Source organism: Phycodurus eques, chromosome 14, assembly GCF_024500275.1.
Source record: "Phycodurus eques isolate BA_2022a chromosome 14, UOR_Pequ_1.1, whole genome shotgun sequence".
In the NCBI taxonomy this organism is placed as follows: Eukaryota; Metazoa; Chordata; class Actinopteri; order Syngnathiformes; family Syngnathidae; genus Phycodurus; species Phycodurus eques.
The window spans coordinates 22,325,243-22,613,600 of record NC_084538.1 but is presented as its reverse complement, the minus strand read 5'-3'; the positions used below and the strand labels follow the sequence as shown (position 1 = coordinate 22,613,600).

Genomic DNA, 288,358 nt, shown 5'->3' with positions numbered 1-288,358 from the left:
AATTCCTTTCTTAACATACATTGAACAATATTTGTTTGTATTCAATATGTGTGCCAAAATTTTCCATCCATCCATCTTCTACCGCTTATCCGAGGTCGGGTCGCAGGGGCAGTAGCTTTAGCAGGGACACCCAGACTTCCCTTTCCCCAGCCACTTCATCCATCTCTTCCGATCCCGAGGCGTTCCCAGGCCAGCCGAAGGATGTAGTCTCTCCAGCGTGTCCTGGGTCTCCTCCCGGTGGGACGTGCCCGGAACACCTCACCAGGGAGGCGTCCGGGAGGCATCCGAATCAGATGCCCCAGCCACCTCATCTGGCTCCTCTCGATGTGAAGGAGCAACGGTTCTACTCTGAGATCCTCCCGGATGACCGAGCTTCTCACCCTATCTCTAAGGGAGAGCCCGGACACCCTGTGGAGGAAACTCATTTCGGCCGCTTGTATCCGGGATCTTGTTCTTCACGACCCACAGCTCGTGACCATAGGTGAGGGTAGGAACATAGATCGACCGGTAAATCGAGAGCTTCGCCTTTCGGCTTAGTTCCTTCTTTACCACAACGGATCGATACAAAGTCCGCATCACTGCAGACGCTGCACCGATCCGCCTGTCGATCTCCCGTTCCATTCTTCCCTCACTCGTGAACAAGACCCTAAGATACTTGAACTCCTCCACTTGGGGCAGGATCTCATCCCCGACCTGGAGAGGGCACGCCACCCTTTTCCGACTGAGGACCATGGTCTCAGATTTGGAGGTGCTGATTCTCATCCCAGCCGCTTCACACTCAGCTGCGAACTGCTCCAATGAGAGTTGGAGGTCACGGCTTGATGAAGCCAACAGAACCACATCATCTGCAAAAAGCAGAGATGCAATACTGAGGCCACCAAACCGGAACCCCTTTACGCCTCGGCTGCGCCGAGAAATTCTGTCCATAAAAGTTATGAACGGAAAGGGCAGCCTTGGCGGAGTCCAACCCTCACCGGAAACGAGTCCAACTTACTGCCGGATATGCGGACCAAACTCTGACTCTGGTCGTACAGGGACCGAACAGCCCGTATCAGGGGGTTTGGTACCCATACTCCCGAAGCACCCCCCACAGGACCACCCGAGGGACACGGTCGAACGCCTTCTCCAAGTCCACAAAACACATGTAGACTGGTTGGACGAACTCCCATGCACCCTCGAGGACCCTGCCGACGGTGTAGAGCTGGTCCACTGTTCCACGGCCAGGACGAAAACCACACTGCTCCTCCTGAATCTGGGATTCAACTTCCCGACGGACCCTCCTCTCCAGCACCCCTGAATAGACCTTACCAGGGAGGCTGAGAAGTGTGATCCCCCTGTAGTTGGAACACACCCTGCGGTCCCCCTTCTTAAAAAGGGGGACCACCACCCCAGTCTGCCAATCCAGAAGCACTGTCCCCGATGTCCACGCGATGTTGCAGAGGCGTGTCAACCAGGACAGCCCTACAACATCCAGACCCTTGAGGAACTCCGGGCAAATCTCATCCACCCTTGGGGCCTTGCCACCGAGGAGCTTTTTAACCACCTCGGTGACCTCAACCCCAGAGATAGGAGAGCCCACCTCAGAAAACCCAGACTCTGCTCCTCCATGGGAAGGCGTGTCGGTGGAATTGAGGAGGTCTTCGAAGTATTCTCCCCATCGGCTCACAACATCCTGAATCGAGGTCAGCAGCGCCCCATCCCCAATATACACAGTGTTGATGGTGCACTGCTTCCCCCTCCTGAGACGTCGGATGGTGGACCAGAATTTCCTCGAAGCCATCCGGAAGTCTTTCTCCATGGCCTCACCGAACTCCTCCCATGCCCAAGTTTTTGCTTCAACTCCTCCCCGCTTGGCCAGCCGGTACCCATCAGCTGCCTCAGGAGTCCCACAGGCCAAAAAGGCCCGATAGGACTCCTTCTTCAGCTTGACGGCATCGCTCACCATTAGTGTCCACCAACAGGTTCGGGGATTGCTGCCACGACAGGCACCGACCACCTTACGGCCACAGCTCCGGTCGGTCGCCTCAGCAATGAAGGCGTGTCCTCCGCCTCCCCCGGAACATGAGCAAAGTTCTGTCGGAGGTGGGAGTTGAAACTCCTTCTGACAGGGGATTCCGCTAGACGTTCCCAGCAGACCCTCACAATACGTTTGGGCCTGCCACGTCGGACAGGTATCTTCCCCCACCATCGGAGCCAACTCACCACCAGGTGGTGATCAGTTGACAGTTCCGCCCCTCTCTTTACCCGAGTGTCCAAGACATGCGGCCGCAAGTCTGATGACACGACCACAAAGTCGATCATCGAACTGCGACCTAGGGTGTCCTGGTGCCAAGTGCACGGGTGGACATCCTTATGCTTGAACATGGTGTTTGTTATGGACAATCCGTGATGAGCACAGAAGTCCAATAACAGAACACCGCTCGGGTTCTGATCAGGGGGGCCGTTCCTCCCAATCACGCCCTTCCAGGTCTCACTGTCATTGCCCACTTGAGCATTGAAGTCCCCCAGCAGAACGATGGAGTCCCCAGCGGGAGTGCTCTCCAGCACCCCCTCCAAGGACTCCAAAAAGGGTGGGTACTCTGAACTGGTGTTTGGTGCATAGGTGAACCCCAATGTACAGGCGCCGAGCCGGGGAGCAATAAGAATACCCACTCCTGCTCGGCGCCTCTCACCGTGGGCAACTTCAGAGTTGAAGAGAGTCCAACCCCTCTCGAGAGGACTGGTACCAGAGCCCAAGATGTGCGTGGAGGCGAGTCCGACTTTATCTAGTCGGAACGTCTCGACTTCACACACCAGCTCGGGCTCCTTCCCTGCCAGAGAGGTGACATTACACGTCCCTAGAGCCAGCTTCTGTAGCCGGGGATCGGATCGCCAAGGTCCCCGCCTTCGGCCACCACCCAGCTCGCACTGCACCGACCCCTATGGCCCCTCCCACAGGTGATGAGCCCAAGGGAAGGGGGACCCACGTTACCCTTTCGGGCTGTGGCCAGCCGGGCCCCATGGGTGCAGGCGTTCTCCTTCGAGCCAGGCGCTCTCCTTCGAGCCCCAACTCCAGGCCCGGGGCCCCCCTCCAGAGGGGGGCCCCGGTGACCCGTGTCCGGGCAAGGGAAACCTGAGTCCATAATTTGTCTTCTTCATAAGGAGTCTTTGAGCCGTGCTTTGTCTGGTCCCTCACCTAGGACCTATTTGACATGGGTGACCCTGCCAGGGGCATAAAGCCCCAGACAACTTAGCTCCTAGGATCATTGGGATCATTGGGACACACAAACCCCTCCACCACGATAAGGTGACAGCTCTAGGAGGGGCCAAAATTTTCCATGATTTAAAATTAATTTACAGTAGTTGTTAAGAATATATGGTATACAACAGTGATTCTCAAAGTGTGGTAGGTACGCTCCCCCTATTGGTAGATTAAATAATCACTCCCTAACTCCAGTTTAGTTGTACCGTAATTTCTCGTGTATAATGCAGAAAAATTTCCCCCAAAAAATATGAAATCAAATTATAATATTATTACATGCCTTTCACAATCATAATGGCTCTTCAGAGAGCCATTATGATTGTGAATTATTATGAAACCTCCTTTGACACCCCTGTCCAAGAGAGTGCTTTTTTGTTTTGCTACTATTGTCATTTTCATTGTCAACATCCACAGTTCAAATCAGCCAGCTGTCTTTGACTGCCATATTTCCAGACATTCAAATTTTTGTTTCTCCTACATTTTTAGACGCGACATGACATTTTTCAACAACCATACTAAATTGGAAAGAGTAGGCACAGACTACCATGGCAACATTTATATAAAGACTGACAACTGTTTCCTTTTAGGAATAGGTTTGATTGCAATGATGTCATATTGAGAATTTTGTATCCAACAGATTGAATTAAGTATGGCATTTTCCAAAATATTTGAATTTTTCCATAATTTTGCACTCACTTGTCTAAAGAAATTATTGAGGTCCTTTCTCCATCATAGGCTTAATACACACATCCAAATGACACAGAACAATCTCAAGAGGTGTACACCAGTATACATGTAACTATTTTCCCCACATCCCTTTATTGCAACAAAGCAATAACAACATGCATGTGGTTTAATAGTGGTTTCATCCAGGTACATTTTAGGGTGCCTGGCAATATTACGGGTTTAGCCTCAATGGCTGAAAATGTACAGGTGAAACTTTTGCCAGATTTGGAAATACTGTTAGCTTTGTGTTTTAGTGGACATGTTAAAATGTTTGCAAATATAATTATGTTAACTGCTTTTGTGAGGGCGGCACGGTGGCCGACTGGTTAGAGCGTCTACCTCACAGTTCTGAGGACTGTGGTTCAATCCCCAGCCCCGCCTGTGTGGAGTTTGCATGTTTTCCCCGTGCCTGTGTGGGTTTTCTCCGGGCACTCAGGTTTTCTCCCACATCCCAAAAACATGCATGGTAGGTTAATTGACAACTCCAAATTTCCCGTAGGTGTGAATGTGAGTGCGAATGGTTGTTTGTTTTTATTTTGTTTTTATTTTATTTTTTTCTGCGATTGGCTGACAACCAGTTCAGGGTGTACCCTGCCTCCTGCCCGATGATAACTTGGATAGGCTCCAGCATGCCCACGACCCTAGTGAGGAGAAGCGACTCAGAAAATGGATGGATGGAAGGATGCTTCTGTGAGAGTTAGCTTTGTAAAGGGCAATCCTTTGAATCAAATAGACCGTATATGTGATTTTTAAAGAACCTCAAAATTGAACTGAAAGATTTGTTTCTAAACGCATTATATATGTTTGAAGATAATTGCTGAAAACCTGCAAAGACAGAACAATGTAGTACTGTTTTTGTAATTGTTGAGATATACCGCAAAAATTTCACTATTTCAGTTGTCTGGACAAACTGAACCTTTTTGTCTGGATTTCAGTTGGGTGTCGCAAAAACAAAGCCTACTTATGCATTACACATTCGGCCACCCCACACTATACACAGTAAATACTGAGCATCTTCACTCCATCAGTGGCTTTTCAGCGCAATTGTGATTTACTCTGTAAAACAAACCCCAATTCCAAGCAAGTTGAGACATTGTGTAAAACGGAAATAAAGACAATATGATTTGCAAATCCTTTTCAACCTATATTCAATTGAATACAAAGATAAAATGTTTATTGTTAATATAGTATAGAGTAACGTAAAAGGTTCCATAGAAAGAGATGGAACTCTGTTTGGGGGTTTCAAAAATTAACCATAAAATTAACTAAACAATGGTTTGATCCCAAACTTGGAAATTGTCAAGTTTAAGTTTTTTACTATGACAGTTTGGGAAACTAAAATACACACCTAAACCTAAAAACAAGCCACCTACACACAAACGTTGTTAAATGTTAACGCATTTTAACCACCATAAGGCGCACTTAAAAGTCTTAAATTCTCCAAAATGGACGGGGCGCCTTATAATACGGCGCGCCATATGTGTGCATCGAGTTCCAAAATCTGTAAATGTTGTTGTGTGACTTCGATGAGCGCTCCGCTTGACTGATTGGGAGCATTTCCTGCCGACACGCTACTTATATAGAGAAAAGGCGGACGTGACTGAGTATAGCATGCGGACGTAAAGGGGGAAGGGTGTGCGTGAAGGAGGACGCTAAAGGCACGCCCCCAGTAGGTATATAGTATGTGCATTGTGCAAATCAACATCGGTTTGGCTAAGGACCCCTGAAAATGGCACCTACGAAGAGACACGCTTACGAAGCACAGTTTAAACTGCAAGCTGTCAGTTACACAGGAGGAACTTGGGAATCGAGCAGCCGCGCAAGAATTCAAATCAACGGATCCATGGTTCGCAAGTGGAGGAAGCAGGAAAACGAGCTTCGCCAAGTCAAGAAGACGAAGCTGCGTTTCCGCGGAAACAAGGTGAGGTGGCCCGAGTTGGAAGACCAATTCGAGCAATGGATTAATGATCGGGCAGAAGCGTCGCTACAGTCACCATTTGACTGAGGGCAATAACGCTTGTAGAAGAAATGAAAATCGAAAATTTTCAAGGAGGTCCGTCTTGGTGCTTTCGTTTTATGAAACGGCGCCATCTATCCATCTATTGCTGGGCGAGTTACGCCACCATATGTGAATGGATTGTGGATGCCTGGGCTAAGGTATCTGCTTTGACTGTTGTCCGAGCTTTCGCGAAAGCCGGTATCATTGCTGAATAGCCCACCGGCAATGAGACTGACTCCGACAATGACGAGAGAGATCCTGGCATGTTTGATGGAGAACTTGCCCAGCTGTTCATTTCGGACACAGAAGATGAGGACTTTGATTTATTTATTTATGAGGATTGATAAAAAAAAAAGAACGTGAGTACATTGTTAAATACTTCAATAAAGTACAACCGAACTCAATTCAGCAAATACAGAAATAGACCCCGTAACGGAGACTGCACCATTTAATACCATTTAATCATTTATCACCATTTAATCTTATGGTCGTGAAAATATGGTATGTTAAATGTTAAAACAATTTAAATTTCTACAAAGGAAATATTTGTACTTTGTGTGTATATATATAATATATATATATTGTCATGCCAACAATTGCAATAAAATTATCATATGAATGCAGTGGCACTCATAATCTCTTAATCTTTTTGCCCAGCTTTTCCCTTTTTCTTCTACATAGTCTCTCCAGCGAGTCCTGGGTCTACTATGGGGCTTCCTCCCAGTGGACACCTTTACCATGGAGCCACCTCTACTCTGATTATCTCTGGCATGACCAAGCTTTTTACCCTATTTATGAGGGAGTGCCAGAACACCCATCCATCCAGCCATCCATTTTCTGAGTCGCTTCTCCTCACTATGGTTGCGGGCGTGCTGGAGCCTATCCCAGCGGTCATCGGGCAGGAGGCAGGGTACACCATGAACTGGTTGGCAGCCAATCGCAGGACACATACAAACAAACAAACAAACAACCATTCGCACTCACAGTCACACCTACGGGCAATTTTAGAGTCTCCAATTAATGCATGTTTTTGGGATGTGGGAGGAAACCGGAGTGCCCGGAGAAAACCCACACAGGCACGGGGAGAACATGCAATCTCCACACAGGCGGGGCCGGGGATTGAACCCGGGTCCTTAGAACTGTGAGGCTGACGCTCTAACCAGTCGTCCACCGTGTCGCCTGCCAGAACACCCTGTGGTGAAAACTCTCTATAAACTTTTTATTCCGATCACTACCCACAGCTCGTGTCCATAGGTGAGGGTGGGAATGTAGATCTTGCGATAAAATATAATTAACAAAGAAATAAGAGGGTTGAGGATTTCCCCATTCCATCTCACATACATTGCCATGAAAGAATATTTGCCCTCTTCTCAAGTTCTTATTCTTTTGCATCATTTCCCCAACTTCAATGTTTAAGATCATCAAACAAATGTAAATATCAGACAAAGATAACCCAAGTAAAAATAAAATGCAACTCAGCTTTCCCCCAAAAATTATTAGCTGCAGTTAATGCATGATTTAACAAGGGGAGGGGGTTACTTTTTCCATACAGGGCTAGGTAGCTTTGATTATTTTTTTTTTTTTTCTTGACAAATGAAAACACCATTTAACAGTTTACTTAATTTGTCTTTGTCTGGTATTTACATTTGTTTGATGATCTTACAAAATAAAGTGGGGGAACTATGCAAAAAAAATATGCAAATACTTTTCATGGCGCTGTACCTATTGGATGCTAGTCAAACAAAACTGTCAAAGTATTCGCTGGCTATTATGTAGTACAGCTAGTAATATGTTTAGCAAATATTTCAAGGCTGTAGTAATTGTACAAGGTACAGCTGTGTGTGGTGGATCTTGGAATAATGGGCAGACCATTACAGAGTGTCGACATGGGGATACATTTTTGAGTTTAGAAAAATGTAGTGACTCTGACCCAGTTGCCAAAACCTCCCCCACAACTTGATAAACTGCATTATTCCCTGCTGTCCTGCTGTGGGACGGCCATTGGTAAGACGCCTGGCGTATGTTAAGTGGACCCGAAATTAATTAGCAGGTCCCCTCGAAATCTTGGTTTACAGTCATCAACGAGTCCTTTTCTTCGTTTGAACTGACAGCAACCAAAAGGTGGGACCCTCTCTCCAAGCTGGGACAGATCGACAATGGAATGCAAATAAAGCAATGAGCTATTTGCTTAAACTCAAATATGCATGCAAGGCGCCACCCCCTGCCTTTTGAGAGTACTACAACCAGTGGGCTTCCATTCAGGGTTTTAACTGAAGACAAAATGTCAGTTTTCATATTTCACGAACTCTGCAGAAATATTCCAAATGTATGCCTTGATGTCTGTGTCAGTGTGTCAACTATGCAGGTGCAGGCGCGAGATTTTGAGAGCTGTTTGTCTTGATTTGAAGCCAAGCAGCATGAGATGTGATTGAACGATAAGCAGTTGATTTCCCAAGACTAAAGTTTAAACAATCATTCTATATGCTTTATCTATGAGTAAAGAGTACAAAGTTGGGAGTATTTTATACTAAGATATGATTTTTAAACCACTTTCATGGCAAAGTTCGTAAACTAAATTTGCGTCGATGGGCGTGGTCTTGTCCGGTCCTCTGGGACACGCATCATATAAATATAAACATATAACATATAAAAGGTGCTGTGGTGCCCTTTACGAGACAAAATAGCTTGATTTAAAATGTTAAGCATCAAATCACGCTAAACCGGAAGCAACACAGGTGTCGCTGGTTCGACGAATTTATTTCTTAAATAAATTCAAGGAGAGCATGAGGTATGCTCACATACTTTTAATACGGCTCCCAAGGAAGCAACAAAACGTTATGTAGCCTAGCAAGCCAGTTCTAGCACTAACGTTTGTAGGTAAACATGCCGGCGTTCTGTCGATTCATGCTCTAAAGCTTTGGGAAACATTGGTTTCTGTGAATGAATAAATGTTGACAACGGCGACCAAGTATGCTGACAACGGCGCTTTCACCACCACCTGGCCGCTTGGCTTGTCAAGCGTAGCGTCAATTCCCTGTGAAGGTCTCACCATGCAGGTGGATACCTTATGTCCTGTTTGGCCGCAGTATAGACACCTGCACACCTGTCATGAATTGTAATCATCAGCCTTTTTAGGGGGCACCGTGACAGTGTGGGGGCGTCGGAATATTCACTCATTTTTGCCCCGTGTTTGCCGCCGACGTTTGTCCTCTGTCCCAACTTCAGTTCTCTACGATTATACCACACGGACCTTTTGTCGTGTCCCCCTGTGTTATCCGTTTTTTGATTCTCTCTGGTTGTGAGTCCCTTTTGGCTTAGTACGTCTCGCCATCACATGCTCTGTTGTTGAATTAAAATTCTTTTTGGACCTTTAACCTAAAGTATATTTTTTGGGATCTGCCCTTATGGCATTGCCGTCCGCGACAGAATATTCCGACCAAAATGGATCCCACAGACTCTTTTCGCCACGCGTTGGCAAATCAGGGACAATTGATAGGAAGACACGAGACATCGTTACACGAGCTCAGGGAGGCAATTACTATGTTAACGACCCATCTCAATACGCTAAGTTCTTGGGTTGATCAGGTGTGTGCACTTGGATCACCTCCGGTTCTGACAGAAGCACCCGTCATCAACTCGGTGGCTGCTGTGCCACCTGCCAGAGAAGCTTGTCTCCCAAATCCACCTTGTTATGCTAGGGAGCTCGGCGGCTGCGGTCAATTTATTTATCAATGTACTCTAGTATTTGACCAACAACAGGTCACATATGCCCAGGATAAGGCTAAGGTTGCTTTTATGATGAGTCTATTTACGGGTCAGGCGGCAGCGTGGGCGATGGCGGTCAGCAGCGCCAACCCAGCGTTACGTTCCTCCTTCCCGGCATTCAAATCTGAACTGAGGAGAGTTTTTGATCACCCAGTCAAGTGCAAGGAGGGCGATAGCCGGTTGTTGGACCTTTCCCAGGGGTACTTATCAGTCGCCGAATACTCCATTACCTTCCGCATTCTGGCAGCCGAGAGTGGATTCAACGATGTTGCGTTGAGCGGCATTTTTCGTCGGGGACTCTGTCCTGCTGTCAAAGATGAGTTAGCGGTCTGGGGACGAGACTTCTAATTTGAAGGAGTTGATCAGACTAGACATTAGACTGGACAATTGATTGAGTGGGCGGCTGAATGGCGCATTTTCTTTAGGTCCGCTACCCCGGGACATTTTTCGTCCGCCAAGGAAGACGCCACGTGTTCCCCCATCCATCCCGGCGTCGAGTGAGCCGGGCCTGGCCGTGGAGGAGCCAATGCAACTCGGCAGGGGGCGACTGTCGGAGACGGAACGTCGGAGACGCATGAAATCGGGGGCGTGTCAATACTGCGGCCAACCAGGACACAAGGTATCCACCTGCATGGTGAGACCTTCACGGAGAATTGACACTACGCTTTCCAAGCCAAGCGGCCAGGTGGTGGTGACAGCGCCTTCGGTCTCCAGAAAGAACGTCTCATCGTGTGAGTATTTTGATGAAGATATGGTACCCAGTGAATAGAGAACTGGTTCGAACAACAAGAGACTTCAATTGCCGGGCGAAGTATCGGGATTTGGCGGCAGTGTAAAGGTTTCCGCGTTAATTGACTCCAGAGCCGATGATTGTTTAGTAGACTCCTATGTGGTAGAGACTCTAAATTGTCCACTGTACAGAAAAGTACTTGATTTGGATGGGCGTCTCCTGGCGGTTACAACACATATTACGGCTCCACTGTGTTTAAAACTTTCGGGTAACCACATGGAATCGTGGCGATTTTTTGTGATACCCTGTAAATCGTAAATCAGCTCCAGTTGTGCTGGGATTATCATGGTTAAAACTTCATAATCCAGATATTAATTGGGATCAACTCCAGATTGTGAATTGGAGCCTATTTTTTCATTCTCATTGTCTGCAGTCTGCCATGCTGACTACTACCCCCCGTGTTCAAGACGAGCACATCGATTTGGCTAATGTACCGGCAGAGTACCACGATTTGCGATTGGTGTTCAGTAAGGACCGCGCCCGGTCTTTGCCTCCACATCGTCCATACGACTGTTCCATAGAGTTGATTCCCGACGCTCCGCTACCGAGTGCAAGGCTGTACCAGATTTCCAAGCCGGAGCAAAAGGCATTAAAGAATTATATTTCGACTTCGCTAGCTGCCGGGTTGATTCATCCCTCATCGTCGCCAGTTGACGCCGGATGATTTCTTTATCGATAAAAAGGACAGGACCCTGCGACCCTGTGTTGATTTCCGGGGTGTCAACGACTTCACAATACCGAATAAGTACCCTCTCCCACTGTTGGACTCGGCATTTGCTCCTTTGCAGTCGCCAAATGTGTTCACAAAATTAGATCTGCGCAATGCCTATCACCTGGTGAGGATGAAGGAGGGAGATGAGTGGAAGACCACGTTCAATACTCCATTAGGTCATTTTGAGTATTTGTTCATGCCTTTTGGACTCACGAATGTGCCCGCTGTGTTTCAGTGTCTTATTAATGATGCACTGGGGGACATGATGAATGTATTCTGTTTTGTGTACTTGGATGACATCTTTATTTTTTCCCGTGATCTACATGAACATCGCCAACATGTCCGCATTGTGTTGCAGTGCTTGATGGAAAACCTTCTTTACATCAAGGCTGAGAAGTGTGAGTTCCAGGCGGAGTCGGTACAGTTTTTGTGGTTCATCGTGGAGAAGGGCCAGCTACGAGCCGATCCAGCCAAGATCCAGGCTGTGGTTGATTGGCCAACTCCATCGTCTAGGAAGCAGTTGCAGAGGTTTTTGGGTTTTGCTTATTTTTATAGGCGATTTATACGTAATTACAGCCTTAAAATGGGACTTGGTGGCCGACTGGTTAGAACGTCTGCCTCACAGTTCTGAGGAGCGGGGTTCAATCCCCGGCCCCGCCTGTGTGGAGTTTGCATGTTCTCCCCGTGCCTGCGTGGGTTTTCCCCGGGCACTACGGTTTCCTCCCACATCCCAAAAACATGCATGGTAGGTTGATTGACAACTCTAAATTGCCTGTAGGTGTGAATGTGAGTGCGAATGGTTGTTTGTTTGTATGTGACCTGCGATTGGCTGGCAACCAGTTCAGAGTGTACCCCGCCTCCTGCCTGATGATAGCTGGGATAGGCTCCAGCACGCCTGCGACCCTTGTGAGGAGAAGCGGCTCAGAAAATGGATGGATGGATGGATGGTTTTCTGAAGTGTTCCTGAGCCCATGTGGTGATATCCTTTACTCTTTGATGGTAGTTTTTGATGCAGTGCCGCCTGAGGGATTGAAGGTCACGGCATTCAATGTTGGTTTTCGGCCTTGCCGCTTAAATGCAGTGATTTCTCCAGATTCTCTGAATCTTTTGATGATATTATGGACCGTAGGTGATGAAATCCCTAAATTCCTTGCAATTGTACATTGAGGAACATTGTCCTAAAACTGTTCGACTATTTTCTCACACACTTGTTCACAAAGAGGTGAACCTCGCCCCATCTTTGCTAGTCAATGACTGAGCAATTCAGGGAAGCTCCTTTTATACCCAATCATGGCACCCACCTTTTCCCAATTAGCCGGTGGGATGTTCCAAACAGGTGTTTGATGAGCATTCCTCAACTTTCTCAGTCTTTTTTGTCACGTGTCCCAGCTTTTTTGGAACGTGTTGCAGCCATAAAATTAATTAATTAAGTTCATTATTATTTGCTAAAAACAATAACATTTATCAGTTTTAACATTAAATATCTTGTCTTTGTAGTGTATTCAATTGAATATAGGTTGAACATGATTTGCAAATCATTGTATTCTGTTTTTATTTATGTTTAACACAACGTCCCAACTTCATTGGAATTGGGGTTGTATGTATGTCGGTAGGGTTAGGTTTAGGGTTTTTGCTCAAGGTTATCGTACCGTCAGAATCTGATATTGGCCCATGCCTAATCAGTATCAGAATCAGAATCTTATTTATTTGCCAAGTTTGTCAAGAACACACAAGGAATTTGTCTCCGGTAGGTGCAGCAGCTCTAGTATGACAAGTTACGGACACTCCCCGCTAATCCTTGGTTAATATGTAAGTAGTTGAATTAGTAGTAAATGTGATAATTAAATAGTGAATAGTTTTGATGGTGCTCCATGTAGCACTATTTCATGGATATTGTGTATTATCATGATGGCCCATCCAATCTGAAGGTAGTTGCCTTGGTCCCCAGGAGTGGCAGCTGTACAGCACAGTTTGTGTCCTAAATTTGTCTGCTGAACTCTGCCATAGAAAGGTGAGGATGTCCTTGCCATATGGAAGTGATTTTCCTTTCAGACCTGCTTTCACCTTCCTGGCTTACTGTGATCATGTACTCTAACAGTTGGAAAGCTAAAAGGTGGTGAGGGAGGGGGGGTACATTTCCTTCCCCTTTCCTCTGTTGCTGGAGGAAGCTCGGGGTGAACCATCAAGTCCCTGCCTGCTCTCTGTCAGTTCACTGGCCGTCCATCCTGCCACCCTGTGTCTCACCCTGCCGGTCGGAAGTCATAAAAGTGTCAGTGGCGCAGAGCGACGTCTACTGTGTAAAGCATTACCTTACCCCTTTTATGCTCCCTTCCAGTTCCTTGTAAATTATTCAGTTAGGACAGTAGCAGTGAATGACATTTCCCTTAAGCCCAAAGGACACGGGTAAAACCAAGGCCGGTGAAGTCATTCCCTTTAGAGTTAACAAAGCTGATACTGAAAACATCGACTCCAATAAGCAATAAATACAGTGCCACCTCTCAAGTCAATCGCCCCTAAAGTCCACAATTTGGAATTTGGCCAAATTTTTCATTAAAACTATAAGTCTTACGAAACTTGAAATCACTTAGAATCTCCGTCATCCATGATGTTGCCACAAGATGTGTGTTTTCCTTTTTCTTTGCAAAAAGTAGGTTGTTTTGAGGAGGACATAAAACGAGAGGAAGAAGAATTTAAACCTGAAGTTACGTAAAAGAAAATGACTCATATTCAAAGAAATACAATGGCTCATTACCTTAATTAAGGCAATATTTTGTTGTTTTTAGGTATTTAGGTATTGCTTTAAAAAAAAAAAAATTTGACAGATACAGGAAGTGTGTCGTTTGGAAGTGCCGCTCCAAATTGTGTTTATAAGGAAATAAACTGTGTCGACATGTTGCCGATTTGTTGGATGGAGTTTTGCCGTTGCTGTTGGATTTTTGCTTGCCCTCACCTTGTTTCACTGATTTCATGGATCGTTCCAATAAAATTTTCCCAGTCTGGAATAATTTTGATCTTTTGACGCCATATAAGGTAAATCTTTTTCTCTTTTGGGCATTGTTTACTGTTAGTTTTTTAAGTAAATATGTTTGTACTGGCGGCACGGTAGACAAGTGGTTAGCACATCTGCCTCACAGTTCTGACAACTGGGGTTGAAATCCCAGCCCCGCCTGTGTGGAGTTTGCATGTTCTCCCTGTGCCTGCGTGGGTTTTCTCCAGGTACTTCGGTTTCCTCCCACATCCCAAAAACATTCATGGTAGGTTGATTGAAGACTCAAAATTGCCCGTAGGTGTGAATGTGTGCACGAATGGTTGTTTGTTTCTATGTGCCCTGCGATTGGCTGGCGACCAGTTCAGCATGTACCCAGCCTTTCGCCTGAAGATAGCTGGGATAGGCTCCAGCACGCCCGCAACCCTTGTGAGGATAAAGCGGTACAGAAAATGGATGGATGCATGGGTATTTGTACTCTTTTCTGATAAGAGGTTTGAATTATATTCAGATAAATTAACTTTTTATTTTATTGTTGGTGAAGTGTCGACTCTCTTACATCAATAAGAGCACTTCATCAATGCTGAGGCATTATAGAGTTCAGCATGTCAATGAAGAATTGGCAGATACTCGTGTGAGTACCCCAGGTATGTTGAAATTCTCTCAGAACGTTTAGTTTATTACACACCAAAGGCTTTGTGTGACTGTAATATTGTTTGTAAAAATTAAAGTCCTTTAATAAGCGTTTAACAAAATATTTGCAGTCCCTAACAATCAAGCAGTGAATGAGGCTGTAGTCAACATGATCATCAAAGACTTTCAGCCACTCACCATTGTTGAAAATGAGGGATTCAGGGAGCTCCTGAAACTTATCAACTCGCACTTAAATTTTTATGCTCACCATCTTCATCTGTACCCTGTGAAGTTTTTTCTCAGGCTGGGGAACTGGTGTCTAAGAGGAGAAATCGCCTTGGAGCAAAGAACTTTTGTTCCTCAATAAAAATGGATAAATGAATAAATTTTTAGTCTTTTATTTCGTATGATTGAACACTTAAGTTAACAAAATTCCATGCATAAGTTAAAAATTTTAACTGAATTTTATTCAGACAAATTTGCTATATTTTACATACAAACTCATTTTAGCATTTACACAAACAAGGTTTTAAGCAAATTTTAAACTCTTCTGAAAAACAACTCAGCAAACAAATTGAGTAAATGAAATTATACAATGATGAGATCATATGTTAAGTAAAGGACTAGCGATTAAATATTATTTCACAGCCTGATGTTAGGTTTGCAGCATGTAAGCTTTTCCATATTATTTTCATTTTGTTTACCTGCAATGATTTTAGAACTACTGCAGGGATCACTAGTGAGTGACCAACACAGTGTCAGTACAGTGCTGACACAGATTGTGTCAATACACTCCTTGAGATATCCTCATCCCATCACTAGCCCAGACTTCCCTCCTAACAGCCACTTCATTCAGCTCTTCTGGGGGGATCATGAGGCCAGCCGGAGACATAGTTCTGAGGAGTTCAATCCCCGGCCCCGCCTGTGTGGAGTTTGGATGTTCTCCCTGTGCCTGCGTGGGTTTTCTCCGGGCACTCCGGTTTCCTCCCATATCCCAAAAACATGCATGAATTAGAGGCTCTAAATTGCCCGTAGGTGTGAATGTGAGTGCGATTGGTTGTTTGTTTGATGTGCCCTGCGATTGGCTGGCAACCAGTTCAGGGTGTACCCCGCCTCCTGCCCGATGATAGCTGGGATAGGCTCCAACATGCCCGCGACCCTAGTGAGGAGAAGCGGCTCAGAAAATGGATGGATGGATGGATAATCTACGGTCCCATAAAAATCAAAAGATTCAGAGAATCTGGACAAATCTTTGCATCTAAGGGGCAAAACTGAAAACCAAAATTGGATGCCCGTGAATTTAAATCCCTCAGGCGGCACTGGATTAAAAAAACGGCATTCAGTTTTTTTGTCAATGAGCCCAGGTGGCAATACCTGGGCTCAGGAACACTTCAGAAAACCATTGTCAGTTAACATAGGGCCCAATCTCAGGACAATGTTATCATGTTATGATGTATGTTACCTATTACCTTTTGACCATAAAAGTTCCCCCACCTGAAAAAAAAAGAAAATGTATATCCTATCACCAAACATACTTTAGGACCCTGTCCTCATCAGTACAATAATTGTAACTGTTTTATCCAGCATATATTATGGGAGTATAGACATACATAGGCAAAACTGTTCCCTCCTGGAAGAAAAACACACAATAGTCACTGAAATAATGAACTTATTTAATGTAGGCTTTGCTTTCTCTGTTTCTTTTTTTAGAAAAACTAATGATACTGGCTTGGCAGGACAGTGGTCGAGTGCCTCACAGTTTTGAGGTTCCGACGACAAATCTCGGCTCCGTCTTCCTGTGCGGAGTTTACAATCTACAAATATGTATGTTCGGTTAATTGAACATTCTGAAATCTAGAGTCCACATTTTCCAAAGACTGTGGCAGTCACAAAAAAGGTGTACAGCTGCACGCTTTTTTTCTGGCTGTGTATACAGCTGCACGCTTTTCTGGCTGCGTACATTCTCCCATCAGTTTAAATCTGTCATTTACATATATAATTGCCAGATACACTTTCTGGGTGGAGCAACCCTAAAATGTGGTCATTCCCTGTCAAATTTGGCCTTGCGTGTAGTCTCTCGTGGACTTTAAGAGTTTTCCTCTGATGCATTTCAGAGACTGTAGTAAATCAAGAACCCCGGAAAAATGTAACATCGTATTGCACTTGAAGTTTGGATGCAGTTAGAATTAGAGCTGGGCGATATATCGTGAAGCTTGATTCGATCAATATTTTATTAATGCTTGATATGGGAAACAGGCATCATCGACTTTATATTTCGCTAGTCCGCACAATTACGTTGCCCCGTGGCAGCTCTTGTTGTGTGGAGTCCCATGGAGGACATGCTAGCGAATATAACGAGCAAGAAAGTTCCCAAAAAAAGGCAACGTTGTTTCCAAAGGCATCTATCATTTGGAAACAACAGTAGTCTGCATAATGAAAGATGTTGCGACGAAGACAGGGATATCCGTGTAAAATCACCTGCAGATGAAGTACGTTATCGAGTGCGTGCATGTAATAATGTATGTATCACATTCAAGAATTCCACTCCTGTCACATGAACAAAACAACGCCGCGGGCTGCATAGCAATCATGGTGGCAGTTGAAACGCTCGTTTATTTGTGTGGGTTTTCTAAGAGAGATAAGATAGTTTGCCTATCACGGACAAGACCGAAAGTGCTTCAGGGAACACTAGCATTTAGCAGCTAGCTTTGTTGCATGAGCGGTCACGCAATAGTTTCACAGTGGGCCGTCACTGTCTACGGTTCCGGACAGTTGCATTTGCTCAATGTGGCATTCTCAAGAATTGGTTTTGTATTTCTTTTTTTTATTCACTTTACAGAAAATGGATGGATGGAAGGATTTACAAATTACCCTAATGTCATGTCTCTTCTTTTTCTTCTTCTTCTTCTTTGCTACTCTTCATTTCTGGCAGACTGGTAATGTTTAAGTGCATTGCTGCCACCGACCACGATGAACACTAGCATGGCGCAGAGGATAAACATATGCCCTGGAACCGGAAAGTCGCCAGTTCGTTTCCCGAGCGCGTGTCGTTGTTGTATACCTGGGAAAGACACACAACACACGCTGCCCATCAATGAATGTGGACTTTGTGTCCATAACAGTTCAGATGGTTCTTTTCCTCTTTGGCCCGGAGGACAGGACGTCCACAATTTCCAAAAACAATTTGAAATGTGCACTCGTCGGACCACAGATCACTTTCCCACTTTGCATCAGTCCCTCTTAGATGAGCTCAGGCCCAGAGAAGCCAGCGGCGTTTCTGGGTGTTGTTGATAAATGACTTTTGCTTTGCATAACAGAGTTTCAAGTTGCACTTACGGATGTAGCGCCAAACTATATTTACTGACATTGGTCGTCTGAAGTGTTCCTGAGCCCATGTGGTGATATCCTTTACACCTTGATTTCCGTTTTTGATGCAGTGCCTTTTCTACCTAATCATGGCACCCACCTGTTCCCAATTAGCCTGTTCACCTGTGGGATGTTCCAAACGGGTGTGTAATGAGCATTCCTCCTTTCTCCGCCTTTTTGCCACCTGTCCCAGCTTTTTTGGAACGTGTTGCAGCCATAGAATTCTAAGTTCATGATTATTTGCTAAAAACAATAAGTTTATCAGTTTGAACCTTAAATATCTTGTCTTTGTAGTGTATTCAATTAAATATAGGTTGAACATGATTTGCAAATCATTGTATTCTGTTTTTATTTATGTTTAACACAACGTCCCAACTTCATTGAAATTGGAGTTGTCTATGTATAAAACCTGACGAGAGCAATTTTATATTCATTATAAAGGAGAATGTTTAACAATTGTCCACATCACAAAGAAATTGATGCATATTTCAAAATGCATGTTGAAAAGCCACCAAGCTCTTGATAGAATGTAATTTGACAGATGAGACTATACTGTAACTTTTTGGCATGTCCCATCAACAAAAATGTAAAACACTGAAAGGCCTAGTTATGTTATGGGGCTGCTTTGCTGTACAGGTTACAATGAAATCTTGAGAGGAATGGAATCGTTTGTTCACGATAAGTAAGCCAAAATACCTGTTAACAGGTACAGTAGTCTCATTGAGAGTTATAAAACACGTTTTCTGGTAGCAATTGCCTAAGAAAGAGGACCATCGTTTTTGTCCAGGTCAGTTTCACTATGTTTTTGTTTAATATTTCTGTTGGACCACAAATAAAATCATTGTCATTAGCTTATTTTAAGTAAAGTTTTGTTTATTAGAACTCTGGTCAGTTATTAGTATCTGTTGTAGATTTTTGTTAATGAAACATTGGTAAAAGCTCAAGGAGAACTAAATTGTTCCTGGTCTGAATTCACAGCTTACTATTATTCATCCACCCACCATTTCTTCATGTTGTCAAAACCGGTTCACTGGCAATTATTTTGTGTAGTTTATTTCATGGCAACTTCCTTTTAACTATTAAAACAGTTCAGTATCTTTGCCAAAAACCTGAGCTCATCCACTCCGCCTATTCCTAGTGGACTCTGAACCTGTATCTGGACTACATTTGTCATGCATCATGTATACTCTGCACCACACGCAATCATTTGGTTCTGACATGCAGCTGAAAAGTTCTGTTTTCTCATCCTACACTACCATCACTGAAGTCTAGACCAATCCCTGAACCTAATTGGGTCAACCGGTTATTCATTACACCATTTATCTGCTATTTTAATTTCATGAAGCAACAAACTGCCTACACATAATATTTCAGTAACATCGTCACAGAATTAGAATGATTACAAAAATATTTGACTTTTATAAGATTAAATTAGACATTCTTCACTTATGATTTATTACGACTAAAATTATTACTTTGACCCACTAAGTAGCTATCAAGGTAATGGCAAAAACTCAAACACAAATTCCACACTGAAACATATGAGCAGGGGTTCTAACTCAGAACGTTATTCCTGCAAGGCAGACGTACTAACCACATTCTTGCCTATTGTGTGTTATTTTAAATTAAAACATTTTATATTTTAGAATGGGCAGTACTTGAGCAGGAAACTTTTTTTTTTTTTTTGCCTTCCTCAGAACAAAAACATGTACTGTACGTTATGCTACTTGAAGCCATAGGTTTTAATGTGAGTAAGAATTGTACCCTATCTCAGGCTCAGCCAGATGGGAAAGGCCCTAGCTTACCGATCTTGAAGTAGCCAAAATATTAGAGGTACAGTAGCTGAGCATCCATAGGTCTGTTGTTCATTTTCACCATGACATTCTATTGGGACTTTATGCGCTATAAAGATTGTACCACCTAAGGTTTTACAATTTAAAAAACGACCAGTGTAAGTAAACAGGATTAACTCTGTTTTTCTTTTTTCTTTTTTTCTTTTCTCTTGCTGTGATGTACCACATAGAATACTGATGATGGAAAAAAAACAAAAAGTTCAATAAGAACCACAGATCTGGAAATAGAACTGACAGAGTGTACATGACAGTTAGCTGTGTTTTTTGGAACACCTGTAGGTATTACACCTTATTCCCAAGTCATGAGTCAAACAAATTACCAGGATATTGAATAAGGAAAATGTAAACTAATAGAGAAAAATATGTTTGTCTAGTCATTGTGTGCTAAGTGGTGGTAACAGTAGTCAAGGATGGTTGTCAGCATCCTGTGCCCTCTGCTTGCACTGTCTCATGTGCCATACAAGAACAAGGCTGTTTTTGAACAAGCCTTGTGTCACGTACACCATCCCCTGCCATCTTGAGCTGACCAGCTGTGAGTGTGTGTGTGTTTTCCTGGCTAGTATGGGTGTTGCTGACAGACTGATTAGTTCCTGGCTATAAGAGAAATGCAGAGTAGCAGGCTGAGAATCCGCCCTGGACCAACAGCCTTCCTCCTGTATGGCACATGCCAACATACACACATAAATATACAGTAATTTGTTTACATGTCCAACTTTCATTTATGGTAGTCATATCAGCTCACTTTGTCTTTTTATGAAATATGTTAAAGCCAGCTCTGCTGTCAATAATAGGACGGCTGAGATCCCAGATTCTGCATTCACTCATGCCATGTGTCCTTGTAAAAAAAAACAAAAAAAAACATAATTGCTCGATAAGAGATCACACAAAATTAAAGTGAAAGCATATCCTATGGATGAATCTACAGTAGAGTACTGTATTATCAGTCTACTGATTAACATTGATATGTCAAATGGGAATTAGCTGGGAGGGTCGAGTTTGTTTTCTTTGGAATAAATGATATGCCCTTAAGTAAAGTCTCAAACTTAACTGCTCACACTCAAATCTTCCCATCTTGCCATCCTCTACCCTTTGGTCCATGTCCATAGGCTCCTTCTGCAATGTGTATTTCTGACATTCACTGAGTAAAATAAATATGTTACGTCCTTTAGCAAATCAAACTACTATGACTGGAAAAAGTATGTCCAGTAGAACCTCGAACGTTAAAGGAATATTAAAGGTATCTGTACTCCTATGTCAGAACACAAAATTAATAATTACGCAGATGATTTCCTTTTTTATTTACAAGAACCCAAGACATCACTTCAAACAGTTTTGAACCTCATAAAGACATTTTTATAATTATCAGAATATGCTATCAAAATGTCAAAATCAATAATACTCCCTGTAAGGACTAACTCATGGAATCCTCCAGACCAAAATCCAAACTTTCCTATTCTAACTGGGAATATCAAAAAATATCTAAGCATTAATATCTTAGCAAAACTTACAGAGAATTTTTTTAAAGAATTTAAATTACGTACCTCTACTGGAAAAAAACAATTTAAAACGTTAAAACCCTACCTATCTCACTTTTAGGGTGTACAGCTACAGTAAAAATGAAAATGTTACCACAAATTAACTATTTATTTTCAATGATCCAATTTAAACCCACATTAAAATGGTTCCAAATGCTCAACTCTGCCATTTTAAAATTTTAGTCTAAAAATAAAAAAAGTAGAATCAGCCTCGCGGCCCTTCAGAAAGGTAAAGCAGAAGGGGGACTTAACGCACCCAATTTCAAACCCTATTCCTGAGCTAACCAAATACAGTACCTCATTAAATGGTTACATCCTAATGTTGAACAACAATCTTGGCTGGAACTAGAACAGATAGACTGCATTAGCACCAAACTTTCAGACCTCCCATTTATCAGCGCAAGTCTCAAACGCCACAATTGTTTTAAGAATCCGGTTATTGCTGCTACTTTATCGGCTTGGTGGAAAAGTCTAAAAAACATGCAATCTTAGTTACCACATATCATTCCTCCCTAATCTGGCACAATCGTGATTTTGAGTTTAACAAAATAACCCTTTACTGCAGCACATGGGAACAAAGTGGAATTGACCGCCTACATCACTCATTCAAAAATAATGTATTCATGTCATGTGAAAGAAATTAGAAATGGTAACTTCCTTCAATACTATAAAGTTAGAACAACAATCCTAAAAAGAATTCTCAACACTCAAATACTTTAGAACTACCCATTTTTGTTCAGAAAATAGTAGAACTACTTGCACAAAACAAAAAAGCTCCTTTCAAAAGTAAACACATTAATCCATCCATCCATCCATTTTCGGAGCCGCTTCTCCTCACGTGGGTCCCGGGCGTGCTGGAGCCTATCCCAGCTATCATCGGGCAGGAGGCGGGGTACACCCTGAACTGGTTGCCAGCCAATCGCAGGGCACATACAAACAAACAACCATTCGCACTCACATTCACACCTACGGGCAATTTAGAGTTGTCAATGAACCTACCACGCATGTTTTTGGGATGTGGGAGGAAACTGGAGTGCCCGGAGAAAACCCACGCAGGCACGGGAGAGTATGGAATCTCCACACAGGCGGGCCGGGGATTGAACCCCGGTCCTCAGAACTGTGAGGCAGACGCTCTAACCAGTCACACACCGTGCAGTCACACATTAATCTCAAGTACTAATTTAATATACTTAGAAGTCGCAAAATGGGAAAATGTGTCTACTACACTGACATAATCAATGTCAGTGTCTACTGACATTGATTACTGGGCACAAATCTGTAGAAACACATTCTCAATGACAAAAAACAATAATTTACAGCTAATCCAGTTCAAAGCACTCCATAGATCACACTTCATGCAATATAGTATGCATAAAATGGGCTATTCAAAATCAAATATATCCACTCATTGTACTGAAAACGCTCCAAACACTTATTTGAATGCTCTTTGACATTGTCACTAGTTACATAGGAACTTTCCTCAGTTTTGAACTTTAGCATTCCGATTTCTCCTAATCTTTGTCTGATGGGTGATTTAAAAGTTATAAATCTTTCAAATAAACATGCTCAACCAATACTGCTAACAAATATCCTTAAAAAAACCAATATTATTAACCTAGAAAAATAAACAAGCTATCAACATTAGCCAATGGCAAAATATTTTCATAGAGTATATAACACTAGAAAATACCTGGGAAAGAATGTCATCCAGAAATGTAATGTAATGTAATGTGTAACGTAAATCCAAATAATTTCTTGTAATTTTAGACCCCTGTGCACACTATAGGGTCACTTGCATCTGGATCTGCGAGGTTGGCCTCTAGGGATGCTGGGCCTGTCCCCCTCCTCCTCTTTGGTACGGTCATGTCCGTGCTGCCCTCCTGGGGGATGCCGATCCTGGGGCCGTCCCGGGGTACTTGGGTGGTGCCTGTACTGTATTTGCCTGTTGGCCACACTCCGGGGGTCTCGTCCTGGTCTCCGGTTGGGGGCTTGGGGGCCGTGCTGCTCTGTGCCAGGCCTGTAACTTCTCCTCTTCCCTCTCCCTGGGGCGCGCTGCTGTGGTTGTCGCCCTTCTCTCCCTTGGGCTGACTTGGGGCTCACGGTCGGGTGTCAGCACCTCCCGCATCGGTCGGGCCCGCCTTCTAACCCGGCTCTGGCCACTGGCCTACGGTTAGTTTTTTTTTTTGGGGGGGGGGCTTCCCCCCTCTTCTCTGTGTGTCTCTACAGACTGCTCGGGCTGGGCCGGTCCCGCAGGAGTCTCGCCTCTTCACACACTCTGTAAATTTTTTAATTCTCACACTGTACATACTCTGCACATTGGGCACACTTATATCTCATTCAGGGTCCCCTGGGAGACTGGCACCAGGTATGGTGGGGCGTGCCGCTTGCTGAAACATCCGTACTGGTTTCCAGTCTGGTCGCGTCCAACCCCCACTCCCCTTCACTGCTCTGCTGGTCCTCCAGTTTTGTCACGTACGTGGTTAGGGCGAGGGCGAGTAACGCAAGGCAAGAACATGATGGACCCAATTGCAGGGAAGCAGGGAGGCAAGGCAGGAGTGCGGGAGTCTCAAAATAATATTTAATCTTCAGAAAAAGGAAACAAGGATATTGGCTAAAGCAAAACTGAACGAAGTACCACAACAGATAATCAAACCAAAGTAACACAGAAACACTTGAATATCTATAACTGGAAACAAACTATGACCTACGAGTAAGACGAGGAATAGATAGGGAAAATGACACCTGACAATGACATACCACAATGATAAAGACAACTGACGACTATGACATGGCAAAGACATGTGACAATGACAATGAACCGACAAGAACTGAAAGAAACCAGGGAACTAAATACAAACAGATAGACGAGACAACGAGGAACACCTGGACAAGACATGAGTGGCTGGAGAAAGCTGATTGGTCGACACAAAGTAGACGAGAAACGGTGGACACAACAACTTAATGAGCACACGACAAACATGGAACACAGGAAAACATGGAACAAAACTAAACACAACCCAAACCAAAACACAGACCATGACAGTATCCCCCCTCTAAAGGAACGGATTCCAGACGTTCCCCAAACAACAACCAAAAAGTCACCAACCCAGGGTGGGTGGCGGCCGCTGGACGAGCGCCGCCGGAGCGGGGACGGGTGGCGGCCGCTGAACGAGCACCGCCGGAGCGGGAGCCTGACGCAGCTGCCGAGGAGCAGGAGCGGGAGCCTGACGCAGCTGCCGAGGAGCAGGAACGGGAGCCTGGCGCAGCTGCCGAGGAGCAGGAACGGGAGCCTAGCGCAGCTGCCGAGGAGCAGGAACGGGAGCCTGGCGCAGCTGCAGAGGAGCAGGAACGGGAGCCTGGCGCAGCTGCCGAGGAGCAGGAACGGGAGCCTGGCGCAGCTGCAGAGGAGCAGGAACGGGAGCCTGGCGCAGCTGCCGAGGAGCAGGAACGGGAGCCTGGCGCAGCTGCCAAGGAGCAGGAACGGGAGCCTGCCGCAGCTGCAGAGGAGCAGGAACGGGGCCTGCAGTCGCTTCCTCAGTCTGCCGCCATTGAGGTTTGGGAGTAGAGGGTACGGGAGTGGAAGCGTGCATAAGGTCTCGGGAAGGTGAACTAGGAAAAATGGCTGGTACTGAACATGGTGGCTTGGGGGCAGGTTTGACTAGACGTGACTTAATTGGAGCGGTGGAACAACGTGTGGGAACAGGTGAAAAATTAAGTGACCTGTGAACAGGGGAAAAACAACGAGGGGGCAAAATTTGACCTTTACTTGGGCGCCTCCGTTGGCCACCACGCGGCGGTCCCGGGTAGATGGCCAAACGGGTGACCAAGAAAAGGTCAGAGGGAAAGGATTTGGACTCACTGGGGTTGGAAACGGGGAGACATGACAAAAACTGACGAGGACGGGATAAACTAGGGAAGGAACCAGAAAAATCGAAGTCTGTGTCAGAGTCAGAATCAGACAGAAGGTTAACTAAATCGGGGCCATCTTCACAATCAGAAAAATCAGAATCTAAAGAAACATGTGGATGTAAAATAGTAGGGCATGGTGAATAACTAGGACAAGTGGGGGGATCCGATGAAAAGGACAGAAAAGACTGAACGATAGGGCTTACTGGAGGAGGGTAGGTATGGATGGCAGGCTGAGGACGGTGGGAGGCAGTTTGGTGGTGTCCAGGGTGACGCCATGTTCTTCCCGCTGGGTCCTGTTCTGGTCGGTTCATTCTGTCACGTACGTGGTTAGGGCGAGGGCGAGTAACGCAAGGCAAGAACATGGTGGACCCAATTGCAGGGAAGCAGGGAGGCAAGGCAGGAGTGCGGGAGTCTCAAAATAATATTTAATCTTCAGAAAGGGGAAACAACGATATTGGCTAAAGCAAAACTGAACGAAGTCCCACAACAGATAATCAAACCAAAGTAACAAAGAAACACTCGAATATCTAAAACTGGAAACAAACTATGACCTGTGAGTAAGACGTGGAATAGAAAGGGAAAATGACACCTGACAATGACATATCACAATGATAAAGACAACTGACGACTATGACATGGCAAAGACATGTGACAACGACAATGAACCGACAAGAACTGAAAGAAACCAGGGAACTAAATACAAACAGATAGACGAGACAGCGAGGAACACCTGGACAAGACATGAGTGGCTGGAGAGAGCTGATTGGTCGACACAAAGTAGACGAGAACAGGTGGACACAACAACTTAATGAGCACACGACAAACATGGAACACAGGAAAACATGGAACAAAACTAAACACAACCCAAACCAAAACCCAGACCATGACAAGTTTTAATGCATCATACACCTGGCTGTGGGTGAGGGGCAGGGTCGAGCTGGGGAGGACATTTGGCCAGGTGTCCCAGCACTCCAGCCTGCTCTCTGGCCCACCATGTTTCTCTCCCGCAGATGTTTAATGCACTACATACATTCGCATATCCTTTGGGGAGCTGGTCGCCCTGGGTGGGGGTGACGGTGGCGGGTCATTATTGCCCTGTGAGCGTCTCGCCTCACCCCCACCAGTTTCTCCCATTTTAATGCACTACACCCCAACACACACAATCACGGGACAGGGATAATGGTTGCCAGTTGGGGATCTGGAAACCATAGTAATAGGGTGGGTGGTGGGATTTCAAATTTTTCTTGGTTAGACTCCTGGGGCTTGCGCCGCCCCCCTACTCCGGTTGACAGGCCGCGGAGGTGTGGGGTCCACCCACCCACCCCACATTTTTGGCCCTGCCTTCCTCGTCGATCTCTTGGCGACCTTGGCCGTCCTTGCTCAAGACAGACGTTTAACTTGGTCTTGCTTTGGCAGGCTATGACCGTTTTTTTGGGTGGCTGCTGGTTCCTGCGTTGGGCCCTGTTGGTGGCTGGGACCCCCATGCTCTGAGGATGATGGGGGTGGTGGCAGCGGTGGGGCTCGCTAGGCTGGGGTTGGGCATGGGGGTTGGGCTGGGGTTGAGCCCGTGGCTCTCCCCTTGGGACTGGTCAGGGCGCTTCGGTCAGGCTTGGGAACTCCCTGGGTCCTGGGGGGTCGGTGGCGTCCCCCTGGATCGATCCCATGCTGGACGGGCTCACCCTTCCTCGATGTGGCGGCTCAGCAACTCCGTACACCAGTTGACTAACATGCATGTGATATGGTGTTCATTCACTAATAAGTTCGATAGAAACACGATAGACTTTAATTGCATGTGCTGGGACCATTAATAACAACACAGGTTATAGTAACATATCAACTCACAGGTTCTTCCAGGTGTTTAGACACTAAAAAAAGAATCCCACTCGACTGTCTTGCCTCTTGTTCTCTTGGTTAGTTATTGCACGTCCTCACCGGGTGTGTCCCCCTACCTCAATCTATAAATGACTGTAATGTTACTTGTGTTCAAATATCTAGACTGTCTCACTATTGTTCTGCTGTTATTTTCACCCCTAGTCCCCTTGTCCACTCTGTCCCTCTGTCTGTCCCCTAAAACCCTTTTCTGTCCGGATGCATTTTCAATAAACATCAGAATAATTTAAAAAAATTAAAAATACGCAGAGAGAGTATTTTAAATTCGCTTGTTGCACAGGAAATCCGTTCCAGCACAAATCCACCACTCTGCAAGGCCATGCAGCTGAACAGCACAGGTATTAAAAAAAAAAAGAAAAAAAGGAAGGTAAGTGGTCGAATTTATAGTTCAACCAAATCGGGTGAGCAACTTTATTTTACAACCCCAATTCCAATGAAGTTGGTATGTTGTGTTAAACAAATAAAAACAGAATACAATGATTTTCAAATCATTTTCAACCTATATTTAATTGAAAAACACTACAAAGACAATATATTTAATGTTCAAACTGATAAACCTTATTGTTTTTAGCAAATAATCATTAACATTAACAAATGTTAAGGCTGCAACACGTTCCAAAAAAGCTGGGACAGAGTCATATTTACCACTGTATTACATCACCTTTTCTTTAAACAACGTTCAATAAACATTTGGGAACTGATGGCACTAATTGTTGAAGATTTGTAGGTGGAATTGTTTCCCATTCTTACTTGATGTACAGCTTCAGCTGTTCAACAGTCCGGGGTCTCCGTTGTCGTATTTTACGCTTCATAATGCACCACACATTTTCAATGGGAGACAGTTCTGGACTGCAGGCAGGCCAGTCTACTACCTGCAATCCTTTACTACGAAGCCACGTTGTTGTAACACGTGCAGAATGTAGTTTGGCATTGTCTAGCTGAAATAAGCAGCCATGAAACCATAACCATGAAAAATACATTGCTTGGATGGCAGCATATGTTTCTCCAAAACCTGTATGTACCTTTCAGCATTAATGGTGCCTTCACAGATGTGTAAGTTACCCATGCCATTGGCACTAACAAAGCCCCATACCATCACAGATGCTGGCTTTTGAACTTTGTTTCCATAACAGTCCGGATGGTTCTTTTCCTCTTTGGCCCGGAGGACACGACGTCCACAATTTCCAAAAACTATTTGAAATGTGGACTCGTCGGACCACAGAAAACTTTGACACTTTGCATCAGTCCATTTTAAATGAGCTCCGGGTCAGCGAAGCCGGCGGCATTTCTGGGGTGTTGATAAATGGCTTTTGCTTTGAATAGTACAGTTTCAAGTTGCACTTACAAATGTACCGCCGAACTGTATTTACTGACATTGGTTTTATGAAGTGTTCCTGAGCCCATGTGGTGAGATTCTTTAAACATTGATTTCCGTTTTTGATGCAGTGCCTTTTCTACCCAATCATGGCACCCACCGGTTTTTGATGCAGTGCCGCCTGAGGGATCGAAGCTCACAGCCATTCAAGGTTGGTTTTCGGCCTTGCCACTTACATGCAGTGATTTCTACAGATTCTCTGCACCTTTTGATGATATTATGGACCATAAATGTTTAAATCCCTTAATTCCTTGCAATTGTTCGATGAGGAGCATTGTCCTAAAACTGTTCGACTATTTTCTCACGCACTTGTTCACAAAGAGGTGAAACTCGCCCCATTTTTCCTCGTGAATGACTGAGCAATTCAGGGAAGCTCCTTTTATACCCAATCATGGCACCCACCTGTTCCCAATTAGCCTGTTCACCTGTGGGATGTTCCAAACAGGTGTTTGATGAGCATTCCTCAACTTTCTCACTTTTTTGCCACCTGTCCTAGCTTGCAGCCATAAAATTCTAAGTTAATGATTATTTGCTAAAAACAATAAAGTTTATCAGTTTGAACTTTAAATATCTTGTCTTTGTAGTGTATTCAATTAAATATAGGTTGAACAAGATTTACAAATCATTGTATTCTGTTTTTATTTATGTTTAACACAATGTCCCAACTTCCTTGGAATTGGGGTTGTAGTTTTGTTTAGTCTGCAGACATAAACTTCAACTAAAGATGAACTAAACAACAGTTTTATGAGGGTGACAGTTTGACACAGTGCATACGCCATAAACGCAGGTTAATGACTTCTCCTTCTCTTCCTTTCGGCTTGTCCAGTTAGGAGTCGCCACAGACTGTTATCCTTTTCCATGATCGCCAAAAATATTTTGAAGAGAACCAGTCAAATTGTGGTTTTGCAATTTTTAAATCCAAATATTTTCGCTCCCTCATTAAATAAAATACTGAATATATATAAGTATTAGAATATTGAAATGTCAGACAATTAGTGCAGTAACATAGCTCTATTTTTAGGCCGAGCATGCCTTAAAAGTATTCTACTGTGTTATTTGTTTCATTTTCCGTATTCTATGTCAGTCAAGCTCTTAACAAGCATACCCACGACCCGTAATATTGTGTAGCTGTCAATCTGTATTGCCAAAGCGTTTGTGTGGGTATGTTAATCTGTGTTTGCTGGTACTCAGATAGAATGCTCAGAATTCTCCTACCTTATTGGTGGCCTTCATCCCCGATTCGACCCACCAATCGGTGACGAAGAAGGAGGCCTGATGAACGATTGGATACAGGGAAACTGCCCCACCCACCAGCCGCACCTGTTAGTTACCATTGAGTTTCAGAAAAACTGTTTTTGCCTCTAATGCTGGCTGGCTGTTATTTAATGTGAGCAGTCAGTGTCTGCACCTCTCGTTTGTATTTACCGTCGTCTTTGTTGTTCAACTGCAGCTGAGATGAGTCTTCGAATAGTTTGTGTTGCTTGCGCTGAAAGATGGGATTCGTATGAATATTGAACTACTTGTTAGGAGGTATATTATCATTCTGTGCCCTTGTTCCCACTAGTTAGAGGCACATGTTGATCTGTGGGCATTTATACCCCACTGGTTTGAGTTTGGTTGGAATGCGTGTTTATATTTGTTTTCTCATAAAATTGTATTTGTGTGTTAATTGACTCAAAGGAAGACTTAGTGTAAACTCTTTTTTTTAGAACTTGGGATCTCATTGTATTTTCGTTTGTATGTTCTGTAATTCATTTTGTTAACTGATGTTCAACTATTTTACCTAATTAAATGACCACAATTGTTCACATACAACTGTTATTTCAGTGTAAAATCAGCTCCTGAAAGGGCGGTAACACATACAAATCTAGATTGTGAAAACATCACAATGCCTTGTTCAGGGCTGGTAATGATTGTATTATGCTCTGCTCTTGTGACTTTTAAAAACAGTTTATCAATGACATACAGTATGTCAGACAAGATCACACTCATCCAGTTACAGTAAAACATTTTATTCAAAAATGATTATTTGTTTTGAAAATAAGATCCAGTGATATATAGGGAAAAAAATCAATAATCAGATTAAAGTGCAAAAATACATTTATGATATTATGCATCAGTACAAAAATAACATTGGAATGGTATATTGAAATGGAGGAAATGTATTTTGCTGGGATGGCTTTTATCCCCCTCACTTGCAGAATATTTGTGGGATCTTGTTTTTGAACTACAAGTTTCTGCAGTGCAGTATTTGGAATGAGCAGCCACAGGTTCTTTTTTTTTTTTTTTATTATTGCTCTTTCACATTCCACATATCCACTGGGGTCTCTGTCAAGACAACTCTAATAACTATTCATGCTTTTCCTCACAAAGGCTTATTTCTTTGTCTTTTAAGAATTTGCTGGTGAAAATGTTCATCCTTGAGCAGCGGTTCCACAGAAGTGGATGACATTGGAGGGTCTCCCACCACCAACTGAGATTGTCTTTGTTGTTTTTAAGTCTTTGGTTGTTCATTGATTATTATTGTATTTGGTCATACTGAACAGTATATCTCCTGGTTTGCTGTGTCCTTTGCGTTGAAGTAAAGTGAATCACTTAATCTTGGCTGGCTTCAGTTCCTTGACTTGCATGTGTAATGTTTTGTGGACAGCCAGAGTCCTGGACTGACAGAAGCCTTTCCCACACTCCTGACACTTGAAGGGCTTTTCTTTGGAATGAATGTATCTGTAAAATAGAAAAAAAGCAGTGCAGCATGAACAATAAGTAAGAACAGCTTTATTAGTCATTTCAATCCAAACCCTCACTTTGATCAACCCTCTAATATGTTTCAATCCCTTATTATCTTCAAGGTCATGTGCAATCATTTGGTGAATTTTTTAAAGTAACTCGGCCAGATGACTTCCATATAAACACCAAGAAAAACTTATAAATCTACACACAGTACATGGAAGCCTTATCATGTCCCCTGCTGTGAGCCAGAGGCCCCGAGTCACAAACCTTTTGAGACAGTCTTCATCTTTTGAGTCTAATCTCCATCCACTGTTCTGTTTGTACTTGTGTGAAATAGATTTCTACAGTTATTACGCATCATTTTGTGGTTTTAATTTGTTTTCTTGTGTATTTTTGAGTGTTTATTTTTTATTTTTTGAAAAGCATTCAGCTGCGAGGAAAAAATTTATGTAAATATATATTCATTCAGGCGGCACGGTGGACGACTGGTTAGAGCGTCTGCCTCACAGTTCTGAGGACCGGGGTTGAATGACCCGGCCCCGCCTGTGTGGAGTTTGCATGTTCTCCCCATGACTGGGTGGGTTTTCTCCGGGCACTCCGGTTTCCTCCCACATCCCAAAAACATGCATGGTAGGTTGATTGAAGACTCTAAATTGCCCATAGGTGTGAATGTGAATGCGAATGGTTGTTTGTTTATGTGTGCCCTGCGATTGGCTGGCAACCAGTTCAGGGTGTACCCCGCCTCCTGCCCGAAGATAGCTGGGATAGGCTCCAGCACGCCCGCGACCCTTGTGAGGAGAAGCGGTTTGGAAAATGGATGGATGGATATATATTCATTCATTCATTCATTTCCCATACCGCTTATTCTCACTCGGATCGGAGGCGTACTGGAGCCTATTCCAGCTAACTCTGGGCGAGAGGCGGGGTATACCCTGAACTGTTCGCCAGCCAATCTCAGGGCACATATAAACAAACAACCATTCGCACTCGCATTCACACCTGCGGGCAATTTAGAGTTTTCAATTAACCTACCATGCATGTTTTTTGGGGATGTGTGAGGAAACCAGAGTATCGGAGAAAACCCACCCAGGCACAGGGAGAACATGCAAACTTCACACAGGCGGGGCCGGGATTTGAAGAGTCCTCAGAACTGTGAGGCAGATGTGCTAACCAGTTGTTCACCATGCCACCTGTAAATATATATATATATACAGTGGGTACGGAAAGTATTCAGACCCCCTTAAATGTTTCACTGTTATATTGCAACCAGTAGCTCAAATCATTTAAATTCATTTTTTTCCTCATTAATGTACACACAGCACACCATATTGACGGAAAAAAAATTTAATTGTTGAAATTTGTGCAGATTTATTAAAAAAGAAAAAGTGAAATAGAACACAGCCAAAAGTATTCAGACCCTTTGCTGTGACACACATATATTTAACTCGGGTGCTGTCCATTTCTTCTGATCATCCTTGAGATGGTTCTACACCTTCCTTGCAGTCCAGCTGTGTTTGATCAGAATCAGAATCAGAAACATCTTTATTTGCCAAGTAATTTGTCTACGGTAGTTCGAGCCGCTCTAGTACTGGTAGAGCGATTATACTGATTGGACTTGATTAGGAAAGCCACACACCTGTCTATATAAGACCTTACAGCTCACAGTGCATGTCAGAGCAAATCAGAATCATGAGGTCAAAGGAACTGCCTGAAGAGTTCAGAGACAGAATTGTTGCAAGGCACAGATCTGGCCAAGATTACAAAAAAGATTCTGCTGCACTTAATGTTCTTAAAAAGCACAGTGGCCTCCATAATCTTAAATGGAAGACATTTTGGAGGACCAGAACCCTTCATCGAGCTGGCCGTCCGGCCTAACTGAGCAATCGGGGGAGAAGAGCCTCGGTGAAAGAAATAAATAGAAGCCAAAGTGGCTGAGCTCCAGAGATGCAGTCGGGAGATGGGAGAAAGTGCTAGAAAGTTAACCATCTCTGGTCTGATGAGACCAAGATGGAACTTTTGGCCTTAATTCTAAGCAGTATGTGTGGAGAAAACCAGGCACAGCTCATCACCTGTCAAATACAGACCCAATAGTGAAGCATGGTGCTGGCAGTATTGGGTTGTTTTTCAGCTGCAGGGACAGGACGACTGGTTCCAATCAAAGGAAAGATAATTGCGGCCAAGTACAGGGACATCCTGGACGAAAACCTTCTCCAGAGTGCTCATGACCTCAGACCGGGCCGAAGGTTCACCTTCCAACAAGGCAATGACCCTAAGCACACAGCTAAAATAACAAAGGAGTAGCTTCAGAACAACTCCGTGACTGTTATTGAATGGCCCAGCCAGAGCCCTGAGTTAAACCCAATTCAGCATCTATGGAGAGACCTGAAAATGGCTGTCCACCAACGTTCACCATCCAACCTGACAGAACTGGAGATGATCTGCAAGGAGGAATAGCAGAGGATCCCCAAATCCAGGTGTGATAAACTTGTTGCATCATTTCCAAAAAGACTCATGGGCTGTAATAGTTCAAAAGGGTGCTTCTATTAAATACTGAGCAAAGGGTCGGAATACTTATGGCTGTGTGATATTTCAGTTTTTCTTTTTTAATAAATCTGCAAAAATTTAAACAATTAATTTTTTTCTGTCAATATGGGTTGCTGTGTGTACATTAATGTGGAAAAAAATGAACTGAAATGATTTTAGCAAATGGCTGCAATATAAAAAAGCGTGAATACTTTCCATACCCACTGTATATATATATATATATATATATATATATATATATATAAATATATATATATATATATATATATATTTATATATATATATATATATTAGATTATTTCCACTTAAATATTACTTTCACTGTACGCTTTTTTAATTGTACTTTTATTTTTTTCTCTTTGTTTTAAATGTTTATAAGCTGTATTTTTTCTTTGTTTTTAAATGCTTTTAATTATGTAAAGCACATTGAGTTACCTCGTGTATGAAATGTGCTATATAAATACATTTGCTTTGTTGTTTTGCTTTGTTTAGTAGTTGGAAAGCCCAGTATTTTTTTAGGTGGTACTCGATGAGTACATTAATGAGGACAAAAAATGAACTTAAATGATTTTAGCAAATGGATGCCATATAACAAAGAGTGAAAATTTTAAGGGGGTCTGAATACTTTCCGTACCCACTGTGTGTGTGTGTGTGTGTGTGTGTATATATAAATACTTTTTTTCAATTGTTTTTGCTAACATCATACAAAATGTTCCTTATTTTATTCTCAGTTTAAAATACAGTTTTGAAGTATGGGAACATAATTTTGGACCTCTGACAACAGAACAATCAGGCTGAGCCACAACACACATAAACACACACTCACAAAAATACACCCCACACACATGCACACACACCCTCATTCACACGATACTGTATCAATTTCTAGCTACACTGGAGATATTGTTTGTGTGGAAACTGTGTGCAAATGACACAGGAGTGAGTAAGCATTTTCAAGGCATGTAGTACAATTTATGAGCAGTGCACTGCATACCACTGTGACCTGGGCCAATCAATTACTAATGTACGCTTACTCAGAATTTTAAACCATATTTTTCAATATTTTACCCTGATTCAAAGATGCATCCAGTCTGATTGGACATTCTGAACCAACAATGTTAAGTAATAAGTAAACAAACGTGGTTGGATAAATACTTACCATTGCTAGTATTTAGATTTTAGTATCGGTGCTATTGTGGTAAGTAACCACACACACCACACCTATGATATCTTAAAATGCTCTCCCCACTGAATACTTTTCATTCTGGCCTAAGCCCATCAACCTGCTGTTACATGTCAAATTATTTCTGATACAAAAAGTGATGGCAAGAAGTGAAATCCTATCAAATAAGACTATAAATCAAGAGTATGGCAGGATCAGAGTTTAACATTCAAAAATGTTTTTCAAGTCCATATAAAATGTTTGCAAATCAAAATACACAGGCAATATTCACCATCCCTGGACTATTTTAATCAAGATCTCTACATATGCCACTCTAAAAATTCATATTATGCTTAAGGCTGGGTGTCATGTTCCTTAATACTGTGCCCAAACATGTCCTGCTGGGACAAACTGTTGAGGAATGGAGCATGAAGACTCTTCTAATGTGCTGCTTAACTGTCAAGGTTCATATCAAGAACAGATTACTTGTAGTTAAACTTAAAGGACTAGTATGTAGTATTTGACAAAAAACAGGTTTCATCTCAATGTTCTCACCTGTGGTCTCGGAGGTGGTCCTGCCTTCTAAAGGCTTTGTGGCAGATATCACATGTGTATGGCCTTTCATCTGTGTGCGTTCTCTCATGGATTAACAGATTGTAGGATTTTGTAAAATGGCGGCCACAGAATTTGCAGACAAATTCTTTTTTGGTCTTTGAGGGCAACCGGCCTCGACTGGACTTGCGCTCCGGGTAGGAGAGCTTGGTCACATCCAGGAGGCACCCAAGGCCGTTTGTATCAGAATGGTGAGATGACGCGGCAGCAGAAACCCCGGACACGCTCAGGTCTTCTGCCTTTAGATGATCCTCTTGGGTGGCTGCTGTGGCCAGGTTGGCAAAGTCAAAGCGAGGCTTGTTCTTTGAGCTCTGCATCCGAATTGTTGAGTCCTGCTTGGGCTGCAGGTGGTGAGGGAAGATAGGGAAGGAGGCCATAGACGAGAATTGGAAAGGCAGTTTTGAGATAGTGCCGCGAGGCAGGGCCACAGGCAGAAAGCCCGGAGTCCATTGGTGAAGCTGAATGGCATGTAAGGCACTGAAGCTGTAGATGCTGTGGAAGTGATCCGTTGGGACCTGAAGGCCTGTGGAGCTCTGGAGAAGTGAGTAGTTAGCCAGCTGGAGTGATGGGTGGAGAGGGACTGGAGCTGGCAGAGTCTTGCTGCCCATGGCTGAGGCAAGAAGTCCAATGAGATGTCTGAAACAGACAGAAAACATTGACAGATTGGGTCAAGTTCTTTTTTTATTCCTATCTACTTCATGTGTCAAGGAGAGTCTTTCCTTCCAGATGCTGTCAAAACTTTACAACCAACACTGCTTTCAAAAATCAGGAAATACAGTCCTAGAAAAAAAAGAGACCACTGCAAAATTACCAATTTCTCAGATTTAGTCTCTTTATATGTTACATCTATTTATAAGCATAAACCACGAAAAACATAATGCTAACTATATATATATATATAAATATATATATAGTATGTACTAATGTAACTAATGTACTAAAAAATTACTAATGTAAATGTAGTCTTGTTGGAAAAGCCCAACTTTGAAACTAAGTGTAGAAACTCAGTGCCATTTAATGTAAGAGGTCACACCTGCACAACAAAACACATGTCACTCACATGTTCCAATCTAGATTAACTGGAAATACTGAAATGTTAAACCAAATGTTATGAGGAATTAGCCTCACCGTTCCAATATTTTAGGGGAGTATATACTATAAGGTCAATCCGATTTAGATTGAAATGAAGTGTCCTCCTTAAATAAACGTTGCTCTGCCTCCAGCACATCATGTGGACAATGAATAATGGCTTTTAGTTATAAACAAAACAGGATTTAAACAAATCTCATAAGGGTGACTTATGGGCACAGCAGGTGAGGCTGGGGGAGGCAACCTCATCCACACGCAGCATCAGCACTGGGGCGCCCCAAGGTTGTGTCCGTTGCTCTTCTCTCTCTGCACCTCAACGCACCCGGCTGTCAAACTCCTGAAGTTTGCAGATGACACCACTCTCATCGGCCTCATCAAGGACGGTGAAGAGTCTGCATATCGACAGGAAGTGGAGCGGCTGGAGCTGTGGTGCGGCCGACACAACCTGGAGCTGAACACGCTCAAGACTGTAGAGATGATTGTAGACTTCAGGAGGCATCCTTCGCCACAGCTGCCCCTCACGTTGTCCAGCTGCCTTGTGTCAACCGTCGAGACCTTCAAGTTCCTGGGAATTACAGTCTCCCAGGACCTGAAGTGGGCAACCAACATCAACTCCGTCCTCAAAAAGCCACAGCAGAGGATGTACTTCCTGCGGCATCTGAGAAAGCACGGCCTGCCACAGGAGCTGCTGAGGCAGTTCTACACAGCGGCCATCGAATCAGTCCTGTGTTCTTCCATCACAGTCTGGTTTGGTGCTGCTACGAAAAAGGACAAACTCCGACTGCAACGGACAATCAAAACTGCTGAAAGGATTGTCGGTACCACCCTACTTGAGAACTTGCACGCTGCCAGAACTAAGACGAGAGCGTGCAAAATCCTCTCGGACCCTCCACATCCCGGTCACCAGCTCTTCCAGCTCCTTTACTCAGGTAGGCGCTACCGATCAATGCAAACTAGAACTAGCAGACATTCCAAGAGCTTCTTCCCTCTTGCAATCAACTTCTTAAACACCTAACCTACAATTCCATTGCAACATGCTGGCAATTTTTTGTCTTGAGTTTGTTGTCACATTTCTGTCGGGCCTATTATATATTACTCGTGCACTCACTGAAGTAGTCTCGCCACGCTGCACTATTTGCATATCTGTTGTTGACCAATACTGGCCACTCATGCCAGAGTAGCATCTGCTTCATTTGCACACTGACTAAGGAGTATCTGCAACATTTGCACAATCAACATTGTCCCAGATTATCACACTACTCGCTTGAAGTCTCGGCACCCTTTGCACAATGGTCATTGCAACGGACTATTGCAATATTAGTCATTCGAACTGCTCTAAGTGCAAGAGGACTCTGCATCTTTTTGCACAATTGTCCAAAAAATAAAAAAAATAAAATGTACCGGCATTACCAGATAACTAGAAAACCTTGATTGCTCAGTGACTGTTTTTGTTTTGTTTTGTCAATGTCTTTATGTCTCAAAAGTGTTCTCTGTCAATTGTCTGTTGTCGTACTCGAGCGGCTCCAATTACTGGAGACAAATTCCTTGTGTGTTTTTTGGATATACTCGGCAAATAAAGATGATTCTGATTCTGATGTAAGGGCTCACATTGTTTGGTATGTACATTACTGGTACAGTGGTATCCTACTCGCCTCAATCTAGAATGGGTAGTGGGATATCAAAATGCACACCCCTAATTGGGGCTAATACACGTCCAACTTTTTGTGCTGATGAAGCTATTCACACACCCCTTAAGGGGCAGTCATGATCTGGTCTTACACACTGCATGTGAAGAATGCCTTTGCTGTTTGAGCCACAATGCAGAAAAGTAAAAAGTATTAACTGAAAAATACCTTTGCAATGCAGTCATCTCTAATAGCCTATCCTATAGTACTATTTATTTGTGTGTTGGAAAAACAACTTTCCACAGTGCTGGGATCATAGGTATTTCTAGCCCATTTTGGGGGGTGCTGAAGCAACGCTAAAAAAAATCCCAGCACACCTAAAATTGGAAAGATAAAAAAAAAAACTACGTCGAAAAAACAACAGTACTTGATTGTATAATATTTTAACAACAAAAATACCCTACCCCCACCCGCCATTGCCTCATAAATGGTTTGCTCCATCAATGTCTCCCGGCCATCCTCAAATGGGCTCAAAGCGCTCTCCCTACACATAGCAATATGCTGTTTTCCATTGATATGGCATAAATTCCTGGCTTAAACCAGGATATGTGGCTAATTTCTTAACTTTAACCATCCATCCATCCATTTTCTACCACTTATCCGGGTCGGGTCGCGGGGGCAGTAGCTTTAGCAGGTACGCCCAGACTTCCCTCTCCCCAGCCACTTCATCCAGCTCTTCCGGAGGGATCCCGAGGCGTTCCCAGGCCAGCCGAAGGACGTAGTCTCTCCAGCGTGTCCTGGGTCATCCCCGGGGTCTCCTCCCGGTGGGACGTGCCCGGAACACCTCACCAGGGAGGCGTCCGGGAGGCATCCGAATCAGATGCCCCAGCCACCTCATCTGGCTCCTCTCAATGCGGAGGAGCAGCGGCTCTACTCTGAGATCCTCCCGGATGACCGAGCTTCTCACCCTATCTCTAAGGGAGAGCCCGGACACCCTGCGGAGGAAACTCATTTTGGCCGCTTGTATCCGGGATCTCGTTCTTTCGGTCACGACCCACAGCTCATGACCATAGGTGAGGGTAGGAACGAAGATCGACCGGTAAATTGAGAGCTTCGCCTTTCGGCTTAGCTCCTTCTTTACCACAACGGACCGATACAAAGTCCGCATCACTGCAGACGCTGCACCGATCCGTCTGTCGATCTCCCGTTTCATTCTTCCCTCACTCATGAACAAGACCCCAAGATACTTGAACTCCTCCACTTGGGGCAGGATCTCATCCCCGACCTGGAGAGGGCATGCCACCCTTTTCCGACTGAGGACCATGGTCTCAGATTTGGAGGTGCTGATTCCCATCCCAGCCGCTTCACACTCGGCTGCGAACTGCTCCAGTGAGAGTTGGAGCTCACGGCTTGATGAAGCCAACAGAACCACATCATCAGCAAAAAGCAGAGATGCAATACTGAGGCCACCAAACCGGACCCCCTCTACGCCTTGGCTGCGCCGAGAAATTCTGTCCATAAAAGTTATGAACAGAATCGGCGACAAAGGGCAGCCTTGGCGGAGTCCAACCCTCACCGGGAACGAGTCCGACTTACTGCCGGATATGCGGACCAAACTCTGACTCCTGTCGTACAGGGACCGAACAGCCCGTATCAGGGGGTTAGGTACCCCATACTCCTGAAGCACCCTCCACAGGACTCCCCGAGGGACACGGTCGAACGCCTTCTCAAAGTCCACAAAACACATGTAGACTGGTTGGGCGAACTCCCATGCACCCTCGAGGACCCTGCCGAGGGTGTAGAGCTGGTCCACTGTTCCACGGCCAGGACGAAAACCACACTGCTCCTCCTGAATCTGAGATTCGACTTCCCGACGGACCCTCATCTCCAGCACCCCTGAATAGACCTTACCAGGGAGGCTGAGCAGTGTGATCCCCCTGTAGTTGGAACACACCCTCCGGTCCCCCTTCTTATAAAGGAGGACCACAACCCCAGTCTGCCAATCCAGAGGCACTGTCCCCGATGTCCACGCGATGTTGCAGAGGCGTGTCAACCAGGACAGCCCCACAACATCCAGAGCCTTTAGGAACTCCGGGCGAATCTCATCCACGCCTGGGGCCCTGCCACCGAGGAGCCTACCTCGGTGACCTCAAACCCAGAGATAGGATAGCCCGCCTCAGAGAACCCACACTCTGCTTCCTCATGGGAAGGCGTGTTGGTGGAATTGAGGAGGTCTTCGAAGTATTCTCCCCACCGACTCACAACGTCCCGAGTCGAGGTCAGCAGCGCCCCATCGCCACTATACACAGTGTTGGTGGTGCACTGCTTTCCTCTCCTGAGACGTCGGATGGTGGACCAGAATTTCCTCGAAGCCGTCCGGAAGTCTTTCTCCATGGCCTCACCGAACTCCTCCCATACCCGAGTTTTTGCTTCAGCGACCACCAGATCTGCATTCCGCTTGGCCAGCCGGTACCCATCAGCTGCCTCAGGAGTCCCACAGGCCAAAAAAGCCCAATAGGACTCCTTCTTCAGCTTGAGAGCATCCCTCACCATTGGTGTCCACCAACGGGTTCGGGGATTGCCGCCACGACAGGCACCGACCAACTTACGGCCACAGCTCCGGTCGGCCGCCTCAGCAATGGAGGCGTGGAACATGGTCCACTCGGACTCGATGTCCCCAGCCTCCCCCGGAACATGAGCAAAGTTCTGTCGGAGGTGGGAGTTGAAACTCCTTCTGACAGGGGATTCTGCCAGACGTTCCCAGCAGACCCTCACAATACGTTTGGGCCTGCACGTTGGACCGGCATCTTCCCCCACCATCGGAGCCAACTCACCACCAGGTGGTGATCAGTTGACAGCTCCGCCCCTCTCTTCACCCGAGTGTCCAAGACATGTGGCCGCAAGTCCGATGACACGACCACAAAGTCGATCATCGAACTGCGACCTAGGGTGTCCTTGTGCCAAGTGCACGTGTGGACACCCTTATGCTTGAACATGGTGTTCGTTATGGACAATCCATGACGAGCACAGAAGTCCAATAACAGAACACCGCTCGGGTTCTGATCTGGGGGGCCGTTCCTCCCAATCACGCCCTTCCAGGTCTCACTGTCATTGCCCACGTGAGCATTGAAGTCCCCCAACAGAACAATGGAGTCCCCAGCGGGAGCGCTCTCCAGCACCCCCTCCAAGGACTCCAGAAAGGGTGGGTACTCGGAACTGCTGTTTGGTGCATAGGCACAAACAACAGTCAGGACCCGTCCCCCCACCCGAAGGCGGAGGGAGGCTACCCTCTCGTCCACCGGGGTGAACCCCAACGTACAGGTGCCGAGCCGGGGGACAATAAGTATACCCACACCTGCTCGGCGCCTCTCACGGTGGGCCACTCCAGAGTGGAAGAGAGTCCAACCCCTCTCGAGAGGACTGGTACCAGAGCCCAAGCTGTGTGTGGAGGCGAGTCCGACTATATCGAGTCGGAACTTCTCGACCTCACACACCAGCTCGGGCTCCTTCCCTGCCAGAGAGGTGACATTCCACGTCCCTAGAGCCAGCTTCTGTAGCCGGGGATCGGATCGCCAAGGGCCCTGCCTTCGGCCGCCGCCCAGCTCACACTGCACCCGACCCCTATGGCCCCTCCCACAGGTGGTGAGCCCATGGGAAGTTAACTTTAACCATTCAATACTAACACAGTTGTATCATTACCTTTCCTCATTTTTGCTGCATTAAATTGTAGGTCACTGTTTATGTTGTGGCGGCACAGTGGACGACTGGTTAGAGCGTCTGCCTCACAGTTCTGAGGACTGGGGTTTGCATGTTCTCCCTGTGTCTGCGTGTTTTTTCTCCGGGCACTCTGGTTTCCTCCCAACATCCCAGAAACATGCATGGTAGGTTAAATGAAGACTCTAAATTGCCCATAGGTGTGAATGTGAGTACGAATGGTTGTATGTTTATATGTGCCATGCGATTGGCTGGCAACCAGTTCAGGGTGTACCCCGCCTCCTGCCCAATGATAGCTGGGATAGGCTCCAGTACTCCCGCGACCCTTGTGAGGATAAGCGGCTCAGAAAATTGATAGCCTATCCCAGCTATCTTTGGGCATAAGGCGGGGTACACCCTGAACTGGTCGCCAGCCAATTGCAGGGCACATATAAACATACAACCATTTGCACTCACATTCACACTGAAGGGCAATTTAGAATCTTTAATCAACTTACCACGCAGGTTTTTGAGATGTGGGAGGAAACAGAAGTATCCGGCCAAAACCCACGCAGGCGGGACCGGGATTTGAACATCGGTCCTCCGAACTGTGAGGCAGATGTGTTAAGCAGTCGGTCACCGTGCAGCCTCCTGTACATGTGATAACTATAAAGCCAAGGTGTTACTGAACAGCTTACTGGAATAGCGGTTTGTAGCCCATTTTGGGGGATCCTGAAGCACCCCAAAAAGAAATCCTAAACCACTCACCCTAGAATCGCCCCTGACTTGCACATTTCCATTGTTGTTTTGGGAAACCGCTATGGTAAACACTACAAGCCGGTAAATCACTTTGCTACTGTGAGGTATTTGTTATTTGAAAACTGCACAAGAAATGGATCTTCTACAAAGCACCATGACAAATGACAGTGTATGTGTGAGGTAAATGTGTCAAAGAAGTGGAGCGAATAACAATTGGCAGCATGAAGACACATAAATGGATGCGTCAGAAAGAAATTGAGAAGAGCGTATATCTGTGTTTCCTGTTGCCAGCAACATGCCTGGAGCTGTTGAAGTTGGTGTAAAAGAATGGCAGCATTCAGCAGGAGCCTGTGAGCTGTTAAATCAGGTTTGATAAGCAGGAATAACAAGACAACAATATGTCTTTGTTCCAGTCAGCCTTGATTGACAGCGAGCACAGAAGCTCCCTGCTCCATTTGAACAGCCCCATTCACTCAAATTGAAGGTCATGTTCACTCTTCATAGATAAAATATCGAAACGTTTCTTTCACCTTTTCTTCTTTCTGGCGATCTAAAATGCAAATGAAACTCTTAAACATCAAATAACAACAAAAATTATTTGAATTACACAAATCATTTTTTTCAACATGTTGTAAAGTGCTGGTGAAAACTACTACGGAACACATTCCACTTATGTTTACTGCATAGTTTAGTAAATGAACACATCCATCCAGCCACTTTCTATAGCCCGATCCTGGAAAGGGTCACCGGGGAAGTGAACCCTAAACCCAGCTGATTTAGGTGAAAGGAGGATGACAGCAACGCCACGTCACCTTCACAAAAACGTCAGCTATGTGATCAACTATACATTACCGACAGCTCTTGACCAAAGAGTGTGGTGTGATCATATTACTGAACAAAAATATGTCATCTCACACATTCATGAAATATATAAGAATATATTTACACCACAAGACCACTTAACAAAATACTCAGCTCTTTAAGTACGACCATAATGACCAAAATTAAAATAGTGTCGCATAGGAGGCCTATCTGTTCATCAAAAATTAGGCAGAGGCTTATTCCTAAAAACTATATTTAATACTCTTATAAGTCACTACAACATAATGCACAGTTTGAACATGGAAACTGTGCATACATTTAGGAAAATTACAAACCTGTACTTCAATAATTATCTAATTAAAATGTATTGCATATAAATTATGTAACAATTGTACCTAATTAAGTTTTGAAACAAACAGTTTGGAAAGGTTAAATGCAAACGTATTGTACTTAAAAGTAAAATGCAGCTGAACTCTACTTAACAAATATACTGTCCTGTACTAGTTTAAAAAAAACAAAACATGTAAGCTTAGGGCCGGTACACACAAAAAGACAATCATGCTGTTTTTGTCCAGATTTATCCCCTTCCCGACCAGGGATGTCGAACGCCTGATTATCTTATATTTTACAAGATTATCCTATATGATTATCCTGAGATCTAAGGTGTGTTAAGAGTGCATTCGACCCGATTTTAGGGTCTGAAACAGGTCGGGGCCAACAATCTTAAATATTGAACACGCTGAATATTTAGGACCAAAAATCTTTGTGTGTGGGGAAAGCCGACTATCCCGAGGCAAGACTGTGAAATACGACATGAAACAAAATGTAACCAATCAAGAAGCACTCTGGCCCTGGAACAAGGAACAGACCGTAAATAAATACAAACGTCTTAACCCGATGTCGTATTCATCCAAAGCAAGTCCTTTTATGTATCTACACCACTTTCGCCTCCATTGTCGTCGGCAGCACTCAGCAAAATGGGAGTGTCTGCCTGTCTTCGTTTTTGTGAGAGCACGTGTGAGCATGCGAGATTTCGAGATTGGCGGCGGAACAGAATCTTTATGTGTGTGGTGTTCTGTGTTGAGATTATCGGTGCACGCCACACACAATTGACTATGACCAAAACTGTTAAATGTCATATTTTTTTTAATCTTTATGTGTGGCTCTGCCACAGATATAAAATCCTTTAAAATTTGAAAAACCCTAATGTGTGTACCAGGCCTGATGCCTACTTTGAACATTGAATTCACGTACCACAAGAGGGAGCTTGCATACCACTGGCGGTACTCCTACCACAGTGTGAATCACTGCCTAATTCAATACAATGCCATAACAATAATTGAGTTATGCAACAATTATAGTTGGCCATAATGTAACATCATCTCATAAACTACAACAAATAGTGTAGTACTATAAACACATATACTACAATTAGCTCATTCTAAACCCTGGTGATCAACCAGTCAATGGAGAGCGAGTATATATTAGTTTAATATTAATGCTTTAATTATCAGTAACAAATTCTTCGGTAGTGGTTGAAATCTATTTAAAATTAATTAATATAACATATTGGCTTAGCAATGACTTAAACTTACTTTGCATAAATACAGGAGTATGCAAAATAACAATACTACAGAAGAATAAAGAGCAGTGAAATGGTATGTGAACTATCGCCTTAAGCTAATTTTGCTTGAACAGATTTGAATGAATTCACACTCGCATAGTGAAAATCTGATGGCTGCTGCTGCTTAAGGTGAGATTTATATCACTGCTTTTTATGAAACATCAAAACATGCATAATTGATTGTGAGTAACTTTATGCAAGATTGAACATATGTGTTGTGTACACGAAAAGTAAATAAGGTCAAAGGCTTCAGCCAGTGGTCAGGCCACTCATCACTAAAGTGGATGAAGTAGTTGTAATGAGGAGCAGTGAAGCTCAAACAGCCCCCTGTGGTCTGTTCCTTTCTGATCATGACGCAGAAGTAATTGACTTTTACTCAGGAGGTCATTAGAGGATATAAGTGCTCTGCTGCTGAGGCTCTCCTCACCTTTAACCCTTTAATGTCTGCATATCAGGGGCCTCCAGATCCAAAGAGCCATGTGGATCCTCTGTTTTAGTCATGACTGCGAGATTCGGCACCTCAGACGGACCGCGTGGTGGCTGAGACGCTGCCTCTCACCTCCATGTAAATCTTATCAGACTGGGACCACAACCCCCATGGAACATGGGAGATTCTCTTCTTCTTCAAAACACTCAGGCCTTTCAACCCCCCACCACCACCACACACACACACACGCACACACACACACACATATATTTATATATTTATATATATATATTTATATATATATATATATTTATATATATATATATACATATACACACACACAACCATACGGTATGTACTGTATGGCTGTGTGCTATGCAACAGCTGGGATTGGCTTGAGCACCCCGCAACCCTGAACAGGATAAGCGGTGTACTGATTATAACAAAACAAAATAAATGTTAAAAAAGAAGATTTTAGAAATATGTTTTATTTGTAATATAATATTGAATTTGGATATCAAATTTAGACATTTAAAAAAAAAACATACCTTCATATGGGTAAAATACAACATTTATCATTGTAACACTCTTGAAAAAATATCTGGACAAATGTTTTTTTCCTCTGATCTTTCGAGATTATACAATACAGTTGTTCAGAAACCAAATTATGGCACTGAAAAAGTGCTTAATTTTCAGTTGCACGTGATTCAAATGTGGTAAACTGATGTAATTTTCCACTCTTCTCGTTGAAAATAGTAACAGAATAATACATTAGTTAACACGTTTTATTCATGTGCAACTGATATACATGTTCGAATTAAGTCAAATCAAAGGACTTTTTTTCAGTGCAAAGATGATCTCTGCAGTATTAATTTCAATCTAAATAGGCAGGAGAAGTTAGGGTTTACAAGCAACAACATGGCAGTTATTACACAAATTCTGTAAAGTTCGTTATGTGAAACATTTCCTCGGGAAATAGCGTAACTTTGTAATTTTTATCTACATTTTTGGAAACTGTATGTTGATGACACATCAGATAAACCAAACAAACCGGCCAAATCACTTCAAACTTTCTAGTTCAGTGATTCCCAACCAAGGGTGCTTTGGCACTAGTGTGACGTGAGAGATCAGCAGGTGTGCTGCATGAAATTAACCAAGCTCACTTAATTTGTCCAAGAATTATTATTCATCAATAACAACTATATCTTCATTCACCTATCTATGCCAGCGGCCTATAGTGATAGGCAGAACAATTAAAATGACGCCGCCCAAGGTGGATTCCCTGGGCCACCGCATACCGCCCTCCGCCTCCTCGCCTTGCACGCCACTAATTATATGACAGAAGCTACAATAAACCTGATGCCATTTAGAATAAGACATGACTTCCTGCAAGTATATAAGCTTTGTGTTCAATTAAACAAGCCCTGATTTCACAGTGAGTAAGTGATTTTTTGAGACAATCAAAATTAAGATTAAAGTTAAGACAAGATCATCATTATTTTAGTATTCATAATTCAAGAGATTTTTTTTTTTTTTGTTATTGGGTGGCACGCCTTGACATTTTTTCGAATGTAAAAGGTGTGCTTGTCTTAATAAAGGTAGGGAAATACTGTTCACTGAGTGAAAAGTGTCCTTCCAGTTTACATCTATCCATACATCCATCTATTCATTTTCCATTCCGCTTCTCCTCACTAGGATCGTGGGCGTGCTGGAGCCTATCCCAACTACATTTGGGGGAGAGGCGGGGTGCACCCTGAACTGGTCGCCAGTCAATCGCAGGGCACATATAAATAAACAACCATTCGCACCTACGGGTCATGTATTCTAATTTCTAAATGTTTCTGCCAGCAAACATAGTGTGAACCAGCATCACGCTCATGACAGCCACCGGTGTCATCAGACCTTTATTAGTAGAGGTGCTGAAAAACAGTCAGTCTTTGATGCCCCACACCTTCCTTTCAGACCTCTGAACTAATGCACAAGGACTTTATTGGATTATGCCTCATTAAACTGGCAGCATCATCAATTAGTGAATGTGGGCAAGGTGGTAGAGCTGCATGCATGCAGTAGGTGTTAACTTTGAAGGTAATCTTTAGGCTCACCTTTCTCTTGCAATGTTAATTCAGACTGCGCTAATTGCACCGGTTTTACTTGTTAATCTTGGCTCACCAAAGCGGGGTGCTGTCGGGAGGTCAGTGAGCATAAATGAGCTAATTTAGTCAATTTTGTCTAGAATAGCAACTCTAAAAAGTATCTGGAAAAGACAGAATAATTAACAATAATGCTCAAGGTTTCGGGGTGCTGAGCTCCCAGCCAGGCAAGATAAGTATCACTGTTTTGTACATTTTAACACCATTTCTTTCCCACATTTGGGACTAAAACATCAAATCTGATAAATGTTAATTAAATAGTGAGTCACGTCAAAAGAGAAATGGATTGGATTTATAAAACAAACACATTGTAACCCGACTAATTTCTGGGGACTGTATTTTATTGTTAAAATACTGTATTATGTTTAACCAAGTATTATGTGGTTATACACGTTACTAGCATGTTTACAGAGGACATACAGTAAAAATAAAAATTAAGCTATTTAATTTTAGGGGTGCTGGGACGTAATTAAGGGGTGCTTGAGCCCACCATCATGGGCTATGATGATGCTGTAAGTTTTCTGAACAACGCATCTATCTGCACAATACTGCCAATCCATCCATCTATTTTTCGTACCGTTCTATCCTCACGGGCGTGCTGGAGCCTACCCCAGCTATCTTCGGGCGAGAGGCGGGGAACTGGTTGCCAGCCAATCCCAGGGCACATATAAACAAACAGCCATTCGCGCACACATTCACACCTACGGGCAATTTAAGAGTCTTCAATCAACCTACCGTGCATGTTTTGGGGATGTGTGATGAAACCGGACTGCCGGAGAAAACCCACGCAGGCCCCGGGGAGAACAAGCAAACTCCACACAGGCGGGGCCGGATTTGAACCCCGGTCCTCAGAACTGTGAGGCAGATGTGCTAACCAATCGTTCACCGTGCCACCTCCCAATAACCAAATGTGCATTAAAAAGTATACAACTTCGACTTACATAACAGCAGTCCAAATATGTTCATTATATTTGTATAAGTATGATGCTAATATAAATCTCCATGCGCACCTTTACCACATCTTCTGCACTGTATGAATTTTAATAATTTTGTTGTAAATAGTTGCATTGTAAAACGGCTGCATGATGGGATAATTACTGCAATTTGTGGAAGTCAAATTGCCTTCACTTTTCCTAGCATTGTTGCAATTTAGAAACAAAAGATGGAACTTACCCACACACACAAACAAAAACAAAAAAAACTTAAGAGTGAAAGATCCAACTCCACTCCCACTCCTGGAAGCCTGCAGATGAGGGGTATTTTTGGGCGAAAACTTGAGTTTTAATAAGTTAACACAACAGCATGTTTGGTCCTCCCGGTTAGCTGTGAGGTGACAAGGCACGGCGGTGTGTGCTGGGGCAGTTTTGCTCGCTGGCGCGCGTCTCCCCTTCACTGATGTGCGCTCTCACTGCTCCGCGTCTCTTTATTGCGCGGCGAAGCTCCGACTGGCGCGTCACTCAGCCAACCCACATCCAACATAAGACAGACAGACATCAGGATACGCAAGATTACAAAGACCAATGCTGGGCTGTTTTCGTGAGGGACTCGACGTGTATGAGGAGAAATTTGTCTCAAAATTATGTACACAAATTATATGCGCGATTTACACGTTTTTCAGATCCACAAACACATCCGTGTTTTGTTTGTTTGTTTGTTTTTTAATGTTGTGGGTGCATTTATCATGACTTATCATTTGTAAATATTCAACTGTGTTTGTGAATTGTTAAAGGTGCGTTTGTGGATCGGCGCGCACGCGCATTTAATTTGGAGACAAACGTCACGCAGTTGTCAAGACATTCACGCACACACATTGAGAATATTCACACGTGTGGGAAGGCCCTTCCCTCCATCCGCGAGGCGGCAGTGTTGCTGTCTCCGTTGAGAACATCCATCCATTAGCGCTTATCCCCACTAGAAAATTGACGATAAAATAGATGATTGAGAGCTAGCCTATCTTATTATTTAAGCACTGTAATAATAAGCTTGTTTTTGTATCTTGCTGACAGATGCGGAAGACGATGGATTTTTATGTTACTTACTAATGACGGGGCTGCCGATTGTCCACCTTGTTCAGCTCTGGTCAGTTTATCGGGGGCCTTTCCATATACTATATATATTTTCAACTTGTGTGTTTGTGCGAATATCTTGAAAACTGTGTTACGTTCTGCTCAAAAATAAATGTGTGTGCCCGCTGAGCCACAAACACACCTTCAACAATTCACCAGCAGAATTGAATGTTAATAATTTATGATAAATGCACACATTTATGATAAATGCACACACAACATGAAAAAACGTGTAAATCGCGGCTATATTTTAGATATTAGATATTATATTTATATAGTACATTTGAAAAACACGTGTGTAAATCATGGATATATTTGTGCATCTGGAAAACAAATCGCGGATATATTTGCGTAAATAATTTTGAGACAAATCTCTCCCCCATAGACGTGACCATAAATTGGCAAGGTTTGCCAAACAAGACATGTTGAGCACTTCTCTCCTTACAAACGTGTTTAGTACTTGACTGGCCAACACAGCGCCCTGACTTGTGCCCTGTCAAACATTTGGAATGAATGACACTAGAAATAGTGAACCAGGCCCTCTTTTCAAACATCAGTGACCACCTCACAAATGGACACACTCCCAAATTCTCCTTTGGGAGTCAAATTTGTTGTCCGTATTTAATTGCATTTCTTCCTGTAGTTGTCATGTTCTGTTGTCCCAGTGTGTCTATTTGTTTGTCTATTTTCTATTTGTATGTTCATTTTCATATAATTTGATCAATAAGGGCACTTGTAAAAAAAGAAAAAAAATCCAATTAAGATTTTTTTTTTTTTTTTTTTTTTTTTTTTTTTGTCGCCTTGGTTTAATATGGGTTAATGTCTCCCATTCTGAAATAACCATGCTTAAAGTCTTATTTTCAAAATGTTATTGATGATTTACCATTTTAGGCATTCATAGTAAAGTCAATTCTTATTGACAGAGCAAATGGTGGTGGGCCTTTGAAATACATTTCTTTTTATAACAGAAAAGACAAAAGTGCAAAATGGACAGAAACAGCTTCATAAAAATTGTGTGAGTTGCACAATGTACGTGTTGCCCTTCAAACTGTGACAGTGTGTGTCTGCAAATTTAGCTTTTTTAGGAACTTCAGCTCTTGGCTAAGTTGACCCTTCAACTGTGAAGGGAAAGTCTATGCATATGTGCTCTCTTTGAGCTGGAATGAAGTACAGCAGAGAACATTTAAATGCCAAGCAGATTTCTTTTTACATGCTTTTCATGCTCTAAAGTGTACCAGCACTTGGCATCGAACAGCACATTCCTTAATGACATGCGGGGGGTGGAAAGTAAATCTATTATATTTAAGGCACTTGTTAGGTGATAGGACTGCCTACAGATGTTAGTGATATACTGCTACTGTAACTACAGTACTTCTCATATCCATTGTCTTAATCCAATGAATTGAAGTACCTGAGAGTTGTTGCTTTGTTTGTCATATTTTTTTGCTTAATCAATTTTATGAGCATGCACCTCTATAAATTGTACAGACTGGGAGTTGACTGGGTCCGGAAAGTTTTCAGACCCCCTTAAATTTTTCACTCTTTGTTATATTGCAGCCATTTGTTAAAATCATTTAAGTTAATTTTTTTTCTTCATTAATGTACACACAGCACCCCATATTGATAGAAAAAAACGAATTGTTGAAATGTTTAATGATTTATTAAAAAAGAAAAACTGAAATATCACACAGCCATAAGTAATCAGACCCTATGCTGTGACACCCATATATTTAACTCGTGTACTTTCCATTTCTAGAAAGTCAACCATAACTACAGTCCTCCACCAGTCGGGGCTTTATGGTAGAGTGGCCCAGCGGAAGCCTCTCCTCAGTGCAAGACACATGAAAGCCCGCATGTAGTTTGCTAAAACCACCTGAAGGACTCCAAGATGGTGACAAATAAGATTATCTGGTCTGATGAGACCAAGATAGAAATTGTTGGCCTTAATTCTAAGTGGCATGTGTGGAGAAAACCAGGCACTGCTCATCGCCTGTCCAATACAGTCCCAACAGTGAAGCATGGTGGTGGCAGCATCATGCTGTGGTTGTGTTTTTCAGCTGCAGGGACAGGGAGACTGGTTGCAATCGAAGGAAAGATGAATGCGGCCAAGGACAGGGATATCCTGGACGAAAATCTTCTCCAGAGTGCTCAGAACCTCAGACTGGGCCGAAGTGTCACCTTCAAAAAAGACAATGACCCTAAGCATGCAGCTAAAATACCGAAGGAGTGGCTACAGAACAACTCCGCGACTGTTTTTGAATGGCCCAGCCAGAGCCCTGACTTAAGCCCAATTGAGCATCTCTGGAAAGACCTGAAAATGGGCGCCCACCAACGTTCACCATCCACCATGACAAAACTGGAGAGGATCTGCAAGGAGGAATAGCAGAGGATCCCCAAATCCAGGAGTGAAAAACTTGTTGCATCATTCCCAAAAAGACTCATTGCTGTATTAGCTCAAAAGGGTGCTTCTACTAAATACTGAGCAAAGGGTCTGAATATGTGATATTTCAGTTTTTGTTTTTTTTTAATAAATCTGCAAAAATTTCAACAATTCAGTTTTTTCTCTGTCAATATGGGGTGCTGTGTGTACATTACTGTGGGGGAAAGATCGACTTTAATGATTTTAACAAATGGCTGCAATATATTATAATAATATAATACACATAACTTTAAGGGGGTCTGAATACTTTCCCTACCAACTATATATATATATATATATATATATATATATATATATATATATATATATATATATATATATATTTATTTATTTTTTAAATCAGTTGGCAGTATTTAAAGAAAGAAATAGGCAGCAGCATGAGCAGCAAGTGAGCTTGGATGAATAAAATCTGCCACCTGCTGGAGAAGTATTCCCCCCAAATAAATTGCTTCAGTTATGGCAACCTAAGTTGTAGTGATCAAGGTATGTATAAAGACAAGTGATGAAGGACAAAAAAGTGTATCATAGCATTGAAAAGTAAACCTTTGTTATTTTGTTTTATCAAGACTGAGCCATCATAATCTACAAGGCAATCTATGGCAGAGAAAAACACCAATTGGGGTTTAGTAGTGTGCAAAACGTCTGCAGTTTGTTACTTTGTATCTTTTTTTTTTTTTTGACTTTGTTAATTTAGATTGTTTTGCTCTTTCCACCCATGCCTTTGTTTGCCATTTTTAAGTAAAATATCTTTGTGAGCTTTTACCTTCTTCCCATGCCCTTACATGTGTCATATAGCGATGGCAAAATGTTTTTGAACATTTACTGGTGTTATACGGAAATTGTGTTCTGTGACGTTGTTGTGTAAGGTCTTAGGGATTCTCGCGAGAGTGTTATGTTGTTGTCTACTGCCCAAAGCCAATAAAGATTTGTGTTAGTACAAGAGCCAGCTTTGCCATCATTTACGGTACATGTTGTTAGAAGTAAACTTGAAACATTATCAAACTTTAAGCCTTACAACAAACTTTGTGTGTTATAAGCCTGGTGAGTGGCCAGACCAAAAGCAGCGTTTTGTGAGAATAATTATCACTACGAAACATTACAGGGGGAATGGAGCTGAGCAGGTGAGCAGCCTGAAAAACGATATGCAGAATGAGTCCGAAAACCTCTTCAGATCGTTTGCTTTCACTACGGATGTCCTCGGATATGACTGACGGAGTGCTCGGCAAGTTGAACAAGTATTTTGTGCCATGAAGGAACGTGATACAGGAATTCACATTTACAACAGCCTGTACAGCAACCAGAGAGAAAGCAGACAGTTTCATCAGAGCTTTGTAGGAGTTATTCGAACATTGTGACTTCGGCACAAATCGAGGGCAGAATATCCGCAACAGGATCTTCACATGAATATTGGACAAAGATGTTTCACAGAAACTACAGCTGACGAACGACCTGACGCTAGCACTGACCATGAAAAACAGTCAGGCAGTTTGAAGAGGTATCTTCACAAGGTACAGTAGCATCCAAGGAGAAACACACACATGTACAAGACACAGCAAATACTGTGGTGAGCAAAAAGAGGGATACAATGAACCGATTGGAAAATGTGGGAAAGCAAAGCATAACAAGAATGAAAATTGCCCTGCTAAAAACCCATATGCAATTTATCCAGTATGACATTGGAGTAGTGTGTGGGAATACGAAAGCAGTGAGTGAGGTCACACAGCAAGCAGAGTAGCCGCAGCCATATTTTCTAGGGGCTGTGAGAAAGGTAGGCAGGTCTTCAGCGCGATGGGCCGTCAAGTTGTTACTGAGCTGTACACTGGTAGCCTTCGAAATTTACATAGCCAATGTGAACGTCATCCATTAGGAGACCTTCCACTCACTCATCCCAAAAATGCTACTGCAACCCACAGATATTCCACTGAAGGCCTATGTGATGAATTGCAGTACATAGGACAAATTCAAAGCACAGTAACCTACAGATGTAAATCCCACCCACTTATTTTATCCGTGCTCACACTGGAAATAACCTTCCAAGCCGGCCAGCTGTGAAAAGTAACCTAGTGAGGAGAGTGGATGACACCGTGACCAACAGAGGATGCATAAAAGCATATGGTAAGCATTGGACTTTAAGAAATGATCTGGTAAAAATACAAATAAAAGACAATCCTCACCCATATGCTGTACTCATACCACAACACCTTCCCCTCATCATGCTCCAAGAAGTAAAGGAGGACTTACAGAGGATGAAGAAGAATTGTATAATAGAGAGGTTTACACATCCACACTGACTGGTGCACACCCATTGTCCCAGTCCTGAAGAATAGCACAGGTAAAGCCTGTATCTGCGTAGATCTCAAAAGGCTAAATGAGACTGTAAAAAGAGAATGGTATATCTTGACTACGGCTCAGGAGATCACGGAAACGAAGCAGAATCTCCCTACACAAATCAAGAAGGAAGCTTTGGCCTTAATGTTGAGGAAAATTGAAAAATAACACAAAGGAGGGGCAGATGTCATACAATGTTGCCAAAATGTATTTGCGCATATACTGTAGTGGTATTACAGCATATCCATCCATCCATTTTCCGTACCACTTGTCCTCACTAGGGTCGCGGGCATGCTGGAGTCTATCCCAGCTAACCTTGGGCAAGAGGCGGGCTAACAATCATTCACACTCACATTCACACCTATGGACAATTCAATTAACCTACCATGCATGTTTTTGTAATGTGGGAGGAAACCGGAGAACCTGGAGAAAACCCACCTAGGCACAGGGAGAACATGCAAACTCCACACAGGCGAGGCCGGATTTGAACCCGGGTCCTCAGAACTGTGAGGCAGATGTGCTAACCAGTTGTTCCACCTACAGGTATTATAGTATAGCCTGCTGCAATTCATTGCCGTTATTTGTTGTTTAAGATCTCTGGGATTCTCATGAGAGTGTTATGGTGTTGGTCACTGCTGAAAGCCAATAAAGACGTGTTAGTACAAAAGCCTCCTTTGCCATCCTTTACAGGCCCACCTGGGTTTTTGCTTGCATTTCACCACAACGAAAGCCCCATCCAAAACATTACTGAGCCTATCCCAGCTGATTTGGGAGAAATTGCAGACTACACCCTGGACTGGTCACCAGTCAATCACAGGGCTTTGTTTTCCAACCATTCAATTAATTAATTGTACATTAGGCCCAGAATTATTTGGCCAATGATGAGTATTCATGATTTTACATTGGTTTAGCACAATGATATATCACAAAGTGACTGAAGTGTCGCTTCAGATTTGGTTTTGCCTGTGAAGACTCTATTTATACCAGTTGGAGGTGTAACCAACATGAAAACCAGAGACCTGTCTGTGGCTGAAAGAAAAACAAACAGTTCAATCAGAGCCATTGCACAAATATTGGTTACTTATAACTACAACAATTTGTATGGTCCTGAAAGAGAAAGAAAATCACTGACGTACTAAGACATAACAGACATCGCACTGGTAGAGCAAAGAAAAGCAGCCCCTGATGCTTGAAACATTGTGAGAGATACAAGAAAAATTCCTATAAACAACTGTTCGTGACATCAGAAATAAACGCCAGAGGGCAGGAATTAGAGTATCAGAATCTATTGTTCGTAGAAGACTTCATGAACAAAAGTACAGAGACCTAGCCAGAATATGCAAATCACTCATTTACAAAAAGAATAGGAAGACCAGACCACAAATTATGGAGAAAAGCCTAAAAAATCTGGGAGAAAGTCGTATGGACTGATGAGACAAAGGTGAACATTTACCAGTGTGATGGGAAGGCTAAAGCTTCAAGAAAGGATCTGCTCAAGATCTGAAACACACTAACACATTTATGAAACTCAGTGCCATGGCTTACTTGCATGACTTCTGGGAAGGATTTTATAATCTTCATTGATTTAACACATGATGTCAGCAGCAGTTCATTTTAAGAGTTTAAATGTCAGTTTAAGACCGGCCAAGTCAATCACCTGACTTAAACCCTGCAAAGTATACGTGTTAACTCACGGCGCACATCAGGCCCGGTATGCAATTACATCCAGCCTGCGGAGAGATTTGATAGATAGCGTGGCAACAGTGCCGTCGCTAGGCCTATTTTTAGGGGGGCTTCAGTCCATATTTGGTACACATTGTTAAGCTACCAAACAGGTACTAGCTTGGTACCTTTTCTCACTGGTTTGAACGTAAAAGTAGTTACAATGGAAAGTCCTGGCTTTATTTATAATGAGGAGAAGGAGACCTGATACAAGTGAAGCATGAGTGGCTATATTTGATTTTAAGGTAACATTTCTATCGTTAAAAATGCTAAAATCACACAAAACACTTTCAGTTTGATAATTTGACATTGTGGTGATCTCAGTCAATCAGTGTGCTTACTTTTCCACATACCTGTATGCACCGTCTGTCGTCACAGCGCACTGCCTTCCAAACTGAAATTATTTTTGCGTGTGTTTGCTTGTGTCACGACGCGGTCATGGCAAAACTTGATGTGTGCTCAAACAGCAATAGAATACCTCTCCATAGAACTCCAACTTAACAGGAACAAAAATGAGATGATTAGTTCTGGGGAGGACTGTAGAAACTCTCAGATCTGTAATGACACAGACTTTTACTCTTGTCAAGAATTTGAGTAAGTTTGAAAAGACACAGCAGTAAGTGAAGATATAGAGTGCTACTTTAGTGTCTAGCCAGATAACCAGTTTGACACCCACTGGCGAACTGTAATGCCACTTGTGATCAAAACGTATAGTGTTTTATATATCCATCTTCCATATACAGGTAGCAGCAGCTTATTCAAAGAGGCCCTGACTTCGCTCGATCTTACCGCTTCGTAAAGCTACTAAATCCAAGGTTCGACTCCCTGACGGAGACTCCTCTCCAGAATCCCTTAATAGACGTTACCAGCGAGGTTATGAAATGTAATCCCACTGTAGTTGAAACATACAGTATCATCTGGTCCAACACCCCCACAACCCCCCGGTCTGTCAATCCAGAGATACTGTACCCGACATCCATGCAATGTTGTACAGACGTGTATGGCAAGACAGCCTCACAATGTCCAATGTATTGAGGAACTGTGTGGATCTCGTGTACCCCTGGGGGCCTGTCATAGAGGAATTTTTTTACGACTTCAGCCTCAGATATATGAAAATCCATCTAAATCCCCAGACAGCTTCCTCATTGGAAGGTGTGTCAGTGGCCCACAACATCCCAACATCCCAAATAGAGGTAAAAAATAATGCCCCAGAATCCCTTCAAAGTCGTTCTCCATGGCCTCACTAAACTACAGTTTTTGCCTTAGCCACCTCCAAAGTCGTATTCCATCATCAGCTGCCTCTGGAGTCCCACAGGCCAATATGGCCGAATAGGACTCCTTCTTCATTTTTTTCCGTTTTTTTTTTTTTATATAAATACTATTCACAGTCCTTGTTGCTTTTAAGAATTGGCTTTTGGTTCAGAGCCAGACACCTTGAAATAAACATGTACTTTTATGATTACATGAAACAAAAGTGGTTGTGTGGATTTACACACGAATGCACTGTCGACACACTTGGGAACTATTTGTGGTGGAAGCTGCTTTCGATTTGGACAAATGCAAGGTTACAAGCAGGTGTGCTACATGCTTGCACACACTGTACTATATTACACATATGGTGCAACATGTTCATCTGGCCTGAGCTCCAGCTGTAGGTATCATGCCAGTTCTAACTGCCTCTGATTGAGTTAACTGTTTTAAATTGATCTTATTTTTACTTGACTAAATTCTGCTTTGTGAAAGTCAGTCATCAAGGATTTATTATACTGTATATTCAGTTGAGCAATGATAGAAACCATACAATATGAGAAAGAGCACACACAGACCTATAAATTGTCAGTCCAGTGAAGTATTTAAATGTAAAGAATGAGTGATTTTTCCACTTTAAAATGTTTCAGATTTTATACAAATGTACACTAAAATGCAAGGAATTATTACACATTTACAAATGTGGACTTATTAGAGAAGAGAGTACAGTGGTGTATAGCACACAGCATTTTTAATTAGTTGGAAGTTGTTGCCCAAATCTACATTTTGTTACATAAAACCAAAACAGGCAGCACGGTGGGCGACTGGTTAGAGCGTCAACCTCACAGTTCTGAGGACCGGGGTCAATCCCCAGCCCCGCCTGTGTGGAGTTTGCATGTTCTCCCCGTGCTTGCGTGGATTTTCTCCGGGCACTCCGGTTTCCTCCCACATCCCAAAAACATGCATTAATTGGAAACTCCAAATTGCCCGTAGGTGTGACTGTGAGTGCGAATGGTTGTTTGTTTGTATGTGCCCTGCGATTGGCTGGCAACCAGTTCAGGGTGTACCCCGCCTCCTGCCCGATGACAGCTGGGATAGGCTCCAGCACGCCCGCGACCCTAGTGAGGAGAAGCGGCTCAGAAAATGGATGGATGGACGGATGGAAAACCAAAACAACAAAACCCTGAGCCTGATGAAAACATACATTATGTATTTACCAACTGTACAGTATAGCCAAACTTTACACTGCACATTCACCTTTACTAAGACATTTAGTCAGATAAAGATTTAAATCATCATTTTCTCAGTCCTTTTCTTGTATAGACGTTTGGATGAAATTCAGCTTTCATCATCCACAAAATATGAAATAGTACATTTACTGTCATGGTCATATAATAAGTGCAGTAAACCACACATAGAGTACAAACCCCTCTCTCTCTCGCTGTCCTTGAATCCTTTTGAGTAATGCCTTGAAATTCAGATGACGATAAAGTGAGTCGCTGTGCTGAATCAGTGTGAAAGTACTTTTATTGTGCCAGACCAGTAAATGAACTGTATTTGGTTGTGACAAGGATGATACAACAATCATGAGGCACTGTGTCATGTTACCCAGGCAAAATTTCAACGTACAACCCCAATTCCAATGAAGTTGGGACGATGTGTTAAACATAAATAAAAACTGAATACAATGATTTGCAAATCATGTTCGACCTATATTTAATTAAATACACTAAAAAGACAAGATATTTAATGTTCAAACTGATCAACTGAACTTAAAATATCATTAACTTAGAATTTTATGGCTGCAACACGTTCCAAAAAAAGCTGGGACAGGGTCATATTTACCACTGTGTTACATCCCATTCCCATTCTTGAACAGTCCGGGGTCTCCATTGTCGTATTTTACGCTTCATAATGCACCACAGCGGCACGGAGGACGACTGGTTAGAGTATCTTCCTCACAGTTCTGAGGACCGGGGTTCAATCCCTGCCTGTGTGGAGTTTGCATGTTCTCCCCGTGCCTGCGTGGGTTTTTTACGGACACTCTGGTTTCCTCAGACATCCCCAAAACATGCATGGTAGGTTAATTGACAACTCTAAATTGCGCAAATGGTTGTTTGTTTATATGTGCCCTGAAATGAAATTAAAGTATAACTTTTGAATTGAATTATGGAAATAAATAAACTTTTCCATGATATTCACATTTTTTGGAAAGGGTCTGTATATGTACACATATTCTCGGATTAAACATTTCCAAACGTGTAAAGGGTGTTGTATTGCCGATTTACTCTTGTTTTTTTAACAATGTAATCCTCAACCGGGGGTGGAAGGGTGAAGGGCATTTTGGGGAAACCACTATTTATTTTAGGGGGGTTTAGGATTGCTTTTAGGAGGGTGAAGTAAATCAAACTTCACCATAAACGCATACTACTAAATAATTTTGGGGGGCTTGTGAAGTTTTTGAAATTAGGCCGAGCGACATAAATTTTGTAAATTTGTGACTAAATTTTGTGCATAGTTATTATGGTTCAATATGTATACTTATTTGTGTGACATTTTGTTTGGTGGTGTTCTGTGAGTTTTTCCGAATGTAAAATACATGTGCAGTATCTGCTGTGGCTCAAAGGTTGGGAAACACTGGACTCTACGCTAGCTTGTCTTACATATGTGCATAGTGACTGCCCTCTACTGGTGATACCCTGAAATTTATAATTGTATATTAATCTGGAAGAAAGTGACAATAAAATATTTTTGATTTCAGTTTTTCTCTTCACTAGAACATTATTTTACATATTATTTCCCCATGGAAAGATATCAAAGGCCATCCATGAAGTATGTAGCCAAACTGCTCCTGACTGGCTACTATCAGTAGTACTGGATCAAAAACAATAATGACTTGTCCGTAAAGTTTAGTTCTGTGCAATGAGTAAATTCAGTATTTTGAATATTAGATTAATCCAGCTCAACGCTTTCAAGTGGTGACTAACGGGGCGAAGTTAGCGCTAAGACATTCTTGGTTTATGTAAGAGCCCAGGAGTACCATTTTCCTGCTGAATGCAGTCCAAAGAAACAACACATCCCTGATTTAACCTAACATGCTTCAAGAAGAGCATCCACCCACAAACTGACTTTTAAATCATCTCCCATTGAAACCTATGCAAACTTTGAAACAAAAAAGGAATACAAGTAAAGAAGTCTTTGTAAAGTCCCTTGTGTGAGATTGTAAAGGTACTATCTCCCCTCTTCAGATCACCCCATAAATCAAGTTGGAGTTGGATCATTTTATCATTCAGATTTTCATCTGGTGTATCAAGATTTCTTGATTTGAAAAACATCAGTACTTTTGTACTTTGTGACTACAAGAAAATAAGTTTCATTATTTCTGGACATCTTGCTCTTATTTCAGATTCATTTCCCCACCTAAGGTCTTTCTTTGGTTTCTGATCATTATAGATTTTTCTCTAATTCCTCAACCTTGATCGTGACCTAAATACATCGACACACCCACACTCCACCCTTTATTATCATTGTTTCTTTTTCTTAGGATTTAACCACATACAGTAACCTTATTTGTGTAGATTGGACATTACTAATATATGATAAAACTATTTTATTTTAACTTACAGTATTTGAAAGGTAAATCTTTCTGTCTCTTTGCCGAGACACGAACGCACACACGCATGCATGCACACACACGCACACACACACAAACACACACAGATGTTGTTTTTTGGCCTTGAGTACTTCATCGTGCTCTTCCATAAAATCAGTTACAGACCATAAGTGTGTTTTTTTTTAAGGCCAGGTCTTGTAAATGTTATATTATTTTGACATGAGAAAAACTGTTGGGAAACTAAAGCTACAACATATGCTTTTTATTTTCACCTTTAGCACGAAATAAATGCATGCAATGCTTCTATTTCTGGTGGGAAAAGAGAAACATGAAAATATTTTTCCCTGTCCAGCTGAGGTTTAAAGGAATGCGTCACACCTTTTTACTACTGTTCTGTGGAATGGGGGCGGTTCTTAAACAACAGATTATACAGCATATCACTCAGCATAATGTTTTAGCACATGGATCAGATTCTGTGTCAGAGGAATAACTGCTTCCATGTGTCTGAGAAGATAGAACCCAAAAATGTCCAATGCAAAACACGGGTGCATATTGTTAACTTGATGGCCTTGTGGGTAAACTGAATTTTGTATAGCTTTAATTGCTTTCTGGACATTTCAAAATTTTGAAGGTGGCCGTCCCTTTATCACCGCTGGACCAGGGGTTTTGTCAGAGGTTCACAGTTTTAAACACACGCACAACCGCACGCACAATACATTGGCTAAATTGCTTCATGTTATTAATTTATTCATAGTATGTATTAACTGTATTAATTAATTGTATTTTTTATTGTATTCAGTACAGTCTTTCATTGTATTCTAAAGCCTGACCAGGGACAACGATAACATAAATCTTACTAAAGTACTGCATTATACATGTATGTGTGTGTGCGGGGGGGGGGGGGGCAGGCAGGCACAGTGTTATGGGGGCACTGCACGCCCCCAGAGCCACGAGTGCATGTCTCTGCGCAGGTGTATTTTTTCTCTATGTTCAATGTTTTCATTATACAGTACCTGTGTGTGAATGAACAGAGAGATGCACCGTAATTGCACCACCCCACAGAACCAAACAATTATTTGAGTCTCTTTTGTTGTGACCAACTACAGTGGGGAACCTTTTGGCCTTAATTCTAAGCGGTACGTGTGGAGAAAACAAGGCACTGCGCTTCACCTGTCCAATACAGTCCCAACAGTGAAGCATGGTGGTGGCAACATCATGCTGTGGGGATTTTTTTACAGCTGCAGGGACAGGACGACTGGTTGCAATCGAAGGAAAGATGAATACGGCCAAATACAGGGATATCCTGGTCAAAAACCTTCTCCAGAGTGCTCAGGACCTCAGACTGGGCCGGAGGTTCACCTTCCAACAAGACAATGACCCTAAGCACACAGCTAAAATAACGAAGGAGTGGTTTCAGAACAACTCCATAACTGCTCTTGAATTGCCCAGCCAGACCCCTGACTTAAACCCAATTGAGCATCTCTGGAGAGACCTGAAAATGGCTGCCCACCAACGTTCACCATCCAACCTGATAGAACTGGAGAGGATCTGCGAGGAGGAATGGCAGAGGATCCCCACATCCAGGTGTGAAAAACGTGTTGCATCATTCCCAAGAAGACAGTATTAGCTCAAAAGGGTGCTTCAACAATTTAGTTTTTTTCTCTGTCAATATGGGGTGCTGTGCATACATTAATGAGGGAAAAAATTAACTTAAATTATTTCACCAAAGGGCAGCCATATAACAAAGAGTGAAAATTTTAAGGGGGTCTGAATACTTTCGGCACGGTGAGCGACTGGTTAGAGCGTCTGCCTCACAGTTCTGAGGACCGGGGTTCAATCCCCGGCCCCGCTTGTGTGGAGTTTGCATGTTCTCCCCGTGCCTGCGTGGGTTTTCTCCGGGCACTCCAGTTTCCTCCCACATCCCAAAAACATGCTTGGTAGGTTAATTGACAACTCTAATTGCCCGTAGGTGTGAATGTGAGTGCGAATGGTTGTTTGTTTGTATGTGCCCTGCGATTGGCTGGTAACCAGCTCAGGGTGTACCCCGCCTCCTGCCCGATGATAGCTGGGATAGGCTCCACCGCGCCCGCGACCCTAGTGAGGAGAAGTGGCTCAGAAAATGAATGGATGGATGGATGTATATTTATATTTAACATTTAAAGATTTAACATTTGATATTGAGCTTGAGGTGTAACATTTAATATTTGGATTTAACTATAAAGTTGACAAATGTTCGAAATGTGCTGAAAAGTGACTAATTACAGCTTTCTTTGTTTACCAAAGTCAGGATAGAGATATAGTTGTGGAATCATTCATATCAAGAAAATCTTTACATTCCTTCCTTACACATGTATCAACCTCTGGATCTTTCAGTAGAGAAGTATTTAAAATTGATGTGAAATTGACGCTTAATCCGAGCCATGCTTTTTATGCGTCCCTGATCATTTTTGTGCATCTCAGACACGGGACGCATATCAAAAGAGATCCCTGAAATATATATAAAAATAGAATACAATGATGATAGCTGGGATAGGCCCCACCACGCCCACGGCCCTAGTGAGGAGAAGCGGCTCAGAAAATGAATGTATGGATGGATGAATACTTTCGCTACCCACTGTCACTTGAAAATCCATGAACAAAAAAAAAAAAGAACCTGATATTGGCACACATTCTGCAAAGGGTCATAAACCACTGAATTCATAGTAGTTTAACCCAAACTAATTATGGTGTCCATTGACATAAAATTATTATTTAAAAAAGTATTTTGAACCGAGCACACTGTTTTGATGTTTTAGCTGTCTTTGCTTGTGGGCCCCTCCTACATGTTAAATTTGCAGTCACTGACTCATAGCAGCATCAACTTCGTCCATTTTCCATTGAAGGAGTTAGTGTTGTGCACTGGTACTGTCACATTTTGTTTCTGAGATGACTGCAACAGGAGGTTGGGCTCAAGCTCCTGTGCTTTCTATGGTGGGAGCCAGGTGTCTGAGCTAGCATTTGAGTCCAGTGCACAATTTCCTGCGTTATTGTAATCATTGTGCTAATAATTGACATGGGCAAAGAGATTTGTTCCTCCACCAAACAACTTTAATCATTGACAGCAGCTCAATTTTGCACAATTAGACAAATTGTCTGAAATTGAGGCAGATGGGATAGGCTCACATGGCAGAGGCCATTTTGTCACTGAAAGAATGGAAATAATTTAGTAGTGCAGAATGGGCTCAGTGCTCCTCCAGTAGTACCACATGGTAAAGGCACTTCATTTGTCACGTAATGTTGGGGCAGACCAATTTGGCATTGCCTATACTGTAAATATAACATTAAAGGAAGTAGTAAAAAAAAAAAAAAAAAGTGTTTTTCAATGAGTGACATAGGCAAAGTTTGTAGTACACATTGACTGCAATTACAAAACACAAATCACAGGCTCTCGTCTATACCCATATCTCCTTCGAAAATGCATTTTTCACCAAGTGGATGTTGGCCGGCCGGCTCCTCGTAGTTGTACCATCTTAGACAATAAAACCGATACTGTCAGACAGAAAGCTCCCATGCCCAAATTTTTTCAATTTCATAATTTTTCACAAATCTATGCTATTTTTCAGTACCTACGTGCGTCTGTCTCACTTTTCCATGGGAGACCGGATGCAAGATGCGACTGAATGGAAGCGAGCGAAGTATGCTTGCTGAGCTGGTGGAGGATTGCCGCAGGCAGGGGTGGAAGACTTGGTGCCTGCCTTCTGAAGTTGCCAGTAAGATGCATCAAAAAACATATATACGCATGCACGCAGACACACACCCACACAGACACAAACACACACACACCCATCCATCCATCCATTTTCAACACCGCTTATTCTGGTTAGGGTCGCGGGACGCTGGAGCCTATCCCAGCTGACTTCGGGCGAAAGGCGGACTACACGCTGAACTGGTCGCCAGTCAGTCGCAGAGCACATATAGACACGGAAAAACATTTGCACTCACATTCACACCATCACTGAGTGGGAACTGAACCCACGCTGCCTGCACCAAAGTTAGGTGAGTGTACCACTACACCATCAGTGACTCACACACTATGTAATAATATGTACATATTATTTCAGAGAGAGAGAGAGAGAGAGAGAGAGAGAGAGAGAGAGAGAAAGGGAGAGGGTTGCAACCATAAGTTTACATACACTATATAAGAGGTCTAAGATGGCGCCAAGCTGTGTGGACGTTTCGGTTACGCGCTCTCAAGTATTGTTAATGATTTTGTGTTTTTCGTTCGTCTTTGGAGACATTACGCGACTCACTTACACAAGGGGAGACTTGCTAAACATCAAGGAGTCCACCCCGGACTTTCTTTCACCAACCTTCGAAAATCCGCTCAGTTTTCTCCCCCGAGTTACTCACCGGAGCAGCGACTGCGGTCTTTGGGGCATGGAGGCGAAGGCGACACCACAGAGGGAAGGGAGCTGGCATCCAAGTGAAGCTCCGCAAGAGAGGATACAGATTGGCGTTTCCGTCGATCCACCTCACGAATCTTCCATCTTCACCGGGCAGATGGAGTTATCGGGGAAAACAAAAGGCGGCAGGATATGCTTCTATATCAACGAAAAATGGTGTACGGACCTCACTGAGCTCAGCACACACTGCAGCCCGCATTTAGAGTCACTATTTATGAACTGTAAGCCATTCTACTTTCCGCGTGAGTTTGCATCTTTCATTCTCGCCGGTGTCTACATTCCGCCTCAAGCTAACGAGAACAGCACACTTCTAACGCTCGCTGAACAAGAAAATGAAATTGAAAAAAAAAACACCCGGACTCACGCCTCATTATTCTTGGGGACTTTAACAAAGCTAAACTCAACCATGAACTCCCTAAATACAAGCAGCACATCGACTGTCCTACCAAGGAAAATAAGATTTTTGACCACTGCTATACTACACTAAATAACGCACACCGTGCCATACCTCGTGCAGCCCTGGACTCATCTGATCACTGCTTAATTCACTTAATACCATCATACAGGCAAGAACTTAAATGTGTGAAGCCTACAGTGAAAACAGTGAAAAAGTGGACCAATGAAACAAAGATAGAACTTCAAAGCTGTTTAGACTGCACAGACTGGAGTGCCTTTGAAAATTCAGCTGGCAGCCTTGATGAATATGAATATAACTGTCACATCCTATATCAGAATCGGAATCATCTTTATTTGCCAAGTATGTCCAAAAAACACACACGGAATTTGTCTCCGGTAGTTGGAGCCGCTCTAGTACAACAACAGTCAATTGACAGAGAACACTTTTGAGACATAAAGACATTGACAAAAACAATCACTGGGCAATAAAGGGTTGCTAGTTATCTGGTAATGCCGGTACAAATGTATTTTATTTTTTTTGACAATTGTGCAAAAAGATGCAGTGTCCTCTAGCACTAAGAGCAGTTTGAATGACTAATATAGCAATAGTCCGGTGCAATGACCATTGTGCAAAGGGCGCCGAGACTTCAAGGAATGTATGCAGTTTAAAGTGACGAGTAGTGCAATAATTTGGGACAATGTTACACCCCATCCATCCATCTTCTGAGCCGCTTATCCTCACAAGGGTGCTGGAGCCTATCCAGCTATCATCGGGCAGGAAGCGAGGTACACCCTGAACAGGTTGCCAGCCAATCGCAAGGCACATATAAACAAAGAACCATTCTCACTCACATTCACACCTCCGAGCAATTTAGAGTCTTCAATTAACCTACTATGCAATATTCTTTGGGGGGATGTGGGAGGAAACCGGAGTGGCTGGAGAAAACCCACGGAGGCACGGGGAGGACATGCAAACTCTACCTGGGGGAAGGAGCTGGAAGAGCCGGTGAGCAGGATGTGGAGGATCCGAGAGGATTTTGCAAGCTCTTGTCTTAGTTCCGGCAATGTACAAGTTCTCAAGGGTGGGTAGAGGGGTACCGACAATCTTTTCAGCAGTTTTGATTGTCCGTTGCCATTGGATTTTGTCCTTTTTTGTCGCAGCACCAAACCAGACTGTGATGGAAGAACACAGGACTGATTCAATGACCTCTGTGTAGAACTGGCTCAGCAGCTCCTGTGGCAGGCCGTGCTTTCTCAGAAGCCACAGGAAGAACATCCTGTTGTCATGTGACATGTTGTCACATTTCTGTTGGGCCTATTATGTATTACTCGTGCACTCACTGTAGTAGTCTCACCACGCTACACTATTTGCTTATCTGTTGTTGACCAATACTGGCCACTCATGCCAGAGTAGCATCTGCTCCATTTGCCCACTGATTGAGGAGTATCTGCAACATTTGCACAATTAACATTGTCCCAGATTATCGCACTACTCGCTTGAAGTCTCGACGCCCTTTGCACAATGATCGTTGCACCGGACTATTACAATATTAGACTTTCAAACTGCTCTAAGTGGTAGAGGACTCTGCATCTTTTTGCACAATTGTCAAATAAAATTATAAATGTACCGGCATTACGAGATAACTAGCAACCCTTTATTGCTCAGTGACTGTTTTTTTGTTAATGTCTTTATGTCTCAAAAGTGTTCTCTGTCAATAGACTGTCTGTTGTCGTACTGGAGCGGCTCCAACTAATTCACAACACACAAATTCCTTGTGTGTTTTTTGGACAGACTTGGCAAATAAAGATGATTCTGATTCTGATTCTGATTCTGATTCTGATTCTGATCCTCTGCTGGGCCTTTTTGAGCACGGAGTTGATGTTGATCGCCCACTTCAGGTCCTGAGAGACTGTAATTCCCAGCAACTTGAAGGTCTCGACGGTTGACACAAGGCAGTTGGACAGTGTGAGGGGCAACTGTTGCGAAGGATGCCTCCTGAAGTCCACGATCATTTCTATAGTCTTGAGCGTGTTCAGCTCCAGGTTGTGTTGGCTGCACCACAGCTCCAGCCGCTCCATTTCCTGTCGATATGCAGCCTCGTCACTGTCCTTGATGAGGCTGATGACAGTGGTGTCATCTGCAAACTTCAGGAGTTTGACAGCCGGGTGCGTTGAGGTGCAGTCGTTCGTGTAGAGAGAGAAGAGCAGCGGAGAGAGGACAGAACCTTGGGGCGCCAGTGCTGATGCTGCGTGTGGGTGAGGTGGCGTCCCCCAGCCTCACATGCTGTGTCCTGCCCGTCAGAAAGCTATAAATCCACTGGCAGATGGCAGGTGAGACGCTGAGTTGGAGAAGCTTGGAGGAAAGGAGTTCAGGGATGATGGTGTTGAACGCTGAGCGGAGGTCCACGAACAGGATCCTCGCATAGGTTCCTGCACTGTCGAGGATGAAGTGCATTCCCATGTTGACTGCATCATGCGCAGACCTGTTCGCTCTGTAGGCAAACTGCAGGGGGACCAGCAAGGGTCTTGTGACACTCTTGAGGTGGTCCAGCACGAGACGTTCAAAGGACTTCATCAACACAAATGTCAAGGCGACAGGCCTGTAGTCATTTAGACCGGAGATTGTCGGTTTCTTGGGGACTGGAATGATGGTAGAGCGTTTGAAACAGGATGGTACTTCGCACAGTTCCAGAGATCTATTGAAGATCTGTGTGAAGACTGGAGCGAGCTGGTCCATGCATACTTTGAGGCAGGATGGGGTCACATGGTCTGTGCCTGCCGCTTTTTTAATCTTTTGTTGATTGAAGATGCGTCTCACATCCTGTTCATGGATGGTTAACGCAGAAGTCAGAGGTGTGATGGTGGTCGGTGATGTGGCTGGCTGGGTGGGTGTTAAAGTGTCCTTTTCAAATCTGCAGTAGAAGGTATTCAAGTTGTTGGCTAGTATGCTATTGTTCTCAGCTTGGGGAGATCGTCGCTTGTAATTGGTCAGCGATTGGAATGCATGCCAGACTGATTTAGAGTCGTTAGCGCTAAACTGTTTTTCCAACTTTGCTGCATAGTTCCTCTTTGCAATGTTAATTTATTTCGTCAGCTGGTTTCTAACTCGATTATACAGAGGTCTGTCCCCGCTTTGATATACGTCCTCCTTAGCTTGGCGAAGTTGCTTAAGTTTGGCAGTGAACTACGGCTTGTTGTTATTGAATGTGCGAAATGACTTTGTTGGTACACACACATCGTCACAGAATTCTTCACCATAGTGTTTCTGCTTAGCTAGTGCATAGTGCTTGTCTGTGTTTGTGCGGCGGGAGTATCGTTGACTTTTTCACCCTCCTTTTTTCACACTCTCAGCAGTAGTGGTAAGTACAGCATATTATTTTCTTATTTTAGATTCTTTATACGAAGTGTTAACCTTTCCTGCTACGGTTACCTGACCGTGGTCAGCAGACGCAGGGGTTAACTCCCTTCTCTTGTTGCACAGCTGAGCTGGGTAGCGGCAACAATAAAGGCATGAAGCATCGATTTGCTGCTTTAATGGCTATATTAGCTCTTCTGCACATTCAACGTCAACTGGTCCTCCGCTAATTGCTACTCTTCCCCAGTCGCCGTCACTACACTTGCCACTGTACACACTCGCACCAGCGCGCACTCCTTCCTCCTTCGCAGTCCTACTCACACATCGACGCACACGCCCACACATACTGAGCTTGCTGTCACAATCACGTGGGACAATATTATATAATACAGAAGTATTTCAACTAAATTTCGACTTTAACGGTGAAATCCGACTTACGCGGAAAATCGTGTTACGTTCCCAGCGTAGGAACATAAATCGAGGAATTCCTGTGTTGCTATATTAGTCATTCAAACTGCTCTAATTGCTATCTTGCTTTTTGCACAATTGTCAAAAAAACCCAAAAATTAACAGATTACGAGCAACCTTCTTTATGTATCAAAAGAATTATCTGTCAATTAACTGTCTGTTGTCAAACTTGAGCGGCTCCAACTACTGGAGATAAATTCCTTGTATGTTTTTTTACATACTTAGCAAAATAAAGATGATTTATGACTGCTGGGTGTGTCATAGGTAGATGTGAAAATTGTTTTATTTGCTCAGGTGCCAACAATTTGTTTTTAATTTACATTTGTCTGGCAGTTTATGGTGTCATGATGAAAGAACATTAAGTGGAAATACTGAAGCAACATCTCGACACGTCAGCCAGGAAGTTAAACCTTGGGTGCAAATGGTTCTTCCAAATGGACAATGACCTGAAGCATTCTGCAAACTTCCAAAGTAGCTTAAAGATAACAAAATAAATGTAGTGGCCATCGCAAAGCCCTACTCTCAATACTATTGAAAATTTATGGCAGGCCTGAAAGGGCATGTGCAAGCAAGGTGGCCTACAAACCTTTGTTTATCCATCCATTTTCTGAGCCGCTTCTCCTCACTAGGGTCACAGGCGTGCTGGAGCCTATCCCAGCTGTCATTGGGCAGGAGGCGAGGTACACCCTGAACTGGTTGCCAGCCAATCGCAGGACACATACAAACAAACAACCATTCACACTCACAGTCACACCTACGGGCAATTTAGAGTCTCCAATTTATGCATGTTTTTGGGATGTGAGAGGAAACCGGAGTGCCCGGAGAAAAGCCACGCAGGCACGGGGAGAACATGCAAACTCCACACAGTCGGGTCCGGGGATTGAACCCGGGTCCTCAGAACTGTGAGACTGACGCTCTAACCATTCGTCCACCGTGCCGCCCAACTTTTGTTTATTCTTTATTTATTTAATATATTTATTATTATTATTTTTATCCTGTCATGTTCAGATTAATGGCCATGCAGAATGGTGGATCTGTATGCCTTTTGTGCTTGAACAGTTTTGCTGTGTAACAGGGGAGTTTAAAATACTTCATCCATCTATTTTCCATACACGGGCATGCTGGAGCCGGTCCAAGCGGACTCAGGGCGAGAGGTGGGGTACACTCTGAACTGGTAGCCGACCAATCGCAGGGCACATATAAACAAACAGCCATTCCCACTCAAATTTACACCCACAGGCAATTTAGAGTCTTCAATTAACCTACCAAGCATGTTTTTGGAATGTAGGAGGGAGAAAATGCAAACTCCACACAGGCGAGACCGGATTTGAACACGGTCCTCAGAACTGTGAGGCAGATATTCAACCAGTCGTTCACCGTGCCGCCCTGAAATACTCCCTCCGTTTAATTTATTTATTCTTTTTGTTAATTATTCTGATGTTTATTGAAAATCTAGCTAGACAGAAAAGGGTTTTATGAGAAGACAGAAGAAGAGAATAGACAAGGGGAATAGGGGTGCAAACCAAAGTAGAACAATAGTTAGACAGTGTAGATATTTGACTGCAAGTAACATTCCAAAGTCAAATCGCCTTCTTAAATGTGGACGGGTGAGGGGGGGTGACACCCGGTGAGAACATGCAACAGTCAACTAAAACGACGAGATGAGACAGGACAGAAAAGGTCCGGGTAGGATAGGACGTTGGAGATGAGCAAGGCAGTGCTACTGGTGAGTGGTGTGGTGTTATAGTGTCTAAACACCAGTAACAACCTGTGAGTTGATATCTTAATACAACATGTGTGATTGTTAGTTGTCCCAGCATAAGCAATTCAAGCCCATAGTGTGTCTATGGAACTTATTAGTGAATAAACACCATATCACATTCATGTTAATCAACAGGTGGGGGAAAGGGGGGGCCGAGCCAGCGTGCCCATCCCGTGGTGGAGTCAGTCAGGGGGACGCCATCCAATCCCAAGGACCCAGGGCAGTCCCCCAGCCCAACTGAAGCGCCTAAACTAGCCCCCACGTCCAACCTCTTTCACTCTGAATCTCTCCTTTCATGCCTACATGTGTGTGATCTGGATCTATGTGTGGTGTCTGTGCTATACAAAAGTGTACGTACATCGCAGTGGGAGTTGAATTTCCCCGTGTAGGACACCAATTCATCCATCCATCCATCCATCCATTTTCTGTACCGCTTATCCTCACTAGGGTCTCGGGCGTGCTGGAGCCTATCCCAGCTATCCTCGGGCAAGAGGCGGGGTACACCCTGAGCTGGTCGCCAGCCAATCGCAGGGCACATAGAAACAAACAACCATTCACACTCACATTCACACCTAAGGGCAATTTAGAGTCTTCAATTAACCTACCATGCATGGAAGGCCCCGCAGGCACGGGGAGAACATGCAAACTCCACACAGGCAGGGCCGGAATTTGAACCCCGGTCCTCAGAACTGTGAGGCAGATGTGCTAACCAGTCGTCCACCGTGCCGCCGACAAGTCACAGGTGTGGGAAGACATAATTAGGAGCAGGTGCACACGTGACAGGAACATGCCCACACAGATGTGACATCAATGACAATTGTGTGTGACACCAAATGAACAGTATTCTTGGACAGGAATATGTGATTTCATTCTTTATTTTAGACCCAGGGAGATCCATATCATAGACTAAAAAACAAATTAAGGAAAGAGAGAAAGAGAAAAAGTAATAGTAAAGAAAAATAACAGCAAAGAATAATACAAAGCCTTCCAGTCGTGTTCAATGTCCTACATACAGACACCTTCGCCAGTGGTTCCATTGTCTGGAATAAAATATGACAGAACTGCGTACTGGGTTAACTAGAACATTGATTCGGTCATTTTCAGACCCAGATGTCCGACACATAAATCTAAATATCAGATTACGTGTAGCAGCAGAGCAGGTCGGTACCCCGACATTAATGAACATCTGGCTTGCACTAGAGCTTCTCGACGCTCTACCAGCAGCCTCATGCTGTCATTATAAGCCACAGTGAGTTTTCGTAATGCTTCCTTTTTTATAACGGCACCACAGCTGGGCAGTATACAAAGTTGTACAATATGCTCTAAAGAGTGAGATCTTCCCCGCTACAGAACACATGCTAAACTTACGACGCAGCATGCTCGCTTGAGCGTATAGCTTCCGATGATGCCTATAGATGTCCTTGTCATCAGACAGTTCAAACTCACACTGCGTTAATGTATCTTTATATGTGTCTATATAATGTTTAAGAGGAACGAGGCAGAGTGAAAGACACATCTGCATTGCGTGTGATAGAGGAATCAAGAACAGTTTTGTAGTGGAACAGCAAAGCCTACAGTAGCACGATCAATCGAAGCACGTTTGGAGGGAGAGGACATGACAATTTGTGTTGAAGTTTAGGAGTCCAAAAGATAGAATTTTAAGAAATGAAATTTTAGATTGGCTACTGTGTGTATCTAATCCAGAGGAAGTGTGAAATAAGCAGAGATGGGTAGTCACGCACTACATTTACTCCGTTACATGTACTCAAGTAACATTTTCCATAAACTCTACTTGTCAGAGTACTTTAAATGCACCATACTTTTTACTTATACGTGAGTATTTGTGTGAAGAAAGATCGATACTTTTACGCCGTTACAATGACCGACATGCCGTTCGCTACTTTTATTTTTTTCATTCTTGCGTGTGCTCGTCTATTTTTAGACTCCATCTTCGACTTCCGCATTGGGCGCCCTTTGCGCCACTCAAACGGGATCACCAATGTCATTTGACTCCAATTCACCAATCAGACGACACAAAGTCGTCACATAACCACGACGTAGCCTTCGCGAGCCAATCTAAATGACTCATTTTGGGGGGGAAAAACAGCCACGCAACTGTGTTTGTTTGAGACTCCAAAAAAAAAAAAAAAAAAAAAACAGCTCTGTCATGCAGCTCAAACGTGACTGCCCAAACTTGGTTATTTCAGTGCACTTCCAACTTGAGAAAACACCTTGCGGTAAGTTGCAGACGTTTCTATTGTTGTTTTGGCAGTAGATATGGCAAAATTAGCACAATCCCGATGGTGTTGCACACAATCAATAAGTTTGCTCAGCAAACAGCTTCTTCATGAAGTAATTTAAGCAATTAAAGCAAATAATGTTTCTGTTAAAAATTGAAATGGTGGCAGGTGTGTGTCGACTGCCATATATTATTATTTTTTATTTTATTTGATGTTCATGCTCATCTTGTAAAAAATCAGAAATGACTCAAAAGTTACTCTTTACTTGAGTATTTTTTTTCATTGAGTACTTTCTTACTCAAGTAAATATTTGGATGACTACTTTTTACTTTTACTTCAGTCATATTATTCGAAAGTAACAGCACTCTTACTTGAGTACAATATTTGGCGATTCTACCCACCTCTGGAAATAAGATGCCCCGCAACTGAAGTTTTTTAGTATATGTAGGCCTACACATTTGTATCGCACAATAAACATGTTAACAAAATGGTCTCCTGTCCATTCAATGCTTTCATTATATTCTCCAAAAATAATATAATTACATGTGTGATACTACCTTTTACAATTTTATAGAGTCAGTGTAATGTATTCCTTGTAGAGTCTTATTTCTAAAAATAATTACTGTGAACAAAGGTGAATTGCAGGTGATGTGTTAAAATAAGCTTAGGCATAAATTGGACTTCCTTTATGCTTCGAAACAGGCTAACTGTAGTCTTGCAACAAGCTTGAGAAAAATGTGTAATTTATTGTTAATTCCAACTTAATATTATTAGCCTTGTTGGTTTAATGAAATCCCTGTTTTTTGATAGTTTGTATCTTTTTTTTTTGTACTGCCACATATATTGTTAGCATAATGCAGTAACATCTGTGTCATCAGCCTTATTTAAATAAGCCTAAAAGTTCAGTTGTTGGTTGTTACAGTATGTGAATGCAAAACAACAACGTTTTTGTCCCAGGAACATATGTGTCAGTAACTAAATGTTGCCAGTAACATTTGGTAAACAAAATCCTTTAAACCTCCAAAATGATTCAATGTTGATAAAACGTAAATAGAGAACATAATTATCCTGCCATAGTATTTTCATGTTGTGCCTTCCACTTTATGAGATGTGTCTGGGAAAATGACAGGCTCAGCAGGCCAGGGGGTGTGAAGGAATATCGCACTTTTACCAAGCATTTGCGAAACAACTTGCCTTTATAATATAATGCAACGTTGAATATGGACCTGCTGAGCCTGTGAGGTTCAGAGGTATTTTTAATTGTTGCAGGTGGTTTGGCTCGGCAAACATAGCTGTGATGCTTAGGGATCTGCAAATAAAAGTCCAAAGCATGCATGTGCGAATGAGTACACAAACAAGCGTGCTGGGTCCAAGACAGCTGTGTCTGAGATTGCTGTGCCAAGTTCAAGGCCTGAGGTAACAGCATGACCTCCTTTTACCTTCTGTTACTGATTCAGAGTATACAGAAGTTTGTCAAGCATTCAAACATCAGGGTAGTTATCAGCGATTCGACAAATGAGCATATTACTGTACATTTAACAAAGTACTTATTATTTAAAAAAAATATATATATATATGTACATTGGATCGAGTGAAGATGAAACGCTACGTCATCAGTGTATATCCATCTTGGGTTATTCCTTTTTAGAATATTTTAAAAGCCAAAATTTTGCGTTTGTGTGGTTAAAAAAGAAGTAAAGTAAAAGAAGGGTAAGGAAAGTGTGGTGACGTTCATGGCTGGAAAAAAGGGCCAACTTGAGATGCCAGTGTTGCAAACAGAGCTTGAGGTGAGTCTCGGTATTAATGCACAGTTACATACATACTGTTAGATTTAGCAAGCTAATAAGACTGCAGTGCATCTTATTGTACAACGTACTTAAATTGATCCAAAATTATTACAAGGCTTCCAAAGGACTAAACACGCTAGGATGTGTCGACACGGTGACATTAATATAGTTTCATGGTGACTTCCTATTTGTTGTGGTGGAGCAAGAGGCAAACTCACTGTGAGATAAATGGACCTTATACAGTACAAGTCAACACATTCAAGACCCCAAAACAGACAAAATAAAATATCTTCCAAATTTGACACATCACAGCAAAAAGTCTTGTTAACAAGCCAAACAATGAATGAATGGATTGAAAAAAAAAAATCACAAAGTATGTGAAATCAAGCTTCAAAATGGTCAAGAAGTGAGACATTCTTTCAGCTTCCAGATGCTGTGGGCGTGTCTCTGAGAGCGTCTGAAAATCCCGGCCCCCCTTGTCAATCAAAGACCTGCACTGACATTCGGTGCCACAGCCTCGAAACATAATGTGCCAGATGCAAGACACGTCATCCAAATAACACAAAAACACATTGCACTTTACGGAAGATGTATTTTTTTTCATGTTGTGGGCATAGTTCCATGGCCAATTGCATGCTGGTAGAACTTTGTAAAGTTATTTATGAACAAGAAAGTGGCAATTGGGGGTCAAAGGAGCCCCCGCGACGTACAGCAGGCTTGCAATGGGCTCGGTTCCCCGCTGCCTTGCCACACAACGTGCATAGTGCCAGACAGCAGACGTGTGGCCCTATCCATCCACCCATTTACTGTACCGCTTATCCTCACTAGTGTCGCGGGCGTGCTGGCGCCTATCCCAGCTATCTTTAGGCGAGAGGCAGAGTACACCCGGAACTGGTCACCAACCAATCGCAGAGCACATATAAACAAACAACCATTCACACTCATATTCGCACCTACGGGCAATTTAGTGTCTTCAATCACCCTACCACATACGTTTTTGGGATATGGGAGGAAACCGGAATGCCCGGAGAAAACCCACGCAGGTAGGGAGAACATGCAAACTCCACACAGGCGAGGCCGGAATTTGAACCCCAGTCCTCAGAACTGTGAGGCAGATGTGCTAACCAGTACTCCACTGTGCCGCCCGTGTGGTCCCAAATAACACAAAACACATTACACTTTAGGGAAGATGTATTTTTTCAATTGTGTGCATAGTTTCATGGCAAATCGCATGCTATACTGGTAGAAGTGGGTTTATGAACAAGAAAGTTCTGTAAGTACATAAATTCCATCGAATGGCCACGGCATGGAATAAGAACGCTTGCCACATCGTCGTTCCATCCTCGTGATGTAACAAGGATTGTGTTTAGCCCCGCCCAGAAAATCAGGAAAAAGAGCTTCAAGCCATATCTCAACAATTCAGTATTATATTATTTTTAGCCTTTGCACAGGTTTTTAGCACTTATCTTCAAACATATTTAATGTATTTAGAAACAAAACACGGATTTACGTTTTGGAGGGTCGTTAAGCATTTCTGGTGGAAAGTTCAGGTGTTTTCTGCTGTTAATATGTTCCGAGCTACTGGGACGAAAATAATCGCTTTTGTTAAATGTGTGATAACCTAGCGTTGTGTAATAGGTATATGCAATAATTTGGTGCTGGTACTTTTTGAGGTTGAAATGGTATCAATGGTTTTTCTTAAGAGCCGATAGCTCCTCGGGCCAGCGCTGCAGTGTGCCGTCCAATATGTTCAGCGAGTCAACTCGAGTTTTAACGTGTTTTCTAGTGACCCAGGACTAAAATGGAGACAGAAAGTTAACAATTGCAGAGACACTTTCCCCATCCCAACAAACACAAGAGTCGGAGGCGGACGAAAGGTCCATTGCTCTCGCTGCGCTGCCTAGAGTTGACCAGCCGAGCCAGGAGTTCCCGTCACGGAGATGGAGAAATTCAAGAGCCATGAGCACACTGATCTTGCCAGTAATATATCCTAGTCATCATTATCATTTAATATTCGTTGTGTTTTATGTTTTCATAACCACAATTTCACTGTATCTGCACTATACAATAACAACAAAGGAATTCTATTCTATTCAAGTCTATTCTTTCGTTTGAGACGGCCAAAATTGTACAGTGTAGCAAAGCTTTATGCTGACAATTTAATTATTATCTGTGCTGTAAGGTATTTAGGGTAGAGCGGCATAGTTTCCTGTGTGTGTGTGTGTGTGTGTGTGTGTTGTAGAATGGATTAGCAAAACCAAATCAATGTGTACATAATACATTAATTTACACTATAACCTGTTAAAATTATCCATCCATCCATTCTCAATACCGCTTTTCCTGTTCAAGGTCGTAAGGTTGTCAAAAATTGTCTACATTTTAAGCAAATATGGATTTCTCTAATAACGTCATCAAAATTGTCTCAAAATGTGTTCAAAGATTGCATAAGCATTCACATGATATACATTCCAGGGTTTATTTAATTCGATGTAAAAAGATGAATTAGAAAATCTGAAATATAAAAAAATATATTATATTTTGATGTGACAATTACTGTGCACTTTCAATTCAGCACATTTCCCAGAGTGCAGGATAAAATGTTTCATTGCGGACTGGACATTTTTTAAAAAGGCATGACCAAATCCTTTTGTTCCATTTTCATAGTGATGCTAAAAACTCACACATGAATAAGAGCGTAACATGTCAAGAGATGTTTTGCTATGAGAGAGGAAAGAAATATTCTTCCCATGGGTGTTTGGGGGTGAGTGTTGGATGTGGGTGTTGGTGGTGCGTGTAAGGTCATGGCTTCCACTTGTAGTGTACATTCATGCCTAAATGCAGTCAGTTGATCTTATTCCAACACTAAAAAATAGCTAAGTGTTGCCACTACATTTTTATTTGAGTCGATCCCTACTTCTTTACAAGATTCCTAAGTGCAGAGGAATTGTGTTTAAAAGGAAATATAAAGGGGGAAAAAAACATGCTCTATCAGTAAACTAAATATATCCTAAATAGTCTGTCAATTTAGTCTGTCAATTTGTTACAATAGTGGGCTGTCCGTGCTTTTGCCCTCTGTTATAGGTCAAGGTCATAGTTTTGGTCATCTCTATGAGCACAGTTTATATGATGAACAACTTCCCTTTCCTGCCGTTCTGCAGCTGTAGCCGAACCCGCAGCTCTTTAGGCAGTAAATTTGAACCTTTGTACTCCAGAAGGTTCCCATCAGCAGCAGGTGTGGGCTCTGCTTGGGGATTAGACAGCGCCTGACTGCTAGAGTTCTGGAGCGCTTTAGCCAAACACAGGGGGGAGCGGTCTGTCAGAAAAGTTTAGGTAGGAGAGCCAGCACGGTTTTGAGTTTTACTAACACAAGAACAGTTCACACACTACTGCCCAGGAGACAAATACATAGGATACAAACATGAGGGTGAGACCATATTGTATATTCTTTGTGTGTGTACACATGGTCAAATACTGTACAGCACAGGTGTCAAACTCAAGGCCCAGTGACCAGATCGGGCCCGCTACATCATTTTATATGACCCGCGCAAGTAAGTCATGAGCGCAAACTTAATGTTGTTGTTTTTTTTTGTAAAATACAAAAATTGCAAATTGTCTTTGCTTTTAATAGTGTTGAGACACTGCAATATATTTTGTGACCCAGCCACCTTTTGAATAATAGTTAAAAAATAAATAAATAAATAAATAAAGATATTTTTTTTTACTGGCTTGTGATTTCAAAAGTAGCTATCCATCAATTGGCTGTGTATATGTAATAATATTAGACAGCCATACATTTATATGGGTTCACAGTCAAAACGGCCCTGCGAGGAAACCAAAACTATGATGTGGCCCGCAACAAAAAATACAATAAAATCAACTTTATTGTCATGAACATATGCTTGCTATTTTTTTCCTCTGCATCTGACCCACCACAATTGTGGACACAGTAAACCGTGAGTGAGTCCGGGGGATGTTGGAGGTAGATGATCCGTTGCCACATCCGCTATCAAATTCTGTCAACCTGACATTCCCCGCCACCCCCACCCACATTCTTTCTGCCATTCAGTGTTTTGAACCTGGGTCCCCACAGGTGACGAGATTAACCACTTGGCCGAAAAATGAGCTTGACACTGCTGTACAGTATTTAACCTGGCTCCTTGGAGAGACATGCAGTGGACCCCTGCTGTTCACGGGGGAAAGATTCCAGCCCGAACCTGAATCGGGGGTCCAATGTTGTCGTCTTCTTTTCCTTTCGACTTGTCCCGTGAGGGGTCACCACAGCGAGTCATTCTTTTGCATGTAAGCCTATTTCCAACACCTGTCATGTACTGCCCTGCAGTACCATTATTGGAGGCTGGAGGGCACTTTTGCGCCCTCTCTCACCCCTGTTCTCTCTTTCAGCACCTCTCTCCAATCGGCCCTCCTCACCACTTACATTTAAGCCTGCCTGTTCCCGGAAATCCTTGCCAAAGTATTCCAGTTACTTCCTGCGGTACCACGGCCCATTTACCTCATGTAAGCCATTCTATTCCTCGTTACCTTTTTGACTCCTGTGTCTCTCCTTGTTCTCAGGTCTCTCCCTGTGTTCCTGATCCACATCAAGCCAGCCACCTGTCCTCACCACTGCCTGCCACCTGTCCGCGCCACTGCCTGCCAGCCCACCTATGACCACCTCCATTACCTTCCCTAAATAAACTGTTCATCACAATCGAGCTGCCTCTGCCTGCTCTTGGGTCCAGCTCCTCAACCATACGTGACAGAATTCTTTGGCCACAAATGGACCCAGCAACCTCGGAGGCGATTCAACATGCACTCACCCTCCAAGGTGCCCACATAGGGCAACAAGAAGACTCTTCAAGAAATCGTGGAATCCTTACACTCCTTCACGCAACAAGTATCCCTGCTTTCCTCGAAGATGCAATACGACCTTCCTCCTGTAAGTACTCCTTCTGAGCCTGCAGCCTCCGAGCCGTTTCCCAGACAAAGAACCTCATGTCCCTCCGCCCGAGCCCTACTCCGGGGACCTAGGTGCATGTAGCCAGTTCCTACTTAATTGCTCACTCGTTTTCAATCTTCAACCGTACAGTTATCCCACCAAACGATCTAAAGTAGCATATCACTAACCTCCTCCGCGGCAAGCAGCAAAATGGCCCACTTTCTTATGGCAAAACTCTTCCCCGGTACTCCATTCATTTGATTCCTTTTCCGCCGGACTCCGTAAAGTATTCGATCACCCCGTTCAGGGCAAGGAAGCCACCTGTTGTGTCCTCACACTCAATCAGGGCGCTAAGTCCGTAGCTGAATACTCCATTGAGTTTCGTACATTTGTGGGTGAATGTGGTTGGGATGACGCTGCGCTTCGGGGGATTTTTTTCAAATGGCCTCTCCCAACAACTTAAAGATGAGCTCGTGGTACGGAACGAGCCCTCCTCTCTCGAGGATCTCATCGCCCTTTCCATCCATCTGGATAACAGACTGCGAGAAAGGGCACGAGAGAGGGGGTTCCGCTCATGAGAAAACCTTCCCACTCCGAGAACCACAGTGTCAGCTTCTCACCCACGTCCTGCACCGTTTACGGCACTTTTGTTACTCCCCGTTGAACCAGATGAGCCTATGCAAATTAGTAAAACACGTTTAGATCCACAGGAACGTCAGCGTCGTGTCATCCAGCGGCTGTGCATTTACTGCGGTCAATCCGGTCATTTTATTTCCTCTTGCCCTCTCCAACCGAAAGACCAGGCTCACCGCGAACCGAGAGCGTAATGGGGAGCAAAACCTCCTTTCCCTCTAGCTCTCCCTCCCGTATGACCGTTCCCGCTTGCATGATAGTTTCTACTCATAACACCCCCATTACTGCCCTTATTGATGCCAATGACAATTTTATTCATGAAGATATAATTCACCAGCTCCAAATCCCTCTCCAATCACTTCCATCTCCAAAAAAAGTCACAGCCCTGGATGGCCAAGTCATTTCTCATGTCACCCACCAAACCGTGCCAATAACGCTCCTCATTTCCGGTAATCACTGCGAGACCCTTTCCCTCTTTGTCATTCCTTACCCTGAGACCACCTTAGTTCTTGATATTCCCTGGCTCCAACTTCACAACCGTGCCGAAGACTGGACTCATTTATCCATCACAGGATGGAGCCCTCATTGCCATTCCCAATGTCTGCTCTCTGCCATTCCACCGTCAGAAGACCCACCACCCTCTGCCGCACCAGTGGACCTCTCACAAATTCCCAAAGAGTATCATGACCTCTCCCCAGTATTCAGCAAGGATTTGGCAATCTCTCTACAAGCCTACCGCCCGTACGACTGTGCCATTGACCTCTTGCCGGGAGCTCCACTTCCCACCAGCCGACTGTTCAATCTCTCCCGTCCTGTGGAGGATTACATCAGGGCCGAGGGTGTAGAGCTGGTCCACTGTTCCACGGCCAGGACGAAAACCACACTGCTCCTCCTGAATCTGAGATTTGACTTCCCAACGGACCATCCTCTCCAGTACCCCTGAATAGACCTTACCAGGGAGGCTGAGGAGTGTGATCCCCCTGTAGTTGTGCTCCCACACCACTCCAGTCTGCCAATCCAGAGGCACTGTCCCCGATGTCCATGCGAGGTTGCAGAGGCGTGTCAACCAGGACAGCCCCACAACATCCAGAGCCTTTAGGAACTCAGGCCAAATCTCTTGCCACCAAGGGGCTTTTTAACCACCTTGGTGGCCTCAACCCCAGAGATAAGAGAGCTTGCCTCAGAGAACCCAGACTCTACTCCCTCATGGGAAGGCATGTCAGTGGAGTTGAGGAGGTCTTCAAAGAATTCTCCCCACCGACTCACAACGTCCCGAGTCGAGGTCAGCAGCGCCCCATCCCCACTATACACAGTATTGGTGTTGCACTGCTTTCCCCTCCTGAGACGCCGGATGATGTACCAGAATTTCCTCGAAGCCATCCAAAAGTCTTTTTCCATGGCCTCACTGAACTCTCCCATGCCCAAGTTTTTGCCTCACCGACCACCAAAGCTGCATTCCGGTTGGCCAGCGGTACCGATCAGCTGCCTCAGGAGTCCCACAGGCCAAGAAGGCCTGATAGGACTCCTTCTTCAGCTTGATGGCATCACTCACCAACGAGTTCGGGGATTGCCGCCACCAAAGGCCACAGCTCCGGTCGGTCGCTTCGGCAATAGAGGCGCGGAACATGGTCCACTCGGACGCAATGTCCCCGGCCTCCCCTGAGACGTGGGTGAAGTTCTGCCGGAGGTGGGAGTTGAAACTCCTTCTGACAGGGGATTCTGCCAGACGTTCCCAGCAGACTCTCACAATACGTTTGGACCTGCCAAGTTGGACCGGCATCTTCCGCCACCATCAGGGTCAACTCACCACCAGGTGGTGATCAGTTGACAGCTCTACCCCTCTCTTCACCCGAGTGTCCAAGACATGCGGCCGCAAGTCCGATGACATGACCACAAAGTCGATCATCAAACTGCAACCGAGGGTGTCCTGGTGCCACGGGTACGTGTGAACACCCTTATGCTTGAACAAGGTGTTTGTTATGGACAATCCGTGATGAGCACAGAAGTCCAATAACAGAACACCGCTCGGGTTCTGGTCGTGGGGGGGGGGGGGGGGGCGTTCCATCCCAATCACACCCTTTCAGGTCTTACTGTCGTTGTCCACATGAGCACGGAACTTCTCGACCTCACACACCAGCTCGGGCTCCTTCCCTGCCAGAGAGGTGACATTCCATGTATCTCGAGCCAGCTTCTGTAGCCGGGGGTCGGATAGCCAAGGTCCCTGCCTTCGGCCACCGCCCAGCACCCAACCTCTATGGCCCCTCCCACAGGTGGTGAGCCCTTGCGAAGGGGGACCCACGTTACCCTTTCGGGCTGTGCTCGGCCGGGCCCCATGGGTGCAGGCCCGGCCACCAGGCACTTGCCTTTGAGCCCCACCTACAGGCCTCGCTCCAGAGGGGGCCCCGGTGACCCGCGTCCGGGCAAGGGGAAACTTCTTCCTGAATTGTGTGTCATCAGAGGGGTTTTTGGACCTGTGCTTTGTCTTGTCCCTCACCTAGGACCTGTATGCCATTGGTGACCCTGCCAGGGGCATAAAGCACCAGACAACTTAGCTCCTAGGATCATTGGGACACACAAACCCCTCCACCACAATAAGGTGACAGCTCAAGGAGGAGTCATTAAAAATAATTCTTCGGGAGGATCTCAGAGTAGAGCCGCTGCTCCTCCACATCGAGAGGAGCCAGATGAGGTGGCTGGGCCATCTGATTCGGATGCCTCCCGGACACCTCCCTGGTGAGGTGTTCCGGGCACGTCCCACTGGGAGGAGACCCCGGGGACGACCCAGGACACGCTGGAGAGACTTCATCCTCCGGCTGGCCTGGGAATGCCTCGGGATCCCCCCGGAAGAGTTGGATGAAGTGGCTGGGAAGAGGGAACTCTGGGCATCCCTGCTAAAGCTACTGCCCCGCGCCCCGACCTCGGATAAGCGGTAGAGAATGGATGGATGGATGCTGATATTTTTTCTAACGCAATATATTTTAGGATGAGATTTAGCCGCTGATTTCTGTGAGTTTTGGTGAAATATTATTACCTAAATACTTTGTTTACTTAATGCTTCCTATCGCAAAAGGGTAATCTGGGATTTGATCTGCAGGAGTCCATTGGTTTGCTGTTATTGGGAGTGGTGTTGATTTTGTCCTGTTGATCGAGTAATCTGATATTTGTGAAAATGTTTTAATGAGATTGAAGACTGACTGAATAGAATACTTGGGTTCCTGTAAATAAATAATAATATCAGCTGATTGAGAGAGACAGATTGATTTTGTGTTCTGTCACCAGTGAGCAGATACCTTTAATATTAGCATTCTGATGTATAGCGGCAGCAAGAGGTTCGATCAATATTGCAAATGGCATTGGTGAGAGTGGACATCCTTGTCTGGTTCCTCTTTGTCAAGTAAAACTTTGTGAAGTAATCCTAGTTGTGATGACTGTCGCTTTCGTCGAATTGTATAATGTTGCTATCCAAATGTATAAATGAATCTCCAAAGCCAAATTTGCGAAGTACTGCAAACAGGAAATCCCAGTTAACTTTATTGAAAGTTTTCTCTGCGTCAAGTGACATGATGATTGCATTTAGATTTACCGTTACCATTATTTTGAACCCAAATATGCACCAATCTGTACTTTAGTAGACCGCACGTTGGACTTATATTGCGTGGAACACAATTTAGGCAGTCTGGTCGATCTCCCGTATGCCTGGCCAGGGCGCCGAAAAGGGTGGTTTGATGAAAAAGGATGAGAACGAAAAGAAAAAGTAGAAGAAAAACAAGTGCAGGACGGTCGGAGGCCTTGAGTGGCGCTGCTCGCCACGCACTCGGAGCAAACTTGCGCCACACGTTTCCTTGCCTATGGATCTTTGTCCATAAGTTGCCTCTGCACACAAATGTGTAGTTCGGGGCGGTGGCAGGGTGCTCCTGCGCTCCGCGTTTTTGACGGTGTCGGTGTTGGGCAAGCATTGGAGTGCTGTTCTATGCAGTTCCGCGGCTTCTGGGTCTTTTGGTAGGGCAGGTAGGCTATGCTGAGAATCATGCAGTGACCGAAGAAGGTTAGAGTCTCAAAGTTAAGGTCTGTAGCAGATCAGGAATGGACAAACAGGAATTTAGGCTTCTTAGCATGGTTGATGTCAATTGCCTGTGTTCTTTCAAATATATATTTTTAAAGAATTTCATGGTCAAATTCGACTTTGTGTTGTTTGTAAAATTTTAAAATCACAATTTGGCTGTCGTAACTGCCAGGCGGCAGGTGGTGCCGGGTGACATCCTCAATATCCAAAGTGGCATCTTTGAGGGTGTCGCTGATTGGGTGAGCTACAAGAAAGTATTTTCCTTGGAACTCAGGATTGACATGCAGAGCTGTGGAGCTTGTAAGGAAAAACTTGAGATGGGCTGGATTAGTGGGGCCTGTAAGGGCCGTAGACCGAATACTTTTAATACTTTTTATACTGGTCTCAGTGCATTGACCATCCTCCGTTTCGTGCATGGTGCGTAGTGGGGCGGATGCTTGTGGGGCCACGAACGGCTGAGAAGTGAGCTCCATTGTAGCATAATAACAATAGCCCATGATAATGCTAATGAGTTGGCACGAAACCAAGGATAAACCAAAGTCAAGCTTCCGTGGCGTGCAGGGAGGAAGAATTGAAATAGTGGCGGCCAAGGCGAGCCACATAAAGATCAAATGAAAAGCAGACAACTTCGACATCACGAACAACACATAAGAGAAGAGAAAAGCTGGGAAGCAGCACAGAAGGATAAATGTTAACAAACCGACTTTTAGCATGATAGCATTTTAGCAATTCTCATTTGAAATACTACTCTATTACAGGTCATCATGATGTAAATTCCTTTCGAAATTTGGCTACTCATCGAACTGAGTCTTGCTAAATGATATCATAACAACTGTTAGAATGTTGACAATTTAGAAATTTTCATTAAAATAGTGACTGACAACAGGACAAAAAATATACAATCCTTATTAATCTGCCCAAGCAATTTGACTCTGCACTATTCATAAGGACAAAGAGGCATCCATCCATCCATTTTCTGAGCCGGTTCTCCTCACTAGGGTCGCGGACATGCTGGAGCCTATCCCAGCTATCTTCGGGCAGGAGGCGGGGTACAACCTGAACTGGTTGCCAGCCAATCGCAGGGCACCTACAAACAAACAACCATTCGCATTCACATTCACACCTACGGACAATTTATAGTTTGCAATTGACCTACTATGCATGTTTTTGGGATGTGGGAGGAAACCGGAGTGCCCGGAGAAAACCCACGCATGCACGGGGAGAACATGCAAACTCCACACAGGCGGGGCCGGGGATTGAACCCCGGTCCTCAGAACTGTGGGGCTGACGCTCTAACCAGTCGGCCAACGTCCTGCCGACAAAGAGGCAATATAGTGTTAATTTTTTTCTTTAATCCTTTTTAATTAAACTCAAAAAAACAAGTCAAGTCAAGTTTTTGGGCTTTGATAACTCTATTTCCATTCATTTGATTGGGGAAAAAATGCACAGACGGTCCACGGACAAATTAAGTTTGGGAAGCAACACCCTACCCCACCCTGCCATCTTGAATGATTGTCTTTTATTGTACTGTATGTGACAAAATCATGATTTGACTAAAGTTATCTCTTAACTGCCTAGATAATATTTTTGAGGTGTGTGTACTGCACACAGGGAGTAGGAGCACACTACGAAACCAAGCCCCACTTTGGAGACTTGTGAGGGGAAAAGTCCCTGATAAAATGTGGCAATGTTCCATGGAATGCGTTTTCAAGCTTCCACATCTGCGGAAACATGAAACCCAGTTCCTAATTTTACAATGATGATGTCAGAGAGAATACATGACATGACTAGGGCTGCCAAGTCACTCTGCCTGTTTTTCTTTTTTTCATGTCCCTTTTTTCTTTTCTATTTTTTTCAGTCTGATTTTTTATTTTTTTTTTCCCTTCTTTGACCAGTTGCCGGCAAAATGTTTCCACACACACATGTTGCATGTTCCTTGGGGAAAAGACCATTATCATGATTAAACAAAACTATTGACTAAAACCAGTGATTTAGCAGAGGTTTTTATTTTTTTTTAATAAAATGTTTTTTTGTCCTGTTCGGCTGTTAGGTCAAGCAGAATGGAAGATCTGTTTCCCTTTTATGCCGGAACAGTTTTACTGTGTCACAGTGGAGTTTTTAAGCTTCCGCTGGGGTTTCTTAGTATTATAATTGAGGTTTATTGAGAATCAGAGTTGATCAGTTGAACAGAACAAAGTGTCTAGAGGGGAACAACGAGAAAGAAACAAAGACAAAGCACTAATTGTAAAGATGACGAGAGAAGTAAATCATTACATTATCTACAACAATGAAACATTAAATATGAGTGTTGCATGGGGCTGTACACCCTGTGAGGGAAGGACAGGACAGACAAGGACAGGAGAAGAAGCCTGCAGGACAAGGGTCGTGGACCCATCTGTACAACTGAAGTGGTGGGATTAACTATGTAAATTATAAAAGTCTACAGGATGAAAGTATAAGTGAGGAGATACACAAGCGATTTGCATATTCATGAGTTATTTGTCATAGGTTATATATATATATATATATATATATATATATATATATATATATATATATATATAGGTTTTGAAAGACTTTTGATATATTACATTCCCCTTAGAGTTCCAGTACATGTTAATGCTGGGAAGAAAATATACTATTAAAAAAAATATATAGTACAAAAAATGATCAGTCATTTTAGGTACCTATGCAGTGGAATGAAATCTTAATTGCTGTTACTTGTATTAAGGTCTTGTATGAAACATTACTGTAAATGCAACTAAAATTTAACTATTTTACACACATAGTGTACAGCTAAAATATGGAGAGTTACCTTATTTATTTATTTATTTACCTTATTTACCTTATTTTTGGAAGTTAGGTGGTCTTGATGGCTTCATCATTCATCACAATGGGTGAGAATCATCACCTCCAATCCCATGGTTTTCTTCAAGGTTGGGAGGAAGTGGTGGTAGGTTGCAAAGCAATGGATTGAGAGCTGTGTCAAATGGTCAATAGGGGTCGCTAGCGTGCCGCCACTCCACACATTACTTTCCTTGAAGACAAAAATAATTAAAATATAGTAATAATAAAAAAATCTAAATGTATGTACGTATCTATTTTTAGAGTTGTAGGATACTATATAGGTAATGATTAGTACATTGGTTTCGCTCATGTGTATTGTCTGATTAGTGACGCATTTCGTATCTGGGATGCTCAAATCTTTACCAAATAATTTTGATTTAAAGTTTGACATGCGCAGTAGCTCGTCTCTAATGCAACAGATAGGACCAAGGTGGGGCGGAAGAAGCTGGTTGTCAATCAACGTCGGTGGGAGGGTTGTCATATGTAAAAAGCTCTAAGGTGAGGATTTCGGTAGTTGAGACGATTAGAAAATGGAGAAGATATTAAGTGATTCAGTGAAGTCACTTGAGATAACACATTTCCAAAGGAGAACATATCAGAAGATTAGCAGAACCTCAATGTGAAAGAGCGCAGGCGTACACAGCACTTCATCGACAGACTGAGGGATACAACATTCCAGCACCCCAAGCTGGCTGACGTCACCTCCCGGCTCGGGCTCTGTGCATGTACCATTTGATGGCGATTTCAATAAAGTTAAAAAATAAATAAATAAATAATGTCACCCTCCGATTGAATTATGTTGTTAATTATGTTTATGTGCGCTGCGATTGGCTGGCGACCACTTCAGGGTAATTGATTAATTTTCTTTCACTTTTTTTTTTCTTTCTTAAGCAAAGAAGCCCAGACTCCCCTCTCCCCAGCCACTTCGTCCATTTCTCCCGAGGAGATCCCAAGGCATTCCCAGGCCAGCTGGGAGTCTCTCCAGCCTGTCCTACGGGACGTGGAGCGGAACATAGTCCACTCTGACTCAATGTCCCCCGCCTCCCCTGAGACGTGGATGTAGTTCTGCCAGAGGTGGGAGTTGAAACTCATTCTGACAGGGGATTCTGAGAGACGTTCCCAGCAGACCCCCACGATACGTTTGGGACTGCCACGTCGGACCGGCATCTTCCCCCACTATCGGAGCCAACTCACCACCAGATGGTGATCAGTTAACAGCTCCGCCCCTCTCTTCACCCGTGGCGAGTGTCCAAGACATGCGGCCACAAGTCCGATGACGCGACCTAGCGTGTCCTGGTGCCAAGTGCACGTGTGGACACCCTTATGCTTGAACATGGTGTTTGTGATGGACAATCCGTTGTGAGCACAGAAGTTCAATAACAGAACGCCACTCGGGTTCTGATCGCGGGGCGTTCCTCCCAATCAGGCCCTTCCAGGTCTCACTGTCATTGCCCACGTGAGCATTGAATTCCCCCAGCAGAACGATGGAGTCCCCAGCAGGAGCGCTCTCCAGCACCCCCTCCAAGGACTCCAAAAAGGGTGGGTACTCTGAACTGCTGTTTGGTACATAGGCACAAACAACAGTCAGGACCCATCCCACCACCCGAAGGCGGAGGGAGGCTACCCTCTCGTCCACCGGGGTAAACCCCAACATAGAGACAGACCTTGAGTTTCAGTTCTTTCCATAGACTTTCGATTGGATTCAAGTCAGGTGATTGGCTGGGCCATTCTAGCAGCTTTGTATTTTTGTTTTTTTACACCAATTGAGAGTTTACTTGGCAGTATCTTATGGATCTTTATCCTGATGAAATGTCCACCCTCGTTTAATTTTCATCATCCTCGTTGATGGCAGCCGATTTTTGTCTCGGTACATTTGCCCATTCATCCTTTCTTCAATAATGTGAAGTTTACTAGTACCATTTGCTGAAAAACAGCCCCACACCATTATGTTCCCACCTCCGAACTTCACTGATGGTATGGTGTTTTTAGGGTCATGTGCAGCGCCATTTCTCCTCCAAACGTGGTGTGCATCCAAAGTGTTCAAATCAGATCAGACTATATTCTCCCGGTATTCAACTGGCTTGTTCAAATGCAGCAAATTTAAACAAGCTTTGACATGCTTTTTTTTTCCAGCAATGGGGTCTTGCATGGTGAGCGTGCAATCAGGCCATGCCAGCAGAGTGCATTACTCACTGTTTTCCTTGTGACAACAGTACCTGCTAATTCCAGGTATTTTGAAGCTCTCCACAGGTGGTCCTTGGCTCCTGGACAACTCTTCTGAATATTCTTTTTACTCCTCTGTGACAAATTTTGCGAGGAGAACCTGATTGAGGCAAATCAATGGTCATATGATTGGCTTTCCACTTACATATTATGTCCCCAACCGTGCTCACTGGAAGATTCCGAAGCTTAGATATGCACCTGTAACCAATGCCATTGTTATGTTGTCCAACAATTAGTTTGCGATGGTCTTGAGACAGCTGCTTGCCATTACCCATCATGAGATGTGTCTTGACTCACACCTTCACAATGAGACCTTTTTGTAGGCCATCAATTAGGACTGAACCAACTGATATTCATTTGCACTGGCAAGGGGCTGGATTGCTGTTTGATTATTGACAGATTTTGGGTATTGTCTTGGTTTTCTATGCGTTTTTGCACCTCCCTTTCTTCATGTGTTCAATACTTTTTCCCTGTGTCATTTCACATTACGACACACAACTGAATTTCTGATCTTATTTATTCTACTTTCTTTATATGTATGGATTACTTGGGTCGTTCCCAACATCTGGTGAAAATGTCATGCCAATAGCACCTTCGGAAATATATTTGAGAAAAATGGTGATGTTAAATACTTATATCAGCAGCTGTGTGTGTGTGTATATATATATATATATATATATATATATATATAATATTCATTTTCAAGGGGCAAACTTTTCAAGAAAAGACTGGGAGGCGAGGTCCACCATCATAGTTGCTGTCTGGCTTGTTTCAGTCAGGAAAATTAGTTTTTGGGGGGGCACTTTCAGAGAGGCATGTATGAGCATGACATCTAGCTTACACATACAGGCAGGAGAAATTAATGGAGGTCTGCAGTGTCTTTCTCAGCATCTCCAGTAAATATGATGTATTTTATGTTTTTGTCATGCTATTAGATAAATATTGATTGTGAAATGCTTTGTTATAGTATACACACTTCACCCTGTATCGAGGCTTGGAGTTGTTTGGAGGTGATGTATTTCTTACTTTAGTAAAAATGGTATTCATTCTCAAATACGCGAAATGCCTGTGTCTCTTCTTTAATGCCAGACATAGTGGCACATATTGCACATTATTATGCGATGAGATGGTGTTATTAAGAGTTTGATTACTTCAATCCAGTCCCAGGTCCAAAACTCACCATCAGCCACTGAATATTATATTGTAAAGTAGTTGTTTATACTGTATGTTAGCTTATCAGATAATTGTCGCATTGCCTTTGATCCTTCTTGCAGAACAAAATCCAATATTGAATACTTTTCACTTATAGAATTGAGCATTGCTTGAGGAAAAGAATACAATAAAATAAATAACTTAAATATTAGGACTTCTTCCACGTGAGAATCAGGCCTCTTTCTTCATATCGAGGCTATAAAAATCATGTGGGAAACTATTGCAATGCATGACTTAGAACACTTAGAACACACAATTTTCAGCCTCGGGGATATGCCAGCTGTGCAGTTTTTCACTAAAAACTAATGGTTTAAACATGTTTCACTGTAATTATTTAACCAAGACCAAAGCTGTCTCGTAGATAATGAAATAGTGCAAGTGTTTATTCCTGCTTTTAAAAAAGTGACATCATGAAACACTTGTCTTGCTGCCTTTGTGGCCTGTCCACCGAAGCCCTTTGTGTTTTCAACAGCAACATTGCAGTTAAATGACTCATTAGATAAAACATCTATGTCTGAGATCAACATTTAACTTGCCTGCAAGGCTCAAGTTGCTGTCCGGCTGCCGTTTGTATTTAACTGCTTTTTATGGAATCACACCTGTTTGTTTATTTAAGGCATGACTCATTTGCCTCTGTGCTCTATTGTTGTTGGTCATCTGGTTCTAATTTAAGGAACTTTGTAATGATACCCCCTATAATAACAACAGTCATCTGGGTGCCTTGAAGCAATTATTACCTTTCACCATCAGAATTTAAAAATATTATAGTCCTCTCTCTGTTTGCCTATCTACTGTATATGGCTGTTCACCATTATAATTAAAAAAACATAGTAATAATACAATTATAGTATATAATACATTTCAATCCAATCCACTTTATTTATATAGCACAAGCACACCCTCGTGGTGTGTGTATCCTTGTGAGGATAAATGGTACAGATGATGGAATTTAAACAAACACAAAGTTCCCAAAGTGTTGTACAATGCAATAAAAACACAGCAAAAATACAAGAGGGGGCTGGGGGGAACAAAAAATAAATAAATCGATTAACTCGGCTCAGGTTGACGCAAAATGTCTGTCTTGAAGCTCCGCCCCAAAAAATTATGTTTCAAAATTTAATGCAAAAATGAATGAAAATGTTCCGCCCGGAACCAATGTTTCACACTGACATTTATTGCAGACGTACACAGTGTTGAGCCACTGATAAACTTTGCCAAAAACAACAGAGGGGCGTCTGTAAGTGATTTTAAAGACACTGTTAGATGTGTAATGTACATATAACATGATTTATGAGTGAGCTGAATGAATGGTAGTTAGTGTTTTTGGACCTAAAATTGTAATCGCTAGCGCGCCAATGCTAATGCTAATTTAGTGTTTTGCTGTCTCAAATTATGTTTACCAAATTTATACCACACACTCAGTACCAACATATGCAGTTTCAGGAACGAAGTCCATCCTTCATAAATAAGAATAAAATGCACGTTGTTAGTTAAAACAATTTATTTTGTTTTGTAAGGTATAAATTATATATCAGAGGTATGTATTTTTTTATAACTTATTATTCAAATAGCATATATATATATATATATATATATATATATATATATATATATATATATATATATATATATATATATATATATATTTCTTTTTTTTCTATTTTTTTCAGTCCAGATTCGGGACAGACCACTCAACTGAAATGGCCCTTGCCTTGTCCCAGCTATTTTGGAATGTGTTGCAGGAATCAAGTTCAAAATGAAATATTTGCAAAAAGACAAAGTTATCAGTTTGAACATCAAATATTGATGCTCAAATCATTGTATTCTGTTTTTATATATATTTCAGGGATCACGTTTGATATGCGTCCCGCGTTTGAGATGCACAAAAATGATCAGGGACGCATAGAAAGCATGGCTCGGATTAAGCGGTCTCACATCACTTTTTAATACTTCTCTACTGAAAGATCCAGATGTTGATACATGTGTAAGGAAGGAATTGAAAGATTTTCTTGATATGAATGATTCCACTACTATATCTCTATCCTGACTTTGGTAAACAGGGAAAGCTGTAATTAGTCACTTTTCAGCACATTTAGAACATTTGTCAACTTTATAGTTAAATCCAAATATTAAATGTTACACCTCAAGCTCAATGTCAAATGTTAAATCTTTAAATGTTAAATATAAATATAAATCCATCCATCCATCTATTTTCTGAGCTGCTTCTCCTCACTAGAGTCGCGGGCGTGCTGGAGCATATCCCAGTTATCAATCCGGCAGGAGGCGGGGTACACCCTGAACTGATTGCCAGCCAATCGCAGGGCACATACAAACAAACAACCATTCACACTCACATTCACACCTACGGGCAATTTGGAGTCTCCAATGAATGCATGTTTTTGGGATGTGGGAGGAAACCGGAGTGCCCGGAGAAAACCCACGCAGGCACGAGTACATGCAAACTTTTATGAAGAAGTCTCGTGTGGAAGTCGTGGGGCGGGTGCCGGAGAAGCCGGAGGAAGAAAAGAGAAATATCCAGAGACTGGTGCTTCCCTCTCGCCAGCCTCAAGAGGGCGAACGTCTGCCCTGCAGGTGGATTTGGAAAAAGAAGTGGCGGGGGGGAAGAACTGTTACTGCTGCTGTGGTTCTTTTTTTCCACTTAGAAATTTCAGCACAAAGCGCCTATCCCCCCCACCCCCACCCTTCCTTCCGTCTCTCCTTGCATTCCCGGCTCCTGCGACATCTACACGAATGGCTTCTTTCTGCTTCAGTTGTCCAGCACTGAAGGTGGACGGCGGCTGAAGGCAGAGGCAATGAGGCAGATTCTGGTGGCTGTGTTAGCTAGCTAGCTTCCTTGTTCGAGTAAGGAGGCTGAGGTCCCAGCCAGTGAGGATTTCCAGAGGGAAAAAGCAGCATCTTCCAGCTGTACCCAGCCATAACCCATTGCAGAGTTGTGGCGAAGCGGGACTTCTTCATAATATTGACACTAAACACTCAAAGTACTTGTCAAATAATGTTTCCCTAACTGGTTTGTTATTTCAGGTTGTGATCATCAACTGTATGTTCAAGGGTCAATTTCTCTAGATAAGCTGTTTTTATAAATTATTTGACACTACAAAAACACAGCTTTTATTTTGGTACTTGCGTTCCTTTGCAGTGTAGATCTGCATATTAGCTAAATATTTAGTTCGACCTAAAACATTTAGATTTACCATTTATCTTTAATATTTATATTTAAATATATATTTAACATTGAGTTTTAATATTTAAATTTAATATTCATATTTACATAAAGATTTAGCATTCATAGATGTAACTTTTTTATATTTAAATGTACATTTAAGATTTATATATATATATGGCGGATGACTGGTTAGAGCGTCAGCCTCACAGTTCTGAGGACCTGGGTTCAATCCCCAGCCCCGCCTGTGTGGAGTTTGCATGTACTCCCCGTGCCTGCGTGGGTTTTCTCCGGGCACTCTGATTTCCTTCCACATCCCAAAAACATGCATGGTAGGTTAATTGACAACTCTAAATTGCCATAGGTGTGAATGTGAGTGTGAATGGTTGTTTGTTTGTATGTGCCCTGCGATTGGCTGGCAACCAGTTCAGGTTGTACACCGCCGCCTGCCCAATGATAGCTGGGATAGGCTCCAGCACGCCCCGACCCTAGTGAGGAGAAGCGGCTCAGAAAATGGATGGATGGGTGGATTTATATATATTTAACATGTAAACATCTATTTAGCATTTCGATTTCAGATTCAGATGTACCATTCAATACGTGGGTTTAACTATAAAGTTGACAAATATTTTCTAAATGTGCAGAAAAGTGACTCCTGAAAATTCACACCAGTTTTTTTTTAAACACTGTTTGAAGCTAAATGTGACAAAATATTGCTGTTATTTTCACACACAATCTCAGTCAGCACCATATCATTCCTCTCCAATCTGGCACAATCCCGATTTTTAGATTAACAAAACACTGCTTTACTGCAGCACATGGGAACAAAGTGGATTTTACTCCCTGCATCACTTATTCAAAAATAATTCATTCATGTCATGTGAAAGCTTATTCCAAGAATTTTAAATTGGAGGTGCTAACTTCCTTCAATACAATAAAGTAAGAACAGCAATCCTAAAAACACACAAGAAACATGAATACTTTAGAATTGCCCGTTTTTGTCTAGAAAATAGTGGAAAAACTCCCACAAAACAAAAAATCTCCTTTCAAAAGGACACAAATTAATCTCAAGTACTAATTCAATACACTTCCTAATCGCAAAATGGGAAAAACACCTCTCAGTGTCTACTGACAATGAATACTGGGACTGCAGACATACATTCACAATGACAAAAAAACAGTCACTTACAGCTAATCGATTTCAAAGTACTGCACAGATCATACATTATGCAGTATAGTATGCATAAAATTGGCTATTCAAAATCAAATGTACGCACTCATTGTACTGAATACACTCCAGACACTTATTTTCACGCTCTTTAGCATTGTATACCTGTACAGCGCTTCTGGTCACTAGTTACACAGAAACACTCGTCAGTTTTGAAATGTAGAATTCCAATTTCTCCTCATCTTTGTCTATTGGGTGATTTAAAAGGTATAGATCTTACAAATAAACATGCTGAACCAGTACTTGTAATTTTATCAATCGCTAAAAAAAGTATTGTTGGACTGGAAAGATAAACAAGCTATCAACATTAACACTGGGGGAATTACCTGTAGTGTGGGGAGGGGCAGGGGTCGTGGCATCGGTGGGGCGCGCTGGGTCAAAGATGGTGGTGGGAGAGGGGAGGGGGGACTGGGGCGTGGTGGTTTGGTACCCTTTGGGTCTGGTCGGGGTGCTTCGGTTGGGCTGGGGGACTGCCCTGGGTCCCCCGCTGGATGGGCTTGCTGGCTTCAAATATTTAGACTATCTATTGTTCTGCTGTGGTTTGCACCCCTATTCCCCTTGTCAATTCTGTCCCTCGGTCTGTCCCCTAAAGCCCTTTTCTGTCCCACTGCATTTTCAATAAACATCAGAATAATTTAAAACATTTTCAAATAAGCAGAGGGAGTATTTCAAACTCCCCTGTTGCACAGCAAAAGTGTTCCAACACAAAGGGTATACAGATCCACCATTCTGCATTGCCATGCAGCTGAACAGGACATGTTATGGTTTCCAAGTGGCCATGTTATCATTAAGCTATTTTGTCACAATTAAAAATGTTCTTAATAATTAAACATTTTACAAATTTTTTACAAAATTACGAAGGCTCTCAGGCTCAAGGACGGGTCTTTTGAGTAAGGGTCGGATCTTGAAAGCTGCAGGTATAGTGCCAGAGGAGAGTGATAAATTAACAATATTTCAGATGGTCGGGAATTTGCTCCAGCACGGTGATATTCCTCTCGGCCAGGAGCTGTTGGATTCTCAGGGCATTGTGAGCAGATGTGTTATCATGGTGAAGCAGCCACAAGTTGTCCTGCCACAACTCTTGGCTGTTCTCGTGCACTGAACGAAGCAAAAGCCTCAGGATCTCTTTGAAGGAAATTAAAAGTTTGGGTTTGAAATATCTTGTGTGTCACACCTTGTTCGCTTAGCTTCCAAGATGGCGCCTAACCGTGTGGTCGCCTCGGTGATGCGCTCTCTAGTATTGTGGATGTTTTTTTTTTGTTTTTCTTTTTGTCTTTGGAGACATTACGCAACTCACTTACACAAGGGAAGACTTGCGAAACATTAGGGAGTCTACCCCGGACTTTCTTTCACCAGATTTCGCAAATCAATTTTTTTTCTCTGAGTTACTCACCAGTGGGACAGCCGCGGCGTACGGCGCATGGACGCGAAGGCGACGAAGGGGGAAGCATGCAAGTGAAGAGAGGATTTCGAATGCCGCTCTGGTCAATTCACCTGGCGACTCTATGCTCCCTACTCAACAAAATGGACGAGCTTCATCTTCTCACAAAGACCAGTAAAGACTTTGGACATTCCGCCGCCCTCTGCTTCACGGAGACATGGCTTTGTAAACTTATCCCTGAGGCTGAAAAACCATACAAAAAGAGAATACACATTTTTCTCGTTAGTTCAAATAGAAAATATTTTTTTTTTTTACTCTAAAACCATTCGGCAGCTCAAAGAATTACCTCCAAAATACATCCAATCATCATCAGTGATCACGCACCAATTTTTCTCAACCTAAAAATTTTGTCAAATCTGGGACCCCCACCAACATGGCGCTCTAACACGTCCCTATTAATGTGAAGCGGTTGAAATAAGTATTTAACACATCGCCTTTTTTCTCACGAAATATATTTCCAAAGGTGCTATTAACAAATGAAAATTTCACCAGCTGTTGGGAACCACTCAAGTAATCCATACATACATAGAAAGTAAAATAAATAAGATCAGAAATTAAGTTATGTGTAATAATGTGAAATGATACAGGAAAAAAGTCTTCAACACGCCAATTGGTATTTATTTAATACTTTGTAAAAAATCCTTTGTTTGCAATGACAGCTTCAAAACACCTCCAGTATGGAAAAACTAGTCGAATGCTTTGCTCTGGTGTGATTTTGGCCCATTCCTCCACACAAGCAGCCTTCAAATCTTTAAGGTTCTGTGGCCTTCTTCTATGGACCTTGAGTTTCAGTTATTTCCATAGATTTTCCATGGGATTCAAGTCAGGTGATCAGAATCAGAATCAGAATCAGAATCATCTTTATTTGCCAAGTATGTCCAAAACACACAAGGAATTTGTCTCCGGTAGTTGGAGCCGCTCTAGTACAACAAACAGTCAATTTACAGAACACTTTGGGGACATAAAGACATTGACAAAAAACAATTGTGCAAAAAGATGCAGAGTCCTCTAGCACTTAGAGCAGTTCGAACGACTAATATTGCAATAGTCCGGTGCAATGACCATTGTGCAAAGGGCGCTGAGACTTCAAGGAGTGTATGTGGTTTAAAGTGACAAGTAGTGCGATCATCTGGGACAATGTCGGTTGTGCAAATGTTACAGATACTCCTCAATCAGTGTGCAAATGGAGCAGATGCTACTCTGGCATGAGTGGCCAGTATATGCAAATAGTGCAGCATGGCGAGACAACTACAGTGAGTGCACAAGTAATAAATAATTGGCCCCACAGAAATGTGACAACGAACTCAAGTCAAAAAATTGCCAGCTTGTTGTAATGGAATTATAGGTTAGGTGTTTAAGAAGTTGATCGCAAGAGGGAAGAAGCTGTTGGAATGTCTACTAGTTCTAGTTAGCGTTGATCGGTAGCGCCTACCTGAGGGAAGGAGCTGGAAGAGCTGGTGACCGGGGTGCAGACGGTCCGAGAGGATTTTGCACGCCCTTGTCTTAGTTCTGGCAGCGTGCAAGTCCTCAATGGTGGGTAGGGGGTTACCGACAATCCTTTCAGCAGTTTTGATTGTCCGTTGCAGTCGGAGCTTGTCCTTTTTTGTAGCAGCACCAAACCAGACTGTGATGGAAGAACACAGGACCGATTCGATGACCGCTGTGTAGAACTGTCTCAGCAGCTCCGGTGGCAGGCCGTGCTTTCTCAGAAGCCGCAGGAAGTACATCCTCTGCTGGGCCTTTTTGAGGACGGAGTTGATGTTGTTCGCGCACTTCAGGTCCTGAGAGATTGTAATTCCCAGGAACTTGAAGGTCTCGACGGTTGACACAAGGCAGCTGGACAACGTGAGGGGCAGCTGTGGCGAAGGATGCCTCCTGAAGTCCACGATCATCTCTACCGTCTTGAGCGTGTTCAGCTCCAGGTTGTGTCGCCCGCACCACAGCTCCAGCCGCTCCGCTTCCTGTCGATATGCAGACTCGTCACCGTCCTTGATGAGGCCGATGACAGTGGTGTCATCTGCAAACTTCAGGAGCTTGACAGTCGGGTTCGCTGAGGTGCAGTCGTTCGTGTAGAGAGAGAAGAGCAGCGGAGAGAGGCTGGGCCATTCTCGCAACTTTATTTTTTTTGATTTGAAACCAATTTTGCTGCCAGTTTTCTTGGCAGTATGTTTTGGATGATTATCCTGATGAAATTTCCACCCTTGTTTCATTTTCATCATCCTCGTAGATGGCAGCAGACATTTGTCAATGTCTTGGTAGTTTATAGTTTACCAGTACCATTTGCTGAAAAGCAGTTGGAATGGTGTTTTTAGGGTGATGTGCAGTGCCATTTCTCCTCCAAACGTGGTGTGCATTATGGCATCCAAAGAGTTCAATTTTGCTCTCATCAGACCAGACTTTATTCTCAGAGTATTTAACCGGCTTGTTCAAATGTTGTTCAGCAAACTTTAAATGAGCTTTGACATGCTTTTCTTTTCAGCAATGGGGTCTTGCGTGCTGAGCGTGCATACAGGCTATTGGCGGTGGAGTGCATTACTCAGTGTTTTCTTTGTGACAAAAGTACCTGCTAATTCTAGGTATTGTTTAAGCTCTCCACAGGTGGTCCTTCACTCTTGGACAACTCTTCTGATTATTATTTGCACTCCTCTGTCACAAATCTTGCGAGGAGCACCTGATCGAGGCAACTTTATGGTGGTATGATTGGCTTTCAACTTACGTATTATGGCCCAAACCATACTCACTGAAACATTCAGAAACTTGGATATGAGCCTGTAACCAATGGCATAATTATGTTTTGCAACAATTAGTTTGCGATGGTCTTGAGACAGCTCTCTGCTCTTACCCATCATGAGATGTGTCTTGAGTAGCACCTTGGGCAATGAGACCTTTTTGTAGGCCATCAATTGGCACTCAACCATCTGATATTCATTTGCACTGACAAGGGGCTGGATTGCCGTTTGATTATTGATAGATTTTAGGTTTTGTCTTGGCTTTCCATGCCCTTTTGCACCTCCCTTTTTTCATGTGTTCAATACTTTTTCCCTGTGTCATTTCACATTATTCCACACAACTGAATTTCTGATCTTATTTGTTCTAATGTCTTTGTATTTAGGGTTTACTTGGGTTGTTCCAAACATCTAGTGAACATTTCATGTCAATAGCACCTTTGGAAATATATTTATTGAGAAAAATGTTGACATGTTAAATACTTATTTCAGCCGCTGTAGATATCAAGATTATCTCGAAAGCCCTTGTAGCGATATTTGAAAAGGTACTCCCGTCGATAATCCACTATGACCAGACAGGTTTCCTTAAATGTAGAAGTGCCAGAAATAATGTCAGATGTATATTATATTTAATATGCATGTCACAGCTTAAAAATCTAAAAGCAATCTTAATGTCACTAGATGCAGCGAAAGCTTTTGATAAAGTTAACTTGGCTTTGCTGTTTGCAGTACTTCATAAATTTGGTTTTGGAGACTCATTTATACAGTGGATAGCAACTTTATACAACTCGCCGGAAGCGACAGTCACCACAAATGGGATCACATCACAAAGTTTTACTCTACAAAGAGGAACCAGACAAGGATGACCACAAGGATGATATTGAAGGTATCTGATCGCCAGTGACAGAACACAAAATCAATCTGTATTCTGATGATATTCTTCTTTACCTACAGGAGCCCAAGTCATCTCTTCAGGCAGTCTTCAATCTCATTAAAACATTTTCACAAATATCAGATTACTCTATTAACTAGACAAAGTCAACAATTATCCCAATAACAGCAAACTAATGGAATCCTGCAGATCAAATCCCAGATTACCCTATTCCTATAGGAAACATTAAGAATTTAGATAATATTTCGCCAAAACTCACAGAGCTAACCATTCTAAATTACACACCACTCCTGTAAAACATCTCAGATGATTTAATATGATGGAATAATTTGCCTATATCGTTATTGGGAAGAATAGCCACAATAAAAAATAAAACCTTACCTCAAATAAATTATTTATTCTCAATTATTCAATTTAAGACCACATTTACATGGTTCCAAACATTAGATTCTGCCGTAATAATTTTTTATTAAAAAAAAAAAAAAAAATAGTATTAGTATACCACTCTACAGAAAAGTAAACAGGAAGGAGGATCCTCCCAACTTTAAACACCATTATTTAGCTAACCAATTACAATACCTCATGCACCACAATAAGGAGCATCATTCTTGGCTAGAATTAGAACAAATAGACTGCAACAACATCAAACTCTCAAAACTCCCATTTATTTCCACAAGTCTTAAACGCCATAAATGTTTCGAGAACCCAATCATCGCATCCACCTTAACGGCTTGGGGGAATGGTTTAGAAGCTACAGGATCTCAATTAGCTCCCAGTATGCTCTCCCCAATCTGGCACAATCCAGATTTAACATACCCCTTTATTTTAGCACATGGGAACGCACATATTTTAAAATAATATTTTTCGGACATGTGATGAACTGTTCCAAGAATTCCAAATAACAGGGAGAAACGTTATTTGATACAATAAATTCAAAGTAGCAATAAAAAAAAAAAAAAGAATAGCAACACTCCAGAGCACCCTCGAACCGACTGGAAATAGTGAAACTTCTCCCGCAAAGGAAAAAAAAAATCTCTCAAAAGTTTATAATCTCATGCACTAAATCAATGCACTTACCAATCACTAGACTTTTCTGTGTCCGCTGACTGTAATTACTGGGTACAGATATGTAACAATACGTTTAGAATGACAAAAAACACAAATTTACATCTTAAACAATATAAAGTGCTCCATAGAACACACTTTACTCGATACACAATGCATAAAATGGATTTATCTCCAATATATGCGCGCAATGCACCAAAAATACCCCAGACCAATGTTCCCTCTAAGCTGCGCGCCTGCGCAATCGCGCGTGCTAGCAGCACGTACTCAGCGCACAAGAAAATCTATGCTGCGCAAAAAAAATAAAATTCAGGACTCCTGTGGTTAAAGCATTTTCATTTCAAGTGGGCCAAATTAATTATATTAAAAGTTAATCAATGAAAATTGCTGCTGTAATTTGGTTCTTTAAATAAGCCATGCAACTTGCTATGATCCAAGGTTTTGAACAGGTGTCATACTGGTGTGTGGCCACAGCGGGCACATCTGATGTTACTCACAGTGGACTTCAGTGCACTCAAGGAGCTTGTGTGTCTGCCCAGACACATGAAATATTAGAGGGAACAATTCCCCAGACAACCTATTTTCATGTAATATGGGATTGCACACCAATTCAGTGTTTTTGGACTTCCGTTACACAGTGTGCATACTTGGCGATTTAAGCATAATTGGCGTCCCAAATAAATATACACAATCATTACTCTTCGCGTTAGCTACCGCTATGAAAACAATTTTATTAAACTGGAAAAATAAACAGGCTATTAATATCAATCACTGGCTAAATCACATCATAGAATATTTTCTGTTAGAAAAAACATCAGCGGAACAAAAAACTCCATTCCATATATACATAGCTGGTCACCCTTCTTCAACACGCTAAATCTAGATTTTTTATTTCTTTGTCTAAGTCGAGTGCCATCTGACAATAACAAGACTATATTGTAAATGTAAAAGTAAACTTTTGATTTCAGTATTCTTTGTTGTCAAGGTTGCTGTTGTTGTTTTATTATTCTTATTTTTTTATTCACTTTATTTTCTTTTATTCATGTATGTACTTGTTTTTTGTTTGTTTGTTTGTTTTTTCTCACACATCAGACTGATTTGCAAGACGAAAGGACATGCATGGGATGGGGATCTCTTCTTGACCCTGTGTTTGCGGGACTTTCTCTAGTCCTTCCCGATCTCAGGAGGGGGGGGGGATCACTGGAAGGACATCCCGGAGGGCATTGGTGGTGGAGTCGCCCATGTTCCGTGGGTGCTGGAGCAGTGCCAGCTGGTGCCTGCCTTGGTCCCCAGCTCTGGCTACTGATGGGGGCAGGGGGCCCCCCTGTCACTCCTCGGGCCTGCTTCCTCATCTTCTCTCCGTTCCTTGTGTCCCTCTGTGGTCGCCTCTCCTCTTCTTTCCCCTGCGGGCTGTGGGGTCTGCTGTGGGGTTTTCATCCCTGCCTAGTCTGGGGAGGTGGGTCCACGTCCCACACTCAGTGGCGGGTAGTGGGTGCTGGCTGGTATGTAGGGGGATTCCCGAGGTCGGTGCTGCGGGGCTGGGTGAGCTGGCCCTCTCTGTCTGTGGCTGGCCTGCCTGATGGGCCCGACCTTCAGCGGCCATGCCTCTTATTTGCTCACTCTGCACATTCTTACACCACTCACTGTAAATAGTTTTTCTTTTTCACTAGTCCCATCTGGGCACATACACATTTTCAGGGTTTCGTGGTGGCTAGTGTAGGGTCGGGGGGTGCCGGTGTCGGACCGGTTTTCAATACATCAGTGCAGTTTCCCATTCCAGGCACCCTGCCCCTCCGCCCTGCCTGCCCATTACACACATTCATCCCCTTACTTTTAATGCACCACATACACTCATCTCTGGGGGGCGGTGGGTCTTGGGTTGTGGGGTGGTGGAGATTTTGGCTTTTAAGCAAAAGTGCCTGGGGACCAGTCGGGGACCTGGCAGTCATAGTAACAGGGGGGGAGGTGGGTTTTTACTAGCCTCATGGCGGTGCTCCTGAGGCCGGGCCCCCTGGGCTGGATGGTTGCTTGGCTTTGGGACTCCCCTCTCATGCCCCTGGTCTCCTATCCGCCCTCCTTTCCATCAATCCTGTCAATAAATTTCCATTATGATACGGAGAAACCACAGCGGCAGCTTAAAAACTCCACTGTGACACAATAAAACTGTTCTGGCATAAAAGGTATACAGCTCCTCCTCAGATTTCTGCTTGACCTAACAGCTGAACAGGACAACAACAACATCAACAAAAAAAGAAAGTAAACAGTGAAGAAGTGGACCAATGAAGCAAAGATAGAACTTCAAAGCACAGACTGGAGTGTCTTTGTGAATTCAACTGGCAGCCGGGATGAATATACGGACACTGTTACATCCTATATTAGTTTCTGTGAAGAGGTGTGTGTGTACCGACAAAGTCATTTCGCACGTTCAATAACAACAAGCCGTGGTTCACTGCCAAACTTAAGCAACTTCGCCAGGCTAAAGAGGAATCATATCAAAGTGGGGATAGAGCCCTGTATAATTGTGCAAGAAACCATCTGACTAAAGAAATTAACATCAAAAAAAGAAATTATGCAGTAAAGCTAGAAAAACAGTTTACTGCTAACAACTAAATCAGTCTGACTTGCATTACAATCGCTAATCAATTACAAACACCCATCCTCGCAAGCCGAGAACAATAAAGGACAATAAAGGATTTAAAAATGACACTTTCACTGTGGTGCGGCCGACACAACCTGGAGCTGAACACGCTCAACACTGTAGAGATGATCATGGACTTCAGGAGGCATCCTCCGCCATAGCTGCCCCTCACGCTGTGCAACTGTCCTGCGTCAAGCTTTTAAAGTAGTTGCCTATAAGCCTCTTCGAATTCCTGGGAATTACAATCTCTGAGGACCCGAAGTGGGAGATCAACATCAACTCCATCCTCAAAAAGGCCCAGCACAGGATGTACTTCCAGCGGGTTCTGAGGAAGCACGGCCTGCCACAGGAGCAGTTGAGGCAGTTTTACACAGCAGTTATCGAATCAGTCCTGTGTTCATCCATCGCAGTCTGGTTTGGTGCTGCTACAAAAAAGGACGAACTCCAACTGCAACGGACAATCAAAACTGCTGAAAAAGATGTTGCTTCCCCCCTACCCACACTTGAGGACTTGCATGCTGCCAGAACTAAGACAAGAGCATGCGAAATTCTCTCGGACCCTCCAAATCCTGGTCACCACCTCTTGCAACTCCTTCCCTCAGGTAGGTGCTATCGATCAATGCAAACTAAAACAAGCAGACAACAGCTTCTTCCCTCTTGCCATTAACTTCTTAAACAGTTAACTTACAATTCCCTTTTAACATGCTGCCAATTTTGTCTTGAGATTGTAGTCACATCTCTGTTGGGCCAATTATACTTTACTTGTGCTCTCATTGTAGTAGTCTCGCCACCCTGCACTACTTGCATATCTGTTGACCAATACTGGCCACTCGTGCTTGAGAAGTATCTGCACCATTCACACAATTGACATTGTCTCAGATTATCACACTACTAGTCATTTTAAACTGCATTCTTGCGACATTTGCACAATGGTCACTGCACCAGACTATTGTTCTATTTGTCATTTCAAACTGCTCTAAATTGCTAGAGGACTCAGCATCATTTTACACAATTGTCGCCCCCCCCCCCCCCCCAGAAAAAAAGAAGAAGAAAAAATTGTACCGGCATTACCACATTACTGGTAACCTTATATTCCTCAGTGACTGTGTTTTTATGTTTTTATGTCTCAAAAGTATTCTCTGTCGATTGACTGTCTGTTGTCGCACTCGAGAAGCTCCAACTACTGGAATCAATTTTCTTGTGTGTTTTTGACATACTTGGCAAATAAAGATGGTTGAGCCAAATTGTGGTTGAACATTTTGGTCTTTCAAACTTCCAAGGTGCCAGTGTACATTAAGAAGTGTTCTTTGTTTTGAATGAAATATGGCAATGCACATTTAAAATATGCTGCTTTTGTTTTTATTTATATTTGAATTGCCCACATTACATTATTTGGGTTTGCATTTTCACTAAATAGAGAAACAGAAGGAAATGGGAGTATCCAGTTCACTACTATGCGAAATGTTTTTGTGTACCAGTGGGGGTTGCACACTTTTTTTTTAAGCTCGAGTGGCAAGTCTTACATTTTTGTTCCAGGGTGGTACTTAATGGTTCTTTCATGAAACATGACCAGATGCAGCATTCTGGAATCAGGATAGTGCTCTCTGTTTTGTGGTCAATCTGTGATATTTACCCTCCAAAAAAATACTGTGAACAAAGTGCATTTTACAGTCATACTTTATATGTTTAACTGCTGAGGCTCCACATCTGGCTACAGTCCATTTTTTTCTCCTGAATGCTTCACATCAGTTAAAAGCCAACCCTCATTTATATGCCCAGATTGTTTCAAAATAATCTGTCACTCAGAGGGAGCCTTTACACACCCTCTTTATGACAGACTATTCTGAAACAATCTAGTCTTTCTAATGAACATTATTGTCTTGTGTTATGCCATTTGTGTAGCCACAATTAATTCACTTCCCTTGTACTCCTCCACCCACACTTGTAGGCTTGTCACAACTTCCAGCCTCCCCCAATCACCCCACACCCACAACCCCTCACACCACACACACTCATTCCCCATTGTGTGGTTCAATACCCCATAAAGCATTCCTTTGTCTCAGAGATATTACCTCCACAGCGTGTGAAAACAGATGCAACCATAAAGGTATTTATTGCATAAGGCCTTTGTCTTGGTTTTAATGTGAATGTGCACCTGCTAACCTGATGTGATTGCCCTGGATTTTGTGAGACAGGGCTACTGGGGTTGAATGCATTAAACACTGGGCATTTTTGGTTAAATACTATGTTTATATGTGCTCAAAAGCTATGCTTTTCATGCATGCTAAAACATGCAGTATAAAAGCCACATCTGCACTCTCACAGCTTGAAAACAAAACAAAGGGAAAAAGAGGTATTTTTATTAGTTTTTATAGTTGATATATGATTGTTAGCGGCACGGTGGTTGACTGGTTAGAGCGTCAGCCTCACAGTTCTGAGGACCCGGGTTCAATCCCCGGCCCCGACTGTGTGGAGTTTGCATGTTCTCCCCGTACCTGCGTGGGTTTTCTCCGGGCACTCCGGTTTCCTCCCACATCCCAAAAACATGCGTAAATTGGAGCCTCTAAATTGCCCGTAGGTGTGCATGTGAGTGCGAATGGTTGTCTGTTTGTATCTGCCCTGCGATTGGCTGGCAACCAGTTCAGGGTGTACCCCGCCTCCTGCCCGATGACAGCTGGGATAGGCTCCAGCACGCCTGCGACCCTAGTGAGGAGAAGCGGCTCAGAAAATGGATGAATGGATATATGATTGTTGTGATTGAGAAACTCAACTGACTACGATGCCTTCGCTGAGTACAGCAAACCCCATATATTCACTGTTCAGTATTCGCAAATTTACTGATTTATTATGGGAACCTATCATTATTACTCCTCCTGCCCGCGAGTGACAATTTTAATCTCTTCATATTTGGCTTATCAATTAAAGTGATTTCAGTGTCAGCAGCAGAACACATCTAACTGGGGTGCAGCAGGCAGAGGTGGTGCTGGACCGAATGACGCAATCGACAGTCGTTGCACAAGAGCGTCATTCGGTGCCCTTAGCTGATTTTCAATGGGGGGAGGGGGGTGGGTGCAGGCGAAGATTTTGGTTTGTTTTCAAAATAACAGTTAAAAGTGTATTCTCCCTGCGCACCCCTAGCCGATCATCAACGGGGGGTGGGGGTGGGCGGGGGGGGGTGGGGTGCCGGCCCGCACGGAATGCTGCCCTGGGCGGTTGCCCATGTCACCCATATCAGAAACCGCCCCTGGCTTTAGGTCAGTGCGGGAGGCACCCGTCCTCATTGTACCTGGTTAAAAAAATTATCTCAAAATATTTGTGGTGGCCTTGCCGGCACACACACCCTCACGTTTGTACCACTTTCAACCAACCTGGTACTATATCAGTGGTAAATTCAAAGTAGTGGAGATATATATACAAATAAAATTCATCCTAATTCATCCAAAACTGTTTTATCGGGTTGAGGTCAGGATTGTGCAGGCCAGTCAAGTTCATCCATGTCTTTTTGAACCTTGATTTGTGCACTGATGCACAGTCATGTTGGAACAGGAAGGGGCCATCTCCAAACTCCTCCCTTAATATTGGAAATGTCCAAAATATTAGTCCCAGACCTCCAGTGAAAAGAAATCTGAATGTTTCACCATACCAAGAGATTTTGGACAGTCAAACAGTTTCAAGATTACCACTTCCAGTTCCAACATGTCTGTGCACCAGTGCACAAAGCAAGGTCCATAAAGACATGGATGAGACAATTTGGTATGGATGAACTTGACTGATATATATATATATATATATATATATATATATCTGTATAAGGTGCACCGTATTATTGGGTGCAGGCATGGTAAAACATACGCTAGCATGCATGCACGCTAAAACAATGTTTTTAAAAAGGCAGCGGGACCAAAACTGAGTTCGGTTGTACTTTATTGAATTATTTAATAATGTACTTATGTTATTTTTTGATCAATCCTCATCCACAAATCCATCAAACTCCTCATCTTCTGTATCCGAAATAAACAGTTCTCAATCAAACATACCAGTTTCCCTCTCGTACTCGTCGGAGTCAGTCTCCTTGCCGTGCGGCTCCTCAGAAATAATGCCGGCTTTTACGAAAGCTCGAACAACAGTGCAAGCAGACACGATAGCCCAAGCATCCACAATTCATTCACAAATTGTGGCGTAACTTGCCCGGCGCTGCCTCCTAGTCTTTGCAAAGATGTGTCATCCATCGCTCCCACGCTGCTCGCAACTTCACTTTGAACGCCTTGTCCAACCCTCCCGGAATGATAGCAAGCTCCAAGTTATTGCACTCAGTCGAATGGTGACTGTAGAGACGCTTCTCCTGGATGTTCTTTGCAAATTAATCCATTGTTCGAGTTGGTCTTCCAACTCGGGCCACCTCGCCTTGTTTCCGCGAAAACTCAGCTTCGTCTTCTTGACTTGGCGAAGCTCGTTTTCCTGCTTCCTCCACTTGTGAACCATGGATTCATTGATCTTGAATTCTCTTGTGGCTGCTCGATTCCCATGTTCCTCCGCGTAACTGATAGCTTGCAGTTTAAACTGTGCTTCGTAAGCGTGTCTCTTCGTAGGGGCTATTTTCGGGGGTCCTTAGCCAAACCGATGCACATACCGGAACTATATACTTACTGGGGGCGTGCCTTTAGCGTCCTCTGTCACGCACACCCTTCCCCCTTTAACGTCCGCATGATGTCCCCAGTCACGTCCGCCTTCCTCTATATAAGCAGCGTGTCGGCAGGAAATGCTCCCAGTCAGTCAAGTGGAGCGCTCATTAAAGTTACACAACAACATTTACAGATTTTGGAACTCTGTGCACACACAAGGCGCGCCGCATTATAAGGCGGGGCACCCCGTCCATTTTGGAGAAAATTTAAGACTTTTAAGTGCGCCTTATGTTCGTGAAAATACGGTATATATTGAAGCACCCATCCTGACACATTTCCAAGGCTGTTACAGTGTTTAATATAATCAGATAAGCTACAAGACAGCGACATTTCATAAAGTAAAGACAAAAGTCTCCCAACGGAGTCCTGACCAAGATTCAATCCTGTGCTACAGTAGTCCGCGGCTTCAAATTTAACCGACTGAGACTTTTGACAAAGTGGTAGAAAAGTACTCTCAAGTCTTAAATAGGTTGGGCATCATTTGAATTTGAGCAATTCCGATCCCAGTTCAGATTCCTTATTTCTATTACGGATACAAACGATTCTCAATTCCGATTCTTTTAGGGGGCTGGGTCAAAAATGTTTGCATGGTTTAAATAAAGGGTGTCCATTTTCTTTGCAGCCCGCAGCTTAGCCTAAAATGAACATTTTACTTGGGGGTTCTTTATAACCAGTATCAATATCAAACCCATGAACTAAAAGGAAACGTGTGTTAACATGTTGGGCTAACCCAATTGACTTAATATTCATTAATTAATGTTTCAGCTAAAAGTTGAATATAGCATTGTTAAAATAGTTATTTGGGACTGTTATATCACGTCAAATGGTTTATATGTGCAAGTTTTAACTTGACTTTCTGTTGTAAGCTTGTAGCCTTGTATTTTGAAGGGTACACCCCGGAACTCATCATTTTGGCACAAAAAAAACAATTGTGCAAATGGTGAACATAGTTCTCAAGCACATGAGTGGCCAGTATTGGTCAACAACAGATATGCAGATATGAAAGATAACTGTTTAAGAAGTTAACGGCAAGAGGGAAGAAGCTGTTGGAGTGTCTGCTGGTTTTAGTTTGGTTTGCATTGTTCGATAGCGCCTACCTAAGGGAAGGAGCTAGAAGAGGTGGTGGCCAGGGTGTGGAGTGTCCAAGAGGATTTTGCATGCTCTTGTCTTAATTCTGGCAGTCCTCGCGAGGGTGGGGGGTACAGACAGTGCTGACTGTCTGTTGCAGACTTCCTTCTTTGTAGGCGCACCGACTGTGATGGATGAAAACAGAACCGATTCAATGACTGCTGTGTAGAACTGTCTCAACAGCTCCTGTGGCAGGCCGTGGTTCCTCAGAAGCTGCAGGAAGTACATCCTCTTCTGGTTGACAAAAGGGCAGATGGACAGCGTGAGGGGGAGCTTTGGCGAAGGATGCTTCCTGAGGTCCACGATCATTTCCACAGTCTTGAGCGTGTTCGGCTCCAGGTTATGTTGGCTGCACCAAAGCTCCAACCCCTCCGCTTCCTGTCGGTACGCAGACTCATCACTGTCTTTGATGAAGCTCATGACTGTGGTGTCGTTTGCAAACTTCAGGAGTTTGACAGCCGGGTGCATTGAGGTGCAATTGTTAGTGTAGCAGGAGAAGAACAGCGGAGAGTGGATACATCCTTGGGAAGCCTCGTGCTGGTGGCGCGTGTGGATGAGGTGGAGTCCCCCAGCCTCACCTGCTGTGTTCTGCCCGTCAGAAAGCTGTAAATCGACTGACAGATTGCTGGCGAGACGCTGAGCAGGAGGAGATTCAACGGGAGGACTTGCGCCATAAACCGCAGCCATTCTGCAGGTGAATAATTCAGTGAAGAAACTGCGGATTTTTTAAAGGTGGAGAGAGGAAGTGTGTGTAGACTCTGTAATTCGTAGTAATTCTTCTGTTTCCAAAGACGAATTAAAAGCACAAAAACATAGACAGTACCAGGGAGTTTGTTATGGAGGCGACCACACGGATAGGCGGCATCTCGGTTTGATGTTTAATGTATTTATTGCATCAACTTTGTAATGGCAGATGCATTTGCATCCAATGTCTTCTGTTGCATGCTATTTTTATATTTCCTGCATCCACTATTGGTGCTGAATTTTTACAAATTTCCCCACTGTGGGTCTAATAATGATCTTATATTATAAAGATTTATTATATTAATGTACTTTTAAATTATAAGTTAATTTTCAAGGTCAAGGTGCTTTTATTGTCAATTCTTCAATATGTGTAACACATGCAGAGGATTGAAATTACGGTACTCAAGGGCCCGCGGTGCTACAAAGCAATATCAAAGATCAGGTGATATCAAAGATCAGGTGACGTATGCAACATAGTCAAGGTCAGAGAACCAAGGCAATTACGACATAAATTAGATGACAAAACCCCAATGCTGCTAAAGTGGCTGGTGCGACCCAGAGTCTGGTGTGTGTCTGTGTGTGTGTTTGCGTGCGTGAGGGGGAGGGGGGGTGGGGGTGGGTTCTGTGTGTATTGATGTGTGTGTGAGTGTGTGTGCATGTACATGTATGTGGGGCGTCAGAGTTCAGGTGGGCAGGAGGGGACTCAACACACAACCTAGAGGGGCCCCGTGTTCAGAGTGATGGGTGCCTGATGTGTTTCTGCCGACCTGTACTGCCTGCGGTCTCCCTGTCAGAAAGTTCAGCAGCCAGTTGCACATCGACGTGTTGAGCCCCAGCTGGTCCAATTTGTAGATCAGTTGTTTAGGGATGATGGTATTGAATGCTGAGCTGAAGTCTATGAACAGCAGTCTGACATATGAGTCCTTACAGTACAGGTGTGTGAGGGAAGAGTGGAGGGCAGTGGAGACTACATCATCGGTTGACCGGTTGGACCGATGTGCAAACTGGCAGGGGTCCAGGGAGGGAGGACTTGATGTGGTGCACAGAGGCCATCTCTGCTTGGCTTTGGGTGGAAGAGCTCAGATCATGTTCCCAAGGGTGTTATTACAACTTTCGACTGCACCATTGCCCATGGGATTGTAAGGTGTTGTATGAGAGACACCAGAACTTAGAGCATCTATGTAATCAGGCTGCTTTCAAAGGTTGCACCTTAGTCTGAGTGCACCCGCTCTGGGGAGCCATAAATACAAAAGAAGTTGTTCCAGAATTGATAACAATAGCTTTGGCGCATTCATTGCGATAGAGGTACACCTGAGCCAGCTAAGTGAAATGGTCAGTCACAACAAGCACATCCAAATACTTGTTCGAAGATTCTTCAGCTGACCATAAATCAAAGCAAACAAACTGAAGCGGTCTAGTGGTCTTGACACTCTCAAGCCATGTTCTGGTCTCTGGTTCAGGAGACTGACCAGACAACGGCAACAGTGCTGCACATACAGTAATCCCTGACATCCTTCTCTATTTTGTTCCAGTAAAACCACTGTCCAGCCAAATAGAGTGTCCTCTCGTGCCCTTGGTGACTTGCCTCATCATGGATACCTTCCAGAACCCAATCTTTAGCTGCACTGGCATACCTGTAAGTCTTCGTCTTTGTCACAGCATCCTTTGAAGTGCAATGCAGGAAACCTGCTTTGATGGTGTTTTTCTCAATGCCGGAGAAATTACAAGGTTTCAGCCGACTCATTTGGGCATTCTCGTCTCGACAGTCGTCTCTGACATGCTACAAATTAGAGCACCAGACCCAAGCATGGATCAAGACATTGCAATGAGATCAGTTTGTCTCTGGGCAAAGGAAGGAAATCAGAGAGCTGGGATGGCAGAAGTGATTGTGTGAGCTGCCGCAAACACAAGCTGAGAGGTGAGCTGAGAGGGTCACAGGACAACTGAAAAGCATCTTGCACACAGTTGGGTTTCAAAAGCACCCCCTTCCTCTAGAAGAGCAACATATGGGACTGTCACGAGTCGATGCAGAACACTGGGTTGCACAAAAGGCTACCGGCTGAGGGCATCTGCCAACAGGTTTTTAGTAATGGGAATATAGCTAATGTCAAAGTTGTATGGGCCAAGGTTCAACACCCACTTCTGCTCACAAGCATGCAGCATTGGTTTACTGAGAATGCAAGTCAGCGGATTATTGTTGGTCCAGACGATAAATTGTTGGCCTCTCAGCCAATGGTTGAACTTGTCGCACTTAGCCCACTTAAGTGCAAGGAATTCCAGCTTGTGCGCTGGATAACGTGACTGGGCATAATTCAGCGACTTGCTTGCAAATGCGATGGGCCTAGCCACATCACACCTGTCTGACAGTTGAGAAAGCACCGCCCCAAGGCCATTGGAGGAGGCATCAATCAATAGAAGGAAAGGCTTACTGAATTCGGGGTGAGCAAGTCTGGCATTGGTTATCAAAGGCTGTTTCAGCTTCATGAAAGATTCACTGCATGCAGGAGTCCAATCAGCAGAAGAAAGGTCTCGATACACAGGCTGGAGCTTCTTACCCCTGGTACGTCGCAGCCCCTTCACACCAGATGTCAATGCGAATACCAGAGTATACTTGACCAGAGTAACCCTCGAAAAACTGCTGATCGTTTGTGTTTGAGCAATTCCGGTTCCTTATTTCGGATCCGGTTCCAAATGATTCTCGATTCTGATCCGTTTATGGGGGTGGGTAAAAAGGTTTGCATGTTTTAAATAAAGGGTGTCCAAATTATGAACATCCATTTTCTTAGCAGCCTGCAGCAAATACTAAAATGAACATTTGACTCGGGGTTCTTTATAACCAGTATCAATATCAAACCCATGAACTAAAAGGCAACATGTGTGGAACCAACCCAATTGACGAAATATTCATTAATTAATGTTTCAGCTATATGTTAAATATAGCATTGTTAAAATTGTCCTTTGGGACTGTTTCATCACATCAAATGGTTTATATGTGAAAGTTTTAACTTGACTTCTTGTTTTAACCTTGTAGCCTTTTATTTTGTAGGGTACGCACCGGAACTCAGCATTTTGGTACAAAAAGTAACCACACGGCACCGGTGATTTATTTATTTATTTTTTTAATGGATCAAACCAAATGCTATAAAACGCTGATTCCTTTCCCTACCCACCAATGTGGTTTGACTTTGTGATAGGGTTAGTCAACGTTCATGTGAATTTTATCCCAATTCATTGTGATGTAAAGTTGTTACGTTTTTTTTTTTTCTGACATTGGCGCTTACATTGGTTTGAAGACTAAAACGAATGCTAAAGACCAGCAGTGCAAAAGTGCAACCAACCTTTTACCTTATTAGCTGTCTCAATGTGGCATAGACTTATTTTATTGTTTCACTCACCCTATTGACTGAGAGTTGACGTCACTGATGTAGGCTGAGGCTCGGAGCGCATCAGACGCTACACATCGTAAAAGCTTCCTTTGCACAATATAATCTTATTCCAAGTGTTGCACTGAGGCAACTGGTCATTAATTTTAACAAAGTTAAGACACACTTTTGTTCGCCACCGCTGGGCACAAGCATGGCTTCGTGCGCGCCGTTCTTCATTGGTTTTCACTGCTTGTTCGTTGGTTTTCGCCACTTATTCTTTGGCTTGGGGGTACTGTAGGCATCAAAACTGGGAACAGAAATTTTAAAATTTGAACGATTCTGGGAGAACCGGAACGTTAGTCCTGGTCCCAATCGGTTCTCGATGCTCAACCCTAGCGTCAGCCTGTTGAAGCAAGGGATGTGCGTCACAGACAGTGGGGTGCGTTCAGCCAACGAAAATTAGTGCAGAGCCGCAGGTCACCATTTTTTTCCCAGACAAGAACAAGAGGCGATGCATACTCGTAGATTTTGCTATGAGTTCACGCTATGATTTCCATTTCACTCAAAGCCACCCTCAGCTTCTCATACTTCTCATAGAATCAGAATCCTCTTTATTGCTAAGTACGTCAAAAACACACAAGGAATTTGTCTCTGGTAGACAGTAAATACTTTGAGACATAAAAACATACTACGGAGAGGCACTTAGCCACTAGCAATTTAATGGCAAGAGGGAAGAAGCTTTTGGAATGTCTGCTGGTTTTAGTTAGCATTGTTCGATAGCGCCTACCTGAGGGGAGGGGTTTCCAGCTTGTTGGGAAGACTGATGTTGTTGGAGGGCTCTCTTTCTGTAGTGTTCATCCACCCGCATCTAAACCTCAGTGGCAGTTCACTCCCCCAGGGGCTTGCAGCTGAAGGCTCATGTAGTGACTCTGAACCAGTTCCCAGAACCTCCCCCCCACGTGATGGGCTGCATTCTTCCAGGCTGCCCTGCTGTGAGACTGCCCCATGAAGATGCCAGTGGACACTAAACTAATTAATATCTACCCCATAAATCTGAACTCCCAAATATCAAAGGCCCCCAGATGTTGTCACAGGACCATCTATCTTTGAATAGGAACAATTGCTGGGACAAGGTGACATCCGCTGGCATTGAGAGGAACTACAAAGCTGAACCAGTGACCCTCATTTGATGTTTAATCAAAGAAAAATGTGTTTTGATATTTTACAAACTCTGACGAATTATTCCAAATGTATGACTTGATGTCTATGTCAAGTGTGTCAACTTTACAAACGCAGCTGCGCAATTTTGAGAACGGTTTGTCTTGATTTGACTCCAAGCAGTATGAAATGTGATTTGAACCATAAGCAGTTGATTTCCCAAGACTAAAGTTAAAACTGTCATGAACTGCCCTGCAGTACTATTGTTGGAGCCTGGGTGGCGCTTTGCGCCCTCTCTCTCCCCTCCCCTCTCTTTTTCCAGCACCTTCCTCAAGCCGTGCACCTGTCACCAATCTGCCCTCGTCACCAACTGCATATAGGCCTGGCTGATCCCAGAAATCCTTGCCAAAGTGTTGCAGCTTCTCCAAGCTGTACCACGGCTCACCTGCCTCATGTAAGCCACATTATTTCTTCTCCCCTTTGATGACTCCTGTGTCTCTCCTCATTCTCAGTGTTTCCCCCGTGTTCCTGATCTATGTCATTCCTGCCACCCCGCCGTCTGTCCTCGCCATTGCCTGCCACCGACCCTCGCCACTGCCTGCCAACGCACCTAGGACCACCTCCGTTACCTTCCCTAATAAACTGTTCATCATAACATATCTGCCTTTACCTGCTCTTGGGTCCAACTCCTCTCCATTCTTGACATAAACAGTCACTCTATAGGCTTGACTTGAGAGGAAAGAGTACAAAGTTGAGTATTTGGGTGTGGTCTTGTCTGGTCCTCGGTCGTCTTCAACACACCCCCGGGGTATTTAACTCCTGACTCCCGCCTTCTTGTTCTCTTTGTGGGCTTTTTTCCCTCTGTTTTTTTCTCTCTTGGTGTCACGGGCTGACCTCGGCCACTAGGGACACTTCAATGTCCCAACAATGATCGATAAATATGATCACTTCAAGGGAGGCATTGTCGAGAATATTTTCCTGTTACTTTGGTCCGTCTACCGCAGGGTCAATGGGTTTGTTCGGGTGAATCCAATAGTCAACTGCATTCTTGTTGGGTCAGGGCTTTGTATCATAAAAGTGAGCAACGGGCATAAATGAGGTCAGAGAGTCACTGAAGTGCTGTTTAAGTATGTCAAATACAGGTTGACACCTCACATTGAAAACACCAAAAAACAGGCTCTATGTCATAACCAAGCTCACGGTACCAAAGGAACGAAGCAAACACTGGTGCAGCAATCACGAGACGAATGCTCAGTCTCCCGTCGAGCACCCAGCATTCAAAGAAGATACCCTCACATTTGGTAAACCCTTTATTGTGGACATCTGACAGAATAACAAACCCCACAGTCAGACCCGTTTTCCACACACATACACAGCTCGAACCGCATTGTACAACTGCCACTATCCCCGGGGTTCACTGCTCAAGTGTACAGGCGTGCTGCATTGCTACAGGAAAATGCAGAATCCATGTTGTGTGATGAATTTTATGGCAAGTAGAATTATATTATATTTTAACTGTGTAAAACCAAAATGTCTTTTTTTGTGTGTCTTTGTGGTTATTTGTCAAATTATATGAAAATGACTTGTTTTACTCGAGTTTAAAGTGTTTTTTGACCAGATTTTCGATAGGCCAGTGGTTCTCAAACCTTTGACACAGAGTACCACCTAAAAAATACTAGGCTTTCCAACTACTAAGCAAAGCAAAGCAGCAAAGCAAATGTATTTGTATAGCACATTTCATACCACCACCCCAGTCTGCCAATCCAGAGGCACTGTCCCCGATGTCCATGCGATGTTGCAGAGGTGTGTCAACCAGGACAGCCCCACAACATCCAGAGCCTTTAGGAATCTCATCCACCCCCGGGGCCCTGCCACCGAGGAGCTTTTTAACTACCTCGGTGACCTCAAACCCAGAGATAGGAGACCCCGCCTCAGAGAACCCACACTCTGCTTCCTCATTGGAAGGCGTGTTGGTGGAATTGAGGAGGTCTTCGAAGTATTCTCCCCACCGACTCACAACGTCCCGACTCGAGGTCAGCAGCGCCCCATCCCCGTTATTCACAGTGTTGGTGATGCACTGCTTTCCTCTCCTGAGACGCCGGACGGTGGACCAGAATTTCCTCAAAGCCGTCCAGAAGTCTTTCTCCATGGCCTCACCCAACTCCTCCCATGCCCGACTTTTTGCTTCAGTGACCACCAGAGCTGCATTCCCCTTGGCCAGCCGGTACCCATCATGATCAGTTGACAGCTCCGCCCCTCTCTTCACCCGAGTGTCCAAGACATGCAGCCGCAAGTCCGATGACACGACCACAAAGTCGATCATCGAACTGCTACCTAGGGTGTCCTGGTGCCAAGTGCACGTGTGGACACCCTTATGCTTGAACATGGTGTTCGTTATGGACAATCCGTGACGAGCGCAGAAGTCCAATAACAGAACACCGCTCGGGTTATGATCGGGGGGGCCGTTCCTCCCAATCACGCCCTTCCAGATCTCACTGTCATTGCCCACGTGAGGATTGAAGTCCCCCAGCAGAACGATGGAGTCCCCAGCGGGAGCGCTCTCCAGCACCCCCTCCAAGGACTCCAAAAAGGGTGGGTACTCTGAACTGCTGTTTGGTGCATAGGCACAAACAACAGTCAGGATCCGTCCCCCCACCCGAAGGCAGAGGGAGGCTACCCTCTCGTCCACCAGGATGAACCCCAACGTACAGGCACAGCCCGAAAGGTCCCCCTTCCCATGGGCTCACCACCTATGGGAGGGGCCATAGGGGTCGGGTGCAGTGTGAGCTGGGCGTTGGCCGAAGGCGGTGGCTGAAGACGGTGGCCTTGGTGATCCGATCCCCGGCTACAAAAACTGGCTCTAGGGACATGGAATGTCACCCCTCTGGCAGGGAAGGAGCTCGAGCTGGTGTGTAAGGTCGAGAAGTTCCGACTAGATATAGCTAGCAAACAATCCAATATACTGTAGGTAACAATATCAGTCTTTCATCAGGGCTCCAATTTGACTTTATGACGCATAGTATAATAAAATGCTAACTTTTGATTCGGGAAGGTCTTGACTGGAGTGGAGTAGACCTCAGTGGTCACACAGACATCTCCTTGCCGGTCGACTTTTCACAATCACTGACTCACTCCACATGATTCCTCCTAACGTTAACATGGCCTACGGTATTAATTTGTCCTACATTGTCTACCTTAAGTCATTAAGTCAACTCAATTTACATACCATAATTTCACATGTATAATGCACACCTGTGTATAATACACACCCCAAAAGTTGACCTCAACATTTTGTAAAACCCTTCTACCTTTGTATAATGCATTTTTACAATGCACGATTTTGCTTCTGCCCATATGATCAAAACATGAAGTATCTGTATTTTGTTAGTTTTTTTCAAATAATTATTCTGAAGTTAAGCACTTTATTTGAACACATAATACTTTATTTTTATTTACTTGCTCTTATTTTGACATTTGCAACCTTAGTTTTATTGCATAAAAGAGGAGTAAATGAGAAAACACACAGTTGTACTCATATGTTTGATTACCCAGGCAGAATTTGTAAGATGGGTACAATTCTTTAAAGAAAACCTGAAGGGCCAGGTGAAACACATTTAATTTTATTTGAATGGGATTCAAATTATACTAATCAAGCTTTTCAGAAAAGCTTTATCATTAAACAAAACATAACCATAAAGGAATTAACGATGGTCGTTTTTCAGTCATCAGTACAATTGTACATACAAGTGGGTACGGAATGTATACAGATCCCCTTAAATTTTTCACTCTTTGTTATAGTGCAGCCATTTGCTAAAATCATTTAAGTTAATTGTTTTCCTCATTAATGTACACACATAACCACATATAGACAGAAAAAAACGGAATTGTTGACATTTTTGCAGATTTATTAAAGAAAAACTGAAATATCACACAGCCATAAGTATTCAGACCCTTTGCTGTGACACTCATTTAACTCAGGTGCTGTTAATTTATTCTGATCATCCTTAAGATAGTTTTACACCTTCATTGGAGTCCAGCTGTGTTTGATTATACTGATTGGACTTGATTAAGAAAGCCACACACCTGTCTATATCAGACCTTACAGCTCACAGTGCATGTCAGAGCAAATGAAAATCATGAGGTCAAAGGAGCTGCCTGAAGAGCTCAAAGACAGAATTGTGGCAAGGCACAGATCTGGCCAAGGTTACAAAAAATGTCTGCTGAACTTAAGTTTCCTAAGAGCACAGTGGCCTCCATAATCCTTAAATGGAAGACGTTTGGGACGACCAGAACCCGTCCTAGAGCTGCCTGTCCGGTCAAACTGAGCAATTGGGGGAGAAAAGCCTTTGTGAGAGAGGTAAAGAAGAACCCAAAGATCACTGTGGCTGAGCTCCAAAGATCACTGTGGCTGAGCTCCAGAGATGCATTCAGGAGATGGGAGAAAGTTTGAGAAAGTCAACCATCACTGCAGCCCTCCACCAGTCGGGGCTTTATGGCAGAGTGGCCCGACGGAAGCCTCTCCTCAGTTCAAGACACATGAAAGCCCACGTGGAGCTTCAAGGACTCCAAGATGGTGAGAAATAAGATTCGCTGGTCTGATGAGATCAAGATAGAAATTGTTGGCCTTAATTCCAAGTGGTATGTGTGGAGAAAACCAGGCACTGCTCATCACCTGTCCAATACAGTCCCAACAGTGAAGCATGGTGGCGGCAGCATCATGCTGTGGGGGTATTTTTCACCTGCAGGGATAGGACTACTGGTTGCAATTGAAGGAAAGATGAATGCAGCCAGGTACAGGGATATCCTAGACGAAAACCTTCTCTCAGGACCTCAGACTGGGCCGAAGGTTCACCTTCCAACAAGACAATGGCCCTAAACACACAGCTAAAATAACGAAGGAGTGGCTTCAGAACAACTCCGTGACTGTTCTTGAATGGCCCAGCCAGAGCCCTGACTTAAACCCAATTGAGCATCCCTGGGGAGACCTAAAAATGGCTGTCCACCAACATTCACCATCCAACCTGACAGAACAGGAGAGGATCTGCAAGGAGGAATGGCAGAGGATGCCCAAATACAGGAGTGAAAAACTTGCATCATTCCCAAAAAGACTCATGGCTTTATTAGCTCAAAAGGGTGCTTCTACTAAATACTGAGCAAAGGGTCTGAAGACTTATGGCTGTGTGATATTTCAGTTTTTATTTTTTAATAAATCTGCAAAAAGTTAAACAAATTCAGTTTTTTTCTGTCAATATGGAGTGCTGTGTGTACATTAATGAGGGGGAAAAAGAACTTAAATTGTTTTAGCAAATGGCTGCAATATAACAAAGAATGAAACATTTAAGGGTGTCTGAATACCTTCCATACTCACTGTATATGCAGTCATATGTACCCCTGTCATATTGGAATGAAAGTGTAGGCTATACCTTTCTCATAACCTCCAGGTGGCAGTGACATATTGGAATGAACTTGTACACCTTTCTCATAACCTCTAGGGGCTGGTGGCATATTGGAATGGAAGTGTACAGCTTTTTCCTAACCTCTAGATGGCAGCATACATTTATAAAATGTGAACCTTTTTTTTCCATCTTCCCCTATACCGATGTATAATGCGCACTAATTACAGTAGGTTTTTCCTCCAACATTTAATTGGTCTGATTGTTCGTGTGTGAGTCAGGGCATGGGCATTGTGCATTCAAGTGCAGCTCGGAAATGCGTGCTATAGCATGTTAAAAAGGATTATAATGGTTTTAATGGCTGTAAACTTGTGTTTGTGTGTATGAGTGAGGAGTAGCAGGAGAAATATTCAGTGGAGCCCTGTTTTCTTGCTCTGTTACGGCACCTCTGATTCTGGTGAAACTTGAGTAACTTTTATGTCTGATTAACATGAATCTCACTCATCGTGGATGAGCAGCTCACAGGCTCACACAGAGAGACTTGCCACATCCCCTCCCCTCTCACATGCAGTCTCTCTATTTAAACGCATATAACTTATTAATTCCTTAAAACATTATTTTTCAATATGGTTACATTAAATTGTATTGACAAAAGGCCCGAGAGAGGCTAACAACAATCCATCCATCCATTTTCTGAGCCACTTATCCTCACTCGGGTCGCGGGAGTGCTGGAGCCTATCCCAGCTATCTTCAGGCAGGAGGTGGGGTACACCCTGAACTGGTTGCCAGCCAATCGCATGGCACACATAAACAAACAACCATTCACACTCACATTCACACCTACGGGCAATTTAGAATCTTCAATCAACCTACCACGCAGGATGTGGGAGGAAACCGGAGTGCCCGCAGAAAATCCACGCAGGCATGGGGAGAACATGCAAACTCCACACATTGAACCCCGGTCCTCAGAACTGTGAGGCAGACGCTCTGACCAGTCGTCCAACGTGCCGCGCTAACAACAATCAATTTTTAAAATAAAATTTACAATTTTTAAATGAAAAAAAAAAATTCTTAATGACAAAGGGGCACCTTGGGCATCAAGGGCAAGAGGGCAGGTGCCCAGGTACCTAAAGCCGCAGCTAAAAAAGATGAATAAACTCAACTGTAGGCATTGATTATTTCTCATACCACTTGTGGTACTCGTGCCACACTTTGAGAATAACTGACCAACCCCGATCTAGGATGTTTTACATTTAAAATACTGTATTTTGTTTCTCCAACAAAGCTGTGCAAGAAAGTGCCCATTTCCTTTTCTCTGGTCGACTCTCTCTCTTTCTCTATCTCTCTCTCTCACTCAGTCTCACCCACACCCACCCACACATAGGCAACCAGTTGCGACTTAGTATTTAATAATATATACGGTTGTCAATCAGTTTAAAGCATTGTGGCATTAAATAATTAATTTAGTTAATTATAGAACTGCTATTGTAAATTTTATGGTATGAAGTATTTCTGTCAAGTCATCGCCTGACCTTTATCTGTGGAGGGGACTTGGAACAGCTGAGGGGAGGAGCGTGTGTTTACAGAGTCCAAATGTGGGTCTGACTGTAGCACACACTGGGGGATAGGAAAACATCAACAAGTAGTTCAGCCAAATGGTACGTTCAGTGTACTAAAATACGACGGTTATTAGAGTCACAGTCATGGCTGATGAAGAAAAAAACCAGGAAGATCAAAAGTTAAACTCTTCTGATGATCAAATTATTGTCAGAAGGGAATTCATAGATTTGGCTTTGCCTGAAGAAGAGAAGACCTTGCCCCAAACTGAAGAACAATCTAACTGCCCTGGCTGCCAGTCAGTGGGAGTTTTGACTTTGCCTTGCAGCCACAAGCTATGTTTAAGTTGCATTGAACTGAGCCGGCAGGAAATGGGTCAGGATGGTTGCACAATCTGCCATGGATCCCAGCTGATGGATTCTGTCCTTCAAAGTCTGTTTGGTGCCTTGTTCCAAGGAGAGCCCAGGAGAGCTGGGGTCACACCACAAGCAGAAGCGATGACTTTCAGAGGGGCAGCAGAGGAGACTAAACCTTATGGTTTTGAGAAAGAGAAGCTGTGTGTACAGCATGGAGAATTGTTCAGTGAGTTTTGCCTGGAAGACGAAGAGCTGCTGTGCCAAAAATGTCACATGGACAATCATGGACAGCACCAGTGTTGCTCCATTCAAGAGGCTGTTCTTGTCTGCAAGGTCTGATAAAAATAACCCTTTACTGCATCCTATTTGTTACGTAAAACTGCAACTGCAAATTATTGAGTAAGATTCTTTTAGGTTATGGTACTCATCTGTCACATGTGCGATGTACAGCAACATGTGTTCTCTACATTTACTAGTGGGTGACAACCATTCAGATCTTCTATAAGCACAAAGCAAAAAGGGTTTTTGCGCTTTTTGTAGCTCTTGTATCACTGTTGAACATTTGGAGAAGGACCACACTTTCAATGAAATGAAATTGAAAGTGTGGGAAATGGAGGTATTAGTGGAAGACAAACAAACATATTACTGAGTTACAGAAAACTAAATCTATCGCTTTGATAAGTTTTGGGAAGCCAGCAATTGCAAAAAGCCAGGTTTTGTTTGATTTAACTCATCCCAAGTGCATGGCTGTTGGATGAATCGGTCGATCCTGCATAATATTGGGAAAGCAAACATGAAAATAATGCTCTGGGAGAGGCCAGCACCAATGGTCACCGTTCGCTGAAAAGACTGAGACGCAAGAAAACTCAGAGATGAAAGAGGTTTTGTTTTGCCATGGGTGTATGGCATGACCAGGGGTGTAGCACTGAATTCTGAGCCCCTATACATGAGCCCCCTGAAGAGCTCCTCACTCCGCCCTACATCCACATTCGCAGCCCCACACACTAAAAACTCTTGTCTATCCTGTAGTTGTTTTACTGTGATTTGCCAATTGTGGGGCCCTGGTACACCATTCCTCTTTGTGACTGACTCTAAGTCAGCCCAAAGATCAACTAATTTTCCTCACAGACCACACTATTGTTATGGTTTTCTTTAGAGAACCGTTATGAACAAACCTCGATTCTAATGAAGCTGGGACACTGTGTAAAACATACATAAAAATAGAATACAATGATTTAAACAACCTTTTCAACCCCTATATTCGATTTAATACAATTTTTTGATGCAGAGAGGAACTGCACATTTTTCACAGTGCATTTCAGTTTTGAGGTCCTTGCACACAGCACATCGACGTCGATTTCCTCCTTGACAGACCAGTGGGCGATTTGGTCAGTACTACCGAGATAACTTAGTAAAATACATTATACAAATTAATTTATTATTATATTATTACATTTAAGGCTTTAGCCAAATACAGGACTTTCACCATTCTCCATCTACAAAGTCACTCAAAGAACCAAAGGGTCATTTTTGACCTGACATTTTTTAACCCATACAGCCAGAGGTTCAGTTTTGGCCCATCGTTTTTTTTAACTTGCTCAGAGGTGCTAATTTAGCCAAAAAGAACACAAAACGTACTTCTAGGCATTCTGCAAGCTACTACTAAATAGATGATCAAAAATACACAATTTTACTAACCGCTGGTTTGCTGAGAAGATGATTTTGTTTGGGTAGGTTTCCAGCTCAACAAATCAGCATGTGGTCAGCCATCTTGTCACTACCACTCTGGCTAATGTCAGTTTAATATACATCAACTAGATGTCTCTATGCAGGGGCCAGAAGTGGCACTCTGGCTTTTGACGTTAAATTTGACAATTTTTTCCCATTTTGGGTAGCAGCAATTCACAGCAGCCAAATTTGACCCCGTTGGTTCTCCAGGGTTTAATTATATCTAAAGGGAAAACTACAGGGAAACAATACAGGGGAATCTAACTACAAAAGGTAAACACAAATAATGGTAACAGAAAGAAACTAGGCATACGAAAAGGGAGGAGTACATCGTGTGTGGTTGGAATAAAAATATGCACGTGGAATGAGATGAGTCATAGTGAGAGAGAGAAAAGTCGGGATTTGTGCGAAGATAGTATTTTCCCCAAAATTATAAGGTACGAATCTTGTACATTCTTGTACGATTGCAGTGCTGTACTCACGACCGTGTATAGGTTGGTCCCTGGGTTGATCTGATTGCCTAGTGGTGACCCAGGTAGGCCGGGAAGCCAAGTCTCCCTCTCAGGTTCGCGTTGACTGAACCGCATGTTCGAACAAAGAAAAGGGGAGGGGGAGGGACGGCAGCACATCGGAGCCGTGCTTAGGTAACTCTCAGAATGAAGGACAGGAGCCAAGAAGGAAGAATCAACAAAAAGCCAGGAGGAGGCGGAAGTCAAAGGTTAAATACACAGGGGGCATGTCTAAGGGAAGGAGAAACTAGAAATGTCCTCCTCTCTGGCCGAATCCACACAATTTGAGGACGTGCACGCACAAGTCACCAACTGGCTTTACTGTGGTCACCTTGTAGAAGGAACTTTGCCATTTTCGGTATGTCTTGTTCACCGGTAAGTTAAATAAATATGATAAATAAATAAAATAATAAAATAAATATCAATACTCCACATTTTAGTATGTCTTCTTTTCCTTTCGGCTTGTCCCGTTAGGGATTCGCCACAGCTTGTCATCCTTTTCCATGTGAGTCTACATCCCTCTCCCGAACATCAACTGCCCTCATGTCTTCCCTCACTCCATCTATCAACCTCATCTTTGGTCTTCCACGAGCTCTCTTGCCTGGCAGCTCCTTCCTCATCATCCTCTACCAATATACTCACTCTCTCTCTTCTGGACGTGTTCCAAACCGTCGAAGTCTGCTCTCTCTAACTTTGTCTCCAAAATATCTAACTTTGGCCGTCCCTCTGCTGAGCTCATTTCTGATTTTATCCAACCTGGTCACTCCTAGAGAGAACCTAAACCTCTTTATTTCCGCCACCTCCAGCTCAGAGACTCTTCTGTCACATAACACACCTGACACCTTCCACCACCGTTACAACCAGCTTGGACTCGTTTCTTCACTTCCTGACCACAGTCACCATTGCTCTGGACTGTTGTACCCAAGTATTTGAAGTCCTCCACCCTCGCGATCTCTTCTCTCTGTAGCCTCACACTTCCCCTCCACCCCTCTCATTCATGCACATATATTCTGTTTCACTTCGGCTTATCTTCATTCGTCTCCATTCCAGTGCATGCCTCCACCTTTCTAACTATTCCTCCACCTGCTCCCCCTTCTTTCACTGTAGATAACAATGTCATCTGCGAAGATCATGGTCCACGGGGACTCTAGTCTAATCTCATCTCTCAGCCTATCCATCACCACTGTAAACAGGACTGATCCCTGATGCAGTCCCACCTCCACCTTAAACTCATTTGTCACATCTACACCACACCTCACCACTGTTCTGCTGCCCTCATACATGTCCTGTACTATTCCAACATACTTCTCTGCCACTCCAGTCTTCCGCATGTAGTACCACAGTTCCTCTCTAGGTATTCTGTCATAGGCTTTCTCTAGATCTACAAAGACACAATGTAGCTCCTTCTGACTTTGTCTGTACTTCTCCATCAACACCCTTAAGGCAAATAATGCATCTGTGGTACTTTTTCTAGGCATGAAACCATACTGTTGCTCTCAAATACTCACTTCTGTCCTGAGTCTCGCCTCCACTACTCTTGCCCATAACTTTATCATTTGGCTCATCGACTTTATTCTTCCATAGTTCACAGCTCTGCACTTCACCTTTGTTCTTAGAAATGGGCACCAGTACACCTTTCCTCCATTCCTCAGGCATCTTCTCATCTGCTAAAATTCTGTTGAACAAGCTGGTCAAAAACTCCACAGCCACCTCTTCTAGATGCTTCCATACCTCCACAGGAATGTCATCAGGACCAACTGCCTTTCCATTTTTCATCCTCTTTAGTGCCTTTCTAACTTCCCCCTGACTAATCATTGCTACTTCCTGGTCCACCACACTTGCCTCTTCTACTCTACTTTCTCTCAGAGTTTCCTCATTTATCAACTCCTCAAAGTATTCTTTCCATCTATCCAGCACATTGCTGGCACCAGTCAACACATTTCCATCTCTATCCTGAATCACCCTAACCTGCTGCAGATCCTTCCCACCTCTATCCCTCTGTCCTGTGAACTTTTATAGATATTTTTCTCCTTCTTTATTGTGCAAACTCTCATGGCCTCTCAAGTCAACCCTGCACTTAAACTTTTAGCCTTACTGTCTTCCTGCACAATATATCAAACTTTCTCCTAATCATCATGTCAACCAACTCCCGGGCTTTTCCTGTCATAGTCCCAACATTCAAAGTCCCCACATTCAGTTCTAGGCACGTCACGTATAGTGAGTAGCTGGACACAAGAGCAGGCGGAGGCAGATGTAAAATGATGCACAGCGGAACTGGTGAGGGAGTTGTCGGTGTACTCAATCTACGGGAGGAATGAGCTCCAGGAGGAGGGGTTGCGTATTGAGACAAAAAAAAAAAAAACAGTCACCGGGCAGTAAAGGGTTGCTTGTTATCTGGTAATCTGGTAATACCGGTACATTATTGTTTTTGACAATTGTGCAAAGAGATGCAGTCCTCTAGCACTTAGAGCAGTTCGAATGACTAATATTGCAATAGTCCGGTGCAATGACCATTGTGCAAAGGCTTCAAGGAGTGTATGCGGTTTAAAGTGACGAGTAGTGTGATAATCTGGGACAATGTTGGTTGTGCAAATGTTGCAGATACTCCTCAATCAGTGTGCAAATGGAGCAGATGCTACTCTGGCATGAGTGGCCAGTATTGGTCAACAACAGATATGCAAATAGTGCAGCGTGGCGAGACAACTACAGTGAGTGCACGAGTAATGTATAATTGGCCCCACAGAAATGTGACAACGAACTCAAGTCAAAAAATTGCCAGCATGTTGTAATGGAGTTGTAGGTTAGGTGTTTAAGAAGTTGATTGCAAGAGGGAAGAAGCTGTTGGAATGTCTGCTAGTTCTAGTTTGCATTGATCGGTAGCGCCTACCTGAGGGACGGAGCTGGAAGGGCCGGTGACCGGGATGCGGAGGGTCCGAGAGGATTTTGCACGCTCTTGTCTTAGTTCTGGCACCGTGCAAGTCCTCAAGGGTGGGTAGGGGGGGTACCGACAATCCTTTCAGCAGTTTTTATTGTCCGTTGCAGTCGGAGTTTGTCCTTTTTTGTAGCAGCACCAAACCAGACTGTGATAGAAGAACACAGGACTGATTCGATGACCACTGTGGAGAACTGCCTCAGCAGCTCCTGTGGCTGGCCGTGCTTTCTCATCCTCTGCTGGGCCTTTTTGAGGACGGAGTTGATGTTGGTCGTCCACTTCAGGTCCTGAGAGACTGTAATTCCCAGAAACTTGAATGTCTCGACGGTTGACACAAGGCAGCTGGACAACGTGAGGGGCAGCTGTGGCGAAGGATGCCTCCTGAGGTCCACGATCATCTCTACAGTCTTGAACGTGTTCAGCTCCAGGTTGTGTCGGCTGCACCACAGCTCCAGCCGCTACACTTCCTGTCAATATGCAGACTCGTCACCGTCCTTGATGAGGCTGATGACAGTGCTGTCATCTGCAAACTTCAGGAGTTTGACAGTCAGGTACGCTGAGGTGCAGTCGTTCGTGTAGAGAGAGAAGAGCAGCGGAGAGAGGACACAACCTTGGGGCACCCCAATGCTGATGCTGTGTGTGGATGAGGTGGCCTCCCCCAGCCTGACCTGCTGTGTTCTGCCCGTCAGAAAGCTGTAAATCCACTGGCAGATGGCAGGTGAGACGCTGAGCTGGAGAAGCTTGGATGAAAGGAGTTCAGGGATGATGGTGTTGAACGCTGAGCTGAAGTCCACGAACAGGATCCTCGCGTAGGTACCTGCATTGTCGAGGTGTTCCAGGATGAAGTGCAGTCCCATGTTGACTGCATCATCCGCAGACCTGTTCGCTCGGTAGGCAAACTGCAGGGGGTCCAGCAGGGGACCTGTGACGGTCTTGAGGTGGTCCAGCACGAGACGTTCAAAGGATTTCATGACCACAGATGTCAAGGCGACAGGTCTGTAGTCATTTAGACCCGAGATTGCAGGTTTCTTGGGGACTGGAATGATGGTGGAGCATTTGAAAGAGGATGGTACTTCGCACAGTTCCAGAGATCATTTAAAGATCTGAGTGAAGACTGGCGCGAGCTGGTCCGCGCTGACTTTGATGCAGGATGGGGACACATGGTCTGGGCCTGCCGCTTTGTTAATCTTTTTTTGTTTGAAGATGCGTCTCACATCCTGTTCATGGATGGTTAACGCAGAAGTCAGAGGTGTGATTGTGGTCGGGGGTGCGAAAGTGTGAAAGTGTCATTTTCAAATCGGCAGTAGAAGGTATTCAAGTCGTTGGCTAGTGTGCTATTGTTCTCAGCTTGGGGGAATCGTCGCTTGTAATTAGTCAGCGATTGGAATGCATGCCAGACTGATTTAGAATTGTTAGCGGTAAACTGTTTTTCCAACTTTGCTGCATAGTTCTTCTTTGCAATGTTAATTTCTTTAGTCAGCTGGTTTCTAGCTAGATTATACAGGGCCCTGTCCCCGCTCTGATATGCGCCTTCCTTAGCTTGGCGAAGTTGGTTAAGTTTGGCAGTGAACCATGGCTTCTTGTTATTGAATGTGCAAAATTACTTTGTTGGTACACACACATCTTCACAGAAACTAATATAGGATGTGACAGTGTCCGTATATTCATCCAGGCTGCCAGCTAAATTGTCAAAGACACTCCAGTCTGTGTAGTCGAAACAGCTTCGAAGTTCTATCTTGGATTCATTGGTCCACTTTTCACTGTTTTCACTGTAGGCTCCGCGCATTTAAGTTCTTGCCTGTACGTCGGTATTAAGTGAATTAAGCAGTGATCAGACGAGCCCAGGGCTGCACGAGGTATAGCACGTTATGCATTTTTTAGCGTAGTATAGCAGTGGTCTAAACTGTTATTTTCCCTGGTAGGACAGTCGATGTGCTGCTTGTATAGGTGTATAGGTGGAAGTTTGGATAGATTCGTCGACGAAAGGAGGGATACTTGTTGTGTGAGGGAGTGAAGGTAATTCCATGAGTTCTTGGAGAGTATTTTCTTGTCTTCCAATGTGGGCTCCTTGGAGAGTGTGTCATCAGTGCCTCTGGTTATTCCTGGGTCCATAATGGCCAAAGTATTCTGTCACATATGGGAGTAACTGGACCCAAGAGCAGGCGGATGCAGATGTAAAATGATGAACAGTTTATTGAGGAAAGGTAATGGCGGTGGTCCTAGGTGGGTTGGCAGGCGGTGGCGTGGACAGGCGGATGGCTTGGTGGAAGGAGGGATGTGGATCGGGAATATGGGGGAAAACACTGAGAACAAGGAGACACAGGAGTCAAAACAGGGAATGAGGAATAGAGTGACTTTCATGAGGTAAATGGGCTGTGCTACCGCTCGAAGTAACTGCAATACTTTGGCGAGGATTTCCTAGAACAGGCAGGATTATATTATGATTGGAGACAGGTGCTGAAAACAGAGGGGGGGGGGGGGGGGGGGGGGGGGGAGAGGACGCAAAGTTCCCTCCCGGCTCCAGTATATGACACTATGTGCTTTCCGATTCTCTTTCTGCCGAAGAACCCGCTTTTCAACTTTTCTTCGTCTTCGACCCACAGTCGCTGAATTTACGTTGTTAACCCGGGCCATGACCGATCCGGTATGGAATTCTTTGGATGAACGCTCATATTTGTTTGGCAAAGTATTACGCCGGATGCCCTTCCTGACACAACCCTCTGCATTTATCCGTGTTTGGGACCAGTTCTGCTGCAGGATAATGATCCAAAACACAGCAAGTCAACTTCTGAATGGCTAAAAAAATAAATGAAGGTTTTAGAGTAGCCTCGTCAAAGTCGAGACATGAATCTAATTGAAATGCAGTGGCATAACCTTAAAAAGGCCTTTCATGCTTGAAAAGCCTCCATTTTTGCTGAATTCAAACAATTCTGCAAGGAACAGTGGGCCAAAATATCTCCACAGAGATGTGAAAGACTTATTGCCAGTTATAGAAAACGCTTGATTACAGTTGCAGTTGCTGAGGATGGCCCAACCAGTTTAGGTTTAGGGGACCATTATTTTTTTACACAGGGCCAGGTAATTGAATTTATTTTACCTTAATAAATTAAATCATTTAAAAACAGTATTTTAATTTCACTTGTCTGACATTTCAATTTGTTTGATGATCTGAAGCATGAAAATGGGGAAACTATGCAAAAATATTAGAATTTGAGAAGGGCCAACAGTATTTCACAGCACTATAAGAATGAACCATCCAGCCAATTTCCATACCGTTTCTCCTCACTAGGGTCGCAGGCGTGCTGGCGCCTATCCCAGCTATCTTCGGGCGGGAGGCGGGGTACACGCTGAACCGGTCGCCAGCCAATCACAGGGCACATAGAAGCAAACAACCATTCGCACTCACATTCACAACAAGGGGCAATTTAAAATCTTCAATCAACCAACCACGCATGTTTTTGGGATGTGGGAGGAAACCGGAGTGCCCGGAGAAAACCCACCCAGACACGGGGAGAACATACAAACTCCACACAGGCGGGGCCAGTATTTGAACCCCGGTCCTCAGAACTGTGAGGCAGATGTTCTAACCAGTCATTCACCGTGCCATAGTTGGACAAATGTATTCTTTATATCGCAGTCCGATAAGGTGAAAGGGTTATGTTTGAAAAAGCTTTTTTGGAGAGAGACAGGACAAGGGTGTACCAAGACTACTTGGACATGTCAGTTCACATGCACGATAAATCGATATTAATACTCACCATTTACCGGTCAGAGAGACTCTCCTGTAACAGTTGTTGAAACTGTGGGATGCGGTGGTCTCAGATAACTTTTTTTCAAAGCCGTTGATCTTGACGGATGCTTTCATAACCACAAAACACACACGAAAAAAGAATACAATCACAGAAGGAAAAAAGTGTAATATAAATTAATATGTATCAGGAAAAAAATGATCTGACATTGAAAATATGCCATGCAGTCATTGTCAATAGAATAATAATATTCCGTTCGTTGTGCAAGCAGTTTTACGTTTTTTCCATGAGTTGCACTTTGAAGTCAAAACAACTACAGTGTGTTACATTTTCCAGCTGTAAAGAAGCAAGCATGTTTGCAGTATTATCTGTGACGATAACAAGAATTTTCTGGGATGTTTAACCCCACTTGCTCTAACACTAATTGAAACATAGTTTGCAGCAATGTGGCTTTCACACATGGCCTGAATTAGCTTTGTTAATTTTTTTCTTCGTCTCATCATAAAGTTGACACATAAATTTATCACTTAAATAAGAGGGGGATTGATCGACATACCTTAGCCCCAACGTCTTCATCATAAATATAAAGACATCCTTGTCTTCTTGTCATACACGCTGTATGCTGCTGTTTTTGTTGTTGTTTTTGTTTTATTTTTGCTACCGCTAGCACTGGCTGCTATTCAAGTACAATGTTGAGATGCTAGAGGGTTATTGTCGAGCTTAATGAGTTTGCTTTAGCGTTTGTTGTTTTTCCAAAGTACCTAATTCCAAACCCACACTGTTGCCTTCACGGAGCGGGACGAATATTCCGTGCTGCTCCATGCTGCAAAAAGTGCCGATTATGTTTAAATTAATAATGAAAATTTAATTAAATTAGAGGCAGAGATGAGTTGTCAAAAGATCACCCATACATCCATCCATTTTCAGAGCCGCTTCTCCTTACTCAGGTCACGGGACTGCTGGAGCCTATCCCAGCTATCATCAGGCAGGAGGCGGGGTACACCCTGAACTGTTTGCCAATCGCAGGGCACATAGAAACAAACAAACAAACATTCACACTCACATTCACACCTACAGACAATTTAGAGTCTTCAATTAACCTGCATGCATGTTTTTGGGATGTGGGAGGAAACCGGAGTGCAGAAAAAAAAAAACCCACGCAGGCACGGGGAGAACATGCAAACTGCACACAGGCGGGTCCGGGGATTGAACCCCGGTCCTCAGAACTGTGAGGCTTACGCTCTAACCCGTCGTCCACCATGCCGCCTGAAAGATAATTTAAATAAAATGTTTACTATCAGGATATGCAGTTGACAATTTTTTTTTTTTACGAAGTGCTTACTTCACTTTTAAAAGAAGGTACTGCCCGCTGAGTTAGCATCTCGATCACTCGTCTCCAAATACATGATACAGTGGCAGTGTGGCCGACGTTGCAGGAAGTGTCGCCATAGTTACGTAACACAGGCACAAAATCAGACGGGTTACATCGAGTTCTGCTCCCCATTATTGGCACCTATGCAGATTAAGTGTGGAATATCTCTTGAAGAAAATGAATCAAGTGAAACAAATTTTTTCTGTAGTGAACGTGTGTTTGATACAAAAGAGCAAAAGATCAACAATATTTTATGGAGAGATTAAACAAAAATAAAACTTTTTAACAATGCACACAAACAGTATGTCTACGGACAGTGCAATGAAGCCTTTAAGGAAAAGAACACCATGGCAACAGTCAAGCATGGTGGTGGATCCATAATGTTGTGGAACTGCTATTCCGCATCTGGTACTGGAGGCCTTGACTGTATCACAGGTATTATGAAATAAGAAAGTTATCAGGGGATTTTAGAGCAAGATGTCTTACCCAGTGGAAGAAAACTTGGTTTGAGGCGAACATCATGGGTCCCCCAGCAAGACTAAAATCCAAAGCACACATCGAAAAGCACACAGGAATTGTTGAAAAGGAAAAAAAAAAACAGTTTTAAAATAACCAGCAATGAGTCCTGATCTCAATCCAACTGAAAATCTTTGGGTGGAAAAGAAATCTGCTATTGGGGGAAAGAACACTGCAAATTTTCAAGAGTTTGAACAAATTGCAAAGTAAGAGTGAGAGAAAATATCGAGAGTTGCAAAAAGCTTATAGATGGATACAAGAAATGTATGGAGGCTGTCATCGCTGCCAAAGGGTGTGCAACCAAATATTAAGGAGGGGTGCCAATATTGCTGCACATAGTGTTTTCAGTTTTTTTCTCTTTCCTGATGATATAAGTTTGGTACATTTCCATTTACAGTATTACAGGTTCTGCAAAAAATTAAGGGGTGACTGTATGTCCCGGTTAAAAATTATCTTTGATAGTGGCAGCTATGTTTGAGGCACCGGTAACGCTAATTACAAAATAACTTCCTGGTCAAAGCGTCCAATCAAATCCTCCCGCTCGTCCAATCAGCGGTAAGTCTTATCTCTCCACCAGGACCTACCTCCAGTGCCTTCATCCATCCATCCATTTTCTGAGCCGCTTCTCCTCACTCGGGTCGCGGGCATGCTGGAGCCTATCCCAGCTGTCATCGGGCAGGAGGCGGGGTACACCCTGAACTGGTTGCCAGCCAATCGCAGGGCACACAGAAACAAACAACCATTCGCACTCACAGTCATGCCTACGGGCAATTTAGAGTCTCCAATTAATGCATGTTTTTGGGATGTGGGAGGAAACCGGAGTGCCCGGAGAAACCCCAGGCAGGCACGGGGAGAACATGCAAAATCCACACAGGCGGGGCTGGGGATTGAACCCCGGTCCTCAGAACTGTGAGGCTGACGCGCTAACCAGTCGGCCACCGTGCCGCCCAGTGCCTTCATTTATTTATTTATTTATTTATTTATTTGCTGTTGTGTTTTTCCATTTGCTGTCGTGATTTTTCATTTGCTGTTGTATTTAGTTAGTTATCGAGATTATTATTATTATTATTATTTTAATTTACTCTTGTGTTATTTTTTGTTGTGTTTTGCACTTTAGGGCCACCGTAGTTTTAACATTAAATATGTTGACTTTGTAGTGTATTTAATTGAATAAAGGTTAAAAAAGCATTTGCAAATCTTTGTAATCTATTTTTATTTATGTTTTACACACCATCCCAACTTCATCGGAATTGGGATTTGTAAATGTGTTTGAGTTGTGATCTTCCTCCGGATGGCTGTGTATCCACGTTGCTTATTTGGTGTGAGTAGGTCTGCTTTTCCTTCTCTTCTGGTCTATCATGGTAACCAGATGTCAGGTCATGGAATAAACAGCTTGGAATGGTCGCAAAGCCTTTGCCAAAAATCTTTAGTCAATAGCGTGTCACTGCTGGTTATTAAAAGGAAATACCTTACTTGGAATAAGTGGCGGAAATTGGCATGTGCAGAATGTGTAGTCGCACCGGCCGACATGGTTGAGGGGCAGCAACTTGCCACGTTAGTATAAGGAAGTTGCACCCCCAGGTGGATTCGCCCTCTGGACTGGTGTTAGTCATAGCCGGTTCACAGCCTGTACATACAATAGTATGTCTGTACTATACAGTGTAGCGATAGAGATCCATTTAGACCTGTGGTTCTCAAATGTTTTATACCAGGTAAAATCTCAAAAAATACTTAGATTTTCAAGTCCTACCATAATTGTCAAAATTAAAATACAATAATATATGGGAGTAAATGTTCAAAAACAAGGAAAAATTCCTAAAAAGTATTGTTGTAGACCACTATAACATTAATAAGATTAATAAGAATCAGAATCAGAATCAGAATCATCTTTATTTGCCAAGTATGTCCAAAACACACAAGGAATTTGTCTCCGGTAGTTGGAGCCGCTCTAGTACAACAGACAGTCAATTTACAGAACACTTTGGGGACATAAAGACATTGACAAAAAACAATTGTGCAAAAAGATGCAGAGTCCTCTCGCACTTAGAGCAGTTCGAACGACTAATATTGCAATAGTCCGGTGCAATGACCATTGTGCAAAGGGCGCTGAGACTTCAAGGAGTGTATCCGGTTTAAAGTGACGAGTAGTGCGATCATCTGGGACAATGTTGGTTGTGCAAATGTTACAGATACTCCTCAATCAGTGTGCAAATGGAGCAGATGCTACTCTGGCATGAGTGGCCAGAATATGCAAATAGTGCAGCATGGCGAGACAACTACAGTGAGTGCACGAGTAATACGTAATTGGCCCCACAGAAATGTGGCAACGAACTCAAGTCAAAAAATTTCCAGCTTGTTGTAATGGAATTATAGGTTAGGTGTTTAAGAAGTTGATCGCAAGAGGGAATAAGCTGTTGGAATGTCTACTAGTTCTAGTTTGCGTTGATCGGTAGCGCCTACCTGAGGGAAGGAGCTGGAAGAGCTGGTGACCGGGGTGCAGACGGTCCGAGAGGATTTTGCACGCCCTTGTCTTAGTTCTGGCAGCGTGCAAGTCCTCAATGGTGGGTAGGGGGGTACCGACAATCCTTTCAGCAGTTTTGATTGTCCGTTGCAGTCGGAGTTTGTCCTTCTTTGTAGCAGCACCAAACCAGACTGTGATGGAAGAACACAGGACTGATTCGATGACCGCTGTGTAGAACTGTCTCAGCAGCTCCGGTGGCAGGCCGTGCTTTCTCAGAAGCCGCAGGAAGTACATCCTCTGCTGGGCCTTTTTGAGGACGGAGTTGATGTTGGTCGCCCACTTCAGGTCCTGAGAGATTGTAATTCCCAGGAACTTGAAGGTCTCGACGGTTGACACAAGGCAGCTGGACAACGTGAGGGGCAGCTGTGGCGAAGGATGCCTCCTGAAGTCCACGATCATCTCTACCGTCTTGAGCGTGTTCAGCTCCAGGTTGTGTCGGCCGCACCACAGCTCCAGCCGCTCCGCTTCCTGTCGATATGCAGACTCGTCACCGTCCTTGATGAGGCCGATGACAGTGGTGTCATCTGCAAACTTCAGGAGCTTGACAGTCGGGTTCGCTGAGGTGCAGTCGTTCGTGTAGAGAGAGAAGAGCAGCGGAGAGAGGACACAACCTTGGGGCGCCCCAGTGCTGATGCTGCGTGTGGATGAGGTGGCCTCCCCCAGCCTGACCTGCTGTGTCCTCTCCGTCAGAAAGCTGTAGATCCACTGGCAGATGGCAGGTGAGACGCTGAGCTGGAGAAGCTTGGTTGAAAGGAGTTCAGGGATGATGGTGTTGAACGCTGAGCTGAAGTCCACGAACAGGATCCTCGCATAGGTCCCTGCACTGTCGAGGTGTTCTAGGATGAAGTGCAGTCCCATGTTGACTGCATCATCCGCAGACCTGTTCGCTTGGTAGGCAAACTGCAGGGGGTCCAGCAGGGGACCTGTGACACTCTTGAGGTGGTCCAGCACGAGACGTTCAAAGGACTTCATGACCACAGATGTCAAAGCGACAGGCCTGTAGTCATTCAGACCAGAGATTGCAGGTTTCTTTGGGACTGGAATGATGGTGGAGCGTTTGAAACAGGATGGAACTTCGCATATTTCCAAAGATCTGTTAAAGATCTGAGTGAAGACTGGAGCGAGCTGGTCCGCGCAGACTTTGAGGCAGGATGGGGACACATGGTCCGGTCCTGCCGCTTTGTTAATCTTCTGTTGTTTGAAGATGCGTCTCACATCCTGTTCATGGATGATTAACGCAGAAGTCAGAGGTGCGGTTGTGGTCGCGGGTGCGGCCGGGTGGGTGTGTGGAGTGAAACTGTCCTTTTCAAATCTGCAATAGAAGGTATTCAAGTCGTTGGCTAGTGTGCTATTGTTCTCAGCTTGGGGGGATCGTCGCTTATAATTAGTCAGCGATTGGAATGCACGCCAGACTGTTTTTGAGTCGTTCGCGCTAAACTGTTTTTCAACTTTTTTCAACTTTGCTGCATAGATCCTCTTTGCATGGCACTGAGATCTAGAATTTTTGTAATTTATTTTTATTTTATCTATTTTAATTATGCATAACTATTCATGATTCAATTAAATGTAATGCACATAAAAGTTCATAAAAATGTACTTAAATGTTTAAAAACAGAATTAAAAGATAAAATATATTATGTACTAATACAACTGAACTAAACTTAAAAAATATTGTACTGCAGTCTACCAGTACTGTACTTGAAATGTAAAACATGTACTGTACATGAAAAGTAAAAAAAAAAAAAAAAATCTGTACTGGATAAAAAAAAAATAAAAAAAAAAGATGAAACACGGTGTTGCACGTAAGTGATGGTCACAGTGTGCAGTGTGTCACGAACAGAAGGATGCCAAAAAGTTGCACAATGCAGATCGATAATCAAAAATATTAACACACCAACCTTGATCTTTTGTCTGCAGAGGCAGCTACAAGCTTCATTCCAATAGGTTTGTGTCTATTTCATGTTTTCAGTTTGACTAGTTTTACCGTATTCATGGAACATCCGCCTCACAGTTCCTGGGTTCAAATCCGACCTCCTTGTGTTGAGTTTGCATGTTCTCCACCGTGCCTGTGTGGGTTTTCGCAGAGTAGTACGGTTTCCTCCCACATTACAAAAATATGCATGGTAGGTTAATTTAAGACTGTAACATGTCCGTAGATGTGAATGATTGTTTGTTCATATGTGCCCTGCGATAGGCTGGCGACCAGTTTAGGGTGTACCCCGTGTCTCGCCTGAAGTCATCCGAGATATGCCCCATCACAACCGCAACCATAGTGAGGATAAGCAGTTCAGAGAATGGATGGATACTATTTCATTCACTGAGTCTTTCACGTACTACTAGACAGACCCCACGAAGCACAAGAGCAGGGGTTTACATCCTTAAATACTCAAAGAGCCATTTGAACCTGTTTCCTACAGGGAAGAAAACACAGTAGCCACAAAATCCTTCTGACATCTAAAATGAAAAATGTATTCCTCTCAGGAACATTCTGAAACTTTGGTCAGGAACATTCAGATATTTTTCAGGAACATTTGGATCTCAGCCAAAACAAACACACACCACCAGCAAGACTCAGAACATCACAGATATATTTAATATGAAGTTTTAATTGAGAAATGGATGATAAATCTTGTATGTCAAGTTGTATATCAAGTTCTGCAGTTCAAGCACTGTTGAGGGCTTGAATAAAATCAGGTAGATCAGACATTTTTAATAAAATCTTTATTTTATTATATGTACTAAGAAAGAGAGGTGTAACTGTTTCCTTCCTCTGGGTCCCAGTTCACGTATGGGTCGATTGGAATGAGCAGGTGGACCAAATTATCTGTAATGTTTGGGGAGTTTTTTGTTTGTCAGACATGGTGGATCCAAGCACAGGGAAGCACGCAAGGAAGGGAAGAGTTTAAACGAATGTCAAAAAAGTATTTATGAAAAAATAAAAAAAGAGCAAACTATGTACAGCAGGGGTGTCAAACTCATTTTTGTCACGGGCCACATTGTAGATATGACTTCCCTCAGAGGGCCGCTACGACTATGAACCCATATAAATGAAAGATGACCTCATATACTGTAATTACATGCAGTATACGGAACACATTGATGAATAATCAGTTTTGAAATTAGAAGCCTATAAAAACATGTTTTTCAACTATCTTTCTTTTCAAAGGGGGATTGGTAACAAAAAAAATGCATCCAAATATCTCAATGGTATTACACCACAACAACAATGAGCAATTTTGATTTGCTTTTGCGGGCCACATAAAATGATGTGATGGGCCAGATCTGGCCCCCTGGCCATCAATTTTACACCTGTGATGTCCAGGGTTGAAAGGATTAAACACACTACTATACTGTGAAGTATAAAAACAATGGTGAACGGACTCTTCTCTTGTGATGGGGACAAATGAACTGGGGCATTGGAACGACTAAGGCAAAAATCGACATGCCAGATGAAGCCTCAATTAGAAGCCTAATGACAAAAGAGCCCTTGGTTTGTGCATTTCGTCATTGGTTCATTCAACGTGTTGCTTCCTCAGAGCACTCCAAACCCTTTTTTGGGTGCTGTTGCTTTTTATAGTGAGCTGTCAGTTAGTGGGTGAGTATATATATATATATATATATATATATATATATATATATATATATATATATATATATATATATATATATATATATATATATAATGGATGTTGTGGGGATGTCTTGGTTGACACGCCTCTGCAACATCGCGTGGACATCGGGGACAGTGCCTCTGGATTCGCAGACTGGGGTGGTGGTCCCCCTTTTTAAGAAGGGGGACCAGAGGGTTTTTTCCAACTGCAGAGGGATCACACTCCTCAGCATCCCTGGTAAGGTCTACTCAATGGTTCTGGAGAGGAGGGTCCGTCAGGAAGTTGAATCTCAGATTCAGGAGTAGTGTGGTTTTCGGCCTGGCTGTGGAACAGTGGATCAGCTCTACTCCCTCAATAGGGTCATTGAGGGTGCATGGGAGTATGCCTAACGAGTCTACATGTGTTTTGTGTGTGGACTTGGAGAAGGTGTTAGACCGTGTCCCTTGGGGAGTCCTATGTGGGGTGCTCTGGGAGTATGGGGTACTGGGCTGTGCGGTCCCTGTATGATTGGTGTCAGAGTTTGGTCCACATTGCCGGCAGTAAGTAGGATTTTTTTCCAGTAAGAGTTAGACTCCGCCAAGGCTGCCCTTTGTCACCGATTCTGTTCATTACCTTTATGGACAGGATTTCTAGGCACAGCCGGGGTGTTGGGCATTTGATGACATCAGTCGATGGTGAGGTTCTGATGGCTTCATCAAGCCGTGATCTCCAACTCTCGCTGGAACGGTTCACAGCCGAGTGTGAAGCGGCTGGTATGAAAATCAGCACCTCCAAATCTGAGGCCATGGTCCTCAGTTGGAAAAGGGTGCAGTGCCCTCTCTGGGAGGAGATCCTGTCACAAGTGGAAGTATCTCGGGGTCTTGTTCACGAGTGAATGAAGAATGCAGCGGGCGATCGACAGGTTGATCGGTGCTTCATCTGCAGTGATGCGGACTCTGTATTGGTCTATCATGGAGAAGAAGGAACTGAGCCGAAAGGCAAAGCTCTCGATTTACCGTCAATCTATGTTCCTAGCCTCACCAATGGCCACAAGCTGTGGTTCGTGACCGAAACAACAAAATTGTGGATATTGCGGCCAAAATTTGTTCCCTCCGCAGGGTCTCTGGCTGAGATAGGGTGAAAAGCTTGGTTATCTTGGGTCAGAGTCAAGCCACTGCTTGGTGCCTCAGGCATCTGGTTAATATGCCTCCCCTATGCCTCCATGATGAGGCTGTTCCTGGCACGTCCAACTGAGAGGAGGCCACTGGAACGACCCAGGACACGCTGGAAAGACTACATCTCTTGGTTGGCCTGGGAACGCCTCGGGATCCCCCCAGAAACATCGTAGTACGAGTTATATGTAATACTACCTTTCCTAAATGTAGCGTTACATATAACTAGTACTATGTCCTAGTACCATGACCATCACTGATTGCACGAAAGTGACAATCAAACTGCAGTGTGTCAGTAACAGAAGGTTGCAGAATGGTTGCACAATGCAGATCGGTCATCAAAAATATTAACACACCATCTTTTGTCTGTAGAAGCTGCTACGATCAACCATCAGAGATGTCCAGGAGCAGCTGGAGAATATATCTGCCATCAAACAAAGATGGGAGGACACAGTGACTCACATCATGGTATATTTGCATGAATTATATTTTTCACACTTTGCTAGGTAACAAACTCACAAACCCAAGGCGCCATGTTTACAGAAGTAAATATGGCCCCTCGCGTAGGTCTTGTCATGACACAATTGTGGCAATTTTAAGGATTTTGTGCAACTGGAACCAACATCTGTTCCAAAGCATCTTTTTTTCGCCACTGTCTATTTTCTGCTCCGTCAGCTGTTGCTTCTGTACGGTGTCTGTTTTGTCAAACAATTGTGAAATTTGTCGCCTATTGATTACGTACAGGTCAGAGGAGCGCGATGTGAGCATCCATACTTCCCTCACATGGGATACATAACCGATTTATATCCAAACAGGCCTGGGTGAAAAATCAGAATTGTACTGTTCACATTTACATAAAAAACATCAGATACATGTCACATTGGGCAAAAAAAATCGTAATTGACCTGTACTGTGAACATAGCCTATAAAAGCACTGGGGACAGGAAATTAAGTTTTCCCAGCTTTTGTCGAAGGAGTCTTCTTGATGTGTGTGAGAAAATTAAATACCTAGATCATGTCATATCTGAGGACTGGATGGATGACAAGGACGTCGATCTACAGCATTTAGAATGTATTCCCTAGCTAACATGCTGATTAGGAGGTTTTTATGTGCTTTGATGTTGTTAGGTGTTCACTGTTCAGGCCCAAGATAACACTTTTATACAGTGCTCAATTGTGGTCCAACTACAATAAATTGAGTATGCAGAGGCTTAAAGTGGCCTACACAGATGGACTGAGGTTGCTACTTTGAGTCCCAAGATGCCATAGTGCCATTCAATTGTTTGTGTCCACTAGTGTGCCAAAGTGTGAGGCACTATGAAGAGAGCTGATGTTTATTTTTTTGTGTCAACTGGACAAGTCAGAGAACCATATAATAGAAGCCAGAGTCAGCCCAATGAAAAGCTGCTATAGATTTACCTCTAAGCTTAGAAGACATTGGTGCAATAGTGTGTATACATTTTTAAATATGGATGGTTCCCTCCTGGACGCCGTCACCTTATCGTGGTGGTGGGGTTTGTGTGTCCCGAGGAGCTAAGTTGTATGGGGCTTTATGCCCCTGGCAGGGTCACCCATGACAAACAGGTCCTAGGTCAGGGACCAGACAAAGCACGGCTCAAAGACCCCTTATGATGACGACAAACTATGGACTCAGTTTTTCATTGACCGGATGTGGGTCACCTCTGGAGTCAGGCCTGGAGGTGGGGCTCAAAGGCGAGTGCCTGGTGGCCGGGCCTGCACCCATGGCCTGAAAGGGTAACGTGGGTCCCCTTCCCATGGGCTCACCACCTGTGGGAGTGGCCGTAGGGGTCGGGTGCAATGTGAGCTGGGCGGTGGCCGGAGGCAGGGACCTTGGCAAGCCGATCCCCGGCTACAGAAGTTGGCTCTATGTACGTGGAATGTCACCTCTCTGTCAGGGAAGGAGCCCGAGTGGGTGTGTGAGGTCGAGAAGTTTCGACAAGATATAGTCGGACTTGCCTCCAAACACAGCTTGGGCTCAAGTACCAGTTGGAATTTCTTCCACTCTGGAGTTGCCCACGGTGAGAGGCTGAGCAGGTGTGGGTATACTTATTATACCTGTTAGTGAGTTGGCTCCGATGGTGAGGGAAGATGCCGGTCCAACCTGGCAGGCCCAAACGTATTGTGAGGGTCTGCTGGGAACGTCTGACAGAATCCCCTGTCAGAAGGAGTTTCAACTCCCACCTCCGACAGAACTTTGCTCATGTTCCATGGGAGGCGGGACATCGAGTCCGAGTGGATCATGTTCCGCGCCTCCATTGCTGAGGCGGCCGACGAGAGCTGTGACCGTAAGGTGGTCGGTGCCTGTCGTGGCGGAGATACCCGAACCCGATGGGAGACACCAATGGCTAGGGATGCCGTCAAGCTGAAGAAGGAGTCCTACTGGACCTTTTTGGCCTGTGGGACTCCTGAGGCAGCTGATGGGTAACGGCTAGCCAAGCGGAATGCAGCTTTGGTGGTAGCTGAAGCAAACACTCGGGTATGGGAGGAGTTTGGTGAGGCCATGGAGAAAGATTTCCGGACGGCTTTGAGGAAATTCTGGTCTACCATCTGGCTTCTCAGGAGGGGGAAGTCGAATCTCAGATCCAGGAGGAGCAGTGTGGTTTTCATCCTGGCCGTGGAACAGTAGACCAGCTCTACACCCTCAGCAGGGTCCTCGAGGGTGCATTGGAGCTCGCCCAACCAGTCTACAAGTGTTTTGTGGACTTGGAGAAGGCGTTCGACCGTGTCCCTCTGAGAGTCCTGTGGGGGGTGCTTCAGGAGTATGGGGTACCGAACCCCCTGATACGGGCTGTTCGGTCCCCGTACGACCGGAGTGAGAATTTTCAGAATCAGAATCAGAATCAGAATCATCTTTATTTGCCAAGTATGTCCAAAACACACAAGGAATTTGTCTCCGGTAGTTGGAGCCGCACTAGTACAACAGAGAGTCAATTTACAGAACACTTTGGAGACATAAAGACATTGACAAAAAACAATTGTGCAAAAAGATGCAGAGTCCTCTAGCACTTAGAGCAGTTCGAATGACTAATATTGCAGTAGTCCGGTGCAATGACCATTGTGCAAAGGGCGCTGAGACTTCAAGGAGTGTATGCGGTTTAAAGTGACGAGTAGTGCGATCATCTGGGACAATGATGGTTGTGCAAATGTTACAGATACTCCTCAATCGGTGTGCAAATGGAGCAGATGCTACTCTGGCATGAGTGGCCAGTATATGCAAATAGTGCAGCATGGCGAGACAACTACAGTGAGTGCACGAGTAATACATAATTGGCCCCACAGAAATGTGACAACGAACTCAAGTAAAAAAAAAAAAAAATGTCCTTATATCCAGCAGTAAGTCGGACTCGTTTCCAGTGAGGGTTGGACTCCGCCAAGGCTTCCCTGTGTCATTGATTCTGTTCATAACTTTTATTAACAGAATTTCAAGGCGAAGCCGAGGCGCAGAGGGGGTCCGGTTTGGTGGCCGCAGTATTGCATCTCTGCTTTTTGCAGATTATGTAGTTCTCTTGGCTTCATCAAGCCGTGATCTCCAACTCTCACTGAAGCAGTTCGCAGCCGAGTGTAGCAGCCTGGGATGAGAATCAACACCTCCAAAATCTGAGACCATGGTCCTCAGTCGGAAAAGGGTGCCGTGCCCTCTCCAGGTCAGGGATGAGATCCTGCCCCAAGTGGAGGAGTTCAAGTATCTTGGGGTCTGGGAAGAATGGAATGGGAGATCAACAGGCGGATCGGTGCAGCATCTGCAGTGATTGCGGACTTTGTATCGGTCCGTTATGGTAAAGAAGGAGCTAAACCGAAAGGCAAAGCTCTCGATTTACCGGTCGATCTACGTTCCTACCCTCACCTATGGTCACGAACTGTGGGTCGTGACCGAAAGAACAAGATCCCTGATACAAGCGGCCGAAATGAGTTTCCTCCGCAGGGTGTCCGGGCTCTCCCTTATAGATAGGGTGAGAAGCTCGGTCATCCGGGAGGATCTCAGAGTAGAGCCGCTGCTCCTCCACATCGAGAAGAGCCAGATGAGGTGGCTGGGGCCTCCCCGACGCCTCTCTGGTGAGGTGTTCCTGGCATGCACCACCGGGAGGAGACCCCGGGGACGACCCAGGACATGCTGGAGAGACTACGTCTTTCGGTTGGCCTGAGAATGCCTCGGGATCCCCCTGGAAGAGCTGGATGAAGTGGCTGGGGAGAGGGAAGTCTGGGCGTCCCTGGTAAAGCTCCTGCCCCCGCGACCCGATCTCGGATAAGCGCTAGAAAAGGGATGAATGGATGGATGGATGGTTATGTATGATGTATCTTTTATTCTTCTGTTTTATTGTCTGGTTTATACTTGTATGGTCTTGTTTGATATGGATCTGTGTCTGTTACCATTACAGTTACATACCTGGTCCATATGTAAAATGTAAAATGCCTTCCGATAATGTCTGTTGTGAATTGCTGTTATATACGGTGCAGTGAAAAAGTATTTGTCCCCTTTTCAAATTCTTAATTTTTTTGCATAGTTTTCCCACTTTAATGTTTAAGATCATCAAACAAATGTAAATATCAGTCAGAGATAACCCAAGTAAACATAAATTGCAGTTCGTAAATGGTGATTACTGTAATTTCTCGTGTATAGTGCAATTTACTTCCCCCAAAAAATTGTCAATATTGCGCATTATACATAGGTATAGGGGAAAATGGAAAAAAACTTTCACATTTTATAAATGTATGCCGCCATCTAGAGGTTAGGAAAAAGCTGTACACTTTCATTCCAATATGCCACCGCCACCTACTGGTTATGAAAAAGGTGTAGCCTACACTTTCATTCCAATATGACAGGGGGTACCTATGACTGCATATATGTACAGTTATGCTCATAAGTTTACATACCCTGACAGAATTTGTGAAATATTGTATTTTTTTAAATATGACTGATGACTGAAAAGCAACCATCATTAATTTCTTTAAGGTTATGTTTTTTTTTAATGATAGTGCTTTTCTGAAATGCTTGACTGCTTAATTTGAATACCATTAGAATAAAATGTGTTTCGCCTGGCCTTTCATGTTTTCTTTAAAGAATTGTACCCATTTTACAAATACTCCCTGCGTATGTCACGGTGCGAAGTCAGATGTGAGTTGGATTGGACCCAAGAGCAGACTGAGGCGCAGGCAGTAGATTTAGAATGGTTTATTGTCGATTGGCACAGGGTAAGGATATCCAAGCCTGTGGTGGTGGGGTGTCGGGAACAAGGAGCGAGCAGGAAGCTGGAACGTGAGCAGGTGGTGTGGCTTGGCGGCGAGACTGGAGCAGACAGTGAGGCGGGGAGGGCAAGGAAGGTACACTGGAGACGGGAGAGAACAAAATCGGTGGGTCCAGATGCCGGTCATCGGATAATTACTAGCATACCACAGAAACCTGGAAGTCCGAGCGCCGGCCAGTGAGTCACAGACAGGTGTTAATACTCAGGCGAAGGTTTGCTGGACTTGACAGGCTTAAATATAGGCAGTAATCAGGCGGTACGGCCAGAGGGTACGGGTAAGGGTAACGGTACTGGTGGAGACCGGCTTAAGCAGAGACAGGTGGAATGTTGCATGGATCTTGAGGGATTGGGGGAGTTTTAATTGAACCGAAGTGGCATTAATGAGTTTGGTGATAGGGAATGGACCAATGCAGCGAGGAGCGAGCTCACGGGATTCTGTTTGGAGTGGAAGGTCACGGGAGGAGAGCCAAACCATCTGACTCACTGGAGTATGAGATCGATAAAGATCTGACAGCCGCTTATTTTTCTTCGTCAACCGAGTTCAAGCACCCCTGACATCCTTCCACACAGACTGGACCCGTCGAAGATGCGCCCTCAATGCAGGAACCGCTACTGTATGCTTTTGATCTTTCAACAATGGAGGTTGGAAACCATAACATGCCATAAAGGGAGTCATACCTGTGGCAGAGCTGGTGAGGGAGTTGTGGGCATATCCCACCCATGGGAGGAAGGTGCACCAGGAGGCAGGATGGCGAGCAGCGACATAACGAAGAGCGGATTTCAGGTTTTGATTTGCCTGCTCTGTCTGGCCGTTGGTTTGGGGTGGTAACCGGAAGACAAACTGGCTGTTGCGCCCACTGCCTTGCAGAATTCTTTCCAGACCTGGGATGAGAACTGAGGACCCCGGGCTCCGGCTGTCCTCCCTGGGAACTTTTTGTGCTCCTTTTTTTTCCTTCCTCCTTTCCGCGAAATCCACCTGTTCCCCTGGGTGGACCGGACTGGCCAAATATTCGGAAGCTCGATCTGTCTGCCTCACTTCTGTTCAACACACGTAAGTCCAACATGCTGTTACTAAAAGTACAGATTAGTGCATATTTGGGTTGAAATTACCGAGAACAGGAACCCCCAACTATATGCATTGTCACTTCACGTTCATTCCACCCTCACATCACAAGTCAGTCTCCTTTGCCAATGTTTGTCTGTCCTTTGGTTTGTTGTTGTTTCCTGCATTGCTTCCCTTGTAGATTCCCATGTTAGATCTCATTAAATTTTCTATAAAAATTCACTACCTGCATCAATTGTGTGTGTTTGGGTTCGAGGAAAAACCCTCTGGCTGTCTAGAACTCTTATCTAATTCATGTACAAACTTCAAATTACAAGACTGAGGAAAAAAGGTTTGTCGTCACTTTGTCCTGAAATTTGATACATCTAAAAGTGACGTCGTGTCCCTTTACTAGATAAAATAGTTGATTTGACCAATTAAGCTTAACATTCCACTGGACCGGAAGGCTTACATTTTTATTTGACTCATATAGGCTACATGCGCCTATATGTTCTTTTTGTCCAGCAGTGGTTTTCGCCTTGGCATGCCATGGAGGCCATGCCATTTTTGCTCAGTCCCTTCCTTATTGTTTTGTCATGAAAGTAAGGTCGGGTAAGGGACGCCTGCATTTCTTTAGATGTTGTCCTGGGTTCCTTTCTGACCTCCTGGATGAGTCGTCGATGTGCTCTTGGGGTAATTTTTGTAGGCCGGCCACTTTTGGGAAGGTTCCCTACGATTCCATGCTTTATTCCAATTTGAAGTGTCATTCAAGCATTTGTTTAAAAAATAGTCCATAATATTTTTAAATCTTATATGAAATTAGATGAATGTTGATTTTATAATGCCATAACCCATTGACATGTTTACAGAGCCAGTCAGTAACAGGAACCCAGGTCTTGAGGCAGGAGTTCGAGAAGATGCACCAGTACCTGCATGATGAGGAGGCCACTCTGATGTCACAGCTGAATCAAGACGAAGAAGTGAAGGTTCAGAGGGTGGAAGACAAGATAAACAAGATCAGTAATGACATACGAATGCTGACCACCAGTATGAGAGACATGGAAAAGGTTATGGAGTCAGAGGACATCATTTTTCTAGAGGTAAAACATGCAGTTAAACAGACAGGGATAGTTACAATTATTATATCTCCCATGCAAGAGTGTATGTACACTTGAATGTATGTCAAGTTGGTACATCTTATTTTACACTCCAAATCAATTTTATATCCTTCGGCAGTAAGATGAGGGAGCACTGTCAGATTGAAAGACAGAATAACATCTCTTGAACAACCACTCCCAATTTTCATATTTTAACCAAGTTAAGCCTGGTTCTCCGGTCACCAAACCAAGTTCTAATGTTTGTGATTTGTAAAAGCATACAACACACCAATTAATCCAAGAGAGCAATTTTGCATCATTTAAATTGGTTCATAATGTAATTTCACTGCTAAACAGATATGTCTACACAGCTTTCCAAAACATAGCAAAATTCAAGCCACAGGGGTCAGTGGCTTGAATTTTGCTATGTTTTGGAAAGTTGTCTAGACATATCTTTGTGATTGACACAAGAAAAGTCTCCAGTTACTATCAATTACAGTGTTATTTGCACCTTCAAAGTGAAATGCTTTGAGAATGTTGCCACTTCAAATGTTCCCCAAAACACAGGAAGTTTATGACAACCTAGTCTCTCGTCAGTTTGGCTGCTTCTTCAAAATGTTTTTGGTATTGATTTGTTGAAAAGTGGGCATTTATGATTTGTAATAACCTCTTTGTCTTCAGTATGTTTTCATACTGTAAAATGCACAAATTTGCATATTTCCTCATTGTGGGACCAATAAAGGTTCTCTTATCAAAAGCCAGTGGCGCAAGGTGCTTTACGAGTACTTATAATTCGGACTATTTATTATTTGACGTACAAATTCTTGGTGTTTAAACACTCTGTACTGATCAGCTGAAAATTTCTGTAGTACACATATCGTGATGCACCGAAATGAAAATTGTTGACCGAAAACCGAAACACCGAAGGAAATCATCTATCAATCAAACTTTATTTATACGCGCTTTTCATACAAAAGCTTTATAGTTGTTATAAAATAAAAAATAAATCAAACCAGCCAAATACTAATTGTAAAACTAAGCCAATTATAAGTACAAGTTTCATTTATGGCTATGACTGCAGAGCTGCCAACATGTAGAAATTCACCTCCAGAACAATATGTCTGTATTTCCATATTTTTAAGATTATGTCATGAAAATTGCAGTATATTATGTAATAGGATTTAAAAAATGTGCATACTGTTCAATTTCACAAAAATATATATATACAATTTCAGCTTTTTATGCTGTACAAAAGCAGGCTTCTTTTTTTTCAATGTATTAGCAGATTGAGGGATATTTTTTAAATTTGTTTTCTTTTTTGTCTCCATTCAGAACTATAAGAGTGCCTTAAAAAGGTGAGCTTGTTAGGCTAATTTATGAACTCACTAATTGTGTATTGTAACCATACAGCATTCCTAGTGTTGCACGCCTTGTCATGTACTGTCTTTGTGCCTGCTTGTCCTGTCATTTTCCCTTGTCTTCACAGTTCCTTCCATTGCCGCACTTGCTGGCAACTTACTCTTGCTAGTATTTAGGTGCGGCTTCAGTGGACGGAAGACGCCGGAGTATGACATTGCTTGTCGCTATGGTTTCGCTTTACTAGTTACCAGTAATGGATTTGGCTGATTACTCCATTTCGTTCCACATTCTTGCCGCTGAGAGTGGTTTTGGTGACACGGTGCCCTATGGCATTTTTCAGTGGGGACTTAATCCATTAAACAATGATGAACTTGCTGTCCGGGGTGAAACTTCTGTGTTGGAGGAACTGGCAGTTCTGGCAATCCATCTGGATAATTGCTCTTGAGAACGACATCAAGAGCAAACAGTGGTGTTCTGGAGTGTACCGCCAGGAACATATGTGGTGGTGATATCAACACTGCTGATGGAGTCCGTTCTCAATTATCCTCACACTCACATTATCCGACAAATGGTGGTAGCAGAGGAGTCCACCCAGCTTGGCGGAGGACGATTAACCCAGCAGAACACACTTTGGATGAGGTCTTGACTATGCCTTCATTCCGGTATCCAGTCACATATCATGGATATCACCTCAGGTATCCAGTTTCCCTATTAAACCGTCATCGAGAGCTGGAACCATGGGCACAAAAGAGACAAATGTCTGGGTTCCTATGCTGTCTAAGATTGCCGGCCGATCTTCATGCAAGACTCCAGCTGTCGGGAGATATTTCGCGATGAGGAGGCAGCATTGAAATTACTGCTTTGATAGACTCAGGAGCTGATGATAGTTTTGAGACACTTGAATTATATAGACTAAATTTCCCTTGAGGAGCTTGAGGTCGAAGGACAACCTAGCAGTTGTTATGCATAAAACTGATTCGCTTGCGATGAAACTGTCCAGTAATCACTACAACATGAGATGCTTTTGGTCTGCTCGCATACTAAACTCCCATCACACCCGTTGGGCCCTGTTGCTGACCAGATTCAACGTCACCTTTATTTACCAACTCGGGTCTTGGAACGTCAAGCCAAGTGCCCTTTCCCGGATTCAGTCTTTCTTCTGATGATCACTCTCTGGAGATGAGATGATGATTGTGGCCTGAGGGGTGGGGGTGCTCCAGTAGGAGGTGGAAATGAGGGTGGCTGATTCTATGTAAGATGTTCAATTTCCTGTGGAATGTCCTAAAGACATTTGTTCCTGGGGACTTGAGGATGGAGGTGTAATAGTGGGGACATGGATCGAAGGTGGCATGCCATCCTGAAGTTAGGCATAAGCATTTCCTTATTGCTCAAAGGTTTTGGTGGCCTGGACTGTAGAAGAACATCCGTGACTTTATCTATGCCTGCTTGGTCTACGCTAGAAACAAGTCCTCTCATCCCTCTCTTGCTGGTCTACTGCATCCTTTGCCTGTCCCATCCCTCCATGTCAATGCAATGTCTGTGGTAGTGATCTTTTTCAAACTTCTCCTTACTCTCTACAAATATCTAAACACAAAAATACACACCGGCGTCAAAGAAATTTATACTGTATTTACTACACGAGTGGACTTGCTACATAAAGTATTTCAGGCATCGTCATGTCATGTTTGAAAATGAAAAGATGAAATGTTCAGGAATAAGGATTCGCTTGTAAATACCAAAATACACAAATGGTACATGATAGGTTATCTCGATTGGTGTGCCATGAGTGTCCCTCCTGCAAGGGCCTTGGAAAAAGAATGTGTGCTTGACAGTACTTCGTCATCTTAAATAACATTGTGATTGTCTTAGGACTCCTTACAGAGCAGAAGCGTCTCAAGATGAATTTGGAACTCTGCTAGATGTGCCAAAGTACCAAAGCTGCATCCAATATTATGTTTGGGAGAAGATGCCGATAATTATCCAGTACTGTGAGTAAAGCTGTAGTGTCCCATGTGCTTTTTAAAATCTTATCTTCTTTTTTTATTTATTTTATTTTGTTTTTAAAGACAACACAAACCAATTGTGATTAATTGTAAAACAGCAACTGGAATACATGGTTAACTAGCTAGCTATCTGTGTCCCTGTACAGAGAACTGACCAGACATACGCAAAATACTCCAAAAACAGCACGATCACTATTTTGACAGTTTTATTCATCCATCCATCCCTCCATCCATTTTCTGAGCCGCTTCTCCTCACTAGGGAGCGGGCGTGCTGGAGCCTATCCCAGGTATTATTGGGCAGGAGGTGGGGTACACCCTGAACTGGTTGCCAGCCAATCGCAGGGCACATACAAACAAACAACCATTCGCACTCACATTCACACCTACGGGCAATTTAGAGTCGTCAATTAACTTACCACTTGTCGTGCCACTGTGTTTACTGCTTTTTTTCTGTGACGATTGTTGGCTACTCGCAAATTTGATTGACAGCTGTGGCTCATTTCTTTGATGTCTGTTACATTTAGTACCTAATGGCGTTCCTTAAGTGCAGCTTTGATTAATAAGGTGCTTACAGTTCTTCTGTTTGGAGCCTGTGGGGAAGCATTGTTTTTGAAGTGGCGCACTTGTTTAAATGTTTGAGTACTCATTTGGCACGTCAAGTTTGCTATGAGCTTATCCAAGGGTGTTCAATGGCATTAATTTACGCCTGCAGCGGAGGTCGGCCAACCATTAAGATTGTTTCACGTCGTTCCAAGCTACGTATTTCTATTAAAATACTGGTTGATGTTATGCCATTGTGTAATTTGTATATATTTGTTCTTTCTCCTTGTTTGAGTTTAGTCAGCTGTTCTATAAGATCATAAATGCACAGCCATGAAGCTATACTATATATACCTCTCACATGCGAAAATGCTAGCTGCTCAAGTGAAGGTGCAAAACACATAGACTGTTTATGCCTTTTTTAATTAATGCCTTATGTTTTTTTATGTTTTTTACACTTACAAGAAATACTAAGTTTAAACTGAAATTTATTTATATTTGTGTTTCTCTTTTATTTGTAGGAGGCTCGGTGGCCGACTGGTTAGAGCGTCAGCCTCACAGTTCTAAGGACCGGGGTTCAATCCCCGGCCCCGCCTGTGTGGAGTTTGCATGTTCTCCCCGTGCCTGCGTGGGTTTTCTCCGGGCACTCCGGTTTCCTCCTACATCCCAAAAACATGCATGGTAGGTTAATTGAAAACTCTAAATTGCCTGTAGGTGTGAATGTGAGTGCAAATGGTTATTTGTTTGTTTGTGCCCTGCGATTGGCTGGCAACCAGTACAGGGTGTACCGTGCCTCCTGCCCAATAATAGCTGGGATAACCTCCGGTACGCCCGCGACCCTAGTGAGGAGAAGCGGCTCAGAAAATGGATGGATGGACTTTTATTTGTTTGAAATTGCCTCACTGAAACTGTTTAGAGACAAGAAAATATAGTTTGGTGCTCAATGTGAATTTAAGAGAAAAAAAACAGTTGATTATCTAAAAAAGAAAACCAATTACTTATTAAATGAAATGGCTTAATTTTTCTTGTATATTCATAATTGCTCTTTAACCAAGCAGAAATTAAGAAAATAAATGTAATTTAATTTAAATTACAAATAAAAAAACAAATCTAATTTATCCGAGTACTCGATTACTTTTTATTACAAATTTTAGGAGGATACTCAAATGCTAAAATATTCGATAGCTGCAGCCCTATACAGTGGCTATAAAATGTCTACACACCCATGTTGAAATCCATGTTTGGGGGAGGGGGGGGGGGGGTGGCGGGGGGGAATGATATATCCTGTATCTTGTCCTGTACTACCACAGCCATGTTAAATGCTTACAAAGGAAAGGTATCATGCATCTCAGGTTCTCACTTCATCTGTTCTTAGATGGAAAAAAAAGTAGCAGTCATCAAATCACCAAGCAGATCTGGATCTCTCTTTTACACTTAAAGAAGCATGGACTCAGTGGTCTTTCCTTCGATAGGCAGTAATTTTGGATATGGTATTTGTAAGTCTGTCCAGTACTTCACTCTTTAATAAATTAAATAAAAAGCTATAACAAGGAAAGGCCAATTTGAATTAAACGGTACAGACAAAGTGCATGATTTGCATTTTGTTAGCCTAAAAACACAATTCCCTAGTAATTTTTTTAACTTTTTGGAAAACAAGAACAAAACGACATATTAAATAAAGAAAAATAGTCCAGTTGTCTTGATTCAATTTATGCAGATCAGCATGACCTGGATGACTGGGAATCTATACAGACTAGTGGTGGAATGGTTTTTGAAAACCGTCCAAACCGTTCAGTTAGACTGTTGCAGTTCGGTTCGCATGTGTCCCATTCGATTAATTTTTCATTTACTTATGAGGTCACTCAAATTATGGATGTACAGTCCAGGGAGGCAGAGCCTCACCAATATGTGAGGAGTAAAAAGAAATATTTTTTTTTACATAAAACTCTTACATTTTAGTTCTATGGTAAGGGCTGTGATTTATACTGATTTTCATTTTTAATCCAATAATGTCCATGATTTAATCATTAAAAGTGCAGAATTTGCATATTTCTTGTTCAAATAATTACCTGGTCAGGATTTGAAGTGAGGCAGCAAGCTACCAGCCTTACCTCAGATTGCGCAATCGCTCACAAAAAGCAGAGGTAGCACAGAGCAACAGCACCATCTATTGGTAAAATTACTGGACCAGGATGCCTCCTGAAGTCCACAATCATGTCTCCAGTCTTGAGCGTGTTCACCTCCAGGTTGTGTCGGCTGCACCGAAGCTCCAGGCACTCCACTTCCTCTCGATACGTAGACTCGTCCCTGTCTTTGATGTGGCAGATGACTGTGTTGTCTTCTGCAGACTTCAGAAATTTCACAGCCGAATGCGTTGAGGTGCAGTCGTTTGTGTAGCGAGAGAAGAGCAGCGGAGAGAGGACACATCTTTGGGGTGCCCCGGTGTTGGTGGTGCATGTAGATAAGGTGGTGTACCCCAGCCTCACCTGCTGTGCCCTGCCTGTCAGAATCAGAATCAGAATCATCTTTATTTGCCAAGTATGTCCAAAACACACAAGGAATTTGTCTCCGGTAGTTGGAGCCGCTCTAGTACAACAGACAGTCAGTTTACAGAACATTTTGGGGACATAAAGACATTGACAAAAAACAATTGTGCAAAAAGATGCAGAGTCCTCTAGCACTTAGAGCTAATATTGCAATAGTCCGGTGCAATGACCATTGTGCAAAGGGCGCTGAGACTTCAAGGAGAGTATGCGGTTTAAAGTGACGAGTAGTGCGATCATCTGGGACAATGTTGGTTGTGCAAATGTTACAGATACTCCTCAATCAGTGTGCAAATGGAGCAGATGCTACTCTGGGATGAGTGGCCAGTATATGCAAATAGTGCAGCATGGCGAGACAACTACAGTGAGTGCACGAGTAATACATAATTGGCCCCACAGAAATGTGACAACGAACTCAAGTCAAAAAATTTCCAGCTTGTTGTAATGGAATTATAGGTTAGGTGTTTTAGAAGTTGATCGCAAGAGGGAAGAAGCTGTTGGAATGTCTACTAGTTCTAGTTTGCGTTGATCGGTAGCACCTATCTGAGGGAAGGAGCTGGAAGAGCTGGTGACCGGGGGAAGCTGTAAATCCACAGGCAGATGGCAGGTGAGACGCTGAGCTGGAGAAGAAGAAGAATCACCTTTTATTGTCATGAACATGCATGCATGTACACAACATTTGTTCTTTGCATTTAACCCATCACAGTGAACACATACACATGTTAGTGGAACACACTGGAACAGGGGGCAGCTGAAGCACCAGGGGAGCATTTCGGGGTATCAGTGTCTTGTGCAAGGACACCACAGCCGTGAGTCCAGGGGATGTTGGCGGATGGTCCAGTCAGGGTCTTGAACCTAGGTCCCCCATGGCGGCAGGCGATGATCTTAACCATTGGTCCACAGCTGCCCACTTGGAGCTTGGAGGTGAGCAGTTTGGGGATGATGGTGTTGAACGCTGAGCTGCAGTCCGCGACCAGACTGGTATTACATTTGGATTGATTCGCTTATTATTGTCTGTAACAACACAGACAGAATAATTAGCAAACCATCAACACCAAAATGTTCACAATCATGAACCAATGTTTCATAAATGACTGTATTCAGTAGTTTAATTAATCAACACAAACAACCCACCTTCACATGAGGCTCATCAATAATATTAGCTAGCATACGAGCCTAAATAACAAGCTAGCACAAACTGACATTGGTAAACAAATACAGTATGCGCACGAGCACTTCACACAAGTGATATGTCGTGAAACTCACCATTTGGCATTTACACACACAATTATTTTGGGGTGAATACTGACAAATTGTCACGGCAATGCAGACTACATGGACTATTTGTAGGTGCATCTGGAGAGGAGCAAAAACAAACTTTCATTTTCACTGTAAATGCTCCCTTAAATAAGGTGTATTCTCGGATTGCCAACAAAACAGGACATCTCAAAAAGAGACGAAAAAACACCATCAATAAATTAAACCCAACAACAACATCAACTCTAAGATATCAACAGATGGTACCAAAGTAATACTTTTATTGCTTTGATCTGAGCAAAAAACAAAAAAAAAACTGAAAATATGAGTTTTTCAGCCAGCAAAAGACGATAGGTTTAAAAATCTGCTAATAGGAGGATTTGCTAATGCTGAACCGCGAATATGTGGGGGTTCACTGTTGTGTTTAGACAAATAAACCCATAAAACCTCTCCATCAGACTGTCAAAACATGTCACAGTTTGTCTATTTGTCTGTCTTACAAATGTTTGCCTCACAATAAATAAAAAAATATACAAACAAATAAGACTGTCACAACCTGAGGAAAGTAACTACGGGTCTTCCCACCCAGTCAGGTGAATGAAGGCGTCGAAATGCAAAATGGGCACACAGCATCCACTACATTTTTTTTTTCCGTTTTCTGTTCGGTTGTTAAGTCAAGCAGAAAGGAGGATCTGTATCCCTTTTATCCCGGTTTTACTGTGTCACAGTGGACTTTTTAATCTGCCGCTGTGGCTTCTTTGTATTTTGATGGACATTTATCTAGAATCAAAGTCGATCAATCAAACGGAACAAGGTTTTTAGATGGGAGTGACAAAAAAAGGAGAGAGTGCATAGATAACTAAATATAACTAAATAATATAGGAAAAGACAACAGAAGACAGCACTATCTGTAAACAAGATGAGGAAAGTAAATCATTATATAGCTAGAACAATGACAGATTAGATATGATTTCAACAAAGGACTTCCCTGTGACCACCCCTAATATGGGTACTCAGCTTCAGAAATTTAGAAATAAAGAGGCCTGTTGAATTAAAAGTTAAAAAGTTAAATTAAAAGCGGCACGGTGGATGACTGGTTAGAGGGTCTGCACCACAGTTGTGAGGAACAGGGCTCAATCCCCGGCCCCGCCTGTGTGGAGTTTGCATGTTCTCCCCGTGCCTGGGTAGATTTTCTCCGGGCACTTCGGTTTCCTCCAACATCACAAAAACATGCATGGTAGGTTGAGTGAAGACTCTAAATTGCCCGTCAGTGTGTATGTGAGTTGGCTGGCGACCAGTTCAGGTTGTACCCCGCCTCCTCCCCGATGATAGCTGGGATAGGCTCCAGCACTCCCGCGTCCCTAGTGAGGATAAGCGGCTCAGAAAATGGATGGATGGAAAGTTAAATTAAAATCTTTAAAATCCAAGAAGTCTTTTTGCCTCCTGTTAAACTAAGTAGTCATGTGTACAGTATTTGTTTTATTCAGTGCCGTGAGCTCACATATTGTAAATGTGAATACTTAATCCAAACGTGTTATTATGTTTTACCTTCAGAATCCATTCTTGCTTCAATGTTATAATACGTCATCAATGTCTCTTGATCCTCAGTTCCGGTGACCTTGGACCCCAACACAGGCTCAACATGTTTAGGTGTGTCTCCTGACCTATCTAGTGTGTTTGTGTGTGATGAAAAGCCTCTTCCAGACAACCCTGAGAGATTTGTAAACCCAAAGGGCATCTTGGGCTCAGCTGGATTCAGCTCTGGGAGCCACCACTGGGAGGTAGAGGTCGGAGATAACAGTCAATGGTCTCTTGGCGTGGCCAACGAGACTGTTAAAAGAAAAGACTCGTTGAGATTGGATGACAACCCTGAAGAATCTGGTGATGGCCTGTGGACTGTGTCTCTCTTCTCTGGGGATTATTATGCTTCTCCTGGCCAAAGCGCACCTCTCACACTGAGGAGAAAGCCATCCAGAGTCAGAATTCAACTGGACTGGGAGAGAGGGTGTCTGACTTTCTCTGATGTCAATGGCAACACTCTTATCTATAGGTTTAAAAAGCAGTGGACTGGCACACTAAGACCCTACTTTTCCACCACATGTTCCAAACACCCATTGAAAATCACTGAAGCGAGTGTGACTATTGCTACTGAATAGCATTATATACACATATAGCTCAGAACCAAAAGAAAACAGTTTTGGAGCGTTTGCATGTCTGAAGGTTTATAACAATGGTAAAACATTGCAGACTGGACTCATAAGCACAAGAACAGAGGTGTTGTATGAATAAACATGTTTTAATGCAGGACTCATTTGCCGGAAGACAGTCCAAAGTTCAACCCCAATTCCAATGAAGTTGGGACGTTGTGTTAAGCATAAATAAAAACCGAATACAATGATTTGAAAATCGTGTTCAACCTATATTTAATTGAATACACTACAAAGACAAGATATTTAATGCTCAAACTGATAAACTTTATTGTTTTTAGCAAATAATCATTTACTTAGAATTTTATGGCTGCAACACATTCCAAAAAAGCTGGGACAGGTGGTAAAAAAGACTGAAAAAGTTTAGGAATGCTCATCAAACACCTGTTTGGAACATATCACTGGTGAACAGGCTAATTGGGAACAGGTGGGTGCCATGATTAGGTATAAAAGGAGCTTCCCTGAATTGCTCAGTCATTCACAAGCAAAGATGGGGTGAGGTTCACTTCTTTGTGAACAAGTGTGTGAGAAAATAGTCGAATAGTTTAAGGACAATGTTCCTCAACATACAAATGCAAGGAATTTAGGGATTTCATCAGCTACGATCCATAATATCATCAAAAGGTTCAGAGAATCTAGAGAAATCACTGCATTTAACCGGCAAGGCCGAAAACCAACATTGAATGCCCGTGACCTTCGATCCCTCAGGCGGCACTGCATCAAAAACCGAAATCAATGTGTAAAGGATATCACCACATGGGCTCAGAAACACTTCCGAAAACCAATGTCAGTAAATACAGTTCGGTGATACATCCTTAAGTGCAACTTGAAACTTTACTATGCAAAGCAAAAGCCATTTATCAACAACACCCAGAAATGCCGCCGGCTTCTCTGGGCCCAAGCTCATCTAAGATGAACTGATGCAAAGTGGGAAAGTGTTCTGTGGTCCGAGGAGTCCACATTTCAAATTGTTTCCGGAAATTGTGGATGTCGTGTCCTGTGGGCCAGAGGAAAAGAACCATCCGGACTGTTATGGACGCAAAGTTCAAAAGCCAGCATCTGTGATGGTATGGGGCTGTGTTAGTGTCAATGGCATGGGACACTTACCGATCTGTGAAGGCACCATTAATGCTGAAAGGTACATACAGGTTTTGGAGAAACATATGTTGCCATCCAAGCAATGTCTTTTTCATGGACGCCCCTGCTTATTTCAGCAAGACAATGCCAAACCACTTTCTGCACGTGTTACAACACCGTGGCTTTGTAGTAAAAGAGTGCAGGTACGAGACTGGCCTCCCTGCAGTCCAAACCTTTCTCCTATTGAAAATGTGTGGCGCATTATGAAGCCTAAAATACGACAACAGAGACCCCGGACTTGAACAGCTGAAGCTGTACACCAAGGAAGAATGGGAAAGAATTCCACCTACAAAGCTTCAACAATTAGTGTCCTCAGTTCCCAAACAATTATTGAATGTTGTTAAAAGAAAAGGTGATGCAACACAGTGGTAAACATGAGTAGTAGTGTAAATAATTACAAAGACTTTGATTACCAGTGTGTCAATAAAAAAACAAAAAACAAATAAATAAATAAAAAGCGTTATGTGTTTATAATGGTGAGAGGGTATGGCAAGAGGATTTGCACTGCACTTCCATCTGTTGTAAATGTGCAATTCCTCAATTCAAACTCATCCAGTATGAAAAATCTCAACCTTAAAGTGACGTAGATTTTAATTAATCAATCAATCAGTCATCAATAATAAACACAAAAGGACATCAATGGAAAGAAATAATAATAATAATCATCATCATTTTACTCAAGGGTAAAAATTAGGGGCGGCACGTTGGACATGCTGGTTAGCAGAGCTGCCTCACAGTTCTGAGGACCCAGGTTTAAATCCGGCCTCACCTGTGTGGAGTTTCCATGTTCTCCCCGTGCCTGCGTGGGTTTTCGCCAGGTGTTTATAGGAATGTTTTACCATTTTTTCAGAAGCACATTTGTGAGGTCACACACTGATGTTGAACGAGAAGGCCTGGCTCACAGTCTCCGCTCTATTTCATCGCAAAAGTGTTGGTGTCAGGACTCTGTATAGGCCAATCAAGTTCATCCACACCAAATGCTCTCATCCATGTCTTTACAAACCTTGTTATGTGCACAGTCATGTGAGAAATGGAAAAACTGTTCCCACATCAAATTGTCCAAAATATTGGTTCTTTATGTCCAAGTGAAAGGAACTCTGTAGGATTCAGCATACCAAGAGCTTTTGGACAATTCTTTGCTCCCGACTTTGTGTGAACATTTTGGGGATGACCCTTCGTCTTCCAACATGACTGCACAACAGTCCACAAATCAAGCTCCATAAAGACATGGATCAGAGAGTTTGGTTTGGATGAACTTGACTGGCCTCCACAGAGTCCTGACCTCAACCCGATAGCAAAACAAAGCAATTTTATTTATATAGCGCATTTCATACATAAGCTAACTCAATGTGCTTTACATGATTAAAAGCATTTCAAAACTAATTTAAAGAACAGCTTATAAACATTTAAAACAAAGAGCAAAAAAATAAAAGTAAAATTAAAACAGTGTACAGTGCAAAAAATATAATTTAAAAGTGGAAATGCTCTAAAAAGCATGAGAAAAAAGAAGAGTTTTTAACCTGGACTTAAAAACATTCACACTTGGGGCTGATGTCACTTCTGTTGGCAACTTTCTTTTCCATTTGTGTGCAGCATAATAACTAAATGCTGCTTCACCATGTTTGCTTTGGACTCTGCGCGCCACTATTTGATCTGAGTCTGTCGATCTCAGAGCCCTACTGGGTTTATATTCCGTTAGCATTTATTTAATGTATTCAGGACCAAAACCATTTAGTGATATATAGACCACTAGCAGAACTTTAAAATATATTCTAAGCTGACTGGAAGCCAGTGTAAATACTTTAGAATTGGAGTAATATGCTCTGACCTTTTTGTTCCGGTCAGAACCCGAGCTGCAGCATTCTGAATGAGCTGCAGCTGTTTCATGCTCTTTTTGGGGAGTCCAGTCAGAAGACCATTACTAATAGTCAAGTCTACTTGAGATAAAACCATGGATGAGCTTCTCCTGGTCTGCTTGACACATGCAAGCCTTCACTTTGGATATGTTCTTCAGATGGTAGAAGGCAGTTTTAGTAATAGAACACCTTTGGGATGAATTAGAGTGCAAAATAAGAGCCAGGCCGTCCAACATCACTGTGTGACTTCACAAATGCCCTTCTGGAAGAATGGTAAAAAATTATCTCCACACACTCCTGAACCTTGTGGAAACCCTTTTCAGAAGAGGTGGGCCAATGTCATATTAAACACTATTGATTAAGGGGATGTCACTTCAGATCATGTACGTCAAGGCAGGTGAGCAAATACTTTTGGCAATACAGTGGATGACTTTATGTACAAATCAAGAGCGACAGTGTATGTTTGAAGGATTGTTGTCATTTGTTCATTTACAGGTACATCTCAATAAATTAGAATAATCTCAAAATCTGAATTTAGTTATGTAGTTCAATTCAAAAAGTGAAACTCATAAAGATGCACTACCTACACGCAGATATTTAATGATTTTAAAAAATATACATGTATTATTTTGATGATTGTAGCTTAGAGCAAATGAATACCCCAAATTCACCATCTCTAGGAACCAGAATATTTCGTAACAAATAATCAAAAATTTATTTGAGATGTATCTGTATACAAGTATCAAGTGTTGGGAAGATTACTTTGGGAATGTAGTTGGTTACAATTATAAGTTACCCTTTTGAAAATGTAATAGCAGTGTAACTATTTATATTACCTTCTCAAAGTAATACAACTAATTACATTTTGATTATTTTTCTGAATTTTGATTGAACGCATCAACAGGACACTTGGATGTTTCCTCTAAGAAGTGGTTTAAAATCATAGCGCATTATTTTGGAAATGACCACATATTTGTTCTTCACGCAAATAATAAACTGATAAAAAAATGTGTTTGTTGTTTGTGCAGTATGTGGAAACCATGATACCACAGTTGATCTAATGACAAATGAGCACAATTTAGACTATCGCGTCATATGACAACCCAGATAATTACATTTTGAATAAAACGTCCCAAAATATAAAGATGAAACTGTTCAAAAGTCAATGTTCTTTTATGTATTAGTGTAACTATGAAAAGAAAAGAAGTACCCTTAACCTTTTCAAAATCTCAAACAAACCACTAGGTTGCAACACAAGGTAGCGCTTCGAGTTCAGCAGAATGACACATGACCAGAGAGAGCCAATCACAAGCGTCGGCTTTCGAAGGAGGAAGTGATATGAAAAAAAATCTGAATTTTTGCGGTTATTTTTCAAATTTAACGAAAATTGTTCAGCACCCCAGAAGCCCAGACTTCCCTCTACCCAGCCACTTCCTCAAGCTCATCCGAGGGGATCCAGAGGCGTTCCCAGGCAAGCCGAGAGACATAGTCTCTCTAGCGTGTTTCTTTAAATGTGGTGAATTGATATCATATGCTTTGCCGTTGAAAAAATAGTAATCCTAATTAAAATCGGTTAAGATTTGAGCAAGTTACGACTTATTTTGCGTGTTCACGCATAGCCTTAAATTGAACGACGACCTCCCCAACATGACCGCCACGTACGCACGTTATGGAAGAAGATGCAGAAGAAGAAGAAGACGAAGAAGCAGAAGAAGAAGAAGCAGAAGAAAAAAAACAGAAGAAGAAAACGCAGAAGAAGAAGAAGAAGCAGAAGAAGAAACAGAAGAACTACTTTAACCAGAGTTCTTTGCGCACATATAGGAAGCTGGTGAAGAGGTCCAAAAACAAAACCGGCCAGCAAGTGAAAGAGATTCAATGCACGGAGACATCGTGAAGGTAAAAGTTGACTCAAAATTGACAGTGTTGTGGGGTTTAATAGCTCTTACACAATCTCGGTTTTTGGTCTCCTAGTCTATTTTGTTACCAGTCGTTGCATAACCTGAGCACGTTTTTTTGTGTTGTGCAGTAATAACCAATGAGTTACGTACGTGTCATATAAAACCACTGTGCCCACTGATAAATAAGTACTTTATTTTCGGTTGCACATAACTGAACTCTGGTATACTGACTTAATTTTTCGCTCATCTCCTAAAAATAACAATTTAAAAAAAATAAATAATAAAATAAATAATAATATAAGTTTAACACATTGTAAACATGTGCAACAGATGTCCATCCATCCATCCATCCATTTATTTTTTACACCGCTTATCACTAGGGTCGCGGGCGTGGTGGAGCCTATCCCAGCTATCTTTGGGCAAGAGGTAAGGTACAGCCTGAACTGGTTACCAGCCAATCGCAGGGGGCATATCAACAAAACAATCATTCACAATCACAGTAACACCTACGGGCAATTTGGAGTCTTCAATTAATGCATGTTTTTGGGATGAGGGAGGAAACCGGAGTACCCGGAGAAAACCTACGCAGGCACGGGGGAAAACATGCAAACTCCACACAGGCAAGACCGGATTTGAACCTTGGTCTAATTGTTGTCCACTGCACCGTCTTGAAACAAATGTACATGTACAAATTAAGTAAATTCAAAGGACATTTTTCAGTAGATTAAAAAAAAAAAAAAAAAAACTTTAACTTGATAACTCTTGAGAAACTAAATTATCTCTTCTTTGCATGTCAGTGCCCATAAACGGATGAATGGACATATGAGATTGGAATTTAACTTGATTAACTTTTAACATTTAAACTTAATGCAGAATTAAAGGGTTGCTTTTGGAGATAATGAAAATATACACTCTGTCGCTGTAATTTAAAAATATGTGTTTTTGGAGGAAATCACACATTGGCAGATCTAAGAATAATCGATTTGAAAGTATCGCCTAAAGTAGGGGTGTTAAAGTTATTTTAGGTCAGGGGCCACATTAACCCCAATTTGATCGCAAGTGGGCTTGATTTTGTGGCCTAATAAGCTATAAATAATGACCATTCCAGATTGTTCCTATTTTTGGGGTGCAAAGAATACAATACATTAGGAAAATATTCACATTTACCATTATCTTGTTGCAAATCTTGTTCATAATCATGAACAATCTGAAATCTCTTAACAAAAATTAGTCCAATGTCAACAATACTATTAATCAGTGTTTTCATTTACACGTGCAATTTACAGCACACAGTGGATATATATACTGTATGCACCTTTTATAAAACATAAAAGTTACATACATTTTCCATTCTGTGATTGGTTGATTGTTGCTGCTGCTGTTGTATAAAAAAAAAAGGACAAAAAAACCTTTCTATATTTGGTAAGCTTGCTTTCATATGTTCATGTAAGTGAAAAATTGTGTATGGCAAATAAAATAGTGATATCTGTAAGGAACATTTAATGACTAACTATTTGCAGAAACCACATACGTATACCCGGTACTTCTTGTTGATATTTTCTTCGATGCAACGTTTTGCCTTTACCAGAAAATTCAAGGACAGTGGGACTGTGACAAACTGGCATCTCTACTTTTCGCATGTAACAGTCGCACATTCACACCACTATCGAGTTACGTCAGCTGACTGTCGGAGGTAGGGCCCGGCAACCAGCACCGCACACAATATAAAACCATATTGATAGCCTAACAAAAATTTGCATTAAAAGTCACATGAGTGATTTATCTTCAAATAATAAATATTCACACACAAACGCCGTTGGAGCACATACAGACGGGTAATATAACAATACTCATAAGCATATATTTTTCGTAATCTGTGAAAAATTAATTATATTAATAAAGTTCAATCACAACTTTCTTCTTCTACTCTTTTTATTCTGTGTGTCTCTCCATACATACACCACACTGCTCCTAAGAGGCCAAGGCGTGCACAGCAGGAACAGTGGGTGTTTATTTTCATTTATTGTTTTTTAATTGCTATTTTAATATATTGTTATTTTAGTGTCACAAATGTATTTTATTTAGTTTTTTTAAAGTTATATTTCTATTTGAGTTTTGGTAGTTGAATAAATACCAAATTTGGAAGCTGGCACACCATCATTGCTTTGAGGGCTAACGCTTATGGAGAGTTAAGTGTTTTTTTTTTAATTTGTCGAGAAATCCATTTCAAATGGTAACTGTGTTTTACAAGACAAGACTGACTGTAAATTGTGGGGGGGAAAAAAAGTCAGCTGGTAGCAGAGTATTCCTCAAGCACGGAAAAAAGACGAAAAGGTTCAAGATTCGTAATTTCATTTCAATCCGGCGCTGACGATCGTTAGTTACACAATGTCCTGCTTAATTTCGCTGCCAGCTGTTTTCAAAGCTGAGTTCCCCATATTGTTTTAGAGCATTTTGAGACCCACAGAATATTGTGTTCTGTGACAATATAAGCACCTACCAAAAGAAGGAGGAGACTTTTTCACTAGTAAATAACAGTTTGTTTCTAGCCTTTTCCACTCTTTAGTAATCAGCAGCAGAATACGGGTTGGGTTCACCAAAAACACTGGTCTCTGACCAAAAGGCAGCAAAAAAAAAAAAAAGCTTTTTGTGAAAATAAACATGTAAAGTGACTTTGATGCTAATATGTTTTGCTTTTCTGACCCCTCAAACGATAAAACAAAAAAGTAAAAGACAGAGAAAGGGCTGTCGATGGCAAATTAATAATTTATTTACAGATATAAAATTATGAAATGCACCTTGGGTGACGCCACCTCGCATGGCTTGAGTTGAACGCCAGTGGCTTTTTCGGGCTTTTCTCAATGAACTGCGCCACCTGTTCTCACGATCATGACACACACTTTCTACTACCTACTTCTACACATGATCTGTTTATACCATTGATATACGTTCATACTCTGTTCGAGTGTGAGGTGCCTACTGTTGTCCGACTTCCAAGGTGTTGGCATTTCTCTTGCTCATAATCGATGTTACAAGCCAACATTCACTCCCTAATATTTATCTTCTACTCAAAAGCAGTGCTGATCTCAAATCCAAAGCGATGTCTTTTTGGCCATCAATGGGGCTCTATTAGTCATTACAGTGGTTTACCAATCTGAATTTCATGGACAAGGTAATAGAAAAAGAAAATGGCTATCTATGATTCTTTAACAAAGTAACATATTTAAGTGTTCAACAATTTACATTTGTTACATAAATGAACTGTAAACTATACTACATGGCTCGGCTTTTCCATGCCTTTTTTTAAAGACCATAACAAACCCTCCAGCTCTCTTTTCTCACGTAGAGTTTTACAGGTGAGCCAAGGCAAGAACGGATCCAAAGTTTCCAACATATCGATAAATCACTGTTTTTGCAACGTATAAATGTGCAACATGCGTTTGAGAATGTTCACCGCGATTCACTCCATTATTGCCTTCCACCGACTTCCTTTCTTGTATGGAAAACAATGTGAAAATGATTCCGCTCATTAATCTATGAAACTCTTTTTTTTGAAAAACAGTCCCTAGAACGATCAGAAAAGTCCCTAAATATAGTTACCAAAGTGTAGAGTTGGTAACACTGACTGTGCTTTTGTAAACTATCTCCTCTGTTCGTAGCCATGTTGTTTCATGTCAGCAGTGTATGTTCACTTTGAACTACGAAAGCCTGCATGGAAGTAAGGCGAGTGAACCCCGACACCGGCTTTGAAATAATACATTTATTCATTCATTCATCTACCATACCGATTATCCTCACTAGGGCCGCGGGCGTGCTGGAGCCTATCCCAGCTATTTTTGGGCGAGAGGCGGGGTACACCCTTGAACTGGTCGCTAGCCAATCGCAGGGCACATAGAAACAAACAACCATTTTCACTCACATTCACACCTACGGGCAATTGACAGTTTTCAATTAACCTACCCTGCATGTTTTTGGGATGTGGGAGGAAAACGGAGTACCCGGAGAAAACCCACGCAGGGACAGGGAGAACATGCAAACTCCACACAGGCAAGGGCGGACTTGAACCCGGGTCCTCAGAACTGTGAGGCAGATGTGCTACCCAGTTAACCACCGTGTGTCCAAATAATCCATCCATCCATTTTCTGAGCCGCTTCTCCTCACTAGGGTCGCGGGTGTGCTGGAGCCTATCCCAGCTATCATGGCGCTGGAGGCGGGGTACAACCCTGAACTGGTTGCCAGCCAATCGCAGGGCACATACAAACAAACAACCATTCGCACTCACTCACCTACCATACATGTTTTGGGGATGTGGGAGGAAACCGGAGTGCCCGGAGAAAACCCACGCAGGCACGGGGAGAACATGCAAACTCCACACAGCCGGGGCCGGGCATTGAACCCCGGACCTCATGACTGTGAGGCAGACGTTCTACCCAGTTAACCTCCGTGCTTCCGAATAATAATACATTTAATTTATAATGCGCTTTTCATTCCATAAAATCTCAGTGCTATGCCAGTCAAACCTATTCATTTAACTCTTACTTAAAAAGTAAGAGTTCAACTGGGCTGGTATATTCATGGCTTAGAGATGTGCGATATAATGATGTACAGTATATTGTAGATACGTACTATCCATTGTACGATATAATCTGTTATTGTTTATATTGTTAGATTTACCTTGCCGCTACTGAGAGAATCCTTTAAAATCTAAAAAAATGGAAATGGAAAATGTATTCTTTTTTTCTTCATTCTCACAGTGCCACCAATGGCTCTCCGACTGCTCAAAGTCCCCTCTCTGGCCACAGCAGTGCTTGCCTCTTCTGGATTTTACCTCTACAATAGACGACTTGATTTCAATGACCTGAGTTTGATCCGCTTTGGACGAGCTGCTGCCACTGTAAGATACTGCATTGATTGAATCTAGATTAGATTAATTGCAACTGCTCACTGAATAAATTGTGATTGTATGCAGATTGTCATCAATAACTAGCAGAACTAAGAACCCAAACTGGCTACAATATTGTCGAACATAGTGCTGTCACGATACCAAAATTCTGATTTAGATACTATACCTGCATAAAGTACCTCCATACCAGTACTCAAACAATACCATGGCAGAAATAAAAATACCAGTAAAGTCAGTGGAATGAAAACTGATAAAAACAACTTGAAATACTTTTATATTTTTATTAATTCATAAAATTATGATCAACTTGAAAAATTATGTAATAATGGAAGTAGCCCATTCTTAATATGAGTAATTTTCTAAAATAATTAGTTCAGTGCCTGCATGATCATATATTTATATATATTATATCATATGACGAATATGTGTGTGTTTGTATGTATATAAAATTGTACAACCATATACAGTATATGTATGATATATACAGTCATTAAAGCAAACTATGACGCAACCCTTATCTCTTCAATTTCTTGTTCATTTTAATGTCTGTTCATTTAACCACTAAATGCATTTTACCTGAAAAATTAATAAGCTTCATTGTATTATTAAATATGATTTTGGTTATAGTAAAAAAAAAAAAAAAACATTGAAAATTGCTAGAGCGAGGTACCAGCTCTTATACTGCATTCAACTCTTATGAGCTGTTTCCGTTGTCATTATTATATTTGACCAAACAAAGGTACCTTTAGTTGCACCTGGCAATAAAAATGAACAGGAAACTGAAGTAACAAGGGGTCTAATATTTATTCCATGACTATATTAATTCAAATATATTTATACGTAATTTACGTCATTCATACATAATACTGTATAAGCTTTTAGTATGCAATATTGTTGTATTTGAGTGCGTTTGATTTTCTCCCACTGTAAAAAAAAAAAAAAAAAAAAAAACAGACCATGTGGACCCACTCAGTGGCTGACCATTACTGTTTTTCATTGCGTATGGAGCCACGACACTCAAAAAGTGGACCTTTTGATTCCACTTGGAAAATAAGTGGTTTTCTTTTGGCATCCGGGTGGATTTTTATTCTTCTCCAACTCCCCGATTTCTGGAGTAGTCTTGGAGCGCTCCAAGCTCGGCTTTCGTGCAGCACGCACCCGTGCTACGTCCTCTCATGCTATCGATGCTATCGATCTCCTGCTGGTAACACTGACTCTCGTGTACATCGAATGCAGAGTTTCCCTAACAGCACAGGAGAATCCACTGCATATACTGTAACACTGACTTCGCTCACATTGCCTCATGAGCTGCTGACTCTGAGGTTTACATCCCGGTGGCGAACGCTAACATGTCCACAGGAGGCAAGAGCTAGTCGGCAGTTTGAAGTCATTTAATTCTCCCGGCTCCCACACAGTTGCGCGAACACACAGAACCCTCGTCCCCTCACTAGTGATGTGCGTATTGATCCGTGAATATCTATGCTTCCGATCTGGGGGCGTGTTTTTCAGAATCAATCTTTATATCAAAGTATCGATTCAAAGTCCACTTTGAGAGGAAATATTAATACTTTTATGACACTGAGTCTGTTTTATTAGAAATTGGTCCAAATAGCAAACTTGTTTTACTCGACCAACCTGTCCAATATCTTTCATCTTCCAAGTTTTTTTTTGGGACATTAAACAGTATGTTGAGGATCTTTCTCTTAACCTGGTCTTGGGTTTGGCACAGCTGGAGCAGAATAAGATAATTGAAAACGTACTCTTACATTTCTGATGAAAATAGCCCTGTGCACATTTTAGCAGATGATAAATTACAACATGCTCAATGTTGGCACTTCCCCCAATGATTCCACAAAGCACTGATTTGACCCAATTAAAATGATGTGTGTATGTGTGTGCTGCTCTGTCCTTTACGTGTTTTTTTGTGTGTTTTTTGTAGACTGCTGTCATCAGCTATGACTATCTGACTGCTTTCAAACATGTGGAATATGGCACAGAGGAATATTGGGCCCTTAAGTCCAAGGTAGATACACTAAAACTGTTTTGCACATGACAAGGTATGAAATGTAAAAATGAAAGGCATCAAACTGAGCAATAAGCAAAAAAAGGTGAAAGTTGATGATTTAGTTTTTCAAGTGAGAACTACATGAACAAACCTATCGAGGATGTAAATGCAATTTTCATTCTTTGTTTTTCATTAAATAGATTATATCTCTTCCCCATACATACCTGTAAATGTGTAAAATCAAATACAATTAAGTTTATGTAAATCATACAATTAAATGTAAAGAAACAAAAGTACTTGAAGACGGAAATAGGCTGAACTACAGTGCACTGTACTTGGGTAGTATTTTGAGACCTGTGCAGTGCACAAATATTTGTAAAAGCCAGAAGCCATCAATAATCCAATCCAATCTAATCCACTTTATTTATGTAGCATAATTTAAACAAACACAAGGTTCCCAAAGTGCTGTACAATACAATAAAACACAGCAAAAAATACAAAATGATAAAAAAAACCAATAAAATAAAATGAGATAACAACGACATAAAATGAAGTAAGTAAAGTCAACATAAAATAAAATGCACTGCTCACACAAGACATATACAGCACATCAGACACACTAACTTGTGTTAAAAGCCAGGGTAAAAAGATGGGTTTTAAGTAGGCTTTTTGGGACCGATCACCAATCACTGATCAGCGAGTTCAAAAAAACGATCACCGAGCCGATCGCAAGATGAAGCAATGGGTCTTTTTAAATGACTTGTTAATTTACTGTATATACTTGTGTACTTAATTGGTCATTAAAACATCATGTTAGCAGTCTGGCAATGGCTTAGCACAGTAGAAATCAGACTTTTTAAGGGGGGCATCGATCTGACTGTCATCTGCATAACAATGAAAATAAATACCATGTTTCCTGAGAATTGAGTTGAGTGGGAATAATTAGAGGGAAAATAAGAGAGGGCCAAGCACGGAATCCTGTGGCACCCCATGTGAAAGGGGAGCAGTGGAGGACACATAGTCAGCGAGGCTAACACAAAAGGTTTTGCTGAGACAGGTAGAAGAACTAGTGTTCAATCAACGTAATTAAATACATCTACTGAGAACCCAGGATGCTTCATAATTTATGTTCTTGGAAATTCAGGTTTTTTGAGTCTTTCAACATCTTACAACCTTCTCCAGGTGACAAAGGTGAAGCTGATCAGAAACTAGCTTGTTTCCAGATGGCTTACCTTCCATGACTCCATGTCTCTCTTTTGAGCCACAGCCAGCTTGAGGCCCTGTCTGCTGCTTCGGTAGTATTGTGGATGGTTCCCCTCTTTATCTCAGCCTTGATGCCTAAATTGTTGAAAAATCTGGCCAAGCAATAGGCCATTGAAGCCTCTACATCCCACCTCTCTGAATTCCTTCAGCTGAAGCTCTGACATGTCGAACTGCACCAGTGCAGAGGATCAATCATGATGTTGCACTCTTCCAACTACTACTCTTTTTGGGGGTTACTGTCCATCTGTGTAAGATGTTGATCCATTTTTTCCTGCAAGGAGGCAGGTTTTCCAATGCACTTTTGGCCCAGTAGGTCTTAAGTGAACTGGAAGGGGTTAGCAATATTGGTTTACGTGTCCTCTTACATCGCTGCCTCTGATGCCACTCTGCCTGGCAGAATGCTCGTCTTTTTTCCGTGATGCACATTAACTGGTCCAGCTTATGCTGGGAATTCAGTGTTTTTATATCCTTCCTGATGTTGTAGATCTTCACAGCGCTCCGCTTCTTTGAGTACGATGTTCCAGAACGTTTCTTCAGTGTCTGTTGCTATTAGCTCTCATGTAGGCCAGTGTTCAAACTGCAAATTTTTTTGTCATTGCTTTCGAAAAATCCCATTGAGGGTTGATTGAAAATCAAGTTAAAGAATACCTTATACTATTGAAATGGAAAGCTTGAAGTATGGATTCTCAGCAGACACAGCAAAATGACAAAAACAAAAACTAAGGACATTTTCAGTGAACGTTTTGGAGAGGCTGCATAGAAAAAAGTAACAAAGGTTCGTTCGCTAGCACCATACCACAACTATAGCAGAGGATGTTGAGGGACCGTTATTGGAGATGATCAACCCTCACTGATGCTCGGGAAATAGTATTAGAGTGTATTGTATAGTGCTTCATTGCCTCGGCCCCTAAACACGCCCCATACCCAGTACATGCATGGGACTTGTCCCTGCTACGAAAAAGGTTGGAGGTCACTGCCCTGCGCCATCAAAACTGAATTGTTGGTACAAGGTAAGATGTATCCATGCTTTTAATGGTTTTTACATCAGATGATGACCCTATTTCCATTTTTTGTAAAAAAAAAAAAAAAAAAAAAAGACTCATCAGACCAGGCAATTGTTTTCATGTTATCGAGCTGGGATGGGCAATTCTTTTTCCTAAGGGGCCATCTGACCTCTACTATCAATATTAGTTGCACAACTAGATTTTTTCAAAGTCGAGAAGACGTTGACTAGTCACTGATGAACTCATTTATTTATTTTCAGTACAGTTTAATAATCTTCTTCTTCAGTTTAATAATAATAATAATAATAAAACGGAATAATCTGTATTTTCCCACAATGGACAGCTCAAACACTGAATTTACAGTATGCAGAACTTGCACATTACAACACAAAAGCATGGAAATTGGTTGGGTGAAGCCCACTGTGGCGTGATGGTATTTTAAGCCAAAGAATAAAGGTTCTCACTCGGTGTGCTTGCCACTGGGACAGCCAGGTAACGTTTGCACACTTGACACTGTCTTCGTTCTGGCCCCACCACAGCAGCGGGTTCTGCATGGTGGAAATATGCGGAGTTTGACAATAGTCAGGGACCTCTTCTTGTGCAGTGGAACAATTCCTCGCTCTCGTTCTACTTTGATAATGTGGTGCTGAAAAAACTTTTAAAATCCTGCTGGAACCACTGCTTTTTTTTTTTTTTTTTTTTTTGATAAACTGGTTATCCCTCACTTTCCAAGGCTGCACATTTACTAATAGAAGACAATTTAAATCAGTTAAGTTGAGAAACTCATTGGACTCAGCGCGGAGAAGCGGCTCTGAAAATGGATGGATGGATGGATGGATGGACCACAAAACTTTCTCTGAATGTAAAGTGGATAAGACATGCATCTTCCATACAAAATCAAGTTGTGTCCCAGAACATTCACATGGTGAATGCGAGTCCTCAGTAGAGGAACAGAAGGGATGTAATAATATGCATGTGTACATGTAGAATTTGTCATTATTCTCATTATTTTGTGATTTTTTATTATTATTATTTTTAATTTTTTGAATTAATTTTAAATCCAAACACCATGTTGCTGCTGCAGCTTGCCCTGCACTGGTGAGTCTCATTCATCCTTCTGTCTGCTTGCCTCTCATTACTTTATGTGTAGTCTGTTAAAATAATAGGGACTGGGTGTGTATGTTTGTTTCATGTGTCCTGACTCAGCATTCGTTGTTAGCTTGGAGAAACGGATGCCAATGAAAGCTTATCCCAGAGAGGAGGAAATAGCTAGAATCACTCAGTGCAAAGTCGTTTACTGAGTGATTTGTGCCGTTCATTCGTCGTGAAGGAATCACTCAGTGCACAATCAGAGAGCGCTGTCATTCACGGAGTGATTCGCAGCAGTTCCACACCCGGCAGACACACTCGGGTCTGAGCTCAACTGAACTGAAAAAGAAACAAATCAGTTCATGAAGTGATTCCATTCAGTATGTTTACTCAAAATATTTGTTCATTTGCAGCAATCGTTTGTGAGTGGCACAACACTGTTCCACATTGTCTCCCAGTGTTCTTTTTGTGTTGACTGAATTGATTAGCTAGATTCACAGCCAAGAAAAAAAAGGAAAAAGAACAAGCAAACAAAAAACAGTAAAATACACAACAATAGAAATTGATGACAAGACCAAAAAAACAAAACGAAACTGACTTCTGGGTGAGGGAGATTCTTTTTGCTGAACTAATGATGCAATCCTAAACACCCTTCTATTTCTTTGAGCCCCCTTGTCATCCTCTCTCACGGAGCTCAAGCTCCTCACCTGTTAGGATCTTGTTACAAGCCTTGCCAACAGCTGATTGGGTAATTAAATATAGCTTACTTAACATACATAAATGATGCATTAAAGATTTGGCCGCGGTCTATGGTGAGTGGCTGAGGTTGGTAGCCTGACATGCCAAGAAACACATACAGTATACTACATATACAGTATAGCACTTTAGCAAACCACTGAATGTATGTCTCTCTTTGTGTGTGTGTGTGTGTGTGTGTGTGTGTGTGTGTGTGTGTATATATATATATATATATATATATATATATACATACACACATTTCAGTGATATATATATATAAAAGATAGATAGACAGACACACACACAAATACAATATTGCCGAATGTAATCACTTGGCTTGACACATGATTTTAAGTGATATCCCATTCTAAATCCATGTGGTTTAATATGATGTTTGCCTAGCCTTTGTAGCTATAACAGCTTCAACTCTTGTGGGGAGGCTTTCAGCAAGGTTTAAGAGTGAGTTTATGGGAATTTACCCATTCTTTCTGGAGCATATTTGTGAGGTCACACACTGATGTTGGACGAGTATGCCTGGCTAACTGTCCTCTTGAAATCAACCCAAAGGTGTTCTCTCGGGTTGAGGGCAGGACTCTGTGCATGCCAGTCAAGTTCATCCATACCAAATTCTCTCATCCATGTCTTTATGGATCTTGCTTTGTGCACTGGTGCACAGCAATGGTGGAACAGGAAAGGGTAATCCCCAAACTGTTTGACTGTCCAAAATCTCTTGGTATGCTGAAGCCTTCAGAGTTCCTTTCACTGGAGCTCAGGGGCTAATATTTTGGACATGTCCAACTTTGTGGGAACAGTGTGGAGATGGCCCCTTCCTTTTCCAACATCACTGTGCATCAGTGCACAAATCCAAGGTTCATAAAGACATGGATGAGAGAGTTTGACGTGGATGAACTTGACTGGCCTGCAGAATCCTGACCTCAACCCTTTAGAACACTTTTGGATAAATTAGAGCAGAGACTGAGAGCCAGGCCTTCTCATCCAACATCAGTGTGTAATCTCACTTGGGATGGGCACCAAGAATCGAGAACCGATTGGAACGGGGACTAACATTCCAGTTTTCTCGGAATCGGAATTTAAATTTAAAAATTCCGCTTCCCAGTTTTGATGCCTGCGGTCCACCAACTCCGAAGACGAGCTTGTGCCCAATGGCGGCGGCGAAAAAAAGTGTGTCTTAACTTTAAAATAAATGACCAGTCGCCTCAGTGCAACACTTGGAATAAGATTATATTGTGCAAAGGAGGCTTTCACGATGTGTACAAGTCTGATGCGCTCCGTCTCGCTCCAAGCCTCAGCCTACACCGCACGGAACTTCAGTCAAGTTAAATTGGGTGAGTGAAACAATAAAATATGTCTATGCCAACATTAAGGTAGCTAACAAGTTAAACGGTGGGTTGCACATTTGCACTGATGGTTTTTAGAGTTTATTTTAGTCTTCAAACGAACGTAAGAACCGCTGACAGAAAAAAAAGCTTAACATTGAGCTAAAACTTCACCAGAGGTTAAACTAGTAACTTAACATCACAATGAATTGGGACAAAATTCACAAACGTTGTCTCACAGTATCACAAACACTATAACCTTGTGTTGGTGGGTAGGTAAAGAAATCAACGTCTAATAGCATTTGGTTCTATTTATTACTGTTTTTCTTGCCATCTAGGTTTACTTTTTTTTTTTTTTTAATTCACCGGTGTCTTGTGAAGTTACTTTTCGGCTACAATCTTAAAACAGGAAGTCAAGTTCAAATTTGCACATATAAACCATTTGACGTGATAAAACAGTTGAAAATAAAAAAAATTTATATCCATCCATCCATTTTCATTACCGCGTATCCTCACTAGAGTCGCGGGCTGCTGGAGCCTATCCCAGCTATCTTCGGGCGAGAGGCGGGGTAAACCCTGAACCGGTCGCCAGCCAATCGCAGCACACATAGAAACAAACAACCAGTTGCACTCACATTCACACTTATGGACAATTTAGAGTCTTCAATCAACCTATCACACATGTTTTTGGGATGTGGGAGGAAACCTGAGTGCTGTTTGGGACCGGAATCGAAATGAGGAATCGGAATCGCGACCGGAATCGCTCAAATTCAAATGATGCCCAACCCTAAACCACACAATGCGCTTCTGGAAAAAATGCTCAGAAATTCCCATAAACACACTCCTAAACCTTGTGGAAAACCTTCCAATATGAGTTTAAGCTGTTATAACTTCAGAGGGTGGACCAATGTCATACTAAACCCGATGGATTAAGAATGGGATGTCACTTAAATCCATATCAGAGTCTAGGCAGGTGAGCTAAACACAAACGAGTCACATACTTCTTTTCCCATCTGGAAGCAGTATGCGTGTTCTACCGGGATACAACAGCCAATTATAGCGGAGTGGCACGTGTCTCGGAGCCAGTAATATTGGAGCAGGGCGTGTCCTGCCGGGAACGCAGGTGGGATTCCTAGTAACGCTCCAGCGATGGAGCAGCCAATCATCTTGCAGCAGGGTGCATGCTGCCTAGTACTGTACTCGAATGGGATTCATAATCACGCTGAAGCAGCATATGGCGCACCTCTTCGGTGCACTTTTCTTACTATTTCTTTGGTTTGGTTCTCCGAACGAACATTGACTACGCCTAACCAGGACCTTAAAGAGACTTATTTCAAGTACCTTTCATTACGCATATAAACCCCAGACGAACGCGAGACCGGTGTAGCGTGTCTGTATCTCACACGAATCTGGTGCATAAAACGGGCTTCCAAGTCATTTATTTTATGCACGAGGTCTCGCGTCGGAGAGATTACAACTCGCTAAAAATCGCTATGTTCGTAAAAACGTCATTCTATGTGCATCATCCATCATATAAGAATTACAGTATGTGTATGTACTGTATAGTTTATGTGTGTGCAGTGCTGTGAAAAAGTATTTGCCCCCTTCTGAAATTATTTTTTTTTTTTTTGCAGTTTCCACACAATATTTTCAAACAATGAAAATAGACAAAAATAACCCAAGTAAACCTAAAATTTTGAAATGATTTGTTTTGGTATTTTATATCACAAAAACCTGGCACACACACACACATACAGTCATATCTTGATTTTCATGAAGAGAGGCAAGATCCACTTTTTCTTCAAAGCATATGCTAATTTCATCGGGTGGGTGAGTGGGTGAGTTGGTGGGAGTGAGGACAAATACTGTAGATGCTGATGTCTAATGAACCCTTTGCATCCTCAGCTGCATGAGAAAACCGTAAATGGGAGTGTGCAGGCAGTTTGGGGGAAGCAGCCATTTTGAAAAAAGTGTCTTTTGGTTACTGAGATAAAAGGGAGAACAAAATGCAGATTCACTCGGTGCATCTGCACAGTATTATGCAAATTTTCTTGCAACGCCCTACTGAGATTGAATACAGATCAGTCGTTTTCATCAGGAATGTTAACGTGTTGAAATTGCACAGTGATCTAAAGGCATGGCGGGAAAAGATTTCAAAGCCAGTGCAGATGGTAATTAGTTTTACCTCTATGTTGTTACAATCTTCACAGCCTTAACTAATACATAAATATCTGCTATATTAAATTTGCATTGTTTAGTAGATGTATGAATTAGTGTTAATTTGAAAATGGTAAGTACTACTAGTACTTAGATCTAGCCTGTAACCTCACATTATTCGCTTCCATTAATGAGATTGTTGGATCTTATGTAAGTTATTGAATTTTAGATTATGCGTTCTTTATAGATTTTGTGTATGTATTTGTTTTCCTTCTGTCAATAAAAAAACATTTTCAATAAATTACTGCACATCACATAGTGATTGGCTTGTATGATCTTAGGAGGTGTTGTGTGAAAATGCATATTGTATCCCGTATATTAATAATACAAAGTCCATAGCCCTGCTTTGGTATGATTGAGAGGCACAATGATTGATGTACATTAAATGAAATAACCAAATGTGAATAACTCAAACGTGCAAGCCTGCAACCAGTATCAACCGCTGTATTACATTTAAACCAGTCTGTAGTGATCATACTAAGTTTAACATTTATTGCTGGTTTACCATGGAAGATGTCCAAGCTGTCACCCTATAAATGTTCAGCATTTGCCAGGAAAAGATAAGAGGTTATGTTGTAAGAGTTGTATAATGGTAAGAAAAGACATGAACTGAAACTCTGGTAGCAACCAATGACATGAACTAAAATGAGCAATAGCATAAAGAATACTGTATTGTGGAGTACTTGATTGCGCTCAGTCATTGTGAACGTTGTACTCTGACCAGCAGATGTCAGCATTTACCAATTCCTGACACTCAGCAGTGCAGTTTTCCCACCGGACACATGAGGATGCATAGCCGAAATAAATGGACCGGCTTCACTTTTTTTTTTGCCCCTTTGAGGGAAAATGTACATACTGTAGACGGGTGGCCCATGATAAATGTTGACAGTCATGTGCTACAGTTTAACAGCCAAACTAGTTGGAGGCAGGGACATGTTTGAGGGATATGAGGTGGATGGGGCATTTAACTTTGGCTTTAAAGCTGCCATTTAAGGTTACACCATTGTTGAAAAGCTGATTTCTGATTTCTGGCAGCACCAATAACAGTAGTGTTCATTTTTTCTCTGTCATGGCTGTGTAACCAGTGGTGTTTGACTCTGCTATGTGTTTGAGGAACGGATGCACACCAGGATTTCTTTGGAATTGGAACTGTTTAATTTCAACACCAATGAAGTTCTTAAAAAAAAAAAAAGAAATCTGCTGGTCAAATGTCATATAAAAAGCACTTCTCCCATGAAAAAACAACAGTAAAAGGCCGCACAATGCATCATACAGAATATTACTGCAAACACATTAAGCGGCAAACACATATCATACCTGATGAAGTCAACACACTGGAGTTAATGTCCCACATGTTGACTGGGGAGGCTGCATTAGGAAAACATGTCAAGTTATTACAAGGGCTGAGTAACAAATTACGATTTGTTAATCACGATTAATTGCATGCGTTCCCTGCGATTAATTGCATCATTATACACAAAATCTAATAATGTTTTCAAATGTAGTGTAGGGCGCAATTTTATTTTAAATGCACTGCCATGTGTACGAAAGTGTGCTCACCCAGTGGTGTCAAATATACGGCCCACAGGCTAAAACCAGCCTGCTAGGGGGTGCAATCCAGTCCGCAGGATGAATTTAACTGAAAAAATACATCAGATATTGTGGTGGTGGGAACTAAGGATAATTTTGAGAGTTATTATGATCATTAAGAAAATGGAGTGGTAACAATTCCTAGGTCTTTATTAGTTGATTTTATTTTAGTGCCATACTATATTTTTCATTTCCCAAAACCTGTGACTTAAAAGTTTTGTGCCTTAAAATACACTTCACTATCAGTTATTATGCACAAATGTAGATGACAAACTGAAGCAACATTTTCTCAAATAAGCTAAGTTTTTTTTGTAAACGGATACAAACAAACTAAAGGTTGTCCTAATGTACTTGTTTTGTTTTACATTAAAATAGGGATAAACTATCCATCCATCCATTATCCGAGCCGCTTATCCTCACAAGGGTCGCGGGAGCGCTGGAGCCTATCCCAGCTATCATCGGGCAGGAGGCGGGGTACACCCTGAACTGGTTGCCAGCCAATCGCAGGGCACATATAAACAAACAACCATTCGCACCTACTGGCAATTTAGAGTTGTCAGTTAACCTACCATGCAAGTTTTTGGGATGTGTGAGGAAACCGGAGTGCCCGGAGAAAACCCACGCAGGCACAGGGAGAACATGCAAACTCCACACAGGCGGGGCCGGGGATTGAACCTGGGTCCTCAGAACTGTGAGGCAGACGCTCTAACCCGACGGTCACCGTTCCGCCAGGAATAAACTAATCTGGTAAAATAAATTATGGATACAATTAACAAGCATGAATGGCAAATGCATTCACACTTTATTTGAATAAAGTGCAAGTAACATCTCTCAAGGTTAAAATAACAGTAGGTTTATCTGCTTATTCTGATGTTGTTTTTCAACAAAAAAAAAAGAATGCAAATGTAAGAATCAAGACACTTACTGTAATTGAACACACAATACGTAATGCGCAAATGTTCTGATCATATTCATTATTACCCACTCGCTTACTGTCACAATGTGTGCTGTAGTGGTTATGTAGCTCTGAGTAGCTTGTGATGTACAACTTTGTCGTGTTATTATTTTGCTAAAGTATGTCCGTGATGAAATTTTGTACTTGGCTCGAGTGTGTTCGTGTTTACCAACCTTTTAAGCTTGTGTGCTGTCATGTGGAAAAAAATGGATGAAATGTCTCACGAATTGATGTTTGGCTCGATTGCTTATTGGTTCCCGGTGATTGTACATCAACTTAGTTCTCATATTACTTGTATTTGCCAACTTGTATATAACTGCCGTCAGCAAACAGTTTTTTTCATGTCCGTAATGTTTACTCCTTGATGGTTTTTGGTGACTGCAAAAACAAAATCTAGCATTACTTCGAATTTAGACTTTGTTGTATGTTTGCGTTTGTTTTGTGCTATACTGTGCTCCTTTGCTGCACTGTGTGCAGGAGATCATGGGATATATGTTTTGCTACCGGCCCACTCAGTAGCGCCAGAAAATAACTACACTGTTTGATAGTCCCATGAGCCCCTGCGTCGTCACAGGCAGGAAAATTTTGTCGGGCCACACTTTTAACGTCTTTATCAGTAAAAGTGCTAAACACACACACATGCATCTATATAAAGTCTGTTGTGTGTGAATTCAATGCATAAATGCAATCTTAAACCTTGTGGAAAGCCTTTACAGAAGAGTTTAAGATGTTATAATTGCAGAGGGTGTACCGATGTCATATTAAACCCGATGGATTAAGAATGGTATGTCACTTAAATTCATATCTGAGTCAATGCAGGTGAGTGAATACTTTTGGAAATTTAGTTTAAGTGGTGTGCAGGTGTGCATCCACACTGACAATATTAAATGCGCACCCGATTCGATTGTATCAGTGCGCTTTTGCGCACCACCTGGCATTTTCTTTTGGCGGGCAAGGTAGCAGAGAATAGCATTGTCGTTCATGGACAACTCGTTCAGACAAACCAATCTTTTGAGTGAATGTACTGAATCGAATCACTTCATGAACTGATTCGTTCCTTTCTCAATTTATTTGAGATCAGCTGTGAGCCTGTGGCACATAAGAAAGTCCCCCATAAATGGCGCCATTCACGGAAGCTGATGGCCGTGTCTGAGTGTGCAAATGACTTGCTGGACAGAAGCTACGACGGTCCATGAAAATATGTCTTTCCATGAAACCGGACCGTGGTGCAAAAAAGATTGGGGACCGCTGCCCTCGAAAAGTGCACCAAATCAGCTGATCACGCAGTCCCATACTGCAAAGTCAGGGGTAGTACTTGCTTGGATGGCACCCTGTGCGAGACCCCTCAATGACGCCATCCCCACCCCCTCGCCCTATCATCTTCCTCCTCATCTTCATTGCAAATGGCAGTGTGGGCTGGCATAAGCACAGTCCTCCCCCTTAGATAAATTAGAACAAGATAACATAAAAATGTCCTCATGGGATTATAAAACAAGTATTGATCTCTAATTACATACATATACAAAATGCAAGGTATGAAATAATATACAATGTATCTAAATTAATGTCTGTTGATACAGGTATGTATGTACAGGCTGTTTAGCAGCAGTTTAAAGTGTTGCAGGCATCAATTTCAAAATGAGTGACTATTTGAAAACAAAACAAAAATCAGTTTGAACATTATATCTTGTCTTTTTAGTGTATTCAATTTAATATTGCTTAAAAAGGATTCACAAATCATTGTAAAAAAAAAAAAAAACAGAGCAAAAAAAAAAAAAAAAAGTCTTGTACATTTGACACGTCACAGAAAAGACAAAGTATGTGAAATTAGGCTTCAAAATGGAATGGAATTCAGCTTCCAGACGCTGTGGGCGTGTCATTGAGAGCTCTGAAAATCCCACCTCCACAGCCCTTTCAGCTATCAATCAAATACATGGAGGCTACTTCATTCTCTCACTGCTCGTAAGCAGAATTTCTAGCGACGGAGATAGCAAACGCTTTCACAGGCTGCAGAGAAGCAGCCTCTGAGCCGGCGTAATGACCATAAGCCGCACAGCCAGGACAATTTTCCCTTCATTGAAATTCAACTTCTGTGGCCGCCTAAGGGTGTGCCATATACTGCCATAGCATGCGAGGCGCACCGGTCCCCGTGGATAAATTTTCACCCTCCTCCTCGCTCCTGCAACGTGCAGTTGGCCCACCTGTGAGGCTGATGGTCGTAACGCTATTGTAATGGACATCTGGCAGCTTTTCTGACCACATTCGGGCCGGCAATGGGCCGCGGGGCGACGGATCTCGTCCGACCGCTGCCTCGCAACTCAAATCATGGTGGCAGACGGCAAGACACATAACCCAAATAACACAAAACGAAGATGTATTTTTAATAATAATAATGCATTACACTTACAGTATATATCGCTTTTCTAGGTATTCAAAGATGCTTTACAATTTCATGCATTATTCACATTCACTTCTTAGATGTTGGTGGTAAGCTACTTGTGTAGCCACAGCTGCAGTCTGAGGCATTCTTTGCCTACAGCCCGTCTGACCACCACCAAACCTCCAACCACATTTGTTCGTAGGCAATGTCCCCAGGGACACAACAATAACGTGCTCAGGCGGCGATATGAACCGGCGACCGTCCGTTTGATGGGCGTACTCTTACCTTCTGCGCCATGTCCATCAGTCAGGTTGTAATGAATGAGCAAGTGGCCGTTGCGCTGGCGATGGGCCCGGTTCGCCGCTGCCTTGCAATACAATGTGTTGTCTTGCAGAGAACAAGACATCCAAATAACACAAAACACATTACATTTCAGGAAGATTTTTTTCAAGCTGTGGGCTTAGTTTCATGGCCAATTGCATGCTATATTGGTAGAAATGGGTGAAGTTTTTTATGGACAAGGAAGTGCAATTCTGCCGAATGGCCACTGCATGAAATAAGGGCGCTTGGTATTTATATCCGTACTTTTTAGCCCCATCCACAAAATCGGGAACATTTTGAAGGTGAAAAAGAGTTTTAAACCATGTGTCAACAATTCAGTACTACAGTATATTGTTCTTAGTCTTTTCACATGTTTTCAGCACTTACATTCAAACATATTTCATGTTTTTAGAAACAAAACAAGGATTTTTGTTTTGGGGGTCTTTAAGGGCAAGGAAACACTCTAAATAAAGCAGCACAGCCATCACAGGCTAAAATTTCAAGTATCACTGAACAGGCAAATTAAGCCTAGCTTTCAAGTTAATCGGAACGGGTGGATGCACATTTCAAGTACAAAAGTAATTTTGTTTACCTTTGAGTAACATCTCTCAGTGGCAGTGAAACTGGAACAATGTCTCACGGTGAGTGTGTTTCCTGACTTTGGGAATAACTGAATGGCCAGAACCGGAGGACTTCAGGGCCTGCCAGAGTTCATAGTGTAAAAGCAACTCCGAGAGATAAGACGGTCCAAGATCATTGAGACACTTAAAAACCAACAAAATAACCTTAAAATAAATCATGAAAAACATGGGGAGCCAATGCTGTGATTTTAAAAATTGGTGTAATGTGCTCCCACCTCATGGTCTTCATCAGGACACATGCTTGTGAGTACTGTAATAATTCTAAGCCTGAAATTGCTTTTTTTGGAAGACCCCAGATAAGGGCATTATAATAGTCAAGCTGACTGGAGATAAAAGCATGCATTAACGTCTCCATGTTGGTCGAGAGAGAATTCTGCGGACTCTGGCTGTGTTCTTTAAGTTTAAAAAATTTTTTTTTGTTATATTTTAACGTATGGAATAAAAGTGAGCTCGGCGTATAAGATTACACCCAGGTTTTTCACCTGTGAGGAAGGTTTTTAAGGACAGGACTTGAGTCATATGTTTCTCTTTTTGGGCCTCAGGGATGATGACTAAAACTTCAGTTTTGTCCTAGTTAAGCTGGAAAAGGTTCTCTGGTGTTCCAGGTGTTCATGTCTAAAATACAGATAAAAAGAGCATCCATTGCACAGGTGTCATCAGGAGACACGGATATGTACAGTTGTGTAGCGGACATGCACGCTGCAACTTTGAGGTGTCACAGAGACTCGCGACCACCTAAGAACCCCCACTCCTCCACACTGCCCTGCTGTGAGACGGAGACTAGGACAGGGCCTGGTGTACGTCAAGTGGACCTTAACCTAATTAGCAGCTTCCCCACTAATCTTGATTCCTGTCTTCAAAAGGCCCCTTCCCGGACCGAATGGTTGGGGAAGACTATGTGGTTAATATCCACCGATGCTCGTGAGGCTCCACCCACTGGCGTTGAGAGGAACTGCAAGCAGAACTTGTGGATCTGCCTTTGATGTTTGTTAACGGAAGATAAAATGTCCGTTTTTATATCTTGCAAACTGGAGAAATATTCCAAATGTATGCCTTGGTGACTGTGTCCCCATTCTCACTTTGACAGGTCCTCTGCAAGATTTTGAAAGCTGTTCATGATTTGAAATCAAACAGTACGAAATGTTGTATTGAACAATAACCAACCGATCTGCCACAACCAAAGTTTAAACAATGATTCTATGCGTGAGAGTACAAAGTTGGGAGTGTTTGAGATTTATAGTATTTTAAAAACCCATTTACTCAAATTTGCAGGCAAGATTCAGGCTGGTGGGCGTGGCCTTCTCCAAGTCAGCACTCCCTCTTCCTACGCCCCGCCCCTTGGGTATTTAACTCTAAACTCACACCTTTCTCACTGAAGTAGAGTTGAGATGAGTTGAGGGTTCTTTTTCCTTCTGTGCTGGTAGCTCGGCAACTGGGTGGCCTCTGGCCACCCCTGCCCCTAATTTTTTGTTCTCCTTTTGTCCTTGGGCGCCTCCGGGTGCCACCACATGCGCGAACGCTCGCCGCAACCAAGCGGTTGCCGGCGTTTTCGAAGGAAGAAGTCGACCATGTGGCTTCGATCGCTTTCCCTAGCCACGATCGGTCGGCGGATTGCCCGGAGAAAACCCACGCAGGCACAGGGAGAACATCCAAACTCCACACAGACGGGGCCGGGGGATTCAACCCCGGTCCTCTGAACTGTGAGGCAGATGCTCTAACCAGTCTCCCACCGTGCCGCACTATGTAACCTAGGACTCAGAATGTCGTAGAGTGTAGTAACCTCCTGATTCTGAGACTGATTAAAAAGGTTTGTCGTCATTTCACCAAAAGTTAAACTTTAAAAATTTTACGTGGTGTCCTTTTCGAGACATTAGTTTGATTTTTAACAGTTAAATCAAAATTATGATAAACCGGAAGTAACACAAACATCGCTCCCGGCTTATTACTTTATCCTAAATTAATTACAATTCTTACAGTTACAGCTACAGTTGCGTACCATCAGCGTAGCTGTGGAAGTTCACTCCATGCTTCCTGATGACACCGCCAAGAGGGGACATATACAAATTAAATAGGACAGGACCTAAAATAGATCCCTTGCAGCACTGCGGCACACTACGTTATTTGATGGATTTTTTTGAGGGGAATGTATTGAAGCTGACCATAAAGGTTCTGCCAGTGAGGTAGGATAAAAAACATTTGTGTGTAGCACTAGAGCGGTCAGGTATAACTACTGTTCTGGGATCTCAGTTCGGTTATGTTGCAAGTTCTGGCCTCCAAGTTCCCGCTTTCTAATAAAGCCACGGTCTCGCAACAAATTGCTGGCGTCGGGCAGAAACCAAAAAACCTCAAAACCATCACTTTTGACCTGGCATGTTTGTTGAGATATTAAAATTAATGCAATTCATACAGAGCAAGCCATTTTCAACACTTTATATTTGTCAACAATTTGTCAAAAATAACATACCCACGTGGGAATTGACCAATAGTATCGATTTATGAAGAAATATGAAATTGACCAAAATTGAACACAAGTGGTTTCGACCCAACACCAGGAAACAGACACAACAGAGCAGGCTTCCAGAAGGATAGAAATGTGCAGATTCGTCCATTCATTCTTAAAAACTATGTTTTCTGGGTCAACATGCTGAACTTTGAAACAAGCCATGCTGTGTCTTCAGTCCTCCAAATCTCTTCCGGTAAACATGGATTGGTTGGCTTATTATAGTCATTATTATTTAACAGCAATTGACAGTGGGTGTGCATGAGACCTTGACTTCCTCCGCACCCGCACCGCCGTCCACCATTTGAAGATACCCGCTTTTGCTTTTTGAATGAAGAAACCAATAAAGTCACACAATTATTATTTTTTTAATTGAGGGATCTTATCTACACTTTTTTCATCATAGATGAAGCCCACTTTTAGGTTTACTTAGTCTAATCTTTTTGCATTGCTGCAGGACTAACTTAAACATACACACAAACACTAACCGTGCATGCTACCCCCACCTCCCGTTTTTAGTGCTTGGCAGCTCAATGAGCCGAATAACGAGCTAATCATGGGCATCCTAATAATAAATGGGCCTGGTTCATAGTCCGCTAATCCCAGTTGTTAAATCCTGGTGTTGCAAAAGAAATCATTTACTGCAGCTGTGCTCTCGGTATAGGACCAGCTGCCCAAACAGCACACAATGAGCTCACCTTTGACTCTTCCTATACAAGAAGTCAGAATTGAATATCTATTGTTGTCTGCACAGTTTATCGTGGCACAATTTCAACACCCCTCAGTCACCCTCCTTCTTGCAAAATTATTATTTTTATACATAATGTAATTATTTTTGCCCTTCCTGTTAATTTGTCTGTTCCACTTTGAATTGTGATGCAGTCACACTTGGTTTCCCACAGTTCCTATGGGGATGGTACCAAGGACTACAGTATAAGCATAGGTTAATTTTGAAACCAACACATTCTGGAGGGTCTATTAGTGATTAATTATATGTAACTGTATGACCTATGACATTAAAATCCTTTTTAACCATTGTCTCACAACTTAAGGTTTATGGCTTAATTCCACGTTACCTGTGAGTCCCTTACAAATACCTTTAAAGTAGCACTAAACAGGGCCAAAACATGTCATGTAAATTCAATACACCACAGAGAAGAGTAATGATAACAAGCCTGCCAAATTTTAATTAAAAAAAAAAAAAATCGCCGAGTTTATATACTTAGCTTCCAAACTTGAATAAGAGCCAACTCTTAGCTCTCAGACCCTGTGGGCGCGTCGAATGGATGCGGCAAAAGGAATCAAACAGCTTATACGTGATAGTTTAAATCAGGGGTGCCCAAACATTTTTGCCCCAAGATCTACTTTTCAAGCAGCCAACCTCCCGCGATCTACCTTTTTTTTGGGGTGTGAGGGCCGGGACCATGTTTGAGAGCGCAGAGCGCTACCAGTGAGCTAACATTCTGGGCCGCCGACACAGCTCAGCACCAATGTATGTTGATGTACCTTGCATCACCGCATGAGCCAATCTTGCACAACACAACATAATTAACAATGTAAATGTTTTTGTCTTTACCTGACTCCGATGACTGAAGTGAATCAGCCAGGGATGTGTAGTCAGTCATGCACAGTCCTAAAATGCCACTCCACATTTCCGTTCTTTGGTAATGCGATGGCAGACCGGCAAATGAGGCATTTCGTAAATGTCATCATGAAAAAATACTCTTCGTCCCATTCCCCATGGAAGTGGTAAGTTTTTGTCTTGGTCCAGCTCCCCCACTCATTTTTATACCCTTTCTTAAGTTTAAGAGAAAACACCGAGAGATAAAAATTGGAGGTAACTCACTGACGAGCTTGTTAGTTTTGACACACTTGGCGCCATTGTTTGCGCATCTGGAGTTACCTTTTAGCAGCGTTGTTTGCGGATCTGCGTGACCTAAGTGTCAGACAAATTCAGATATCATCGATTATATATGTATATCAGTCAAGCAACGGGATGGATGATAGGCTGATGTCTTTTTTTTAATTTATTTTTTTAATGTCATGCGATCTACCGGCGGCACGGTGGCCGACTGGTTAGAGCGTCAGCCTCACAGTTCTGAGGAGCGGGGTTCAATCCCCGACTCCGCCTGTGTGGAGTTTGCATGTTCTCCCCGTGCCTGAGTGGGTTTTCTCCGGGCACTCCGGTTTCCTCACACATCCCAAAAACATGCATGAATTGAAGACTCTAAATTTCCCGTAGATGTGAATGTGAGTGCGATTGGTTGTTTGTTTGTATGTGCCCTGCGATTGGTTCAGGGTGGACCCCGCCTCCTACCCGATGTTAGCTGGGATATGCTCCAGCATGCCCGCGACCCTAGTGAGGAGAAGCGGCTCAGAAAATGGATGGTCAATCGCGATCGACGCATTGAGCACCCCTGGTTTAAATGATGTAAAATCACGTTAGGAGGCTGAACTTCAAAATGTAATGTTTATTGTGGACTATAATCATAAATTAAGCACACAAGTCAACTTACCCTCGTTGTTGGTGACATAATGTTACAGCCGAACACGGCACCTGACGACGGCGGGACAGAAAGAGGAAGCCCCAGGTAGTTAGACAGTCGGCACTGCCACATTCACTTGTATCAAGTTACCCAGGAAGCCATGTGGTCTCTGGTAAAAGTTTACAAAACTATCCGTCTTAAAATGCACACTGCAGAGTCGGGTGGCGGTGTTGATGTTCCGCTCAACATCTGTGTGTGTCTTCAAAAAGTCCTTCCAACGCTCTTTTATTTCTTAAATTGTTTGGGAGTTTAAATAACATCACCAAACTGTTCTGCATATTGAGGCATTCAGCGAAGACGCATTTTCGGGGTTTAGCCATCGTTAGTTTGCTAACTGCACGCTGGAGTGGTAAATGGACCTTGTTATGAAAGCTAAGCACAGCTAACTCACAACTGAGCAGCATAGCCAAACAAAACGGCATCCCTTTGTCCTTATATAGTGGGGGAGGGAACTCGCGCGATAAAGTATACACGCCAGCTCAGTGACGTCACAGGGCTGCGTTTTAGCCCCGCCCACAAAATCAGGAAAATTCAAGCAGTGAAAAAGATGCTTAAGCTATAGCGCAACAATTCAGCACAAGATTGTTATGTCTTTACATATGTTTTCAGCACTTATCTAAAAACATATTTAATGTATTTAGAAACAAAACAGATTTCTGCTTAGCGCCACTTTAAATAAGATATTGCAATAGGTTGTATTGACTGTTAATGAGCTTTTTTCCCTTTATTCTGTGGAATCTATATATCATCACTGTGTGAATGTGACTGCAGCTGTGATTTGCGTACATTGGAGGTAGAAAAGTGTTCAAATGCAGCCTCTTTATTATATACTGTACCATTATTTGTGAAGTTCTACAGTAATTGACCTCTTGAAGTCTTTATGTACAAGTTCGAATCATATTTGTGAATGTTGCAGTGTAAATTGCATGCTAAAAATGCTTTGCTTTGTTAACACATCTATTCCCGTCCTAGGGATCTAGGGTGACTTAGAGTAACTGACACGTACAGCTACTGTACTTTTTAAGTACCTGCACTGTACACAGTATGAGTGCTCTGTCTTGATCGTATACTGTTAGGTCCACAAGTATTTGGATAATGAGTTACAGTATATTACACCACTTCAATTGCTTTGAAATAAAACTACCTAGTACTATATATGAATTACAGTACCTTTTTTTCCCCCCCTGCGGACTCATCTGAATGCAGGTAATCCATTATACAGAACATTTTATAGCCATCCATCTATTTTCTGTACCGCTTATCCTCACTAGGGTCGCAGGAATGCTGGAGCCTATCCCAGTTATCTTTGGGCAAGAGGTGGGGTACACCCTGAATTGGTCGCCAGCCAATCGCAGGGCAAATATAATCAAACAACGCACTCACATTCACACCTACGGACAATTTTGAGTATTTCAATCAACCTACCACGCATATTTTTAGGATGTGGGAGGAAACCGGAGTACCCGGAGAAAACCCACGCAGGCACGGGGAGAACATGCAAACTCCACACAGGCGGGGCCGGGATTTAAACCCCGGTCCTCAGAACTGTGAGGCAGATGTGCTAACCAGTCGCACATCGTGCCACCAACATTTTATATATGACAAATAAAGTTTGTTACAATTAGCCCACCTTATACAAAGCATTGCATGTGCAGAGAATTTATCATTGCCTTCAAAATGCCACTCCAGTATGTTAATTTGTGGTACCATAACATAAGTAGGGATGGGCACAATAACTGATTAATTGATTCAGAATTCTGTCAATTATGTTGAATTGATTGTTAATTATTTGTTTCTCGAAGTAATTGAGGCATAATTGAGTGTACCTACTTGGATCTACAGTACCAGAAGAAGCACTTTTGATTCGGTCTCAATGAGTTTGTGGTCAAAAGACGAATACATCTGCTATGGCTCTCCTCCAGGTAACATTATTCTGCTAAGTATGACACTGGTAGAGTCGCTGCATTAAATATTCATAAAGTGACCTGCTGATAAATAATTTCTTCCAAAGTCGATCAAGAAAACTGCCTGCCTTAAAATAACAGAAGTATGCTTGTCATGAGCCATCCTGCAGTACTACGGTTGGAGCCTGGGTGGCGCTTTGCGCCATCTCGCCCTCTCTCTCTCTCTCCTCTCTCTCTTTCCAGCACCTTCCTCAGCCGCGCACCTATCACCAATCAGCCCTCGTTACTACCTGCTTTTAAGCCCGCCTGAACCTGGAAAACCTTGTCAGAGTATTAAAGCTACCAAGCGGTACAATGCCTCCCCAGTCTCGAAGTAAGCCCACTCAATTCCTTGTCATCGTTCTGACCTTCGTGTTCTTCCTTGTCCTCAGTATATCCTCTCTGCAACTTCGCCGTGAAGCCAGCCCCCCGTCCTCGTCACTGCCTGCCACGTATTCTCTGCCTCAAAAATCCGCCAGCGCATCCCAAGGACCATCCTCATTTCCCTTTTAATAAACTGTTCAACACAACCTCTCAGCCTCCGCCTGCTCTTGGGTCCAGTCGCCATCCATTTTGTGACAGAATACTCCCGCCACGAATGGACCCAGCAACCCCGGAGGCGCTAAAACATGCACTCATCCAGCAAGGCGCGACAGGAAAAAAATCTTCAAGAAATCATGGCATCTCCACACTCCCTCACGCAAAAAGTCTCCGTCCTTTCTTCGAAGATGCACTCCGACCACTCCCCAGTAACTACTCCTTCCGAGCCCAGTGCCTCTCTCTCTCTCTCTCTCTCTCTCTCTCTCTCTCTCACTCTCTCTCTCTCTCTCTCTCTCTCTCTCTCTCTCTCTCTCTCTCTCTCTCTCTCTCTCTCTCTCTCTCTCTCTCTCTCTCTCTCTCTCTCTCTCTCTCTCTCTCTCTCTCTCTCTCTCTCGAGGCTCTCTCTCGAGGCTCTCATAGCACTCGCCATTTGCCTGGATAACAGACTGAGAGAGAGGATGAGAAAGGGGTGTCCGAGCACGTAAAAATTACTTCCACCGTGAGCATGGCGCCGTTAGCATCTCACCCGTCTTCTGTACCACCTACTGCCCCTTCGTCACCCGCCACTGCCCCTGATGAGCCCATGCAAATTGGTAACACACGTCTAGATCCCCAGGAACATCAGCGTCGCGTCTTCTAGCGGCTGTGCATTTATTGTGGTCAATCAGGTCATTTCATTGTCACGGCCAAAAAACCAGCCTCGCCTTGAGCTGAGAGCGCTGTGGTAAGCCAGACCACCATTTCCTCTAGCTCACCCTTAATGACATCACCATTAAAAATAAATCACCACTACCCCTCATCGACTCCTCTTTTGAACCCCTCTGTGTCGCTCAGATATTCACTAAATTGGACCTACGAAATGCCTACCACCTCATCCGTGTCCCCGCAGTATTCTAATTCTTCATCAATGACGTTCTCCGTGACATGATAAATCGGTTTGTTTTTGTGTACTTGGACGACATCCTCATTTTCTTTCGCTCCCCCGAAGAACACCGCAGTCATGTACGCCAAGTCCGCCAGCGCCTCCTTGAAAACTGCCTGTTCGTCAAACCCGAAAAATGCGAAATAGACCTCTCCTCCGTACATTTTTTAGGCTACATCATTGCCAAAGGACAGTTGCAACCAGACCCCGCCAAGATCCAAGCAATCATTGACTGGCCCACTCCCACCACTACAATGCTTCCTCAGATTCGCCAACTTCTACCGCCGCTTCATCTGCAACTACAGCAACGTCGCACTTCCCCTCACCAGCCTTACATCTACCAGCTCCCCCTTTCATTGGACCCCAGCAGCATCCCAAACTTTCAGCCAACTCAAAACCCTTTTCACCGGTGCTCCCATCCTACGCCACCACGACCCCTCCCTCCAGTTCGTGGTGGAGGTTGACGCCTCGGACACTGGGGCAGGGGCCGTCCCCTCGCAGCGGGACCCCACCTCCCAGAAACTTCATCCCTGTGCCTTTTTCTCCCGTCACCTGTACCCTGCTGAGAGGACTTACGACTTTGGCAACCGAGAGCTGCTTACCATAATATGGGCATTGGAAGAGTGGAGGCATTGGCTGGAGGAGACTGAAGTACCGTTTAACATCTGGACTGATCACAAGAGCCTCCCTAACCTGCGTTCTGACAAACGCCTTAACCCCGACAAGCTCACTGGGCCCTCCTCCGTTTTTTTTTTTTTTGGGAGAGAGAAACAAAGACAAAGCACTAATTGTAAACAGGATGAGAGAAGTAAGTCATTACATTATCTACAACAATGAAACATTAAATATGAGTGTTGCATGGGGCTGTAGTGCTACACCCTGTGAAGAAAGGACAGGACAAGCTAGAACAGGACAAGGAAAGGAGAAGAAGCATGCAGGCCGTGAACAACTGAAGTGTGGTGAGATTAACTATTTAAATTATAAAAGTCTACAGGACGAGAGTATAAGTGAGGGAATACACAAGTGATTTGCATATTCATGAGTTATTTGTCGCATTACGTGCGTGGCCCCACCCCCAGTGAAAGAATCCCAGGGGTGTGTGGACACATGCAAGTGAATGGACACCGTTTTACATGCAGAAAGACTGACAGAAGTGTCCTATCATTGCTGTGCCCGGACCGTGGAGGCTGAGGACCCCACCCAATCAATCGAGGGGCGCGATCGGGCCAAGGGGTCCACCCGAGAGCAGCCCGGTGGACGCGACATGTCCCACACCGAGGGACCCAGGGCGGTCCGCCGGCCCCACTGAGGCGCCCCGACAACTGGCCACCCAATGCCACCCCTCCAGTCACTCCTCCACCAAACCAGAGAGCCAGACACCACCTACCCCCCCCCCCCCCCCCCCCCCCCCCAACTCGCAGGGCCCGCGATGCAGCTAGTCCCCGCCCAGCCCGAGGGCGGGAGAGTGTCCCTTGTTTGTTGGAAAGGAGGGCGGATAGGGGCACCCGACAATGGAACGATAAGGGGGGGAACCCAGGGAGCAGCCGCGGGCCATGAGAGGGGAGCCCCAACGCCAAGCAGTCATCCAGCCTGTGGGGGTCCGGCCTCAGGAGCACCGCCATGCAACTAAGTGAGAACCTACCTCCCCCACTGTTACTATGACTGCCAAGTCCACCACTGGCAGTCATTGGCCCTACCCTGTGTATCAGTGATCCCCCCACCCACCCACCCCACTCCTCCCATCCCCACCAATAGAATTGTTTTGTTAGTGGGAGCTAACGCGACAATGATTGTGAATATTTATTAGGGAGGTCAATTATGTTTAAGTCACTAAGTATGCACAATCTTGGGGAAAGTGGAATCCTGCAGTTCAAAATATACGAGCGTTTTTTTATAACCGAAGACAAAAAGCATTGAATTGGTGTACATTCCAATATAGCATGAAAATATGTGTCTGGGGTATTTTTGGAGATAAGCCCATTTTATACATAGTGTACTGAGAAAAGTGTGTTCTATGGAGCACTTTATATTGTATAAGCTGTAGATTTGTGTTTTTTGTCATCCTAAACGTATCGTTACAAATGTGTATCCAGTAGCTACGGTCAGCAGACATGGAAAGGTCTTCTTCCCATTTGGTGATTGGTAAGTGCATTGATTCAGTAAATTATATTAATTTATAAACTTTTGAGAGATTTATTTTACTTTACGGGAGAAGCTTCACTATTTAATTGACAAACTCCAGCAGTTCGAGGGTGCTCTGGAGTGTTGGTATTCTTTCATTTATTGCTGCTTTTAATTTATTGTATTGAAGAAAGTTTCCGCCTGTTATTTGGAATTCTTGTAACAGTTCGTCACGTGTCCTAAAAACATTGTTAAATAGTTATTGTTGGTGGTTAATTCCATGTTGTTCTCATGTACTAAAATGAAGGGGTATATTATTCATTTCAAATCTGAATTAGGCCAGATTGGGAAGAGTATACTGGGAGCTAATAGAGATCCTATAGAGTCTAAACTTTGACACCAAGCCATAAAGGTGGATGCGATTATTGGATTCTTGAAGCATTTATGGCGTTTAAGACTAATAGAAATCAATGGGAGTTTTGGGAGTTTGATGTTGTTGCAATCTATTTGTTCCACTTATGAATCACACTCCTCATTGTGGTGCAACCATTTGATGAGGTATTGTAATTGGTGCTGGGCCCTCTTCCTAAACCGATTCAATTTGAGCCTCTCCTTCCAACCTGGATCCCGCAACAGTAAACCTGACACCCTATCCCGCATGTTCTCACCCCCCTCCAGCGAGACTATCCTCCCTTCCTCCTGCTTCGTTGGTGCTGTCTCATGGAAAATAGAACGAATTGTCAAAAGCGCTCAACAGAAACACCCTGACCCCAAGACCGGACTGCTATGGGTTCCAACCTCCGTTGTTTTAGGAACAGGAGCATGCGGTGGCGGTTCCCCCGGCGGTTCCCCCGGTGAGGGATCACCTGGGATCAGTCTGTGTGGAAGTACGTCAGGGCGGCCTTAGTCAGATCAGCGGAGAGGAATAAACGGCTCCCTGTTGTCGTTCCCCCTGCACCTGAGTACAAGGTAGGTCACTCTGTTTGGCTTTCTCCCGTGAACTTCCACTCCAAACAGAATCCCGCAAACTCACTCCACCCTTCCGTTTCCCATCACTAAAATAATCAATCCCACGTCCATTAAGCCTGTCTCCACCTGCGCCCTGGCCTTCATTTTCTTCCTTGTGCTCAGTGTATCCTCAGTGTCCCTCGTCAAGTGGATCTCTGCCACCTCGCTGTGAAGCCAACCACCCGTCCTCGTCACTGCCTGCCACGTATTCTTTGCCTCAAAAACCCGCCAACGCATGCCAATGACCATCCTCATTTCCCTTTCAATAAACTGTTCATCACAACCTCTCAGCCTCCGACTGCTCTTGGGTCCAGCCTCCATCCATTTCATGACAATGCAGGTGTTTTGAATAAGCTGCTCTGTCATTATTCGAGAAACAGAGGTGTTATTACGACTGTATTTGCTTTGTGGCTGGTTTATTGGTATAACATTGTGCTATAATTTCAATATGCTCTGTATATCATCTGTTGAGAGTGGGACAGTTACTAAGGTATCGTTTCTTAATCACATACAGTACCGTGAAAACGTATTGGCCCGCTTCTTAAATTCTTCAATTTTGGCATAGTTTCCCCACTTTAATGTTTAATATCGTTAACCAACTATAACCACTCCTTGAGCCGTCACCTTATCGAGGCGGAGGGGTTTGTGTGTCACAATGATCCTAGGAACTAAGTTTTCTGGGGCTTCACGGCGCTGGTAGGATCACCCATGGCAAACAGGTCCTAGGTGAGGGACCAGACAAAGCACGGCTCCAAAAACTCCTATGATGAATACAATAAATGGAAATAGGTTTCCCTTGTCCTGACGCGGGTCACCGGGCCCTCCCTCTGGAGGCAGGCCTGGAGGTGGGGCTTGAAGGTGAGCGCCTGGTCGCCGGGCCTGCACCCATGGGGCCGGCTGGGCACAGTCCAAAAGGGTTATGTGGATCCCCCTTCCCATAGGCTCACCACCTGTGGAAGGTGCCATAGGGATCGGGTGCAGTGTGAGCTGGGTGATGGCCGAAGGCGATCCAATAACCGGCTACAGAAGCTGGCTCTTGGGACGTGGAATGTCATCTCTTTGGCAGGGAAGGAGCCCGAGTTGGTGTGTGACGTTGAGAAGTTCCGACTAGATATAGTCGGGCTCGCCTCCACACATGGCTTGGGCTCTGGTACCATTCCTCTTGAGAGGGGTTGGACTCGCTTCCACTCTGGAGTTGCCAACGGTGAGAGGCGCCGAGCAGGGGTGCCCACATGAGGGTGCATGTGCGACCAAGTCCGACTGGAACTGTCTGATTGCACGAATGCAATTGTGTGTAAAATATATGTATTTATTTTCAGTTCTCCTTTGTAATGTGCGGAAGCACAGAATCAAGCACAAAGATTTTCAATGGGGAAAATGTGTAGTGTTATAATAATGACAAAGCTTTCATTTTCTGTTATGGTGTTGAATGAAGAACATGCAGAATGTAGATGTGGATTTTTGCATCAGTCAAGGGCAGCTAATTTCACCGCTTTTTATTTGCTGTGGTCCCAGGAGAGAAGCTCTCCATAATCATTATCAGCTGGTAGACAGGAGGGCAATATATATCGGTCTCTCTATATACACCAACCAGCAAAAACATTATGACAAAAGGCACATACTCACACGTATACACACACGTATACACACACGTGCACACACACACACACACACACACAAATAATGATATACAATACACAAGCAGTATCAAATAGTCTGCCTTTACAAATTCATTAATGTTAAATTTTGAGAGACACTGTGAGGTCCCCCTTCCCATGAGCTCACCACCTGTCGGAGGGTCCATAGGGGTCGGGTGCAGTGTGAGCTGGGTGGTGGCCAAAGGCGGGGACCTTGGCGATCCGATCCCCGGCTACAGAAACTGACTCTAGGGATGTTTAATGTCACCTCTCTGGCAGGGAAGCACCATGAACTGGTGTGTGAGGTTGATAAGTTCAGAGTAGATATAGTCGGGCTCGCCTCCACACACGGCTAGGGCTCTGGTACCAGTCCTCTTGAGAGGGGTTGGATTCTCTTCCACTCTGGAGTTGCCCACGGTGAGAGGCGCCGAGCAGGTGTGGGTATACTTATTGACCCCTGGCTCGGCGGCTGTACATTGGGGTTCACCCCGGTGGAAGAGAGGTTAGCCTCCCTCCGCCTTCGGGAGGGGGGATGGGTCCTGACTGTTATTTGTTCCTATGCACCAAACAGCATTTCAGAGTACCTAACATTTTTGGAGTCCTTAGAGGGGGTGCTGGAAAGCGCTCCCGTTGGGGACTCCATCGTTCTGCTGGGGGACTTCAGTGCTCACCTGGGCAATGACAGTGAGACTTGGAAAGGCGGGATTGGGAGGAACGCCTCCCCCAATCAGAACTCGAGTGGTGTTCTGCTATTAGACTTCTGTGCTCACCACGGATTGTCCATGACGAACATCATGTTCACGCATACGGGTGTCCACACGTGCACTTAGAACCAGGACACCCTAGGTCGCCGTTCGATGATAGACTTTGTGGTTGTGTCATCGGACTTGCGGCCGCATGTCTTGGACACTCGAGTGAAGAGAGGGGCGGAGCTGTCAACTGACCACCACCTGGTGGTGAGTTGGCTCCGATGGTGAGGGAAGATGCCAGTCCGACCTGGCAGGCCCAAAGATATTGTGACAATCTGCTAGGAACGTCTGGCAGAATCCCCTGTCAGAAGGAGTTTCAACTCCCACCTTTGGCAGAACTTCACCCACGTCTCGGGGGAGACGGGGGACATTGAGTCTGAGTGGAACATGTTCCGCGCATCTATTGCCGAGGCGGCCGACAGGAGCTGTGGCCATAAGATAGTTGGTGCCTGTTGTGGCGGCAATCCCCAAACCCATCCCCGAACCCGATCGAGCCTTTTTGGCCTGTGGGACTCCTGAGGCAGCTGATGCATTCCAAGCGGAATGCAGCTTTGGTGGTTGCAGAGGCAAAAACCCGGGCGTGGGAGGAATTCGATGAGGCCATGGAGAACGACTTCCGGACGGCTTCGAGGAAATTCTGGTCCACTATCAACACTGTGTATAGTGGGGATGTGGCGCAGGCTGACCTCGGACGTTGTGAGTCGGTGGGGAGAATACTTCGAAGAACTCCTCAATTTCACTGACACGCCTTCCCATGAGGAAGCAGAGTCTGGGGTCTCTGAGGTGGGCTCTCCTATCTTTGGGGTTGAGGTCACCGAGGTGGTTAAAAAGCTCCTCGGTGGCAAGGCCCCGGGGGTGGATGAGATTCACCTGGAGTTCCTAAAGGCTCGGGATGCCTCTGCAACATCGCGTGGACATCTGGGACTGTGCCTTTGGATTGGCAGACTGGGGTGGTGGTTTCCCTTTTTAAGAAGGGGGACCGGACTACTCAGGTCTATTCCAGGGGTGCTGGAAAGGAGGGTCCGTTGGGAAGTCGAATTTCAGATTCAGGAGGAGCAGTGTGGTTTTTGACCTGGCCGTAGAACAGTGGACCAGCTCTACACCCTCGGCAGGGTACTCGAGGGTGCATGGGTGTTCACCCAACCAGTCTACATGTGTTTTCTGGACTTGGCGAAGGCGTTCGACTGTGTCCCTCGTGGAGTCCTGTGGGGGGTGCTTCTTGAGTATGCGGTACCGAACCCCCTGATACGGGTTGTTCGGTCCCTGTACGACCGGTGTCAGAGTTTGGTACGCATTGCCGGCATAAGTCGGACTCTTTTCCAGTGAGGAAAGGCTGCCCTTTGTCACCGATTCTGTTCATAACTTTTATGGACAGAATTTCAAGGTGCAGCTGAGGCATAGAGGGGGTCCGGTTTGGTGGCCTCAGTATTCCATCTCTGCTTTTTGCAGATGATGTGGTTCTGTTGGCTTTATCAAGCCGTCCTCTCCAATTCTCACTGGAGCGGTTCACAGCAGAGTGTGAAGCGGCTGGGATGAGAATCAGCACCTCCAGATCTGAGACCATGGTCCTCAGTCGGGAAAGGGTGGCGTGCCCTCTCCAGGTCGTAGATGAGATCCTGCCCCAAGTGGAGGAGTTCAAGTTTCTTGGGGTCTTGTTCACGAGTGAGGGAAGAATGGAACGGGAGATTGACAGGCGGATCGGTGCAGCGTCTGCAGTGATGTGGACTTTGTATCGGTCCGTTGTGGTAAAGAAGGAGCTAAGCCAAAAGGTGAAGCTCTCGATTTACCGGTTGATCTACGTTCTTACCCTCACCTATGGTCATGAGCTGTGGGTCGTGACCGAAAGAACAAGATCCCGGATACAACCTCTGCAGGGTGCCCAGGCTCTCCCTTAGAGATAGGGTGAGAAGCTCTGTCATCCAGGAGGGGCTCGGAGTAGAGCCGCTGCTCCTCCGCATTAAGAGGAGCCAGGTGAGGTGGCTCGGGCATCTGTTTAGGATGCCTGCCAGACGCCTCACTGGTGTGGTGTTCCGAGGGATTTTAACGGGATTTTAACCCCGGTCCTTCACACGCCTGTGTGGAGTTTGCATGTTCTCCCCGTGCCTTTGTGGGTTTTCTCCGGGCACTCTGGTTCCCTCCGACATCCCATAAACATGCATGGTAGGTTAATTGAGGACTCTAAGATGCCCGTAGTTGTGAATGTGCGTGCAAATGATTTTTGTTTATATGTGGCCTGCGGTTTGCTGGCATCCAGTTCAGGGTGTACCTCGCCCTCCTGCCCGAAGATAGCTGGGATAGGCTCCAGCACTCCCGCGACCCTTGTGTAGATAAGCGGCTCAGAGAACGGATGGATGGATGATTGAAAGTTTCACATTTCATCCAAACTTACCACACCGGTGTGTTTTGTCATGGTGACATTGTTGATGTACATTACTCATCATTGGCGAGTCGCTTTCATGAGGCGCGAGGAATTAGTTAGGTTTCTAGTTCCAAGGCGAACGGTTTGACAAAACAAAATTGCTGTACCAAAATTAGCATGTTCTAGAGTCCAGTGACTTGTTTTGTATTCCTTAGATTTAACACTGTCGCCATGCCGGTCTATCTCTCCGCTGCGCTCTACTGCACAATAGACAACAGATATAACCGTTACGGTGGCGAGACTGATTAGCACATCTGCCTCACAGTTCTGAGGACCCCGTCTCTCGCCCAGAGTCAGCTGGGATAGGCTCCAGCACGGCCGTGACCCTAGTTGAGGATAAGCGGTACGGGAAATAAATGAATATACCATATCATCATGACCTGGCCGCCACGTCAATGACCTACATTCAACATGGCTGCCACGTACGCACGGAAGGCACGTCTAGTCATATTGTATATCTGTGACCCGGAAATACATCAATCCCATTCTCTGCCTGCATTGTGCCTCACCGCCAGTAAACAGCCAATTCTGAAACTGACAGAGTTTGTCAATGACAATTTAAGTGACAAATGGAAACCCACAAAATCAGGACTTCAAAAAATTTTAATACTGAGAAGAAATCACCATTTACTTCTCAGTTTTTGGACAAAAATAAGAAAGAAATTAGGGTCACATTAAATAAATCAAAATATGTTACTTTTAAAACGTTATGTTAATCTTCAATACTTGGTTGGGAATCCCTTTGCTTTAATCGCTGCCTCGGTGCGCCATGGCATTGCCTGGGAGTTATAGAAGCCCAGATTTCCTTGATGCTTGCTGTCGGTTCTCCTTTGTTTTAGGGTCTGGTGCCCCTCATTTTCCTCTTGATAATACCCCATAGATTTTCAATGGGGTTTAGATCCGGCGAGTTGGCTGGCTAGTCAAGCACTGTGATGGCATGGGCATCAAACCAAGTTTTGGTCTTTTGCTGGCGCATCTTCTCCTGCCACATTTTGTCCTTCCACGAGACTTTCTATTGATATTCTGCGACACAACACTCTGTGAACAGCCAGCCTCCTTAGCTATGGACCTTTGTGGCTTACCCATCCTATGCAGGGTATCAATGATGGTCTTCTGGTCAGTTGTCAAGTCTGCAGTCTTCCCCATATTTTACCAACAATCGCAGGGTACATATAAACAAACAATATTTACGCTCACATTCACTCCTACGGACAATTTAGAGTCTTCAGTTAACGTACCATGCATGTTTTTGAGATGTGGGATGAAACCGGAGTACCCGGAGAAAACCCACGGGGAGAACATGCAAACTCCACACAGGCGAGGCCGGATTTGAACCCGGGTCCTCCAAACTGTGAAGCAGATGTGCTAACCAGTCGTCCATCCTGCTGCCAAATAAAGTCCTACCATAGGATGGGTTCGATCCATCGACCTCTGGGTTATGGGCCAAGCACGCTTCTGCTGTGCACTCTGCTAATATCTATCTATCTACTGTGTATATATAAATATATAATACTGTATTATAAATATAAGGATATTGTATTGTTTTCCCTACCATTTGTAGGTACATCGACGTTCAGCGGAGCGTCTTCGAGATCTGTGCTGTGCGAATCGGGGTACCTTTATCAAGGTTGGCCAACACCTTGGCGCGCTAGATTATCTCCTTCCAGAAGAGTACACATCCACGCTGAAGGTACTTCATAGTCGAGCTCCTCAGAGCAACATGGAAGAGATCGTGCAGGTCATCAGAGAAGACCTTGGCAAGGAGGTAAATAAAAAAAATATTGGTGTGGTTTGCACTCAAATTAGTTGGGGGTACAGATTTTTACCAAAGCAAAAACTTATTATTCCTGTGGGTTATAGTAATGTCCCGGATCTTCCCGAATCAGCATTTGAATTGACAAATAAAACAGTTCCAAGAACCATGATCCAGATTTATAATGGTTGCTTCCTTGGCCTACGTCGCAACACCCCTCCAGTATATATCCAGTATATGTTAGAGTAATGTCCATCAACTTCTATGGATCTGCATTTCCAATCATTAATGGGTAAGAAAAATGCACAGAGTTGCATCAAATTGATTCTTTTATTCCTTCCTTTGGGTTGCACTTTGCATTTGTGCCAACAAAGCCAATGTTTTCTTTTCGAGCCGCTGAATGACGTACACAGTAAAAAATGTTGGCAGCCAATAACTTAACCCCTTGTCTATTTAGACAGAAACCGTCTGCCTTGTAAAGATGTCTGCACTCCCAAAAAAACAGAAATTGTCAATGTCACGGATTGTGCAGTACACACTTATTTAATTGACCGAGCCTAGAGAAACATTCAACTCCGAATCGTACAGGTGGGAGAGCTCCACTTATGAAAACCTCACCATCCAAACATTGCACTTTGGTTAGGAGATCAATGGAGGGTTAACCCTCGCTTCAGTACCTCTGATGGCTGCTTGACAACATCCAGGGCCCCTGTTTGTATAATGACAGATTTCACAGTTTGGTGCTGATTAGTGATCTCCAGGATTTTTTTTGGATTTATTTTAGAGATATCAGACACCATGTCATTGGTAAAACACAGTACTTTGTTGTTATTCTCACTGCAAAAACATTTCACATCCTTGACCGCTCTATCACCAACTATTAACATTTGGGGTACCATTTTTTTTCTTGTATCATTTAGTTTCATACCTTTCAGTGGTGGTGGGGGATGAGCATTCTTCGCCAGGGTCTTGCAAAAGTGGCTCAAATCTATTTGTAAGTCTGATGTCAATTATTTGCATTGACTCACTTCCTTTTTTCGTGCCCTTCGCTGTAGCAACCTTCCACAGCCCTTCACTCGGGGTTGAAGCAGGACGCAACGGAGGCCAGCCGGATTCCTTGATAATCTGCTAGTGTTATATCCTACCTTTTAAATTTTGTCCCATATCTTTGGGCTTTGCTCCCAGTAAATTCCAGGGAGAACTGGTGGATGAACCATTACCGTTTCCACAGTCCACATCCGTCCTCTTTGTTGAGCTAAGTGGCTATCTGTCTGCTCACCATTTTGAGACACCGGTAGAGTGGTTTCATTCCCCGACTGTAAATTTACATCCACATACACTTCAAGACGGTGGATATTCGTTTCCAGAATGAATATCCTCTGCAGCAGTACGTGATAGTCCTTAGTGGAAAAGGGAGGCATCTTGATGGCTGGTCTTGTTGCTAATAGCAGGCTTCTGCTAATTAGCAGGCCACGCTCATGAAATGGTGCGACGGTATCAGAAAACACTGGAATATGGAAACAACTGACTGTATCTACAAAAAAAGTACAGTCCCACAGGTTTAAAAATATCCAGGAGTTGCTGCTTTTTTTTTTTTTTTTTTTTTTTAGAAGAAAACAACCTCATCAGCAAGAAAAAAATATAAAACAGAGGCAAAGCAAGCAAAGCGGGCAAGAAAGCGTCTCCACTGTACGGAAGCGAGAGAGAAAGGTAGGCACACAGGTGGATTACATCTTGTGCAGACGATGTAATCTGAAGCTGGTTACTGACTGTAAGGTAGTGGTAGGGGAGCTAGACAGCAAAATATGGTGGTGTGTAAGATGACTCTGATGGTGGGGAGGAGGCTTAAGAAGACAAAGGCAGAGCATAGAACCATGTGGTGGAAGCTGAGAAAGGAAGAGTGCTGTGTTGCTTTTCAAGAAGAGGTGAGACAGGCTCTTGGTGGACAGGAGGAGCTTCCAGAAGACTGGACCACTACAGCCAAGGTGATCAGAGAGACAGGCAGGAAAGTACTTGATGTATCTTCTGGTCGGAAATGGAAGTTGGAGACTTGGTGGTGGAACCTCAAAGTGCAGGAAATCATGCAAGGAAAGAAATTAGCTACGAAGAAGTGGGACACTGAGAGGACCAAGGAGAGGAGACGAGAATACATGGAGATGTGACGTAGGGCGAAAGTAGAGGTGGCAAAGGCCAAACAAGAGGCATATAATGACATGTATGGCAGGTTGGACACAAAAGAAGGAGATACAGATCTATACAGGTCTGTCAAACAGAGGGATAGAGATGGGAAGGCTGTGCATCAGGTTATGGTGATTAAGGATAGAGATGGAAATGTATTGACTTTGTGCCAGTAGTGTGCTGGATAAATGGAAAGAATATTTTGAGGAGTTGTTTCATGAGGAAAATGAGAGAGAAGGAATAGTAGAAGAGACAAGTGTGCTGGATCAGGAAAAAGCAAAGATTAATAAGGGAGAAGTTAGAAAGGCACTAAAGAGGATGAAAAATGGAAAGGCAGTTGGTCCTGACGACATACCTATGGAGGTATGGAAGCATCTCGGAAAGGTGGCTGTGGAGTTTTTGACCAGGTTGTTCAAAAGAATTCTTGTGGGTGAGAAGATGCCTGAAGAATGGAGGAAAAGTGTGCTGGTGCCCATTTTTAAGAACAAAAGTAATGTGCAGCCTGGAGGTGGGGCTCGAAGGCGAGCGCCTGGTGGCCATGCCTGCACCCATAAGGGTGGGTCCCCCTTCCCATGGGCTCACCACCTGTGGGAGGGGCCATAGAGGTCGGGTACGGTGCGAGATGGGCGGTGGCCGAAGGCAGGGACCTTGGCGATCCGATCCACGGCTACAGAAGCTGGCTCTTGGGACGTGGAATGTCACCTCTCTGGCAGGGAAAAAACCCGAGCTGGTGTGTAAGCTCAAGAAGCTCCGACTAGATATCGTCGGACACGCCTCCACAAACAGGTTGGGCTCTGGTACCAGTCCTTTTGAGAGGGGTTGGACTCTCTTCCGCTCTGGAGTTGCCCACGGTGAAAGGCACCGAGCAGGTGTGGGTATACTTATTGTCCCCCGGCTCGGCGCCTGTACGTTGGGGTTCACCCCGGTGGACGAGAGGGTAGCCTCCCTCCGCCTTCGGGTGGGGGAACAGGTCCTGACTGTTGTTTGTGCCTATGCACCAAACAGCTGTGAAGAGTACCCACCCTTTTTGGAGTCGAGGGGGTGCTGGAGAGCGCTCCCGCTGGGGACTCCATCGTTCTGCTGGGGGACTTCAATTCTCACGTGGGAAATGACAGAGAGACCTGGAAGAGCGTGATTGGGAGGAACGGCCCCCTGATCATAACCTGAGCGGTGTTCTGTTATTGGACTTCTGTGCTATCACGGATTGTCCATGACGAACACCATGTGCAAGCATAAGGGTGTCCACACGTGCACTTGGCACCAGGACACCCGAGGTCGCAGTTCGATGATTGACGGTCCAACGTGGCAGGCCCAAACGTATTGTGAGGGTCTGCTTGGAACGTCTGGCAGAATCCCCTCTCAGAAGGAGTTTCAACTTCCACCTCCGACAGAACTTTGCTCATGTTCCGGGAAGGCGGGGGACATCGAGTCCGAGTGGACCATGTTCCGCGCCTCCATTGCTGTGACGGCCGACCGGAGCTGTGGCCGTAAGGTGGTCGGTGCCTGTCATGGCGGCAATCCCTGAACCTGTTGGTAGACACCAACGGTGAGGGATGCTGTTAAGCTGAAGAAGGAGTCTTATCGGGCCTTTTTGGCCTGTGGGACTCTGATGGGTACCGCTGGCCAAGCGGAATGCAGCTTTGGTGGTCGCTGAAGCAAAAACTCGGGTATGAGAGGAGTTCGGTGAGGCTTCCGGGTGGCTTCGAGGAAATTCTGGTCCACCATTCGGCATCTCAGGAGGGGGAAGCAGTGCACCATCAACACTGTGTATAGTGGGGATGGGGCGCTGCTGACCTTGACTCGGGACGTTGTGAGCCGGTGGGGAGAATACTTTGAAGACCTCCTCAATTCCACTGATACGCCTTCCCATGAGGAAGCAAAGTCTGGGTTCTCTGAGGCAGGCTCTCCTATCTCTGGGGTTGAGGTCACCGAGGTGGTTAAAATGCTCCTCGGTGGCAAGGCCCCAGGGGTGGATGAGATTTGCCCAGAGTTCCTAAAGGCTCTCGATGTTGTGGGGCTGTCCTGGTTGACACGCCTCTGCAACATCGCATGGACATCGGGGACAGTGCCTCTGGATTGGCAGACTGGGGTGGTGGTACCCCTTTTTAAGAAAGGGGACCAGAGGGTGTGTTCCAACTACAGGGGTCACACTCCTCAACCTCCCTGGTAAGGTCTATTCAGGGGTCCATCGGGAAGTCGAATCTCAGATTCAGGAGGTGCAGTGTGGCTTTCGTCCTCGCCGTGGCAGTGGACCAGCTCTACACCCTCGGCAGGGTCCTCGGGGCTGCATGGGAGTTCACCCAACCAGTCTACATGTGTTTTGTGGACTTGGAGTAGGCGTTCGACCGTGTCCCCCGGGGGGTCCTGTGGGGGGTGCTTCGGGAGTATGGGATACCGAACCCCCTGATACGGGCTGTTCGATCTCTGTACGACCGGTGTCAGAGTTTGGTGCGCATTGCCGGCATAAGTCGGACTCTTTTCCAGTGAGGGTTGGATTCTGCCAAGGCTGCCCTTTGTCACCGATTTTGTTCATAACTTTTATGGACAGAATTTCAAGGCGCAGCCGAGGCGTAGAGGGGGCCCGGTTTGGTGGCCTCAGTATTGCATCTCTGCTTTTTGCAGATGATGTGGTTCTGTTGGCTTCATCAAGCCGTGCTCTCCAACTCTCACTGGAGCGGTTCACAGCAGAGTGTGAAGCAGCTGCGATGAGAATCGGCACCTCCAAATCTGAGACCATGGTCCTCAGTCGGAAAAGAGTGGTGTGCCCTCTCCAGGTGGATGACTTCCAGTATCTTGGGGTCTTGTTCACGAGTGAGGGAAGAATGGAATGGGAGATCGACAGGCGGATCGGTGCAGCGTCTGCAGTGATGTGGACTTTGTATCGGTCCGTTGTGGTAAAGAAGGAGCTAAGCTGAAAGGCGAAGCTCTCGATATACCGGTCGATCTACGTTCCTACCCTCACATATGGAACAAAGAACAAGATCCTGGATACAAGCGGCCGAAATGAGTTTCCTCCGCAGGGTGTCCAGGCTCTCCCTATTAGATAGGGTGAGAAGCTCAGAGTAGAGCCACTGCTCCTTCACATCGAGAGGAGCCAGATGAGGTGGCTGGGGCATCTGATTCGGATGCCTCCCGGATGCCTCCATGGTGGGGCACCTAAATACTGAGCAAAGGGTCTGAATACTTATGGCTGTGTGATATTTCAGTTTTTCGTTTTTAATAAATCTGCAAAGATTTTCACAATTCAGTTTTTTTTGTCAATATGGGATGCTGTGTGTACATTAATGTGGAAAAAAATAACTTAAATGATTTTAGCAAATGGCTGCAATATAACAAAGAGTGAAAAATTGAAGGGGGTCTGAATACTTTCCATACCCACTGTATGTGCATGAATGAGAGGTGTGGAGGGGGGAGAGTGAGGCTTTAGAAAGAAAAGACAGCAATGGTGGAGGACTAAATACTTGGGGTCAACAGTCCAGAGCAATGGTGAGTGCGGTCAGGAAGTGAAGAAATGTGTCCAAACACATTGGAATGGGTGGTGGAAAGTTTCATATGTGTTATGTGACAAAAGAGTCTCTGCCAGGATGAAGGGCAACATTTATAAGACAGCGGTGAGGCCAGTCATAATGTATGGATTTGAGACCATGGCACTGAAGAGACAACAGGAAGCAGAGCTGGAGGTGTTGGAAATGAAGATGTTGAGGTTCTCTCTTGGAGTGACCAGGATGGATAGGATTAGAAAGGAGCTCATCAGAGGGACAGCCAATGGCAAGAGAGCTAGGGGGGACAGCCAGGCAAGAGAGCTAGAGGAAGACCAAATGAGAAGTTTGATAGGTGAAGTGAGGGAAAAGACATGAGGGCAGTTGGTGTTCAAGAGGAGCATGCAGGTGATAGGCTTACATGTAAAAGGATGATGCATGTAAAAGGGGACAACTAACGGGACAAGCCGAAAGGAAAAATAAGTTTTATGTTCTCAACTACAAGAATAATTTGTAACAAATGCGTTTGTTGTCTTTTGGCAGCTCAACCCCCTGTGTTTCTGGCATCTAAAAATTATCCATCTAATCTTAAAAAAAAAGTTTAAAAGTGTATTTTTTTAAATTAGTAGCAAATGAAGCATTTATGTTATTCAGTTCACAATGCCAACAAATGTATGGGAACACGCTTTGATAGCATAAATCTCGAGCCAACTTTAGCTAGCTCTTGAACAACAAATTGCGACATGTAATGTTTCTTATCAGAAGGAGTGCTATGTTAGTTAATAAAAGAGGGAACCTATTATGTGTTCACATATTTTTTGTTTTTTATTTTGCCAAATCATCAAAACAGGTATTGTATACAATTGACAATGAATGTTCATTATACATTTTTGCGTTTGTACTTTTCAGAGTCTGTACTTGGTTACTTTATGGAAAGGAGTCAAATCAGTACCCATACTTTTACCAGGGTATTTTTTACACAAGTATTTGTGTGTCTACTTAGATACAGACTGTGAGTACTTTTGCCACCTCTGATCATTTTGTGTGTTATCTTTGTATGCATTCATGCAAGTGGACTGCAAATACAGGACAGTGATATTTCACTTCAGAAGCAACAGTCACATCATCACAAATAATTACAAATGTTTAACAATTCAGCCCGCTCCATGCATCCATCCATCCATCCATCCATTTTCTGAGCCGCTTCTCCTCACTAGGGTCGCGGGCGTGCTGGAGCCTATCCCAGCTATCATCGGGCAGGAGGCGGGGTACACCCTGAACTGGTTGGCAGCCAATCGCAGGGCACATATAAACAAACAACCATTCGCACTCATATTCACACCTCACACCCACAGATGCTCTAACCAGTCGGCCACCGTGCTGCTCCATGCAATTTATGGTTTTCCAGGTACATACTGGGATGGAATAAAGTAAATAAGGACCCCATTCCATGGTGTGGCAGAAAAATGTGCCCTGGTTAATTTCTCGCGTTCATTCACATTTAACAACTTGAAAAGACAGGATACGGTGATATAGTGATATATGTTGTGTAATGTTGCCAGCGTCTGATCAAGATATGGCAAGACTTTATGGCAGTAATCTGACATAGTGCCATCGAGACCAAATTTGTCATGTCGTCTGGTCCAGGCATTAATAGAAAATGGCTATCCCTGTGCTGCGTTATGGGCACAGTTTTCAAATTCAGCTAAGCTAATTGATTAGCTCTCTTGCTTTGAGCTTGTGTATTGATGAAAGGTTGCGCAAGCTTTCATGCACAAGCTTTCAATAATTTGCGATGAGTCTTTGTTGAGCTGTTGTTAGCATTAGCCAAGCATTGTTTTAAATTAATAATCAGACCTCCATCTACATTTTATCTTCATGTTTCTACACATCAGTGCCTTCCACAACAGCAAAATACCATTACAAAGTATTGATGCCATCTTTTATTGATCCAAATGGTTCGCTGGTAAATGGCACCTTCAAAACAAAATGGGTGACCACTGTCAAACCACAATGGCAGACTTCCTGTTCATTTTAAGGCATGGGTCCTTGAGACTTTTTTATGCGCCCTGTCTTAAACGACAACCTCACCCAATTCACCCAATTCAAGCCAAAATGCCGGACTCGCTTCAAACCAATATGGCAGACCTATTCATTTCCAGGCATGGAGGCCCCCAAAAAGGCACAATAGTAAACATACAAGAAGCAAAGCAGATCCATCCTCAGCCATAAAAATTAAATATGGCGAAATGTTGCTGTATGAAATATCATTTTTGGCTGCTCTACCTACCTCTGGTTCTGTTGTGTACTATATATTGTTGTTTTTTTAAATACAATCGTCTAGGTCTCTACACAGATGGTAAGGTTTCAAATTAGGCTTGTGTCGAAGTAAACCATAATGTAATTTCCATTTTGACCGAAATTGAAATAAATAGTTGACTAGTGGCGGCACGGTGGCCGACTTGTTAGAGCGTCAGCCTCACAATACTGAGGTGCGGGGTTCAATCCCCGTCCCCGCCTGTGTGGAGTTTGCATGTTCTCCCCGTGCCTGCGTGGGTTTTCTCCGGGCACTCCTGTTTCCTCCCACATCCCAAAAACATGCATGAATTGGAGATTTAAATTGCCCGTAGCCACGACTGTGCGTGCGAATGGTTGTTAGTTTCTATGTGCCCTGCGATTGGCTGGCAACCAGTTCAGGGTGTACCCCGCCTCCTGCCCGATGACAGCTGGGATAGGCTCCAGCACGCCCGCGACCCTAGTGAGGAGAAGCGGCTCAGAAAATGGATGGATGGATGGATGGATGGAAAAGAATGTTCTTTTCTGGTTTGGTCTAAACACAGCAAACATATGACCACATCGCTGAACAAATAACATAAGAGCACCACAATAATAGCCCCATTGTCATGGCAGCATTCAAATGCCTCCTGGCCACAGTCTGCTCCCATTTTCATTATATACACCCTCCTCCAAAAGTACTGGGTGGTTTGAACAAAATTATTGCAAGTTTGGGTTCAAACCATCATGTCATCAAGGCATAGTTATGCTAGTTGTCACAACATATGGAGGAGTCCGCTACCTGTTTTCCGGGTTCAGGCAAGTGATGTTTGCAACGCAAGTGCAAGAGCAGGTATGATGTTCATTTTGGTCTGTTTAATTATTATTTCACAAACACAATATTAATACTACGTTTAGACTCGTGGTAACATATACAAGTTATTTTTGCGTATTCTTGGGTTTGATTCCCCTTTAAAATATGATCAAATCCTATGTCAACCGGTGTAACAGAACAGATTGTGATCGAGCGTCGAAGTACTACTGAATAATACACTGAATAATAATTTTAACTTAAAATATTATCTAAAATAAAATGTGTTCATACTAATTCTACTTTTGTCTCTGTTAATCTGATAGCAGAAAAGCAAGAATTAGTTCCCCTTTGAAATAGAATTTGTGGTTAAAAAAATAACTTGTTTTTACCCCTCACTGTTGTGAGGTCATGATTTATGTGACTTCTTCCAGCTGGGGTTGTGGCTGGCAGCCAAATTGGCAACCTTACCATGCTGACACACACACCCATGTGTTATCATCCAACTGTGAAGCCTCAGGGGCCATTTTATTTGTGCCATAACTCATTTCAGTGAGTCTATTCAGTGAGCCTATGTTGTTGCAGTTATGCCTTTTGGCAATAGAGCCCAGGTGACTACATTATCATGTTTAGTAACAGCTGGGATCTTCATTAGCAGTAACTATCTATTAGTAGACTGTTTAAACTGGAGGCATGAGAAGCATCCCCTTATGACACAGGCATAGAGAAGAAGTTATTACTATCATAATAAATCTACCGTATTTATCTATCTATCGATCTATCTATTTATCTGTCTATCTATCTATTGGTTTATTTATTGACTTACTGTATGTATTTTGTCTTGTTCAACTGCATGGTCATGCAGAATTGTGGATCTGTATGCCTTTTGACGCTGGAGGTTTTTTGTGCAACAGGGGAGTTTGAAATACTCCCTGTTTTTGTTTATATTGTGATATTTGTTGGAAATGCAGCCAGACATAGCAAATTTTGTGAGGGGAAAGACAGAGCAAAGAGAAAGAATGGAAAAAACAACTGCTTCTACAATGTTACAAAGAAGCGGCGTTCATATCTGTGAGGCAAAGGTACACCCTGTGAGGAAGGGACACAGCAACTAATTAATAGGGAAGGATAGGAGTGGACAGTGCAGAACAGTGGCAGTGAGCCAGACAGTGCTCCCTAAGTGTGGTGGGAGTAGCAGTGCCTCATCTCCAGTAGGGTCTTTAAAATGCAAAAGAGAGGACAGTCCAGGGAGTTAACATTATACATTTTTTTCTCAGTCACTTTGTTACAACAGATTTGAATTTCTCATAACTACTTGTTCAATCTTCACATCATTGTGTCAATTATGCACATCAAAAAAGCGGTTTCTCATATCTTTGTAAAAGTTACAAATACTGTGGTATATCCATGCAAATGATTATGAACATTTCTCTGCCAATTGTCTGCTGACCGAACGTTTTGCCGCCGAAACCAATTGGCGACTAAAGAGTTAATGGTGGGCAGGGTGGGGGGTGAGGGGTTAACTTACTGGCGAATGTGGTGGCCAGGGGTGATGACCCCCTGATGGAACTCCTGTCTCAATTATGGGCTTAGGTGTTTCTTTCCCATATTTTTTTTTCTACTCTTTTGCTTTATTTTTTTCTTTGTGCTATGCAGTGCTGTCTTTTCCGTTCTGCATTACAATGAGCTGAGGTCTGTCAACAAATAACAGTACAAATAGTAAAAGTGTAATTGTGAGTCTTGTCCAGTCTGTTGCAATTAATCCCCCACATATTGTATGTACACTTGGGTGTAATTTAAAATTTAAAACAATGGTCATCAAAACTGTAGCCAGTTTTTATCCAAACATCCCTCCAGAGTATATTCTTACATTGACAATATCACGAAGCAATTTGACTGTCTTATCCATACACAGTGACACACAGACTTGTCATTCTAACGGCACTGACGTTACTTGAAGCAGATATTAAGTTTTGAGAGGTGAACAAAGGATTTTGAGCAAGACACTGACTTTTGTAGGTAATCCATGGTGTTTTGTGTTAATTGTTTTGAGAAATGCACTTATTGTTTTGCAAATTTCAAGTCTGATTTGAGAAATGTACCAAAGCGAGTTTCATTGGGAGTGGGCCCACATCAGAATTCTGTGGCCTTGAGACTTTTCCACCAAGCAGATAAGATGGATGCAATTATCAAGCTTTTGAAACAGCATTTGAGGATTGGGCTGATACACGGGAGGTCTGAAAGTTTGGTGCTATCAGACTCTATCTGTAGTAATTCTAGCCACGATGAATGCTCTTCATTAAGGTGAATCCATTTGTTGAGGTATTGTGTTTGGTTAGCTAAATAATGTCTAAAGTTGGGTGCACCAGGCAGTGTTGTTGACAACAAATTCAATAATCAGATAAATTAGATTTAGTCATAACCTTTTCATCGATATTGGTTTAGTTTTAGTCTGGTTTATCCATCCATCCATCCATTTTCTACCGCTTATCCGGGTCGGGTTGCTTTAGCAGGGACGCCCAGACTTCCCTCTCCCCAGCCACTTCATCCAGCTCTTCCGGAGGGATCCAGAGGTGTTCCCAGGCCAGCCGAAGGACGTAGTCTCTCCAGCGTGTCCTGGGTCGTCCCCGGGGTCTCCTCCCGGTGGGACGTGCCAGGAACACCTCACCAGGGAGGCGTCCGGGAGGCATCCGAATCAGATGCCCCAGCCACCTCATCTGGCTCTTATCAATGCGGAGGAGCAGCGGCTCTACTCTGAGATCCTCCCGGATGACCGAGCTTCTCACCCTATCTCTAAGGGAGAGCCCGGACACCCTGCGGAGGAAACTCATTTCGGCCGCTTGTATCCGGGATCTCGTTCTTTCGGTCACGACCCACAGCTCATGACCATAGGTGAGGGTAGGAACGAAGATCGACCGGTAAATTGAGAGCTTCGCCTTTCGGGTTAGCTCCTTCTTTACCACAAAGGACCGATACAAAGTCCGCATCACTGCAGACGCTGCACCGATCCGCCTGTCGATCTCCCGTTCCATTCTTCCCTCACTTGTGAACAAGACCCCAAGATACTTGAACTCCTCCACTTGGGGCAGGATCTCATCCCCGACCTGGAGAGGGCATGCCACCCTTTTCCGACTGAGGACCATGGTCTCAGATTTGGAGGTGCTGATTCTCATCCCAGCCACTTCACACTCGGCTGCGAACTGCTGCAGTGAGAGTTGGAGCTCGTAGCTTGATGAAGCCAACAGAACCACATCATCATCAAAAACCCGAGAGGCAATACTGAGGTCACCAAACCGGACCCCCTCTACGCCTTGGCTGCGCCAAGAAATTCTGTCCATAAAAGTTATGAACAGAATCGGCGACCAAGGGCAGCCTTGGCGGAGTCCAACCCTCACCAGGAACGAGTCCGACTTCCTGCCGGATATGCAGACCAAACTCTGACTACGGTCGTACAGGGACCGAACAGCCCGTATCAGGGGGTTCGGTACCCCATACTCCTGAAGCACCCTCCACAGGACTCTCCGAGGGACATGGTCGAACGCCTTCTCCAAGTCCACAAAACACATGTAGACTGGTTGGGCGAACTCCCATGCACCCTCGAGGACCCTGCCGAGGGTGTAGAGCTGGTCCACTCTTCCACGGCCAGGACGAAAACCACACTGCTCCTCCTGAATCTGAGATTCGACTTCCCTACGGACTCTCCTCTCCAGCACCCCTGAATAGACCTTACCAGGGAGGCTGAGCAGTGTGATCCCCCTGTAGTTGGAACACATCCTCTGGTCCCCCTTCTTAAAAAGGGGGACCACCACCCCAGTCTGCCAATCCAGAGGCACTGTCCCCGATGTCCACGCGATGTTGCAGAGGCGTGTCAACCAGGACAGCCCCACAACATCCAGAGCCTTTAGGAACTCCGGGCGAATCTCATCCACCCTCGGGGCCCTGCCACCGAGGAGCTTTTTAACTACCTCGGTGACCTCAAACCCAGAGATAGGAGAGTCCGCCTCAGAGAACCCACACTCTGCTTCCTCATGGGAAGGCGTGTCGGTGGAATTGAGGAGGTCTTCGAAGTATTCTCCCCACCGACTCACAACGTCCCGAGTCGAGGTCAGCAGCGCCCCATCCCCACGATACACAGTGTTGGTGGTGCACTGCTTTCTTCTCCTGAGACGTCGGATGGTGGACCAGAATTTCCTCGAAGCATGGCCATGGCCTCATCGAACTCCTCCCATACCCGAGTTTTTGCTTCAGCGACCACCAGAGCTGCATTCCGCTTGGCCAGCCGGTACCCATCAGCTGCCTCAGGAGTCCCACAGGCCAAATAGGCCTAATAGGACTCCTTCTTCAGCTTGAAAGCATCCCTCACAGTTGGTGTCCACCAACGGGTTCGGGGATTGCCGCCACGACAGGCACCGACCACCTTACGGCCACAGCTCCGGTTGGCCGCCTCAGCAATGGAGGCGTGGAACATGGTCCACTCGAACTCGATGTCCCCAGCCTCCCCCGGAACATGAGCAAAGTTCTGTCGGAGGTGGGAGTTGAAACTCCTTCTGACAGGGGATTCCTCACAATACGTTTGGGCCTGCCACGTCTGACCGGCATCTTCCCCCACCATCGGAGCCAACTCACCACCAGGTGGTGATCAGTTGACAGCTCCGCCCCTCTCTTCACCCGAGTGTCCAAGACATGTGGCCAGAAGTCCGATGACACGACCACAAAGTCGATCATCGAACTGCGACCTAGGGTGTCCTGGTGCCAAGTGCACGTGTGGACACCCTTATGCTTGAACATGGTGTTCGTTATGGACAATCCATGACGAGCACAGAAGTCCAATAACAGAACACCACTCGGGTTCTGATCGGGGGGGCCGTTCCTCCCAATCACGCCCTTCCAGGTCTCAGTGTCATTGCCCGCGTGAGCATTGAAGTCCCCCAACAGAACAATGGAGTCCCCAGTGGGAGCGCTCTCCAGCACCCCCTCCAAGGACTCCAAAAAGGGTGGGTACTCTGAACTGCTGTTTGGTGCATAGGCACAAACAACAGTCAGGACCCATCCCCCCACCCGAAGGCGGAGGGAGGCTACCCTCTCGTCCACCGGGGTGAACCCCAACGTACAGGTGCCGAGCCGGGGGGCAATAAGTATACCCACACCTGCTCGGCGCCTCTCACCGTGGGCAACTCCAGAGTGGAAGAGAGTCCAACCCCTCTCGAGAGGACTGGTACCAGAGCCCAAGCTGTGTGTGGAGGCGAGTCCGACTATATCTAGTCGGAACTTCTCGACCTCACACACCAGCTCGGGCTCCTTCCCTGCCAGAGAGGTGACATTCCATGTCCCTAGAGCCAGCTTCTGTAGCCGGGGATCGGATCACCAAGGTCCCCGCCTTCGGCCACCGCCCAGCTCACACTGCACCCGACCCCTATGGCCCCTCCCACAGGTGGTGAGCCCATGGGAAGGGGGACCCACGTTACCCTTTCGGGCTGTGCCCGGCCGGGCCCCATGGGTGCAGGCCCGGCCACCAGGCGCTCGCCTTCGAGCCCCACCACCAGGCCTGGCTCCAGTGGGGGGCCCCGGTGACCCGCGTCCGGGCAAGGGAAAACGAAGTCCATTGTTTGTCGTCATCCTTAGGGGTCTTTGAGCCGTGCTTTGTCTGGTCCCTCACCTAGGACCTGTTTGTCATGGGTGACCCTGCCAGGGGCATAAAGCCCCAGACAACTTAGCTCCTAGGATCACTGGGACACACAAACCCCTCCACCACGACAAGGTGACGGCTCAAGGAGGGGTGGTCTGGTTTAAGTTGACAAAATACTATAAGGTTATAGTTGATGAAAAATGCAATAGATATAGTTGACTAAAATAAAGTGTGTCAAGGGTAATATGTAAACTTTCCCTTGATTTTCTAAAAGTCCTTACGTTCACCAAGATCAGTGGTTCTCAAATTGTGGTACAAGTAATCTAATGGTATGTGAAAGAATCACCAAATAAAATTTTCAAAATGCAGTTTGTGGGTTGTACCTAGATGCAGAGAAAAGAGGACGGGCAGTTCGTGAACGAATGTTTATAGTGTGACCGCTTGGTCGGAACCAGACAATTTTGTTGGTGGACAAAGGGATTCCAAGGGCTATGTCCAGGGTTGGTGGGGTTGCAGAGATAAACTGTCTGGCAGGGTAGGAGTAGGTTGTCAGTGAGCAGCAGGAGGTGAGCGCAGGTTTGCAAGAAGCAAAGGTAGCAAATTACAAAGTCTTCAGGAAGCAAAAAGTGTATAAGGCAATGAATATTCGACATAAGAGCGTTGATAGTCTGGCGACGAGTTGGTGTCCCAGAGCGTATTAAGAGGAGTCAGCAATAATCAAGATGAGGAGACGCAGCTGCTCGACTCCAATACGCCAAACCTACCCACGCCAAGTACCCCCGCCCCACCCCACCGCCCCCCACAGGACCAAACAACCTGCGGATCTCAGGGTGACAGGTAAGTCGTGAGGAAAGAGCCCGCTGCAGCACCTGACAGCGGACCAAATCGGGGACAAACAGAGTGGAAAATGCGAGCGTTTAACGCGTCCAGTCCGGACGGGAGAGAGAGAAAAAGGACAAAGTTCAAATTTGGTGTGAAGCTAGTAATTTTCCCATAATTATTAGGCACTAATATTGTACAGTCTGGCAAACACCGGTGTGTTACTCACGAACGTAGATCAGCTGGTAGATGGGGTGGTGGGGGTCTGTCTCAGTCGTCTCGGGAAGCACGGAGACAGGTTTGGTCGAATGAGAAAAAGGATGCAGAAAAATGAAACAAAAGCAAAAGAGGCGGAAGAAGAAAAATCATTGATCGTCATGCCTCGTTGGGAGAATATGACCATCTCTCTCCCCGCCTGCTTTCCGGGATCCGGTGGCAAGTTTAGAGAACTCACGTTTGGCTGGCAGCGTATCTGGTAGCTCAGCAACAACTGTTCCGGAGGCTTAGCAGCTGCGATTCCAGAGGCTAGGGAGACGGGTCTCCATCCCCAAGGCCCGCGGTTACAGAGCAGCGTGCCCGAACAAAGAAAGAAGAGGTGGGAGGGGTGGCCGAGGCCAGCCCGTGGCTGGCGAGGTAAGCCACCTAAGGACACGAAGCGAGAAAAGACACGAGAGGCAAGAAGGCAGGGAGTCAAGAGTTAAATACCCCGGGGGCGTGTCGAAGACGACCGATGACCAGACAAGACCACACCCATCAGCTTGAATCTCGTCTACAATTTTGACCCATAAAGTGGGTTTAAAATCATATATTAATATAAAATACTCTCAACTTTGTACTCTTTATATACAGGTCAAACATATAGAGTGACTGTTTAAACTTTAGTCTTGGCAAATTAACTGATTATGGTTCAAATCACATTTCATGCTGCTGGGAGTCAAATCAAGGCAAACAGTTGTCAAAATCTCCCGGCTGCGCTTGTAAAGTTGCGACACTGACACAGACATCAAGGCATACATTTGGAATAATTCGGCAGAGTTGGTAAAATATTAAAACTGAAATTTTCCTTTGGTGAAACATCAAACGGAACGGAAGTTCATGGGTTGCTGTACTCTCAAACGCCAGTGGGTGGCACCTTGCATGCACGTTTTAATATTAAGCAAATACTTTGTTGCTGTATTTGCATCCCATCATCGATTGGTCCCTTTTGGGCTGCTGTCACTTCAAACGAAGACATGGGCTCTTTTATGACTGCAAACCAAGATTTCGAGGGGACCTGCTAATTACTTTAGCGTCCACTTGAAGTACGCCAGGCGTCCTCTTAGCGACTGTCTCACAGCAGGGCGGCTTTGAAGAATGTAGTTTATTAAGCCTTGGGGAGTATCTGTGTCTCTTGAGGTTGCGGGGAGCATGTCCGCTACACCAGAAAGGTGGTCTTCGAAACACTGAAGTCACATTTTTCTGCTTTTACAAAGAGCTTGTTCTCAAGAAGTCTCTGGAGCACTTGGAGAACGTGGTGTTTGTGATCTGCGCTGGAACGGGAGAAACTCAGGATGTCATCCAAGTACATCAAAACAAATTTTCCGATCATGTGCCCTTTATGGGTGTTAAATGCCGTCTTCCACTCATCTGTCTCCCAAATGCGGACAAGATGGTAGGCTTGGCGCAGATCCAACTTAGAGAAAATTGTTGCTCCGTGAAGGGTGAAAAAGGCAGAATCAACCAGGGGCAAGGGGTACCTGTTCTTGATAGTTATGTTGTTAACGTTGTTAACACCACGATAGTCCACACATGGAACGAGGGTCTTGTGTTTTTTTACCCACAAAAAAAGAAGCCTGCCCCCACTGGTGAAGAGGAGGGCCGAATAATACCTGCAGCCACAGATTCGGTGATATTCGTAGGTTGTTATGGCCTTTCGTTCCGGACGTGAGATTTTAAAAGACGGCTGCTCGGGAGCATTTTATTGGGCTGAAGGTCAATAGCACAATCGTAAGGTCTGTGCGGGGGAAGAGAATTGACATGGTGTTTACTGAACACTGGAGCAAGGTCAATGTAAATCAAGGGAACACAGGATAAATCAGGTTGCTGATCGCAAGAGGTTTTCATGACAGAAATTGCTCAACCAGGTGATCTTGGGTCCCGTCCAGTCAATGCTAGGGTTGTGGAGCCTCAACTAAGGCAAGCCAAGCACAATCGGAACTTGAGGACAATTAAAAACATCATAACTTATAACCCCCTTGCCCGGACGCGGGTCATCGGTGGCCCCCTCTGGAGCCAGGCCTGGAGGTGGGGCTCGAAGGCGAGCGGCTGGTGGCCGGGCCTGCACCCATGGGGCCCGGCCGGGCACAGCTCAAAAGGGTGACGTGGGTCCCCCTTCCCATGGCCTCAACACCTGTGGAAGGGGCCATAGGGGTCGTGTGTAGTGTGAGCTGGGCGGTGGCCGAAGGCAGGGACCTTGGCGATCCGATCCCAGGCTACAGAAGCTGGCTATAGGGACGTGGAATGTCACCTCTCTGGCAGGGAAGTAGCCTGAGCTGGTGTGTGAGGTTGAGAAGTTCCGACTAGATATAGTCGGGCTCCCCTCGACACACGGTTTGGGCTCTGGTACCATTCCTCTCGAGAGGGGTTGGGCTTTCTTCCACTCTGGAGTTGCCCACGGTGAAAGGCGCAGAGCAGGTGTGGGTATACTTATTGCGCCCCGGCTCAGCGCCTGTTCATTAGGGTTCACGCCGGTGGACGAGAGGGTAGCCTCCCTCCGCCTTCGGGTTGGGGGATGGGTCCTGACTGTTGTTTGTGCCTATGCACCAAACAGCAGTTCAGACTACCCACCCTTTTTGGAGTCCTTAGAGGGGGTGCTGGAGAGCGCTCCCGCTAGGACTCCATTGTTCTGCTGGGGGACTTCAATGCTCACGTGGGCAATGACAGTGAGACCTGGAAGGGCGTGATTGGGAGGAACGCCCCCGCCCGTGATCAGAAGCCGAATGGTGTTCTGTTATTGGACTTCCATGCTCATCACGGATTGTCCATAACGGACACCATGTTCAAGCATAAGGGTGTCCACACGTGCACTTGGCACCAGGCCATCCTAGGTCGCAGTTCGATGATCGACTTTGTGTTCGTGTCATCGGACATGCGGCCGCATGTCTTTGACACTCGGGTGAAGAGAGTGGCGGAGCTGTCAACTGATCACCACCTGGTGGTGAGTTGGCTCCGATTGTGGGGGAAGATGCCGCTCCGAAGTGGCAGGCCCAAACGTATCGTAAGGGTCTGCTGGGAACGTCCGGCAGAATCCCCTGTCAGAAGGAGTTTCAACTCCCACCTCCGACAGAACTTTGCTCGTGTACCGAGGGAGGCGGGGGACATTGAGTCCGAGTGGACCATGTTCCGTGCGTCCATTGCTGAGGCGGCCGAGCGGACCTATGGCCGTAAGGTGATCGGTGCCTGTTGTGGCAGAAATCTCCGAACCCGTTGGTGGACACCAACGGTGAGGGATGCCGTCAAGCTGAAGAAAAAGTCCTAATGGGCCTTTTTGGCCTGTGGGACTGAGGCAGCTGATGGGTATTGGCTGGTCAAGCGGAATGTATCTTTGGTGGTTGCTGAGGCAAAAACTCGGGCATGGGAGGAGTTCGGTGAGGCCATGGAGATAGACTTCCGGACGGCTTCGTGGAAATTCTGGTCCAGCATCCGCCGTCTCAGAAGGGGGAAGCAGTGCACCATCAAGACTGTGTATAGTGGGGATGGGGTGCTGCTGACCTCGACTCGGGACGTTGTAAGTCGGTGGGGAGAATACTTCGTAGACCTCCTCAATTCCACCGCCACGCCTTCCCATGAGGTAGCAGCGTCTGGGTTCTCTGAGGCGGGCTCTCCCATCTCTGGGGTTGTGGTCACCGAGGTGGTTAAAAAGCTCCCCGGGGGTAGATGAGATTCGCCCAGTGTTCCTAAAGTCTCTGGATGTTATGGAGCTGTCCTGGTTGACACGCCTCTGCAACATCGAGTGGGCATCTGGGACAGCGCCTCTGGATTGGCAGACTGGGGTGGTTGTGCCCCGTTTTAAGAAGGGGGACCGGAGGATGTGTTCCAACTACAGGGGGATCAAACTCCTCAGCTTCCCTGGCAAGGTCTATTCAGGGGTGGTGGAGAGGAAGGTCCGTCGGGAAGTCGAATTTCAGATTCAGGAGGAGCAGTGTGGTTTTCTTCCTGGCCATGGAACAGTGGATCAGCTCTACACCCTCGGCAGGGTCCTCGAGGGTGCATGGGAGTTCGCCCAACCTGTCTACATGTGTTTTGTGGAGTTGGAGAAGGCGTTCGACCGTGTCCCTTGGGGAGTCCTGTGGGGGTGCGGGGGTGCTTCGGGAGTATAGGGTAGCCAACCCCCTGATACGGGCTGTTTGGTCCCTGTACGACTGATGTCAGAGTTTGGTCCACATTGCCGGCAGTAAGTCGGACTCGTTTCCGGTGACGGTTGGACTCCGCCAAGGCGGGCCTTTGTCACCGATTCTGTTCATAACTTTTACGGACAGAATTTAATTTTTAGGCGCAGCCGAGGTGTAGAGGCGGTCCGGTTTGGTGGCCTCAGAATTGCATCTTTTCTTTTTGCAGCACATCATCTCCAACTCTCACTGGAGCGGTTTGCAGCCGAGTGGGAAGCGGCTGGGATGAGAATCAGCACCTCCAAATCTGAGACCATATTCCTCAGTCGGAAAAGGCGTGCCCTCTCCAGGTCAGGGATGATATCCTGCCCCAAGTGGAGGAGTTCAAGTATCTTGGGGTCTTGTTCACGAGTGAGGGAAGAATGTAAAGGGAGCTCGACAGGCGGATCGGTGCAGCATCTGCAGTGATGCGGACTTTGTATCGGTCCATTGTGGTTGAGAAGGGGCTAAACCGAAAAGCGAGGCTTTCAATTTACCGGTCGATCTACGCTCCTACCCTCACCTATGGTCACGAGCTGTGGGTCATGACCGAAAGAACAAGATCCCGAATGCAAGCGGCCGAAATGAGTTTCCACGTTAAGAGGAGCCAGTTGAGGTGGCTGGGGCATCTGATTCGGATGCCTCCCGGAAGGAGTCCCCGGAGACGCCCCAGGACACACTTTAGAGACTACGTCTCTTGGCTTGGCTGAGAACGCCTCAGGATCCCCCCAGAAGAGCTGGATGAAGTGGCTGGGGAGAGAGAAGTCTGGGCGTTCCTGCTAAAACTACTGCCCCCCCGACTCGACCTCGGATAAGCGGTAGAAAATGGTTGGAAGGATGGATAACTTATAACCTCTAAATGATTACCTGATAGTTTTAAGGAAACAGGAGCATTCTCTTGTTTGACACATGCTGCCTGTTAAGTCCGGTGGCATTTTTGGGAGGAGTCAAAGCTTGTAGATTAATTCCCATCTGTTTAACTAGTTGGTGGTCAATCAAATTCTCATCAGGTCCAGAGTCTTGGGCTAATACAGGCAAGGACAGGTTATTCCAGCAGATTGTAGCAGAGATCTTAAAATGGACAGACGAGGAGGAACTTGCATTATGACTCACCAATGCCTCCCTCTTTATTGATCAATCTGCCAGTTTGATGGATGTGTGGGAGAGTTGGTGATGTAGTTGCCAGCATCTCCACAGTACAAACATAGATTGGAGGTTCTCCTGCGTGTTTTCTCCTATTCTAAGAGTTTAGCTCATCCTAATTGCATGGGTTAATCTATCTCGAGGAGTGGGGCTGGTGACCAAGTCTGTGGCTCACAGGAAGATTTAGAACTGCACCGCTCCGGAGAAGGAACGGGGGTTAGGCGGAGTCTGTCGCCTCGAGTTCCATTCCCTTCGGCGCTCACGGAAACGACAATCTAGTCTGATGGAACGATCAATCAACTAATCCAGGCAGCTTGGCTCATCCCCGGAGGCTATCTTGTCCTAAATCGACTCATTTAGGGACCCCGGAAAAACTTCCTCTTGCGTCTCATCATTGAAGTTGCTGTCAGCATCGAGAGTTCTACAAGCGATTGAGAATTCAGCTACACTGCGAGAGCCCTGTCAGAGTGACATCAGCCATTTAGCAGCTTCCCTCCCACGGACCGGGTGGTCAAAGATTTTTTTCATCTCTGCGGAGAAAGAGGAGTATGACGTGCAAACGACTGACCGTCTCTCACATTCCACCATGGCCCTCTACAACCGGACCAGCTTCTTATAACAGACAATAAGGAAAGACAGGAACTGGAAAAAAAATATACGTCCTGCTCTCACTCTGCCAGTATCCAAAATGGGCCAAAAACAAAGAAAGCAGCAAGCCAGACAATATGAACAGAATAAAAAGGAAAGAAAAATGAAACAGAAATAGGAAACGGACACCAAAAATAAGGACATAGTAACACTCCCATACATCAGAGGAATAACAGAAGCCATACAATTTATCATGAGAAAACATCAAATAAATGCAGTAGTGAAACCATATCAAAAACTCACACAATAACTCATACACCCCATGACACAATAACACCGGAGAGGAAATGTAACATCATGTATGAAGTAACATGCACATCTTAAAATATACATTGGAGAAACCGGACAAACCTTCAGCACACGAAAAAAGAACACTAAAATGAACGTGAGAGGTAAACGGCAACCATTCACCAGGACAGAAAGACAGACAGCAGAACAAGAAAACAAAAAGTCAGCCATATCACTGCAGGAGGAATATCCACATCATGGACTATAAAAATGGGAAGATCATCACCTCAGAAAATAAATAAGTACAAATGATGGATAAAAGAGTCACTAGAAATACGGAAGCGTCGAAGCAACACCATCAACAGGGACGAGGGAGCATACATGCTCCCGCACACCTGGGACACCATTCTTTAACGGTGGCGGGGGGCTGAAGCGCAGACTAGATCAGATCGGAGAGCTTTATTTTTAAGGTTTCCCGACCCAATCAACAGCGTTAAGACACGTCACACCAGTAAGCAGTGACAGCTCTGACCAAGGCTGAAGTGACAGCCGAAACTGTCAGCAAGGTAAGAAAATCCTCTTAACCAGAAAATTTGTTTTGTATGAGCAAAAGAAATCGAAAAAAAAAACCTTTAAAAGTCTGTTCAATTTCTTTCTTTTTACATCTACAATGCTCAAAGGATTGTTCGCAAAGATACATCCAGTTCAAACTTGTCTATATATTTGGAAGTGGTTGAAGTAGCATTGATGCTTTTCCCACTTGTTGGTCTCTTTCTGTCATAGATATGAACAAAAGCTAGATACACCATGCGCCTTTCAGCTATGGCCCTTTGGTGACGCTAAGATAGTAAGGACAAAGTGTCAGCCTGTTCCATGTTTGTGGATGGTATGAAAAACAATATAAAAATTTACATCGTCAAAATCGATACACCACCATGTCTTGGTGTGATGTCAGCGACATAAATAGAGACCAAATTCACTTCATAGCTGATTCGGACAAAGGAATGTATGTACTATACTATAATGTGGCAGTATTTACTCATATTTTATATATCGTCGCTGTTAGGCGGAATCTCCCCCACAATCCAAAATTACAACTTTTCAGGAAATTTAAAAAAACATTTTGCTTGTGTTTCCAAACAGCTTTGTTCAAGTTATTATACCTTACATTGCTATCATATGCCGTTGCACACTCACATTAACACAACTCACAGCAAAATTATGTTCAATCGCGAATTTAATATGCTAAAAAAAACGCCAACTTATTACACTCATTGATTAAAACGGTATGAACAAGGCACCTGGCACCAGTTATGCCAATGAATGAATGACTGACACAGACCGCACAAAAAAAAACTAACTTCACAACAGCAAACGCCTGTGCTATGTCATTTCCCCAAATACTTTCCCATACTGTGAACCCACTTGAACGTCCTTATTTTGGCAGAAATTCAGCACTGAATGGCACAATACATGCAGGGAACCAAAGATAATGCAAGAACTATACTGAAGCTGCCAAGCTCTGAATTAAAGTGCATGAGGAATTACTAAATTTCTGTTCTCCAAAAACATGGACATATTTAATGCTGTTAATAGTGTTGCAAATGCTTATGGTGGCTTGGACAAGTGGCAGGACAGGGGAGATGCACCAGGGCTCCTTCAACAAAACAGCGGAAACTGCCCTGTACCGCGAAGTGAGTAGGACTAATAATTTTGGGATTTTTAATGACATGTAGGACTAACATGGTATAATATTCAAATTTTGAGTTCACAAAATGAGTTCTTGCACTTCATGTTAGTTTGCCTTTGACCAGTTTTGTGCAATCTTTGAATGCTTTTTTTTTAGTCCATTGAACTGAAGAAAAAAAAAACAGAATATGTGGTTATTTTTTGATTGCTTCAAACCCTTTGCTGTTGAAGAGTGGATATTTTATACATTCATTTGACCATGAAATATATGAAGATCCTGTGATGTACATTGGTGCAATAAAAAATATGCACATACTGGTATTTTGACCATATTTAAAATGCCGTTTTTGTCATACGTCTGGTTAGGAAGTGCACGCTCCTATGTGCCCGCCCTGGTAACGCGAAAAACTGTGGCCCCCTCCATCATTTAAGTTGCCCAACCCTGTCTAACAGTCATGAGTGATGCAATCAATACAACAATTAGTTAAGAAAACCTCTGTATATAGGCGGAAATGAATCTGCACGCTTACCTTCATATGACTGTACGGCTACATTTCCTTCTGCAATGAAGCATTACAGCTAGGCCTGTCACAATAATGACTATATGTTAGGGCTGTACGATTATGGCCAAAATAATTATCACAATTATTTTGATCAATATCCATCCATCCATTTTCTGTACCCCTTATCCTCACTAGGGTCGTGGGCGTGCTGGAGCCTATCCCAGCTATATTCGGGCCTGTACTAGTCGCCAGCCAATTCCAGGGCACATTGAAACAAACAACAATTCACACTCACATTCACACCTACAGGCAATTTAGAGTCTTAAATCAACCGACCACGCATGTTTTTGGGATGTTAGAGGAAACAGGAGTACCCGGAGAAACCCCACGTAGGCACGGGAAGAACATGCAAACTCCACACAGGCGAGGCCGGGATTTTAACCACGGTCCTCAGAACTGTGAGGCAGATATGCTAACCAGTCATTCACCGTGCCACCTTTGATCAATGGTTTAATCACAATTATTAATCACAATTATTCCTCCTCATGTTTGGGAAAAATATTTTTATTGCACTACTTTTTAACAAATAATATGTAACAGTTTTCAGTTCAAAATGAATCTTTAAATAAGAATAAATGATCATACTTACAAAATAACTACCTAAAAAATTATACTTTAGCAATGGCTAACTGAATAAATGTACTATTAAAAAGTGCAATCATAAATTGCAGCTTAATGGAAGCAAATACAGTTACTGCATAGAAGGCAATAACATTATACTGTAAGCACCAACTTCTCATTTGAAAATCCCCCTCGTCAATATGGTGAATTGTCAAAACGTCTGCGTTGTTCTGTTTGACCATTGGTCAGTCGTGCATGGTCAGACTGCAAAGAATTTGACAGTTGTGATTTCCCTTTCTATTCACTTCCGGCATTTTTTTCATTGCGGTCAGGGCAGCTGAAAAGTTGAAGTAAAAGCAATGGCTACAACGTAAATAGTGTCTTACCGTGACACGCTACCTCTCCGCAAACATGCTGAGACGGTCAGCTTCCAAATAAAAGCTTCATATAGTACTACATTGGACATCTATGCCATTTATTGCTTTTATTTTGAATTTGTCACCAGAGCGCACTGCCCGAGCTTAATGAAGCTTTAACTATGCGTTCCCCCCTGGTGGTTGGCTGACTAAGTAGCGGTTACTGCTGCAAATGAAGCGCTTTTCACATGCAGCAGTGCCGGCATTTAAATGTAAAAAAACAAACACAGACGATCAGGCTGATTTAATTATGGTAGCCAAATCGCAATCACGATTAAAATTTGTTTAATTGTGCAGCCCTACTATATGTGTATATGTATGTACTATACAGTATACATTTATCATTCAATAAATAACTACTGTGAGGTAGTGAGTTAAAGAGCTAAACAGCTCGCTCCACCGTGGCGATGTTGTTTAAAACATCAACATTTCGCTCTGAGTTGTTGTGTGTTAGTCCCCAATTAACACACATGGGAAAGTTAAGTGTTTGTTATGTTTGCCAGCACGTGAGGTAATGAGCTAGCAAGCTAAGGAGCTAAAGCTAAAGCTCCACCGCAGCAAATTTGTTTAAAACTTCAGTGCCTCTCCGAGTTGCTGTGTTTTAGTCCCCAATTAACACAAACACGAGAACATTAACAGTTTATTAAGCATAACCTCAGTGGCACGTTATTCACCCAGTAGTTGACTCCAGTGAATGTCAACGTATATTTGATTGACAGGGAAAGGTGACCAACGTCACAGTAGTCTGGTTTACATGGACTTTTTTGTCATTCTGAATGTAATTTTAATTGAAGATCTCTGGTCAACTGTGTTCATGTGACATGATTTATCAGGTGTATACGTGATGTGCACTACATTTAATAGGAACAGCCATGTGAATATGCGCACTTCGTCGTGAACGTCACGTGATTTATCACGATGGCGTTTCGTTGTCTATTCAGCACAGTGGTTGGGATTGTTTTGATATGGTTACTTAAAAAAGACGCTTAATAAAACAACTTATAAGTAGATCTCTGTCGCATAAGACCTCCGTCGGGAGCCACTATATTTACGCTGTGCATAAACAATGACATTTACGTTGAGACAAAGCATCCCTGTGAAACCGAATTCATCCATTTGGATTTGGCCTGTCAATTCTGATTGAGGTGTTTATATGGAACATTTTCATTCGGTTTGTGCTTCTAAACCAATTATAATCGGAATAGAAAGCTTAATATAAACCAGGCTAGTCTTGCAGCTCTTCATTCATATTTTCAGACCCAGGGGGATCCATATCACAAAGTAAAGAAAAACAATTTAATAGATAAACTATAAATTATAATATCCATCCATCCATCCATTTTCTGAGCCGCTTCTCCTCACTAGGGTCGCGAGCATGCTGGAGCCTATCCCAGCTATCATCGGGCAGGAGGCGGGGTACACTCTGAACTGGTTGCCAGCCAATCACAGGGCACATACAAACAAACAACCATTTGCACTTACATTCACACCTACTCCACACAGGCGGGACCGGGTATTGAACCCCGCTCCTCAGAACTGTGAGGCAGACGCTCTAACCAGTCGCCCACCATGTCGCCTAAATTATAATAATAATAATAATAATAAGAGGAACAGTACTGATTTAAAAGCAATAAAATACAATAAAAAGTGGGCCTTATTTTTCATGATTTGAGATGCATTAAAAATAGTAATAATGATAGTTTTTGAGAAACTATATTGTCCTAAAAACAATTATCGTGACAGGCCCAATTACAGCGATCGATTTTGACAAAACCATCCAGACTTTCAATATAGGCGACAATTACACCATAGGCTTCTGCAGAACGAGGAGCTTGACAGTTTTACACTTATAACACTTATCAGACATTTTGAGCATTCAAGAGCGTTTATAGATTTGTTTTCTTAAGCTATATTCAGCACTTTAAATTGGTTAATATTGCATACAAATAACAGATGAAGTGTGGACAGACCAATAGTATCAATTTGTGTAGTACCCAAGAACGTGGTTGCCTGATGTTGCTGACATCAGCAGGCTCACACAGGTTTTTTCCTAATTGTTGGCGGGCCAAAAAAAGCTGACTGAAAATCAAGTATATCATCAGAAAACAAGCCTAACATTACTACTGAGCCTATTTCGGGTGGATTTTTTTTCTGCAGACATCGTTTTTAAATCCAGAACTATGGAATATGTGCCAATGTTTGCAGTATTAGATTGGGCAGTGAAGTAACACTTACACAAATTTTAGCTGCCAAACAAGCGAGAAGCAGATTTCAACCAGTTTATGATTAAAAACAGCCGAACATTCTTTCAACAATAATACAACAATAATCCTCATGCATCTCTTTTTAAACATTGTATATACTGTATATTGTTTGGGCCATACTCCTACAGCTTGAATATCTGCTTGTCAATATATTCCCTTATGGTTTTTTGATAAAGGTTAATAATAATCGAATGCAGGAGCCATCATGTAATGATGAAGAGTTTATACATTAATAGTGTTACATTTATAACTGGCCCTCTGAGGGCAGTCTTAACTGATTTTGTGAGGGCATCTCATACAGGTTGCCATTCAAGCCGAGACTGCTACTGTTTTCACATATTTTTTGATTGAAACCTTAAGGTACTATTATATAGGCATTTTATTTTCTCCATGGAAAATTACTGCATGTATACAGTCTTCGCATGTCAGATTCGGTAGTCATCATCCTACTCAGGTGGACATTGGTGGGTGTAAGCCTTTTCATTTAGCATATTTGCATAATGAATAACTCAAGTGTTCCTACACACAATCCCTTGCTGCTTGCGTAATTGATCATTTTAAACATCTTTGACTGAGTCAATTCTGAGCCCGTACCTGATTAGCCAACGTGATGTTCAATTTAGCCTTTTTTACTAGCTTCACAGAATGTTAGACGAAGCTGGTTTACACACTATAATATCCATCTATCCATTGTCTTCCGCTTATCCGAGGTCGGGTCGCGGGGGCAGCAGCCTCAGCAGGGAAGCCCAGACTCTCCCCAGCCACTTCCTCTAGCGCTTCCGAGGGGATCCCAAGGCGTTCCCAGGCAAGCCGAGAGACGTAGTCTCTCCAGCATGTCCTGGGTCATCCCCGGGGTCTCCTCCTGGTGTTACATGCCCGGAACACCTCACCAGGGAGGCGTCCAGGAGGCATCCTAAACAGATCCCCAAGCCACCTCATCTGACTCATCTGTTAGGTAATCTGCTATAGATAAAATTGTATGCAAGGAGAGCAAGAAAAGAACATGAAATAAGAAGGGATGCTTTTAAAGGAAGACCTGTCTTCAAAGTTCACTTCAGGGGGGAAATCAATCAGTAGCTGCAAGGGAGAAACTTTGTCAAGGTGAAGGTTTAATTTAGTTTGACCTGGGGTTGTAACTGAAGCTGTTTCTCAAAGGACTGTGTAGAAACAGAATTGAGTAGTAAAAAATAAAGAAACAAAGTAATCTGTGACTATTATCCTTGAATAATACAGTTGGTACGGAAAGTATACAGACCCCCTTAAATGTTTCACTCTTCGTTATATTGTAGCCATTTGCTAAATTCATTTAAATTCATTTTATCCTCACGAATGTACACACAGCAGCCCATGTTGACAGAAAGAAGCGGAATTGTTTAATTTTTTTCAGATTTATTAAAAAAACAAAACTTAAATATCACATAAGTATAAGCCATAAGTATTCAGACCCATTGCTCAGTATTTAGTAGAAGCACCCTTTTGAACAAATACAGCCATGTGTCTTTTTGGGAATGATGCAACACGTTTTTCACACCTGGATGTGGGGATCCTTGCCAGTTCTGTCAGGTTGCCAGTTCTGTCAGGTTGGATGGTGGACTGCCATTTTCAGGTTTCTCCAGAGATGCTCAATGGGGTTTAAGTCAGGGCTCATGTTGGGCCATTCAATAACAGTCACGGACATGCTCTGAAGCCACTCCTTCGTTATTTTAGCTGTATGCTTAGGGTCATTGTCTTGTTGGACGGTCAACCTTCAGCCCAGTCTGCGGTCCTGAGCACTCTGGAGAAGGTTTTCGTCCAGGATATCACTGTACTTGGCCGCATTCATCTTTCCTTTGATTGCAACCAGTCATCCTGTCCCTGCAGCTTAAAAATACCCCCACAGCATGATGCTGCGACCACCATGCTTCACTGTTGGGACTGTATTGGACAGGTGATGAGCAGTGCCTGGTTTTCTCCACACACCATTTAGAATTAAGGCCAAAAACTTCCATCTTGGACTGTTCAAACAAGAAAATCTTATTTCTCACCATCTTGGAGTCCTTCAGGTATTTTTTAGCAAACTCCATGTGGGCTTTTATGTGTCTTGCACTGAGGAGATGCTTCCGTTGGGCCACTCTGCCATAAAGCCCCGACTAGTGGAGGGCTGCAGTGATGGTTGACTTTCTAGAACTTTCTCCCATCTCCCGACTGCATCTCTGGAGCTCAGCCACAGTGATCTTTGGGTTCTTCTTACCTCTCTCGCCAAGGCTCTTCTCCACCGATTGCTCAGTTTGGCCGGACGGCCAGCTCTAGGAAGAGTTCTGGTCGTCCCAAACGTCTTCCATTTAAGGATTATGGAGGCCCCTATGCTCTTAGGAACCTTAAGTGCAGCAGAATTTTTCTTGTAACCTTGGCCAGATCTGTGCCTTGCCACAATTCTGTCTCTGAGCTCTTCAGGCAGTTCCTTTGACCTCATGATTCTCATTTGCTCTGACATGCACTGTGAGCTGTAATGTCTTATATAGACAGGTGTGTGGTTTTCCTAATCAAGTCCAATCAGTGTAATCAAATACAGCTGGACTCCAATGAAGGTGTAGAATTATCTCAAGGATGATCAGAAGAAATGGACAGCACCTGAGTTAAATATATGACTGTCACAGCAAAGAGTCTGAATACTTATGGTTGTGTGATGTTTCAGTTTTTCTTTTTAAATAAATCTGCAAAACCTTTTAACAATTCAGTTTTTTTCTGTCAATATGGGGTGCTGTGTGTATATTAATGAGGGAAAAAAATTATGATTTTGAAATTATGAAATCATTATGAAATGATTTTAGAAAATGGCTGCAATATAAAAAAGATTGGGGTCTGAATACTTTCCGTACCCACTGTATATTGAAAACGCTGCATAATCAATAGTGATGCACTGAAAGTTCGGCCACCAAAATGTTTCGGCTAAAACTATTCCGAAAGGGCATTTTCGGTTTTGGACTGAAAGACTTTTGTCACCAAAATAAAATGGCCGGAACAGGATGTTCTTATGATACAAGCAAAAACTGTGGCCTGCGCACGATCATGTACACTATATTGTAAAAAAAAAAAATAATTAAAAAAGTGACCAGTATTGGCCTATATACAGTGTATATATTCTTTAAATAAGTATATAATGCATAATATGTGTGTGTTTGTGTGTGCTTGCTCTCTGCCGGCACAGTCCTTTAATGAGGAAAACCTCCATAAAATCCAAAATATTTGGGATATCATTCTGATGTTTTCAGAGGTTAAAGTGCCCATAGGTAGTGATCCATCCATCCAGGGAGGCGTCTGAATCAGATGCCCCAGCCACCTCATCTGGCTCCTCTCAATGCGGAGGAGCAGCGACTCTACTCTGAGCTCCTCCCGGATGACCGAGCTTCTCACCCTATCTCTAATGGAGAGCCCGGACACCCTGTGGAGGAAACTCATTTCGGCCGCTTGTATCTTGATCTTGTTCTTTCGGTCACGACCCACAGTTCGGGATCATAGGTGAGGATAGGAACGTAGATCGACAGGTAAATTGAGGGCTTCGCCTTTCGGGTTAGCTCCTTCTTTACCACAATGGACCGATACAAAGTCTGCATCACTGCAAACACTGCACCGATCTGCCTGTCTATCGCTCGTTCCATTCTTCCCTCACTCGTGAACAAGACCCCAAGATACTTGAACTCCTCCACTTGGGGCAGGATTGCATCCCCAACCTGAAGAGGGCACGCCACCTTTTTCCGACTGAGGACCATGGTCTCAGATTTGGAGGTACTGATTCTCATCCCAGCCGCTTCACAATCGGCTGCGAACCGATCCAGTGAGAGTTGGAGATCACGGCTTGATGAAGCCAACAGAACTACATCATCTGCAAAAAGCAGAGCTGCAATACTGAGGCCACCAAACTTCTACGCCTCGGCTGCGCTGAGAAATTCTGTCCATAAAAGTTATGAACATAACTAGGGCAGCCTTGGCTGAGTCCAACCTTCACCGGAAACGAGTCCGACTTACTGCCGGCAATGCGGACCAAACTTTGACACCGGTCATACAGGGACCGAACAGCCCGTATCAGAATCAGAATCAGAATCATCTTTATTTCCCAAGTATGTCTAAAAAACACACAAGGAATTTGTCTCCGGTAGTTGGAGCCGCTCTAGTACGACAACAGATTGACAGAGAACACTTTTGAGACATAAAGACATTGACAAAAAAAAAACAGTCACTGAGCAATAAAGGGTTGCTAGTTATCTGGTAATGCCGGTACATTATTATTATTTTATGTTATTTTTTGACAATTGTGCAAAAAGATGCAGAGTCCTCGAGCACTTAGAGCAGTTTGAATGACTAATATTGCAATAGTCTTGTGCAATGACCATTGTGCAAAGGGCGCCGAGACTTCAAGGAGTGTATGCAGTTTAAAGTGACGAGTCGTCCGATAATCTGGGACAATGTTGATTGTACATATGTTGGAGATACTCCTCAATCAGAGTGCAAATGGAGCAGATGCTACTCTGGCATGAGTGGCCAGTATTGGTCAACAACAGATATGCAAATAGTGCAGCGTGGCGAGACTACTACAGCGAGCGCACGAGTAATATATAATTGGCCCCACAGAAATGTGACAGCGAACACAAGTCAAAAAATTGCCAGCATGTTGTAATGGAATAGCTGTTTAAGAAGTTGATTGCAAGAGGGAAGAAGCTGTTGGAATGTCTGCTAGTTCTAGTTTGCATTGATCGGTAGCGCCTACCTGAGGGAAGGAGCTGAAAGAGCTGGTGACCGGGATGTGGAGGGTCCGAGAGGATTTTGCACGCTCTTGTCTTAGTTCTGGCAGCGTGCAAGTTCTCAAGGGTGGGGAGGGGGGTACAGACAATCCTTTCAGCAGTTTTGATTGTCCGTTGCAGTCGGAGTTTGTCCTTTTTTGTAGCAGCACCAAACCAGACTGTGATGGAAGAACACAGGACTGATTCGATGACCGCTGTGTAGAACTGCCTCAGCAGCTCCTGTGGCAGGCCGTGCTTTCTCAGAAGCCCCATGAAGTACATCCTCTACTGGGCCTTTTTGAGGACGGAGTTGATGTTGGTCGCCCACTTCAGGTCCTGAGAGACTGTAATTCCCAGGAACATGAAGGTCTCGACGGTTGACACAAGGCAGCTGGACAACGTGAGGGGCAGCTGTGGCGAAGGATGCTTCCTGAAGTCCACGATCATCTCTACAGTCTTGAGCGTGTTCAGCTCCAGGTTGTGTCGGCCGCACCACAGCTCCAGCCTCTCCACTTCCTGTCGATATGCAGACTCGTCACCGTCCTTGATAAGGCCGATGACAGTGGTGTCATCTGCAAACGTCAGGAGTTTGACAGCCGGTTGCGCTGAGGTGCAGTCGTTTGTGTAGAGAGAGAAGAGCAGCGGAGAGAGGACACAACCTTGGGGTGCCCCAGTGCTGATGCTGCGTGTGGATGAGGTGGCCTCCCCCAGCCTTACCTGCTGTGTCCTGCCCGTCAGAAAGCTGTAAATCCACTGGCAGATGGCAGGTGAGACGCTGAACTGGAGAAGCTTGGATGAAAGGAGTTCAGGGATGATGGTGTTTAACGCTGAGCTGAAGTCCACGAACAGGATCCTCGCGTAGGTCCCTGCACTGTCGAGGTGTTCTAGGATGAAATGCAGTCCCATGTTGACTGCATCATCCGCAGACCTGTTCGCTCGGTAGGCAAACCGCAGGGGGTCCGGCGGGGGACCTGTGACGCTTTTGAGGTGGTCCAGCACGAGACGTTCAAAGGACTTCATAACCACAGATGTCAAGGCGACAGGCTTGTAGTCATTTAGACCCGAGATTGCAGGTTTCATGGGGACTGGAATGATGGTGGAGCATTTAAGTCCAGGTCGGTGGGGCGGCTGCGTGGGTGTGGGCTGTGAAAGTGCCCTTTTCAAATCTGCAGTTGAAGGTATTCTAGTCGTTGGCTAGTGTGTTATTGTTCTCAGCTTGGGGGGGATCGTCGCTTGTAATTAATCAGCGATTGGAATGCATGCCAAACTTATAGCTTGGCGAAGCTGCTTAAGTTAGACAGTGAACCACGGCTTGTTGTTGTTGAAAGTGCGAAATGACTTTGTTGGCACACAAACCTCTTCACAGAAACTGATATAGGATGTGACAGTGTCCGTATATTCATCCAGGCTGCCAGCTGAATTTTCAAAGACACTCCAGTCTGTGCAGTCTAAACAGCTTTGAAGTTCTATCTTTGCTTCATTGGTCCACTTTTTCACTGTTTTCACCATAGGCTTCGCGCATTTAAGTTCTTGCCTGTATGTCGGTATTAAGTGAATTAAACAGTGATCAGACGAGCCCAGGGCTGCATGAGGTATAGCACGGTATGTGTTTTTTAGCGTAGTATAGCAGTGGTCTAAAATGTTATTTTCCCTGGTAGGACAGTCGATGTGCTGCTTGTATTTAAGGAGTTCGTGGTTGAGTTTAGCATTGTTAAAGTCCCCGAGAATAATGAGGGGTGAGTCCGGGTGGTTTTTTTTCCAATTTCGTTGACTTGTTCGACGAGCGTGAGCAGTGCAGCGTTTGTGTTAGCTTGAAGCGGAATATAGGCGCCAGCGAGAGTGAATGATTCGAACTCATGCGGCGAGTAGAATGGCTTTCAGTTCAAAAACAGCAACTCCAAATGCGGGCTGCAGTGTGTGGTGAGCTCCGTGACGTCCGTACACCATTTTTCGTTGATATAGAATCATATCCCGCCGCCTTTTGTTTTCCGCGATAACTCCGTGATGCGCTCTGCTCGGTGAAGATGAAAACCCGGAAGCATGACGTCGCCATCGGGTACAGCGTCACAAAGCCAAGTCTCCGTAAAGCACATGGTGGCGGAACGTCCAAATTCTTTACTGGTCTTTATCAGAAGATGAAGCTCGTCCATTTTGTTGGGAACGGAGCGTACATTCGCGAGGTGGATGGACGGAAACGCCAATCTTTATCCTTTCTTGCGGAGTTTCACCTGGATGCTGGCTCGCTTCCCTCTGTGGCGTCACCTCCGTTTCCATGCGCCGAGGACCACGGTCGCTGCTCCGGTGAGTAACTCCGAGAAAAAACTGAGCGGATTTGTGAAAATTGGTGAAAGAAAGTCCGGAGTAGCCTCCTTTATGGTTAGCAAGTCTCCCCTCGTGTAAGTGAGTCGTGTAATGTCTCCAAAGATGAATGAAAAACACACAAAAAATGTACCAGCATTACATGATAACTAGCAACCCTTTACTGCTCAGTCACTGTCTTTCTGTCTCCAAAGTGTTCTTTAAATTGACTGTCTGTTGTCGTACTCGAGTGGCTCCAACTACCGGAGACAAATTCCTTGTGTTTTTTGGACATACTTGGCAAATAAAGATGATTCTGAAAAACAAAAACAATACAAGAGAGCACGTAACCGAGGCGACCACACTGGTAGGCGCCATCTTGGGGGTTTGGTACACCATACTCACGAAGCACCCCCCACAGGACTCCCCGAGGGAAACGGTCGAACGCCTTCTCTAAGTCCACAAAACACATGTAGACAGGTTGGGCGAACTCCCATGCACCCTCGAGGACCCTGCCGAGGGTGTAGAGCTGGTCCACTGTTCGACGGCCAGGACGAAAACCACACTGCTCCTGCTGAATCTGAGAATCGACTTCCCGACGGACCCTCCTCTCCAGCACCCCTGAATAGACTTTACCACGGAGGCTGAGGAGAGTGATACCCCTGTAGTTTGAACACACCCTCTGGTCCCCTTTCTTAAAAAGGGGGACCACCACCCCAGACTGCCAATCCAGAGGCACTGTCCCCGATGTCCATGCGATGTTGCAGAGGTGTGTGAACATGGTCCACTCGGACTCGATGTCCCCCGCCTCCCCCAGAACGTGAGCAAAGTTCTGTCAGAGGTGGCAGTTGAAACTCCTTCTGACAGGTGATTCTGCCAAAAGTTCCCAGCAGACCCTCACAATATGTTTGGGCCTGCCACGTCGGACCGGAATCTTCCCCCACCATCGGAGCCAACTCACCACCAGGTGGTTATCAGTTGACAGCTCCGCCACTCTCTTCACCCGAGTGTCCAAGACATGCGGCCGCAAGTCCGATGACACGACCACAAAGTCGATCATCAAACTGCGACCTAGGGTGTCCTGGTGCCAAGTGCAGGTGTGGACACCCTTATGCTTGAACATGGTGTTCGTTATGGACAATCTGTGATGAGCACAGAAGTCCAATAACAGAACACCCCTCGTGTTCCTGTCGTTCCTCCCAATCACGCCCTTCCAGGTCTCACTGTCATTGGCCACGTGAGCATTGAAGTCCCCCCAGCAGAACGATGGAGTCCCCAGCGGGAGCGCTCTCCAGCACCCCCTCGAAGGACTCCAAAAAGGGTGGTTACTCTGAACTGCTGTTTGGTGCATAGGCACAAACAACAGTCAGGACCCATCCCCCAACCCGAAGGCGGAGGTAGGCTACCCTCTCGTCCACCGGGGTGAAGCCCAAAGTGCAGGCGCCAAGCCGGGGGGCAATAAGTATACCCACTACTGCTCGGCGCCTCTCACTGTGGGCAACTCCAGAGTGGAAGAGAATCCCACCCCTCTCAAGAGGACTGCTACCAGAGCCCAAGCTGTGTGTGGAGGCGAGTCGACTATATCTAGTCGGAACTTCTCAACCTTGCACACCATCTTGGGCTCCTTCCCTGCCGGAGAGGTGACATTCCACGTCCCTAGAGCCAGGTTCTGTAGCCAGGGATCGGATCGCCAAGGTCCCTGCCTTCGGCCACCGCCGAGCTCACACTACTATGGCCCCTCCCACAGGTGGTGAGCCCATGGGAAGATAGATGTCCATAAAAATTTGGGTGGTGATTGCTCACAATTTGTGATATTAATCAACATTAAAAGCTTTTTCTCCATAAGAGGAAAACTCTTGACGTCCATCAAATCCAAACTATTTGGGCGATCGTTTTGATATTTTCAGAGGTTTTAGTGGGCATAGGTAGAGATGTCCGTATACATTTTGGTGACATTAGCTCTCATTTTGGTGACATTGCTGGAGTCTATCCCAGCTGATTCTGGGCGAGAGGTGGGCTAGCCAATCGCAGGCCACATGTAAACAAACAACCATTCGGACTCACATTCACAGCTACGGGCAATTTAGAGTCTTCAATTAACCTACCATGCATGTTTTGGGGATGTGGGAGGAAACCGAAGTACCCAGAGAAACCACGCAGGCATGGGGAGAACATGCAAACTCGACAGATGGGAGGCCAGATTTGAACCCGGGTCCTCAGAACTGTGAGGCATGTGTACTAATCAGTCGTCGGCCGTGATGTCAGCATAACAATGGAAATCATCTGCCAAGCAGACCAGGAGAAGCTCATCCATGCTTTTATCGCAAGTAGACTTGACTATTGTAATGGTCGTCTGACTGGACTGCCCCAAAAGAGCATTAAACAGCTGCAGCTCAGATTCTGACCATGTATTACTCCAATTCTACAGTTTCTACACTGGCTTCCAGTCATCTTTAGAATAGACAATAAAGTTCTGATACTGGTCTGTAAATCACTCAATGGTTTAAGTCCTGAATACGTTAGACAATCTAATGGAATACAAGCACTGTAAGGCTCTGAGATCTGCCAACTCAGATCAGATAACGGAGCACAGAGTCCAAAGCAAACATGGTGAAGCAGCTTCTAGTTGCTATGCTACACGCAAATGGAATACGTTGCCAATATAATTGAAGTCAGCCCCAAGTGTAAATGTCTTTAAATCCAGGTTAAAATTTGTTCTTTTTTCTCATGCTTTTTAGAGCACTTCCACTCTTAAATGATCTTCTGTGCACTATAGTTTTTTGTTCTTTTTCATTTTGGAAAATGTTTTCAAGCATTTTTAATTTAATTTTTCTCTTTATTTTTTAAATGCTTTTTATCATTTAAAACACATAGAGTTACCATGTTTGCCAGCATCGCGACCCTATTTGTGTAGTCACCATCAATTCTGATTCTGAAAAATTTATCCTGTTACAACCAGCCCGAGAGTGGTTAGAGATGACCAGATCAGTGTTGATTTTGGTACTTATGTAACAGCAATAACTACAGTAAATCACTCTTTAACACAACTACATAATGTATGCAATGCTCATCCAACACTTTGTAGGATTCGGAAAACTTGTGGCATCTGTTAAAAGTACCTTGCTATTGTTATGAGGCTTTTCACACACATGGTTTCAAAACAAGCACACTGCATATCTTGTCTGTTAATACTTATAGTTGGTTTATAATTTTGTGTTTTGCTACAACATAATATAATCCAATGTCGGAGTAATTTTGAATGTCATCTATTACAAGATGCTTGAGGTTGTTCCAAACTGTTTTTTCCAGCGCTCGACCAGCTACAATTAAAATGTATTTTCCTTACCTCGTCAACAGTGATCACTTCCCAGAGACTATAAAATGTTGTCTGACAGTTCTTTAGTTTGTTTAGCACCCCTCAAAGTTGTTTGCTTATAGCAGCATATAGAGAAAGATGAAGATAGCTAAAGATGTTGAGACCATCTTCATCACTATCTTTACACATCTCGCGTTCTCACTATTATACCCTCATTTACTGTTTCCCTTTTCATTCCTACTATTGTCTTCCAGCTGTCAGAGTTGTTTGTTTTATTTGAAGAGACGCCTCAGGGAGCTGCCTCTTTAGCCCAGGTCCATAAAGCCGTGCTGCATGATGGGAGGACGGTGGCTGTTAAGGTCCAACACCCCAAAGTCCAAAGACAAAGCTCCAAAGACATATTGGTGATGGAGGTGAGTTGTTATATAAAAATAGCACAAAAAAATAAGGAAATGTATGTTTGGTAGCTTATTTCTTTGCTGTAAGAATGCTTCTTGGCAATGGCAATACATCTTATACTGTTGGAAAGCCTGTTTATTTTCCTTTAAATGGTGTCACATTTGTAAGGAACATGCATTTGTGAGATGAGCAGCAGAGCTGAGTATATGGGTTGCGCCCATGTAAAAATTGCCGATGTACAGCTTGTTTTGCTGTTGCCATTGACTTTTGTTTTGAGCTTCTGCTGGTGTCAGTAACACATGGACTAGAACCAGAACATGTGAAGGAACATAATGTTTCGCGATGAGTCCAGCTATCCCATCTTACTTCGGGCGAAAGCAGACTACACCCTGAACTGGTCGCCAGTCAGTTGCAGGGCACATACAGAGACAGACAAACATTCAGACTCACATTCTCACCGTCGCTGAGTGGGAACTGAACCGACGCTGCCTGCACCAAAGTCAGGCGAATTCACCACTACACCATCAGTGACTTACTGTCAAATCACTCACCTTGAATCCTGTTTTCATTAGAATCAGAATCATCTTTATTTGCCGAGTATGTCCAAAGAACATACAAGGAATTTGTCTCCGGTAGTTGGAGCCGCTCTAGTACGACATTTATACGACAACAGACAGTCAATTGACAGAGAACACTTTTGAGACATAAAGACATTGACAAAAAACAGTCACTGAGCAATAAAGGGTTAATAGTTATCTGGTAATGCCAGTACAATTTTTTTTTTTTGACAATTGTGCAAAAGATGCAGAGTCCTCTAGCACTTAGAGCAGTTCGAATGACTAATATTGCAATAGTCCGGTGCAATGACCATTGTGCAAAGGGCGCCGAGACTTCAAGGAGTGTATGCAGTTTAAAGTGACGAGTAGTGCGATAATGCCATCCCAACCTGGATGTTGCACAACTTCCTTTAACTTAACAGCAACAAAACTGAGCTGCTGATTGTTGGACCAAAAAACAAACTCTCTTGTCATTCAGGCTTCAACCTCACCTTCAATGACTGTTTACTGTAATTGCAGCGCTACAGTTAAAAACTTGGGCATCCACCTCGACTCCAGTCTATCCTTTGCAGTCCACATTCAAGACATGTCCAAAACACCTTTCTATAACCTCTGTAATATCTCCAAGCGTCGCTCAATGATAACTTCAGATGCCGAAACCCTGATCCATGCATTCGTTTCTTTCAGACTTGAATACGGCAATGTCCTTTATCCTGCTTACCCATAAGCACCACACAAAATAAACGTAACTACAAATTCAGAATACTAATTTGCACCAGAAGATTTCATCACATCACCACTGTCCCTTCATTGGTTACCTATTGCTTGTGCCCCTTTCCTGGGGTGACAACTACATGTGTCAGAACTGCTTCAACTAATTTCTCCTAAGGGGGTGGGACTTTTGCTTTGAAGGTAATGAAAGAATGCCTCAGTAACTGGACCTACCTCATGGTAGTAACTTTAGCCTTATATATTTTTACTCTTTTGATGTTTATATAACATATATTGTTTATTGCACTGTACTTCTTACTAATTTTGTCTTTGTAACGTTTACACATTTTACTGTCTTATTGCACTCTACACTATCTGTTCACTATTTCTTGTGTTTTTGTTGTCTGCTCGGCTGTTATGTGTACTGCTGTGTCTGTGTGTCAGTGTCTTTAATAGGGTTAAGTATTGTACATTTAGACATTTCAGTGTGATTTTGCATGATAAAAACCTATAAACTTGAAACTTAAAGCTATAGTATGTAACTTTTGCCCTCCCCCCCAGCTCAAATTCTACCTTTACCACAAACGAACAGAGCTGTCGCTTCAATATGACGTAGGCAATGCATGTTATACTGTCTTGGACTCACACGGGTTAGAAAAGGGGAGACGTGACAAAAACTGACTAAGACGGGAAAAACTAGGTAAGGAATTGGAAAAATCTAAATTGGTGTCGGAGTCAGAATCAGAAAAATCAGAATCTAAAAAAACAACGTGGAGGTAAAATTCTAGGGCACGGGGAATAACTAGGAAAAGTAGGGGACACAGGTGAAAAGGACGGAGAAGACGGAACAATAGGGCTTACTGGAGGAGGGTAGTTATGGTTGGCAGGCTGAGGGCGCTGGGAGGCAGACTGGTGGTGTGAAGAGTGACGCCGTGTTTTTCCCGCTGAGTCCTGTTTTGGTGGTTACATTCTGTCACGATTGGGGTTTTTCAAAAACCTAATCGTTTTTAGGGTTTTTCAAAAACCTGGAGGACCCAAGTGGAGGGAAGCAGGGAGGCAAGGCAGGAGTCTCAAAAAATATTTGATCTCCAAAAACGAATAAAATAAACAAAAAATAGAAAGAAAACATGACTGGTAACTAAGATGTGGCACAGACAGAGACAATGACACCTGACAATGACATCCAACAATGGCAATGAACCGACAAGCACTGAAAGAAACCAGGTAACTAAATACAAACAGATTGCTGAGACAACGAGGAAGACCTGGACAAGACACGAGCGGCTGGAGGGAGCGGATTGCGCGACACAAGATAGAAGGTTGACGAGAACAGGTGGACACAACTAAATGAGCACACGACACTGTAAGCGTTTATATATAAAATAAGTATTGTAATTAATTTAGGTTAAAGTAATAAGCCGGGAGCGACGTTTGCGTTACGTCTGGTTTATCGTAATTTTTATTTTATTGTTAAAATCAAACTGATGTCTCGAAGAGGGCACCACAACAAATTATTCAAGTTTAACTTTAGGCGAAATGATGATAAACCTTTTGAATCAGTCTCATAATCTGGAAGTTGCTTCACTCTACGACATTTTGAGTCCTAGGTTACAGAGGCTTACTTAAATTCAGAACACACACAAAATATGAATTGGAATTTTATGGTATATTTAATGAAACACACAACTACAAGTACAAACTAAATCACGAACATAATAGTAAGGGTAAACGAAAGAAAAAAAAATAAGGAAACTGGAAAAGACGACATCGTGTGTGGTCGCTGGGCTAAAATAAATGAACGTGTGAGCTTTAATGCGTGTGAGCTTTAATGCATTGAGTCAGAGCGAGAGAAGGCAAAGTTGGGATTTCGTATGAAGCTAGTAATTTCCCCACAATTATTACGCACTTATGTTGTACATCATAGTAAGGATTTGCAGTGTCGACTCACGAACGCAGATCACCTTAAAAAAACAGATGCACAAAAATAAAAAGAAATAGGAAATGAAAGTTGTACATTTGGAATATTTCTGCCGAGTTTGCAAGATATAAAAACGAACATTTTCTCTTCTGTTAACAAACATCAAAGGCACGTCCACAAGTTCTGGTGCTTGCAGTTCCTCTCAACGGCAGTGGGTGCAGCATCACGCGCATGGGTGAATATTAGCCAGATAGTCTTCCCCAACCATTTGGTCCGGGAAGGGGTCTTTTGAAGACAGGAATCAAGATTTGACGGGAAGCTGCTAATTAGGTTAAGGTCCACTTGACATACACCAGACATACACCAGCCCTAGTCGCTGTCTCACAGCAGGGCAGCGTGGAGGAGTAGGGGTTCTAGGGTGGTCGCGAATCTCTCTGAAACCTCAAAGTTGCGGCGCGCATGTCCGCTACAACACGAACAACATGAAACCCAGGAAAAGATGAAACAAAACTAACCACAACCCAAACCAAAACACAGACCATGACATCTTCTGCTTCTGCTTTATATTTTCAAGGTGTTGCTAAGAGGGGTCCATTGGCTTTTCCCTGACTTCGCCTTTATGTGGTTGGTAGAAGAGGCCAAGAAAAACATGCCATTGGAGCTGAACTTCCTTAATGAAGGACACAATTCAGAAATTGTATCAAAAAAGCTGGCCCACTTCACATTTCTCAAGGTAAATACATTTGATTTTCCTTTTCCTCGTTTTAGGCTCATGGCTGTAGTGTTACTTTTTCCCTTATTTTCTCTTGAAGTCAATTGGTGTTGATAAACTGGCAACATTTCTTTGAATTTAAGACCATTATATTAAAATGTATACCATTATTTTTAAATAAAGGTCAAATGTCTTCACTATGCAGGGACAACAGCGCTTGCTGTTCTCACTGTCTTCACACATTTTTAATCAGATTGAGTTCACAGTAAACTAGAAATCACATGTACTTGGACTATTTTCATTCCATGCCCATTATCATTTCATGTCTTGGTGTCCTTATTTGTAATGTACCCGTTTGAGATTTCTCAGTGAAAAGGTTGTGCCATATCGTACAGTGCATAATAATAACAATATTTTATTTTATATGAGCTGATACTTTTATGCCGTGATGTTGACAGTGTTGCGAGTGACAATGCATACTGTACATATCTTAGTTCTCATATGCGCACACACAACAAACATTCCTGACATTGATTTTGTAATTTGTTGCGGAAAAGTTGATTAATGTTGAATTAACATCCAATATTGGGTCTCCGGTCTCTCAGGGGTTTGTGAATAATAAATTAATTAATTTAGCAGCATATCATTTTAAAAAGTGCATAACTATGAAATGGAACCACTATGTCAAAAGAACAACTCATCTCACACTGATATTAACTTCTGGCGAATAAAAACTGCAGCCAGATTTTCATGCACCTCCTTGTCGTATTGCCTCTCATGCCTCAAGTCAGTCAACCATATCATGTAAACCCAAAACCAGCTCAACTACAAAGTATGATAACTTTGTCAATTTCTTTATTTCCGTTGCTGTTCCTCCGAGGAAGGTGATTACCTCACAATTCAGTGACAGTCACACTAAGCAGCAAGTCCCTCATTTTTTTGTGACAATTATGTGGTCACTGTGGTACCCAATCGCTTTTATACTATTGAGTGGTGTGTGAATTTCTTTCTTTCACATTTCTTGAAACTTAAACCTGTTTTCTCAAAACATCAAACACAAATCCACAAATTCAAACTACATACACAAAACCCAACGTTTTCTTTTTAAAATCACAACAAAGCTATCACCTCAAAATCAGGGTTCAGATCATACACAGCAAATAAAAATATATTCACTCCAGATAATCGTTAGACATAAAATAATTTAGGACACAGTATCCAGGGCATATAGTTAACAGAAAATGTTTATTGTAAATGAATTTAGCAAACAATTATCACCGTCAAAGTGATATTTAAATTCAGCATTAAAAAAAAAAAGAGAGAAAGAAAAGCACAGTACTGCATAGTCAGTCACTGAGATTCAGTGTCCAATATATTGTCTTTGTGGGGTCTAGCCATTGGAGTTCATCCACATTACAGACAATATTTTATTTTGCCAGGCACTGGAGCAATAGCCCTCTGGGATGCTGAACCCAGCCTTGACAAGACTCCATAGTTACGTATATCATCATAGGCCTGTTCCATTGCCTCCAATACATTTTCCTTGGTGTTGGGCTGTCGTTTATAGACCTTTCACCGCCGTGCAGAGAAAAACTCTACTGGATACAGGAAGGGGCTGTAGGGTGGCAAGAAAACCTTAATGAAGCGCTTGTTATTGATGAACCACTCACGTACCAGAACACCATGGTGAAAGCTCACACTGTCCCAAACTATGACTTATACAGGATGAACTGTTTACTGATCCAGCTTCTCATGTGCAAGTCATAATATCATGAAGACTACCCAGAAATTTCAGGGGATGTTCAGTGTTATATGGTCCCAGGTTTGTGCGATGGTGGAGAACCCCTCAGTTACTATTGGCTGCACAAAGGGTAACATTGCCACCATGCTAGTGTCGAGTGGTGGGATAATGTAATGAATGGTATGTATGATTGATGGTACAAAATAGCCCTAAATTGTTGATCGGATACAGGTCCAGAAAACTTTTATGATCAGAATCAGAATCATCTTTATTTCGCCAAGTATGTCAAAAACACACAAAGAATTTGTCTCCCGTAGTTGGAGCCGCACTAGTACGACAACAGACACTCAATTTACAGAGAATACTTTTGAGACATAAAGACATTGAGAAAAACAGTCACTGAGCAATACAAGGTTGCTAGTAATCTGGTAATGCCGGTACAAGTTTTATTTTATTTATTTTTGACAATTGTGCAAAAAGATGCAGAGTTCTCTAGCAATGAGAGCAGTTTAAATGACGAATAGAGTAATAGTCCAGTGCAATGACCGGACAAGAAATGTATGCAGTTTAAAGTGACGAGTAGCGCAATAATCTGTGACAATGTCGATTGTGCAAATGGTGCAGATACTACTCAGTCAATTGTGCAAATGGTACAACAACAGATACGCAAATAGTGCAGACTACTACTGTGAGTGGACGAGTAATGTATAATTGGCCCGACAGAAATGTGACAACAAACTCAAGACAAAAAAATTGGCAGCATGTTGTAATGAAATTGTAAGTTAACTGTTTAAGAAGTTAATGGCAAGAGGGAAGAAGATGTTGGAATGTCTGCTACTTGCATTGCATAGTTTGATAATGCCTACCTGAGGGAAGGAGCTGGAAGAGCTGGTGACCAGGATGTGGAGGGTCCAAGAGGATTTTGCATGCGCTTGTCTTAGTTCTGGCAGCATGCAAGTCCTCAAGGGTAGGTAGGGGGTACCGTCAATCTTTCAGCAGGTTTGATTGTCCGTTGCAGTCGGAGTTTGTCCTTTTTTGTAGCAGCACCAAACCAGACTGTGATGGAAGAACACAGGACTGATTCGATGACCGCTGTGTAGAACTGCCTCAACAGCTCCTGTGGCAGGCCGTGCTACCACAGAAGCCGCATGAAGTACATCCTCTGCTCAGCCTTTTTTTCACTTCAGGTCCTGAGACACTGTAATTCCCAGGAACTTGAAGGTCTCAACGGTTGACACAAGGCAGCTGGACAGGGTGAGGGGCAGCTGTGGCGAAGGATGCCTCCTGAAGTCTCCAATCATCTCTACAGTCTTCAGCGTGTTCAGCTCCAGGTTGTGTCAGCCGCACCACAGCTCCAGCCCCTCCACTTCCTGTTGATACGCAGACTCGTCACTGTCTTTGATGAGGCCGATGACTGTGGGGTCGTCTGCTGAAGTCCACGAACAGGATCCTCGCATAGGTCCCCGCGTCGTTGAGGTGTTCTCGGATGAAGTGCAGTCTCATGTTGACTGCATCATCCGCGTGCCTGTTTTCTCGGTAGGCAAACTGCAGGGGGCCAAGCAGGGGACCTGTGACGCTCTTGAGGTGGTCCAGCACGAGGTATTCAAAGGACTTCATGACCACCGATGTCAAGGCGACAGGCCTGTAGTCATTCAGACCCGAGATTGCAGGTTTCTTTGGGACTGGGATGATGGCGGAGGGTTTGAAACAGGATGGTACTTCGCACAGTTCAAAGATCTATTGAAGATCTGTGTGAAGACTGGAGCGAGCATACTTTGAGACAGGATGGGCACACAAGGTCCGGGCTTTGTTAATCTTTTGTTGTTTGTACAGCCTCACAAAGCCAAGTCTCCGTAAAGCACAGGGCAGCGGAACGTCCAACGTCTTTACTGGTCTTTATCAGAAGATGAAGCTCGTCCATTTCGTTGGGTAGGGAGTGTAGATACGCAAGGTGGATCGACTGGAACGGCAATCTGTATCCTGTCTTGCGGGGCTTAACTTGGATGCCGGCTCGCTTCTCTCTGTGGCGCCGCCTTCGCCTCCATGCGCCAAAGACCGCAGTCGCTGCCCCGGTGAGTAACTCGGGGAAAAAACTGAGCGAATTTGCGAAAGTTGGTGAATGAAAGTCCGGGGTAGACTCCCTGATCTTCCCTTGTGAAAGTGAGTCGGGTCATGTCTCCAAAGACAAACGAAAAACACGAAAACATAGGCAATACTAGAGAGCACGTAACTGAGGCGTCCACATGGGTAGGCGCCATCTTGCTTGATCATGATTGACCAGATGGTTTTGTGTGTCCCAATGATCCTAGGAGCTACATTCTCTGGGGCTTTATGTCCCTGGCAGGGTCACCCATGGCAAACAGTTCCTAGGTGAGGGACCAGATAAAGCACAGCTCCAAAAACCCCTATGATGACAAACAACTCAGGAAGACATTTTCCCTTGCTCGGACGCGGGTCACCGGGTCCACCTCTGGAGCAAGGCCTGGAAGTGGGGCTCGAAGGCGAGGGCCTGCTGGACGGGCCTGCACCCATGGGGCGCAGCCAGGCACAGCCTGAAAGGGTAACGTGGTTCCCCCTTCCCATGGGCTCTCCACCTGTGGGAGGGTCAATAGGGGTCGGGTGCAGTGTGAGCTGGGCGGTGGCTGAAGGCAGGGACCTTGGCGATCCGATTGACGGCTACAGAAGCTGGCTCTTGGTACGTGGAATGTCACATCTCTGGCAGGGAAGAAGTCGGAACTTCTCGACCTCACACACAAGCTCGGGAGCTAGATATAGTTGGGCTCGCCTCCACACACAGGTTAGGTTGGGCTCTGGTACCAGTCCTCTCGAGAGGGGTTGGACTCTCTTCCACTCTGGAGTTGCCCACGGTGAGAGGCGCCGAGCAGGTGTGGGTATACTTATTGCCCACCGACTCGGCGCCTGTATGTTGGTGGACAAAAGGGTAGCCTCCCTCCGCCTTCGGGTGGGGGACGGGTCCTGACTGTTGTTTGTGCCTATGCACCAAACAGAAGTTCAGAGTACCCAACCTTTTTGGAGTCATTGGAAGGGGTGCTGGAGAGCTCTCCCGCTGGGGACTCCATCGTTCTGCTTGGGGACTTCAATGCTCACATGGGCAATGACAGTGAGATCTGGAAGGGCGTGATTGGGAGGAACGCCCCCCCCCCCCCCCCCCGATCAGAACCCGAGCGGAGTTCTGTTATTTGACTTCTGTGCTCATCACGGATTGTCCATAACGAACACCATGTTCAAGCATAAGGGTGTCCACACATGCACTTGGCACCAGGACACCCTAGGTCGCAGTTCGATAATCGAGTTTGTGGTCGTGTCATCAGACTTGCGGCCGCATGTCTTGGACACTCGGGTGAAGAGAAGGGCGGAGCTGTCAACTCATCACCTGGTGGTGAGTTGGCTCCAATGGTGGAGGAAGATGCCGGTCCGACCTGGTAGGCCCAAACGTATTGTGAGGGTCTGCTGGGAACGTCTGGCACAATCCCCTGTCAGAAGGAGTTTCAACTCCCACATCCGGCAGAACTTCACCACGTTTCGGGAGAGGCGGGGGACATTGAGTCCGAGTGGACCATGCTCCGCGCCGCTATTGCCGAGGCGGTCGACCGGAGCTGTGGCCATAAGGTAGTCGGTGCCTGTCGTGGCGGGGATCCCTGAACCCGTTGGTGGACACCAACGGTGAGGGATGCCGTCAAGCTGAAGAAGGAGTCCTATCAGGCCTTTTTGGCCTGTGGGACTCCTGAGGCAGTTGATGGGTACCGGCTGGCCAAGCAGAATGAAGCTTTCGTGGTTGCCCAGGCATGGGAGGAGTTCGGTGAGGCCACGGAAAAAGACTTTCGGACGGCTTCAAGGAAATACTGGTCCACCCTCCGGCGGAGGGGAAAGCAGTGCACTACCAACACTATGTATAGTGGGGATGGGGCGCTGCTGACCTCGACTCGGGACGTGAGTCGGTGGGGAAAATACATCGAAGACCTCCTCAACTCCACCGACATGCCTTCCCATGAGGAAGCAGAGTCTGGGTTCTCTGAGGCGGGCTCTCCTATGTCTGGTGTTGAGGTGGTTAAAAAAGCTCCTTCGTGGCAAGGCGCCGGTGGTGGATGGGATTGCCCGGAGTTCCTAAAGGCTCGGGATGTTGTGGGGCTGTCCTGGTTGACACGCCTCTGCAACATCCCGTGGACATCGGGAACAGTGCCTGTGGATTGGCAGACTGGGGTGGTTGTGCCCCGTTTTAAGAAAGGGGACTGGAGGGTGCGTTCCAACTACAGGGGGATCACACTCCTCAGCCTCCCTGGTAAGGTCTATTCAGGGGCGCTGGAGAGGAGTTAGGGTTAGTCTGAATACTTATGGCTGTGTGATATTTCAGTGTTTCTTTTTTAATAAATCAGCAACATTTCAAGAATTCTGTTTTTTTTCTGTCAAAATGGGGTGCTTTGTGTACATTACAGAGAAAAAAATTAACTTAAATGATTTTAACAAATGGCTGCTATATAACGAGTGAAAAATTTAAGGGGGTCTGAAAACTTTCCATACCCACTGTACAACAACTCACCATAACGCAGAATCAGTGTTTGCCTTGGGCTTGTTCCTTATGCCCAGTCTGCTCTGTAATTGTCTTCGTAATGGTCACAGCAGCAAAGCCCGCTTCACAAAGATAGGGTGTTGGAAATGGGATCAGGCTATTCAGTTGATCTCTTTTTCTTTCAAAAATATTCTATCAATTCTATCACAAGATGGAGCAATGTGTCTATTTAAATGACTTGCTCATTTACAGTATATATTTGTGTACTGTATACTGAATATCTTCAAAAGTATTCTCTCGTCTGGTCATGTATTCTAATGAGTCAGGTCAAACTAACATTACAACATGACAGAAATAATGGGTGCTAACTTACTGTAATTAAATTACTTTTCACACTTTAGAGCATGATTCCACGGAACATGTTTACATACAACCATTAGTGCTAGCACTAGCTTGCTAGGCTACATAACATTTTCTTGGCTGCTTGTGAGCCGTATCGTATTAAAAGTATGTGAACATACCTTAAGCAATCCTTAAAAGAACGTCCTCTCCCGAGCATCGGTGACCACCACCACCACACGTTTTTCCCCATTTTGTTCTTTTTTTAACCAACACAATACACGCGCGATCCATTGTTGTTGCCATCGTCGCCATGGTAACGAGTGTATCCGGCTCTGTAGTCCAGCTACAGAGCAGTTAACCTTGTAACGGATATCGACTCTCAAATTAAAGACCACCGAGCCTGGCCTGTCCTGCACCCTAATCCACTCAGCGAACCCCCAACATTCCTGTGCTAAGACAACAAGCCAGCCTCATCTTGTAGATGGACACAGATTGCACCAAGGTCTGCATTGTCTCCCGGTGACCCACAGCTCGGCTCGGGGATGAAGGATGACTGTTCAACAAAAAAAAATTCCCCTTTTAATCTGCAGTCAAAATGCTCTCTCAGCAGATTGATAAGAACCAGACATCACACTCAGAAGAGAGTGGTCTCAGTGACAGAGCACGGACAACCCCCAATGGTGACCAAAAACACTGCAAGATGGACTCCTTGTGACCTATATCATATATATATCAAGAATGAACAGTAAAATTAAGGAAATCCCGCGCCTGTGCAAACGTGTACCAGTCTGCATGCGTACCCTGAATATACGCCTTGATTTCAGTGTCATTGATATGTTGTTTCTGCAAGTTTTGTGATAAGTCTGTTCATGAGAACTGTGGCACAGGGTTACAAGCATAGAATATATGAAATAATGTGATGCAAAACAGATGAAATAGTGTTGTGTTGAACAGTATTATCAAACTCTTTAACTACAAAACCACACTGTTGTAACACATGCAGAATGTGGCTAGGCATTGTCTTGCTGAAATAAGCAGAAAAAAAAGATGTTGCTTAGATGACAGCATATCAAAAGAAAAATACATAAATGGTACATGATGCCCCCTTAACATTTCTCCCTTCCCCCTCAAGTATGTATGCCGAGAACTGGTCCTGGTGGCGAGTAGAGACAACATTAGTACCAGTCGATCTAAGCACTCTGGGCTATGGTCCCAAATCTGGGTATGTGGCTCGAGCAAGATTTGACGAACAACATCCTGGATGTCTTTGCTGAAGAGTGTAGTCCTTGTAACAGCTAAGATAAAGCTCTGGTAGAGGACTCAAACTTGAAAAAAGAAACAGAAGACCACCCAAGTGTATTGCTTTATCTATTGACATATTCCCTTTTATAATAAATAATTCTGCTCTTCCTTTCAGGTCCCCATGATCCACTGGGACTTGTCTACGAAGAGGGTTCTGACCATGGAGTTTGCTGAGGGAGGGCAGGTCAACGACAGGGAGTACATGAAGACACATGGCATTAACGTCAACGAGGTAGAAAATACCAGAGGCACAGATCGCTGTGAGAATGAGACTGCTAGAGGAGTAAATAGTTTATGCATAACATAGGTCAAAATGAGTGTTACATGATTTAAGTTTTACATACTTGTAGTTTGTTGATGCTATGATTGTATGCTCGTTCAATAGTTCAAGGTCAGATACATATAGACTGTAACTAATTGCTAAGTTACTCTAATGTGATGGACTACATGCTTTTAGAGGAGTGTACAGTATATGGCACTGATCATTTATTTTCATGCTATGTTGCTATGCATTTTATGGGCTGTTCTTTCCAAATCTCAAATCTGAAATGACCTTATTTGCTGTCAGTAATCTTTTAAAGCGAAAACAGACAGTTGAGACATTAGTACGCCAAAATCGTTCACAACTATCAAAATGTGTTTAAACTATTACAACCCCAATTCCAATGAAGTTGGGACGTTAAATAAAATGTGTAAAATATGGTTGTAAGTGTAAAAGTTCACCCATCCATTTTCTCAAGCTTAACTTAGGTCAGGTGAGTTGGAGCCTGTCCCAGCTGACTTTGGATGAAAGGCAGCATTCACTCTGAACTCACTGCCAGTAAATATGCCAGACTATATACACAGAACCATTCACGCTTATATTTATATTTGGAATGAGTCTTTATCATACAAGCATGTTTGTTTTGCAATGTGGGAGGAAACAGAGTTTTTACAAAACACACACACACGGGGATATTGTGCAAGCTTCACACAGCAATGTCAGAACCGAGATTCAAACCTAGAACCTTTGACTGTGAGGCAGACTTGTTAACCACATGGATCACCATGCTGCCCTATAAAAATCCTCATTTAATAATACATATTGTATTTTGACCTACAAAAGGCGGGACAATAATGCAGGAGCAACAAACTGTGGGAGCAACAAATTGATGTTCATTTCCCCCAATAAAGAGCACTCAATGATGCCCATGAGATCTGAAATCAGCCTAAATTCAAAAGTGATTTGGACAATTTGGAATCGGCATTGAAACATGCTTAATTTGCAGTGTTTGGAAAGCAGAGTCTCACGTTGGAATGGAGACTGGACCCAAGAGCAGGCAGAGGCTGAGAGGTTGTGATGGACAGTTTATTGAAAAGGGGAATGTAGATGGTCCTTGAGGTGCACTGACGGGTCGTGGAGGCAGAGAATGCATGGCAGGCAGTGACGAGGGCCGGTGGCTGGCTTGACTTTCGTGGAAACTGGGAAGCTGTTTTACCGCTGGAGCAGCTGTAATACTATGGCAAGAGTTTCTGGGATCTGGCAGGCTTTTATGCAGTTGGTAACAAAGGCTAATTGATGACAGGTGTACGGTCGAGGAAGGTGCTGGAAAGAGAGAGAGGGAGGGGGAGAGAGAGAGGGCAAGATGTCTCAAGGTGCCACCCAGGCTCCAACCATGGTACTGCAGGGTGGCTCATGACACAGAGGATAAAAAGCTGAGTTCTCAACATCATAATAAAATATTTTTAAATAAAACTTTTACATCGGTTTCACATCATGATGTTTTGTATTTTTTGTTTGCTTTGTGCTGAGATTGGGCTTGAGCGCCCCCCAAGATGGACTAGAAACGCCTATGGTCTGATTTAATAATTTAATTTGACAAAAGAAATCTGTAACGTTGGGACTTGACAATAATTGAGGAAGACTAAAATGACTTACAGTATTTCAATCAGAAAAAGCTTTAATAATTGGAAGAGGTTTGCTTCGAGTCAGTGTCATTATGTTTTGGTATGTTGAATTGTCCTTCAGTTTTGTTCTTCTGAAACATTTCTTTTTCAATGTTTTTTTTCCAACAGATTTCAGAAAACCTGGGCAAAATGTACAGTGAAATGATCTTTATACACGGCTTTGTTCACTGTGACCCCCACCCTGGCAATGTGTTGGTTCGAAAGTGTCAAAAAAGCAAGAAGACAGAGATCTTCCTCCTCGATCATGGGCTTTATCAGGTTATAAATCTTCAAGCTCCACAAAGCACAAATAACAGAAAAATGTTCCAATTTTGTTGTCCATTTTTCATGTGCTGACGGAGGCCTTGAGTAAATAGATTGATAAGCAAACACACAGTTTGGAAGCACGTACAAATACATTGATTTTGCACACACTTAGACACAGACAGACGGCCAGACAGACAGACACATTTATTAGAGCCCCAGCACACTAAAAGCTTTTTGATAAGCAACTCTTTTGATGTGTTCTTAGCAGAGTGCTGGGTGCTGTGTTCAAATTGGACATAACCTATGTGAATTCTAAAGACACACAAAAATTTAATTGGCAGCATTCATTAACAAGTATTTGCTAAAAGAAGCAGAAAAGCTGAGGTTATCTTTATAGACTGGGGGTGACCAACGTGCGTCTTTGTGTCAGCCAGTAAGGTGGCCTTTCGAGGATTTCCACTTTCACAAATACACTTATGAAAAAAAAAAAAGTGTTTGGCAACGCAACCATATAGGAGCCATTATTTGTTTTTTAACAAAACAAATTGTCAGGGTGTCATTGATTATAAAACTTTAAGACATATAAGTAGCACAAACAGTTTGTTCGGTTTATTTACCACTAGCTGCCACCTGCTAAACAAAGGCAATCAAATCATGGCTCTGTTGCTACGGACATGTAATCAACCAGTATCAGAGTTTGCCACATATATAACTTTGTGAGAAACTCAATTTAAAACTGCAATTGTATATTCTGGCTCATTGGTAACTCTAAATTCATATAAACATAATATTGGATGTATGTATCTGCAGTGAATAATATTCAAATTCTATACTGTTTTGGGGGAATGTAAAAAATAGACGCATAACACAATGTCAAAAATTGCCTGTACATTTAAATGCCACAAATAAAGTTAATGATTTGAAAAATTAATTCTACAAAATTAAACTTGTTAACTAACCTTTGGCTTAACAGTAGATCCCCAGATCCCTTGTGACCATGTCAAAGTATTCTCTAGAAAGATATTGAACCCCCAGTTACTTCTGTCACTGTGTTATGAGTGTGTAAATAATCTTTTGTTTTTCAATCATGACGACACATCCCATTATTAATTGTGTGACTGGGTGAATAGGTAACAGTTGTAAATGTATATGAGTAAAGCCCATTTGCCATTTACCATGTGTTTGTCATCCAATACCACATACTCCACTAACTAAAAAAATTAAATCAGCGATTCAAGCAAATGTAAAAAGCAAAACCTAATGAGACATAACAATATTAGTTCCATTGCAATATACTATGTACTTTATTTAACAAGTGATGGTCACTTCTAATGCTTTCTGTACCCAGGTTCTACAACCAGACTTCAGGATAAACTACTGCCAGCTCTGGCAGGCTCTGATTCATCAGGACATGTCTGGGGTGGAGCGTTACAGTCGCAAACTCGGAGCTGGAGATCTGTACCCACTGTTTGCTTGTGTGCTCACCGCTCGTTCCTGGGCTGCCATCAACTCTGGCATTAGTTCAGTGCCTGTCACACTCTCAGAGGTAGGATTTATATTGGATCCTAAGGAAAAATCTACTACTAATACTGAAATGCTACAAATACCAACACATGCCACTACTCAACTCTAGTTATATATATAGCACTTTGAGAACTACCGCCGCTGTAACAAAGTGGTTTACTTAAACACAAATTGAACATGAGAATTTAACACAACATAATTTAGTAAATAATAAAACAATAAGAAAGTTAAACAAATAAAAAATGAAAAAAAATAAGACAATAACACAAGGATAGAGTTTCTGTGTTAAACGCTAAGGAATACAGCTGTGTTTTGAGACAGGTTTTAAAAACCGGTAATGAACTACCTACACTACACCACTACACTAATGATACTACTACACTAGGAGAAAATGTTCCGCAGATATTTTTCCTAACCCAATATACTCAATAATGAGATTTAACCAGTGATTAATATTGATATATTGTTTATTTTTCCAGTTTAGTAAAATTGTTTTCTTAGCGGTAGCTAGACGCAACGGGTATTGATTGTGAATATTTCATTTGGAGATTTTGATTATGCTTACGTCACCAAGTATGCACAAATTTGGGGAAGGTGGAATCCTGCAGTTCAAAATATAGGAGAGTTTCTGCGCAACTGAAGTCTAAAAGCATTGAATTGGTGTGCATTCCCATATACCATGAAAATAGGTGTTTGGGGTATTTTTAGTGCATTGCGTGCATATATTCGATGAAGATAAACACATTTTCTGCATAGTGTATTGAGTAAAGTGTGTTCTATGGAGCACTTTATATTTTATAAACTGTAAATTTGTATTTTTTGTCCTCCTAAACATATTGTTACATATTTGTATCCAGTAATTACGGTCAGCAGACAGAAAGGTCTTAGAAAGGTCTTCTTCCCATTTAGTGATTGGTAAGTGCATCGATTTTGTGTATGAGATTAATTAATAAACTTTTGAGAGTTTTTTTTTTTCCTTTTCCTCAACTGCCCCATGGTAGAGCGCTCAGCTCAGGGAAAGGAAATCACAAAGGAGAACAATTTCGTCTCTACAGGAAAACTGCACCATATTTCCCTGGTCTCATCACATCTAATGCTGGAAATACAAAAAAAAAACTATTGTCACTCTTCAATAAAATTCTCCAGCCACCTCTCTACCTCCTCATATTAACACGTTAATGATGTAATTCACTGAAAAAAATAAATAATATCCACCAACACTTCCATGCAAATGCACCACCTCTCTACAAACCTGAACCCCCCCCCCCCCCCCCCCCCTTTCCTCCGGCAGTGTTTCTCTTCTTTCACACTCCCCAATCTTTCAAAAATTGCTTATCTCATTCATAAATCTAATGCCTCCACCTGTCAGCTTGATCCCCTCTCCACAACCTTTCTCAAATCCAGCCTGTCCTCATTGCTTCCCCGCATTTCTGCCATCATCCACTCTTCTCTCTCCATCGGTATTGCCATATCACTGTTCAAAACTGCAGATGTTTACCCCTTCCTCAAAATATCTGGTTCGGACCACAACAAATACGATATCCTCCGCCCCATCTCCAATTTACCCTTCATTCCAAAGTTCTTGAAAAAGTAGTCACCACCCAACTCCACTCACACTTATCACTTAACAGCCTCTACAAGCCTTTCTAGTCCGGTTTTGGTCCCCACCACAGTACCGAAGCAGCTTTTCTAAAAATTGCCACTAACCTCCTCGTTGCAGCTGACTCTAGTTCACGTTCCATCCTCATCCTCCTAGACCTAAGTGCTGCATCCTATCCCAAAGGTGTGCCCCAGGGGTCTGTTCTGGGGCCACTTCATTTCATCATCTACCTCCTTCCACTCGGCAGCATTTTCTGTAAATTCAACATCTTCTCCCATTGATAACACCCAGCTCTACCTCTCAGGCAAACCCAACATTTCACTTCCTCCCTCTCACCTTCTGCTTATAAGAAATTAACGCCTGGTTCACCTTCATGAAACTAAACAGTGATATAAATTCTACTTGTCAGCATGAAATCTACACAATCCAAAGTTAACAGTCTATCCATCCCAGTTGACCGCTCCCTAGTTTTCCTTTCCCCTCAGGTTAAGTGTCTGGTTGTCATCCTCGACAGCACACTGTCTTTACATTCTCATATCAATAACATAACCCGGTCAGCTTACTTCCACCTACGCAACATCAAAGGACTCTGCCCCTCCCTCACCTCACGTTACCTCCGTCCTGGTCCACAGTTATGTCATCTTCCGTCTCGACTATTCTTAATCCCTTCTCTTCGGCCTCCCTCAAAAGTCCCTCCATAAGCTACAACTGGTCGAGAACTCTGCCGCAGGCATCATCACAAAGACGCCCTCTTTTTGCCATATCACCCCCATCCCCCAGCAACTTCATTGGCTCCCAGTCAAATTTAGAATCCAGTTCAAACTCCTCCTCTTCTCCTTCAAGGCCATTGGCAACCTTGCCCCTCCATACTTGTCCAACCTCCTCCTCATTGCCATTGCAGCCTGCACCCTCAGATCCTCCATTCTCCATCCACCTGACTGTCCCGCCATCCCGTCTCAGCACCAAAGTGACTGAAGGATCTGCTCCCCAGCTCTGGAATTCTTTCCCACCAGACCTCTGCAACTCAGTTTTTCTCCACCTTGAAAACCAAACTAAAAACCCACCTGTTCAAGATCGCCTCCTCACTGTAACTCCACTACCCTGTTTTTGTTTGTGTTTGTAAGTGTTTTATTCTCTCTGGATAATTCTGTTTTTATTGTTGCTTTTTATGTACAGTGTCCTTGAGGGTGTCCAAAATGCGCTTACAAAAATATATTATTATTATTATTAATATTATTATTATAAATGTCTGCCATCCAGTGTGAGCCACAGGCTGACTGATGTGTCAAGCAGATCTATGTCACATCTACCCATTGCCTCAATAATATTCATTTGGAATTTAGGCATGCCCTCCAAGCTCCTCTTTAAGTGTGGCATGACAAGCTCTTTGCCCACCTGCTCGAATAGCCAGTGTGAATATTTTGCACCAGCAAAATATACCTGGTGTTGTGCAATGAAGTTTGTGTAAGCTTTGAGAGTGGCAAAACCACCGCATTGTTCCAGAGAACCATGTGTGGCATCCAGGTTCTCAATTTACATGAGTCCTTGCTAAGTATCTGATCCACTGTGTCCACTCCTCTTGTTTTGTTGTATCACAAAAAGACATTATTTCCTTTCTGCGAAACATACAGTGCCATGAGAAAGTATTTGCCCACTTCGTGAAATCTTAAATTTAATTAATTAAGCTTTAATTTTTTTTTTAGATATTTTCTATGTGAAAAATAGTTGCCCCCCTTCTTAAATCATAAATTAACAGTTAACGATTCTCAGGAGGGGGCGGTCAACAAAAATTACACCAAGAGCACAACCCAATTCAGAATTTTTGTTAAATCCGATCTTTTTATGAATTTGTCGTTCACATTATTAAAAACAAATGCGGCTTCTACTGTGGACAGAACACGTCCGTGATGTCACAAGCATGCGCACAGACCAGGACGTCTCATGGCGGATGCACACAAACACGAGTCACTGTGTTGACAGAAGTAAATATGGCCCTCGCGTAGGTCATTTGTGGTGATTTCAAGGATTTTGTGCAACCGGAGCCAACATCTTATATTTATCAGTTCTAAAGCATCTTCTTTTTGCCACTGAGTGTTTTCTGGTCCTTCGTCACCGTTTCCATTTTGTGGCGTGTCTGTTTTGTCGAACAATTGTGGCGTTTGTCGCCATTTGATGACGTATGGGCCTCTCGCGTCTAATGCGATTTCTATCCACATCTAAAAGGTCAGCCGGCTATGACAAAATTGGTATTGTACTGTACACATTGACGAAAAAATCTGATACGTCACATTGGGAAAAAGAAAAATCGGAATGGACCCGCAGTGTGAACATACCCGAAAAGAGAGATTGAGAAATGCCGGCCTCCTTTGCCTCAGTTAAGGTCAGTGTCCATGAATTAACAATAATGAAGAGACTGGGCAAAATGGTATCAAGGACAGTGTTCCAAGGTGAAAACCAAAAAGAATATAAAGTGAGGGAGAATGTTCTGCCATCAGTTTATGACCTCAAGTTGAAACACAATTGGGTTCTGCAGCAAGACTACAATCTGAAATCCACCATAAAGTTGACTTCCGGAGGACTTTAAAAAAATTTTAAAATGGTTTTGTAGTGGCTAAGTCAAAGTCCAGACTTCAATCATGACCTTAAAAAGGCAGTTCATGCTCCAAACCCCTCCATTGTTGCTGAATGATAACAATTCTGCAATGAAGGATGGTGCCAAAATATCTCCAGATGTGACAGACTCATTGTGAGTTATAGAAAACACTTGATTTCAATTGTTCCTGCTGAGGGTTGCCCAACATCTTGTTAGGTTTGGGTGGCAATTAGTTTTTAACATTGGGCAAGATAACTTTGAATATTTCCTTGAATTTTCCTTAATAAATAAAATTGTCATTTAAAAACAGCATTTTGTTTTTAATTGGGTTATCTTTATCTGATATATACATTCGATGAGCTTAATTGGGGAGATATGCAAAAAAATCTAACTTTTGAGTAGGGGAAAAATATTTTTTTCATGGGACAGTATGTAGCTCACCACCATCATCTATCCATTGAATTCAAATTTTGAGCAAATAATCTTCAGCGATTTATATGGCTTTGTGGTAAGTGTGGAACATAAAACGGTTGTTGGGTATCGTCCATCCATCCATCCATCCATTTTCTACCATTTATCCGAGATCGGGTCGCAGGGGCCGTAGCTTTAGCTTTAGCAGGGACGCCCAGGCTTCCCTCTCCCCAGCCACTTCACCCAGCTCTTCCGGGGGGATCCCGAGGCGTTCCCAGGCCAGCCGAAAGACGTAGTCTCTCCAGTGTGTCCTGGGTCATCCCCGGAGACGTGCCCGGAACACCTCACTAGGGAGGCGTCCAGGAGGCAACCTAAACAGATGCCCCAGCCACCTCATCTGGCCCCTCTCGATGTGGAGGAGCAGCGGCTCTACTCTGAGATCCTCCCGGATGACCGAGCTTCTCACCCTATCTCTGAGGGAGAGCCTGGACACCCTGCGGAGGAAACACATTTCGGCCGCTTGTATCCGGGATCTTGTTCTTCACGACCCACAGCTCATTACCATAGGTGAGGGTAAGAACGTAGATCAACCGGTAAGTCGAGAGCTTCGCCTTTTGGCTTAGCTCCTTCTTTACCACAACGGACCGATACAAAGTCCGCATCACTGCAGACGCTGCACCAATCCGCCTGTCAATCTCCCATTCCATTCTTCCCTCACTCGTGAACAAGACCCCAAGAAACTTGAACTCCTCCACTTGGGGCAGGATCTCATCTACGACCTGGAGAGGGCACGCAACTCTTTCCCGACTGAGGACCATGGTCTCAGATTTGGAGGTGCTGATTCTCATCCCAGCCGCTTCACACTGTGAACCGCTCCAGTAAGAGTTGGAGAGCACGGCTTGATGAAGCCAACAGAAACACATCATCTGCAAAAAGCAGAGATGCAATACTGAGGCCACCAAACCGGACCCCCTCTACGCCTCGGCTGCGCCTTGAAATTCTGTCCATAAAAGTTATGAACAGAATCCGTAACAAAGGGCAGCCTTGGCAGAGCCCAACCCTCACCGGGAACGAGTCCGACTTACTGCCGGATATGCGGACCAAACTCTGACTCCGGTCGTACAGCCTGTATCAAGGGGTTCGGTACCCCATACTCCCGAAGCACCCCCCAGAGGACTCCCAGAGGGACACGGCCTTCTCCAAGTCCACAAAACACATGTAGACTGGTTGGGCAAACTCCCATGCACCGTCGAGGACCCTGCCGAGGGTGTAGAGCTGGTCCACTGTTGGGTATCGTGCGATTAATTAATTGGTTGATTAAGAGCTGAATGCCAGCACTCTACTTTCTATCTACAATTCCAATGAAGTTGGGACGTTGTGTTAAAAACAGAATACAATGATTTGCAAATTGTGTTCAACTTATATTTAATTGAATACACTACAAAGACAAGATATTTAATGTTCAAACTGATAAACTTTATTGTTTTTAGCACTTAGAATTGTATGGCTGCAAGACGTTCCAAAAAAGCTGGGACATGGTCATGTTTACCACTGTGTTACATCACCTTTTCTTTTAACAACATTCAATAAACGTTTGGGAACTGAGGACACTAATTGTTGAAGCTTTGTAGGTAGAATTCTTTCCCGTTCTTGCTTGGTGTACAGCTTCAGCTGTTCAACAGTCCGCTGTCTCAGTTGTCGTATTTTACGGTTGATAATGCGCCACACATTTTCAATGGGAAACAGGTCTGGACTGCAGGCACGCCAGTCGAGTACACTCACTCTTTTACTATGTAGCCACGCTGTTGTAACACGTGCAGAATGTGGTTTGGCATTGTCGTGCTGAAATAAGCAGGGGCATCCATGAAAAAGACGTTGTTTGGATGGCAGCATATGTTTCTCCAAAACCTGTATGTACCTTCAGCATTGAAGGTGCCTTCACATATGTGGAAGTTACCCATGCCATTGGCACTAACAGAGCCCCATACCATCACAGATGCTGGCTTTTGAAGTTTGCGTCCATAACAGTCCGGATGGTTCTTTTCCTCTTTGGCCCGGAGGACACGACGCCCACAATTTCCAAAAACTATTTGAAATGTGGACTCGTCAGACCACAGAACACTTTTCCACTTTGCATCAGTCCATCTTAGATGAGATCTGGCCCAGAGAAGCATGCAGCGTTTCTGGGTGTTGTTGATAAATGGCTTTTGCTTTGCATGGTAGTTTCATGGTAGTTTTTGTCGGATATAGCGCCGAACTGTATTTACTGACATTGGTTTTCTGAAGTGTTCCTGAGCCCATGTGGTGATATCCTTTACACATTGATGTCGGTTTTTGATGCAGTGCCGCCTGAGGGATTGAAGGTCACAGGCATTCAATGTTGGTTTTCGGCCTTGCCACTTACATACAGTGATTACTCCAGATTCTCTCAACCTTTTGATGGTATTATGGACCGTCGATGATGAAATCCCTAAATTCCTTGAAATTGTACGTTGAGGAACATTGTCCTTCGACTATTTTCTCACGCACTTTTTCACAAAGAGGTGAACCTTGCCCCACCTTTGCTGGTGAATGACTGAGCAATTCAGGGAAGCTCCTTTTATATCCAATCATGGCACCCACCTCTTCCCAATTAGCCTGTTCACCTGTGGCATGTTCCAAACAGGTGTTTGATGAGCATTCCTCAACTTTCACAGTCTTTTTTGCCACCTGTCCCATCTTTTTTGGAACGTGTTGCAGCCATAAAATTATAAGTTAATGATTATTTGCTAAAAGCAATAAAGAATATCAATTTGAACATTAAATATCTTGTCTTTGTAGTGTTTTTATTTATGTTTAAAAAAGCGTCCCAACTTCATTGGAATTGGGTTGTAATAAAAAAAGTAGAACTTTTGTTGAAACAATTTCAACTCAACAATATAGGTTTAAATTTACCTTGGAGGACCACCCATAATAAAAACAGTGAAAATGTGTTCAGTCTCATGTCTGAAAGGCTGCTACATCAAATGAAGTTCATTACTCGAGGCCACATTTCAACAAACACAAAATACGTAATCCGGTTCTTTATAGAGGAAGAATTTAACTCATCCACAGATGACATAAGGAACAGATGAGGGATTATGAAAAATGGGAGTATAGATAATATGATGTATGTGAATTCTAGAGCTTGACATGAGTGTCTGTTATGGAAGACTGGTTCTACAACAGCTGATGTTTGGGAGGTAATTTTTTCGCTATGCTAAATTTACACACTCCAAAACAGCTAATGCATTAACGCTGTTGTTCTGACAAGGCAAAGTCGACCTACTCGCTGACAAAAAGGAGGAGATTTTTCATCTGGGATGGCTGTTGAGCAGGAGGAGAGGCAGCTAGCACGATGAGAAGATCCCATGTAGCAACAGTAGCAATGGGGTATCTGTGTCTCAATGATGAAGACAGAGCTGGTTTGCTGACAGCGACTGTCCATTTGAGTCTGACTTGAAGCTCTACAGACTACCCGCTTGCAGTTAAGTTGTGTCTTCTCATAAAATGCAACTTGGTGAGGCTGGAGCCCAACGGGTCCTAGCTTCGGCGAACGAGAGTCTTCGGTGAAGAGTTCGCACATGGTCGGCAAAGGATGTGGCAATTCGCCAGTTAAAAGTCGTGCTGAGTGCATTGAATCGCCTGCTGTTAACATCATGATGGCCAGTCAATGTGTAACGGAGCCAATTATGTTTTTCGGCGTGAAAAAAAAAGAAAGTTTTTAGCCTTCCACTGCCATGCCAAGACCAAAAATAAAAATAGCACGTAATCATAGGTAACTTTTCTTTTAAAAAATCATTTGTAAAGCGGGTCGTTCATAAACAGATGTTACCCTGTACTTGTTTGTGTGGCATTAGTTTAAGCAGACTGGTTATTCTTGTGATTAAGATGAAGATCAGACCTTTTACGAATTGTGCTATGAAAAAATACAGGAAAAAAATTTAAAACATAGACGTGAAAACCAGAACAAATTTAAATTTTTCCCTCAGATTTATTGTTTTGGCAGTTTATTATAGCTTCAGTAGTAAATAAACTATGCTCAGTTGAGCACAGATGTACAGTATACTAAGGTCGACCTCTATTTAAATGTCCTTTGGTATTGAGCAGGTCCTGCCAGATTAAAGTTCAAATCTTTTTTTTCCTTCTTTTATTTTGCTTTGTTTTACTCTGATGTATGCAGCCAGGGTGACATTGCAAATGAGAATCTGTTCTCAATCATTCTGTAAAAATACAATTTAAAAAAATATTTACATGCCCAGTTATACAGTAGTACGTATGTTAAAGCCATTAGCACATTCCTAACACTGCTCATTTGTTTTTTGTTTTTTGTGTTATTTTACATTTGCATATGTTTTAACATAATATGCATTCTATATTTGAATGCTTTAGTTAACGCAATACATGTCGTTGTTTAAAGCTTAAGCTCGTCCTTTCAAAATAGCTGCAGCTCAACCCCCTCTACCACTAATGTAATCGATTCTTCTTCTTTTCCTTTCAGCTTGTCCCGTTAGGGGTCGCCACAGCGCGTCATCCTTTTCCATGTAAGCCTATCTCCTGCATCCTCCTCTCGAACACCAACTGCCATCATGTCTTCCCTCATGACATCCATCAACCTTCTCTTGGGTCTTCCTCGAGCTCTCTTGCCTGGCAGCTCCATCCTCATCATCCTTCTACCAATATACTCACTATTTCTCCTCTGGATGTGTCCAAACCATTGAAGTCTGCTCTCTCTAACTTTGTCTCCAAAACATAGAATCTTGGCTGTCCCTCTGATGAGCTCATTTCTAATTTTATCCAACCTGGTAACTCCAAGAGCGAACCTCAACATCTTCATTTCACCCCTATTACCTTCACCAACATGTCCATTACAATCTGCACCAATCACGACTCTCTCTCTGTCTGGGATGCTCAGAACTACTTCGTCTAGCTCCTTCCAGAATTTCTCTTTCACCTCTCGGTCACTCCGAGAGCGAACCTCAACATCTTCATTTCCGCCACCTCCAGCTCTGCTTCCTGTTGTCTCTTCAGTGCCACTGTCTCTAATCCGTACATCATGGCTGGTCTCACCACTGTTTTATAAACTTTGCCCTTCATCCGAGCAGAGACTCTTCTGTCACATAACACACCTGACACCTTCCTCCATCCGTTCCAACTTGCTTGGACCCGTTTCTTCACTTCCTGACCACACTCCCCATTGCTCTGGACGGTTGACCCCAAGTATTTAAAGTCCTCCACTCTTGCTATCTCTTCTCCCTGTAGCCTCACTCTTCCCTCACCACCCCTCTTATTCATGCACATATATTCTGTCTTACTTCAGCTAATCTTCATTCCTCTTCTTTCCAGTGCATGCCTCCATCTTTCTAACTGTTCCTCCAGCTGCTCCCTGCTTTCACTGCAGATCACAATGTCATCTGCAAACATCATGGTCCACGGGGATTCCAGTCTAACCTCATCTGTCAGCCTATCCATTACCACTGCAAAAAGGAAGGGGCTCAGGGCTGATCCCTGATGCAGTCCCACCTCCACCTTAAATTCGTCTATCACACCTACAGCACACCTCACCGCTGTTCTGCTGCCCTCGTACATGTCCTGTATTATTCTAACATACTTCTCTGCCACGTCAGACTTCCGCATGCAGTACCACAGTTCCTCTCTGGATACTCTGTCATAGGCTTTCTCTAGATCTACAAAGACACAATGTAGCTCCTTCTGACCTTCTCTGTACTTTTCCATCAACATCCTCAAGGCAAATAATGCATCTGTGGTACTCTTTCTAGGCATGAAACCATACTGTTGCTCGCAAATACTCACTTCTGTCCTGAGTCTAGCCTCCACTACTCTTTCCCATTACTTCATTGTGTGGCTCATCAACTTTATTCCTCTATAGTTCCCACAGCCCTGCACATCACCCTTGTTCTTAAAAATGAGCACCAGCACACTTTTCCTCCATTCTTCAGGCATCTTCTCACACACTAGAATTCTATTGCACAACCTGTTCAAAAACTCCAAAGCCACCTCTCCTAGATGCTTCCATACCTCCACAGGAATGTCATCAGGACCAACTGCCTTTCCATTGTTCATCCTCTTTAATGCCTTTCTAACTTCCCCCTTACTCATCATTGCCACTTCCTGGTCCACCACACTTGCCTCGTCTCCTCTCCCTTCTCTCTTATTTTCCTCATTCATCAACTCCTCGAAGTATTCTTTCCATCTAGCACACTGCTAGTACCAATCAGCATATTTCCATCTCTATCCTTAATCACCCTAACCTGCTGCACATCCTTCCCAGCTCTATCCCTCTGTCTGGCCAGCCTGTATAGATCCTTTTCTCCTTCTTTAGTGTCCAACCTGCCATACATGTCATCATATGCCTCTTGTTTGGCCTTTGTCACCTCTACCTTTGCCCTGTGTCGCATCTCAATGTATTCCTTTCGCCTCTCCTCGGTCCTCTCAGTGTCCCACTTCTTCTTAGCTAACCTTTTTCCTTGTATGATTACCTGTACTGTGGGGTTCCACCACCAAGTTTCCTTCTCTCCTTTCCTGCCAGATGATACACCAAGTACTCTCCTGCCTGCCTCTCTGATCACCTTGGCTGCAGTGGTCCAGTCTTCTGGAAGCTCCTCCCGTCCACCGAGAGCCTGTCTCATCTCTTCCCGAAAAGCTGCACAACACTCGTCCTGTCTCAGCTTCCGCCACATCGTTCTCTTCTCTGGATTTGTCTTCCTAATCTTCCTCCCCACCACCAGAGTCATTTTACACACCACCATCCTATGCTGTCTAGCCACACTCTCCCCTACCACTACCTTACAGTCGGTAACCTCCTTCAGATTACATCGTCTGCACAAGATGTAATCCACCTGCGTGCTTCTACCTCCGCTCTTGTACGTCACCCTGTGTTCGTGCCTCTTCTGGAAAAAAGTGTTCACGACAGCAATTTGAATCCTTGTTGCAAAGTCTACCACCATCTGTCCCTCCAAGTTCCTTTCCTGGATGCCGTACTTACCCATCACTTCTTCATCACAACTATTACCTTCACCAACATGTCCATTACAATCTGCACCAATTACGACTCTCTCTGTCTGGGATGCTCAGAACTACTTCGTCTAAATTCTCTTTCACCTCAAGGTCACATCCTTCCTATGGGGAATAGCCACTAATCACATTAAACACAACACCCTCAATTTCAAGTTTCAGCCTCATCACTCAATCTGATACTCTTTTCACCTCCAAGACATTCTTAGCCAACTCTTGGCTAAGAATATAATAACCCCGACTCCATTTCTCTTCCCATCTACACCATGGTAAATTAATTTAAACCCTGCCCCTAAATTTATAGCCTTACTGCCTTTCCACCTGGTCTCCTGGACACACAATATATCAACTTTTCTCCTAATCATCATGTCAACCAACTCCCGAGATTTTCCTGTCATAGTCCCAGCGTTCAAAGTCCCCACATTCAGTTCTAGGCTCTGTGCTTTCCTCTTCTCTTTCTGCCGAAGAACCCGCTTTCCACCTCTTCGTCTTCTTTGACTTCGACCCACAGAAGCTGAATTTCCAACGGTGCCTTGCAGATTGACGGCGCCGGTGGCGGATGTTGTTAACCCGGGCCACGACCGATCCGGTATGGAATTCTTTGGATGAACGCTCATGTTTGTTTGGCAAAGTTTTAAGCCGGATGCCCTTACTGACGCAAGACTTTTGGGAGAATATTATATGGACTGAGGAGATGAAAGTTGAGCTTTTTGGAAGGTGTGTGTCTCGTTACATCATCTCTAAACGTAGCACAGCATTATAGAAAAAGATCATCCAACCACCAGTCAAACATGGTGTTGGTAGTGTGATGGTCTTGGGCTGCTTGTTCCTTCAGGACCTGGACAACTTGCTGTGATCGATGGGACCATGAATTCTGCTCTTTTAACAGAAAATTCCGAAGGAGAATGTTCAGCCATCAGTTTGTGATCTCAAGCTGAATCGCACTTGGGTTCTGCTGCAGGACAACGATCCAAAACAGACCATCATTGAAATGCAATGTGATGACCTTAGAAAGTCCGTTCAGCTTCAAAAACCCTCACATTTCTGCTTAATTCAAACAATTCTGTCAGGAAGAGTGGGCCAAAATATCTCCACAGGGATGTGAAAGACTGATTGCCAGTTATAGAAAACGTTTGATTTCAGTTGTTGCTGCTGAGGATGGCCCAACCAGTTATTAGGTTTAAGGGGCCATTACTTTTTCACACAAGGCCAAGTTTTTTTCCTTAATAAATAAAATCACCATTTAAAAACAGCATTTTAAGTTCACTTATGTATTTTATTTGTCTGATATTTACATTTCTTTGATGATCTTAGAAATTAAAGTGGGGAAACTATGCAAAAATATAAGAATTTGAGAAGGGGGCCAATACTTTTTCATAGCCCTGTATATCAGTTCCAGACACTCAACTAGCAAGTTATATTAAGGTGGCAGACGTCGAGTCGAAGTTGTCCAATTTGCTGGCTGGCAGGAAAGGTTTTTCTTCGCGGGGACGATAACAATGGCAGTTATTGTTATTATTTCCCCTCTCTCTTCTATCCTCCTTCCCATTATGCAACGCAGATTACAATAAAAAATGAAGGATTACAGTAGTGCTGTATTTTTTTTCTTTATGGCAGGGTAGCTCCACGGAAGCCTCTCCTCAGTGCAAGACACATGAAAGCCTACATGGAGTTTGCTAAAAAAAAAAAAAAAAAAAAAACACCTGAAGGACTCCAAGATGGTGAGAAATAAGATTATCTTGTCTGATGAGACCAAGATAGAAATTGTTGGCCTTAATTCTAAATGGCATGTGTGGAGAAAACCAGGCACTGCTCATCACCAGTCCAATACAGTCCCAACAGTGAAGCATGGTGGTGGCAGCATCTTGCTGTGGGGGTGTTTTTCAGCTGCAGGGACAGGACGACTGGTTGCAATTTAAGGAAAGATGAATGCGGCCAAGTGCAAGGATATTCTGGACGAAAACCTTCTCCAGAGTGCTCAGGACCTTAGACTGGGCCGAAGGTTCACCTTCAACCAAGACAATGACCCTAAGCACACAGCTAAAATACCGAAGGAGTGGCTTCAGAACAACTCCGTGACTGTTTTTGAATGGCTCAGGCAAAGCCCTGATTTAAACCCAATTGAGCATCTCTGGAAAGACCCGAAAATGGCTGCCCACCAACGTTCACCATACAACCTGACAGAACTGAAGAGGATCTGCAAGGAGGAATGGCAGACGATCCCCAAATCCAGGTGTAGACTCATGGCTGTGTTAGCTCAAAAGAGTGCTTCTACTAAATACTGAGCAAAGGGTTTGAATACTTATGGCTGTGTGATATTTCAGTTTTTCTTTTTTAATAGATTTGCAAAAATTTCAACAATTCCGTTTTTTTTCTGTCAATATGGAGTGCTGTGTGTACATTAATGTGGAAAAAAAATTACTTAAATGATTTTAGCAAGGCGGCACGGTGGTCGACTGGTTAAAGCCTCACAGTTCTGAGGACCGGGGTTCAATCCCCGGCCCCGCCTGTGTGGAGTTTCCATGTTCTCCTCGTGCCTGCGTGGGTTTTCTCCGGGCACTCCGGTTTCCTCCCACATCCCAAAAACATGCATGAATTGGAGACTCTAAAATTGCCCATAGGTGTGAATGTGTGTGCGAATGGTTGTTGGTTTGTATGTGGCCTGCGATTGGCTGGCACCCAGTTCAGGGTGTACCCCGTCTCCTGCCCGATGATAGCTGAGATAGGCTCCAGCACGCCCGCGACCCGAGTGAGGAGAAGCGGCTCAGAAAATGGATGGATGGATTTTAGCAAATGGCTGTAATATAAAAAAGAGTGAAAAATTTAAGGGGGTCTGAATACTTTCCGTACCCACTCTACTTCATAATAAAAATACAGTATAATACTGGTCCAATTTTACAGCAAATTCTTCCAATTTTACAGCAAATGCTTACAGCGTAACAAAATCTTATGTACAGTTATTTCACAATTGTCATCAAATATATCCATCCATCCATTTTCTTCCGCGAATAGGGGGTTAGGTCGCGGGGGCAGCAGCTCAAGCAGGGAAGCACAGACTTCCCCCTCCCCAGTCACTTCCTGCAGCCATTTGCTAAAATAATTTAAGTTCTATTTTTTCCACATTAATGTACACACAGCACCCCATATTGACAGAAAACAAACGGAATTGTTGCAGATTTATTAAAAAAGAAAAACTGAAATATCACACAGCCATAAGTATTCAGACCCTTTGCTCAGTATTTAGTCGAAGCACCCTGTTACTTCCTGGTAGGCTGCTATGTCAGAGCACTTTCAAATATGAGCAAGCTTGCACTGGGGCGCTGTTGTCCTTGTGCGCCGCCCCGCGGCCTTTTCATTCCGCACAAATGCAGTATGAAACGGCCTTGAGTCAACAATTCGACCCAGGTAAACAACCACTGGACCATTATAATAATTGTAGCTTCCCCTCACCCTGCATAGGATAATATACTGTAGGTTTGGCAAGTAGATATATTGATAGCTAGCTAGATGAGGTAGATGGATATTGACTTTGACATTTAGGAACACTTTAACATGTCTGGTTTTGTTTAATTTATTTTTTTTTTTTCTCTTAGTTGATGCATTTTGATAATGTTTTCCGTGGAAAATGCTCTTTCCTGTGATAGCTGTCCCCCAACTAAAGGGCTGAGAGCCGTTTTGTGATAAAAGCAAATTACTTATTATAATTCAGATGTTTTACACTCTCTCTGACCACTATTCCCCCACGTGTCTTGCATAAAATAACTCAGATGACTTTGCTCGCACCAATTTCCCCGACTGCTGACTGCATTCCTTGCCTTTTGCACCGCCTATTATTGCTGCACTTGTGATGCAATTCCTTATTGTAGCTTTCAGATGCAAATGAGAACAGTTCTCTTGGTCCTGCTGACAGCTGTGAGGCTTGCTATATTACCTCCTATAATTGCTAATAATTGTTAGTCTCCAAGCGGGACTTAGCAACGCACAAATTGCTGCTAGTCCAACTATGGAGACTGTTTATCACGTTTTGGATGGCATATTGTGCTTTAAGCCTGCTGTGTGTACTCTATGTCTTTCTACAGTGGCTGGGGTTGTTGAGTTACTCTTCAGCAGAGAATACCAGCCGTCAATTGGGGCAAAGTTTTTTATTAGGTCAAAGTCCTTTATTTGTTCAATGCATTTTTCCAATAATATTAACAGACATGTTTGATTTTTTTTTTTCACAGACTTTACTTAATCAGAACCATACTGTATTATTTTTCTTTTCCTTTCGGCTTGTCCCGTTAGGGGTCGCCACAGCGTGTCATCCTTTTCCATGTAAGCCTATCTCCTGCGTCCACCTCTCGAACACCAACTGCCATCATGTCTTCCCTCACGACATCCTTCAACCTTCTCTTTGGTCTTCCTCTAGCTCTCTTTCCTGGCAGCTCCATCCTCATCATCCTTCTACCAATATACTCACTATTTCTCCTCTTGACGTGACCAAACCATTGAAGTCTGCTCTCTCTAACTTTGTCTCCAAAACATAGAATCTTGGCTGTCCCTCTAATGAGCTCATTTCTAATTTTATCCAACCTGGTTACTCCAAGAGCGAACCTCAACATCTTCATTTCACCCCTATTACCTTCACCAACATGTCCATTACAATCTGCACCAATCACGACTCTCTCTCTGTCTGGGATGCTCAGAACTACTTCGTCTAGCTCCTTCCAGAATTTATCTTTCACCTCTTGATCACATCCTACCTGTGGGGCATAGCCACTAATCACATTACACACAACATCCTCAATTTCAAGTTTCAGCCTCATCACTCGATCTGATACTCTTTTCACCTCCAAGACATTATTAGCCAACTCTTCTTTTAAAATATTTCTCTTCCCATCTACACCATGGTAAAATAATTTGAACCATTCCCCTAAACTTCTAGCCTTACTGCCTTTCCACCTGGTCTCCTGGACACACAATATATCAACCTTTCTCCTAATCATCATGTCAACCAACTCCCGAGATTTTCCTGTCATAGTCCCAACATTCAAAGTCCCCACATTCAGTTCTAGGCTCTGTACTTTCCTCTTCTCTTTCTGCTGAAGAACCCGCTTTCCACCTTCTTCGTCTTCTTTGACTTCGACCCACAGTAGCTGAATTTCCAACGGCGCCTTGCAAGGTTGACGGCACCGGTGGCGGACGTTGTTAACCCGGGCCACGACTGATCCGGTATGGAATTCTTTGGATGAACGCTCATATTTGTTTGGCAAAGTTTTAAGCCGGATGCCCTTCCTGACGCAACCCTCTGCATTTATCCGGGCTTGGGACCGGCCTACAGTTTGCACTGACTTGTGCCCCCCATAGGGCTGCATTAGAACCATACTGTATATTACAATAAAAAAATCAGCACCTCCAAATCTGAGGCCATGGTCCTCAGTCTGAAAGGGGTGGCGTGCCCTCTCCAGGTCGGGGATGAGATCCTTCCCGAAGTGGAGGAGTTCAAGTATCCTGGGGTCTTGTTCACGAGTGAGGGAAGAATGGAACGGGAGATCGACAGGCGGATCGATGCAGCGTCTGCAGTGATGCGGACTTTGTATCGGTCCGTCGTGGTGAAGAAACAGCTAAGCCGAAAGGCGAAGCTTTCAATTTACCAGTCGATTTATGTTCCTACCTTCACCTATGGTCACGAGCTGAGGGTCGTTACCGAAAGAATGAGATGCCGGATACAAGCGGCCAAAATGAGTTTCCTCCGCAGGGTGTCCCTTAGAGATAGGGTGAGAAGCTCGGTCATCCGGGAGGGGCTCAGAGTAGAGCTGCTGCTCCTCCACATCAAGAGGAGCCAGTTGACTTTCTGACTGCCTCCTGGACGCCTCCCTGGTGAGGCGTTCTGGCATGTCCCACCGGGAGGAGACCGCGGGGACGACCCAGGATACACTGGAATGACTACGTCTCCTGGCTGGCCGAGGAACGCTTCGGGATTCCCCCGGAAGAGCTGGTTGAAGTGGCTGGGGAGAGGGAAGTCTAGGTGTCCCTGCTAAAGCTACTGTCCCTGTGACCAGACCTCGGATAAGCTGAAGAAAATGGAATGGAATGGAATCAAATTCCCACACACTCGGATGAGTTAATCAAAGCAAGCATGACTTATGAAGTTGCTGACATCCCCAAAATTGTCGGGGCAATAGATTGCATTCTTATGCAACTCCCCCCCCCCCACCCCCCAAACAGGGATCTTATTTAATGGAACTATAACCACACACATTCTAAAAATGTGCAAGCTGTGTGTGATTCAAAAGGGGTTATAACACTTAATCATACATGCAAATCAGTCCCCTTTCGGCGAAATTTGCCGTTTTGAACTCAAAATAGGCCATTTCTGTGAATCGTATAGACTCTTTCAGCACTGGCAAGATCCACTCCACCCATCCACCATCCACACACAGATGTAATTGTGAATATTACTCCGCGGCGGACTAATATGCTGGCGTATCGGCCTGAGGTTCCGCCCGTGCCCTCGGGATCGGTTTTGGCTGAATCACAGGAGTTGATGAGACCAGAAAAAACACTTCCACCGCTTCTGCTTTTAAGAAGTAACTGTACTTTTACATTAAAATGATCTAAATGTTGGTCGCTACATTTATTTATCAATTATTGGTTATTGATCAACTATTTCGTGAGCGAGACTACGACTTTGACTTCCCCATTGGCGCAGTTTGCTCACCAATCAAACGACACAGGAAAGTCACATGACCTCACACAACGTCTCTATTGGGCTTCCCGGGCATAGGCATTGAAATTAGATAAACCAGTCCGGCTGATCGACTTGCCTACGTGGCGGCCATGTTGGGAAGGTCGTCGTTACCACGAAGGCAACGGCGTGCAACTCGTCGTGTTTACATTTATTCATTCATTTCATTCATCGTCCATTCCGCTTATCCTCACTTGGGTCGCGGGCGTGCTGGAGCCTATCCCAGCTATCTTCGGGCGAGAGGCGGGGTACACCCTGAATTGGTCGCCAGCCAGACTAACAAAAACAACAGTTTTCATGTATTGTAGTATCTGTCTGGAACTGTCTGCCCAAACGTGGATATTTCCGATCACTTATAACTTGAGAAAACACCGTGCAGTAAAATGCAGATGTTTTGTTGTCGTTTTGACACACACACACAGCAACATCAGAATTAGCAGAATTTGCATTTTACTTATTATTTTTTGTTGATGTTCATGCTGTGGTTAAAAACTTATTTTTTTTAGTTGCTCACTATTTACTCAGTACTTGAGTAATTATTTCACTGACCACTTCAGGGTCATGTTTACCACATCACCTTTTCTTTTAATAATATTCAATAAACATTTGGGAACTGAGGACACGAATTGTTGAACCTTTGTTGGTGGAATTATTTCCCATTCTTGCTTGATGTACAGCTTCAGCTGTTCAACAGTCCGGGGTCTCCGTTGGCGTATTATACGCTTCATAATGCCCCACACATTTTCAATGGGAGACAGGTCTGGACTGCAGGCACGCCAGTCGAGTACACTCACTCTTTTACTACGTAGCCACGCTGTTGTAACACGTGCAGAATGTGGTTTGGCATTGTCGTGCTGAAATAAGCAGGGGCGTCCATGAAAAAGACGTTGCTTGGATGGCAGCATATGTTTCTCCAAAACCTGTATGTACCTTTCAGCATTAATGGTGCCTTCACAGATGTGTAAGTTAACCATGCCATTGGCACTAACACAACCCCATACTATCACAGATGCTGGCTTTTGAACTTTGCGTCCATAACAGTCCGGTGGAGTTGTACAATCAGCTCGACTCTTAAACTATGATGTTTGTCCTTTATTTTGTTTTTATCGTCCACATGGTCAGCAGAATTGTCAAAAACTCTGATTCATTAGGTAATTTATCTGGACTGAAAGACTAATGAAGAAAAAAGGGGAAGTTTGCTGACATGGGTCTAAAAAAAGTTCTATTTCTTCACTCTCGGAATCTTCACCTTCATTATTATCACTCTAATAATATTGAGCTGTGATTTGACTGCAATGTCTTTTTTGCATGGTACAGAACATACACATGGTTGTGCTCACTGCTGGCCATTTGTACGGCCCATGAAGAGTGAAAATCATTGTCGTCTGTTTTTATTTATGTTGAACACAATGTCCCAACTTCATTGGAATTGGGGTTGTACATCAACATGTACTTGAGCAGTGTAAATAAGTTTTTCTGCGTGAAGAAAATATGATTATTTTTCCTTATTGTACTCTTCAGTCTTCCAGATTGCTTAATTTATGTTAAAATAAAAAACATTCTCTGCGGGAGCCCGGGGGATCCCCCCAGACCCTCCCTAAAATGTTTTTTTTTTGGTCACCTTTTTCATGCCTTTGGTGTTTCCATGTCTGCTTAATATATCATGGGATCGGTGACTCATTCGTCTTGACTAGGAATAGTGTTCTGTTTTCAAAGTTTAGAGATGGCGACCATAGGGATGGCTGGCTTTTAGCGAAGTTCATTATATATTTTATGCCTTTAAGATTGGCCTTGCCAACCTCTCTGTTTAGCATCGGAAGCATTGTGATGTCACGTAGCATGGACAAAGTGAGGAAGGCAAACAGGCTGTTCAGTGGACATGCATTCAAAACCTCAAATATGAATTGAACAGAAGAAGCTTTAAATATGTGTTAAATTTGTATTCTGTAATGAGAATCTCCAAATGACATCACATTCAGAAATTGCGCAATTGAGAAGCAGAGAATGCATAACACTTTTTTTATTGTTTGCGGTTAGCACATTTGCCTCACAGTTCCAAGGTTCAGTGTTTGGGTCTTGGCTCCTCTACAGTATACCTCCTGACTCCTGATATTTTGACCATCTTAGAAAAAGGTAGACCTAGGTTATTGGTAACTTCTGTATTCTTTTTCTTGTCAGGATGTCGAAATACGGACCAATGCAGCTGTTTACCTGCCCCAGATCAATGATCTGTTGAACAAAGTTCCCCGGCAGATGTTGCTGCTATTGAAGACCAACGACCTATTGAGGGGAATTGAAACCACTCTACAGACCAGAGCTTCATCGTCCTCCTTCATCAGCATGTCACGCTGCTGCATACGTGCTTTGGCCAGGTACAACTAAAAAAGTCACAGGAATCAGAATCAGAATCATCATCATCTTTATTTGCCAAGTATGTCCAAAACACAAAAGGAATTTGTCTCCAGTAGTTGGAGCCGCTCTAGTACAACAGACAGTCAATTTACAGAACACTTTGGGGACATAAAGACATTGACAAAAAACAATTGTGCAAAAAGATGCAGAGTCCTCTAGCACTTAGAGCAGTTCGAATGACTAATATTGCAATAGTCCGGTGCAATGACCATTGTGCGAAGGGCGCTGAGACTTCAAGGAGTGTATGCGGTTTAAAGTGACGAGTAGTGCAATGTAGTAGTACAATGTTCTGTGTACCATTACCCTGTTTACTCTGTGTATTCGCTCCTTTCCTCTTCTATATTCTATGGCTCATTTGTCATCCCAATCTCTGGAACAATGGCTGGGATCGGTTCCTTAGTGGGCATTCAAGACCTTATATATACAAGGTCAATATTCAATATTCAACGTCAACACAAACAAAATGCTTGTGCAGTTATTTGACTAGATGCATTTGGGAAAAGGTCTTTGTCATACTTTTTATTTTGGATGATACAAGTACCGTACATACTGTAAGTGCTTACCTAGCCTTGTCGCAAATGATAGTCTCAGAAATGCTTTCACTCGCTAACTTTATTTTTGTTTGTTTATCTAAACGAGCAAAAGCTTTTCGACTTGGTGTGTCAGCAGCAACAAAAACATCCTTTTTTTCCACATTAGTGGCAATTGCGGACTTGTTTCGTTCATACTTGCGAGAAAGCTTTGCAGTGCATGCACCATTGATACATACATATTATCCTCACAAATAGTCTTTTTTAAGTCCACAGTGATTCCCTCACTCTTGCCATGCTTGTGTGTTGCTTTTCTTGGACCCATATTGAGCTAGCAAAACACGAAAATAACTGTAAATACGAAAAACACTGAAAAGGCACACACTGACGCACTTAGCAAAGTAGTAAACGCTGGAGCCGCTGAGAGTGGACCGCCTCCAACCAATGGGCGCACCGCCCGGCACAAAATGGATGAATGAAACTTTCGCGCACTGCAATAAGGTTCAACCATTGGGGATTATTTTTGTTCGGTTTGTGGTTTGTAAATGGTATAGTTCGAACTTTGAGGCGTTCGTAAATTGAGGCTCCACTGTTCTCTTTTAGTGCGGCAGTCAACACAGTATAGTCCATGTTTGCTTCATGCTTTGACCATATCCTATCCAACTAACGTAGGCAGAATCTAGACTCAGTGTTGAATATAAGGTTCCTCCACATGTTCGGGTTCCAGTACACAAGTTGAGAGCCAAAACGAGAGCCAAAACGAGAGCCAATGGCAACAGCAAAATACTGTGAGCTGTTTGGCATTGGTAGAGAAGAATTGTTGGATGATTTTATTCATTGGTGTGATGGTTCGTTTCTAAACTTAAATGTGATAAAAGCCAAGGAAGTGCGATTGAGGACGAGACTGTGGAGCGCATCACCAGTTTTTAGTAGCTTGTGGTGGTCATAGACAGTAAAATGTATTTTAATGAAAACAGAGATGTGTACAAAGAAATCACAGCAGCGACTGCACTTCTCCACTCAACCAGTTTGGAGTGTGCAGCAAGCTGATGGAAATGTTTTATCATTCCATGGTCAAATGGTTGAACAGAATAGGTAAAAAAAAAAAAAAAGAATTACTGAAAATTAACTAGGCACCACGGTGACCTGGTATTTAGCATGTCTGCCTCACAGGTTTTAAGTTTCAGGCTTGAATCTCGGTTCCGAACTTCCTCTGTGGAGTTTGCATGTTCCCCACAATCTTTTGAGGGAATCACTGTAAGCTAACAATTTCTGTAACTCCACGAAACCTGTACACTTCTTGACAGGTATTTCGCCCACTTCTGGTGAGCTAAAGGGCGCATTTTTAAGACTGCAAGTCTCACCTTAGTCTTACAGATGCAGAACTGGCAAATGTAACAGATCGACCATATTTTGTAATAGAAATCACTGAACGCTAACTCGTTACCCCCATAACACCGATTGTTCCAGATATCCGACGTTAACGGTGGTCTGGGCCAATATGGTGCTGTGTCGGGCCACTACGATGCTTCAGATGCTGGGTAGTACAAATTTCTCAAAATTAAAACTATATTTAAAAAATAATAATTAAAAACATTTAAAAAATAAAAAGACGCATCCACAATTAACAGTCGCCTAAGCTCCCTGCTTTCCACTGTTTGTATTAGTGAATGCTTGGTGCATGCTATTTTTGCGCCGCCCCATCTACAGTACTTAAGAGCTATGGCTGGCTAGCTAAATTAAGACGCGTGGCTTAACATGAGGCAGAGGCAAAAGTTTGCTTCGCTTCCTGTGTCAACGCAGCGAAAGTCCCTAATCATCGCCTCCATGGCAACAAATAAGATTCACTTATGACAGGTATCGTGATCACGGAGGGAGGATGAGGAGTAATTAAGAGGACAAGATGGAGAAGTCATTTTAATTGCTAAGCTATCATGACATGTAGTCACGAAACACCGAAATAAGTGATTGGGTGATACAGTACACTTGTTACATAGGTCTGGCTGGAACCGCGTTATTGCAAAGCAAATTTATTTATATAGCGCATTTCATACACAATGTGCTTTACATGATTAAAAGCATTTAAAAACAAAGAAAAAAAACATCTTATAAACATTTAAAACAAAGAGAACAAAAATAAAAGTACAATGAAAACAGCGTACAGTGCAAGAAATATCATTTAAAAGTGGAAATGCTCTAAAAAGCTTGAGAAAAAATAAGTTTTTTACCTGGATTTTCACACAAAACATTCACACTTAGGGGCTGTCGTCACTTCTGTCACTTATTCCATTTGTGTGCTCCACTATTTGACCTGAGTCTGTCAATCTCAGAGCCCTACTGGCTTTATATTCCATCAGCATTTCTTTCATGTATTCAGGACCTAAACTGTTTAGTGATTTATAGACCAGTAGCAGAACTTTAAAATCTATTCTAAAGCTGACTGGAAGCCGGTGTAAAGACTTTACAATTGGAGTAATATGCTCTGACATCTTTGTTCTGGTCAGAACCCGAGCTGCAACATTCTGAATGAGCTGCAGCTGTTTAATGCTCTTTTTGGGGAGTCCAGTCAGAAGACCCTTACAGTAGTCAAGTCTACTTGTGATAAAAGCATGGATGAGCTTGTCCTCGTCTGCTTGACACATGCAAACCTTCATTTTCAGATATGTTCTTCAGATGGTAGAAGGCAGTTTTAGTAATTGATTTGATATGACTGTTGAAAGTCACGTCGGAATCTATCAGAACACCAAGGTTTCGGACTTGGTCTTTGGTTTTTAAAGAGAGCGACTCCAGGTATTTACGAACAATTTTCTCAGTTTTGTTGTGGTTTAATTGAAGAAAATGTTTGGCTCATCCAGTTATTTATCTGTTTTAGACAGTGACACAACATCTCAATTGAACTGTAGTCATCTGAAGACACTGCTAGATATCGCTGTGTGTCATCTGCATAGCTATGATAGTCGAAATTAAAGTTCTGAAGAATTTGACCTAAGGGTAGCATATACAGTCTGAACAGGAGGGGTCCAAAAACTGACCCTTGAGGGACCCCATAGGTCATTGCCATTCGATGAGATTGAACACTTCCAATGGTTACAAAATAACTCTTTTCCTCCAGGTATGACCTGAACCATTTAAGGACTGTTCCATTTAGTCCTACCCACGTTTCCAACCTGTTCATCAGTATATTATAATCTACTGTATCAAAAGCCGCACTGAGGTCCAACAAGACCAGAATTGACACCTTTCCCGAGTCAGTATTTAACCTTATATCATTTAGCACTTTGATAAGAGCAGATTCTGTACTGTGATGAGTTGGGAACCCTGATTGAAATTTGTCAAAAAGTCCATTTAAGTTCAAGAAATTGCTGAGTTGATGAAAAATACCTTTCTCACGAATCTTGGCTATGAAACAAAGATTTGAGATGGGTCTATAGCTTGCTAACATGGAAGCGTCCAGCATTCTATTTTTTATCAAAGGCTTACTGGCAGCTACTTTAAGAGCTTTAAGAAACTCGCCTGACTGAAGTGAGCAATTGATTTGCTGCAAATCAGCTAGCATAGGCTTCGTAATAGCTTTGAAAAAGTCAGATGCTATTGAGTCAAGACAGCTCATTGATGGGTTCAGCTGCTGAACCTTTTTCTCTACAGTCTTTTGGTCAACTGTATCAAATTCTGACATGGTAATAGAGTTTTTCCTGATTGGCTTCAGATGTAGTATCATTTTATCATTTTGCTGATTTGTGTTAATATTTAACGTGATGGATTGTATTTTTTCACTAAATTAACAAGCAAATTCATTGCATCTATCAGCTGTTAGGAGTTCTGGAGCTACCTGATTCGGGGGGGTTGTGAGCTTTTCAACCACAGCAAACAGAGTGCAAGTATTGTTGAAGTTCTTACTGATGATTTCAGAAAAGTGTTGCTGTCTAGCCCTGACTAACTCTTAGTAAAATTACAAAGACTGTCTGTAGAGGTCATAGTCAATTTGGAGTTTCGTTTTTCTCCACATACGTTCTGCTTTCCTACACTTTAGAGGTCTTTGGCATCATAGTGTTCTAGGTCGCCTCAAGATTGTCTTAGTTTTTTTTATCCTCACTAAGTTTGTCGTTCTACTTTTTTTTGTGCCATTTTTTTTGACCAACTTTCTGTCCCTATAATTACAGTGATGAAAAATGACTGATCTTACTTATTCCGGAAAAGACCCGGCAGATCTCAGTCAGATTCGCAGATAAGATTCTTCATGGGTCGAGGAGGGGCCCTTTGCAACTTATGGATGGTGGTTTCAGGCAAGGGGGAATGGGAGGAAGATCTTGGCGTGATGTGCGTTGGATTCCAATATTGGCAATCATTTTCATCCTGTCTTTCACACCTAACAGAGAATTTGGAGATTGAGTTTTGCGTTGGGCTTTGCTCCAATGGGGCAGCGAGGGGTGTGGGAGATTCAACGTACTGGCTCATCTCATTTGTCATTCACTCCTCCGATTGTTTGGATGACACTGATGTGTCCGTCTGCGCCTTGTCGCCTTATCGCTTGTTCCTCCGATTGTTTGGGAACAATCTTTTGGTACTTCAGCCGTGTCAACACGGCGAGTGCTTTCTTTTCAGGTCGAATGAAGTACACAGTAAAAAATGTTGGCAGTCAATAACTTAACACCTTGTGTATTTAGACAGAAACCATCTGCTTTGTAAATATGTCTGCGCTCCCAAAAATGCAAAAATTGTCAATGATACTCACGGATAGTGCTGTACACACTTCTTTGAGCCACTTATTTAATTGACTGAGCCTAAAGAAACGTTCTTCAAGTGGTAGAGGTCCACTTATGTAAACTTCAGCATCCAAACATTGCACTTTTGTTAGGAGATCAATGAAATCTTGCTTCAGTACCTCTGATTGTTGCTTGACAACATCCAGGGCCTCTGTGTGTATAATGACAGATTTCACAGTTGAGTGCTGATTAGTGATCTCCAGGATTTTTTTTTAGAGATATCAGACACCATGTCATTGGTAAAACACAGTACTTTGGTGTTATTCTCACTGCAAAAACGTTTCACATCCTTGACAGCTCCATCACCAACTAGTAACGTTTGGGGTGCCATTTTTTTCTTGTATGATTTAGTTTCATACCTTTCAGTAGTGGTGGGGGATGACCATTCTTGGCCAGAGTAATCAGATGTTGTCCCATATCTTTGGGCTTTGCTCCCAGTAAATTCCACGGAGAACTGCTGGATGGTCCATAACAATTTCCACAGTACACATCCGTCCTCTTTGTTGACCTAAGTGGCTGTCTGTTAGCACACTTCTGCTCACCATTTTGAGACATCGCTAGAGTGGTTTCATTCCCCGACTATCCATTTATATCCATATGCACTTCAAGACGGTGGATTTTCGTTTCCAGGATTGACATCCTCTGCAGCAGTCCGTGATAGTCCTCAGTGGAAGGGGAGGCATCTTGATTGCTGGTCTTGTTGCTAATAGCAGGCCGCGCTCACGTAATAGTGAGAGGGTGTCAGAAAATATTGGAATATGACAACAACTGACTGTACAGAAGACTAATTACAGGGTTCCTACACAAGTACGGAAAGTATGGAATTTGATTTACTAAATTTCCAGGTCTGGAGAAGTATGGAAAATGGAAACTATTGTGTGGAAAAATATGTGTGTTTCCAAAACTATTAGAACGGCTCTATTTTCTAAAATAAACAATTATGAATTTCAAAAAACTATAGATTGATCTGGGTTATTTATTAATTTATTTAAATTTTTAGGCAATTGGAAGTGCTGTTACAATGTTTGTGTGAGAGAACACAATATTATACCATGGTCTTGGTGAACACTCAATTCGGATTGGCTCAGAAAAATCCATTGGTGTACACCCTTTGAACGTCTCAAGTAGTTCCTGTCAAAAAATCATTACATTGTTCCAAATGATTGCGCAGCACCCTTAGCCGTTACATTATACAAGCAAACATAGCAACCTGACAGATTTTGTGAACATGAAGTAGTCTGAGGACAGAAATTAGCAAATTGAAAACAATACTGAATGATATAATCATTTACTTTATTTGGTGATTACAACACCTTTGATGACTAGCATGCTGCTGAAGAATTGAGGGAAAAATAAAGAGACAGAAGCGGCACTAAAGGCCTCTTTATACTCCCGCGGTCACTTGGCTGACAACGCCCGCATTGCATCACGTGACCGACGAATTGTCCCATGCGGCCCCTCTGCGTAGCTTGACGCGCAAACGGGAAAAATTGTTGCTGCGCGTCGAACGCCGCGGAGATCATCTCTCGTGATTGGTCCGTTTTAGTGACATGCTGTGATGTTGTACTCAGCGTGCCCCTTAGTTCTACATACCATATACGCCGCCGCCTTTTTGATCGATTTTGCAGCATAATTAAACATATCATCTGGTCATCTAGGTCCATTTGTTCGAGCAGACACTGTTCCACGGTCACCATTGTTGTTGCTTTGTTCCTTGTTACTGAAAGTAAAAACGGCTACCAGAAATGGCCAAAATAATGCAGAGGAAACTCCACCCTGTGATGTCCTACTCAATACCAGCCGTAGCGACACCCCTGACTTGGAGGTGAACTGCAGTACATTTTCAAAACTGCGCGCGAGTTGCGCTCGAGTATAAAGGCAAACTAAGTGCGGGACAGCTGCAGTGACGTCAGCGCGGTCGGCGTCCGCGCGAGTATCAAGAAGCCTTAAGAGTTAACGCCGGAAAATTTAAACCAACTCACAGTCGAGAACGATTAAATCAGTGCAAAGAAAACAACAATATAGGCAATTAAAATGCCAAGGCACTTCCTGGCACAAAACCTGACAAACTGAGCACTTCACTGTTAAGATAACAAATACTTTATATAGCCATTCATCCATCCATTTTCTACACCGCTTATCCTCACTCGGGTCACGGGGTATGCTGGAGCCTATCCCAGCTAAGTACGGATAGGAGGCGGGGTACACGCTGAACTGGTTGTCAGCCAATTGCAGGGCACATATAAACAAACAACCATTCACACTCACATTCATACCTTCTGACAATCCACGCAGGCACGGGGAGAACATGCAGACTCCACACAGGCAAGGCCGGATTTGTACCCAGGTCCTCAGAACTGTGAGGCAGCTGTGCTAACTAGTTGCCCACTGTGCCGCCACAAATATATATACAAATAATAATAATGTTGTGCAATCGACTCGTATGTAGAATTGTTTTATCCTTTTACAAGTTATACTGGGCGGCACGGTGGCCGACTGGTTAGAGCGTCAGCCTAACAGTTCTGAGGACCCGGGTTCAATCCCCGGCCCCTGCTGTGTGGAGTTTGCATCTTCTCCCCGTGCCTGCGTGGGTTTTCTCCGGGCACTCCGGTTTCCTCCCACATCCCAAAAACATGCATTACTTGGAGACTCTAAATTGCCTGTAGGTGTGCATGTGAGTGCGAATGGAAATGTTGAAATGTTTGGCTCCTTTTAACATGTACCAACCATGTTGCCACATTCTATGTCAACAGATTCTATTTCCATATTGAACAAATACATTAAAGAATGCATTGTAGAAGTGTCACTCTTTTGAGAATGAATTGTCACTCCACACGATATGCACACAGGTTGTGTAGTCCACTAAGGTGCAGGTTTTTGCTCGGCATCTGATATCTTGCGTTGAATTGAATCTCTCAATTATGACATCGGTTTCAGGGTTGCATATCTCTTTTAATGTTCTTATTAGGCATTCAGGATCCTTTGTCAGTTCAGTCGGTGTTATTAAATCATTATCCACAGGACTGCAGGTGCATACATGAATGCCCACTCACTCTACAGACTCGGGTGCAGCAAGATTGAGAGAATATAGGATCTGGTTTTGGCATTTTTAAAAATGTGAGCAAAAGTAATGATTGTCTTGTTTTCCTATAAACTTGCACCAATTTTCTTTTCCATTGGATATGAGGGAGTATGGATAACAGTTTATGTGAGCCACTAAAGGCTTTCCATTCATCCATTTTCCAAACTGCTTTTCCCCACGAGGGTCTCGGGCGTGCTGGAGCCTATCGCAGCTATCTTCGGGCGAGAGGCGGGGTACACCCTGAACTGGTCGCCCGCCAATCGCAGGGCAGGTGCACAGACATGTTGGAACAGAAAGTGGTAATCCCCACTCCAACTCCAGCACACCCGCGACCCTAGTGAGGATAAGCGGTATGGAACATGAATGAATGAATGAATGAATGAATGTGCACCAGTGGACAAAACAAGGTCCGTAAAGACATGGATGAGAGAATTTGGTATGGATGAACTTGACTGGCCTGCATAGAGTCCTACCCTCTACCTGATTTGAACACCTTTGGGTTGATTTCGCGTGAACAGCGAGCCAGGCCTTCTCGTCCAACATCAGTGTGTATGCTCCTCGAAAAATGGGCAAAAATTCCCATAAACTCACTCTTAAACCTTGTTGAAAGCCTTCCCACAAGAGTTGAAGCTGTTAGAACTGCAAAGGGTAGACCAACATCATATTAAACCATATGGATTTAGAATGGGATATCGCTTAAAATCATGAGTCAAGGCAGGTGAGCGAATACTTTTGGCAATTTACTGTAGTTGGATGGGTTTAGTGTTTTCCCAGGGGTTGTCAAAGTGCCCCAAGGATCAAGATTTATAGCACGCTTTTAAACCCCTATTAAGACCGTCGTTGAAATCAGCCTGTTTTAAAGGTTTACTTCAAGGTATGCTGAAGTTCAGTCTAACAGCAAGTTAACTTTTTCTAGTGTTAGTTGAGACGTCGGGAGGCTGCCTACCTCCCTGCTAGCTGCAGTCAGAGTAGAAGATATTCACTCCTGCGAAAATATAATTGCGGTTGCACAAAGTTGCTGCTGCCACTGGCTGATTTGCCCGATAAAGGCAGCAAGTCATCATCACACTATTGAATTAACCATGCCGCCAACTTTACTGTTAGTTAATGCCAATCTGTGCCTGTGACACTGCAGCTCAGTTTGGTTTATGGCTTTGACATGATCTTGTTTGTGTGTAGTCCGGCAGTGGCTTGAAAATTGTGGCTCTTAACTTAGCCTTGCTGCTAAATCAGGAGTGTGGAAAGTCAGTGTCAGGATGGTATTATGTAAATTTGCTGGCTTCCAGCAAAATTAAGTATGACTTGCTCACAGACACATTTTCAGAAATAGGCAGCTCACAAAAGATTTACAGTGTTGCCTCGCTATTCGCGGGGGAGAGGGACTGAGCATAAGTCAAAAATCCCTAATTGACGGCCCTCCAAACAAGATTTATAATTGCCAATAGATGCCACAAGATGGCAGGAAAGCACCACTTTGTACAGTACGTATGCATTACCGTTTCTAAACTTCGGGTTGTTCTTCTCTGCTTTGATTGACAGACACAAAAGGAGTAAGATTCAGTCCAGCAGAAGACGTCTGCAAATCACGCTGACAGAGTCTTTCAACCTCTGGAGACTTAGTATGTATGAGTTGTTTCTATGGTTGAAAGGCTCTCTGTTGGGACAAGGGGTTTCTACTCTGCTAGCATTTCTACACTGAGACATGAACAAATCGATCTATAACGTGAGCCCCTGACCACTAGCTCCTCCAGTGTACTGCAAAACAGCACATACAGTTCAGAGAGTTGTATCTTCCTGCAGTTGAAAGTAATTTGTTTAAAACATACATTTCACTGTTCGATAAAGTCTCATGATTTTTGTCTTATTTGTGAATTGTCTGAAAATACAAAGCCCTAACTCATCACACAAACCAGTTTGTTAAAAGACATTTTTAGTTTTTCATTTTAATGTTTTTACTCGCATATCATCACTGTCGGGTGGAAAAAGCTCCAATGTCCAAAGTTTATATTTTTTCCACAAATCTATTATATTGGTCATTTCCCACATGGTTGTGTTATTTTTACACATTTCTGACCAATTAAAAGTGTTAAAGATGGCTTGAACTCTTTGATGATGTAATGTAATGGCTCAACAAATAGGCTGTTGTTTTTTGTTTGTTTCCTGAAATAGAGATGGTTTTGACAATGTGAGGCACGAAGCCAGCAATATATTAATGGACACTAGAATATAAAATGATGACCATATATTGTGCTTAATTTTTTTGCCGATTTTCTAATAATGCCATCCATCCAATCCATTTTCCATACCACCTGTCTTGGTCAGGGTCACAGATTTCCTAATGTCTTTTCCTAATTTCCTAAAAATGTACAGTAATAATGAGAATACACTGTCCCACAGAAGACATATGAATAGACTTCAACGTACTTAGATTATATTTATTGGTAGATAGTTATAGTTATATAGTTAATAAGGTTTTTTTTTTTTTTAGAATCTCAAACACCAACATAGCAATTGTCAAAGTGCGATCTTGCTCCCAGCTGATTTACCGGGTGTCGCACCTTCCCTTTTACCTTTTAATTTGTATCTTTTGCATATTTTTGACGTTGTCTCACAAATTAGCTGGTGGTATACAGTGTTAGCATTAATGGTATAGAACATGGAGTAAATACTGTATGCAGTACTCTAAGTACAAGCAGATATCTTGAGTATATGGATCAAACCAACCATTGGACCATTGATGCACTGCTTGTCAAAACATACCTCAGGATGCTACCGTTATGTACAGTATTTGCTGTAAACCCACGGTAGTAATATTTATTATTTTCATCAACAAATGAGTTACTGAGTCACTCCTTCCACTCATCACATTCTTCTGTAAAGATCATTAAATGTTTACAATAGAATGGTCTCCATAAGCAGATTTTGGTAAGTTTATTTTGTCAATGGTGTATCTTGCCATTGTAGCTGATACTCTTGTGCTAATGCCATAATGTTCTGAGAGGAAATGTAAACAAATTCAATAATTAAATAAATAAATACCAGTATATTTCTCAAAATGCAAGTTTTCTCAAAGAAGCAGTAATAGATGTTTGCTCTATAAGTACACCTACTATAAGAACATATGGTATGTATGCCAGGAAGTGACAGTGCTAACAGCTGTTGTGGTGTATATATATTTTTTGTCATACCATAATAAACCCTCAGAAACACCAAGTCTTGTCTTTTGGTATTTTATTTCATGCATGGTAGAAGAGATGTTGGATAGAGCTGTTTGCAGAGTGCACTACACAAGATCTTACAATTCCGTCGTCTCTATTTACTTAACACTATAGATTAATGAAGATGGAAACTTTATGATGGCAACATTTTGATGCTGAAATTAATTATTAAAATCATAAATTATGAAATCAGTGGAAAATGCTGTAGTTTGAACAAATTGGAAGTCGACCAACATGTAGCAGTTGATTTTTGAGGTTCCACTGGATGTTGATGAATGATGATGTAAACAAATTAGACACCGTCAATTGCTGCTGACATCTTTAATCACTTACATTACTAT

The 288,358-nt window shown here is 43.6% G+C and overlaps 3 protein-coding genes across 5 annotated transcripts; 2 read left to right on the top strand and 1 right to left on the bottom strand.

Annotated features, from left to right (window-relative positions):
* Positions 1-30,834: 30,834 nt before the first annotated feature.
* On the bottom strand, positions 30,835-49,380 carry osr1 (odd-skipped related transcription factor 1). Its single transcript, XM_061696632.1, has 3 exons — positions 49,191-49,380; positions 35,772-36,464; positions 30,835-31,504 (listed from the first exon to the last, which is right to left on the bottom strand). The coding sequence occupies exons 2-3, from the start codon at positions 36,434-36,436 to the stop codon at positions 31,372-31,374; spliced, it is 798 nt and encodes a 265-aa protein (XP_061552616.1). The 5' UTR covers positions 36,437-36,464; positions 49,191-49,380; the 3' UTR covers positions 30,835-31,371.
* A 74,113-nt stretch (positions 49,381-123,493) lies between these two features.
* Positions 123,494-163,376, top strand: LOC133413053 (zinc-binding protein A33-like). Its single transcript, XM_061696937.1, has 8 exons — positions 123,494-123,685; positions 141,814-141,909; positions 148,617-148,847; positions 150,177-150,199; positions 152,073-152,191; positions 158,155-158,522; positions 163,142-163,217; positions 163,366-163,376. The coding sequence occupies exons 1-8, from the start codon at positions 123,494-123,496 to the stop codon at positions 163,374-163,376; spliced, it is 1,116 nt and encodes a 371-aa protein (XP_061552921.1).
* Positions 163,377-163,513: 137 nt separating this feature from the next.
* Positions 163,514-288,003, top strand: adck1 (aarF domain containing kinase 1). Of its 3 annotated transcripts, XM_061696734.1 has the most exons (11): positions 163,517-163,642; positions 168,399-168,538; positions 170,487-170,570; positions 202,034-202,237; positions 239,956-240,114; positions 243,861-244,019; positions 252,027-252,143; positions 253,967-254,116; positions 255,453-255,650; positions 276,191-276,384; positions 286,339-288,003. In XM_061696734.1, exons 2-11 carry the CDS (start codon positions 168,407-168,409, stop codon positions 286,496-286,498), a joined length of 1,557 nt encoding a protein of 518 aa, XP_061552718.1. In that variant the 5' UTR covers positions 163,517-163,642; positions 168,399-168,406; the 3' UTR covers positions 286,499-288,003. The 3 variants fall into 3 exon arrangements, with proteins under 3 accessions (XP_061552719.1, XP_061552718.1, XP_061552720.1); XM_061696735.1 differs by lacking the exon at positions 253,967-254,116 and having other exon boundaries at positions 163,514-163,642; XM_061696736.1 differs by lacking the exon at positions 202,034-202,237.
* Positions 288,004-288,358: the final 355 nt, after the last annotated feature.

Bases quoted from the DNA above. Each gene is read 5' to 3' on its own strand.
- LOC133413053 (XM_061696937.1), top strand. From the start codon at position 123,494: ATGACTTTCAGAGGGGCAGCAGAGGAGACTAAACCTTATGGTTTTGAG. The intron at 150,200-152,072 runs GTGAGCTTGTTA...TGATTGTCTTAG, and splicing joins TATAAGAGTGCCTTAAAAAG to GACTCCTTACAGAGCAGAAG. The intron at 158,523-163,141 runs GTCAGAATTCAA...AAAATTGTTCAG, and splicing joins TGAGGAGAAAGCCATCCAGA to CACCCCAGAAGCCCAGACTT.
- adck1 (XM_061696734.1), top strand. From the start codon at position 168,407: ATGGCTCTCCGACTGCTCAAAGTCCCCTCTCTGGCCACAGCAGTGCTT. The intron at 202,238-239,955 runs GTAAATAAAAAA...ATTGTCTTCCAG, and splicing joins GAGAAGACCTTGGCAAGGAG to CTGTCAGAGTTGTTTGTTTT. The intron at 240,115-243,860 runs GTGAGTTGTTAT...TATATTTTCAAG, and splicing joins AAGACATATTGGTGATGGAG to GTGTTGCTAAGAGGGGTCCA.
- osr1 (XM_061696632.1), bottom strand. From the start codon at position 36,436: ATGGGCAGCAAGACTCTGCCAGCTCCAGTCCCTCTCCACCCATCACTC. The intron at 31,505-35,771 runs GTGAGAACATTG...TCTATTTTACAG, and splicing joins GACCACCTCCGAGACCACAG to ATACATTCATTCCAAAGAAA.